This window comes from Anticarsia gemmatalis, chromosome 20 (genome assembly GCF_050436995.1).
Source record: "Anticarsia gemmatalis isolate Benzon Research Colony breed Stoneville strain chromosome 20, ilAntGemm2 primary, whole genome shotgun sequence".
NCBI classification, from domain to species: domain Eukaryota; kingdom Metazoa; phylum Arthropoda; class Insecta; order Lepidoptera; family Erebidae; genus Anticarsia; species Anticarsia gemmatalis.
The window spans coordinates 1060974-1313480 of NC_134764.1; the positions used below are offsets into that span (position 1 = coordinate 1060974).

The 252507-nt window shown below is 34.5% G+C and overlaps 5 protein-coding genes, 1 long non-coding RNA gene and 1 other non-coding gene across 8 annotated transcripts in view; 5 read left to right on the forward strand and 2 right to left on the reverse strand.

The window, feature by feature from the left end:
- LOC142981858 (uncharacterized) overlaps positions 1-58239 on the forward strand; it is a 220813-nt gene extending 162574 nt beyond the window's left edge. The window contains exons 4-6 of the mRNA XM_076127995.1: positions 56884-57048; positions 57591-57737; positions 58081-58239. Coding sequence (XP_075984110.1) covers positions 56899-57048; positions 57591-57737; positions 58081-58239 — 456 coding nt within the window. The 5' untranslated portion in view covers positions 56884-56898. The remainder of the gene's footprint in view (positions 1-56883; positions 57049-57590; positions 57738-58080) is intronic.
- Positions 58240-81199: 22960 nt separating this feature from the next.
- On the reverse strand, positions 81200-89213 carry LOC142981647 (uncharacterized). Its single transcript, XM_076127685.1, has 2 exons — positions 88314-89213; positions 81200-81229 (listed from the first exon to the last, which is right to left on the reverse strand). Exon 1 carries the CDS (start codon positions 88953-88955, stop codon positions 88488-88490), a length of 468 nt encoding a protein of 155 aa, XP_075983800.1. The 5' UTR covers positions 88956-89213; the 3' UTR covers positions 81200-81229; positions 88314-88487.
- An 11230-nt stretch (positions 89214-100443) lies between these two features.
- LOC142981859 (uncharacterized) lies at positions 100444-222219 on the reverse strand. The gene is made up of 5 exons (XM_076127996.1): positions 222131-222219; positions 221297-221435; positions 220525-220833; positions 220120-220164; positions 100444-100703 (listed from the first exon to the last, which is right to left on the reverse strand). The coding sequence occupies exons 1-5, from the start codon at positions 222182-222184 to the stop codon at positions 100444-100446; spliced, it is 807 nt and encodes a 268-aa protein (XP_075984111.1). The 5' UTR covers positions 222185-222219.
- On the forward strand, positions 216084-216156 carry TRNAM-CAU (transfer RNA methionine (anticodon CAU)). The gene has a single exon. It is a non-coding gene; the product is annotated as a tRNA-Met (tRNA).
- A 7864-nt stretch (positions 222220-230083) lies between the features above and the next one.
- On the forward strand, positions 230084-232246 carry LOC142981860 (trehalose transporter 1-like protein). The gene is made up of 4 exons (XM_076127997.1): positions 230084-230158; positions 230431-230569; positions 230964-231890; positions 232131-232246. Exons 1-4 carry the CDS (start codon positions 230084-230086, stop codon positions 232244-232246), a joined length of 1257 nt encoding a protein of 418 aa, XP_075984112.1.
- A 1443-nt stretch (positions 232247-233689) lies between these two features.
- LOC142981646 (uncharacterized) lies at positions 233690-236719 on the forward strand. Its single transcript, XR_012959943.1, has 3 exons — positions 233690-233828; positions 234354-234492; positions 234580-236719. It is a non-coding gene; the product is annotated as an uncharacterized LOC142981646 (long non-coding RNA).
- Positions 236720-238641: 1922 nt separating this feature from the next.
- On the forward strand, positions 238642-242940 carry LOC142981786 (facilitated trehalose transporter Tret1-like). Of its 2 annotated transcripts, XM_076127890.1 has the most exons (4): positions 238642-238714; positions 240486-240588; positions 241033-241171; positions 241501-242940. In XM_076127890.1, the coding sequence occupies exons 2-4, from the start codon at positions 240523-240525 to the stop codon at positions 242796-242798; spliced, it is 1503 nt and encodes a 500-aa protein (XP_075984005.1). In that variant the 5' UTR covers positions 238642-238714; positions 240486-240522; the 3' UTR covers positions 242799-242940. The 2 variants fall into 2 exon arrangements, with proteins under 2 accessions (XP_075984005.1, XP_075984006.1); XM_076127891.1 differs by lacking the exon at positions 238642-238714 and having other exon boundaries at positions 240473-240588.
- The last annotated feature ends 9567 nt before the right edge of the window (positions 242941-252507 follow it).

The following is a 252507-nucleotide window of genomic DNA, read 5'->3' on the forward strand; positions in this document are numbered from 1 at the left end:
TGACCATAACCTCTCTCATATTTGATATCATCTATCTTTTAGGACTCAAGGCTCACCGCTTCCCACTTTCTCGGAGGTGATCCTCACCCAGTCGTTGGACTAAATTTTATTTCGTTTTAATTATGGCGTATAATGCAATAAAGTGACAAGCAATTTCATATATATATGAGCCCAGGACTAAATTTGCAATGACATTCTATATTTGGTACAGAATCATAAAAATTAAAAACTCTACAATAGCGTCTAGAGTCTTTTCTCCAAAAACACTTATAGTTTCAAACCAAGAACACTTATTTTAAGAGTTTCGTTTACCACGCACTTACCTTACCTACAAGCCACATCCAGTGTTAGATCAAAGCTCTACTATTTCATTACGGTAATCGTAATTTTTACGTAATGGGACCTGCCATGAGGCACGATAGTATCACGATGATTGCCAACTGGTGGTTGATTACTAAATGCTGCGGCTTCGTTTACCCACGCTCTGAAAACTACTGATGCGCCAAATGTGATCGTGTTTCAAAATACTGGGCTTTAAGGTAGTGACGTAACTAGTGATAACGGTCGATCACTATTGACTATCGACAAACTATTGGCTTTCGAAAAAATTTGCATGAAAATGTGATCAGCGCCTCTAGCGGGCGCTGAAGGAATTATTGTTGCAGTACATTTTAAATGTCAATCTCTCAATACTCGATAGTAGTGATTAAAGAGATTTGCGCTGCGGTACCTGAGTTCCTAAAGGTACGTTTCTAGAACTATCTTGAATAGATTGTATAAATTTGATTTTGCGTTAATATGTGTGATTGTATGGACAATGACACAAATAATAAAAGAATCACAAATTTATCCTCATCGTGACGAAACATGTGATGCAATAATCTGCGGGCATTTGGGATGAAATTATACGTTGGCAAGACTTGTAGAATTTGCAAGAAAAGGGAAACATAGGAAAATAACTATTTTAAAATAATATAGAAAACAACTTGTAACAAAAGTATACAGTTTTAATACCTAGAACAATTTAACAGGAATCAGTGTCTACCTAGAAAAAAATCCCATAAAAACAATCATATCTATCTGCAGTAATTACAGTAAACTAACGCCACTCGACAGTAGCTTCTTGCTACCGTCGGATAACCCTATAACAGCAATTAATAGAGCAATTACACGAGATTATCATCTCAGAGACAACTATTAAATTGTACACACCGTGATTGTTCAACGTTTGTTTGTAGATTTATTGTGGCTTTGGTTTTTGTTGTAATAAATACTGTAAGAATATAATAAGGTATGATATCATTGGCTAAGAAGTGTCCTTATAGAAACCTTGATTAAAAAAACATCAGTGACACAACATCCTGCGTGGCTCGCCAAAGAAGAATGTTAAATTAAATTTAACGCATTCACCCCCAGTTTCTGAGGTACATTTATCTTTTCAATAGCGTTAAAACTCATATAAAAAAACGCTATTGAATTGATAAACTACCGCTCAATGTACCTCAGAAACCGGGGATGGGTTAGTGTACTTGACTGCAGTTTAAAAACTCAATTTAATGTTCGTTTACATAAAATACAAAAAAATACGTATCATTTGGCCATAGGGGTAAATGAAACTAATAAATGGACTTACTTAATCAGATTTCCCAATGTCATCTAATTTCGATAAGTCAATAATACGTAGCTAACCCTTGCTCTTTTTAAGGGGAAATCAAATACTTACATTTCAGGCAATTAATATACTTTTTTATTACATTTTTAAGTTACTTTGTCTGACCCGGGATTTCATAATGTATGTATGTATATTCTTAGTTACTTTTCAGGTTTTTTGATACCTAATAAATGCTTATGGTTAGCGTCTGTACATTGAAATATATTTTACTGGTTGATCCTCTGATATAAAAGCCTTGTTAGACACAGTGTCGACGTGACGTTACCTCGAACAGTCATCGGGTAAACCTGTCCAGAATATTTTGTTACAACTTACGATTGTGGTTGAACGTATCTGATGAGAAGTATCTGATTCATTATACAGTTACGTTCAAGAAATTACCGAAAAATTGGCGTTAAAAAGAGTTACTTAAAAATGTGTAATTTATTCTATTGGATGGAATTAATAAAGTTTAGAGTTAAAATAGAGTAAAATGTAATATGACTGAACAAGCATAATTTTTCTTTACAAAAGTATGCAAAAATCTATTTCTTTACAGTTCTGATATCGAACAATCGATACAAAAATGATATTATCGAAAATTTATAAATAGGTTCACAACAACTTTTGTATCCAATTATGTATCAAACACTTTTTGGCACCAACAATATCAATCCCAAAGATAGCAATCATATCGCAAATTACAAGACATCTTACCAAAAATAAACCTAAGAAAATGCCTGATTAAAGAATCCAATACCTTAAAATGATCTCTTATTTGGAGCTAAACTAAATCAAATAGTTTCAAAACCCACGGTAGCAACAACAGGTGCCTAGAACCGTAGTTAAAAGCAAACGTTCTCCATTACCTGTAAACATATCCACTATAACAGTTAGTGTGAAGGCAATAACACATGCGTATGGAACGACTATCTCGTTTCGGCATCTTGAAAGTAATGCACGCGCGGACGTGTTGGCCTCATGGACAGAGGTATACATAAGTGTTAAGATGAAGTTAGTTTGAAATAAATATTTTAGTATAAAGAATGGCCAGTAAAAAGGGAAGGCTTTACAATGTATATCTTATTAAAAATAATTTTGTAAGAAAAGAGGAAGGCTTTTTGCCAGCAGTGGGACATAAAAGACGGCTGATGTCTTAAGATCAGCCAAACCAATTCTTAGATTGGTTTAAAAATATAGAATAGTATTTATTTGGTACAAAATTGGAATATTTTTTGGGCTTAGGTAGCCGACGCATAGTGTCTTAGAAAAAATCTGACATCGATTTACGGATTAATGAAAGTGTTGTCGTTTATTGTTAAACATAGTCGTTACAGTATTTTAATGAAAGCCCCTATTATTAAAATGAAAAAATAGGCATTTTCGTCGGTAATATCCCTATAAGCAAATAAGATTTATTTTAGTAGATTGCAAAATAAAACACAAAACACTTTAACAGTTGAGCAAACTGCAGTTTTTAAATACACGACAAATCACAGTTAAACACAAACTTATAACCTTCTTTATACTAGATAAAATAGTAACAAAAATATTATCATACAGTAACTCTTAAATCGACAAAACAAAAGCACTTGTGCACACAACATTACGTTACAACTCGTCACATCACAACTCAGGTATTCTGAGAAACGGCAATAATTCCGTATAAAATCCTCCGCTTCTTATATTAAATATGAATACCACACTGATTTATGTACCGTCGCGGTGTACATAAAAGCAGAACCACATTTGACATCGACCGTTATATCGATCGTTAAACTTTATCGTTTCTATCTCGGTAGTGAGAATCGACACCTATTTTACAAGTGTAAAATTGGCGAAATTCCGATGATGTTTGATTGAGCTGATGATTAGCGGCTGATTGTATGCGGCATGCGTGTAGTTATTTTGATATTTTAACTCTTCTAGCGGTATATATAAATGCACCTGTCACTTGGAACTTATTTTGTCTTAATGAAATTAGCTAGATATGTTTAGACAATAAATGTATTGATTCTTTATTAACTTTTACCGTTTGTTTGGACCACTAGGTTTTCATCTATCTTCATACAAAATTTCATCAGCGATTTACCCGTGAATGTGTAACAGACATTGGATTGACTTTAGAACTTACAATAAGTGTGCATTTGTTTAATATATAAACTTTAAATATTTAAAATAGTAAATCAAAAGATAATGTATTGAAAACAGGTTTAGTTTTTTATGGAGGATCGCACAAAGTGGCATTCTTTGGTCTCTGCCTTCCCTTGTGGAGAAAAAGGCGTTATTTTATATATCTAATGTATGAATGTAGGTTTATTCTTTTCACCATATAATTTAGCCAGAGCTTTCACACCAGAATAAAGACCCAAAAACCACAACGATATCAATCACAATCGATCTACTGTTGTGTTTGTCGTATGGTTAGTGGTCAATCTAGTGTCAAAGTTGTTCAAGCCGCCCGAGAGGCCTTTGACATGGCTTAACGACTGTTATCTCAGTAGACAATAGCCGGGACCGACTTTTTACGAGCCCTCCGAAGCGCGGAGACGCCCAGCTCAAATACCACTATGCGGTCACCCATCTATGGAATGACCGCGCCATCGGTTGCTTAACCCACAGATCATTTACCGACCGGTGCAGCGGTGGTCGCAACTGGCTATGGGCGCCTCGATTTACTACAAACATAACATAGACCGTACTATTCCCGCGGACATTTAACACACAGTAGGTATATTTTCAACTTAAGTGTCAAGTCACGTAAAGCAATACGCATTAGTGGTTTATAATCATTGTAATTGTATGTAGAGACAATAGACGGTGTTTGATTGGTCGGTGCATTCAATTGATTGTCATGTTTAAGTTTATTGTAGTTAATGTCTTGTTCGTAGAGATTGTTTCTTTGAAATAATTTATCAGAAGTGTTGGTTATTATACCTGTAATATAGTTAGATACATAGATTAGATAGTTGTTTTTGAATATATTGAATAGGTATAAGAAATAACTTGAAAGCTTTTATAGAAAGTTACTTTTCCGATAAGTACATTGTTTTACTTTCTCTTATTCTTTTGCTGTGTATAATTTTTTAGCTTGCGATTGACAAGTCTAGCCTTCAAATTTTAAGAAGCTTTTTCCTTGCTTTTAGGAGACTAGCTGAAATTTTGTTGAATTAATTTACGTTTTTTAACAAAGATCACAAAGGAAGTGTTACTTTTTGGCAGTTAATAATTTTAACTGCCAAAAAGTAACACTTCCTTTGATTCTACGGTAAATTGGCTCTTTAACCCCCGGTTTCTGAGGTACATTTAGCGGTAGTTTATCTATTCAATAGTGTCAAAACTCATACAAAAAAACGCTATTGAATAGATAAACTACCGTTAAATGTACTCTAAACCGGGGGTAAGTCATATCTGGGCATGTCAGCGCGAGTCTAATTAGGAGTCGAGTAGTCGCCATGACCAAAATTGGTCGGAAACATCTTCATCATAACCGTACTGGTAAATATTGTCCAAATTCAATCGCACATTTTATATTATAGCTAATCTATGAGCAAAAAATTTGCTAGAAAAATATCAGCAAATTATTAGCCAAATGTGTCTTCATCCTAATATTTTTAATTCTTTGATATTTCGCGTCGAATTTTTATTATGTTTTAATAGAGTATTTTAAGTGTAAATTAATATAAATTATGTCATATTTAAATACACTTTATATGCTATTTTTTAGCTGTTTTTATTCTGGCATGGAACGTGTTGAAAGGAATTTAGGATTTAGATGAAGATCTTAGTTTTATGCAAGTTAGACATGAATAATGCATATTTTAGTATTTTTTTACGTGAAATATTGTTCTTTAGTATCAGCTTCTGTTATCATCGAGGTAGGTATTGTTAGGTAGGTTTGGTATATTAAAAAGCGGCGAATTTTAATGTTTCTTAAATTTTATTTTGGTTTTCTCGCAGAATATTTTTCGCGATAGTGTTTTTTTAAAACAATTTTTAAACGTGGATTTCATCTTGTGTCATTGTTTTGTATATAAATAAAATATAATCGTATATATGCTTTATTCAAACAACAAACGGGCATTAAGACCAAAAACATATGTACTTAGATAACGTACAAGTACTAGTATGTGTTCTAAATGGGAATCAAACCCAAGAACCTAAATTTCTCTATATATTGCTAATAATAACTATCTGGTCATTAATACCACTCCAAAAAGCGTTATTACTAAGTAAAAGAAGCCTTAATACACCCAATGTCAACTCAAGGGCACCACAAAACATCCCATTAGAACAGTCAACCTATTCCAACCGATACCCCATCAAATATAGACATAAAATTTTATTGCCACACCCAAAAAAAACGTCTCAGGGTTACCAGTTTCGATAAAAATTCGATAAAAATCGGTAAAGAAACGATGCACGTACATTTAGAGTGTTTCGGGGAAATACAAGGCTTTTGGGAGTGTGGAATATAAAGTCTATTTGAGAAGGTGTTATAGTCTGACAACTCAGCAGAGAGACTTAGAATGCACGATGTATGTAAAGTATTTTTGAAATTTCGGTGTGTAGAAAAAAAAAATAGCAACTCAATCAGCCTAGGTTTTTTTCCAACTATGTTGGAGTCGGCTTCCAGTCTTACATACAACCTCCACAACCCAGTTCCCTGGGTTATAACACGATACCCTTCGGTAAGATGGGTTGTCAGACTTTCAAGTTATTGTTAACAACAATCAAAGATTTTTGAAAATGACAGCCGAAGCCTACATGTTAACGCGCTTTTCGAAACACGGGGGAACTCGAAATGTACAATCTGGTCACCCATCCACAGAGCAACCTCGGCAAGCGTAGCTTAACCTCAGAGATCGATCCGTGCGGCAGTTGTTTATCTAAGCCACTAGCAACTGCCCGCTGTATAATTTTGCTGGTGAATGATGTCCTATATTCTACATTTTGTATACCTTTGTTACAAGGGCGCTTCGCGTACACTTGCTCTCTACTAAGTTGTCATACTAAGGTGTTAGACAAGCAATTGATTTGAAAGTTGAACGTGACGCGGTGTACGAACGAAGATTATTAATTTTTGTTTGTATTGGTTTACTTGTTTTGTTTATATTTTCGAATTTGATACATAGCATCACGCCTGTTAAAGGTGAAGGCAGAAATGTATGAAATGAGAGTCGTTCCGTTATTAGTAATGTTAGTCCTATGTAATAGGGGGTGAGCCTATTGCCATACTTAGTGCAGTCGTGAAGTAGTTCGTAAAAAAAACCTTTATGTGCACAATTTCTATGATCTGAAGATTGTTCAAAAAATTTTATTTCTTATAGTACCTAACCACCACGAGAAATAAAAAACAGACAATCTGAATAAGGTCATAAATTGTTATAGTGAAAAAAAAATCCTGAAAGGGTGTAAAATAAATCAGCTATTATTTCACCCCCTGAAATTTCACTCCATCACATCATACCATACAGCAAGAAAAAAAAATAGTTATTCAGTCCAGCTCTATTGCAGTTCCTAGGCAACGTGCCCATTTAAGAAATACAGAGAAGATACATACAACAAGAAAACTACCTTAAAAATACCTCCACAGCAACCAAAAACATTATAAACAACAGCACAAGTATAACCATTACGAACCGAAGTATTAGCATAAGGACTCTCTTCCCCAAACTTTGTAGCTCACAACACAATAATTTACAATTCCTCCACTGTTAATAGCCAATAGGATTTTCTGTCCCGGGAACAGAATTCGGGAACTCATTAGGGGTATAATTTTCACTGCTATAAACACCCCGCGATAAATATCAACCCCCCAAAGGGTTTTTTGAAGATGGATGTGCAAAGTTTTGAGTTAGACAAGTGTTAAATAATATGTGATAAAATGTACTGCATCGTTAAGTGTTTAGTAATTAAATTGTGTATTGTTATTGATAGCAATATGTAAGCGGAAGAAACTCTCTTGTTGTAATTTTAATTGCAGTTTTACAGTTGTGTTTCAAATTGTTTCCAAAAAAGGACTTTTAAATTTAAATAATACACCGAATTACTTTAAAAATTGCAAATATCGAAGGTAGATCTATACACAGCCTATAAACACCCGAATATATTAAGAAATTTATTGAAAATAAATATTGATTCCTTATGAAAATTTAAAATGGTGGCCTATATAATTCATATCATAAAAAATACTTACATAATATCAAGCATGTTATACTAGACGGTGTAGGTTGAGGTGCATAACATTCACTGAAGTTTCGCCATCCACAATGTTAGTCCCATGTAATAGGGTCAAGCTTATTGTTAACTACAAATAAATAAATATAAAACTACGAGTATACCGGAAGAGTGAAACTACAAGAAATAATACTTAAAATTCAAATCTACAACATAAAATCAAAACAGTTAAACAAAAATAAATACAGCTTCATTTTACATCCACACTAGTCAAACTACTTAATTACAACTCCAATACTATCTTCTATCAATTCCAAGAACAAATTGCTGTAACAAAATCGAGCAAACGAACCCAAAACGGTAGCTTTAATTTAACAGTAAACATCACTTGTAACTACTACACCAATAGATACACATCTGAGCATCGAACCCGGATCGGTTCGGTTCCGAGTATCGTGATAGTATCGATGACCGAGCCACTAATTAGAGGAGTGATTAAAAATGATTACGTCATCATTGAAGCTGTTCGATGATCCTTCTAGAAATTGGGGTCATTGGAATTTTATATATTTGACTATAATTTTGTAGAAATATTGAATCACCTTACAAGGAGAGCGTAGCCCAAAGATTTTTATTGGATTTTCCAAAAATCGTAATTTAGGCGGTAAGGTTTTATTTAAGGCATTTAATTTAAAAAGTTTTATTGCAGTTTACGCAAAAATGGTCTAAAACTGGAATCGAATTAAGTACCTACTAACGGAATATGGTCCCTATTTTTGGTATTAATACAAGAAACGACACCGAATTTTAAAGTTGTCTTCAGAAACCTCAGTCGCAAATATCATTACGCGGCCACCCATCTATAAACTGTCCTCGACTCAGGTAGCTTAATCCACCAATCATATTATATTGGTGACTCCAACTGGCTACACTCCCACAAATTTAAGCAAAGACTTTTGCAACACCCACATTTATTTTGAAAAGACACACACACAATTATGAGTTTATTGAACCAAAAGCGTAACTATTGTCACCCCACACGTGAACATAAAAGCTTATAACTTAACACTCTATCAACCCTTTCCCGATATTCCTCCCATAAGTCACGGTGCCCTAAACTTCTTCATTTTAATTCCTGCCTCTGATCGCCCCGGAATGCTGCGGCGTAATTATATGAACCCTTTAAGCACTAAATTTGTACCGTGTCGCAATTTCACTGAATGTTTGAATATGTCCCACTTTATGGGCCCTACAAATTGATGGCCTTAAGGTCAATTATTAAAATAATTAAGGGATTTTTGGAATTTCTCCGTTGCTCCGTTAATTATGGGGGAAATGTTTATAATATTGCAGGTTGGAGTTGTGAGGTCATTCGCCATATTTTTACAGGTTTTGTATCAGTTGTCCGATTTAAGTTAAGTATAACTGCAGCAGCAGCTGCTTTCAAAGTCTTCAGTTCAATTTCCAAGTTCGAGAAGTGCTATTGATATTTTATAAAAAAAAAAATTGTACCCATGATAAAACTCAGAATACTCATATTGCTTTTTTTATGTGCTATGTGTTCAATCTTTATTTATTTAATCATCATTTTAACTCTCTACTGAATACTGAATATGTTTTCTTATTTAAATCCTACTATAACAGGTTTTGTCCATATAATTGTAACGACAACTTATATCTACATTTTTCGACCATAATTATTTCTAAATTCATGATCACGAATTACAAATAGACTTAAAATAGTTACTCAATAACATAATGTGATGTATTGAACCTGCTACCCGCGCTTTACTAAGGCAGCAGAGCCATCATTTTACCTCTGCACCACACAATATTCCTTAATGTATAACCACATCGAATCCCATCCTCGCTAAACCCGTACTCAATAATATAATAAAATGTCTTAAATGCATTTGTCATACTAAGTACTTTACGTTTTATATAAATTTTATTATACCCAATACTTTATAACGTGAATTAAATCGATTGGATTGCTGTAAAGTTGGTAATACACTGAGAGACTGTAATGCAAGATTCTTGCACACTGCATAACTAGCTGATATAAGTATTCTGGCTTTTAATTATCTTGAGATTATTAGGTATAGATTTATACTGAAAATGTCTTTCATTAAGTCAACTTACAAGAGAATAAGTGGTTCGATAGTAATTAACACAAATTAATTATGTTGTACAATAGCATGATTTTAAAAGGAGTATTCTTTCAATTGTCTTTTTTTGTTGCCTCTACTCTCTATCAATCTTAAAATAATTCTATGTGTATATCAAATCAAAGGAAGCGCTGGTCAACTTTAAGCGAACAAGATTGTGGATTCGACTCTATAAAGATCCATCCTTAGTGGTCACACGTATTGATATAACATAGTTCAAAAAACAACGAATAATATGTTCACCTCCTGCCACACGGGACGAAATAGATACCCGTAAAACGCGAATGTACACACCTTCAGGTGTAACAGCCATGGTTTTAAGAACGTATTTATGTTACGGAGAACGTGGTCAACTTTTACATTATTCACTAATGCTCTCAGTGTACCACTAACTTTAAATATTCGGATTTAGCGCGTCAAAGTGTCATGCGCAAGAGTTTATTTCATTCAAATAGTTTATTGTTTTTTATCATTGGTTATAATTTAATATCGAATAACTTGCCTTTCGGGTGGGAGCCTTGTTAACCATTTTATTTGAAATGTAATGGCGTATTAATTTAAAATGATTAAAATAATGCTTATTGCGCACTTATTGAAAATTACTTTGGTAAGTTTTGTTTTTAAATGTTTATGCCGTGGGAAATATTGGTAAGCGATCTTCACTGAGGACATTTAGTCGTTGGGTGACCACTAAATAAATTATGGAACTGGAAAAATAATATGATTTATGATGAAAGGTATAGTTATTAACTCTTAGACCGCCACGGTCAGCTATACTCGACAAATCAGAACGTGCTCACGACGCTTTCGTCGGCAAATGTCGAAAAAATATATTATACAAAAATGTACTACTACATGTTTATCTCATGTTAATGAGATGGTACGTGCGATCATCATGCAGGGTTCGATTTCCGATTTTGTTCAATTGAGTAATATTTCATTACCAGTTTTAGAAAATACATTATTTTTTTTTTATACATTATTTTCTTTATTTTATCGATATCTTTGCATTCGACAGTGTAATTATCATAACAATTATCACCCCCACTAGGGGTGTTGATGTTTAACCCTAAAATTCAGCATCTTGCACTAAACATAAATCGAAGGGGGTGATTCAACCCTTGCAATAAATCTATCGTCTGACCCCCTATTTCTAATGGCGTCTTTGTGTCCTAGGGGGTGATTGAGATGCAAATGTGGTAGTTCAGGAGATAAGATGGGAGATTAGTGGTACTCCTTATTGGAAACAAAAAGTAGATATTTATGCCTTTAGAAGAGGAAACAGGAGCCACAAATTGATTTAAAGTACGTTAATACAAAACTACCAGAACCCAATATCTTAACCAAATATGGTGAATTTTGTTTAGGATGAGGTCATTCATGATAGTGAGTTAGCTGTTGTCAATTACAACCAATTGTTGCCAATAGTTGTCTTATCGAAATCATCTGATTTTGACCTCAAATTAAGTAAAGACGTGCGTTGTCGAAGATGGATAATAATAAAAGTAGAAAATAATAAAAGTTTCGGGAGTGTTAAACTTGTATCGTGTAAAGTTTGTTTTTAAAAAAATGTATTATAAACAGTTTCAATACCTCTAACTAGCCCAAAAAATCAAATCGTTGACACAAAATGTAAGGAAGACTCAATATCATAAAACTTATTTAGAAAATTAAAACATACATTTCAATATCATCAACGTATCAATAACACCAAACCCATTGACAACACACAAATTTATTCAGAAATCAAAAACATAAAACCGATAAAAAACTATTTCACGGAACCCATCAAAATGGCTACTATTTATACTTAAAATAATTCTATACCCGATCAAAACTTACGATAAGCTACCAACAAAACTTATTAAGCAATAAATATCATACACTAATCTACAAAAATGCTGTCCCCATTTCTAACAAACTCATCGTTTCGGCCACTCAAAAACTTAGGAATACATTATGATGGCAATAAACACGTGTATAAATTCGGTTTTACGATTCTTGAGGGACGAAGAAACCGATTTTTTATCGGTAAATATCGATTTTCTGTTGGAAATGTGAATGGTTTGGGATTAAGTTATTGTTTTCGACGACTATTGGTTTTGTTTATGGTTATTACCGTATTTACGTATACTAGTCATGTGCCGCGGTTTGGCTTGCCACATTTTTTTAGTAAGAACATACTTTTAGGCGTATTCTTCTTCTTGTGAAGTGCAAATTTGCTAATAATGTGCATTGTAGATTAGAGATATCGATTATTAAACGTAATAATTAACGTTTTAACAACTCACATTTAGCTTACGAACGCTTCTTTGTGATACAAAATTTCTAGTCCACAAATCAAACCCCGATACCTCATGATAGAACACCATTATTACCTCAAAACCTAACACACTTCACAAAATGTATTACTATTTCTCATATCAATCAATTCACCCATCTCACAATTGACCTCAAAGGCAGTACTTAACATACTAGAAAGACCAGTTCAAATACAAATAATTCATACTCGACAAATCTACGAACATTAAGAAATTCAATACGACATGCAACGAGCATAAAAGTAATTCTATCTAGAAAGGTTTATTATAATTATACAATCTGTATTTACTGCAAATAACTTCAATGTTAGTAGATGTATGAACGTGTATGAAACTTGTATGAAATGTATGAACACTTTTTAGTAGAACAAAAAATATGACGCTGCGTGTGGTAAAATGGTTTTGCAGTTGTAGTGTAGTGGGTTTGATTTCCAGTAATTATGTCATTTATAAATATTGTATGAGCCTTTGAAAGAAATAAATAATTAAATTAGCCTATAATATAGTGATTTTTTGGGTACAAATTGGTTCCTACGTTTGTTAAGTTTTTGTTCATAAACACTAGTTTTGCCTCGCAGTTGTCTTTCGCAGTCAATGCTTGTTAAGCTGTCGACCGTTGATCAATACTTACCATTAATCGAAATGGCAAGCTATTTATCGATTCGTTAATATTATCGATTTACCAATAATCGATATCTATAGATTAGTGAAATACATACATAATAATATATCACACGTGTTTATAAAATGCTCCATGATTCGCCATCGGCAACAATCTTAGTCCCATGTTATAGGGGCGAGCCTATTTCTATTTACTGGACACGTTATCAAAATCCGGGCTACTATTGAGATATATAGTAATATAAATTAGAAAACATTAATTGTCTATTGCCCGACCCGGTACTCAAACCGGAGACCTTATGATCAGTAGTCGAATACGCTACCGAGACACTCTAGGCAGAGTACGTAAAATTTTGTACGAATAATGCTATCATTGCTTTTTACAGTCAAAGTTAAAAATATATTAATAGTTATTTGTAATACAAATTCAATAAATATATCACATACATATAATAAAATGTTCGATACAAACATATCCACCTACTTTAAAATATAAAACGGACATCAACAACAGCACATCGTTATATTTATCGTTATCGTTATTATCGGTCGTTATAACGTTATTAACGAGCCGAATCGTTATAATCGTTAATCGTGAAGATCGTTACCTGGGTTTAAATACATTCCTGTTTATATCTAATAATATAGTAGTGAAAGTTTTGTTGTATGATTATTTGAAAATGTGATTTGTAAGGTATGTTTAACTAGTTTCTGGCCGCGACTTTGTCGGAGATTTTTCGGGATAAAATGTAATGTATGCATTGTGTTAGTTCACATTGCAGTCTTACTAGCTGTCTTTGCAACGCTTACCTACGTGTAAATTTGGGTGAAATTCGAATAGGTTTTTTGGATAACTGATGGTCGAAGACTGAGGACTTTTCATGATAAATTTCATAGAAATTGGATCAGACCTTAGCCCTTATCCGAGTAATCGTAACTTTCGCGTTTAAAAAATAAATGATTCATTAGTATGTTTAAAAAAATTACACTTTGCTTCATCGAAAAATATTCAATATTTTCTGCGTGAAAGAGTAACAAACATACATACAAACTCTCACATTTATAATATTAGCATGATTAAATTGATGTGATATGGCAAGTGACCAATAATTTTACGATTATACTGTAAATACATTTTATTGAATTGTTGACTTCTTTTGTCAGTGGGTGAATGGGTTTATAACTTTGATTATTACGAGGTCCTTGGTTCGATTCCAAGGTCAAGCTAATTTATTTTGTATTTTATCATATTTTTAACTATAGAAGTTTCTTAACAGGCGTGATATAACAATTATAGGTTTATTATTATTACGAAAATAATTGCATCTAAGGTCTTATTGCCATACTATTATACCCGACACGTTAGCAAACTCCGGGCTATTATTGAGAAATATTCTGATATAAAACAGAAAAGACCATATTTTACTATAAAATTTAACCGGGAGTAAATCTGTTGGATGCACAATACCGATCGGACTTTATTATATTAGATTTTTAAGTGTATTTCAATGCAATTTGTGTTTGGTTAGTGACAGGGGGCTGTCTTGCTTCTTCTAATTATGTGAAATAAATAAAAGTTAGTCTCTTAGTGGAAAAAAAAATATCCCGGAATCGAACCTGAAATATCATGATCGCCAGACTGACATAATACCGACCGCGGCACAGAAGCAGATCGTATATTATTATTTAAAGGTATGTAATATTGAAGAGAAAAACCACTAATACACGATAATAACTAACTTAATATAAATGAACATCACTAAAAGTGAACAAAGAACGAATGAACAAGTTCAATCATAAGGACATCGACATGGGCACATCCTTATTAGGTGCACCGCTCTAAGCGTGTTGATTATTAATTAAAAATAATTACGATTACGACCATATTCAATGACTCTGGTGTTACAGCTATTAACACTTTAGTGAAGGGAATACTTCAACTTTTATATCGATAAATTTTGTTTCTTATTTTGCTAAAATATATATATTTTTATAATATCACGCCTGCCATATTTGATGTTAAAGTCAAAGGTATTTGAAATACAATAATGTATTGGTGGTCATAAACTTACCCTCTCATTCATAAACACTCTATAAACCTATTTAAGTTAAAAAACTACTAAAATATGTTTTCTCTTTTTCATTTTGCTATGGAGTGAAAGAAACAAAACACTTTGTGTCTACAAAATACTGAAAAAATGGCTTATTCGACCCCAGAATTTGACTAGGAATAGGTCAGTTGGAATCTATATGAGTAGTCCAATAGTCAATACCATTAAGACTATATCGTACTAGATTATAAAATGTAATTCAAAGTAAACAGTTTTTTAGGTAAGTACATATATTTAAGATGGTTTTTACCATGATATTATTTTGACCTCTCAAGGATAAAGCTTGCAATATAAGTTATTTTACTATCGAAAAACTTCGAAAGCAAAAATAGTGCTCTTAAAATATTTTGTATAATAATTCCTGGACTGCCCAAAGTCCGGTATAGCCCCAGTCTATATATATCTAGATAGATAGATAAGCCACAATATTAATCTTTAGGAATTTTTTGTGTTAATATACCTCAGTCTATATGCAGCGTGTTCCCGGATATTGTAATAATGTTCACAATTGGCATGTGGATTGGTAAGCGGTGATGTCATTACGGATAATCGCTGTTTAGATGAAGCAATGATCTATTTCAGACTGTTCGGTCAATCGTATTATTGTAGTAGATGCTTAAACAGCTGTTTATAGTGATGAAGTGGCTAGGAGACTAGTCAAGCCAGTGCAAGGTTTTAGTTGGACAATCGAAGGTATAACTAGTGCGAGTGTTTGGATGTTTGTTAACCAATCATGTCAAAATTGCTAAATGGGTTTTGATACAATTTTGATACATAGGCAGTCTATAACCTAGACTTAAACACAGGATTTTAGAATAAGATATTATCTTCTGTTTTTCGATTGCTAAGACCATAGGAACTGGAGTTATATTTGTATATTTTTTGGATCGAAATATTTATATTATTTTTATATACTCTTAACATATTTTTTCTTGTTAATCAATCTACCATCAAAAACATGCACACGTTAATAATTGTACGAAATAAAAGTATTGTAGTCATTATTTTTATCGATATTCACCAACCACATACAAAACATAATTTTGTCGCTATTTTTCCTAATGACAGTGACAAAAATGCACTCACAATATAGGCTTAACTGTTTTCGAAATATATCAAACTATCGATAAAATGTATCGACAATTTCCCAAAGGATCGATATCCCATCCTTGAGCTGTAATTAAAGCATGCTCCTGCACCGAATGTGAGTGTAATCAAGCGCGTTGCCGCTGCTCTTGTTTGTACTGCGCCCGCGCTGCTTCCAATACGATATTGTATAGCTTCCGTATATATGTAGATCATTATAGCTTATTGTTTCATAATCCAATATATTGATAAACTCTTAAGTGCTCTAAATTTAATGATCATAATATGAATGATGAATATGTTTTTTGTTAGTTTTTTTTTAATTTAAAGGTTTGATACCTTTATAGGTATACAATTATTGGCTACATAATATATTACTAAGTATGCGTCAATTAAATTACAATTAAGGACATTCAAGTAACATTAACTGAAGAGAAGGGGAAGTTTTGATTCCGATTTGCAAACTGTAAGATTTGAATTTGTAACCTCTGGTATGTAGTTGGACTTAGACCCAAAGTGGGCTACCGCTGCTTGACACCTGTCTCAAAATTTCAAAAATCTTTCACCCTTAACCTGAATAGTTCCTAACACAAAAGCAATATGCTATTTTCTATTCATCTCATCTCATCAAAATCCAAAAAAACTTAATTTTAATTACAAAAACCTACATCAAAACGTCTGTCACATTACAATGCAGTTCAAAAAAAGTTTACCACCATTTAGCCGCAAAATAAAAAGAACCAAAAATAGAGGAAGCACAAAACATTAAGCCATAAATCTGAATAGTATCGGACATAATTTAATCGGGACCTCTCGATTTTGGTATAATAAATAACAGATTTTTACATTTTATAAAAACGAAAACAAAACTTTTAATACGCCGTATCGGGTATAAATCACTCGAAAGTGGCGTATTCGTCTTAGGTGGCATGGCATCTTAAACCAGAACACTGAAAAACCAACCTTTACTCTTCACTACTGAAGTCTAAATTCCCTCAGCAAAATTGTCTTGATAATCTCTGCTACCCGGCAAATGAAACTCGACCTTATTTCGACCACAGTAAAGTTTAGTTTCCATTGGTGTGTGGAGATGATTTCTCATATAAATCAATGAGTTTCGGTGTCTCCCTGATCCCCGATAACCGACTATTGATACGGGGACGGAGGTGTTTTGAGATCTCGTTCGTCACGCCGTATTATAAAATTAGTGGTATGTACAGAATTCAAAGTCTCACGCAGTGATGTTTTATTAGAATAATTAGAGAATTGATAGTTTTAATGGGTAGATTATTGTAATTAATTACTTATTAATGTTCATAAGTAGATAATGTAAGGGAATTAAAGAAAGAAACAAGTGATTATAAAAAACAGTACAATTTTCGAGCTGTGGATGATTTTTAGAGTGATAAAGTATTGGATATTCGTCATCATTATCTTCAACTGTTTCCTTCTTACTGCTGGACATAAATCTGTTTCCGTACGTCACTCATCTTTGTTCTATGACACACTTATGCAGATCTTCTGGCAATGGAAATCACTCAAAGACTTAAACTAAACATTCCATATTCCGCTACCATCGATCCATGGCCCACAGGTATACCCATAAGTTACTTTCATCACAAGGTAAGTCGGCCAAAACGTCTGGAAATAAAAAACGTTACATTTTACAAAATTTTAAGTCTACTTTACATCCTACATTAAAGTGTGTAAACAAGTGACGATAACTTAACAAATAATAATGATTTTTGATTCTCACTTTCCTTCAATGGTTGGATAAACACTACATTAATTTATTGCTTGCAACATTGTACAGTTGTAGTACACGGCAGATATTGATGGCAACACTTGTTCAAGGAATCAGGAAGGAAATAAATTATAGTAATTGGTATCGAGCATTTACATTACTTATTTGTTTGTCTGAATTCTGTTCCGATGCTGAAGAAATTGCGAGAAGAAAATGTTTGATACATTTGATTACACCTTTGATGTGGTGGAATACACTACTACACCAAAAATATAAAAATACCAAGCAACAATAATTAAAACATTTTACCATTACGTGTTGAACAAAAAAAAACATCATTTTTAGTGCACTAGTAGAAGTAAAGATACAATCAAACCCTGAAAACAAACATTTGATTTAGACTTTGTAGTATAAGTTCAACGGTGGTTTAGTTCTAAAACAGGGAAGTAAAATGTGAGTCGAACAAGAATACACTGCAGTTTTTGATAAGCAATATAAAGATTAAGCATCAATGCCACCATACTTTTTAACCGAATATGGACACCTGTGAACTGCAAAATCTAGAGAACTAAAATAACTCCCGTGCCTATTTTACCGTAACAAAATTAATCTTCAGTATTGCAAAACTGCTCTCGTGTTGGTTACTTAACTTTAATACTAAACAAAGATGATCATACAAAATCACATCCACACAAGAAGACAAATCTAGAAAGAACAGTCCAATAACATAATAATACATATAAATTCATTGAATCGACATCGGCGTGCGCGCAGCGTAGGCGCTCGCAGGACGCACAGTTACTTCGCAATCAATTTTATTGCCGACTGGTATTCGCTGTTTATCTGTACACTACGGGTCGCTTCGACGGCTTGAATTAATATTGTATAAGTGTACGATGTTTTTAATGTTAAAAAGATAAATTATTTGATAAAGAAGTAGTGAAACTGCGACTTTTATGCGTTTTGTCACAAGTACTAAAGTGTTTTTATGATGGTCTTCTGCATGCTAGAATTTGTTTGATATTTGTCGTTATCTTAATTGATTACGTAAACTGTTAGTGACCATATTTAGGGACATACTTTGCTTACTAAATTAAGTATCCCTGGTAAAGGGCCTAAAAGGCTTTTTCTATTTCTGCTAGGCTTCAGTATCTCAAAGTTGATTAAAGGATTCTTCTTAAAATTTCCATTTCTCTTTAAATACCTAAAAAGTATCTTACTGTGGTCCTTGCAATAGTGTTCAACAGAATTTTAATTAATAAATTTACAACCAGACCCGCCACTACTTTAAAAAATAATACTTGTTGCGTATACGAATCGAACCCGTGACCATGCCCCGATACAGTGGTAGTACCATGATGACCTTAAACACTTCCGATGTAGCCAATAAATATTATTTTATGCAAAATAGTCTTTCAAAGTAGTGTGATTATTCTGTCCTACAGTGTATTAGACTAGGTAACCTCCAAAATTAAGCGCAAACAAGTGATGATGTGGATTGATAGAGGAAACGCGCCTGATCTCAAATTGTTACGTGACACCGTCTGCTCTAATGGATGACTAACTGGACTATCAACTGTGTGTATTAGTTGCGTGTGGATATGTGTTTTGTTTTATATGTTTTTGCATATTGTAGGGGTATTTTTGGTTTTTATGCAAGGGATTATTATTTTTTTGAGTTCAATGGGTGTTTATCAAGGGCTGTTAGAGCGTTTTTAAAGGGGAAAACATTAATAAAAGACAGAGATCCAAGAACGCCACTTCACGAATTACAACAAAATTTGGATATAGTAAAATATTCGACTTTTTCTCATTATTATAGGTTTCATTGCTACTTCATACGCATTTAGAAACTGTACCAAAATTACAGTACTAATACTAAGGTAAAGTGCCCTATTACGGAGGGTTTTCGCAACATTTGAAACTAAGAAACAAAAATAAGCATTTGTAAGTGTGTTTATAGGTGCCAAACTATTTTATCGTCAAAATTGGTATCTATATTTTGTATTGCTGTTGAGTGTATGTCTTTTTTCACGATAATTCTTATTTTAAAAAAATATTTAAGTAGCAGGGTCGAATTCCCCTAATACGGAGGTATGATTTCGGTGAGAGCCTATTACGGCGGTAGACGGCTCCTAACACGGAGGGTCAGATTTTTTTTCATTGAAGTGACTTACATACATACATACGTATAATCACGTCTGTTATACCCCGAAAGGTTTAGGCAGAGGTGTATCAGCACATTCAGCACCTACATTTCGCTAATTATATTATTTAAGGCCCATGTAACAGGGGGCGAGCCTATTGCCATTTTCGGGTACAGTTCCAGACTCCGGGCTCCTTCTAAGAATTTCTAGAAATATCTACGCATTTTCAAAAACGCCTTGCTCGACCCGGGGATCGTACCTGGGACCTCATGCGCCGCATGCAACACTCGTTGCCACTACGAGTCCGAAAGTCCGATACAAATAATATATAATTCCGACGGGTTCCGTAGGTATATAAGCATGAATAAGAAGTAATTAGTGTATTTTTACACGCACCTGTATAGCGTTCACTAATTTTAAAGAAATAAAAAAACAAATTTACATGCATTTAGAAGTTTTTATCGCTTTTGCTTTTATCATAACGTTCCCAGGAAAAACTTTTTAGTTATTTACAGAACCCTGAAACTTGAAATTGTATATTCTATGAATGAGGCCGTAATAGGAGATCATAGAACCTATTACAGAGTTACCTAGAAATAGCTACCACCGTAATACGAAAACTAATCTTGTTTTAATAATCCTTATTCTGACCCATAAAAAAAACGATAAACAAAAGATTGTAAATGCTTAATCAAACGCTGACAGTTTTTTGGCTCAGATTTGTAAAACTCAAGTCAACACTTATACAAAATAATGATTTGTAATCAATTAAAATACACCTTCCTAATCTGACCACTTCTAAGAAACCAACATTTTGTTCTTAAATGTTTTCGAATAAAACTAGATTTCTAATTAAGAACACGTACCGCAGAATATGGTTTCTAAGGTATGAGATAAATAATTATTTCAATTAAACTTAGAACTAATGAAATAAGTTAATAAATTGAAAGTTATAAGCAATTAAACATGACCAGTGTTTTTCCTATTTCGGAGTTATACCACCGTATTAGGATCAACCTATAAAATTCGTACCCTTTTACGGCGGTATTTTATTTTTGATTTTTTGGGCATAAAATGAGTTACAAATCTGAAACAAGTTATTTAAATACTTAGTGTATTAGTAGGAAAATTATATAAACAACACATAAACAAACTTGAAAGGGTTATTAATACGAAAAACTTGGTTTATAAATATTAGTTTACTTAGTTTTGTTGTCGCGCGTTTGTATGAAAACACCTGTCACATCGATGACGTTACACAAACTGATTGATTTTGTTGTGTTGTCTATGTGCAATACGGGCGAATTTCAGTTATGTCATGAAGTAGTATATTTAGTATAAGTAGATAACATTTTTATGTACTTAAACTGAGTAAAACAGGAATAAAACTCGAAAATAGAAATACCACCGTAATAGGAGCCGATTTTGACTACCTCCGTAATAGGGCACTTTACCTTACCTTGTATTAAACTAGGTCCAACCTACCCACCCGTACAAAAACAAGCATAACTCAAAAACATCGAACTGGAAAACATCAAAACTACCTCAGCCGAGCATCGTACCCATAACTCACGTTTCGCGTCACCTAATTTATCAGTACTACATAAATTTATGCGCGAGAGTTCCCGCCTCGCAATCGTCCAACATTTAGCTTTTTATCGACTATTTGATTTAGGTGCTAAGGGCAAGCCAATCCTTCAACTCGATATGTACCCGACGTGATCGAGATGCGCTATTCTGAGAGCTTCGGATCGACTTTTTATTTATTGCAGATTTTTCGGGAAGTGAACGCATGTTTAATGGTCTGACTTGTATAATAGTTGGACAGTTTGACCGTTCGGTTCGATTTCTGAGTCGATTAGAATGCTACAAGGCTTCAGATTTTATTTATAAAAGAAAGAGGGTTGGCATAAGACAGTTAAGTTCAGATACAGTTAAAGGACTTTTGTCTTACAACAGATTAGCACCTAAAGATTGATAAATAATTAAATAATTTCGACTAAATAGGCTTTAGTATTATCTCTGTAAACCGAAACATTCTTGAGGTATGGCAAAAGGGCCAGCCTTTTTTGCCTTGGGATTAAACGTCGTAGGTCAGTCTTCGCATCTTTCATACACCTTTGCCTACATATAATAATCTATCGTATATTTGACCAAAGATACGAAACTGCGATATCGTTTTCGCAGCCCAGAATAGTACTTCACCATCGCTTGGACGTAGGAGTAACAACAAAACTTAAAATTATTGCTCGCATATTGGGACTTGTGTCGTGCTGTTTATTTGTTTGTTTGTTTGTTTGTCGTGTCCGTTGTATTGGCAATTAATCTTGTGCTGTGGCCTCTATGGGCTCTATGGTACAAGTGTTAGAGCTTGCTGTGTTAGTGCTTTTGTGTAGACTAGTTTTGGTTAGATGGAAATTTTATTTTGTTGTATGGTTAGTGGTCAACCTAGTGTCAAAGTTGCTTGAAGGCCTTTAAACGATTTAAAAACATTATTTGTAGACAACAAACTGGGCCGATACCTCACGTGCCTTCCAAACGACGAAATATTAACATAAAAAGATTCATAAGGATTATAAAATCAACTGGCTAATTGTGCCTAAAAATGTGATCACCATAGAAGATGTGTAAAAAATATTTTTACAATGTAGGGAATTCTAAAAATATTTTTTAGAAACTCTAGGTTCGTACCTACAGAAAAAAACTGCCAGTTTCACTAGTGGCAATTTGAAATACATTTTTGCTATATTTTGACACTTATACTACTTGAACATGATTTAGTCTTACAAAATCAAAAATATTTCAAATTAAAATTCTCAATTTTCCGTTTAAAATATTTAACAGTAATTGGAGCTAAAACAGATGATTTTGGACTAAATAAAAATACCTCGAGTTGGGTAATTATGCGGTAACATATATAAGTGATGGCTAACGTTTAATGAATCTTTATCTTTACAGTTATTTCAGAAATTAGACCTGCTTCGAATAACTTGGATTTTTTAGTGCAAGATACGGATTGGAGTGACCGGTGTGTAGTAAGGGTAGGTTTATAATTCTTTTTAATAAGATGTACAGAATGGGTATAAAAATCGTAATATGAAGTGATATTTTATAAGTTAGCCTGCAGTAATTATTATTTAAAAAAATTTAAAATAATTGAAGATGTAAGTTTCGATGCAGGTATATTGTTAAATAAAAAAAAATGTTTTTAGTTTTGCAAGAATGCTTTGATTGATGTAGCACAGGCATTTTCCACTGTCAAGAAGGTAAATTTAAGCTACCACCGTCTAGGTTTTTGACCAACAGTTTGATAACCTCAATTGAAGTCTCCTCCTGCAATAGCAAAAGGGACCAGAAACCTTGGATCTACTACATATGTGAAAAAGGGTTAGGAACTTAATTTTTTTTTAAAGACTGATCTAAGGAAGACTCGGGTATTTCTTCCTTAAAGGCATTAAAAACTTTCCGCTCCATAATACCACGTAAACACATCCTAAGAGATGCAATCAAGCCCCAAACGTGCAAAATACCGATCCAGTCGTATTCCAAAATGCTTATACTGTTTTAATAAAATACTGTGAAACGGTAGCGGGACTGTGATCACAGGAAAGATTTGAACGATATGTTGGACGTAGTGCGACCACTAATCAAGGTTTTTAAAGGATAATGGGTACAGAAAAAATGTGTAGAATATATCTACCAAATTAATATTAAACATAGCGTTCCCCTATAATATAAAAAAAAAAACATTTTTGGCTCTTGTTAATATAAAAAGAAAATCCAAAACTACAGCATTACAGTAACTCCAGTTGTTTATGATTATTTTTTTCTGCCACAAAGAGCAACAAATTACGGCAATACAATTAATTTGTTAAAAAAATATCTGAAATCACGCTTAAATCTAAGCTCTGGCTGGTAATTTTTTATCGATTTTTTAAAAATGAATTTCTAAAATGTTTTCCAAGGCCTTCCAAAATCACCACTTACGTCCAGAAATAACATGACAAGTCCTTCAAAAATCATTTTCTACTTGAACAAACAATATCCCTCCCCCATCATGGTGCTCCTCGCACCTCAATGGCCTCACCATATAAGGTGTAAATGAATGCGTGCTCCGATACGTTCAAATAAGTGCAACACTTCACCATGGCCTTTACAATTGACATGCACTTAATTTGATAACTTATTGCTCTCAATGATCTTATGAAGATAGTCTTTTCAGGTGATCTTTTGGTCACTACCGGTTGGTGATTACACTTCAATTTAAGTAGCATTATATGAGTAAAGTTTACTTACTTACTGAAAAGTTTTTGATATTGTTCAATACCTAGCGATATAGTGAATACATATTTTTTAATTCTTAAGATATTGTTTACATAAATATTTAGATTCTCCAAGGCTCCATCTGGGTAAGATAATATGTACAAGAAAATCTTCCGGCATCGTCTCAAGTTTTGAAATAAAAGTCAACTTTACTTTTTAGTGCCGAAGTCTTTGTCAGCGTTCCACTGGCAGCCGAAGGATTCTCTGATAGACTCCCATACCCATCGGTTGCTTGTTCTATGTGGCAACGATAGCCCACGATTTCGAGTGCATTCAACTCTTTCTAACCACCTGAAACAAAAAATACCATGTTTTACAAGTAAATATTACCTACATGAATAACCAAATTTTGACCGTTGAATTTAAAACCAAACGGTCAAAAAAACATGTAGTCTAAACTCGAACTCATAAATCGGTCTTTGAACTTAAGCATTAAAATTAATCGTAGTATTTCGATAACGTTACCATTATGCACTAACAAGACAACCGGCTTGTCATTTACAAACGATGTATCGATTCCTCTAATCGATTCTAAATCGAATTAACATAATCGCACAACACTAGACACACCTGCCGCTAATACATTATAGATATAGATTAGGTAATTAGCAGACGAGGTAGAGTTTTCTACCTATTAAAATTATTTTTTGAAACATTATACACTTACTTCGACTGCCTCCGTGGCGCAGTGGTTTAGGTCGCCACGCCGATACCACTGCAACGGGAGGTCGTGGGTTCGATTCCCACACGGAGCAATTATTTGTGCGATCCACAAATAATTGCTTCGGGTCTGGTTGTGCTTTGTGTCCGTTGTTTGTATGTTTGTAAAAGTCCCCGCGACACAAGAGCAATTCTTAGTGCGGGAGTTGTCTTTTTTAATTTAATATAAACTATTTTTTTTTACGTTTCTAGTTTTATGTGTCACTATTTTTAACAAACATTAAGTAAACGAATATCGGTTTTCACATTTCAATTATATTGGAGCAATTTCATTACCGATTATATTATTTAAAGGCTCTCCACTCCTCCGTTTTGCCACCAAAGGGTTGATTTTTTGAAGAAAATCATGTATCATTCTTAATTTTATTACTACTACATCGTTACTTACATCATACATCATTACTATTTCATCGAAATTGGTTCAGCAATTAAAACGTAAGCATACGTATTTATAACATATAATCCATTAAATCAACATTTCAAACCTCTACCCCTTCTGTCCCAATAATCTATCCATCTTTACCTCTTATCTGCAATCGAAGGGTCATTTAAACCCGTCGCCCAATAAATCGTGATAGTTCTACAATCGTTCACATTGACAGTGCAAGCAATATCTATTTATTATGATACTAATTAAAATTCTAACATAATTGCTTTCAAACTATCAGATTACTGATGCATTTTGTTTCGATGTTCGAGGAATGGATATTTGAGATGCAGTTTTCGAATGATAGAGACATTAGATATGTTTTATTGAAAACGGCCTTTCTTTGCATGGGATTTATGTAAATTTATAGATATTTGAACTCTGAAGCTCTTGAAAAGTGAGCCAGGCCGTGTAAAATGTTTCAGTAATTTATCATATAACAAGTTTGGTTAGACAAGCCTTTCCTTTTTAACACTATTAATTTTGGCCACTTTGGCGGCCATGCTACTACAGCAGTCAATGACTTTAATTCCACATATGTTTAAAAAAATATTATCCAAATATATCAGTAAAAAAGGACTATCGGAAGAAATAAAAGATTTCTACCCTTATAGAAAGCTTATTCAAATTATCAAAACTCTCGCATCAAAATGCAAATATTTTGTCAAAAACCAGTCTTACGATTGCCAACACCGCACTCAGCCCATCTATTTAACAGATAAAACCGTACAAACAAACAAACACCAAAACGAAAATAAAGCTACACCCACTTAATTGTACATAAATAATCCGATATAAAGGCTAGTGCAGGCTATTGAATATTTTTACGCATATTAATCAATGGCCGATAGCCGGCACAATTGATTCAATTATTATTTAAAATGTGCAACACAATGACTGAATGGATGTTCCCTTATTTGTTACTTGGCTTTTAGTTATTCTATGTTAATGCTGGGGTAAGAAAATGTGGAAAAGGCTTCTTAGGAAGAGTCTTTTTAGGTTGTATTAGTTTTGAAATGCTTATATCAAATCGTTACTAAGAGATCGGTAAACCATCGGTTAGGTAAGTGTCAATTAAATGGCAAAAAGTGGCTAATAAGTTACGGCTTCTATTTATACTTAAAAGAAAGCTTTGAGCCTTCGAATAGCTTGCTCAAAAGATCAATAACTATCTGCTTATAAAAATAAGAATGAGTAAGTTAATGATTTAAACAAATTACAATCAGCTGGTTACCGCTCCTGCTACAGGGGCTGAAACGTCAAGGAGAATGAAGGTGAATACTTTCGGTCGCATTGAATTCCCATGTAATCGCAGAAAAATATAATATAAATGATTTAGTAAAATCTATCAAAGTAGCTTTACTACGCAAGATTCATCATGATATCAAAACTCTGCTCAAAAAAAATCTGTCTAAAACAAAGTCCATTGCCACGCTCTCGGCCACCGTCGGCCAGCGGCGCGGGCGGGCCGATCTAGCCGATCGCCGCGCCGTGGGCAGCTACTGTAGGCGTACACCCTTACAATGCAGTGTACACGCGCCTTAAATCATCCCGCATTATGAATCAACTGCACAGATTTTGTTTCAATTAATTTTTTCAATGTTTTGTCATAACAAAACATTGAAAAAATTAATTCCTACATTCCTACTATTCCTACATTCACCAAAAACCATAGTTTTTGGTGAATGTAGGAATATTATATGTTAATGTAATATGTTTTGTTTTAGAATTTGTTTGTTTTACATGTGTTAATTAAAAGTCGACTTAAATAAATATTTAATTTTGTACAAAGCTTTATATGTTAGTTTGACATCAGAGTGTAACTTAACCTGAAACAACTATTTAATCAAAAGATTTGCACCAAGTACGAATTTTCGTGAGGTAAACTTTGACATAGCAACAGAAATACATAGTTTTATGTTATTGACCTTATAATCAGATAGTAAATACTTGGATTTTTCGACATCAAAGCACCATTATTTTATTTTTGAGATTGGAAGGATCGATATTTAGAATGTTTATCATTACGAGATTAGATTCATTGACCTCAAACAATTACTCTTGGATCATATAAATACGTGTATAGTATGAGATCCTCCAATAAGATACAGAGTCATCATACTTATATTGTAAAAAATGGAATACTTTAAATAATATTACATGTTTTAAGTTTTACCACACACATAGTCCAATATTTTTATCTATAACATCTCAGTTATTAAGCCCGACATGAGCAATTAATAAAACCATTGATTTAGTATGTAACTAATAAAAATTAACTCAAATAAATTGATATTTATAACGAATTTATATAAAATCATAAATTTTGATATCCTTCCAATAAACTATTACTGAGACTAGCATCAGCCTAGAGCTTTGCTTGGATGATAAAATTTGGAAGGTTAATAATTTTGTTGGACTCAAAGGTAAAGTTTACTTCGAAAAATTAATTTCTTCGATATTCACTCGGGTGACTGATAAGAGTTTTCATACGAAATCCCACGATAATCAATAGTTTTTAGTTGACAGTAGTAATTAAGTGCCTTTTAGCTTATGTGCGTGTTTTTTGTGCAAAATGTATTTTATATTAACTTTAGGTAAGTACTTGAAAGATTGACATAATAATATTTTTTTATTCTTACCGTCTCTTGTAAAAATAATATTAGTAACTGATAGTTTAATTGATTTTTTTTAAATCAATTCCAAAGAAAGTTTTCTGAATTCAAAAGTACATAAAAAAGTTTTTGCTAATTTTTTAACATCACCGTTGCAAATTTCATCAAAATCTATTCAGCAATTTTAGCTCGTTTTACAAACAACCCAACAAACATTCTCATTAATAATATTAGTTGTTCAATCGGTACATAAATGTATCTTGATCGCGATTGTTAATTATAAGTGACGCGGCCATTAGTCTCCTTGCAGAGTCGCATTTATATTATAACAACTGGTATTTTTGTACTTGTTCCAATGGTTTGATAACGAGTTTTTTGTTTTGTTTGTTAATGATTTATTTATTTATTATTATAATATAATTAATGTATAGAAGAGCTTTTTACTATACTTTAAGGAAGGTTTGTAAAATTAGCATTAATTTTTTTTTAAATCTTTTTAAAATGGCGGGATGACCTGAACGCATTTGAGAAGAAATGGTCATATTATATTGCTACCGATATTGTGATTTGGAAGGAAGGGAGGGAGGTTCTAGCCCAGCAGTAGGAAACTCAATCAGGCGTAGAAAAAAAGATGGTGTAATGCTGTGATGAATAAAAAGTATTATCAAATTTCGGGCAGTTGAAAAGTAGGTAACCAAAAAAGAAAATTAACACTTCATGTCTTAGAGCAAAGATATATTTAGTTTAATGTTTTATATGGTCTAGGAACTAAACACGAGACTTCGATATCCGCAGTCTTTACATACATAAACATAGTTTTACAAAGCATTTTCATTTACTTCTTATGGGAATCGAATCTTTACAGTCCAGTCGTATTACTAACTACATTGTAAATAAACGAAAGTGACATTTTATAGGTCAAAAAGTTTATAGTTTTTATTTAAAATATTTTAAGGTAGTGCCACATTACACCCGTATCCGGGAAGCGAGGCATTGGCGATACTTTAATTAGTTTTTTATGTTTTGTGACTAATTGGCTGTACAATTAGGCAACAGCCACTCGATGTCGGATATGTAACTGAATTGTGAGCTTATAAAGGCTTTAGAGGAGGCAAGTTGAATTGCGCTTTAGAAAATATTCTTTACATTGATATAAAGTTTTGTAAATTGTGTTATCAGTTTAGTAATAGTACAGGTTATTGTTGAAAGATTTAAGTCGATGTCTAGAAAATCTTACGCATGTGCAATTAATTCACACTAATACTACTTTTTTTTGAAGCGTATTGGTCAAAATGGTTTGAATTTGGATGATGTAACGTGATAATTTTATTTAATTACTCTTTTCTTTCATGAGTAAAAACCTCATTTATATTACTTATTTGTATTTTTGACTGACAAAAGCATTATGTGAAAAAATAACTTCAGAGCTTTTCGATCTCTTGAATCCTATAAGTTCTCCTGTAAGCTCTATCCAATATAAAGGCGTTTTCAAAGACAATTAGCGATTGAATTACATTACAAGTCGCGTGCCTGTAACTCGGTTATCCGGTGGGTAATGTTTGGCATGCGCGCGCGATCACCTGCTCGCTGCGGTGACGATCGGCAACGGTATAGTGGGGATGTGCCTTTATTTTTATGCAAAATTTTATAGCTATTTAAACAAAATCGTACTTATTTCTTTTACAACCCCTTAGCTTATGGGGCGCATAAAATGGTTAAGGATTGGATTATAACTTGCTAATATTTAAAGATTAGAGAGTTATGATATTATGTAAATCATACGTATGTTTTTAGTATTGTTTAAGCTAAGCAACCATTTTAATGTTACAGTATTTTTCTTGTTATTATTTTAGAAAACCGGTATGATTGTAATGGTAAACTCACTACTTAAAATATTTTATACGTATTTTGCATACGTATACACATACCTAAGGGATATGATGAATTTAAATTATGTAAATAACCATAAATATGCATATTGCACTCATCCATAAGTTTCTTGCGTTTAAATAATCATTAATTATCAATAAGATAAGTTAAAATTAAGTAGGATCAAACTGTACCGATGAAATACCGACAGATTCATTTCCTTTGTCGTTTAATCGCTGTTTTTCTTTCGCCATTTTAATTAACATCAGCGACATAGTTATACACTCATTATGATTTCTATAAATATTCTTCTACGTGAGAGACCCAAAACAAATATTTGTCGATCGCACAAATATTTTTTTCCCGGATTCCAACCCACGACCTCCCGACGCAATGGTAGTGGCATGGCGATCTTAACCACTGCGCCACGGAGGAAGACCAATAAACATAAGACACATTGATGAATCTTTCTTTGCAAGGATTTGAACGAAAATGCCACAAATGTGTTTCCCAATTATTTAATTAATTTGTTTGATATTATTTGTGAGAGTCAAACCTACTGCCCCTGTGGCTAGCGAAAGTCTCTTAACCACTGCATCAAATATGACGTCATTACTCAAGATCTAAAATATCTCGATACAAAATATCAAAATATAGTGGTACAACAAAATGTTGGTCACTCATTGTCCAAGGAGATTGAACTTGTACCATTGTGCGGACTTATTGAAATCATTGGAAAAAAACTATTCTTAATTAGATTGGACTATTGATTGACTGTCAGTACCTGTGAAATGAAAGTAAGTTGCTCTACTTTATAACATTTACTCATCTATTCTTTATAAGAAAATTTAGATTTTTTTTATTGACTATCTGGCGCATTTATCTCAAAAAACATACTGATAATCTTAATAAACAAAAATTGGTCAGGTACAAAATTAGCGTATTCAACAAGGCATTTCTTTAGTTAGATATAGTGCCTGTCTGTAAAAAGCTGTAAGTATTCATATTTCAGTTGGTTCTTTCAGTCTCTAGGTTATTAGATGAAGCTTTTTGTCGAGCATACTTTTCCGTTCTTAGAAAATGCTATAAATAAATACGTCGATAAATGTATGGACTTTGATACAAATACGCTTTGCAGAGATTTTTTTTGTTTTTTAGCTAGAATTTTCTATAACATCCGCGATCGTATAAAATATATTTCAAAACCTTCAAAATATTGTGGTAGAGCTACATATCTATCTATGCAATATCAATGGTCATCGTAATACAGTTGCCACCTACCGACCGTCTGATTGAAATCAATTCCAAAACCTGTGATCATCGATTCTTTATCTATTGTCCAATATAACGTCCCACTGTCCAGTAGCAAACAAACAAAATTACACCTTATTCTAAAAGCCATACGGTTCATATTCCAACAAAAAATATATGACGATGCAACTTTTTTATACCAAGTATTTCAGTTTGAATTTCGAACGTTATTAAGAAGAAAATAGAATTGGTTTTCGAATATCAATGAAATTAGAAGTTTTAAATCAATTTGCGTTCGATTATTTCAAATTTAGATTTTGTAGTTCTTATGGCTAAGAATATAAGGTTAAATTTCGCTTGTGTTTTGTATATGAAGTGTAAAATATAACTTTGTCAATCCAGAGACGGATTCTATTAAAAGTTTGGCCACAAAAAGCGGGATGAATCGTCACTTTATAGGTTCCCATAGTCGTCAAATAATATCTAACTTTGGATTAGGTTTTTGTCGAGAGCGATGATCCGATTCGATTTATAGAAATTAAATAACCGTGGCAGTTCGTATTGTAGGTGAAAAGATCTGTTAAAAGGCTTTAGGCGCCGTAGAGCTTTGAAAAAAGCGCCTGTGAGAATATTTCTAATACTAGACCGACGGACAATAATATTTATAGAACTAATCTGTTCAATTCTTTAAAATAAAACACCAATCTAGTTCTAACTTATAATGCACATTTCATCGCCATATGCATTTATTGCGTTACCTAGAATAACTCAACATAATTTTGCTTAACCTCGTAATCAAATCTGCTACTACTGTTACTGGACATTTTTTATGTCTTTTGCTTTGCATTTTTTAAGTAACTTTTTAAAAATAAATATTATTGAAATGTTTTTACCTTGGCCAAATTTAAAAGCTCCTGTTAGGAGTGGGTTCCTTACACCCAGTAATCAAACCTGCACTACTACAACTGTAACTGTAATACACTCTAAGCTTCTGGATTTATTTTTTCGTTTTTATATATATTTTTAAATACTTTCAAGTTGTCTAACCCCATGACCGAACTTAAAAGCTCTTATAAGAAGTGAATGAACCATCGCAGTGCACTATACGATATTCGAACCCAAGACCTCTCGATCCAAAGTCCAAAACTATAGACCATTAGGCTGCCGTGACTTCAAAAGAATATTTTTTTAAATATGAGTAATACTATACTCAAGATAATTATCTTAATTGGTGATCATGGTCATAAAAGGTGTCGTATTTTATATTTCGTGTTAATTTCCAACAAAATATGTATTTATTACACGGTAGTGTGGGAATCTAATTCTTGATTTGAAGAAACACTATGGTTTTGTGATTGATAGTGACAGTAAAATAAGATATAACGGGATTGATTCCTAGTTCAGACAGTGTGCCATTGTTTTATGTGATTAGAAAGTTCAAGATTTTAGGAATTAGGCTATATATTTCGAACCCTCGAAATAATATAAATATGTTGTGTATTTTTCATTTTAAATACTTAAAATATAAATTCTGCTTCTTGTTAGAAAATGTTAACAGCTAATACTGTGACTCATAACTTCAATGAAACTGTCTACAATGATACACTATATCATATTTCTATTTAAACATTTATAGATTTATATAAATGATTAAATAGAAAAAAAAAACATAAAAAATGGGTTATGACTGTCGTTCGGCTTTGTTTAGCAGTAGGTCAATCGTGATCTTGGCATAGAAGAAAGACAGAGATTTGGCTCCACCGACCAAATATGGATTAAAAAATCCAATACACCAAGAAATTTCATCAAAAACAAAAAGAGCAGACCATAAACCATGAACGCAGGTGACTACCAAAAGATAATGAAACGAAAGAGGTGAAACTTTTTCAAATAATTCAACCCCATAGCATAGTCCCCTAACGAAGCCTCGAGGAATTAATTAGGACCAAAGATCGTGATTTATGCTTTCATTTTTAAGCCCAATGTCCCCTGGCTTTAACTAGGGATCTACTCGAAATGTTATCACGTGAGAGTTTTGCTAGATCTTGCACTAAGTATCTAGAAAATAGAGTATAGTATAATAAATATTATTGGACAACTCACACATGGTCATTTGATTCCAAACTAAGCAGAGCTTGTACTAACTGTTAACCAAATAACTGATAAACATACTAATATACTTCTTAATTTATACTTATATAGATAAATTGAGAACCAGGCTCAGAACAAATACTCGTGCTCATCACACAAAGATTTGTCCCAGGTGGGATTCGAACCCACCACACGCGGCGCTACGGTTGTTGCAGCGAGGTGACCGCTTAAACCACTGCGCCAAACGTGCAGTTACAAGACAATTAAGTAAAAATTACTGGCCAAATGTGTTGTACCGCAAATTTGCAACTAAACAATCATGCCCAATAGCTAACAATTTTAAATTGGATCTGAAATATTCTGTACACTTTTCAGGTGCTTTTAGTATTGTTCAATACACTCTACCTTGCTTTATGAGGGTTGGTTTCATAAGCTGCCATCTTTTGGTTTACTAAACGTCTGGGCTATCTCAATTTATCGGCCTAAACTACCACTGCACTGACTAAAACCTATTTAAGATTAACAGCAGAAATTTTAATTATATCCTAGGGATAAATATCTTTTGGTTTACTAAACGTCTGGGCTATCTCAATTTATCGGCCTAAACTACCACTGCACTGACTAAAACCTATTTAAGATTAACAGCAGAAATTTTAATTATATCCTAGGGATAAATATCTTTTGGTTTACTAAACGTCTGGGCTATCTCAATTTATCGGCCTAAACTACCACTGCACTGACTAAAACCTATTTAAGATTAACAGCAGAAATTTTAATTATATCCTAGGGATAAATATGCAGACACATGGCAAACATACAGACGGAACCGAAATAAAAAGTAAATTTTAAAGCATCAATTATCATATAAAAAAACTATGTACTACTTATAAAAATGATACGCGTTACTTCCACCCCATTTCTCACTAAAATTCGAGAACAAACAGTAATCCAGATGGGCCTGATTAAAAGTTTCCCTGTAAAACCTTTTTATATTCAAAGGGATAAGTCGTGAAAGAATCCTCTTACTTTATCATTGATGCTCTCCTCTTTGGTACAGCAGCCAGAATTTACAACACTTAAAAAATAGTTTAATTTGTTTTTCTTTCAACCTTTATAAGTTATAAATAGGGGTTGATTGGAAAAGTTTAGATTTATAACCAAGTATGAATTTTATGGGATGGTTAAATTGAAGATTTTTGTGGTACGGATTTTTCTTTACTAGATTCCATATCAGAAAGACAGAACTAGGGCCTATTCTAGAGGGCTATTGAATACAAAGTAATCACTCCTAGAGGCCGACACTTATTTTATAGTGACACTTAAAGCTTAATTTTTATAAAGCAAAAAACTAAGCGATATTAAGTTACACAATATGTTATGCATGTGGTCTAGACATAAAAAAAATAACAGTTGACTTAAAGGGATAAGCATTTTAGACAGACCTCAATTAAAATGTAATTTTGAAAGAAGACCTGTATCTAACAGGAGATTGGAGACAGCGAATACTTAGTAACACGATTTTTAGAGCCAAGTCAATTAGCACAATCAGCGAATATTTTGTAAGTATTATGTGATAAGACCTCATACTTAACAATGTACAAAACGCATGTAATTGCGATGTATAGTCCTTAATACATCAAATTATCTCTCAACAATTGTCCAGCCAAAGTTTATATTTACAAACAAGTTCTTAATTGTCATCAAACTTTGAAGAACCCTTACAAGTATTGAGTAAACAACAACATTTGCAATTTTGCACGCACATCGAGTCATGACACTTTCCATCATTTGACACTACTAAATGTACTTACAAATGTGCCGGCATCGCTTCATGCCGACTTAAAGGGCATTTTTTATCTTCAACATCATCTATCCATCTCTGTCTATCATTACTAACAACCAATGAGTGAGTGAGACGCCACATCTCGCCAGTAACCCTTTTGATGTCGCCGCCCGCGGTCATTGCATCGCATAAGTTATTCGCTTCTTTTTTTTTATATTGAAAACTAAGAAAAAAGTCGTAATTATTGTATGTTGGTATTTTCGTTTGGTAGCAATTTTTGGTAATCCAAAACGTCGGTTTGCACATCCTACGATTATGTTTGGAAGCCAAATTTTCCAGAGCAAAATTAGCTACTATTTCTTTTGACATAGAGTTTGAATTCCATTGTTTTATTATTTAAAATATCTTGCAGATTACACGGAGCTAATTGATTTCGGCAGCAGATCGGCGGCCTCCGAAATTGGTCGAATCATGTTTGTTTGTTTGTTTGTTCCGTTGTTTAATGGATACAAATGATTGAAATTACAAATGCCGTTTTCCAATTATCGGCTTCCGAATAAGAGATCGGGTTTGACTGTAATTGAGTTACGATTTTGAAATGAGATTTTGATAGGATTGTGTTTTTAAAATATTGTTTTGGTGCCAGACCCTTGTTATTTTTATTGATTAGACATTAACTTGACCAATTACAGTTTTTTATTGAACATAGATCTTTCGTGTTAAAAGATTTTGTATACGGTCGTTAAATACTGAATCTAAGTATGGAATAATATTTGCTAAAACAAGAGGTTATCGTTTTGATATCGTTGTTAAGCGACGTTTTATTGTTTTTTTTCTAAAGAGATGTAAGTGTATAGGGTAAGAAACTTTGATATTAAAATAGTTCCTGGTAATAACTAACTATTGTTATTTTCGATCATTTGTCACAAAATCCAGGTGTTACAGTATAAAGATTTATTCATTAAAATTTATTTTCATTAGCTCTAAGTTCGAATCCCGACCCACAATTTCAGGTCATCGCAACAACTAGAAGTCAAAGTTATAATTAATTAAAAACGCCGTCAAAATCGGAAGGATAGTGAAGGGAGACAAAACAAGCACTCGAACCCGGGACAACGTCTGTCGAGTCTCTAGCACACTTGAGCCAAAGGGTTGTTACAGTTCATCTCGAAAATTTTCAAACAGTTGATTTGTAGGATTTTCCGATTGGGCTTTTATTACGTTTGATGAAGATTGTTGGCTATTTTATTAATTGCTATTGTTATGAAGTAATTACCTACTCAAAATGTCCGTGTGTTAACAAATCAAGTCTAAGACACAATCTACACGATGATTTTAAAACAACTCTTTTTTACGATAATAGTTAAATCACGCCTTGTTCTCGAAGGGCTAGGCAGAGACCAAAATATAGGCAATATAAAAGAAAAAAAAGTGTGCTAGAATGATTAAATTTAAAACTTATTGTTGTTGACAAAGTGGACTTCAGAATTAATATTAATTTATGTAATTTAATTTTAACCTTAGATTCAAGGAAGAAAATAAATTATTAACTAACTAACTATTAACTAATAAACCTACTACTAGCTTCGTAGACAAAAAACTTCCGTACAGAAAACAGATATTTAAATCTTAAAGTATAACAAAAGTCAGTACACCCCACATTATACCTTAAACTAGCTGACCCGCGCAACTTCGCTTGCGTTACATAAGAGTTAAAAATTTTCCCCGTTTTTGTAACATTTTCCACTGGTACTCTGCTCCTATTGGTAGTAGCGTGATGATATATAGCCTATAACCTTCCTCGATAAATGGACTATCTAACACTGAAATAATTTTTCAAATCGGATCAGTAGTTTCTGAGATTAGCGCGTTCAAACAAACAAACAAACAAACAAACAAACTCTTCAGCTTTATAATATTAGTATAGATAAAAATATCGATAGCATATTTATTCAAAACAAATAGGAAAAACAATACATCTATATCACAAAATTAACATCCTCACCCTAGTCTTTCTTCCAAATATATTTTCTTTTACAAATTTAACAATAAACCAAAAAAAAAATATTTCACACGTAACAAGTCCATCAATGGCTCGTGACAAAGGTATGTTGTTCGACTGTGTCAGTCCCCTGAACTCCCCCGTGACCCTCAAGTTCAAGAACATCGGCTCCATCATCACGAGCACCTCACGCTGAACCATTGATTGCTTATTGACATCTTTGTTTGTATTGCTTTTATTAATATTTAAGAACAACGAAGAAAGTGTTTTCTTAGACATTTAAACTTCTGAAAAAAAAATTTTTTTTTTCTTTACAATGCTTACATTACATTCGTATGCTTTATTCAACGTTAGCTAAATCTTTGTAAAATGGTTTTAATTAGGAAAGTAAATTTTAAACTATAGTCGCCATGAGAAATACATACAATGATGATCAATAAAAAACGCGAAGTATTAAAAAATAAGTTAGTAAAGATCGTTTTAAGTGACATTCTTTAGTTTCTACCTACCCCTATGGGAAGAAGGCGTGATATTATTTATGTATGTATAACTAATTATTATCGATATGATTAAGTTTTCTCGTAACAAGTCCATCAATGGCTCATGACAAAGGTATGTTGTTCGACTGTGTCAGTCCCCTGAACTCCCCCGTGACCCTCAAGTTTAAGTACATCGGCTCCATCATCACGAGCACCTCACAACGAACCATTGATTGTTTATTGACATCTTTATTTGTATTGCTTTTATAAATATTTAACAACAACAAAGAAAGTGTTTTCTTAGACATTTAAGTTTGTGACAAAAAAATATTTCGCTTAACAATATGCTATATTCAATATGCTATACGTATACTATATTCAATGTATCTAAGTTTTAGTAAAATATATTTAATAGAGAAAATATATTTTAACTAAAGTCGACATAAAAAATAGTTTGTACAATGATGATCATCTGAAAAAATGCAGAAAAACGTTTGTAAGGATCGTACCAAGTGACACTCTTTGTCCTCTGCCTACCCCTATGGGAAAAAAAGCGTGATATTATGTTGTTATGATTTTACTTAATTAGGTAGCAAAATTAAATGATAACGTAAAAATAATTAAAAAGCACTGAAAGAATAATATTTTATAAGATATTTAGGCAATCAATGTTAAACAAACAAAACCATAGATTTACAAGTAATCTCTAGACCATTGGCTTTCACAATAATCTCCAAAGAGCGTCGAATTTAAAAATATAATCTTAATGGGCTGCCAGTACTAATACTAATTACGAAATAAAAAATTACGACGACTCTGTATTGGTTCCGATTTGTGTACCGTCGGCAACACAACGTTTTATTAAAGGAGTTTTTTTTTGGGAAAATATATTGCGATTTTATTATAATTACTGAGTAGTAGAGATTATGAGTCCTATTTTTGTGAATTAATAGGGTTTTAGACATTATATAAATATTATTAATCTGGTGTGGTCTTTGAACGTTTTTCTTTCATCTTGTTACTGTCAATGTGCTTATAGTATAAGCTGTGAATTTTCATGTATGTGATAATAAAATCTTGAGCTTAGTACCCCAGCGCTGTGTAGTGTGTAATACACTCTAAAGCCTGTTTTATTTTTGAAAAAAACAAATCTATTAATAAATTGAAAGGCAACAGTTTATTGTGTTGATGAACTCTTGATAGATAACCATTTATTGATAAACGACAGATTTCATACCATTTTAGTAGATAAACTCAACGTCTGGCACTAAATAGGTACACTAACACTATTATTTATAAACAAAACTAAGAAAAACAAAGCCTACCTTAAGAACTGCAATATAATTCGTCAATAAAATCTCCAAACAAATAAAAAACAAGAACAATCATTTCCCCACCGTACTAATTTAGATTAGCACTCACCATTTTGTTTTTTCGCATCGCTTTTTTTTCAAAATGCCAAACGTTTGGTCTCCCGGGAGCTACTTAACGTGGCCAAGCCCGAACGGTACTTAATACCATGAAATGGCTGCTTTCCAATCAGTTTTAATTTCCCCTCTATTTCTGTTCTAAATGTTAATATTGCTTTTGTTATTGTTTTTAAAAATGGGGATGTTTTTGGTGTTGTTGTCTTTTTGAGTTTAAGGATTCATCTAATGTTTTGTGACAAATAGTCAATAATTAACTGAAAAGAGTAAGAGTAGCTTTAAGTTAATAAAAGATTTAACTGTTTTGGGACAGAAGTCACTAGGACCCAATTCATGTTTACAAATGAATTTATTTTAAATAAAGACATCAAGCCTCTTCATAATTTATTTCAAGAAGAATCTTTTACAGTCATAAACATTTCAATAATCAACCATCTACGCGACGTAATAAAAAGTTAACAATACGCCTTAAGTACCTAAAAATATTATAAAGGTTCTGACAACAATCACTCAATTAACAAACTCCAGAAACAACGAACTACAATCGACCCCACGTTTTAATTGCTGATGACTTCGATAAACAAAAGATGAATTACCAAAAAAACACTCGGCCCGTCGCGTCCGAATTTCCACATCGGCTCGCAAAAGAAACAAAAAAAAAACCAGTAAAATAATAATAAAAAAACAGTTTTTCAGCAAGTTAATGATGACGCAGGAAAACAATTCGGTACGCCACTGAAAAGACTGAAAAATGAACGGAATCGTTTACTGGAAGAAAACCTTTGGAATAATGCGGAATGGTGGAAAGAATGGCACAGACAAAAGGGCAATTGAAGTCGAAAATAATGAAGAACAAACAATTAACACACAACGTTCCCGCGCCACCCACCAGGGACGTAGTCGGGCACGCTTTCACGTACTTATTTAAGTGTTTTTGAGAGAAAAAAAAATATTTTGATCTCAAATTGACAAGAGTAAATAATTTTGGTATATACGCGGGTCATTCAAGTTCAAGAAAGGTACTATAAAATAAATTAGTATCGTGAAATAAACTGTGTAAGCAGTGGAAAATTTATAAAATTGCCTGCTGTTTCCGAAAATATAAATATACTTAATTACCAAAGATAATAAACCAATAATTCTAATAATATTAATCCAATTCAACTTCAGCCTTCTGTTTTTCTTCCTCTTTTTATCAAAATTCGTTACATAACCTCCACTATTTTTAACCAAAATCATATAATACTCACTAATATATATAAATTAACATCAAAAATCTTAATCGTAAATTAAACCATTTTATTCATCCAACTCCCGCCCTAAAATATGAGTCTTCGAGAAAAAAAACTCATGTATTGTTTCGGCTTTACTTTTCCCTTAAACAGAAAGGGTTGTGAAACCCACCCTAAGAAAAAATTCAACTGGAACGAGAGAAGAATGCGAATATTTTTTTGTTTCGACCATTATATATTTTTTTATTTGTTTGTGTTATAAAATGTTTCATAATTATTTCTCTTTGATCGAAATGGACGTTCGTGGAAGGCTGGTCATTCTTTCACTTTTCATTTTTTTCATCAAATATTTTTTTGTAAAGTTTTTTTTTCTATAGCAGTTTTCTTCTTTGTATTCAATTAGGTTTTGTTCTGTTATATTGTTTGTACGGTAATTGTTCATTTGTTAGCATAAAGATTGTACTTATGGCAAGGGTTGTCCTTTAATTTTTTGTTCAACCTAACAATTATATTTAAGCTATTTCCATATTAAATTCTGGTTACGCAATAGTATGGGTGTTTGTCTAGATTCAACACGGAAGTCTCGGATTCGATTCGTACTCCTTTACACATACCTGTTTTAAGTCTAGTTTGACTTAGTGTCTGATAATTCTAGGTTCTTAAGCCCCCTCGAGAAAAAACAATCTTAGAGACTACATTAAATTCATTCAGAAACTTAGTTCAAAATAAAATAATTCATTCCTATTCCTATTTACATCTCATTATAAACATTCGATTACAAAACTCAAACAACATAAACAAAATCAAACGCACTTCGTCACACAAAAAAAACTATCGAAACCAAAATGGCGTGTCAACTTTTAATATCACCTTGTAAACAGTAAAAGACACTGGCCATCGCATTCGTGACTAACAATTTTAGTAAAAACATACATACAAGAAACATACAAGCAAGAAAACATACATACGATTATGAACTTTAAGACTATAGCGATAGGGAAGAAACTCTCGGTCATGTTAAATTTCCAGATGCATAAATAAGTTTGTAAATTAAAGAGATAGGATCAACCACGTAAGTATATTGTCTGATGGCAGATAAAAAGTGTATATAGGGAATTTTTGGAAACGCCGCTCCCGACCCATAATTGGCCTAAAAAGTTTATCTTTTCAAAGAACTTATGGTCATTTATGGTAGAATATCGTCTCAGAAGCCTCGTAAGGTACGTTTTCGGGTAGTTTCCATTAAATTATGGGTTCGTGACATTCAAAATAACTTATTTGTGTTTATATTGCCATGAGAATGTTGTAATTAGTGAGTCATGTTCAATTCGTTGAGTTATATTACATCTGTTTGTATGATGAATAACAATATGGCTGCCATTAGTGCCATTACTCCTTTGTATATTATATTTTTCTTTTTTATGTACCATATGATTGAAACAGTCTGTTTTAGGAAAACTGTTTATGACAACAATAAAGAACGTTATTTTTAGCTATCTTTGTGGGATAAGGAAAAACACTCATGTTAACTTTCCTTAACATATTTGAGTAACAGTCTATCAATGATTTTCTATAACTACAAAAAACTCAAAACATTAATTTAAGTCAATCACAGAAGCTTATGACTATCAAAGATCTATACTTATAATAAATCTGTAGAGAGGTCAATTCTGTACATTGAATATATTTAAAAAAAAACCAATGGGGGATGTTTAGTAACGGATACTGATACCGAATCTGCAATTAATAATTTTCTTTTCTGTCTGTCTGTCTGTCTGTCTGTCCTCTGTCTGTCTGTCCTCCGTCTGTATGTGTCGCTATCACGTAAAAACTACCGAATAGAATGCACTGAAATTTGGTATATGCATAGAATAAGTAGTGGAGCAATTTCTAGGATACTTTTTATAGCATAAAACTTCAAAGATTTTTAGAAAATTGAAAAAAATACGTAGAAATCGTTTGAACCTGCGTTTCCCTATACAGACCATAGATGGCGTTATATTCCATTTCACAACATTCGCATAAAGTTAACGCGGCACCTGCCGTATCGATACCTGTTGTTCGCACCAACCAATAGATGGCGTTATAGCCCGCAATAAAGCATGTTTTTTCTAATTAATTTATTTTGATGGCTTTATTGTAAAAAAAAATACCTTTGAAACTGCTATACATTTCTAAGATTTTCAAACATAAATGTTGTATGATATATTACACAAAAATGTTGGTTTACGTGGGTCCGGTGCGGTCGGGATATCCTAGATGGCAAACCAAGTAATTTCGTTTGTCGTCGTTGATCGCCGCAACTAACAGATGGCGTTGTTGTTCGAAACACATAACCAAATTAATTCTTTTTTCTTTCTTTCTTTAAAAAAGACAACTCCCGCACTAAGAATTGCTCTTGTGTCGCGGGGACTTTTACAAACATACAAACAACGGACACAAAGCACAACCAGACCCGAAACAATTATTTGTGGATCGCACAAATAATTGTCCCGTGTGGGAATCGAACCCACGACCTCCCGTTGCAGTGGTATCGGCGTGGCGACCTAAACCACTGCGCCACGGAGGCAGTCAAATTGGTTGCATTAAGGAAATAAATTGGATAGCTATGAAACAGACTATGTGGTAAGTTTTAAAAAATAAACAACGGATGATATATAAAAATAATTACGGGTTACGCGGTTCCGGACGTATCATCGCAAGTATACATTATTACGCGTGTGAAGAGCTCCGGCGCAGATAGGTCTGTCTGTACCTGTAATAATATTCTGAATCCAGACGGGTAAGCAATGGTCAGTCTATAATAAGGTATTATATTTTACACTGTAAACTGGTACGGATACAGACGAGAGCGGAAAAGAAGGTAACCACAGGAAATCAGGCCTACCTGAGCCTGTGTCGGTCCCTTTCGTAAATAACCATTAGATGACAAAAGAGTTGTTAGCATTTTTATGTGTAGGTGTATCGAGTGCTTCGCAATTCGCGTGCGAAGCGAATAAGCAACAGTACGAAATTCACGCGAGCGGAGCCGCACGGGTCAGCTAGTTGTAAATAAAAGGGTAAATGTGTTTACTACTTCTACGAAAAGCAGAGAACTTATTATTACAATCCTAAAATCTAGCCCGGAATTTAAAAGTATATTTTCTTAAATAATAATTTACGCCATTAATTTACGTCTTGAAAAATATTGAATCCATACTACAGACAAAAACAAAAATGTCATCTCAAATCTTGCTACGGGTCCCTAAATCCTTTGAAATCGATACATCAGAAGCGATCGAAGTCGGCGCATAAACAATGACTTTATGTAACATAATCCGATTCGGGAGCTTGGTAAAGTAAGACATAAATAAACGAGTTATGAACAGAGATATGAGATCCTCTGTTCACACAACGTAAGTGTGATTGCTGTGTGTTTGTTTGTTTGTTTTTTTAATTTTTGAGTTGATTTTTATGGGTGACGTTGGGCTAGGATGTTAACTGTTGAAATTGTGATGTAGGTTTTAGGCTATGTTAAGATCGTTAATTGTGTTAAAAGATTATGACTCACTGGCCCTAGCTTCTGAACTGGCGGTAAATTGACTCCTTGTATCATTGACAATCATGAGTGCTTTCACCTAAATGAATGAATGATTTGATTGTGATTATGATATGTCATAGTTTACCTTTAGACTTTATAAGTTATAGTTATATTCGAACAAAAATTATGTGTGATATATCGACGGTCCCTACGTACAAGTGGTACTTACGGGATTTGCCTTTTTTGTTTCCGTGACCTTCCGGTTGTCATATACTTTCGATTGATTAAAGAAAAATTAGTAAAAATGCTTTAATTCTACCCTAAATCAACACTCGACAAACCCCAGAACTACAACACTTCCAATGTAAAATGTCATTAGTGAGAGTTAAGACATTTTACATTGGCAAGTCAACAACAACCTCGCGCGCCTCCCCCGTAACTCCCACATGCGGGCTTGTTGCGCTCGCGCAAAAAAGAAAATGAAAAATGTAAAAGATAAAGGTAAAACCATCAAAATATCATCAGGTAAGTTGAATTTGACGTTTTATTTTATTGTACCTTCTTTAACTTTAATTATTAGTCAGTAAAAAGTTTATTTTTAATTACATTATCAACTTAAATTACTTTTTTGGTAATCTAAACAAGCTTTATTCAATTCCGACGTAATTAGTCGCTTTTGGTAGTGACGTTATTTTACTTGGGAATGTTTTGAATCAAAAAGTCTTAAGTGTTACATAAGTGTTTCTACGTGGGAGAACATTTACTACTGTTTTAAGTAACTGCCACTTAAGTTATTTTACATCGAGAATATTTAATTTAAAATGTAAGTAATTACCATTTCTGTTATTTTACGTTGTTTTTTGTTATTTTTTTCGGGTCCATTTTCGCTAGCATCAAAAGATGAACACTAAGATCTGGCTCAAATCCATGCAAAAAGGAGTCCTACGCCACCCTCGGCTCCATTAGCTTCAAATTTGCTCGGTGATAAAATACTGTCAGATTCAAATATAGCAGAAATATTGGAATCGCCACAACCGACGTCTTCTCTTTGGCTCCAGGGGGTTTCTCAATCACCTTCCGAACATCGTGTTCTTTCATGGACTCCAACTCCCGCTTCATCGCTGCTATCCACTCATGGCTATCAGGTCTTCGAAGGACTTCTTTGTACGAACGTGGTTCTTCCTCTAACTTGCATGTACTGTTGTAGCAGTATAGTCCACTTTGTACGCTACGAAGCCTATTCCTCAAAGGATACCTAGGCTCTTCCTCGATATTCACACTTACTGTTCTGACTCTTGTATCACAATGTTCAGCATCAGATTCATTTGAATTCACAGGCTCCACAGATTCAACACAAGGATCTGTATCCACATCTGCTGAGTCTGAGCTCTCCTCCGCATCTTCAATACTGTCTGGGTCTGTCAGACGTGTTTCGTTCTCCACATGCCTCACGAAGTCTTTGAAAAAGTTCAAAGCTTGAGACTTCTCCCTGAGAAAGAAATTTACTAGTGAAATCGTCTACTATTACGAACATGTTATGAGCTCCACCATAAGAACGTTCCGACATGGGACCACATAAATCAGCATGTAATAAACTGAGTTTGTCTTTCGCTCGCCTTGCTTCACCCTTTGGAGAAGGTATTCTATGTGCCTTACCTCTTATACAAGCAGCACAAGGTTCCATTACACTTTTACCTCCAACCTCGATGTTAGGCAACTTCCGTAAATCATTCAAGTTAACATGCTCTAATCTACGATGCCAAAGTGCCAACGAGTCTTCAACTAGAACCGTAGCCAAAGCACCATCTACAATAGCAAAACAATAACCTGAGACTTCACTAGCAGTAACCACAAGTTTACTCGTTATCTCGCTTATCGATTGGTGAAACATCCTACAGCTATTAGAATCAAAAATAACTCTCCATCCATTCTGTACCAACTTAGATACCGACAAAAGATTAACTTTCAAGCCAGGCACAAAGGAACAATCTTTTACAGTTAACAAAACTCCTTTCACATTAACTATAATATCACCTTTGCCTTCACTTGACATTCTATAATCATTTGCACACGTCACAACATTCTTATCAGTAACCTTAAAGTCTCTAAACCACTGCTTCTGAAAACTCATGTGTGTCGAGGCTCCACTATCGAGATAAAACGTCGAGGGGCTGAAGGATGTGTGCACCGACAGTGAACACTTGAACAGCATAACGCAACTTTCTTCGACTTCGAGGAAACCGTTGGTAAGCGTGCACCATATCCTTGTCCAGCATCGGGCAATCGAACTTCTTATGACCTTTCTTTCCACATTAAAAGCAGTTGTTTGTTTTGTTTTGTTTCTTCACTACTAAAGCCGAGTTCGACGAGGATTCATTTGAAGAGCTCTGAGCGCTATCTTCTTGTAGAAGCTTTTGCCGAACATTTTGAGAAGTAATCTTCATTCCTGAATGCTCTATTTTATTTTAATGGGCGGTAAACATCAGGTATACCTCGCAAAAGTACCACGGCAACCAAATCGTCATCGAAACTTTGATTGATTTCTTTACGCTTTTGAGCGTGACTCATGACAGCAGATCGGTGGTTTTCCAGCTTCTCATCCAAGAGACAATTCATCAGAGTTATGCGCCTATTTATTTCCTTGTCTTCAAAAATTATTGTCAATGCATCACACACTTCTTTTGCGTAAGTAAGATTTTGAACATACGGATACAGATGAGATTCTAAGTAAAGGCATATTAACGTGTATGCTTCTTGATCCTTCTCGATCTCGGCTTCATCATCCTTCTTTGGAAGTGTTGATGTATACTTGAAACATTTTTCTCGAGCAACCATATTCAACAAGTACCTAATTATGATTGCTCAATATTATTACTATGTAATGTTTTATATCTTTATGATGAAGAAAAAGGTTGCCTATTGTGAATTTAATAAAAAAAGTTTATAAAATATTTATTTTTATTTTATTATCAGCCATTACCTCATGGCTTCCAGTATGAAAACACCGTAATTCAATATTATACTCAACGTAAAATTTAGTAAAAGGCAGTTACAATTTAGATCGTTGTTCAATCCCCCATGTAAAAATCAGTAAGTACCACTTAGGTAAATGCTAGTCGGAATGTTTCCGATCTAAAACGACGGTTGTGACCAATGGAACATAAAATGAATATATTTTAACGTTTTAATTTTATTTTCTCATAAAAGACAACAAATAAAGACTTCGTGCAAAATTTCATAGCTCTGCGATTGATAGAACTTGAGATACAAGTGTTTGAAACTTCAAACCGCTCTCCTGTAAAATTTGCGTTTTGCAATTAGGTTATTGTACGTAGGGACCGTCGATATGTTTGTAAGGTCCAACGAATATCAGGTTTGCATTGAATTAAGTAAACTCTTCGTCTTCTGGGGGGAAATTCTTATTAAAGCATAAAATGCATGGACATAATTTTTTTCATCAATTAACATTAATATTTTTTCGTCTAGCAAATAGCGTAATTTTACGCACGCAAGTCTTTCTCAAAAGGAAAAATTCCAACAAGTTAAAATAATTCACAAACATAATTTACTATACAAGGAAAGGCTCATTACTAACTACAATCAGTCCATCTAATTCTATCCTCAATCATAAATTTTTCATATCCAAGAAGATCTATTTCCCAAACAAATAAACCACAGCACTTTCTAAACGCACAATTTTCCATTATCTTCATACTTCTTATGCGCAGACGCATGCGATGTCTATCGGTAAGATGAAAGGTGACCGGGGAGTTTTACTTGTGGAATATTAAACAATACTTGTTACGACTATCTATACTATTATTATCATGAAGTATGTGATGTGTGTTTGTTTGTAGAGAAGCTTAGTAAATACAGAACAGTCCAAAATAGTGTTACCAATTACATGGCAAAATTTAGTATTCTCAGTGTCAGAAAGAGTAGATACTCCGAAAAACACAGAAAGCCCTTTAAAGTTAATTTAGGGCTATAAAGTATTTCTTTATTTTTTGACAATGCGTAATAAATATGTTGATATAGTAGAAATCATTCGGTTAGGGGACATTTTAGGAATGAGAACTACCATTTTACCCGATTTTCTTATTTTTTCCTTTTCACCACAGACTATTTTCATTGATCCAGCTATAAGGGTGATGCGTTAAGCAACCGCAATCACGATTTCTTGAAGAACTACATTTAAAAACATCAAATCCCAAAATAAGATTAGAAGTAAGAAAGTAAATTAGAAGACCCCTAAAGAAGATGATCACAGCCAGATGTATAAACTAGTTTGTATTACTCCGCCGTTACAATGACCTTACAAAGTTAGGATGTCGCAACTAAGATTTGATACATTTAGTATTCTTATCATATGTGAGAAACAGCCTCCATCTTCATGGTGTTTGTGGCTTATGTCAGTTTGTTTTGTAATTCTAATGTGTCGCTTAGATGACTTTTTATGGACACTTACGAAAAAATACAAATTACAGAAGAAGAATACGTGATATTTGTTAAATATACCTGTAACATTAAAAAAATCATGAAGATCATCTTCCTAGTAAACATCATACTTATTACTTATAGAAATGATTTCAAAATGTCTTGGATGTAGATCGTTCTAATCACATTTAAATTACATAATGTGTTTTACTATAAAATTTTACATGACACTGAATTGTAGTGTTTTTTATATCAGTCTGTACAAGTACTGACTATTATACGTAGAGACATAAAATATAGCTTCCAACTCACAGTCTCCCATGAGGGTATGCAGAAACCAAAGAACGCCTTCTGCTCCGATTACAACAAACTTCTTTTGCTTCAATCACATATATCTTGTCATACACGACAATATTGAAATCTTCAATTACTACTCTTTATTCATTTCCTTATCCTTCGTACCTTAATCATACATATTTTCAAAACCACAAAAGACCAGCTAAATCACCAATAGCTCACAAATCCATCGTTACCAGGCGGCATCGTCTCATATCATGTAATATTAAACGTCTTCGCACTCGCACTTTATTGTGGCACCTCGCGAACAAAATGACACGTTACATGAGATATTAATTCTGTGCCGATTGGGACATCGTATCGGAATGTCGTTCGTTGTTTTGTATCGATTTATTGACTGAGGTTCTGAATTGAAAGGTTTGGGTAGGGTTTTGTTGAGAGTGATAATAATTGGTGGTTTGAAAGTGATATTTAGATAGATTTCTGGTAATATTGTTGGTTGCCTTTAATATTTATTGGACACGCATAACAGGAGATAGGGAGAACTGGAATAAAATGGGGGAGGCCTTTGCCCAGCAGTGGGACAATACAGGCTAACAAAAAAAAAGTTGTTGGTTGATGAAAAGTAGTTGACAATTTAGATAAGTATTAAAGAGCATTTAAAGAGTAGAAAGAAGGAGAAGCAATTAAATGGTTGATCAATTTTATATATTGAAATTGCGAAGTAAATTTAGAAAAAAATAGCAAAGTTTTCGATAATCCAAAGGTTTGATAGTGAAGATTTTAAAATAGAATATTTAGTTACAAAAGTTATAATTTTAAAACATGAACCATTATTAAAATAAAGAAACTCCTGACCAACATTCGAATCAATAAACCTATCATCCAATAAAGAAAACCGACACAACAGCCACTAAATTGCAAACCAATCCAATATCAATAAGGTCTTAAATCGCGTGGCAAGCAATACGAACAACTACTACATCAGCTTGAGAAACAACACTTAACTGACAAGGGAAAATCGCTATTATGACTTAGGCTTTAGGGTTGATATTTCTTTAATGATTCGTAGTGGAGATATTAGCATGCAAGCGGCAATCGCAACCCGATATGACACCGAGCCGTGTTAGTGCTTTATGATTTTAGATTTTTCTGTTAAACGTCAAACTCGCCGCTGCGTGCGTATGCGCAGATGTTGGGACGATTAGATAGGAACTTGGGTTGTTTATGAAGAGGAAATTATGTGAGGTTTTGTATTCATGACGTTTATAATATTATTATGTGAAACCGAGCCAAAGAGGTTGATGAGGATGAGAAGGAAAAAACTAAATTTATAATCAGAAAGAGGCAGACTAAGCTAAAGGTGGAGAAAAGTACTGCGAATGATAATAAATATTGTTTCAAGTAATAATAGTTTAAAGTCAAAACATCAACGGACATTAACCAGAAACTTTGACGTCAAAACTGCTTCTAAAAAACCATTTGCCAACCCATTGTTAGGCAAAGATTTCTCGCAAACTCATCCACCAGTCTTTATTCTAGACCATTTTCTACCAACCATCCAGAAAAGTGTTCAAATCATCACGCCAACGTTCTCTCGACGTCCGCGTCGTCATTAACCTTCAGGACTCATTGTGTTACGACACTTGCCCACCTATTTATTAATGCATCCAAACAACATGAAGCGGTTATTCCCAAAAATCATCTCAAGCTTAAGTTTTTGTCGTTGCCAACTCTCTCATTCAATAACTCTACACTCGCACGACCCAACGTTGTCAGTGTACATATTCATTGTTTTTATATTATTTATATTTAACTTCAAGTACAAATTAAGACATGAGATAGGCAGAGTTCGTGCTGTGAAGTGCTTTATGGTGGTCGCTGGTAGATTCTTTGTATTTGTTTTGCAAGTGTTACGAGACAAATGTATTGGTCATCGGTTGCACTTGATTTATCGCTGTATTGAATGTCTTTGAATTGAATTATAATATTTTATTGATTTATTGTTTTGGAGTTTTTGGTTGTTTATTTTGAAGTTGTCTTCTCGGAAGGTTGTACGGAAGTGTCGATTGAAAATGTATGTATATTTTATTGCATTTGGATCTCAAGTGACTACTTACTACCAAATCCAAAAAAGAGAAGTTAGGGTTTTGGAAACAAGGGAGATTTTACTTTAATTGCTTTTTGGTTACATATTGTCATTGTAAGGCAATGCACAGCACTCGAATAACATAATTTTTAGGTACGAACGTATTTTTAGAACCACCAATCACACTTAAAAATAAAAAAAAATGTATAATCAAGGATCGATAGAAGTGGTATCCCAAACAACTAGGCAAGTCTTTATTGTACCTGAGTACAATTATAATTTAAAAGTATATATAATTAAGGATCAACAGTTGCATATACTTTGAACAACTAAACGCATCAATAAATTTACTCTCGTACTATTAAAGTAATACTCTAAACCTCGTTCTTATTTCATACACAATCTTCACAAACGCTTCCTTAATTTATCCATTTCTAACACTACAAATATATCAAACAGTCCTTATTTTAGTGAAATTTATTCTCCAAAATTCCAAGTACTTTAGACTAATTATTTCATTCACAAATTACGAGAAGTGGGCGGTATGAATTATAAATATGGTTGATATCATTGCCCGTTAATTGGATGTACTGAACACAATTCAAATGTTAAAATTAGAGTTTCCTTTAAGATGTTTGGCCTTTTTGGAGTGGATCCAGGGGCACTACTATGATTGTTGCAGTATTATTGTTCGTAATCTATGATTGTTATTGTGTGATTTTGATGTTGGTACATTTTAGTTTTTAAGTGTACGAGTAAATGCGGTTCATCAATATTGCAGAAATCACGTTTCGGTTTTTCCTTTTATTGGTGGTTGATTATGGCAATAAATAGGGTAACAAAATATCCCTCTTTTTCTATCGTCTATATAATATCGAGAGATTTTTTCAGTAATAGATTAAACCGTTTTTTTGTAACTGTTAATGAAAATTCTTAACATGTAAGATGTAAAACCAAATAAGGTCCAGTATGCGGTTTTAAACAACACTTTAATTTTTTTGACATTTCGGCAAAAATGAAAGTTAATCCTCCAGTATAAATAGCTATAGTAATACTCATTGTAAGTATCATAGTGGAACACCGTATAATAACATTTTCTTAGTATCGATAGAGTCGGCGCTCAACCCTGGACTCTGTCAGTACATCATGTGAATGGTGACGCTTTGATCTCTGCGCCACACAGGAGGTTGTTTTGTTCGCTTCATTCATGTGGGTGATAATTGTTTTCATTTTAGAGTGATTATTTATCAAAATCTAGAAGAAGATAATTATAAGTAGGTTCTTTTCCTATCCTGAAGGTTGACCTGAAAAACGCCTTTAACTCGGTTAATAGGGACACCCTGTTGACACAGGCAAAATTAGGAACCCCAAAATTATACAAATTTCTTTATCAGTGTTATAGACAACCTACAAAATTACTATATAAGGACAATCTTTTGGCATCTTCGGTTGGTTGTCAACAGGGTGACCCTCTTGGACCGGTCATTTTTAGTTTAGCCATACACCCAATTATTAGACAAATAAATTCAAAATTTAATGTCTGGTACTTGGATGATGGAACTCTTGGAGGTGATGTTGACACTGTTTTGCAAGATTTAGCATTCTTAAAAACCAAATTTAGCGAAATTGGTTTGGATTTAAATTCAAATAAAAGCGAAATTTACCTTTCCGATAAAGTAGATAAACCTTTAGTTATTTCTAAATTTAACTCTTTGGCCCCGAACATCAAAATTGTGCAAAACAGTTCTCTTCGCCTCCTTGGGGCCCCCATCCTAGAAGAGGGTTTCGTGCCATTCATTGAAGAAAAAACACAAAATTTTAACGAAATTTCGGACCGCCTACTTAAAATTAACCTACATTCGGCATTCACTATTATCCGATATTGTCTTTTTGTCCCAAAATTTACTCATGCACTAAGATCATCCCCTTTCTGGAAAAATCTAGCACCTCTGCTCAAAATTGACAGTATCATCAAGAATATACTGAGCAAAATTCTAAATGTGGCTTTGGACGACCGAGTGTGGCTTCAGGCCTCCTTACCCATCCGTTTGGGTGGCCTCGGCGTCCGCAAAATTTCCAATGTCAGCTTACCTGCGTTCCTGTCCTCGGTTCACAACACGGAAGAGTTAACCAGGAAAATTTTAACCCCCACACTGGTTGACTCTGAAGTGTCGTGCAAGACCGACGCCATGAACTCATGGAGAATGATCGTTCCAAATGCCGAGTTGCCCCGAAACCTGTCCTCCCAGAGACAATGGGACGCGCCGCTCTGCAGTTTATTAAGACAAAATCTTTTAGAGACGTCATCCTCTCCTGCGGAGCGTGCTCGCCTGTTGGCTGTGGGAGAGTGGGAGTCGGGCCTTTGGGTTCAAGCACTTCCATCTTTTAACGTGGGCACGATGATGGATGATGCTACCTTTCGCATCGCCACTTGCCTCCGTTTGGGTGCTCCTTGCGTTTCTCCGCATCGCTGTCTCTGTGGAGAAGCTGTCGACCGTCTTGGGCACCATGGTCTTTCCTGCAGTAGGAGCTCTGGCCGTATACCCCGACACGCACACCTCAACGACATCATTCGCCGGTCTCTTGCCGCCACTGGAATGCCAGCCATCTTAGAACCCAATGGGCTGGCGCGCGATGACGGGAAGAGGCCGGACGGTATGTCGTTGATGCCTTGGAGGATGGGACGGCCTTTGGTGTGGGATGCAACTTGCGTCGACACCCTTGCGCCGTCTCATCTTCCAAGGACGGCCGGTGCTTCTGGAGCTGCTGCTGCGGCTGCCGAAGACCTCAAGCGGCGCAAATACAGAAGTCTTGTTGGTGAGTATGTGTTTGAGCCGTTTGGGGTCGAGACGCTGGGACCATGGGGCCCGAGCGCCCACTTACTTTACAAAGACATCGCCAAACGCCTCGTCGACAGTTCCCGTGACCAGAATGCTGGCATTTTCTTGGGACAAAGGTTAAGCATTGCCATACAACGTGGCAATGCTGCCAGCATTCTGGGAACGTTCCCGATAGACAGCGATGTGGAGGAGTACTACGACGCGTAGCGCGCTTCCTTTCTTTTATATTCTTAATTTTTTTTTATTTATATTTGTTTTTTTTTCGTCAATGTGTATATATAGTTTTAATTTTAATAATTTAATGTAAATATTTAGTTATATAAGTTTTGTACTGTATAAAATGTAATAAAATTCTATTGTGGTTCTTTTTTATGTATAATTTAATTTTATTTTTTACTAAATCCTAAAATTATTTTTTTTATTATAAGGACGTCTACGGAGTGCATATAACAATTTTAGAGGATTTTATAGATTGTAATTGTAACATATTATGTAAGAAACTTTTGTATTTTTCTAAATAGTAGTTGTTCTGAAATGAAAACTTTAAACTAACATTGGTATATAAACATATTACCCTTTCTTGCGCTGCATAGCAAAAGCATAAGAGAAAATAATGTATTACGAAAGATAATTTTAATTAATTAACGCACAAGTATATGCTTAAAATCTAGAACATGAAATTAAACGTTTCCGACATAAAGCCCCCCACTCACTAGGTCGGTTCTTAATCCTAAATGATTCAGTTGCACTATTAGCATGCAAGTATTTCCGAACACAATAATAACGTAGGATCTTGTGTCGCGCAACACTGTGACTCATATCAACATGACAAGGTTATTGGATCGCTTCCAACACGATGAGTTCGGGTGGAATACATTAGGGTGTAACAGAATGTTGATAATTTGATAAATTTGTAGCTGATTGTCAGTTCCAAACGATTGTTCAATCTTTTCACGTGTTTTGTCATGATTATCAATTTATTTCTGCTGCAGACATGTTAATACTACTTTTTGAGTAAATAATTATAATGATATGATCTTTTAATTGATCAAAAAAGCATTGTATTAAACGATTAATTATAGTACTTATATTAGAACGTTAACATTCTTACATAAATACTATAGTTAGTCGTTATGAACTTACGATTGTCTTATTTCCAAAGTCAATAAAGGTAATTTCCAAGAGATGCACTGCATCTGCTAGCACCAGAATAATTCTTCTTACTATCAATGAAATCTAAATTGATAGCTACGTTGCATTTTTTCCTACAATTACACCGTAGTGTACAACAAACCTATCTCATACAACAAAATAGTAATGACCGTGTCTGTACATTCAATAATTTTCCCTTCCTCTTCATACATCATTAGATAAATCTTTGATCGTCTAGAACATTCTTTCTTTTCTTTTGAAATATTTTTAACTCATTATTTTCACTTCTGACATACGTACAGGTAATATTAATTTGTCTTTGAGTATATTTAGGGCTATTTCCCCTGGATTTGCCTGTGTGGATTTATTCTACGAGTATAAGGAACCTGTGTATCTTTGATTGAGTTAGTTACAACACAAATTTAATCCAAATTGGAGCAACGGTTTAGACATACATAGTCTAACGATCATTATTTTAACAAGATCTATGTGTGACTTTGTCCGTAGTAAAATGACCTATAAATATACCTTGCAGAACAAAAAGATAAAAAGTACCACCAATGGTAGAAATTAAAAACTTTATTGAATCACACAGATATACAATGTCTTCCATCCCTTTGTCAGGCGAATTTTACATATCCAATAAAGATTTCTCAAAAATATCTAAACATCACAAACTAATAAATGTTTGTTTCTTTTACCTTCAAAAACGAATTCATATCAGAATTATAAACTTTTAGCCATATATTTATCCTTATGCGTTAATAGATATTGCGTCTTTATATGGAGTAACAGCCTTAAATAGCTACATAAGTCTATTCTAAACTGCCAACAGGTACTTAAAGCAATTTAATCCGAGTCATAACACAAGGGAAGTCGGCGTTATCAACTAGTATAGAACAATGCACTCGTTTTATTATTATTGCGAATAAATTGTTTTCGTCTCATTGTAGGTCAGCCAGCGTTTAATTTAATTAGCTTAAGGTGTTGTGCGCGTTTGCGATTATTTTGTCGTAGATTTTTTGAAAGTACGACTGACAATGATAACTCAGGTTCGATTCCGATGTCCAGAAAAGTGGACAAAAACAAATTTTCGTGGACATGTTTATTATGCGATCGACAGAATGTACGCAACTTTTGATCGGTTTGATTTCCGCGTTTGAAAATCAAATGTCAAAATATCAAAAAATAGAAATGTGTGGATTTTGCATCAATTTTGTATATTTTTGCATGCTTTCAGATACCACCACAAAATTATAATAAAAAATCTGAATATTGTATTCTGGTAACAATTGATACCACCGAGAACCTGCTATTCCGTTGTTCCGTAGTGTTTTTAAAATTATCTTTGATGACATGTAATCTATTACCCAATCATCATTCATTGAATTCAACCGGTCCCTGAATTTAGCATGGAAGCGTTAATGACGGATAAACAGACAGAGTAACTTTGCATTGACATTATTATTAGTATAGAAATATAGTAACAATAATGTCAATTCAATGTAGTGGAATATACTTGCTCGTTCTAAATACATAATTGTAATATTTTCCCCATTTTAACGCCTCATTTCCCTCGAATCACTAGAAAATGTCTACTAAACTATTTTTAATGTAATTCTAACAGTTCATAGATAAACATGTCGATTTGGAAAAATATTGGATATATTTTATTCATTTATATTTCCTATATCCTCATATGTGCAAAGTCTGCAAAGGAATCTACGACATCGGTAAGTTTTTTACTTCTAGACCAATTGATTTCACAGACATAAACATTGTTAGCCCTCGTCATCTCACTGCTAGGGAAAACCTCTTCCGTGATTTCGTTTATCTTGATTTTTGTGCCATCGTAGTTCAGTTGGCAATGGATCTTTAGTATCAATACCTCGTGCGCTCATAGCTAGGTCAGCTCACTGTTCAATTAACGATTAGTGGGTAATGACACGCTTAGGCCGGACGTTCTTTAGATGGGTGGCCGCATTGTGGTCTATGAGTTGAGCTTATCCACGCTATACATGATTGTAAACAAGACTAATAATACATTTTATTAAATTTTATATTTTATAAGATTAATAAAATTATTGTCAAATCAAAAGGTCTTCCAGTAGGTTGAGCCATTTAAAAATAGACCTTTTTGACGTTGATTTTGATTTTGTCCTGTCCTGTCTATGTCTAGACAAAAGACCGCTGTTCTGTACACACATATTACACTATGTTGGACCCTAAATGTTGCTAGTTGATTGCCTGCATCGTGATAATTTTTTGCTTATTATTTATGACTTTTTCTTTTGTTTCAGGGTCCATACAAGTCAATGATAGTTGCCGTGAACGACTGCAAGTCTCCTTCGTACCCATACGTGAAGGACTCTCCGATAACTATAGATACTGTCATCTATAATACTTCCACTACCATGCTTCTGAGTGGGAATGTTACTGTGGCCAAGAATGCTAAAAATGTTAAGGTATTTTACAAAAAAGAGGGTACTGCCTGTGATATTCTACGCGAAGAGGGATTTGGCGGACAAAATATTAATTAAGACTTTAAATTTACCTGTGTACTTAATTTTAATCACAATCCACTCGGTAGTTTTTTGCATGAATAAGTAACAAACATCCATTCTCATGATAATTCATCTATACTAATATTATAAAGCTTAAGAGTTTGTTTGTTTGAACGCGCTAATCTCAGAAACTACTGGTCCGATTTAAACAATTCTTTCAGTGTTAGATAGCCCATTTGCCGAGGAAGGCTATAGGCTATATATCATCACGCTGCGGCTATTAGGAGCAGATTAGTTACAAAAACGGGGAAAATTATAACCCATTCTCTCTTATCTGACGCAAGCAAAGTTGCGCGGGTCAGCTAGTCTCTCATAATTTGAAAAAGACCAATTGTATTTTGCTCGCCCTAATAAATTAACCCAAGACCTCGAGTTTAGCAGACATATACACTAGTTGCAGTCATGAAATTACATTCTTCATCTTTCGTTTCGACATGTTACAGTACAGAATGAAGGGTTTCATCTGGGAGAACGGCAAATGGAGGCCGAACTACATCATGAACGACATCGGCTGTCACGGCATGCTGCTCCATCTGATGTGTGTGGCCACCGGTGTCAAGTATGATAGAAAAAACTGCATGTTTTTGAAGGTGAGCCGTCGATACACCCGATAAGTAATAGCATAGTGTTTTAAGTTATTTGTGAGAAAAAAGTAGACCAGTCTACACCTCGACTTTTACTCGAAGGTGTAAGAAAGTACAAATGACGTATGAACGACACCCGCGTTTCGCTATTTAAAATGTTAGTCCCATGTGAAAAAGGGAGAGCTTATTGCCATAAATCGGACACACTACAAAAAACGGCCCAACCAGACTTCTAGAACCAATTGAGCTCAAAATTAGCAGTTGTATAAAATAAATAAGATTTTTTTACTGCCAACCAAAATTTATATCAAACATCGAATTGTTCCCAAAAGTATACTTTCTGTTCTAGGGTACGTATACCTTCAAAGATCTGGATGCTAACTCCATGCAGCACTTGTGGGCATCAAAGATGGAGTATGGAAGAATACTGTGGAAGCCTGAAGTCTTCAACCGGCAAGTCGGAACGTTCTTCTGCAAGGAGTTTGAGACACTTACTGAACCGGCTTAGGGAGAGTGAAAAATTTGTTTTTGTTTAAATAAATATATTTGTGCTGAAGTCTGTAGTGTAATTTATTTTACGTCGCGTTTTCTTTATATAGGTTTTGAATTTCTTATTGAGCTACTTAGTATTTTTATTGTAGGTACTAAGTGTAGAAGAGTTTAATGATTTACTGAAGTTTGTCTGGCTCTAACTTTATTTACCTACGTACAAATACGAGTATAGTAAAAAAACAACCGATTAACGCACCTTTGTTTCCGTCTTCAAGTACACCATGCCTAATGCACCGAAAGAAAATTGTAATAGATTTTGAAAATTAAGCAGGAAAATTGTAACTGATTTTGTAAACGAAGCAGATCCGACATTTCGTCAACTTGTGCAAACCTTGGGACTTAGGCTTTTAAAGCTGTCTTATGCCTGTGCCTTAGCCCCAGTCTAGCCTGTATAAGTCTAAGTCCTCATATAACGTAAAAGTCGATATTTTTAGACTAGTATACAATATTTAGTGGTCGACTAGTCGCACATGTATTCCAAACCTAACGTGTTTACTGAGCTTAAAGCGAATTCTTTATGGATTTATGGCGCGCTAAAACTGATTCCTGTACTATGCACTAGAAGTATAAATGTTAGCTCAATTAAATGATTCGAACGGATTTTCAACGGAATTACATGTGTGCTGGATTTTCAGATTCATTTAATTTTGTATGAAATTTTGATAGAGTATTGTTATTAATTTGAAGTAAGATTATGACTATTATTGTATTTGTTACTAATTTTGGAATTTAGGTTAGGTATAATTTTGTTCTTTGATTTTGTTACACTATTGTACCTACTTATACCTATTAAAGAACTATAGTTTACTAATCTCAGACCGCGACTTCGTCCATGTGTCCTTTTCTGAAGTAGAAGTAATAGTAGTAGTATAGTATTCTTTTTATGTATTACTCTAGCCTATAAAATATTTGTGTATACAAAATTTCATCAAATTTCTTTCAGAGTTTTGGTGTAAATGTGTAAAAACATCCATCCAAACTAACGCATTTATAGTAAGATAGCTAACTGTATAACTGTACTTATGTCAACCATGACCTAATTTAAATTCTATTTAAACACGTAATTAATTACACAATGCGAAGAATTTAACTCGATTTTACTCAGCTTTTTTATAGGGGCAAAGTTAGGCGCATTTATGAGTACCTCAGTTGACAACTATTCGAATACCACAATTTTCTATACTTACATTTCTATCTCACTTAAATTATAATGATTGACACGTTACCTCAAAGCAGCAATGTAATGTATATTGACTTTCAATATGATGTACACTAGTCGTCAACAGTAACTGAGATACGTGATGCGCAGACTTGGTTTCACAATCACTGTCTTGAATGGCCACTGAACCAAATAAATTCTCAACCAAACGGAAATAATCTTATTCTTTTTACATAATCAAAGAGCAGTAAATCTGAATATTTGGCACAAACAAACAAATATTTATAAACGGCTTGCATTCTTGATCAGCTTCGTACAATGCATATATCGAACGTTCGACGCCCGCCCACGCCTTGGCGGACAATACGGTACAGGCGGGGGCAAAAATGTTTGCAATTTCGTAAAAAAGATGTGCTAAATGTGAATAAATTCAATTAGACCTGTAGCGTAATTTTCTACTCGTATTATTATCTCGATAATCTCGTTTAGCTTTTGAATTAACAACATTTACAATTATATTGAAATAAGTGTTTTGTAACGCACTGATGTCGATTGTCGAAATCGTATACTAAGTACATTGGCTTTCGTTGACACAAGTTTTGAATGCCGAAGAATAAATTACAGTTTAATGCTTATTGATAAACTACATGTGCATAAATAAATAGGAAATATGCGGTATATTTCCTATTTATTCTAAAGTTCCGTTTCTGTACAATCTAGAATTCAAAACCACGGTTTACTATCAACACTTATTATCTATCCATAAATAAAAGTTTCATCGTAACTTCTAAGCCTCAAATTACAATTCAAATTTTGTTTACTTTATCTCAATATTAACCCAATTAATTCCACCCAAATAACCTCGAAACCCAAACTGCTTAAACCGAAATCTTTTCAAAACTGTCAATAACATAAAAAAGTTCGAAATCCGTTGAGACTCCAATGTTACCAACACAATAAATCATAATTAGGGACGATCTAACTTTTCAACGGGTGCCGATAGTCGACGTAATCCAAAGGTACCAACCTTACGGCCTTTGACTTGGACGCCATATTTTATCAATGCTGACAATATAACAGCAAAATGCTGCTGCGTTTTTTAAAGAAAAATGTTCTCAATGAAGTTCATTTGGCTTCGATTGATGGGTTTAGTAAATTTTGTTTCCTTTTTAGTTGTATTTTAATCAAATATTGTTAGGTGTTATTTATTATGTACCGGTGAATGGAAATGTGATGCAAATATTTTGGAAGTTATTTATTGTGTGATGATAAATAATATTATATTAAGGTAGGAGATGATATTGTTCGGGCCCTGATTAATACATTAAAAAATATGTTCACATAAAGAGGATAGTAAAATCATAGTTTAGTATTTGAGGACAAAAATATCTGATCTTAGTATCAATCTTAGTAAAATTAAATATTTATTCATTTGACTTCTTAAATATTAATATCTGCAGATATTCGACCAATATTTCTTAATTTTTTGAAAATTTTAAGTTGAATTTTTCGTTCACAGTTACGTACAAATTAATATAGAACTATACTAGTTAATAATAATGAAAGATTTGGACGTTATAAGCAGCATTTTATCCCCACAAAGAAGTTACCTTTTTGTATTGGTAATGTAGTTTGGTGCGACAGTACGTGGGCGACGGCGGCAACAAATGATAAGTATTATTAACGCAAATATAACTGAATATCGTTTAAATACTTATTGTTACTGTGTTCAATTGTTTTGTTTTGAGAAGTGCACTTTTGAATTATGTTATTTAGACTAATCATTGAAGGACCGAAGTAATGTATTATTGATTATCTTTATTGGGTGAAACGTTTAAACGATTTTGACTATCATATTGCATTGTATCAATGTTAAGAAGAAAATAAGAATTACAGTTATGAATTTTGAGCTTTTGCTGAAGGAGCTCAAAAAGTCAGAAATATAGATGATATTCTCACCTCAAAATCTCTTCAAACAACTCTGAATGTAGTTTATTTACTTGTAATTTGTACATTGTAAGTGTCTTGAGAAAGCCTTTTTTGGGCTACCCATCGATACGTAAACCTCGACGAGACCCCTTAACATTGTCTTTAATGTCGCTCCTTTTGGCTGTTCAGACAAATGTTACTCAATCAATCCAAAACTACTGAACGATTTTTTATAGCGTTTGACAGTGATGTTGTTTATGTTTCAGAATAACACCTAAGTATATTATAAAAATATTAGTTTCAGCCAATGGTTGCATCCATAAACCATTATAATAAAACTATAGTCCAAGAAGTGTGAGTTAGAAGTTGAGTTTAATTTTAAATAATCACTCCTAATATAGAATCAGAATTCAAAATATGGCTTCAATATTATTCGATTTATGTTAAAAAGGAACATAACGGCGCTTGTCGGGTGCTAAGCAGCAATTATAGCGACACGCCGTCCATCAATTGATTTAGTGTCTCTCTTCTTATTTATTGGACAGTTATTATATTTATAGATCACAAGAGGAAGGGTGTGAGGAATTCTGTATCAGATTATGATTGAGGATTTTGTTTTAATAATATGTTTATGAAAATGTAAATATATTACGTCGGGAGGTCGTGGGTTCGATTTCAACCCGAAACAATTATTTGTACACAAAAAAATCGGGTCTGGTTGAACTTTGTGTCCGTTGTTTGTATGTTTGTAAAAGTCCCCGCGGCACAAGAGCAATTCTTAGTGCGGGTGTTGTATTTTAAAAACAATAAAAAAATCTTTGACCTCTTTCTATAACAGAATCATAACTTTTAATTTTCGCGTTGCATGGCTTATTGTAAAGTTAAATATGGGAATTAACGTAAGTATAGCATTTCAGGAAAAGATTTTAAAATAATAGCAGAATAGATTCAGAAGGTATAGATTCATAGTGTGACTTTAGGCAGGTGTTTCAATTTCAAAGCTGATAATAATGTAGTAGTTTTCAGTGAATTTTGCGTAACCATTGTAGTGTCAAGTATTAAAAATTTCTTTGTTTTTTGTTATCCCTCTACTCGATAATTAATCAAAGCTTCCTTTGGAAACAGTGGGACGTTACTGAGTGAAATGTATCGTTATAGTTATGTACTTAGCATACCAATTATAATTTCCAGATTTTATCTAATCTATACTAGTTTAATTTCAAAACGGAAATACCTACTAAAACTTTATCTGTATCGTACTTCCATTCCATCAATTTTAAACACATTCAATCGAAATAAAATAATATAATTAATTTGAATCCGGAGTCCGGGCCTGTGTCGCCCATGTATCTCCGACATCCGCCAGGGAGGTATTCAATTTGTCACAACTGTCAAAATAATGGAAACTGCTTAAAATAAATCGGAATCGGTTATTGACTGGCGAGTTCAGCTTTACCGATTTTAGATTGAGTTTTGAATATACGGAGTGTTTTTGAGTTGTTATTTTGTTTAATTTTAATGAAAATTAATGTAACTGTATTATTTTAAGTATTAAAGGCTTATGGCCTGAAGATAATTAAGTAAATAGGTATGGGATAGGAAAGGATACAGGAAATATAATGTAATTTGTTTTTGTTGTGGACTTTCGCTTTTGTTTTTTCTATTAAATCCTACATATACATATACGCCTTTTACCCATAGTGGTAGGCTGAGACCACAGAATGCCAATTGATACGATTTTTACAAACCTTCCCTTGCCTTATTAACATCCTTACGTCTTGTCATATAAGACCGCCGTTTTTATTAAATGTTAGGCAAAAATTTTGTATATTGATTATGTTGTTTCCAGAAGCAAGTTTGTACTAACTTAGTTAACTTTAAAAATAAAAATTAACAAAAAGTAAATCTGTTTGGTAGACTAGAATAGAGACGTAATTCTTTTCAAAGATTCGGTAGTCCGAGCAAAAAACTCTTCATTTTTATTTATTTTATCAATAACTAAAGAAAACCGAGCTATATTTACTATAATTCATACAAAAATGAACCTTAAGGTAAGGAGTTTAAGGTTCAAGTGAAATGCAAATATAACTTTGTCGATTTATAAGAATTTGATTAATAGTTCAAGCGGACGGTAGCCGTGATTTTTTTTTCGTTTTAAATTTCGAACGTCCGGTGACTGGCCACCTTTGTATTCGATTCATTTATCAAAAGTTCCAAAGGATCAAATCGATTCGAAATTTTAATATCGATATTATTGTTCGATTCTGCTTCGAGTCGATTTCTTTTTTTATTAATGAATGGGATTAGGGGTATAGGAATGTATGAATGGACGGTCTTAGGTTCATGTTGAGAAGCCAAATAATTTTAGAATTCTTTCGTTTGAGATTAGTTAGTCTTGTAGGCAAATAATTCAGGTTTTGAGCTAAACTTTGAAGAATACAGAAAAAGCAATAGGAATTGATACTGTCAATCGTTAGTGTTCATAATTTTATTTTATTTTTAGGCAGGCAGTGGCTAAGCTGCGGTTATAGGTGCATTCAAGGACCAAATACGACCCGATTGTACTTTAACCCGAGCCTGCTACAATTGCCCCTGAAAAAATCTCGTCTGATGAAATCAAATGTGTCTACAGAGCTGAGAAATCTAAAAAAGACTTGATTGAAAGATCTGATTCCTAAGTAAGCAGAGCTTGTACCACGGTAACCGGGTAACTGATAAACATACTTACCTGTGTATGTAATTCTCAAAACATAAATTTACAGACCGGGTTAGAACAGATACTCGTGCTCATCACACAAATATGTCCAGGGTGATATTCAAATCAGATGCTTTTAGAAAGCTTCTTTTAAACAATCTATCCATGGATAGATAGATCTATCTATAGATAGATAATTGACGTCAATATGGCAGCCACTAAACAACAGTTAGTAGTAAATAATCCCTAACATCCGGTGGTGTATCGGCCACCAATATCGATCGATCACTGTATCTTCTTTAAGATAAAAATGATTAGTCTCGCCTACAGATCGTGATGCTGGATATTGTAGTGATAGACGTGATCGGTGGAAGCTGATCAGGTTGTTGCCACTGCGCATATTGATACAGGGTGTTGGTGAAATGGAGAACAGTAAAATTTGAAAAAAAGCGGACTTAGTAAAGGAGATTTTCACCAATTCATTAAAAAAAGTAGGTCAGTAAAATGTTGAGTAGTTGAAGCTATAAACCATTTATTTTTATCCATACATATTTTATGTCTAAGTTACAATTATTTCTTTCGGGCTTTTCTATAGACTTCTTGTATTTATGCCGTGCTAACAAGCCTGTCTTACTATAATACTTTTATTAAATGTAAAATTGTTAGATAAAAGGGACGATTTCAACCCGTTCCTTATATTTAGTCACTTTAGAAATAACTACAAGCAAAACATAATAGAAAACATATTATGCAACCCTACGTTTTGTGTGCCACCTGAAATCTAACATTATTGCATTACTTTGCCAATAGCCCAAAACCAAACCAACCATTTTATTCTTCTACTTACTCAACACAATTTTATTTTATTTTGTTCTTGTTGATTTTATATACAATCAAGAGTTTTCATTCATTTACAATATAAAGCATTTTTTCTCTCACTTAAACAAACTGAAACACCCTGTACCACGTACCGCATGGCACTAAGATCTGAGTCCAGCGATACTGTCTCAGTGATAGATAATCTTTGAAATCGAACAACGTTCGACGGCTGCACAACGCTTAATACCACCTTTATTTATTGAGGCTTTACTCAAGAATTATACCTACTTATACGTATTTAAAAGCTCTTGTTTTAAAACCGATTTAAAACAGGAGGACATTTTGAACGCGACCATATTTTTTTAAATATTGCGTTACTTAGGAAATTTTAAACTGAATTTCTTATCACTGTGGTAGCTGAAGAAGATTACGAAATACATCTTCGTTTTGAGCTTATGTAGCCAGCCCTGACATGTGTTAAAATAAGCAAGTAAAAATGGCACTCACGAAACTTTGTTTACAGTTGTTTTTTTACTATAACTAACATTGCAGTAATTAAAAGCTTTACATGACTTTTACTGACTTATGATGAACTCGTGTTACATAGAACTACAGTTTTCTTCTAAAATAATATCATGTTTAAGCTTTTTTACTAATTACGGAGTATCAAACCTAAAAATTCAGACATCATCAGTGTGATAATCTCATACCTTATAGTAAAAAATTACCCAAGTCCAACAGTAGAACTGAATTATTAATTACCTATTATTAGTATTACCTTCTATATGACTATTAATAGTCTACCACAAGGCACTACAAAGGTGCCGCTGCCAAAAAATCCTAACATTTCAATCCGAAACCAATCAACACCAAATAACAAATAGCAATACATATATTTACGTCAAAACTTCAATACAAGCAAAATATCAAAAATCAGCATACATACAAAATGTTTGTCGCGATTTTAACGCCTATTTTTCTAAATCAAGGCTTCAAGGGACAGAGTTCTTAATACCAACTTAGCATAAACGTACAAAAAAGAAAATCACAAGCGAATTTCGACTCTATTTTCTAGTGCATAAGAGTATGTGGTTATTTTTTCGTGTGTATAGATAATGGTGTTGTCTTTTAAGGTGTGTCGTCCATCACAATCGATTTGTACCGATGCGGTCGAAGCGACAAAAAATAAGTTAGGCACCGTTCAATCAATATAATGACTTAATTTAACATTGACAATAAAATATCGCGGCTCTATTGTATGCTGAGTGAAGTAGGGTGGGTGGACTAGTTGTCGGCTGATGAGTTAAACTTGAAATTAAAGAAGTTTTATAGAAAATACTTGTTATAGAACAATATAATAGTTTGAAAGGATCATAGCAAAGGTTTTCGCAGGTATTTGCTTACTTCCGTGAGTAAAATATGTATGTGCAGTTGTATGCTGTGTACCTAAGACTAAAATAGTTACTATAAAACAAAAAACAACAAAAATTAATATCACATACTGCATTTTATTGCAGACTGAGTTGAGACAATAGAGATTTTTTAAAAGTTGGTTGTTATTTACAGATAAAAATCTTAAAGCTTTAACGATTCAAGTGTTGGGTAATTTAAAGAATGATTTTTACTGTGACATTTTTTTTCGTATTTCATATTGTTACATTCAGATATTCAAGCATTTTACTCTTTCCAAAATAGACTTTGTCCAGACATTATGTAACTTCTGAAAGTCTTTAAAATGTTATTGAGGGTAAATCCTTTTTTGAAATATGAAATAACCAAACAACCGACAACCGTATCTTCCACCCTATTTAAAATTCATTCAAACCACAATCCAGATGGACTAGTATAAGCCGACAATACTGATCGACTCCCATAAAGCATCGTATTGAGATATCCGTCACTCGCGAGACAATGGGTTCGATTCCCGCCTGATGCCCGACAGATGACACGATTACTTCGTGATGTATCCATAATTTGATTTATTAGGCTTTTGGACTGTTCAAATTCTTCTTGGTATTTCAAAATGTTATATGATACTAAAATAACCCATACAATAGGAGGCGAGCCTATTGCTGTAGTAGGGACTAAACTCCGGGCTACTATTGAGAATATTCCAATGCAAATAAGAAAAGCTCAAGAACAACTTTGCCTGTCATGAGAATCGAACTTAAGACCTTGTGATTAGCAGTCGTAAATACTGGTGCTTAAACCATAGAAACAGTTTATTCCGCAAGAAAAATTATGAATTTGAAATTTCTTCTTTAATATATTAACTCTCCATATCTGTACTATATAAAATACTGGTATAGAAATCACTTTTCAAAATGCTAATACACACTCCATTTGTTGTTCTTGGGTTGTACTCAATATCACAAATACAAAACATGACGAAACACGGAATAGAACCCCACACCTCCCGTCATTATGTGACAATCAGCAAATGATTCACCACCGCTAATACCTGATGACTATTGGTGGAGACTATCTAGGTAACAGACTTGCCAGAATTGAGTGGGGAGATATTATGCCTAATATTAAGTTTGTTTGGTTGATATCAGAATACATAAGTAAATTATATTCCTTTTTTTCCTTTAAGACAACTCCTGCACTAAAAATTGCTCTTGTGTTGCGGGAACTTTTACAAACATACAAACAACGGATACAAAGGACAACCAGACCCGAAACAACTATTTGTGGATCGCATAAAGAATTGATCCGTGTGGGAATCGAACCCACGACCTCCCGGTGCAGTGGTAGCTGTGTCGCGACCTTAATTACTGCGCCCTAGAGGCAGTCTTAAGTTCTAGTCATACAAATTTTAAAACTCTTAATACGCTCTTTAACACTATTTTACCAAAGCAGGTTCCCATAGGTCTCGAACTTATAAGTCTTAATTTCTCCGTATTGACGTGGCGTGAATAAATATTAGCTATAAATATTAAATTAACTAATATGAACATGGTCAATGAGGTCTTTAAGTTGTTTTTAAGTAAACTGCGGTAAATTTTGCAAGTGTATTGCAGTAAATGCAGGCAAGACTTTTTAGAAGAGTTTTGACAAATATCATAGGCATTAAAAGTAAATATTTTGCAATACATTCTATGAGCTTATTCTTTGGTATTCAGCATTGCAACTGGAGGACTTCCATTAACGTAAGTGACTCTCAGTTCGATGTGCAGACGTTTTTTGTCTGTCGACGTGATTGATAAAGAAATGCTAGGGATACGACACTTTTTATTACCAACTTAACTTCTACTATCAATTCAAAGAAAACTAGACCTTACCCCACTACAATAAGGCATATGTAGCACACCAAATTTAAGTTTGCTTAAAACCAATCCGCCCTTAACAATTTTTCGAATACAGTTCTTTTAGATGCTCTTCGATTAGACGATGTTTATCCGAATATGTGCTTTATGTAGTCGTAATAAGGTGTTATGTTTTGTTTTGTTAGTGGTATTGTTAAGTTGGTTGATGAACTGCCATGGGCTTGTAAGGAAATTGTTTGCAAGTATTTTGTGGATAATTACGAGAAAAAGAAATGCACTATAGATCAATTGTTTTGTATTGTGGATGGGGAATCGTTTGAAATGTTTTACGATGAATAAGCAACGTGTTATAATATTTTTTATAACTGTGACCATTATTTAAAATACCTCAACATTATCAAAATCGTAATTAAGTGTACCCTACGAACTGCCTTTTTTTTTTAAAGTCGGTTAAAAATTAATATACCTACCTACGTCCACACAATCTGTTCCAACTCCAAGCGGATTAAAGGAATAAGTACTGAAGAATATATCAAAAACATTGAAGAGTATCGGTTTTCTTACATTCCTTTCATTAAAATTCTCCGTATTAGTACTTTTAATATTTATGGCACAATTATTCGATCTACGTATCCATTACTTGATCTTAGAACCAATCATCTCGATACACTTCGAAATATTGGTAGATTTAAAAACTCTAATCCACATATGCCCAAGAACGGCACAGAGATTTCTTCCCGAATAATCTTCAATAGAACTGATACCGATTATAAAACTCTTTTGTATCTCAAACAAAACGGACATTACAATAGAAATCTTTTTTTTTACTTACAAATGTCAAACGACAAAAAAACGTGGGAGTCGTAAACAGGTATCGATACTGACTTTAGTCGATTTTTTTCACCGCATCGATTTTTTCATTAGACATTTTGTTCGAATCGAGTCATATGTGAAATCGTTGCGTGGAATTATTCGATCGGGAGGATTTAAAAAGGTTTTTTTTAGTTTTGTGTCATTGCTTTAGGCGGTGCTTTAAGTTTAGTACCGATATGTAAACAATTTGTGAACCGCTTTGGTAGATAGCGTCACCTGTGACATTTGGATGGATTTTCTCATAGTATAACATTATAGAAAAATACTTATGAAATTGTGGAAAATAACGGTAAGAGTCAAGAGATTTGTATCTCAAAGTCTACAGTTTTATTTGAACCATAGTCAGACAACTTACTAACGAGCCTTGTCTGCAAGGTTTGCGGCTGGCAGAGGAATAGAACATTTAGATCAACTGTGGCCCGTTACTACAGTTAATTTATTTCGAAAATATAAGGAACTAGCTGACCCGTGCGGCTCCGCTCGCGTGAATGATTTTTTTTTACTAATACAAAACTTAATTATTCCTTAACAACAAAATATGCTTTTCTTTTCACGAAAAATATTCTCAAAATTATTTATATCTCATATAACTCGCGCTAAAGCATATCCGCCATTAAAACTGTTTCCATGACAACGGAATTTTGTTAATTTAATGTCATTATAATATTGATTATTCGCGACTTCGGTGGCGAAACCTGAATTTTCCCGGGAAATGCGTCATTTTCCCGGGGTAAAAAGTAACCTATGTCCTTTCTCGGGTATCAAAGTATCTCCACACCAAATTTCATGCAAATTGGTTCAGTAGTTTAGGCGTGATTGAGTAGCAGACAGACAGACAGACAGAGTTACTTTCGCATTTATAATATTAGTATGGATTAATACTGAGTCTCTACTAAGTTGTCGGACAATAATAAAAATAAAGCGCTTGAAGTATCCTCAACTATTTAATATCACACAAAAAAATGATACAGATTAATTTCATATGCAAATACAAGTATTTTATCATAACCTGTAGACATTTGGCAAAGTATAGTGTTACAAAAATTCAGAATCTCTCATAAATAAACCATACGATGACAACCATTAGATTCAGATCCGAGATATATCAAAATGAAATCCATATTTTCAATTTTATTAAAATAAATGTTGATATTATAAGCTCTTTATATTTAATTCAAAGATTTATCTCTTTTACCGAGTAGCGTCAAAATGTAATTATTTACGACAACCACGTATATTACATAAATCTTGAATGTCAATATAATAAATCATTGAAACATAAGTGACGTCATGTTTGCGACAAATTGCCATAATTCTTTTTTGTATGTAATGACGCATGAGAATATAGTCATGGACATAAGTGGGCATCGAAAAATGCTGTAATTGATGAATTACATGACAGATTGTATGGAGCCAATGAGACCTTAAATGAGGACCATGTAATGGCCATGTATGTATGGATGAGCTCGGTACAAAATTTACATGGTATCTCCAACTTTAAAAGTTGTAAATCTTCTCTCTCATTTGAGATAAATAATAATTATGAATTATGTGTTTTTGAAGTGCAGAAATGTATCAATTGGGTCCTATTATTCCATTAAACCTTATAAGCCGTATTAAAGAAGAGCTTATAAAATTTTTAAGTGAATTATTAACCGAGTACTATTCAGAAATATGCAACTTGTGACCTAGGAAGCCGCCTTTAAATCTTATATAGAATCGTTTAAAAAGTATGTAGGAAGAGGTTTTAGCTGACTGCGAAACAACAGCATCCAAAATGCGGCATTCTCAAGGCTTCCCAAATGAACTACTCGATATAATACAAGAAAACGAATAAAACAGAAATAATCAATATTCTTATATCTCAATTCGTTGTAAGATGAGTAGCGTCCATTATCAGAGTCATTTCATTGTGGACGATGAAAAAATGACGTAAAATCAATATTGTATGCAATCGTCTGTGATGGGCAAAGCTATAAAAGTTCAATCTCGGAAGCCGCAGGCTTATTCTGGATAAACGGCTTACAAATCGAGAAGGTGATTGTGACTTAGAATCTATAGAATTTATTGCTGGTTTTATGTTATTTAAGTATATTGCTGTAGTTTCCTTTTCCTGATTTCTTTGAATTGCTTTAAAAATATTTGTGTTTCGATATGGGAGAGATGAACATTATTTTTTTGGCCTTTCCTAACTTTAAATGTTTTACTATGGGGCATAAGAGTTAATACTTGTTGGTTGACTTGAAACGAGAATAACTGCGCTATACATGAGAGTACAGTGCGACAGCTACTTTAGTAGGGTCTACGGGCTAAAGATTTTTTCCAGTTGAAGAAATATAAAAATAACCTCAAATCAAAGCTTTTTCCCACAGTTTTCTTCTGGTAACAGAATAGTGGCACCGCCGCAGTGGCGGCACAAGCGGCGGCGCGGCGGCGATGCGCACGCGCTCTTTAATTTGTAAATTGAGCCGCCGCCAACGCCATCTATTAGAGGAATTGACTACTACGCTACTGTGTACGGCTTCCTTTACGTAATTATGTTCAAAGTTGATTTGTTTTATGTTTTTCATTGATGTTTTGTGTATGATTGTTTTTGTTGATTATGAAGAAACAAATATGACACAGGTGATACGGATTATAAATCTTTAAGTTGACTTAAAAAAGGCAGGAAATGTATTATCACAGAAATTGATGTCATCCATTCTTTTGTATTATTAATACAAATATCAGTATCTCACATAAGTATTTTCGGCTTGTAGCCGTAGTTGCCACATTTTTGCTCACTTTTGTTATTTAAAAAAAATAGGTAAATGGGTTATTAGTGACATTGATAACTTTGTTTCACCACAAACGTCAATATTTTTACAATTTTCATTTAATAGCGTTGAAAACAACTTTATAATTTGTTCCAGTAATCTACACTTAAGAATTAACCCTACTACTACTAACCTATTTTTACACGTAAAATTATAACGATAGCAGGTCATAATTGTAGCAAATCGACTCCATAAACTCCACTTCATTGGATTGCAAAGATATACCGATTATAATTAGATTTATTGAGTGTAATTACGATTGTAACGAGAATCGATGCGGTGCCTTTGATGGATGCCGAATGAATCGATTTTATGTTGTTTAAACGTAGTCATTCATTGGACTGTAATTGGCAGAATCAGCTGAGCTTTTGTTTGAAAAACGTCTTTAAATGTTCGTCTAAAAGTGCTGTATTAAGTGTTGATAAATTAACTGTTATTTTAAGCAAATAAATATTTTGCTATTGTTTTATGGTTGCCTTTTGTTTCTGTGTCTTTTTTTGTATTTTATTTTATGAAATTGAAAAGATCTTCAATATGTTAATGATTTGATTTTCGCAATGCTTATGCTATGCTTTTAGTGGTTGAAAAAGTCCAAAAGTTTATTTTTGGTAACGATTTTCGTAGATACTAAGTAGCCTTTCGTAAAACACCTTTTTTCACTGACTCAAAATCTCATCACACTCACTCAACATTTTTTTTTGAAAATTACCATGTTAACAAACTTACATGTAACATTATAGAGTAGCAATAGGAGGCTTAATTCCATAGTTAACCATTCCTCAACCTCAGCAGAAATCACAACAAAAATTAACAAATCGAATATTCGTATTGCATATCATTACAATCAAATCAGTGTATTATTACCTCTATAATCGACATAACACCCCATTACCAAACAGTCTTAACACACAAAAAAACTACAATCAAATCTAAGCTTAAGAATCGTCAACACAAAATTGCTTTTCAATCGCCTTGCTAAAAAAATCAAAAGACTTTTTGAATGGGATTTATAAATCTAAAAGTTGGAAAAGGATAGGGATATACTTTTTCATGTGTGTGAAAGAGAAAGTGAATCGTAACACCGGTAGCCGGCTTGGCAATTATAGTGATCTTGGTTTGAAGGTAATTTTCTTGCATTTCTACAGTGGTCCTAATTAGATAGTTTTAGTAATCGAATCCTATGCGGTGGTCTGGTGTCATTATTTTGATTATTTCTACTGCAATCCGCTAATAGAGAATGGGATTGTGGACCTTCTGATTTTATTTTATTTGTTGTTTTTCTGTTTGTTGTTTATCAGTTGTGATGTTTACGTCAAAACTTCCATGCAAATGTTTTGATCATGAAAACATTGTAATACAGTCAAATACGAGTCTAGTAATTTCAGAATCGTTGTATCACAAAAACTCAGGCTTTAATGTTATTCATTCTAATTTTACTTGTAAAAGATGCAGTACTTTGTTAAGCCATTTAAACCTAACCCACTATTCTAAGTGTCTACTAATTCGACTTTAATTAATTGATAATTTTATTTTGATTCTACATTGAGTGCAAGTTTTTTTGGACATAAATACAAACTTTGTATATTCTGGAAATCAAACTAAAGCCATCTAAATCTGCAGTTACCTACTCTACCAACACAAACATCCAAGCTACGCTAACTATATAAGCTTTAAAATATGGGTAGTTACACAGAAAAAAAGTAATTACAGTTTCAAAAGAAATTTTCAAAAAATCGTGACATCCCAGTGTCAACAACCTCGGCTTCAACCCTAAAGTCAAAAAAGCCCAAGCCGTCGGAGGTCACGCAAACAAATCTCCCATCTAAAACAATACCACGACCGACACTTAAGATCAAGCCGATACCGGGCTTTATTTTAATTTATGTCTTATTAGCTTATAGCTGCGTCTTGTGATGTGGCTTTGCCTGCTATATTTTTATTAATAGTAGCTTCTATCCTTTCCTATGATGTAAATTTATCAGCTTGCAAAATTTTATCAAAATCGGCGCAATTGTTTTTTGGTGAAAGACAGACAAACAGAGATACTCGCTATCATATACAAGTTTGGTGTTAATCATGTCAAATTTATCCTAATTGGTAAGTCGTTTTGATGTGAATGAAAAACTGCGAAACAAATACACTTTCACTTTTAAAACATTGACAAATTTCCTGATGTCTGGGTTAGTTTGCAAAAAGGACCCAAAATCTCGGGAATAAACCTATCACCCTCAAAATTTTATCTAAAACAATTCAGCCGTTTTCAATCAAAGTAAAAACAAACAAACACACATTTACATCTATTCCTGTAGTTTATTTCAAATTTTCTGAGAATTTATTAATCGGCTAATATGAATTCCGTGTGTGTTTTATACGTTGTAAGGAATCTGATATGTTTTGTGTTTATCGTTTAATGATGGATGGACTGTGATTTTATTAGCTTTGGAGTATTTTAGAGATTTCTTGTGAACTGCCCGACAATAGGATATTTGGGAGATAGTGTTTTTTTAGTCTAGGTAAGCCGTGGTGCTCTGGTTATGTGCGGCTTGGGTTAAAACAAAGTTACGTTTGTCTCCGGCTTACAAGCATCGTAGTGCAAAATTTCTAAAATATTTGATGAAGTATGTGAGTAACGCATTACTTAGGAAAATTTGAATAGACTTGATTATTTTGCCTATTGAACCTAAATAAAAACCCAAATTATTATATTACTAAACAATTATGGCTTAATATAAGTTAAGTTCTTAAGTTCTTGTTGCCGATTTCGTAGAAATCATACTCGTGCTACAAATATGATGCTGACAATTATTTTTCGTGTTAATATACGTAGGTATGTGATTAAAACTTTCCATTTTTTTTTACAATTATTATTATGATAGCCAAGAGACAGTAAGAATAAAGCATTTAAAAATGATTTCACACCAATTTTTCAACCGAAAAAAAAACAAACCTTTGTACTAAAAATAACATACAACAATTAAAAAACAATCCAGCAATTTCTCTTCAAACAGATACCTCAAAGAATTTCTCTAAATATTTATTGAAGTTTTAAACAATTTTTTGGAAATATTTTAAATGGCTACACCATTTTTCTGTTCTGAGACCGCCTCTTAAGACAGTGTCCACTCATTTGTCAAACTGCATGGATATTTATTTATAACAGACCCTCCACAACTAAGAAATACCTGAATAAATACAAACATATATACCGTCTTAAAATCACACCAACAACCTTATTTTGTGCACAATAAGAGTGGTAATTGCTTGACAGATAAAAATTGGAACGCAAAAAGATGTCAATAAATTGGTAACTTATTCATTTGACAAAGTTTAAAGTTCCATTTTTTTAATTTTCTTTGACTTTTATTTACATGTATAGAAAGGCGGAATTTTATTAGTATTTGTTAGTAAAGTCGTATATTTAATATTGTATAGTAAAATGTAAATAAATTTAAAATCTATACGCGGGTCGTTACCGGGCCACTGTTTTCGAGTGTTAATAGATTACAACCTTTTTTTATATTTATGGCTTCATTCTTTATGGGTCATTAGTCGTTTTAAATGTTTTTTAATCTGTTCACTAATTTGTGGGCTGATTTGTTACAGATAAAATGTTCGGATTAAAATTTGAATTAATGTTAATTATTTTGCGAAAAGGTTTTGTTGATCGAAAAATAAGGTTCCTTTTAATAATTTTTTTGTTAAATCATAATTATTGTTCCCCATTATATTTTATTTATAGTAAGCATACTTACTCAAACTGAAGGTCTAATTTATTTTTGAAACAAATAAATTATCTCGTCATTACATTACAACTATTAAATAAATATCAAAAAGAATAACTTTTATATTTTTACATTAATATGAACATACCACACGCAAATCCATTACCAATAAAACATATTATTATAAAAAGACAAAAAAAGAAAACAAAATAAAAAATTCAAAGCTCCCTCTTCCTAATCTAAATTCAATATCAAAAAACAAGTGTAAAATTGACACATTTGAATTTAAATTTCGAATTCGATTGACGCGTTCCAAACATGGCCGAATGAGCACCGCGCGTTCGTCCGGAAAATATATTTAAAAATATTTATTAGCAATTTTCTATTACCGCTACATAATTTTTGTATGATCCTTATTTCAAGGGATTAAGGTTTATTTTTGTAATAAATTTAAGTTTTACAAGTGTATTTGAAAGTTGGTAAGTTCGATTCGTTCGGTAGCAAAGTTTGACCAATTGGAAAGATCGAATCTTTAAAATACATTCCAATGAAACAATGCGGCTTACAAATAATAAATAGAAAAAGTAATCTTCGGATATATTGATGATTAAAAAAAATAAGATGTTGACTACTGCCCGCGACTTTGTCCGCGTGAAAAGATTTGGCTCAGCCAGGAATCGAGCTTAAGACCTTGTCATCGGTATTATACCCTGTCATCCAGACTACAGAGTCAGTCTCATGACTGCCTCCGTGGCGCAGTGGTTTGCCGTCGACACGCGGCTACCATTGCGTCGGGAGGTCGTGGGTTCGATTCCCACACGGAACAATTATTTGTGCGATCCACAAAATAATAGTTGTCTGGGGTCTGGTTGTACTTTGTGTCTGTTGCTTGTATGTTTGTAAAAGTCCCCGCGACACGAGAGCAATTCTTATAGCGGAAGCTGCCTTTAAAAAAATTAAGAAGATATTAATTTCAAATTTACGAATAAGGTCATATTATCCTAATCTAACTTCAATTTTCTTAAATCACGTTTTAATCACATTATCTCTCTTAAAAATGGTCAAAAACAAATCGTAACCCAAAAAAGCAACCCTTTCTTCGAATCGTAACTCAAAACCCATACATCAACCCTAGGTTAAGCACGTAGCAATTTTCAATGCTCTTTCCTAGAGTTGAACCTTCTGAGAAGTGAATGAACTATCCACGACTAAAGATAGTTTACATCTTGATGCCAATGTCACGTACACACGGATTTACTCAGGTTTTATGTGTTATTATTACTTTGTGCTTTGTTTTAAATATTTGTTGGAAGCTGACCCGGTAATTTTGATAATAATTTTATATGCTGTCAAAATGGCGGAATTTAATGGAAATAATTTCAGTTTGTTTTGGGATAAAAACGATGCGAATAATCTTACATACTTTTGTCATGATATTGAGTCGCCCATAGCCAGTTGTGATCACCGATCTGTGGGTTAAGCAACCCTTGTCGCGGTCATTCCATAGATGGGTGACCGCATAGTGGTATTTGAACTGAGCGTATCCATGCTTCAGAAAAAGTCGGTCCCGGTTGTTGTCAATTAAGATAACAGACGTTAAGCCACGTTAAAGGCCTACGGGCGGCTTGAACAACTTTGACACTAGGTTGATCACTAACCATACTATAAGAAGAAGTTAAATATGATATTATTAGAAATATGACAAGATGTATGGAAGTGAATGAGGTAAGAGAAGTTTGTAAGGATCGTACCAAGTGGCGTTCTTTGGTCTCTGCCTACCCCTATGTATAAATAGAAATCATCAGCCTTTCTTCCAACTATGTTGGAGTCGGCTATCAGTCTCACCGAATGCAGCTGAATGCTAATATTTTACATGGAGCCACTGCCTATCGGACCTCCACAACCCAGTTATCTGGGTTAATAATAAAAATAACATGCTCTAAATCTTTGACTAGCGTGGAGTCAAGATCTTTCCCTCGTTCCAGGAGGAGTCTCTCTCCACTTAATTGAAGGTCTCAATGCTTCGGGAGGACCTCGTTGCCCAGAAGTGGGACAGTTATGGGTTAAATGTATTTGAAAGCAACAGAAAAAAATCGTGGCCGTCTATTTTTGTTTCGATTTGATAGAGACTTAAGTATACATTTTTTTTGCTTCTCAGTGGAGACTTTAAGTTAATTAGTAGATTCATATAATGAAATCGAACTCCAAACTTATTTATTAAGTTCTACCACTTATTAAGTTACAACTACTTTACAGCAACCGGGTATCAAACTTTGATCATTACATCTTACTGTATACAAGCGTGCACGAGATGAAGACGTGTGCATTTGCGACAAGTTATTAGTTATACCCCGGCGTTGCTCGCTAGTTCTTTGAAACACCCACGCAGGTAGGATAGAGAAGTGACATATTAATGTCAGTGATATTGTACTACTGGATGAGCTCTTCATATGGCAGTAGTATTTGTTTATAACTGCAGATTTTTATAATAGGCACACTATGTATAGGCAATGGTTCATAATCTTATTAGTTGCACAGCGCGGCTCTGCTTGCGTACTAACTTTTATTCTGAATAGCGACTTCTACCGTGGGTCTTAGTTTTTTGTTCCCCACCTATTAGTCATAGCGTACTGTTATCCATACTAATATTATAAATGCGAAGGTAACTCTGTCTGTCTGTCTGTCTGCTACTCAATCACGTCTAAACTACTAAACCAATTTGCATGAAATTTGGTATGGAGATATTTTGATACCCCAGAAAGGACATAGGCTACTTTTTACCCCGGGAAAATGACGCATTTCCCGGGAAAATTCAAAAAATTCAACGAAGTCGCGAAAAATCAATATTATAATGACATTGAATTTACAAAATTCCGTTGTCATGGCAACTGTTTTGATGGCGGATATGCCTTAGCGCGACTTCGTTATACTAAGAGATATTAATAATTTTGATAATATTTTTCGTGAAAAAAAAGCATATTTTATATCATCACGCTACGACAAATAGGAGCAGAGTAACAGTAAAAAGTGTTACAAAAACATGGTGAATTCTGACCCATTCTCTCTTATGTGACGCAAGCGAAGTTGCGCGGGTCAGCTAGTATTATTATAAGCCTGTAGCCTTCTTTAAAAGTACCTATGGAAGACATACAATATTTTTCATTTCAAACCCGCCGTTACTGCGATTAATATTGTGTTTCTCATAGCAAGATTTGTATAACATATTGCTTTTTTTTGTTATAAACATACAAATATGGTCGTGTTTAACGGTGCCATAACAATGCATAAATAAATAAATAAATATTACTTTAACAAACATGTGTTGTATCCTAATCTTGTAATTAGCAACTACAATAATGGTGATGCACTTTTGTTGTGAAGTGATCATAATAAAGTGGTTCATCGTTGTTGCCACTTCCATAAACAACTAAGTCTTTACAACACAGTCTGTGGTCGCTATTCGTGTGGTCAAGCAGCTCGCTCTTTATCCTTTGTCTATGGTTTATGTGCGCTATTAGTCCTACAGCCATTGTGTACCATTGATACGTGTTTGAGGTATTTATAATAGAAATATAGTTACTAAGAGAGCAAAAATTTGCAATAAAATTAATTAATTTATATACTTATTACAGTTCCATTGCTGGGCTAAGGTCTCCTACCAGAATAAAGAAGGTGATCTGAAACGTCAGGCATTCTAATCTAAAATGCGTGATTTCGTAAATTCCCGTATTTAGGATTAGGTCTTAAGTACTCTCATGCTTAGTTTGTTTCTTTTTGACGATCTTTCGCCGTTTATACGAGTAATAGTAAATCAAACGAACACATAACTGCATGAAGTCACTAGGTTTGATAACTTATTAATATGTGGAAGGCAAAAAGAAAGATTGGCAGACTTTTTCGCTATATGACAATAGACAGGTGCATAATCTATATGTATTACGGCATAAACAATTTTGATAGCTAAATACCTACATAAAATCGGCCCTTTTGCCAATTGGGATAAGCAGAGTATAGATATCAAAGCTACTATCCTAAATACTCATAAGAGCCTAAAAACGATTCTTTAAACCCGAATCACCAATTGCCTGGAGACGGCTAAGACAGTTCACACGTCCTCAATACATCACAAAACGGAATCAAAAACATCAACAGTATACAAATTAAATACAAAACTACAAATAAAATTTAATTACAACATTATTCAGTCAATGCGCATAAAAACCGGCCAAAATCGGAAACGCATTGGAGACATCGGTTAAAGAGGAATTTTGTTTTTTTCAATAACAACCAGCGGGTCGACCATTTATATCGAGACTTGACAACAAAAAATAGGGACACCCAATGCTTTAACTGAAGAAGACATACATTAACCGAGCAATAATTATAATTCAAAGTGGACATTACTGTTTGTGACCGGTTTAAGTTGTGAGTGCAAGCGGGAGAGATTTTGGCAGCGATTTTGGTGGTAAATGTTTAAATTGTATTGGAACAGTAAAGTGATCGTTTTCGTAATTTATTATTATTATTTTTGTAAAGTGTATTTTTTCTCAGCTTAAAGCTGGTTTTTAACTGCATCTACGGGTGGGTACCAAGTAGATGCAGCGTGTGTGAGTTTAAGTGTGTAGTGTGTTTGTTATTATTATTATTATTTATTTATTATTATTAAAACAGTGTTTCTTACATGAAACTTATACTTATGGTCCACAAAACTGTTTGAACAGTTTGTCTGTGGACACGGTCGAGTCTCATTTAATTATAGCAGTACTTAAGATGTACATATATGTATATATTGTATAAGAGCTTTGATTATATATTATAAGTTTATGTATTATAATGTATTTATATTGTATGTATAAGAGTAATATTATATGGTTCAGTAGCTTGTGTTTTATACATGTATATTTGTATGTATGTTTATAGATATTTATAAACTACTAAGTAGATACTTTTTTAATTTTTTAGAAAACTTATTTTTATTTCTTTATGGCTTTCGTTAGGAAAATACGTAGTAATCATCATTCTTCAAATAAAAAATAGTTGTTTTTACTTCTCCAAAATCTAAATTAGAACAGTTAGTAATATTAAATTTTAGATCGAGTGTGGGACTATAGAATAAAAGTTTTCTTAACATTTTAAGTCGTCAAAAAACTTCAATAATTACTATTCTGCTTTGTATAAAAAAATATATAAAAAAAAATATTTGTATTAAGGACAAGGTTCGTATTATAAATATTAGCTTATACGGCCACCAATATTTATAATACGGTGGAATTTTTTATTCCGTCATTCGCTCACACCTTAGCCCATCCCCCGAAGGTCATTTAGGCAACAAACTGACGATTATTGCCTGAATACGATATTGATGTTGTATTCGGTAATTTGTATTTTGCAATTTATTTTTAAAAGTGCCTTAAAACTTAAAGTTATTGTCGGACATAAGTTAAACGTGGTGGACGGTACTTTTATGTGATTTTTGTGATAATCTGTGTTGTAGTGGCCATGTTTTACTATAATTGTGTTTATAGCTTAATTTGATTGTTTTTGTAAAGCTATATTTGATTGGAAACATAATGAAGAGAGAGATAGAAGCTTATTGCGAAATCAAATCATTTATTCATTTAGGTCAAATATTGACACTTATGATAGTCGTTACAATTACTGAATCTACCACTAGCTCGGAAAGGGGGTAGAGCCTTATTAGAAGAGCTAGTTGGATATAGTTATCCAAATAGAAAAACTTGGTCACCCATTTGTAGAATGACCGAGTCAAACAGTGCTTAACTGATGAATACAACTGGCTATAATTAATTATTAATAGAAATAATAATATAATATACGTCTTTTTTACAACATTACCCCTCTGTTAATACTTGAAAGAGTAGACAGGGTTGTATGATATACAGTCAAGTGGTAAGTCTTCCGTCGCACGTGACAAAACTAACTGCAATAGAAAATATTCTAAAGGAAATTTTAAATACCCAAAATTTATTCGACCTGGAGGCGCCCATAGCTCTGGCTCAGGCGCTCACCGGTCGGTAAACGATCTGTGGGTTAAACAACCATTGACGCGGTCATTCCATAGATGGGTGACCGCATAGTGGTATTTGAACTGAGCGTCTCCGTGCTTCGGAGGGCACGTAAAAAATCGGTCCCGGTTGTTGTCTACTAAGATAACAGTCGTTTAGCCACGTCAAAGGCTTCTCGGACGGCTTGAACAACTTTGACACTAGGTTGACCACAACGACAAACAAACAAACAAACATTGGACCTGGGAATCAAACACGGGACCATAGTCAGTATCTATATATCCAATTACGATAGAACATCCAAACTTTTTAACAGTCAAATAAAAATAAGTACATCTCGGGACGCGTTAATATAAAGAAGAGTGGAATTATAGCGGGTCGCCATTTAAAAGTTTGATTGAGATGAACAACTTTTGATTGTATACCGAAGATTCGGATAAAAACAACTTATAAATAGTGGACTTCCTTCCATTCCGGAATGGAGAGTGGGGGTGTGTTGTGTTTTTATTGTAGCGATTTGTAGGTGCTTATTTCTTGTCAGTCATAGGTCTTTTTAAGAACGAACGAAGATCATACTAAATAATATTCCTGTATCTAATGATGATTTCTTATCTATATTACCAATTACTAATATTTAAAAATGTTTCCTATGTTTTTGTAAGTCCATAGACTTATTAAAAATAACCTATGCGTGTAGTCCTGCCCGCTGATTTATTTATTTCCTAAGTTATAATATAAAAATATTTAACGTTATAATTGCAAAGTATTTTAAGTGTTTAGCCAGGATTTAGTTAGTTATTCTTTCATTTTTACGGCTTCTTGTACCATCGGCAAATAAGCGATCGACCATCTTTGCAACTGTCCGAGCCATAATATGATATGATTAATCCTTAACATTTCACTGGCCGGGCTTTTATCTGTATGTGCCTTAGCTATTCAAGCTTTATTAAATATTACTTTCACTAACTTCAAAATCAAAATCAAATCATTTAGGTATTCATTTAGGTTAAATTCTGTCACCTATGATAGTCAATGATACAGAGAGTGAATTTACCGCCAGTTCGGAAGGTAGCGCCAATTCAATAATGATAATATATCAATCTTTAGGTGACTAGAACACCTACATATTTGTCTACTAAAAAGAGAAAAACAACAGCTAATATTTCTAAGACAAGAAGTAACTGTAGTACAAAAGTGAACGTGTCGTCTATTGAAGCGTAGTGCACACGAGGGGAATCTGCTCCAGCCACTGAATTATTCCATACTTCGGATCAACCACCGAACTCCGCCAAAGGATATTACATTAAAAACTTAAAATAAGTTGTATCTGTACTGTGTCGTGGGAGTGTGGGGTTTCAGGAGATCTGAAATGTGTCTGAAGATTGCTTGCGTCTGTAATTTTTCATAATATCAGTCTTGTTAAGTTGAGTCCAAATGTATAGTGTCAGCAGCAGTGTAGAAAGTCAAGCAGTGTCAATTCTTATTTAATAGTTTTGTATTTTTATGTGTATTTTTATTTATTCATCCTTAAAACTCTTTTTACAGATAAGACTCATGCTGTACTTTGAATTTTCGATATCATGGCAGGGAAAAATAATAACCAATAATTGTAACTCTAGACAAGGTATATTTACATCCATTTCAAAGCCTTTGACACCAAACTAAATTTTACAAATAACTTTAAGAAGAAAAATCCAATAGATTATTTAACCGAATTTTGGACCGCTTGATTTCCTATCTAATAAACTACTTTCCTTTCTTGACACTGTATAATAATTATAATGCCTGTCATCTTTTTTCACTTCGCTTTAATAAAACAATGCTCTAGAAATTTCCCCAAAAGTCATAATTTTCTCTCCAACAGCGGCACATGTAAATGGTATAAACGTGTTGGTACGTCTCGACAAAGTTAGATTGGCATCGAACGAACTCTGACAGATATGTCGTAAAAACGCGACGACTAATCGCTGCGACTTGCGATTTGTCTTTTGAACAAAACTTTTTATTTTTATACAATGCTTTATGGTGATTGGAGTAGGGAAACGTTTGTAGGATTAGTTAGTTTTGTTAAGGGATTTTTTACCCTCGATTTCTTGACAAAAGAAAAAAATAATTCTGGACTGTCCCACTATTGGGAATGGAAATGTTTTCCTTCACTGTTAAAGCAAACAAATGCAACACACCTATTTTGTTTGTTTTATTATCTAGATAGATATAGCCTAGAAAACCTTGTATTCCCGATAGTTCTTTAAAAAGCCCTTGAAGAGATGCAAAGACTATCTACACTTCACCAGAGTACACTGACGGACATACATTTTATCATCATAGAAAACGGCCAATTAGTAATAGTAGATCTATCCATACTAATATTATAAATGCGAAAGTAACTCTGTCTGTCTGTCTGTCTGTCTGTCTGTCTGTCTGTCTGCTACTCAATCACGCCTAAACTACTCAACCAATTTGCATGAAATTTGGTATGGAGATATTTTGATACCCGAGAAAGGACATAGGCTACTTTTTATCCCGGGAAAATGACGCATTTCCCGGGAAAATTCAGGTGGCGAACGAAGTCGCGAATAATCAATATTATAATGACAATAAATAACAAATTTCCGTTGTCATGGCAACTGTTTTAATGGCGGATATGGCTTAGCGCGACTTCGTTATATTAAGAGATATAAATAATTTTAAGAATATTTTTCGTGAAAAAAAAGTATATTTTATAACATCACGCTAAGACCAATAGGAGCAGAGTAACAGTAAAAAAGTGTTATAAAAACGTGGAAAATTCTCACCCATTCTCTCTTATGTGACGCAAGCGAAGTTGCGCGGGTCAGCTAGTTGACTATATTTTAGCCTAAACTTTGCTCCTGCTATCACAATGTTTTTACACAAATTAATATCAAAATCACTTCTAAAGCCATTGGATCAAACTCGAATCTTTCATTTTAATAAATATTAAAAGTGAAGAACTCTAGCGCCTTCAAAACATCACAGTCTATAATATAATTGAATCAACAAATAACCGATCAGGGGAACAAAATTAATTGACCGTTTAACGATTCCCCTTAATATCAAGTTTGTCGTCAAATTTCTAAGCTTCCGAATTAATTACTGACTCAATTTTTCGATTAGAGATGCAAAGATTAAGTTTGAAGAGGCGATGTGTTTGAAGCCGTCTAAGTTTAGATTAAGATATTCTACCTAATACGTTATTTTTACGGTTATAATAGTACAAATGGAAAATAAGCGAACATTTTTGATATCTCAAAAATTGTGACGTCCAATACGGTTAGTTAACAAGTTCTTTGTGAAAAGCTGTTGTAGTCTTTAATAATCGACATAGAGATAAGTCATGTTGGAAAAATTAATGCACAATTTGGTGTCTATCTTGATACATTTCAAATCATGACCTAATTAAATAGATTTTTTACTATGGACAACTTTACCTTCGTCCATGATTCTTGTAATTATTAAGATAATCAAATAGAACTGTGTCGTTTGCTACTCAGAAACTATATCATTTATTACAAAATCATCATCTTTTTCGAGACAACGAAACCTAGATAAAAGTTTTCTCGTATCTTATCATCAGTGATATAAGTTCGTAAGAAGTGTTTAATAGAACCTACAATAAGAAACAGTCACATCTACCCTTCATAATCTTTGAACACCTTGCCTTAATTTTATTTGACGTTTTGACAGCTCCGCTCATCCGTTAAACAGAGAGGTACATATCGACAAACACTTAAGTGTGAGCGAGACAACAACAAACTTCGATCGGGATTAAGTTATCAGCAGGTACATTTAAGTATTAATGGAATATCTGTCAAAGAAATATACTGTAGCGATAAATATAATTTAAATATAAAAGATTTTTACTGTTTATGGAGTCATAAAGTATTGAAATCTGCTTAAAAGTAACAGTTTTATTATGTCACAAGACGATATGTTGCGGTTGTTGAAGTAGTTGTCGTGAGTGGTCGTGGGTTCGACACCCATACTAATCAAATTACTATTTTTGTACCGTGTATAATATATACTTTATGCATATATTTAAGTGTATATACTTTTTAAGTGTGAAACGCTCCATACTATAGTCTTAGTACCTACCTACTTGTATTATTAAAATTTATTCACATCTTTTGGAAGTCTAGATTATCAAAAATAAGTTTTAGGAAGTCAAGATTTTGTCCCGTTTAATTTTTAAATGTATTTGGCAAGCCATACTTATTTTTATACCTGACATTAACTGTAACTCTATACAATTATAGTAATAATTAAAATAGAATCGAACTTTCATTTACTTACTAATCCATAACAAGAAAAATCTAACCTCAACCTTTTAATTTTCTATTCCATAACTAATACATATACAAAGGACATATCCCTTAATCAAGCATCTACATGACTATTCAAAAACCCCATAAAAATTACATCAACCGGGCACCAAACATTACGCCACATCCTTATCAACCCTAAATTGCTCAACAAACTGTCCAAACCGTCTGACTAACTAAAAAAACAGACTCAATTAGTAATAATACTATCCGTGCGATGATCGCTCCGACCATAATTGACTGCATGATCCTATATTCATACCAATGACTTTGGTCATCAATACCTAATGCAAACAAAAACGTTATAACTAACACCCAACTGCCAAAGAAAACTCAACTTTATTGCTATAGCATAAGGTTCAAATTTTAATTGTTGGTAGTTGGTGTTTTAAGGTAGTGATACATGAGATGTGTAAAGTCTTAATTATTAAATACGTTTGACATCCGTTCACGCAATACCGTGTCAATGACATTAGTGTAACGACACCCTTAGATGAGTTTTGATGCTGTTTTGTTTTCGTATGGAGGTTTTGGGAAATTTTGAGTAAAATTGGAGGGTAATGAAGGAGGGGATAGAGGAAGAAGGAGACTATAAGGGAAGAAGAAAAGAAAAATAAAACCTAGTGATTTATTGTATTTTGGTAATATCTTTGCTATGCATAAATATTTTTCTAAAACGGTTAATAGACTTGAACTTTATAAATATGTATTAAGTACTATCAAATTTTTTATAAGTCTAGAATGAATTTTATTTCACTATAATAATAACTTTACTTTTCTAATTTAAATGACATTGCTGTTAGTCCAAATCAAGAGTTTTTTTTTTAACCACATATAAGTTATAACTAACTAAACATTTACAAAACTTTATGTATCAAATAAAAATACAAAAAGCACTTATTTTATCAAGACAGTTTGATACATCAAACTCAAAACAAAAAACCTCAAATCCTCCATTGACCACGAATTATGACAGATTAATTAATGTCCATATAAATACATATAATAAATCACCTTTAGTGAACACAATGACGACTCGATGTGTTGTGGCCAAACAAAAACTCTTCAATAAGACGGTACTAATGTTTGTCAAGAGAATGAGCCGTGGACTCTTTTATAAAGGAAATATTTTTTCGAAAGGCTTGTTTGTATCATACTTTAGAGTTTTTGTAAGTTTAGTATGACTTATTTTTGATAACAATGTCCACCTCTGATATCTATTGCGGCCAGTTGCTTATTGGTCATCTGTGCAGGATTTATGTTTAGTGTCTAAGTCTATGAACAATACACAGCTGGTACACTCTCTATTCCATCGCTCCGGTCAATTGTGCAGAATTTTGTTTGTAGTGTCCAAGTGTGCGCACAATACATAGGTACACTCTCTAATTTTTCCCTCTCATAGCCTGGTGGAATAGATAAGTGCAATACCGGAAGGACATGCCCAGAATAAGTTGTATGTCCCTACAGCAATTTATCCAGGTAGTTTATAGCAAAGACACATGAGCTATAAAAATTGGGCAGTCAAGTTGGTGCCAAATAAATCTTTTTTGAACACAATATACATTGATAATAAACAAGCAGATGCAAGAACCAATTTGACATCAATAACGCCATTTTCCACAACTATCGATTGTCGACTATCGCTTAGCTGTCTACAAATATCAGGGCGCCTAGAGGCCATAGGAATCAATTTTGAAGTACATTTTAAATGTCAATCTCTCGATACTCGATGGTACCGACTGTAGAAAATATTACAAGCCCCTTCAAGATATTTTCCTTGTTCATCAAACAAAGTAACAAAATGCATAACAAGCTTGTGTTGTAGCTGATCCGTCGAGTGTGAGAATTAATGGGCAGTTAATTAAAACAAGCGCCTGTTTAATTAATTCTTAATTACACTGGTATGTATCAATTATTTCCAATCATAAAGTGTATTACAATTGATTGTTTTGATGTGTAGTTGTTTTGTTCCCAGCGTCGCGGCGTTTTATGTCACTGCAGGCATTTTGACACTTTAACTGTGTAAAAATTTTTCCATTTAAATTGGCCATCTTTTTAAGTATTTGAAGGCATAATACTCGTCAAAGTTAGCATAGGAAATTTAATGCTGTCTACAAAATTCAGAACCTAATGTACCCCTGAACGAAGTTTTCCTTCGGGAAGGTTACTTCTAACGGTAACGTGTCAATGCTGATCACGACTCGCTTTGATTTTTGGTTGAAATATTTTTATGTTGTTTTTATTCTGAATAATATCTTGTACTTTAGTAAAGGGAAATACATAGACAAATACTTAACATACCTGCATTTGTAAAAATCAACCTCTTAGACACTAAAATACTATTTTGGCTACACACTTATTACCTGAGAAGTGATTAAGTACTTGTGGAGGAACGAGGTGATCATGTTCCTCCAACACAAAGGGAGGATCCTCCGACCAGGCGAGGTGATCATGCCTGGTGGGCCTAGGCTGCCCGACTGTTGTAGTCGGGAACTTGTATATATAGTCAGTTGCAGTGCAAACTTCGATAGCGCGATCTAGGACTTGTGACGTCAGTCACACTGCGCGTGGTGGTTGGTTGCGCGCTGGTCCCGGTAGATGTCGCTGTATGTAGCGAGCCGCTACATCACTCCCCCTCAGACCGTAGGTCGATCTTCTCTTCATGTCAGTCAGTCTCTCCAGTGCCATGCATTGATGAGTTCCAGTGAGTCGGAACTCGAATTCCGCTAGTCCCAGTGAGTCGGAACTGTATGCCGCTAGTCCCAGTGAGTCGGAACTGTATGCCGCAAGTCCCAGTGAGTCGGAACTGTATGCCGCTAACTCCAGTGAGTCGGAGAGGTGCGGTGTCGGTGTGCGGTGTGCGGTGAAGTGTCCCCAGTGAGTCGGGGCGAGGTGCTTGTTGTCTGCGGTGAGTCGAGACGAAGCGTTGCGGTGCCCTGGGTGCGTCAGAGTAGCGTGACGATGATGCCCAGGTTGGATGCCGCTGAGGCCGTAGGGTGTGCCAGTCATGTGCGTGAGCGACATGTTCGTGGAGTGCCCTGGTGTGGCCGAAGATGCTGCTGTAGGAGTGAGGAGTGATGAGGGTGTGAAGGTTTGCTGCTGCTGGTCTGATCTTCGTGAAGGCTGCTTTCAATCACGTCGGGGTCACCACTGTGGAGGAACGAGGTGATCATGTTCCTCCAGCACAAAGGGAGGATCCTCCGACCAGGCGAGGTGATCGTGCCTGGTGGGCCTAGGCTGCCCGACTGTTGTAGTCGGGAACTTGTATATATAGTCAGTTGCAGTGCAAACTTCGATAGCGCGATCTAGGACTCGTGACGTCAGTCGCACTGCGCGTGGTGGTTGGTTGCGCGCTGGTCCCGGTAGATGTCGCTGTATGTAGCGAGCCGCTACATACTATTTATAGACTGTCAACAATAGAGTAGCGACTGAAAACTTTAAATTAAAAGTAATCAGCGCCCTTAGCGTGCCCTATAGGAACAAATTTTTCAAACAAATTTTAACCGTCATAAAGTCAATACTTAATAATATGGACCGAATCAAGAAAAAAGGGCTACTTGTAAATATAAACAAACAACATGACTCAAATACTCCACAGTCTCACCTTATTCCAAATCAAAAACTCAAAGTACTGTGTTCAAAAAAGTTATTATTTGTTAGTAGCAAACAATATACGCTGGCGAGACGAGTTTTAATTCATATAAAATTGAATCCCACACCATTGAAATTAGTGGATATCGTGCCTTCGTACTGTGGTGTTATTTATGATTTCTTTATGAGACCCATGTGTAAAGATAGGGCTTGATAACATTTTGGAACGTTTGACGATACGTTTTTTTTTAAGTTTAGTTATTAGTCATGAATACTAAGCCTGAAATATGTTTTTATACGTCTTCTATTAACCACAGGTCTCTATTGAAAATTCATTTTTGTGGATAGCATCATGCAACGCTGAAATTTTCAGGAATAACTTATTATTCTCTTAGATATATATATATGTAAAATTTTTAATAATATACCTAATAATGTAGGTCAGTAAAAATATATTTTTTATTAGTGAGGTAAATATATTTTTTAATAATTACCCCTGTCAGGAAGGCAGTGGTGCTTACACCCAATTTTTTATTTCATGCTACATAATTTGATAAATATTTTGAAGATTGTAACAGATAATGAGTGCAAAACTAGCAACGTCTACATAATTTAAAGAATAAGAGAAAACCCTACCCTTAGTAAGCTATAGTAGCAAAAGAAAGGCTATAAAGTAAAGTATCGTTACCAAATGTTGTCCTCCCCTGCACAGATGTAGAGTGGACCATTCACAAACGTTGTCTGCGCCTACGCACCGCGCAGGATTGTCACCGCCGCCGCGCCGCCACAACATTGATTATTATAATTATTATATTTGAATACACACGTATTCATATACGGCGGCGTATTTGTAGGCTTGTTTATTATTTTGTTTATTTATTATTATTACTAGTATATTTACATATTAATGAAAAATGTTTGGGTTATTTTTATCTAAAATTATGATATTTACTAAGTAATGAGTTATTAATGTCATCATAAACACGATTGTCTGTCTGTGTAATGCTTCTACGGATAAATTGTTAAAATATTTACGTTTAAATTAGGCATCATTTCATGACAATCCAATCATAACTGGAGTAATTAAGTTAGACTCATAAACTTCTTTTACAATAGAGATTGCTGCTTTTTATCTCCCAATATTCCGTAGATTCTTACTATAGGTTACAATATTGTACTTTAATCATGAATCAATATATTTAAAAATCTTCCGTTACTGAGTGACTGACTGACTGATGGACAATGCACAGCCAAAACTACTGAACGTAGAAAGCTGAAATTTGGCATGAAGATTGCTTCCAGGATTTTTGGAAATTACATTCGAAGGGGATGAATTCCCACATAGTAAAGCTGCGAGCGAAAAGCTAGTTGTACCTACTAAAAACACAAGCACTTGCTTATTTTCACTTCAAGACAGCTGTTTTTCATCATCCCAATATTTTCATAGTTATATACCTTCTTCAAAACATTTAATTCCAGTCCATAACTCCTCAAACTTTCTCCCCACAGCCCTGAAGCTCACACGACCATATATCACGGACACGGCGCGATATTTTTGCTCACAACTATACGCTTTGACTCGGCCCCATTGTGGCACGGTGACAATAAGCGGCCAGTAACGACCACCTCCTGCAACCATTTGTATCGCTTTTTTGTTCAATTATCATTGTTTAATGTATGGATTTTTAAGTTAATTTTAGGATAGTGTTCAATGAGGTAGTGAACCTCAAAGATATGCAAAGTTAAGCTTATTTTCTATGCTTTAGTATAATATTTTGTCAATCGAAGCAATATGAATGACACGTTCAAAGATATTTCAAAATCAGATGCGTTTGTGACGATTTCAATCACTTGAGCTTTTTTTAAAATGAAGTGTCACATGAAATTTCTTTTTCAAATGAAATTCACATGAATACCGTCTGGAGTTTAGTGATAGCAAACAAACAAAAATATTCTTCTGTGGCTTGATAAACAGATTTAATAGTTAAAAAAAACTTTTGAAAGATTTTCAGTTATACATCAAACATCAAGGAAATTGTCTCACAACCCCAAAAAACCAATTTGCAACACATCATTCAATACTTCAAATAAACCGAAGACATAAAACTCAACCAAACTCTACTACCAATAAAGCACTTCCGATCCAAAAAAATCAAAACGTCATGCCACAAAACTGCTTATACAAAACACAGTATCGGTGGTCGAGCCTTAATCTTAAGCCTACCAATATAGACGTGAACTCCTCACTCCATTCACTAAGGTCCAAATAAACCACCAGGGGCACATAGGGCCAGCACACAACGTTTATTCGCTGCAATCATAAATCAATTGTGGCACAGGCTTTATTGTGGAAACGGATCTGTCACCGCCTCTAATCCTTTAAGAGTTTTCATATCGTTTGCTTTTTAATAGTATATGGGGAGATTGTAGATAAATTTTGTTAGAGATAAACGATGCATTTGTTTAGTTTTTACTTATTTTTTTAAGGTACATAGTACATAATGAGATATTTTATTAGTATTTATGTAGCTTTCAAAAAAAAAACGTGATTTACAGTGAACTGTCGCCTTGATGGAGCTTTGTATTTTTTTTATAATACGCAATGTATCAATAATACGCAATTCCGATAGTAAAATACAAAAACTAGTCAATCCTGGAGTACCAAAAATTAGAAATTCTTTGGCATTTTTTATATTAAATTAAGTAAGGCAAGCATTAAAAAATGTATTCTTTACAACACCGTATTAACAGCAAACTTGTCACAAGATCCGAAAGAAACACGATAATTTCTAAGCTTCTAAGCTTCTTACGTCTTTACATATACTACAATAACTACCATACTGTTTATACTACGGCCACAATTTGTCTTTACTGAATGTCAATCCTTTGTATGGCATCTTTGTATGATTTTATTAATTCCATCCATCACCCATACATGCAACAACTTGTATGAATGTATGATGATGACATATTCCATCTATTTGTTGATTAAGATATCTATTATTCAAAAATTAATTGTGTGGATGAATCTGAATGGGTTTTGTATGAATTAAGTTTGATACAATAGAAATAGTTTATACTTTCTTGAGTATGAAAGGTAATTTTTTATATGTATGGATGTTTTTTTCTAGAATGATTTGTAAATGCAATTGAATTAATATGACTGATTAATTATTATTTATTTAAACATACTCGTCTTGTCAAAAGCTTTGTGTATGTGAAAATTAATTGCCGTTATACTAAACACTAATAAAACAATTTTTTTCATTATTCATTGGTCTAACTCACGAATCATAATAAGTTCTTGATATGAGATTATTAAACAACTTGAAAATTTTCATTACATCTCAATGATGTTTAGTCCCGCTTGAAGAAAATTGCAGGGTGCGAGAGCGACTACAATTACGCTTCGATCGCCTTATTGGCAGAACTGTCAAAGAGTCTTTTGCTTTCAGAAACACCTTATTGTGTTTAACTTATTTGGCGACACCCATCATTTTAAAAAAGTCTGAAAATATTTGAAAAACAACATGAAAAAAGCTCTGCGTGTCTAATAGTGCCTTGAAACAGTTCATGAAAGGATTTAAAGTCGACAATCTGTACTTAGATCATTCCGAATGGATATCATTTGACAGCAGTGGGACAATAATAAGTAAAATTTACTATCAGTCATCAAATAACTTCACTTTAAAACAAAGGTAAGTAGAAATACCGATGAAAATAAATTACTTCGCCGGAATGAGCAGCTGTATACAATTACTACCCAACTAGCACACAAGCGCTATAACAAGCTGTACAATGGCCGGTTAAAGGATTTTTATAACGCCTTAGGCTCCTTAGTAAGAAGTATAGTGGTTCTATAAGCGGCTACAGATCTCTTGTAGCGTCAAATAGGCCCATACTGTCCAGCTTATAGCTCTACATTGGATCTACAGTGGTCGTAAATAGTAATTATAATAGTACGTAGTATAGTAGTAATACAGGAGCGCTAAAATAAGATGAAGGTGGTATAATCGCGCTACAAGAGCTTTTTCGCAGCTTCGTGGCGCTTACCAGCTGTTGTACAGAGGTGGTTAGCGCCACGAGCGTTCGAAAAAGCTCTTGCAGCGCGATTATACCACCTTTACCTTATTTTAGCGCTACTGTGTAACGGTTATAAATGCTAACGCTCTAAATTAGTAATATAGTCGGTTTATTATGGTGTAAACTAAATATATTTTTTAAAATGAATCATCAGTGACAAATGAGGAGACATTTTATTTTTACGGATTGGATTATTAAAATAACAAGTAGTCTATCGCTTTTATTTCTTTGTGTATGTGATATGAAAGTGCGAGTTCCAGTTTGCTGTCAATATATATGTATATTATCGTCAATATTTTCATGCGCCCTCAAAATATTCAGTTTTAAGTGCAAAAATTATATAGATATGTGGATTTGGAAATTGTATTTTGAACATAAATAAGACTTTGAGGGTTACAGATAATTTAATTAGGGTTATAGGTAATAAAAAATGATTTTAATTATGTTAACGTTACCAGGCTATAGATTTATATGATCTTCAAAAGATCGTAATAACCTCAAAAAATATGTTTACGAGTGCTTCAATATAACTGTTTTGGTCGCACACCAGCATTTTACTCGTACTTTTAGGGGTCAGTCGTTGAATATTAAAATAGTTTGAAAATCTTTTTTATTTTATTTTATTTTATTTTATTTTATTTTATTTTATTTTATTTTATTTTATTTTATTTTATTTTATTTTATTTTATTTTATTTTATTTTATTTTATTTTATTTTATTTTATTTTATTTTATTTTATTTTATTTTATTTTATTTTATTTTATTTTATTTTATTTTATTTTATTTTATTTTATTTTATTTTATTTTATTTTATTTTATTTTATTTTATTTTATTTTATTTTATTTTATTTTATTTTATTTTATTTTATTTTATTTTATTTTATTTTATTTTATTTTATTTTATTTTATTTTATTTTATTTTATTTTATTTTATTTTATTACATAGATTATTATTTAGACAGACTGAACCACCACTGCACCTATGTAAATATATTATGATAATAATTTTAAGCTTTAGTATAAAGGTATATTACTCGGTTATAGCGCTTTAGGTGCTTAACATAATTCTGTAATCCCCATGGCTGTAAAAATGTTTCGAATGATACCTTATACATCTATTTGCCGTACAGAAGCCATATAAATATCTGATATAAAGCTCAAGGCGCTATTAAAGACCTACGCAACTCTTTTATAGATGAGTAATACACTAGCCCTAAAAAAATCTGTTATAGAACCTAAGGCATTACAAAAAGCTTATTTACGCTCTTGAGCGCTATAAGCGCAACGCATAACTCCGTTTAAACTCCTTTATCTCCTAAAGTCCCCTTATACAGTTAACGGTGTTATAGAAGATTCTATTAACTCAGTTATACTTCCCTAGGCTGTCTAGCGATGCAATTACATGCTCATATATCACTATAAGTCATTAGTTTCCTACTAAACGGCTACTGTCCCGCCTAGCTGTTAAAGGGTTTTTTAAATAGCTAGTATACAACTTATAGAGAATTGTACAGCATTTGAACGACTCTTATGCAACTATCAGGCTGTATAACGACTGTATAAGCAGCTTGTGTGCTAGTTGGGTATAGACCTTCACAAACTATGTGATGTATTTACTGGGCGCCATTTATTTATTATATGAACAATTATCTTGAAAAATTGAACTTTGAGTTTGTGGGACACGTTAATTGATATTTTTGTGGTCATTGTTAAGTAATGATTGATGAGACAACAGGAAAATTATAGCAATCAATTTATATTTATTTTTCATACACAATTATTAACACAATATCACCACAAGTATGAAATACGCCCATGTTTCGTAGCAGTGAGCCTTTTGCCATTTACGGGGCACTTAACCAGACTCGGGGCTACTGCTAATTAATACATATTCAAATTTAAATCAGAAAAGACAAATAGAACTTTATCTGAGTCGAGAATCAAACTAGAGACCTCATGATCAGCAGCTAGGTTCATTACAGACCGAGATAGATAGGCATTTTTGTCACTATACATACCCCATTTCTATCGTATAGTTAGTGGTCAACCTCGTGTCAAAGTTTTTGATATTATTATTCATTATATTATTAATTGTATTTTTAGGATAACCAGAAGTGGAAGCAAATAAAAGAAAATACTTATCACATAGAACAGTTTTACTATAAGTCACAATCTTTAGCAAATTAACAAGCTCTTTACACATACAAACTGAATCACTTCAAAAATCAATTACAGACAAATAAATAATGAGAAAAATACAGCGTGACCATTCAAACGGGCAGAGGTACCCCTTAGCTAGTGAATCCTACGGAAAAGAGAGCTCAGAATGAGCTCGCAGTCCTTTTATGGACTCGGTCACGTGACCAACATCATTTCTTTTACTTCCTCTAATACATATGGCATTTCTTTTTCTTCCTCTAACACGGCCTCTCCTGACAGGAGGACGTTCTCGGACTCCTCTTAGATTCCGCAGGGGCACCGCAGGGGCACCGCAGGAGCACCGCAGGGGCTCCGCAGGGGCTCCGCAGGGGCTCCGCAGGGGCACCGCAGGGGCTCCGCAACTACGGAGGTGCTAGGCATAGGCCTAGTCAATCTCTCGTACGTGGCAGCTAGCCTAGACGTTGATTTCAGGTCACCTTGACATCATCTGAGAACATAACACCAGTTGTAAAACAATGAAGACAAAATCTATTTTGTTTTAGACATATAGTTATACACAATAAAGTCGTACACAAAGTCGTACACAAAGTCGTACACAAAGTCGTACACAAAGTCGTACACAAAGCCGTACACAAAGCCGTACACAAAGCCGTACACAAAGTCAAACACAAAGCCAAACACAAAGCCACACAAAGCCACACAAAGCCAAACACAAAGCCAAACACAAAGTCATATACAAAGTCATATACAAAGTCATATACAAAGTCATAAAGTCATACATAATAAAGTCAATAAAGTCACACACAATAAAGTCTATAAAGTCAAAACAAACCACAGAGAGGAAGCCCTGCGTTCGCTATCTCCGGTGTGAGAAATAGAGGCCACTCGCATATTTCTCACCAACACCAACCACTGGTTACCACCTCAGGTCATCACACCGAGGGAAGATATAGACTAGGGTTGAAAATCACAAGTAAAATACATGTATTTTTCAATCGGGCTTTGTATTTTTCAATAAAAAACAGAAACTTTCAAAGAGGTCTTACGATGTATCTTTCGAAAGTTTCCGTTTTTTACATGTATTTTACATATATTTTACTGTATTTTAGGACTAATAATGATAAAATAACTTTATGGTTAAATCAGCATTAATCAGCATCCTCTTTTACATATATAATTAAAAATCATTCAATTGGTTGTTGTCTTGTTCACAAATAAACCCCAACAAATACTACTTGCACGATAATATATTAATTTGTTTTAATAATAATAATTCGTTTCGTTGTAATTTATGAAAAATACATTGATTAATACACGTATTATACATGTAAACTTGTATTTTTCAAACAGCCCTATATTTGTATTATTCCAAAGTTACATGTATTTTACTGGAAAGTTTCAAAGTTGCGAAAAAAACAAATGAGTATCTTTCGCCATTTTCATCCCTAATATAGACAGAGGCACGTTCACTTCACACAACAACAGCAGACGTAGACAGCAGCCAAACGCCAACATGTCATCCGGGAAACCGCTTCGGCCAGCCACTCGCAACCACCAATGCGAGGAAAGCACTTCTCATCAGGTCATCTAGAACGCCGCATCGGCCATCCACTCGCAACCACCATTGCGAGACAAACACGTTGTCACTCCAGTGAGGCGAGCCAGTAAACTGTAAACAAACAACCTTGGCGCAGTCATTCTATAGATGATGAAATCCTACTCGTAGCACAGTAGGTATCAAACTAAGAGAGTAGCTTTAAATAAACTGTAGCCATAATTATTTACCATCATTACCAGAATACCTTATACCTTACCATACCTTACATTACCTCCGTTACCAGAAAATAATACACAAGCAGAAAGAAACGTTTATCTAAACAATGGCATTGGCTCTTTACCAGAAAAAAAACATGACTTTTATCATCTGTGGTGTTGACCAAAAAGTATTGCGTCGATCAGTCGCTCAATCAGGCTAACATCGTGTACAGTGACGACACTCACACAACTTCCGAACGAAGACAAAGCCGCATAACCGCAATTAGCCACTCCACCTCGGTTTGCACTGACCGCCTGAGCCACACAGGCAGCACGGTCCAGAAGGCCTGCAAGGACCGCAGGGTGCGCACGGCCCACACGGTGCCGCAAGGACAGCCGCCACACGGACACCCATCTTTCTTACGCTGGATTGCCACGGTACGTGGTTCTCTGGATCACTCACAGCCGACGACCACGGACGGCAACGCACACAGACAGGGCTCTTTCAACGGTACACGTTGGTCTGTGTAAATCTTCATTCCAAAATGAAAGTACATATCGTCGCAGCAACTGCGGCTGTAATAACAATTAACAATTACTAAACTATTATGCGTTCCAACAAAATTAAAACGAAACCTTGTTTGATCACAGTAGATAACATTCTCTGTTCTGTGATCCTTCCAGTGGGATCATGGAGAAGGGTTCGGAAAATCTTATCATAATATGAGACACACTCGGATCCCGTCGCACCACACCTTTGAAGTTACTGCCTCGCGACGGATACCGGCGCACAGCCACAGACGATCTGCGCTACCACGGACAAGACCCTTCCCATGGAGTGTCGTGCGCGAGCTGGTCCGCGTTCGTCCGTGATGGATATGAACGCGATGGACTAATTATCCTACTGAGTTCTTTTTTAAAAGACAACTCCCGCATTAAGAATTACTCTTGTGTCACGGGGACTTTTGCAATCATTCAAACAACGGTCACAAAGTATAACTGGACTCAAAACCACTAATCGTGCAAAGCACAAATAATTGTTCTGTGTGGGGATTGAACTCACAATCTCTCGTCACAATGATAGCGGCGTGGCGACCATAGCCACATCTAACAAATCGCACAATCGCAAAAATGCTTGTTTACCAAGCTTGCGTCTTAAGCATACTCTTGTACGGAGCTGAGACGTGGACATCATATGCTAAGCAGGAACGAAAGCTCAATAACTTTCACATGCGCTGTCTTCGCAAAATCTTGGGCATTAAATGGGAGGAGAAGTTTACAAACGGCGAGATACTTGCTATCGCTAAGCTACCTAGTGTCATGGCTTTACTAAAACAAAGACACCTTCGTTGGCTAGGACACGTGCATCGGATGGACGTTTCTCGTTTGCACCAAACGCGACATGGCATCACTTGGCATTGATCACTTGACCTGGGTGAGCCAAGCTAAGGAACATAATGCATGGAAAAGGACACTAGCTGACGGCGTCACTACTCACGACAGCACCTGGCTCAACAAGTTAGCACATAAACGGACACCACGACATTTTTAAGTCACGAACGAAGATGTTCCCTCATTACTAATTCATTCCTCTATCTGACGCCACCTGAATCATCTGCAATAGATGAACACAGGCCAATGATGACACATACTGCCCTATTTTTTAAACACTAATAACTCAATCCATAGTCAACGTTCATCATGGACCGTGGACAGCTAGCTCAAGTCTTTTGTCAACAAAACCTCATGACGAACCGAGTTGATCTCCATCGCACAGAAGGCTCGTCCGCCCCTCGTCCCACGACAGGCCGGGTATGGAGCCCGTCGCGTCATGTGATATTGCTGTAGGGTTCCTTACTATCGTCGCAGTAGCTAAGGATCAACATGTCTGCCCATTCATCTCGACGATAATTACAATGTTTACGATCACGTTCAGTAACGTTCAACGACAACGTTCTACCTGCCTGTTTGAATGATGCATCTCCGGTATAATGACATATGAATCGTTACCTAACTCTGATACAAATTTCGAAAACACTGAACTCTGAAACATTCTACCACAGTCTGTTACTATTAATTCTGGTGTACCGAATAAAGAAACAACAATTGTAAAGAGTCGCTTTAACTCATTAGTGCCTTGACCAAGCACAGGACACAGCGAATAATATTTTTTAAAAACCGGCTATATACAAGTCAGAATCGCGCAAGAAGGGTTCCGTACCACCATCCTACTAATATTATAAACGCGAAAGTTTGTGAGAATGCGTGTATGTATGCATGTACGTATGAACGTATGTATGCATGTTTGTTACTCTTTCACACAAATACTACTGATCTAATTACGAGATACTGCCTGGAGACAAATAGACAGCGCAGGCTTTGCAATAGGGTCCCGTTTTACCCTTTGGGTAAGAACCCTAAAAAGCATCTATTACAATCAGAACATATCGCTAACCATTTGATTGAGGTAGAGGACCTAATACATCTGCATGAACTATGTATGTCTAAGAGACATAAGGTTTATACCAAGAGTGTATTGGTTGTTGTGGAGCACTCGGTACCTTTCTATGCGTGTAACAAATAAGACAATGATTTGTGTATTTCTGCACAAATGATCTTAAGCAAGGGAATCAAAAATTATTTCTAACAATCTCTAAAGTCCATGTTCATCGTGGAAGATTCTAAGAAGACTAAACATTAACTGGATTACGACTAAAATAGTCTGCACGTGACATTCATGTCCTTTACCCTAACGGTACTCCAAGGTAGAGTTAAAATCATGTAAATACATCCACTATCCGGCAACACGTAGCAATAGATTTATTTTTCTGTTGCGTGAACTTAAGTGCATTACAGTCAGTAACCACTTTGAAGAGAATACAGCCTAAATAATGTCTGTAGTGCTGCAAGATCTTAACAGCTGCTAGAGTCTCGAGCTCACACGAATGGTATCAAGACACCGCTCCCTAAATTCGCTTACTAAAATAGCCAACCACTCGCTTGAGTCCGTTTTCATGAACCTGAAGAAGCACCGCACCACACCCAACCGTGCTTGCGTCATGCACGCGCGCTGCCGCAGCCGCGGTGATTGCAGCGATGGAGTTGCATGTGACACATTGGCAGCCGTCGGCTCGCAAGGCGTACGCTGTTGTTCCCCAACCATCATAGACATCGACAAACGATCTAGAACATGTTAAATTTGTTGAATTAGTAAGTGGATTAGAGAAACATATGGTCTGCCATTGAATTATGACAGCCGCAACACGTATCGCGACTTCTAGAACAGAACTCGCCATTTCTAGAGCGTAAATCACGCCAATGACAACGCAACTCGGGTCTTCCAGGGCGGCTCCTGCTTTCACAACCGCTATTGGGCATATTTACAACATTTTTCTTTATACACCAAGCAAGCGAAAGTTTAGGACACAATTACAATTAGCTTCAATAGCGATGTTGGGCACAAGAATAAGTTTGGAACACTCACCAGATCTCACGGAGGTACACGATACTTACATGTAGCTCAACAACTCACGTAATCCGTATTTATAACAATAAAATACGCTTTTGTAAAATCTCATAAACGAAAATGTCAAAAGAAATGTCAAACTGCCGTATTCAATGGTCAGAGCGGAATAGAAGGCGTATGGTGTATCCCACTTCTGATTTTAGGATAACCAGAAGTGGAAGCAAATAAAAGAAAATACTTATCACATAGAACAGTTTTACTATAAGTCACAATCTTTAGCAAATTAACAAGCTCTTTACACATACAAACTGAATCACTTCAAAAATCAATTACAGACAAATAAATAATGAGAAAAATACAGCGTGACCATTCAAACGGGCAGAGGTACCCCTTAGCTAGTGAATCCTACGGAAAAGAGAGCTCAGAATGAGCTCGCAGTCCTTTTATGGACTCGGTCACGTGACCAACATCATTTCTTTTACTTCCTCTAATACATATGGCATTTCTTTTTCTTCCTCTAACAGTATGTATAGTGGTTATCCTAATTCTTCAAGCTATTCAAAGGTGTGAAGCCACGAACGGCACGCACAGCCACACAAACCCTTTATATTATTAGTATATCTGTATATAGTAGTATATAGACAAGTGTATATTCAAAGTTGCATAGTGAAATGATCAGTAAACGCCATCCAAGTAGACAAAGAGCCACATGACCTGATAACAACGTGACTCATTAATTATAACAATCGACGCCTGAGCTGTCTCACAGACATTAAGAGCAATCTAATCTCGTTAATATAATCCGATGTCGGCCCACGCGAGGAAGTAAATCGTCAACGGCAACTTGTTCGATTGCGTTAGTTTTTTATGTTTCGTCATGTTTTGTGATGATCTTAGAGGCTGGAGTGGCAACTCGTGAATCCATGGCAAGTGCTTACGTAGTTTACATCTACCTGAATGCTAAATTTCAGCCCGATACATCCAGTGGTTCAAACCACTGGATTTATCGGGCTAAAATTTTGCCGTGCGTTAATAGATCACTGTGACAGTCATCTGTGAGTTATGTATCAAATTTATTTTCGCTCTATTAAAGTAGACAATAAAGTGCCACAAAACAAAGCCTGGTACCTAACCCTGACGGAAAGGTTGTGTTTCTAAAAAGGCTGTAGATGATGATTAGTCTAACTCGCAAATTCATCAAAATCATTTTAAAAAAATACATTAAAGAACGATTTTCTTTTAAAATTAAACACGCAAAATTAGATAACACACTTTGTTCCGATTTTTTCTTTAATAAGTACAGTTAAGTTACGTTGAAAGCAACGTAACTCGTAATATGGACCTTGCACTGTCCATCTTTATATACAAGGATCCTCACGACATGTATAGACAATTATCCATAAACTTTCTCTTATGAAGTGCAATAAAACCATCCGAATTATACAGTTTAGCTACTAAAAGAGACCCCAAGTCAACGAACATTTACGATCTCCAATTACTGTTCCTATAACTTAACATCCTTTTAAAAGAACAATTAAGTTATGACTCTATAATGTAACTATCTTGATGACGTAGATGTACGCATGAAGCACGCAATGTAACATGAAGATTTTGACGTTTAGCGGTAATGGAACATGCAACATTCGATTCCTATGCTGGCTGCTGTCTCGAGAATTTGCGCTCAAGACATCACACCAATTACTTTTTAACCAACTTCAACAAAAAAGGGGAACAGTAGTCTATATTTGTTTAGAAGGTGGACCGATTTTGTCGATTCTTCTTTTATTGATTCAAATCTGACGAGTTGTTTTTCTTCGTAGAAGTTGTGTGTATTAGAAATTATAATTGGTTGTTCTATGGTGAAACAAGCTGAGAGTCGATCAAAATAGTTTTTGATGCAAGGTTCCGCGATTTCAGGTTTGCAATTGGCAATCTTGGATGAGACTTTTGCCTAGCTGTGCTTATGATGGTTTCCTAATACCCAGCGCAGCTTTGCACTGAATCCGCCGTTCTAGAGCTGCGTCTACGCTAGAGAAGCCGAGCAAGAGCTGAGCACAAATTTCTATAGCGTGGACTGACTTAAAAGCCTCGAATGAGTGCGTTTTTAGAAGAAATTATTGGAAAATCATTGGACAAGTGTCAAACGTTACGTTACATGTTACAGTCTATGTTGTAAACACCATAACAATACACCATCAAATTAAAAATAACAATTAACGTTGACGGAAGCTACTTATGGACCAATTTCCTCTGGAGTCCTTTTGTGCCTACAGTCGTTACCATACAATGGTGGTTCAAATTGGGCACTGACGGCCTGATCTTTATTTATCGAGGATTTGAATGTTGATGTAACGATATTAGTGAAGAATTGATGATAAATTACCTATTGATAAGAGAGATTGGTGTGGAGTTATGATGTGTAAGTAGTTTGTAGTTGATTAAGTTATTAGTGAACAGGTACATCGCTTCTTCAAGTAAATACTCTTCGTCGAAGTTGAATTCGAAGGTTTAGAGAAACTTGAAGTAAAACTAAAACGAATTTAATAGTCTGCATACTTTTTACAAAAACCAATTTTGTTTGAAAAAAAAGACATTGAAAACTTACACATTGATTGCAGAAACAACTTAATTTGACATCAATATTGTCAATAAATAAATAAATTTATCTACGCTGGCCAAGTGTAGGTTTGAAACTTAATACAGACGATAATTAACAAAAAAATATTTAAGCCCAATATTTACTCTTACTAATTAGAACGGGTGACAAAAGCTTGAAAATTTAATTCAAAATTCTTAAAAAACTCATGACCATCTTTTAAATCACCAAATTATGTGCTATAAACGACGTATAGCACACATACTACATATTAAAACTATTTAGATCGTTTCTATGAAGATAAAACTATTGCCGATTCAAGTTAAAATATATGGAATATCAAGTAACATTTAACAACCGTTTATTAAACAATTTTATATCATAATCACGACATAATATTTACATAAATATATCGTTTTTTAAAAAAAACTATATTTGCATGTTTGAAGGCTAAATATTTAGCATAACTATATAAATTAGATTATATCGCTGGTTTCGGTTTAATTGTAATAAAATATATTAAGTGTCGCTGAAGAATTTGGTTGGAAGATAATATAGGTTAACCTTGATGTATTCTTCTAGAATCCATTGATTCTAAAAAAATGACAGGCTTTTTGCTCCCCCGTACACTTTTTTGGAAAATATTTCTCCTACGTTACTTGCAAAACTTGATCTCAATTGGTTCAATAGTTTAGCCTAAGAGGGAGCTTAATCATAATAAAATAAGTTCATTAATTTAGGTTATTAATACTTATGATAGTCATAACATTTACTTATTCGACCACTAACAAAAGGTAAAGGGGGTAGACCATCATGTTAAGAACTAGCAAGAAACTGAAACTACGCATAGGTACCGCCTTAATTTTATGTATGAAAACTGCATTATAATTGCTTTTTATTTTAACAGTTATAATTATAGATTGTAAGTTATTTTGGAAGCCCATAAGTTGGCTATATCATTAATTTGAATGCTAATCAGTTTAGGTACTATTTCATTGACACAAAGCAGATTGAAAATAAAACATCATATACATATTTCAGCTCGTGACTCTACTATAAACTAGAAGAGCAACTATCATATAATTTCACTCACGAATTCAATAAATCTGTGCTTTAATCTAAGGTATACATTGTTATATCAATAACTTACTTGATACTTCAAATAGGTGCTATATATCAGCGCAATATGGCCGTCACGCGCATATGCTATTAAAATCGAATTTTCTTTGCTGTTTTAATGCTTTACTTTGTTTAAAGAGATTGTATGTGTAGTGTAAATGTTGAGTGTTTAATAGAAAACGGTCTTTTCATGTTTCGATGCTTTCCTTTGTTTAAGATGATTTTTTGTAGTTAATTTTGTCTTGAACGCGTCATAGGATATAATGTTCTCATCTATTTGTCCTACTGCTGGGCCAGGTTTACTAATGAAGTTCCCTTTAAGTACAGAACACCGATGACATTTGTGCACACACATATCAAAAAGTCACTGATGTGCATGTTTTGAACTGTACCTCGATTCTCTACCACTATCGGCTACCGACAACCGGCTAGCTATAGAAATTTTGACATTTAGAATGTACTGCCAAAATGTTTCGTACGACACCCGTCAGAGGCGCTGATCAGATTTTCATACAAAATTTCTCGATGACAGTTCGGTTGTCGGTAGTCGATAGTAGTAGAGAATCGAGGCACTGTCAACTATTTGGATGACAAATGCTTGTATTTAAATTCATTATTCGGTATTCACTTCAAAATAAGGTTGTCATCATAGTACGTCGCTATTTTTAACACACAACTGTTAATAGGGAATATGCGTGTATTTTTTTTATTTTCTTAAATGATAATTTACATCATTATATGAACGTAAAAAAAAACAGATAAAAAAAAAACGAAATTTAGCTCGAAATAAATAGTTTTAAAATAGTAGGCTAATTTCATCATTTTAAACGACCGCCATTTTGGCGCGCTTGACGTGACGTCAAAGTCTACAATAGCAATCAACTAGTGAATAGCTACAAACGTGTTTCGGCCTCTATTTTATGAAATTATTTTGTTTTATTTCAATTACACAATGCAGGAGTGCAGTAAACCAACTTTCAAGTACTGTATCGTGCCCTTATGTAAAAATACAAATAAAAATGCACCAAATAAAGTGTTTTTTCTTGTACCAAGAGGTGCTGCAGTAAGGAAAAAATGGTGTAGAATCATGAAAAGAGACATGATATCTCCATCAACTTGTTTATATTGTTGTGAAGACCATTTCGACGTAAGTATTCATTCCATTTTATGTACAAATTGTTTATTTATCTGCTAAACTTTGCTAGTGCCCACATTATAACCTCTTGCATTACAACCTTGCTTGAAAAAGGCCCTATGTTCAAAGGTTTGGTACAATTACGACCACTTGACTGACTGAAACCCAGTGACACTGAACGGAATTCTAGAATTTCAATATATTTGTGCACAAAAATGCCTATTGCAAACTAATATTATTTTAAAAACTCTTATATGCACTATTTATCCGTTTCACATTTAATTTCATGTTTTATTTTTTGTTTTTCAGTTAGAAGAGGATACAGCTAATTATATTGAGTACAAAATAATGAATTTGCAAGAAAAACACAAAACTGTATTAAGTTTGAAGAAAGGTATCCTACCTCACAAATTCCAATGTCAAAAGGATACTGAAACCCAGCCATCGTTGGAGAGAAAAGCTTACAAAAAGAGAAAACATAAAGAAATAATTGAAGAAGCTTTATCCGTACCACCCGCTAAACAAAGTGTTAGCACTACAAAGCTAACTGATTTGTCACAAATTGATCAGATGGAAGCAAGTACAAGTGCATCTTCATCTCAGGTGAACATAGAAGATATAGAAATGAAAAACCTCTGTGAAGCTGGTTGCAGCACTTCATTATCTACTGAGAAGATGTATGTTGACAAAGCTGTTCAAGTGAATAGTAAAATCTATTACAGGAGTAAAGGTGTTAATGTAAATTTGTGTGCCAAGACAAAAAATACAGCGGTATCTCCATTTCCTATTCCTAGTAAAGAAGTATCAACATCTCCTTTAAAAATAGCTCAAATTAAAAGAATATTATCTAAATAATGCGTGGAGAATCGAATAAACATAATATTTATTATGTAATTACCTTGCTGCTTTCACCCCTTTTATTTCAGTAGACGTAAAATCCAGGTTTGATGCAAAAAACGTGGTCATCATAAACACATCAATTTTCGGGAGATTGTCCGATTGTGCTTTGACGAAACCAATATCTGTCATTTTTCTGTAAGTCTTTTGACTTTATTTTTACGAAAAAAATGTAATATAACTTCAATATTTACTTCAAATCACAATAAAACGGAATTAAATCGTTAACAGCACAGAACTGAGAACAGTATTATTTGTTATTATAGACTTTGACGTCACAACTCGTTCCGACCAATAGCGTTGCGTTTCAGCTCATTTGAATTTTTCTCGTATTTTTTGCACTTTTTATTTCATAATTTCTAATTCAAAACGTAATTATATTAAAAAATATTAACGTGTACGCAATTCTTAGGCAATAAACTTTAGGAAAAAAAATATTTGAGCGTTATTTGAATCTTACGCATATTCCCTATTTTCATTTAACTGCTACTATAGATAGAAATGATCCATTAAAACCTGCATCTATATTCTATATAGCAGTTGAAACCTCACATTAAACTAAAACAACCTACAATCTACAAAACCTATTTATTTTACGCCGTATAAAATCCATCACCTGTCTCTCTGTATCTCGAACTCATAAATATACTTATTTCAAGACGCCATCAATATACGCTATAAGAAATATCGCAATCAACTCGAAGCTCTCTCCATACGAATTATCAGACATCATTCAGCAATCATTCGTTGTAAAAGTAATTGTACACATCATACAAATGTATCAAATGTCTTCAGGTGCTATTAAAATCGAATTATTGATAGCCAGTATATGAAGACCCTTTTAAAACTTACATTTGGTTCCAATCGCTTCGAATATCGGAGACCTAATCAAAGTGGTCAATGTTAGCTACGTGTGTTGTCGTTATTTGTCAAGAGATGGCGTTAGTGTGTTATGCGCAAGAGTTGATGTTTGAGATTAAGGTATGTAGCGACATCTGTTGAGTAGTAGCGGAAAGTATGTTTGTAAAATTGATTGAAAATGAAAATGTTAAGTAAATTAGTGAATATTATTAAGCATATAATGGGTACAAATAATTTAAAGAATTTAAAGCTATTTAAATGCTATGGCAGTCACTAATGGAAATATTGTATTTTGACATACACATGAATAGGTACTGTCTTAATACGTCACTTTTTAGGCCGGCTTAACTAAAAAATTGGAGTTCCAATGGAAGCTTTTCACGATGCCTTACTTTCCTGTCTACGGTAATACTACCTTTTATTTAAGACTTGATCTAGAACCTTATCTAATGTCTTTGGCAGCACGTATAGTGCACATACTTTACTTTAATATACTTTACCGGTTGCTGCCTATCTGTCAGAAGATAGGGATGCCGTTATTTTTGCACCAACACGAAAATAGTCTATGCTATCACTAAATTCATCAAAATAAGTGTTGGTTGTATCTTATGTGCCTTTTCCTTGGTGAAGCCTCGTACAAAATATATAGGTACTATCTCACTGCAGAATATTGGCCTTCGCAAGTGAAGTCTTCCATCCAAATTGCTGTTTAAACACTAATTTGTATACCTGCATTCATAAACAACAATATATCTGAATACGTGATACCATGATCTTTAATATACGTGATGAAATGACTCATTACAGGATAAAAAACTCAAACGAAAAACCACTTCAATACTGTCAACGACCGGTGACCGTGCTAGAGATTCACGATTGAACATATAAACGTCCATAATTATGACTCATGTCGCCATAAACATTTAAATGTAAGATTTAAGACTCCCACGGATGAGGTAATAAAGATAATTTTAAATACAAAGCAACAAGTAATCGCGAAACGAACATCAACTCATGACGAGATTGAAATCGCTTGCGCGCGCGCACAACTGGTTTTCCTTTTATCAGATCGATCGTATGGGCGTGGTTTATAGACCAATCGGAATTATATCCGTTACTCTCCCACTCGAATAACCACCATTTATATACGTGCGTAAGAAAGAGATGCGAGATGTTACGTTACGTTCCGCCCGATCGATTCTGAGACGACTATGTATTTTCTCGGAACAGAAAACTGGACACCCGTTTTAGAATATTATGTATGCGGTGTACGAGACAATTATGATTGCATGATCCAAACTTGACGAGGAAATTTTGATGTTTTTAAAAGATTATATTTTTCTCGGTTTATAAGACTGGTTTGTTACTTTGCTACTGGTTTCAGTGTGTAAAATGTTGTGTAAAATTGATTGAAATCCTTGATAAAGTTACTAAGAAGAATTTTTTGGGAAATTTTGTATTTTATTATCTGGTTGTCGTTTATCTTTATTTGGCAGATTTTTGAGTGATGCAGGTCGGAGTTATTGCCAAAATTTAAATTTACCTGTTTACGTGAGATACGGTAATACATAGATTATTATCTTCTGCAAGTCGCTTACATACTTGTCCATAAGATGGTTGGATAAATAAAAATATTTAAAGATTATCTCTCTCTGTGAATAATTTGCGTGCCTTATTTATTTTGTTTATATTGAAAGTACCTAAATGAATATAGTGTTAATAGAAAAAAATAAATGTGACATGTGCCATGACGATGTAGGTGACAGATCCCGTACACAGATACAAAAGTGCTTGCGTGCTCTGTCTAAGTTCTCTTTTCCATAGAGTTCATCCTCTTAGGGGTATCTCTGCCCGTTTTAATGAACAAATTGTTTTATGCTGTTCTATGATCAACAGCTAGATAGTTAAGATTATGTGACTATGTATTCCAGTTCGATATGATTTGTATTTTCTTATACTTATTTCCACTTCTTGTTTTCCTCAAAAAAAATATAATTTTACTGTTTTCTTCTGCAATTACTCTCTGAAAGCATATTATTGTTTCTATTGTAGATCTTACAAACTAACCTATTCTTCCATACTTGGAATGCTCTGTCTCTCACTCTACTCTATTTCAAAATCTGAAGACCTTTCAATCACGATCCGTTAACGCCGTATAATTATTCAGAAATGCGCACGCGGCGATCCCATGTACCTTCAGGCGTCACGAACATTTTTTGTCTCTTTTACACAAAAAACTGACCGTGTTTTAATTGCCCCAAATATTTTTAGTTTTGATGCTAACGCGCAGATCAAATTGGTTCATTAATCTTTGATTTTTTGGTTCTAGGTACTAATTTGTTAATGACTTTAAAATATTGATGCGTGAAAATGTTGGTTGCAGCTGTCAATTGAATGTAATGTTATAAATGCATAAGTCTGTTTGTTACGATTTTACTATCCAATAGATGTACTAATATTAATGAAATTAGCATGGAGAAATAAAACCTGAAATGCAACATACATTATTTTTTTTAAAAAACATATTCATACTAGTCTTTAACTAATTTGAAATTAGGAGCACACAAAAAAACTGTAAAAACTTGCTAATCCTTTAAAATACAATTTAATGGATTAGTTAGATATAACCTAGATCATTACGTCAAATTAAAAGGTATTTCATAACTTACCCATAGGGTAGGGTAGGGTTTCTCATAATGAGGGAGGGTTTAGTCCTTGTCAGGTTGGCCATAAAAACACAGTTACACAAGTATCAATTACTAATAGTTAGTATCACTTACTAATAATCTAAGTACATAAAAACTCCATATAAATGGAGACCACACAGTAGTAATAAACATCTGTTTTACGCAAATTACTAGCTAAACGACGAAGATGAATTATTTTAATTGACTCATATGTTTGTTTAATTGCTATTTAGTATTTACAGAAAGTACACCTGTTGGTAAATAGACACCTGTTATTATAGTAAGCAGTCTAGGATGCGGGTCGGTTGTAGATGGGTTGCTTAGTGATACTTTACCGATGAACCTAAAATGATGGCGGTCCCAGAATATGTGAGTGGTCGAAGTAAGTCACATAGCTGTTACCGTGGTATGTCGCGGGTTCAATTACCACAGGCATTGGTTAGTTATCGATTAAGAAAGTACAACTTTTTACCACTTTTTAGTGAGAATTGGCAGATGCATTGTTTAATTGCTAATTGTCTACAGGGAGAGAGTAATCAAAACTCATTAGTTTTTCGGCACCTATAAAGTAGATCACAGGTGATGATTTTATGGCAATATATTTATTTCGAATATGATTTGCAGGCTCTATTTCCATATACAGAACCTGTATATGGAAATAGAGTATTGGATACAAAGACCGCAGAGATACTTCTTGAGGGGATTATGTGTAGATAAAGCTATATTTAAAAAGAAAAAAAAAAGATAAACTCCACAATATTGTGAAAGTATGTAGGTATATAAAATTATACAGAGAGACGAACGCACAAATAAAATTCAACTACAAATCATAAATATGATCGCATAAACTCCAATCACACAACTATGTCAGTTGGTACTTGTAGGTACAAAACTGCTAACATGCTACAAATCCGATAATGCTTTGGTACAAAGTTGCTAGCGTTCACAGCGAAAAACCCATTTTCCCGCTCGATATAGCACCCGTATCAAGATGAGAGCAATTAAAGGTCGGATGACGAGGATGTGGGACAATTTAGATATGGTTGTTGCTGGCAAAATGATTTTTAGGTTATAGATTATTTTGGATAGATAGATAGCTAATTGAAAGTAAGGACAGTTTGGTGAAATTCGTGTACAGGAAATTATTTTGACGAAGTGTCATTTTTAATTTCCCAGTAAATAAAGCCGATTTTTACGCTCTCGCAATGCTAATAGTTAAGACTCTAAGAGAAAAATGTAGAAAGTTTTAGTGAAAAGTAAAACAAGCTTTTTAACGTATCCCAATTCTACTGTTGGATGGACCTCGAATATGATGACGGGATTATACATAACAATCAGTCGGCCTTGAGCACACATAATAGTCAAGAGTTTGTAGACTTCAAACTTACTGACGACACTGACCTAAAATAAAAAGGATTGATTGATGATTATAAGCAATCAAATGAAGTAAGAGCCAAACCGTAGAAATTTGAAATTCAATATTGAATATTATGTGCTTTCACTCGCGAAAACCACCACATCCCCACCTTCCCACATGAGTAACAAAACTGAATTGCGCATAGCGTTTTTACGGCATTCAGCGGAACCGTATGACTAGACGCGGCGGATCATTAATCCGAAGTTTCAGATGTGGATGTGGCACCAACGATAAAAATTACACGCGGCGCCACCCGACCGCGGAGCGGAGCGATGCGAAGCGATGCGGAGCGAATGATGGAACATATGACCCGAAAGATTTTAGATAATGTATTTTTGAATTCCATAGCATATGGGTTTTGGATAGTTCCGCGCTATTAAGTAAGGGTAAAAATGGATTTGTTGGTTATTCGGGTTCAACTGAAAGTAACTTTAATATGTAAAAATAAATACTTTGGGATAGCTTAGACATAGTCATCTCATTTCAAATAGGCAAAGGTTGACAACTAATAAACTGATTTAGTAATTTCGAAGCTCAAAGCCACCGCATCATAATTTAACGACCTAATGACAAAATATTGTCATGGTTGGAAGTCGAACCTATAACACGCATTGCAGTGGTACTGTATCGACTCTACGTATACCATAAGAAATTACCAAGCAAGTGAAAAAAAAACTGTCATCTAGATATCCTAAGATTTAACCGTTTTCTTAAAACATATCGTATAGAACTAAGGAAGGATAAATAAGAGGCCCTTGCTCAGCAGTGGTACATAAGAAAGGGCTAAAAAAATATAATAATAATATTATACTACAAGAAAATCATTTCAAAGATTCTGTAAAAAAATATCTGTCAGTTGTATATTTTAACTTTTAAGCTTTTAGTTGAATCTAAGCTTTTAAACTTAATTTCTCTTATTCCTTACCTACTCTGTACCAAAAAAATGGCCTAAAGCGTCCCATCTGAACCGTATAGACGAGCGTATCGAACAGAGCCTTAAAAAACTCTGTTATTAAATGTTCATTAAGGCAAAATAACCACAAAAATAACATTGTGAAAACAAACCATTACCACTCTTAAATCAACGGCATAAAGTCCAAATCCATCGCATGAAAAACTATGTCACTTATTACGAATAAATGTTGTTGTAATCAGCAGTTGTGTTAAGCAATTTTGAGCTTTATTCTAAGGTGTTAAGGTTTTTGAAGGTGGTAATATATTGTGGTAGTAAAAGCCTCAATTGACTGCAACTAGTGATTTTGAGTTGAACCGATTTGGATTAATGAATTTAGTTTTTATGCATATTTGTTACAGTAAGTTAATGTATACGTGTTCATTAAGTTATATATTTTATTTTCTACGTAATAATATACTTCGGATATGAAGTTTTATTGCTTCTCAGGTGCATCTCTATATGAATAAATGTAGGAGTGACATAACACATATTTTTTGTACGCCTTTCAGTCCTGCGAGTTTTATTAAAAAAGCCATTCTGTTGCCATTTATCCAATAAAAAATATGATTTAAAGTAACTAATTTGTATTATTTAATGACAGTAGACTCTTGGCCTACTGTCTTTTTCAGAAATAAAAAAAAAACATTTTAATCAATCGAAGAATCAAATCCTGAATCTTGTGATTCTCTAACCTGTAACTTTATTTACACTTTTTAGCACATTGAAACGCTATTAATGTAAACCAAAAAGCTACCTATTTTCTTTCTCGAGATACACCAATAATGTAAATCAAGTAAAAATCTTTCTCGAGTTACAAACTTCCATTCTACTGACATTTATCAAATAAACTAAGCATTGATAACTTATAAACTGTCGCGATGCATGTTTATCATACTGGCTGGCTAAGCCTGCAACCACGGCCAGTGTAACATGCCCTGAAACGTCAGGTATTTTAAGCTAAAGTACGTTATTTATAATTTCCGTATTCTATTAAACTTACTGATATCAATAAAAGCCAAACATAGAGACTGTCAAACTAACTCATCATAAGCCCAGTCTTTCTTCCATGTTGGAATCAGCTTCCAGACTCACCGGATGCAGCTGGAAACCAGTATTTTACGTGGAGCGACTGCTTATCGGACCTCCACAAGCCAGTTACCTGGACAATAACACAATACCCTTCGGTAAGGTTGTAAGACTTTCAAGCTTCTGACTACTGTTAACGACTGTCAAAGATCTTTTAAAATGACAGCCGAGACCCACAATTTAACGTGCCTTCCGAATCACGGCGGAACTCGATATGTATAAGATGGTCACCAATCGACAGAACAACCTCGGCAAGCGTGGCTTAACCTTAGAGATCGATCCGCGCAGCTGTTGTTAATTACATTCCAAGAATCAGGATATAAAGTAAAATTATACCAACAGTAACCACAAATGATATCCAAGTCGCTACAACAGCTTCAATTCCTAAAACCAATCATCCATATCACACTTCAACAAATACAATTCAAAATTCATTTCTCAATCTCAGTTGAAACCGGTCTCAGATCCAAGTGTTAGTCTGTTTAAATTTGAGTAAGTGTTAACAAATCAGAGGTAGTTCCAACTTAGTTGTAACGTTATGTCCTTGTCGCGTTCCTCTGAGAATTAGATGGTAATATGCTGTGTTTAGATTGTGATAGTCACTTGAATATACGATTAGGATAATAGATTTTGATTTTGTTTTGTGTTAAGTGTGTTTTTACATTCATTTCTTAACTAACATATTGAATCAAAACATTCTGCATATTTTTTAAGCTTTTCCCCAGACTTTAGACAATAAAAAATACTGTTAAACCAAAATAAAACAGCCGTTTCCACTAATTTGACAAAGACATTGAGCCTAATATCGACTCTGTGACCCATGTTTCTAATTTTTTATTACACAAATAGATATAAAGTTCGTGAAATAAAAGAACAAATAATGTTCTAAGGTTAACTTAAGAAAAGCGTAACAAATATATATTTTCTTATTAACCTAATAGAGTCACCTTTTTACTAGAGGTATAATACTCTACACACTATAGTTAAAAATATTGTTTGTTTTCTAGTAATTACTTGATAATCTTGCTTAAATCTAGTCTCAGTATCAGTCTAGTCTTTACTTAACCAAGTTGGAATATCAAATTCAGATGGAATTTTAGTTGAAAATAGCTAAGTATGAACTCTTTTCCCACCTAAATTCCAACTTACAAAATCAATCTATCTACTCGCCTGCCCACTGGCTCCAGTAGTCCCTATCAAACACAGCACATATCGGATCCTCACCACCTGTTGTTCATTGCAATTGTCATCGCACATGACAATGCACGTGCACCGAACATAGAACGTACCCCGGGGGCAGATGCTGATAGCTCATTGAATTCTAACGTTTAATGTTAAATGGTTGGTGAAAATGTAAAGTGATTAGCTGAATTTTGGATTTGATTTGTAGACTGGTATTTCGTTCAAAGATTTTGATATTCTGTTTTTTTTTATTTTGAGTAAATTTCTGAAATAAAAAGATACTAATTAGAAAAAATGGAAGATGGCTATTGAAATTAACAAAAAATATTTTTTTCACCTTGGCTTTACTCTTAAGTTTATGATTTTAGGACACCACGGTAATTGTATTTGTTAGAAAAAAGTAAAGTTTTGGACTGTCCTGACTAACCATATATCGATGCATGATCCTTTATCATTTTTATTTAAACTTGTAAGCAGTTATATATAAAGCACATTTGAATAAGAATCTCTGAGTGGTATTTCTGATGCTTGTTAAAACCTTTAGTGAATTTTATCGCGGTTTTATTTCGACCTCCAAATGAAACCTCTGTGAGTTTGTTAACAAATAAAATATCAAACAATTTCAGTAACATTTTTCAACCGAAAAAAAGGTCTGAAAACTCCGAAATGTTCAGTCAGTCAGACCTCAAAAATGGTCTCTAGAAAATATTTCCAGTAAAATTGTTGTCGATTCACATCAAAGACTGGAACCATCACTTTTTTAACGTTTAAAAAACTGTACAAACAGAGAACAGTAGACAACCTTTTCTTACCGCAAAAAAGTTTTCCGTGGGCCAAACGCGCATTTTTCCTCTCGTCAAACAGACCGCAGTTTCAAAATACAGAAAAAAAGTTCCCACTCGCCGACCGACAAAAGAGGATTTTTTATTTTATATTCGAAATATTAAAGGACATCGTTAGCGGTAACCATTTGTTAAATATCTGAAATATTTTTGTGAACATTTAGGGCCGGGATTGTGTTTTTTTGTGGCATGAGAGACTTGTCTTGTTTAAGTAGGGTGTTTAAAAAATAAAGTTTTTTTTTCGCTCAGTTATTGTTTTGTGAGTTGCAACCTTTCACCGCAAAGGGTGTTATAAGTTCTTGAAAGGAAAGTTTTTAATATTTTTTCGTTCTACCCGCTTTGTTCTGAAGATTCGTTTTATCTTGTATTTGCGGTTGATGTGTTGTGGACCTACTTTTTTATGGTTTAAGGGGTTATTTTAGTGACCGGGCTGATTATCTTTTGTTTTGATATTGATTGACTAGTAATAATTACTTAATGAAAAAAATTAGCTAGCTTACCTACTTGATAAATACATATGAATACATATAAAGCAGTAAATTTCGCATCAGGGGGTTTACTTATTTCAGTTAACAACGATTATAAAGCCACTATGCTGTACATTGTTTTCTCCATTAGATTAAAGTGATTAACACATTACGTTAAAGCAGCAATGTAGTGATTAGTGACCATCAAGTTGACGTACACTAGTTGTCAACTGAGTTACGGGATACGCTCGCTGGTAAATAATTATAAAAATAAATATTTTCTTTTAAAAAAAGCCTTAAGTATTTTATTCCCCGTAGATATTCACATCATACAAAGTCCAAAATTAACTCAAGCCGAAACTGACTATAACTTAATCACACAACATATTGGGGCGTTACTTACAGTGTGACTACCACCTTAACCACTGCGCCACAGTCACTAAAGAAACGTATATTTGTAAATCATACCTCATTGCCTGTAGATGGCAATGAGGTATGATTTACAAGTATTACGTTGATGTTTATCCAAGGTGTCCCAAAACTGCTGATGCCAGTAGTTATTCACGGAAAGTTATTATCGTTGAGAAAAACAAAGAAACGCTCACAAATAGAGCTATCTGCTTAGGATGCGATACATAATAGGATAATTATTCAACATGTAAGGGTGGGACACAGTGAGACGAAGCACTGTAGATATTTTGTTAAGAAAACAAATAAGGTATTTTAACCTTTAATTTTCAATCGTGTGTAAGACTCGTTACATTATAATATTAAGAAAACCATGTTATTTTTGTTAGGTTTGTACACTGCGGAATATTAATTGAAATCAAATTTTTTGTTCCTACTTTTAGTCCTCATTCAGCCTTATGATAGTCGTTATGATAGTTGATAGATAACCTCATATCTTCCATCAGCTTTCAATGAAGAGTCACTGAAAAGAGCTGACAAGCGCTCTGGGCCACTATTTTAACTGTTCTTTCTTTTTAAATACTAGTTTAAAAGCCACTTATAAAATAGCAATTAGTTTAATACTTATAACCGGTAATTATGGAACATCATTAGCTTTTGGATTTGAACTATGTTAGACTGGATATTTTATGACTTAATTACCGAACTTACGAAACGCAGTCCAGACAAGTTCAAATTTTTGGCAGATTTGGCAGATAAAAGAGCTCGTATTATAGGCAGAAACTTTTAGTACATCACTACATAGTATAAAACAAAGTCGCCCATTTTGTCTGTAGTCCCTTCGTATGCATAAAACTTTAAAACTACGCAACGGATTTTGATGCGGTTTTCACTAATAGAAAGAGTATTTTCTCCGACAGGTTTTTATATATAATTGAAATACATTGAAACTATATTAGCTGAGTTATAGCGATTTATGTCCAAGAAGTCAGAAAAAAAATCTAATTGAAGATTGCATTTGTGCGTGCGCCGCTTATACCGTTGGATACAAGTAAGAACAATGTATAGCAAAAACATTGGTCTTTATTAGTTGTACAAAAAAGTCCGCGATGACATATATCCAGCTTTTTTATTTAAGTCACAAAAACTACTTTTCTGTATTAAAAAAACATTTAATTCGTTGAGTGATGTTTAACTGGTGATATAACCAATAATACATATATCCTTATCAAAATAAGTAAGTTCATCATCACGAGCATTTAATTTAGATTATTTTTGCAGTTTACAGTGTGTTATTTAGACATATAGTTTAGGAGATATCACGATATTAGTATTGCGGCACGGTACGGGCCGGCCGCGGCGGCGGGGGCAGCGTCCCTATAACGGCCAAATATGTGAAACTGTATTATAAATAAGAACTCTGAACCATGTTTGTTGCAATAAATAATTTTGAATTTGAATTTTAATTTGAATTTTGATAATATTACTAGGTACAAACATTGTGTTTTATCACTTTCAAAAAAAAGCAAAACAATAAAAAACCCGCTAAATAAATTGATTAAAAAACATTTCTAAAAAACCCCGTATTTCAACCCTTCCATGGGATTTCACAACCCTTATTAATCAGCAAGGGTTTGTTATTACAAAATCAAAACGTTGAATGGCTTTGTTTATATAAAATTATTATAAAACCGTGTTGACTGGAAGTACATAAATCCTCCATACTCCATACTAATATTATAAATGCAAAAGTAACTCTGTCTGTCTGTCTGCTACTCAATCACGCCTTAACTACCGAACCAATTTGCATGAAATTTGGTATGGAGATATTTTGATACCCGAGAAAGGACATAGGCTATATATCATCACGCTACGACCAAAAGGAGCAGAGTACCAGTAATTAATGTTACAAAAACATGGAAAATTTCACCCATTCTCCCTTATAGGACGCAAGCGAAGTTGCGCGGGTCAGCTAGTTAAATCTTAAAGTCTAAGGCAAATTTGTCCACTACGACCTCACCTTTATAACGCAGAGGATCGCCAATGTTATTCCATGGGCACAATGCTGTACCTAATTTGAATACCATGCTTATGGGACAATCGGCAGACTAAAAAATATGAACAATAAGCGTGGTCACGTCAACCTGCCTGTTATGGTTGCCGCTAGGTTGTTTAGATAAATCTTTATGGTTATTTCGAAAAGATGAAATTTTGCCTCGTTGTGGTTTGAATTCTGTTAATTTTGATATAAAAAAAATGTTGTTTTGGAACTGATTGATGTTTGTTTTTAATGTCTTTTATATGTATATCTTACTTTAGCTAACACGTTATTCGATAAGTAGGTAGACATATGACAGTAAATGAAGAACTGTAAACAAACTGTAATAAGACGAATGTTAATAAGAACGACTATGAATGTAGTGTGTGTAAAGAATCTTGCTTAATTACCAACTGAGTGAGTTCAGATTTGTTAACAAAGAAGGGCTGTAAGAAAAAAAAAATTGATGTGGCTGGCTGGTTGATGGCACCAAAGTAGTTAAGGAGTATTTAGCTTAATTTTTTTTGTACCTAATTTATATGCTGGTAACTTCAATAATTGTGAACTTATGCCTTTATTTTTTTTTTCGAAGTCATGACTTTTATCAAACAGAAATCGAACTTGGAACTGCAGTAGCAGCCCTAAGACAAATGTAATAAATAATGTAGAGGGACAAATATGAAAATAAGTTCTCTACCGCACAGGTATCGGCATTCGCACAACTCATTTGCCTACCGTTTGCTGTACCGTCAGCAAAACACGCCTGTTAATGGAAATAATACTAATGGAATGGAATATGGAATGAGTAAGGTAGATACTACAGCCTCATTGTGAAATGCAAGCCTACAGGCTGATTAGGAAAAAAAATCTCAATCTTATTTTTGTAAAGCTTTTGGTAAATCATAAATACCCTTTGTAGTGGGGTGGGGGTTTTCACTAGTACTTTGATGCTTGATACTATGATTGACAAAAGCTTATTTAACGCGAGACAATGGTAAAATATCTTCATTGAAAAAATGTATAACGTACACTTGCATTTAGTCGTGATAATATAATAGTAGTGTAACAGACTAAAAGAAACTTGGATTTTGGCAACAACATTAATGGAGATGTAATTCAATAACCACCTTTTAAATTAGGGTATAAGTGATTTTTAACCCGTTTCTGTCCGATTACTGGGCAAGGTTCTCCTCCCGAATGATAGAGGCCTTTAGTCCACCAAGAGGCCAAGTGGTACTACACTTTTAGAACAAGGGTTTTTTAATGTGAATTAATCCACTTAACATCCCAACGGTACATAAACGATTCAATACAATAAACAATCACAAATCCTCTTTTTTCTCTTAACCATATTTACAAGAAAAATCGGTCCATAAGTAGCTGACCACATCTGTATACAATGTTCGAGTTAATCCGACCACTGACTTGCAGACATATCGAGTTCGTATTGATTTTTATTAGTCCGATCTTTTATGGCCACAAGAATATTGTCATTTGAAATAAAAGGAGCAGTAATGGATGGGTTTTGGTTTTTTATTGAATTGACTTTGAATGGAGTAATTTGGTTATTCGTGATTTGTTTCACAATTGTTCCGATTGAGGGATGCTGAGATACGAATCATGTGGAAACAATATCAATAGTTGATTTTATTTAGTTTTTATTCTTCATCATAGGAAAATTTTAATTTAAAATACTTACTAAATAAAACCATTGTTACTTACTTGTACGTGAAAAATAAGTTAATTAATGTTATTAATTATTAAAAGTAAGTATGTAATGTCATGAGTGGTTTTTAAATCAATATTTCACAAATTATGTAAAGTTTCTATATAGCACGTTGCTATTTCGATTTCAAACGAATATACTTAATAAGCGAGAACCCGAAACTACAAATTAAACTGCTACTGAAATGTGATATAAAACTCATTACTTCACAGGCGACAAAGATTTCAAGCGCATCTAATCTCAAGTTCTAAATATAGATAACTTGATAACTTCGCATTACAGCTTTCACTCACCTATAAAAATAATCCCATTTCAACCGTGAGTCATACAAAATTGAATTCTAAATAAGAAACTTAAATCCTTTTGATCGACACAAAATTAAAAATCGCATCAGAGGATCAGGAATCGCCATTTTAATTATAAATAACCACTTCGCTCGTCAAACCGATATAAAAAGAATCGAAAGAAATCAAAATTGTAAAGAGTAATATCAAACTTGGCTTATAATTGGTTGTTCATCTTGACAAACCGATGGATACAGGGACCATTAAAGCTTTGACAACACCAAACGAATATAAACTTTAAAACGTAGACTATAAAGTTGAAATTGCAGATGATGTTGGTGCGGTATAAAGCCGAGAGCACATGGATATAATATTTATAAGACATGGCTGTATCAGAACCGAAGAGCCGTCTTCCAGACCGATGACGTTTGACGTATATTCTGACATCCCCTTTACGAGGTGGTGTAGTTGAAAGATCTAAGCGGATATGCAATCCTAGACATTTTTGATTATAACAGTGACCTGTATTTCATGGACTCATTTGAGCATGTTTTGCGTGAAATTCAATATTCCTTGTATTCACCTTGAATGTATTTTTTTTAGCTTTCATCGCTATCCTTTTTACTCACTGCTAGATCTTCGTACGCTAGAAATACATTGTTTTTATATTAATATTCCCGTATTATAATTAATATGTAGCAGTAGTTGCAATCTCTATTGTTGTCTAAGAACCATTATATTATAAAACACTTATTGGCTGTCTGAATGACTTTGATGTAGAGTGCCTTGTATTAAGGAAAAAGGTTTCTAATTAATGAGACTGACATCACAAACTGCGTAATTCTAACTTGCCTACTTCATCTGCAAAGCCAAATAAATAAATATTATTGGACAACTCACACATGGTCATTTGATTCCAAACTAAGCAGAGCTTGTAGTATGGTAACCAAATAAGTGATAGACATACTTATATACCTCTAAATATATACTTATACAGATAATTTGACAACCAGGCTCAGAACAAATACTCGTGCTCATCACACAAAGATTTGTCCCGGGTAGGATTCGAACCCACCACACGCGGCGCACGTTGTTGCGGCGAGGTGACCGCTTAAACCACTGCGCCAAACCTGCAGTTAAACACAGAACATTTTCAAAAGTACTTTTAAAAACGAATTAAAGGGTATCATTACTTCAAAATCTTATAACATAAACCAAACACAGAGTATCGCAACTCGATGAGCAAATAAAACAGAGGAAAGATCCGACTGTACAGCTTTGAATAACTTAGAGCCAATATGGGAGATTGTTTTACATGCATCAAATAATATTCTCATAGCTCTCTGTTATTGACTGCATTTAGATCATAGCTCGGTGCATTTACTTTGGTATCAAGGCAAGTGAGCTTTGTAAAGGTCTGTCAATAAATGGGTGGCCACTTGTGGTATTTGAGGTGATCATTTCCATGTTTGATTATGAGTTCCAAACCCTGATTGTTGTCAACAGACATACAGTTTGTTCAATTGAAAGCTTCTGAATGGTTTTAATAATTATGATGTTAGATTGACGTACTAGAAATTAGATTTAAATCTATCCAATTTTTGAGAATTAAAGATACAATAGGGTGTCTTGCAAGGTTCTCCAACGTTATCCTACATGTATATTCATATTTTGTATTCTATTTAACCTTTTTTTGTATTTTATATGCACAAATAACAAGCAAATTAGGGGTAATCGACTGGCATACTTACTATCATTATTAGGTAAATTTTAACATACATACATAAAAATTAAACAGATTCCTACATAGAGATTTTAAAAGCACTCCAGTACTGCGATTCTCTACGACTACTATAAAAAAATGTTGTATGACAATCGGTTCAGTATCTCTAGAGGGCGTCGTAGTATTGGCAGTACATTTTTAATGTCAAACTTTCAATACTCGAAAGTACCGACTGTACAGAATCGAGCTACAGAAAATATAAGTTATAATACGCAAGCCACAACCAATAAACTCCAATCACGTCTCGGGAATCGATCTCACGACTTCACAGTAGGCGGGCGCATTGCACCATTTCACTCAGCCATTCACACTTCGTCGCGTTGAATAGTCGCTCCAGGTTTGATGTCCGTGCTAGTTGGTTTGAGATGTCAATATGAAGGTCAAAGCTAAGATTTGTAGATGATGTGTAATTTTTGATGTGATTTGTTCGTCAATACCGTTTTTTTTAGTAATACGTTTTTTAGTGTCTACGAAAGCATCATCATGTGGTTTTTGGTCTATAAATTGATAAACTTTGGAACTTTTATGTAGACAAGTAAAAATCTATCACTTGTTAATGAAATGCATATGACAAGATGTAATGACAAGATGAATGAATGTGAATGAGACTCGTTCCAAACTCTAGATTTTAATTTATTTTTTACTGACAAATATCAATTCAAATAAACATTTGAAGTAACCAAAGATGAACTGAAGTTTATGACGTCACACTAAATCGAAACTCAGACTAAAGAATTTGTCAATACTGATCGAGATCAATTGTATAACTAAACCCTTAACCAACCATTTTTTTGCAAAATCACTTAAAAACTAAAATTGCAAAAGATTCAATTCAGCTACATCAATACAAATGTCGCATCGATAGCAAAAGGGCATAACCAAAAAAATCCAGAAAATGTTCGGCTTAAACTTTTTTCTTTTCCTGCGAGTGACAAACAAAAAAGTGTTGAAATAAAAACTCGGTGTTGCGGTATTTTTGACAGATGTACCTGATCCGATTATTTTGATACGTGTTTACGGTACACCGAATTTTCAAAGCTTTTTGTTAGGTGAATCGATACGGCCTGTTTTTTGGTACTTGAAATCGATTTTTGCGTTTGATGTGGGTGAGAGGTTAACTGTGGCAGGCATGTTTGACTCAAGATTATTTGGCGGTTTTTTTATTAAAGTACTTGACATTTTTGAGCCTGATATGAGACGATAAAATTTCAATTCAGTGTTTTTACTAGTGTACCAATTATACAAATAAACTTGTTAATATATTTGGCATAATGAGTAATAATATTTCTATTAAAACTTATAATTTTTCACAGTTAAAGGAAATTACACAATTTACAGAGTAGATAGATATACTAATTTAATTTGTTTTTCATATAGCTTAAGCAAAATCATTCTTTTTTTTATGTAGGTCAAATATTGACACTTATGATAGTCGTTACAATTACTGAATCTACCACTAGCTCGGAAAGGGGGTAGAGACTTACGAGAAGAGCTAGCAAAAAACTCACAGCCACCCTTTACAATCGCCAAAAGTCTATGTAAAAATAAAAATAAAAAGTCTCTCAGATGTATTATTGGTTACTCTATTATTTTAACTCAATACATTATCTTAACTTACGGTTCAAAATTACTATAGCTCACATTCCTTCAATACTTTCCAAAACAAATCCGCCCATCCGACATGAATTAATCAATAACTGGTAACCAGCAATTAACAAAGATTTCTTAGTGCCAGTTAATTTAGATTGATGATCTAATACAAGGTGCATATAAATATCTGTTCGTCTGTCTGTCAGTCATACGTCGGGAACGTGTCAATGCGCTCGAAATGTTTGTGTTTTTTATAACTCAGTTTTTTTAATTTTTTACTTATGTCTATGTTGTAATTATAATTGTATTAGGAAAGGATTGGTATTTATGAGGACTTTGATTAAGTGTAGACTGTTTTTTTGTATTTAATAGTTCAAAATATCAAACAAAAAGAATGTTGCTTTAGTTTTAGTGTCTGTTGCTGCAATATTATTTCACTTATCGCTAGTGATAGTTTTGAATTATTAAGTTAAACATTGTCTTTTTTTGTACTATCAACAATTATTCAAAAATATTATAATTTGGATGTATGATTGAGTAGTTTTATGGCCGTTTTCTTGCAAAGTGCCTTTTTTAATCATGGTTCAAATAAAATAATACAACGGCCATAAAATCGTCCCTTATAATTCTAATTTAAAGAACTGTGTGAGTCACATTCTAAGAATCAAAAATTTTATACCTTTTTACAAACTTTATAAAAATAAATATATTATTCACACAACAATCTATAATTAATAAGAAACAATAACATCTAACAGGCAAACAAAAAGGAAAAGTTTAATATAAGGCCAGGGCTGTCAAACGCGCGCACCGGGCGGGGCAACCCGTATGATTGACAACCCTTGACAGCGGTTAAACACAGGTCGAATCGCGAAAGCTTTTTTTTTCGTTCTTTTTTCCAAACGTGTCAGGGATGTGCTTTGATTTTTTTGGTCGGTGTTCCGTAGGTCGTGGGAGTTTTAAATTTTTGATATGATTGAGAGTTTCTTTACGTTAAAATGAAGTAATATACAGTGATAGGATTTATTGCTAAAGATTTCGTTTGTATACGTATTAGTTTTGTAACTGAATTATTATTAATTGTAGTCTTTAAGTTAATATGCGTGGTTTGACTTTGCACGCTTTATCATTTCGATATCTTATATCTGTAATGGCAAAGGCAATCAGGAAAAAACACCTGTCCTTTCATTAAGTGTGATGTACACTCAAACAGTTTGAAAAAAATATATTAGAAAAGTACCTCTTGTCGACTTTCCGATTTTTCTTTGGTTATTTTGGTATCTTTATAATCACTTGGTCAAGATTGGTTTTGGAAATAACGTTAGTTTTATGATGGTTTTCTTCCTTCACCAAAGGAACTCTAATCATTCGCTTCACATAGCTAAACAACCGATACAATACACAGCTGGATATGATACGGTTTATAATTTTATACAGGGTGGTTCGTTCCCGATGTTTCACGACTATGGATTAAGATTATCTGTGAACGATATAATGACAGGTGTGAATGTTGGGAATTTGTAAAAAAGTGGTTACGGTTGTCAATGGATTTTGATTTTTTGGAGTTTTAGTGAGTTATTTAAAATAGAAAATATTTGCAGACTGATTCGACTTTGAACAATATTTTTTTGTTTCTTGATCTAATAAGTGTGCAATTTGCTATAGACTAAATAGCAAAACAAATAAGTCTGATTTTGAGTACCTGGATTAAATTCTAAGATTTATGATTTTGTTCGATATGCATTGCAATGCTCCCTAAGGCAGGTTGAGCAACTATTGGCTCCGATGTTCAAAAGATGGATTAACTTAGTGGTATTTTGGAATCTCCATGATTTCGAGGTCAATTTGACAGCAGTATTTGTTAATTATTTTATCAAACTAAAACCGGATGCAACTATCCTACTTGAACATCACTGAAAATAAGATTCGACCAAAAAATATGTTTTATATTATTTTTTCAATGGAGAAGAATATCTTTTTACCATAACATAACCTTTAATATAAAGTAAGCATTACATAAAAGCATAATACATTAGCCAGTACTCCGGAACAATATCGATTGAAACAAAGTAGGAGTTGAGATCGGCAGGACAATAAAACAAAAGTGGCCTCACTCGCGATATGAAATGATATTCTTGAAACATTTCCGATGTGGTTTAGTTTATACGATTAGTCGTGTCGGGTCTCAGAGTACTTTATTTTGAGTTATTTAAATTTGTTTAACACTTAGATGATAGTAATATGGCATATCGTGTCATAGTCTCATTAAATTTAGATCTATCTTAAGCATTATAAACAGAAATAGTTGTTTTTAATCTAGTCGTAATTGCAAAACAAAACGAAGTTAATTGTCTTAGGACGTTTTTTAATAGGTATGAGACAATAACTGATTGCAAGGTCCCTCGTTGCAAGTTGAATGACGTTTAAGGCGTATTGACACTATTTGCTATCAATATTGTAGATATATCTAAAATTATTGTAAGTTTTAAGACTCATAATAAATAAAGATTTAGTAGCAAGCCCTTTTCCCTCACATTACCGAATGTCAAATAATGCCCATAAAAACTAAAAATTTTGTTGATACATAAAATTATTCTCTTTTTCCCTTATTTGCTCCTACTTTAGTAAGCAGTTAATTAAAACAATCAATAGTACTGCAAAGACTTAACAAATCGTATCGTATGTACTAAATATCTCATCGCAATTTTTGATATTAAAATTTTCAATAATACCTAATGGATGTCTTGGTGAGATCGGCTCGAAGGCTCTCCATATTGAATGCACCCTCGTTTTTATAATACTTTATAATACCTCGCTTTGTATTCAATGCTTTTGTTTTATTAAAGTGTTTGATGTCTATATTGTCTGCTCTCAATGATATAATTATATCGAAGATTAATGTCACTCGGTTTTTTTATTAGTTTTCAAGGAGTTGCCTATTTGTAGGGGAGAATTGTGTCGAAAATACAAAGCTTTTCTTAATTTTCCAATTAGATAGTTCAGATTTGACGGATATACTTATTGAATTGTGTTAGTGAGTTTGAATTGGTTAAGAGATCTAGTTTTTCCTGTGTAAAGGGTATTCGGAATTTTTATAGTTCTATTTTCCGAGTAAAGTGACGGTCAGTGTACATTAGTTTTTTAATTTCGAGCCCTTTGCGTGCTGTGCAAGAAATGAATTCTGTTTACTGCATGAAATTTAAAAATGAATCGTATTTTCGGTTCAAATAAAAAATAGAAGCAAATGTACGTCCAGAATCCGTAAACATAGAAGGCATCTCAATAAATTTGATAGATCATAAATATGCAAAAATTCTGAGGACTTAATAAAAGGAACTAGAACAATATCCAGCCAAAAACCTTCTATAACACATAAAGAAAGAATAAAAAGCAAAACGTACCCACCCATATAATTCCAAATAAACATTTTATTTCCACTAAAACAGAAATAAACGGTATATGAACGATATTATTAAAAACCCTACAAAAAACCTACTTAAAGACAGACCGAGAAACCAATATGTGTGTTATAAACAAATTGTGGGACAAGCTAACCCCTCGAACGTCCATAAAAATACATGCCAGGGTCGAAAAGACCGACCGCAATAAAAAAGCGCGATAAACCGTGGAAAAAAATTGCCGGGCATGAATTCATTGGTATGACATTCGGGCTCAACGAATAGACACGGTTATAGCTTAGGATATATCCTCTTAACATATTTCCTACTTATAGTTTTTATGGGATCGGCCCCCATCTTTTATTGGTCGCCGGGAATCTTGTCAATCCTATTAAGTCGGTTTTTACCCGCAGCTTTTTAGGGTTATGACGTATATTGAAAGTTGGAATTGTTAATTTGTGGCGTTTGATGGTTAGGGGGGTTTGATTAAAAATTCTTGCGGTGCTTTTAGGAAATTGTGGAAATGTATTGATTGTTCATGGTATTATGTGATGGATAAGTCGTGAGGGAAGAGGGATTTGTGTGACGTCATATTTTCTTCCCCGAACTGGTAGATAACAACTACCTACTATTCAGTGAGATATATTTTTCCCGTAAACTCTGACATTAGTTTTAACGTGGTTCCCATATGACTTTCCACGGACACCCTGAGTTTGATATTATCATTAAACAAACTAATTGTTTTGTGTGACCTACTTCAATTCCTTCATAAAACATTTTTTTATTAATAATATTCGTCTTGTTCCAAACGTTTACCATAGTTCCTGCAACTCGATCGATTTCTATTGCAATCTACAAAAGTATATTAAGCAAGCGTTTCTTCAACATATTCCCCAACAACTTGTTTAACAATACAGAAATTATTTCTCCACGCACTAGCCAGACCACAAAATAACCCAAGACCAAGCCTAAACATCCCCTATCGTGCCATCTACATCAATCAAACGTGGAGATGCAAATACACAAAGTAGTGCGGCCATTAGGCTTGCATGCACATGGTATAATTTGCTGCTATCTTCAATCTTGCTCGCACCGCAGTTGGGCAGTAACAAACAACGAGGTACGGACATTAGCTGGAAAGCTACTTGTGACATCTAAATTTCGGCTAGCCACATGGTATGGTGGGATCGTAGAGTTAAGTTGGGGTAGAATGTCCGGTTGAAAACCGGGGATTATATTTGGTTAACATTTTTGTGCGATGGTGCTTTTCACTGAAAGTGTTTTAAATTAAAATTGTCTTTTTTTCAGGTATTGTTTATACTATGTTTCTTTGCTAAGCATAAGTCAATACCGGAGTCGGAAATAATTGTACCACTTCCGATGCTCTACTGGATTCCTGAAAAATACTCAATATATTTTTTCATTTTCTCCAAAAAACTACTCAAATCGGGTAGTACCATTGCATACTTCTGCAACTATTATTTAAGATTATTAAACCAATTGGTTTATAGACGACGATTTATCATTCAAAATATCAATGAATCGAATTCATGGAACTATTACAAACCATTGTGTTGTAAATTTTCATCCCTCTATGTATTGTTTTTAAATATTAGTACTTGGAGCGTCTATCTACTTCTAAAGCAGATGGAAACGCGTCCAAGCGGCGTGCACTCGCCGTGCGAGACTACAAAACATATCGGTGGTGGGTTGTCGCAGATAACTGCGGCGCGATCATTTTGTGTACATTTTCACGACACTACCACACTGCTGTACGCAGGTGAGAGTTATTGGGTTCATGTACCATGTACCATTTAGGTACTTCTGAGGGAAAATAGAGGAAGGAAGCAAGATATCGTCAAATTAGTTGGACTTTCAAACTCATGATTTTAGCAGAAGAAAAAAAAATGGGGAAGTTAAAGTTGCTGAAGTAACATTTTTGTTTCTGTATGTTCTGTTGCTAAAATTGATGAACGTTTTTGTCCCTCGCTATTTTACAGTACAGATATAAAGAATTACAGTCACAGAAGTTGTCCAATAACAAGTCATACTTATTGGTCACCTCTTCGAAAACTGAATTCTATTTACAAAGTCAAAATAAGCTGCCTAGCGAATAACAACCCCTCCCCAAAAAAATACAACAAAACTACATTGCTGAAGAGATTTATTAATCATCGCAACCAAAATGTATCATCATAATTATATATCTATCTATCTATGTTTCATGTAATCTATCTTCGAATCATCTGTATCTAAATCACAGTCCTATTCCAAAATCGAACCACCTCCCACAATCCCCTAATCCTCACACACACACGAAACAATAAACGATACCGATACGCAAAACACCTTGCATAACAAGCTCAATCAAAGGCCTCATACAGACAGGCAGACAAATGGAATTGTCGCACTACGCACGACCAACGGCAATTAGTAGCATGCTCACTAGTTCCGATATGAAATACAGCCGCTCGACTCAGCTAAGACATATAGATTAGGCCTGATACACACGGACGATTTGTCTGGATCTGATTTTAATTAGAACTGGATGGTGCAATGTAGTCATGCAACCGACCTGCTCCTGAGTAGTTATAGGGTTTAGTGTTCAGTTCAAGACACCACCGATCTACAGAGCTCAAAAAAATAATAATATCTCCTGAAAAAAAATATTGTGATGAAAATTTTATTTTGTGTATGTAAAAACTTGTAGGCATTTCAACACATTTTTATATCCTTAGGAATGACCATCATGCAAGCACTTTGCTGAGTCAAGCAGCTGTGCCTACCACAATTAAAAAACTTGATATGTAGGAGCTAAAAACCAAATTTGAAAACTATGACCCAAATATGGAAAGAGGAAAATATGATTAACTGTAAAATCTGCCTTTTTTTCCTTTCGAAAAGTATCAATTTTTCATCACAGTAAAAAGATTTTGTAACGTGAGTACTTTCTGAGTTAAGATATTCAATTATAATGTACAAAATTACAGCAAAATTAACCAATCCACCTGTGTGTCAGACAATAGTTACCACCCTATAACATATGCCAAATCCATGGTTCAACCGTTTTGCATTCGACTGCCTACTCCCTTTTAGATGACGTCAATATGCAACATCTAGTTCACAATCAAACGCCTCAAACACCATCCAAACCGACATCGCAATTTCTACCTTATGTAAAAGAGTTACGATTGAAATTTGTTTGTCGTTTGTAGTTGAATTAATGTGTTTTATAGTTTTGATGTTAGATTCAATGTCAGGTTGTATCCCAATGAAATATAGTTTCGCCTTCATTGAACTCGTGATAAATTGATATCGTAGGGGACGGTTATTGAATAACAAGTGCGGTTTGTTGATCGCACGCGTCGTTTGTGAAGGTTTGTCGTTTTGTTTGTATGTTTGCTTGTTTGTTTGTTATTGATTCGCTGAGATTATGGGTTTAGAACGTATCAATTAATTTGTAAGATTTAGGAAATACAGTGTAATGCCATTGCTTAAAAGGTTGCATTTTTTTATTTAATTTATATTTTCAACTTTTTCTTTTACCATATTATCTGTATGAAAAACTGTGTATCTTGTTTCTGTGTCCCACTGAAAAGAAGGTAAATATACAGATATTTTTTTAATTTGGCAATATGTATAACGGTTTTTTCTATTCATTTTTCCAGTTTTTTTTTCAGGTGTCTTTTTTTATGCGCAAGATTTGGAGAATGCGTGCAGCACACTATTTAAGATTATCGTTACGCCAGTATCATTGTCTCTTGCTAAGTAGATTTCCACAACATTATTAACTGAGTATTTCATTCTCATAATCAGGTCATCATCAATCTAGTCTACTATCTATAATCTAGATTGTGAGGTCCAAATTGTCTTTATCTCAACAATCAATATTGACTATGCCGTAGTCACCGTACATCCTCATCACAGATTCCTCCTCAAAAACCCATGATTTATGTACGGCTATTCACTTAGTAGAACACAGACGGAACGTAATTAATCATCGCAGTAACATCCTGGAGCTAATCAATAACACATCAACATCGACTATTGTCTTGTGTAATTGAACATTAGTTAGCATCTCAATGCTGCCCTGGGAGGCTATCACGAATCTCAGTTGATATTTATTTGAAAGCCGCTGTACATTGCTTTTTTTCTTAGATTATAGTGATTGACACGTTAAGTCGAAGCAGCGATGTACTGAATCGTGGCTTTCAATTTGGCGTACACTAGTTGTCAACTGAGATACGTGATAAGCCCGCTGGACTGTTTAGGAAGTTATGTGGTTACGAATTTTTGATTCCATTGACTGCCTTTGTAGAGAACTCGTGGTTGAGTAACGATAGCCGCGCGGATCGCTATCTCAGGTTAAGCTACGCTTGCCGAGGTTGGTCTGTAGATGGGTGATCATATTATACGTAACTAGTTTCTCCGTGTTTCGGAAGGTACGTTAAATAGTGAGTACCGGCTGTAAATTTTAAAGTTCTTTGACGGTCGTTACCTGTAGTCGGATGCTTGAAAGTCTAACAACCAGTCTTACTCAAGGGTAAGTATTGTCTTATAACCAAGGTAAGTGGATTCTGAAAGTCCGATAGGCAGTTGCTCCGTGTAAAATACTGATATTCAGCTTCCGGTGAGACTGAGATCCGACGTTCTTACTTCTCTACATACTTCAACTTCCATGACATTACACGCGCAGTTAGTTAGACTATTACCCAAAACTCGGAAACAATGCGTCCACCTGCACAATCCGATAATAACACAAGATTATTATTAGACATGAATTATAGTCGCAATTAGATGCGACAGGTCTTGGGAAATGGCTGCGGTACAATGTAGCGGACGCTCGTAGACAGCGGCAACGTAAATCAATCAAGTGCTTGAATAGAACATCATTGTGGACAACACATTGTCTTGACGTATTTTTATGGATAATTAGCCGAAATAAAGAAATCTGATAAAGCAAAAGATGTCATAGGAGAGATGAGGAGTTCATGGCATAGTTGACAACAGCCGCGCAGATCGGTCTGTGGGGTTAAGCTGCGCTTGCTGAGGTTGTTCTGCGGATGGGTGACCATATTAAGTATTTCGAGTCTCTCCGTGTTTCAGAAGGCAAGTTTAATTTTGGTTTCCGTCTGGCATTTTTCAAAGATCTTTGACAGTCGTTACCAGTAGTTGGAAGCCTGAAAGTTAGGCTGATTGACATAGTCATGTAGAGAATGAGTGAATTTAGATGCGCCGGGAGTGGACATCCTAGAAAGAAATCGATGATGGCCTGCAAAAAGGTTAGGTGCGTACTCGTAACCGGCGGTCGTGTATGACGGATGTGAATGAAGCAAAAGAAGTTTGTAGGGATCGTACAAGTGACGTTCTCTACCTACCCCTATGGAAAGATGGTAGAGTAATTAGGCGTCGATGGTGCAGAAGTAGTCTTAACGTTGCTATCACTGTGAGCGTTCGGGTTCATATTGAACGCGAAAAAAAATTGTTCGACTAACAAGTAGCTATTTCTCTATGCCTGTACTCAAGTCAACTTGGTGTCCGTTAGTTGTGTAATTTGTTCTGCGTCACAAGATTATTTTCATTTTTTTTTTTTAGTTTTTTACAATTTACGTAATCAAATCATTGAAATCAAGTAACACAGTCCTGTTTTTCTTTCTAAATGCTAATCGACAATCTAAAACTAAGTTTTGTATTTTGTTTTTACGGAAATAAAAACATTTCTTTATCTTATCGTCTCTTATAACATCTAAAAACTCTGATACTCTGATCTCTATAGGTACTGAATTGTATTTAAAAAAAGCACTATCATCGCTGATTGTCATTATGTACTCTGAAACTGGTCTCCGTTATCCGAAGATAACGGAGACCTAAGACATCGAATCAAACAGCAATCAGAAACTAATATAAAACAAAAAGAATAACGCAAGCGATCTAAACCTAATTACAATCAAAAACCCAAGCGCCAATGTACCGTAAAGGCACGATCATACATTCAGACAACACAAATCCGTCATGCGATTATCCAACGTTAGTAAGCCGGACAAGTGGACACGAAACAGATTTATAGCAGTAGTAAATCACCATTTCAATATTAGAGACGCGACACGATTGTCGCGACGGTCTTATTAGTCGCAAACGTGTAATCAGCCTAATGTAATTGATGGATGTACACGTAAATGATAATTATGGTTTTGGTTTAATTAGATTATTATTACGTGATTAAGACTTGTACAGGACAGTTAATTGCTTAACCATTATTTAGTTGCGACCGCATGTTCGGACTAAATTCTGATACATTAATAATTGAGTGTGTATATTGTCAACAAGAAACCGCAGTGCATAGTGCAAGCTATTTTGATACTTTTGATAAAGTTTAATAAATCTTTTATGTATAACCTTCAATTTTCAATCGCTTTTAAGTCCCATTGCATTATTGTATCTAACTCGAATTCTATTTTTTTTTACAGTCGCGATACACAATGAACATCTTCGAAATCGAGCCTGGGTTTTTCAAAGTCGCTTGCATTCTTTTTGCATGTGTTGGCATCTAGTGATTTCGGTTACTGCAACTCAGCTGATCCATAGTTGATTTGGTGCAGTATTGGAGAGCAAGTTAAAAGTAGGTCAGGGGTTTTGACTTGTGTTTAGTAATCGCTTATCGTCTTTGTATAGTTAGTATTTAACTTGCCCTTATATTTTTTATTAATGCCATTTGACAAACCTGACTGTTTAAGATAAAGCAATCACTCGGACTGGGCTATCAAGAACAGAATCAATAGAATATAATTAAGAAGAGAACAGTGTGCATTTGTATTTTTTTTTCATATTTTACTCACATAAATAAATACAACACAATTGCATGTTTGAACAGTATGTGCACTATGCACGTGTGCAGTACAGTGATGATGGTTGCAGTAGTCGACGTAAGATGAATAAACAAAGTATTTTTACTAATCTGAATATTTTCCACATTAATCATCATCTTTATTACGCAATCATTTCTTTCAGATGATACATAAGATAGACACTGATAAACAAATAAGAGCACAATCAATAGTTAGTTGATCAGTATGTGCAATATACATGTCATTGTGTGCAGTGCAATATGATGATTGCTAGTCGACGTAAGACGAGAACTTTTTATTATTCTCCATATTTTGTACAAAAATCTTCATTAAAGTATTCATCTTTTTCAAAATGAGAAATAAATACGCGCTGACGTAAACGAATGGCGGAAGTACTTTGTCTTTTTTCCCAACATTTTACCCATAGGTAAAATAAGTAATATCTATAGATCATCAAACAAATAACTCTACCATCAATAGTTAGTTGATCAGTATGTGCAATATGCACGTGTGCAGCGCAGTATGGTGGTCGTGGTCGACATAAGGTGAGAGCACGATGTCGTTTCACTGTCCGCCGTGAAACCTTCTGCATATTTTACTAGACAACGCTACAGTGTGGAGATGGACTCTTGTTTTAGAATTATAATACATTTAAGAGTATTTTCTATACCAAAATGTTGGCTTATTCTTAAAATGCAGTAGGAACATGCTATGAATGTCAAAGAAAAAAATGCATTGCATTTTGTCATTATTATGATGAGCGTGAATCTTAATGCATTTATCTTCCTGTATTTAGAAACGAATCGCCAGATATGTTGATAAGCGCAAAACTTAAGAACTTCTCAATCAATTCGACTTATTGTTTTTGTAGAATAGACTTCAAGACACGGAAAAGCTAACGGAAAGTTTAAAAAAACAAACTACAACAAATCACAAAGTAAAAGTAATTTTAAAACAAATTATTTTCTGATACAAGGTGTTAAAATTATTGTACATCCTATGAATTTTCCAATAAACTACCCAATTATAAAACCATAATTCCATACCTCACACGACCGAACCCCACACATGTTCCAACGTTCATACAGAAAATTTTCCCAATTAATCAATCCCATATTCCATATTAGCCTAACAGTTAGCGCAAACCGCACTATTTATATCGCAGCCACCCGCGCCCTGACCAATCACCGGCCTACGATAGGCGCCCGTTTGAATTTCAAACTGCGAACACACGCCAAACTTTACCGTTACGAAAGCCGATACTTAAAATATTGAAGACCGTATTATCTATGACATAGAGTTTAAATTTGTTTGGTTTTTAGTTCAGTTAGTTTTGATGTTATTTGGGAAGTGAGTATTGCCTTTGATTTATGCATTTGTTCGATGAATTATTCTCGACTGTGTGTCGTCAGTTCGCACTCCGCGATAACTTAGTTTAAGTCGATGTTGTTGTATTGTGTATGTGTGTCAGGCTGGTTTTGGATTTTCAGAATATGTGGGTTATTATGTATTAATAAAATACGAGCATTACGTGTTTGATATATTTATTGACAGAGAATGCCAAATCGTTATATGATTAATATATATTATGGCATCTACCATAGAGTAGAAGGAGTTTAGGTGGAGTTTAGGTTCACCACATTTCTCCCCTCCTAACCTCTTAGCTGTTCTGCTGAATATAAGATGCAGCCAACACCTGGTTGAGGTGTCGGCGCCAGACATCGCCGTTGTCGGTGCGGATCTCATAATGAAGTCGGCCTTTTTTTTTTTTTTTTTTTTTTTTTTTTTTTTTTTTTTTTTTGTTAACTCGGTTAATGCATGAAATTGCATCCCCAGCGCCCGGGGGAGCGCTGGGGTATGTGGGGCTCTCCGAACCAGAAGGGCTAGGCCTACCCACTAAACCACCGAGGTGTTGCCTCCTCCTCGCCGCATAGTACCGAGGCCACGGGAACGCTTTTAAGCACACATCCGCGACCCCGACGCGGCCGTCCACACGTGGACTCCTCCACAGTGTGGGACGACACCCCAACACACGGGTACCGTCCCCCCACAATGCCCCCTTGTGCAATGGCCAGCAAACTCCCCCGAGTTCGCCAGCCAGGGGGCCTTCGGAAGCCGGGACAGGCCACGCGCAGATGCGCAGCATGTCCCGGCCGCCGGCGGCGGAAGATGTGTAGGCCGCCGCCACCTCCTCTCCGACCAACGAGCCCGAGAGCGAGATCCCAACGCTCCCGGGCCCTACGGTCCCACCACCAGCCGCCATGGGTTAAGAGCCGGGTCCGACCGCCCGACCCCCGGCTCCCCACGGCAGCCCCACCGTTGCCGCATCTCACGGTGCGGCCCCGCCCAGTCGCGGAGATAGGATACATCCCTTCCTCCGCGACCAGCCCCTCCAAAACCGGCCAGACTGAGTCTACTCAGCCCAGCCGGCCGGCCGCTTTTGGTCCCCCGGGCTACAACGGTACCACCCAGACGGGGAAGCGGCCTCTCCTCCACCAGCCGCCATGGGTTAAGAGCCGGGTCCGACCGCCCGACCCCCGGCTCCCCATGGCAGCCCCACCGTTGCCGCATCTCGCGGTACGGCCCCGCCCAGTCGCGGAGGATGAGATACATCCCTTCCTCCGCGACTAGCCTCTCCAAAACCGGCCAGACTGAGTACACTCAGCCCAGCCGGCCGGCCGCTTTTGGTCCCCCGGGCTACAACGGTACCACCCAGACGGGGAAGCGGCCTCTCCACCACCAGCCGCCATGGGTTAAGAGCCGGGTCCGACCGCCCGACCCCCGGCTCCCCACGGCAGCCCCACCGTTGCCGCATCTCGCGGTACGGCCCCGCCCAGTCGCGGAGGATGAGATACATCCCTTCCTCCGCGACTAGCCTCTCCAAAACCGGCCAGACTGAGTACACTCAGCCCAGCCGGCCGGCCGCTTTTGGTCCCCCGGGCTACAACGGTACCACCCAGACGGGGAAGCGGCCTCTCCACCACCAGCCGCCATGGGTTAAGAGCCGGGTCCGACCGCCCGACCCCCGGCTCCCCACGGCAGCCCCACCGTTGCCGCATCTCGCGGTACGGCCCCGCCCAGTCGCGGAGGATAGGGTTGAGCTACCTCCCTTCCTCCGCGACCAGCCTCTCCTAAACCGGCCAGGCTTACGTCGCCTAGGCCCAGCCGGCCGGCCGCTTTGGTCCCCCGGGCTACAGCGGTACCACCCAGACGGGGAAGCGGCCTCTCCACTGGGTCCCTCTTGGTTCACCGCAACCGAATCCGCGGACTCAAGGTTGCGGCTACTAAGCCCCCCCACCACAGCAAGGTGGAGACCCGTCGGGGGGGATAATGAAGTCGGCCTAGACGTCTTGTGATAGTACCAAACTGCCAATGGTGCTTAGCACTCGTGTAGTCACGGGCCTGTACTCGTTCGCCGACTTCCAACTGTCTGACCTTGATCTCTTGATGTTTTGATGTAGTTTTTTTATGGGTGTTTCTAAACATGCAGTGTAATGCTGTTCGAACTTCTCTTCCAAACATTAACTGATAAGGTGTCTGACCATTCAAGTTTGGTGTCCGTCTGAGGCGAGTTTTTACCATGACAAGTTTCTCTTGAAGATTACCCCTTTCTCCCTCTAAGCTTCGTAAGATTCTCTTGACTGTTTGTACGTATCGTTCAGCTTGTCCATTGGTTGCAGGGTGGTATGGAGCAGAGGTTTTGTGCGAAATCATACAGTCTTTTAGAAATTTTTCGAACTCTCCCGATACGAATTGTCGGCCATTGTCTGAGACAAGGAGTAGAGGTGTTCCATAGGTGCAAAATAGTTCTTTCAATTTTTGGATGCACCAAGAGCTTGTCGTTGATTTAGTAGGTATAATCTCTGTCCATTTCGAAAATGCGTCTACAACTATTAAAAGATAGTATCCGTAAACAGGTCCGGCAAAATCAATATGAAGCCTTTGCCAGGGGCCCTTTGGGTGTTCCCAGTGGTGTAGTGGTGCTTTCTCTGGTTCATTTTGTTGTAATCTACATGTTCTACAGGACTTAACTTTTGTTTCGATATCATTGTCAATTCCTTTCCAGTATACAAAACTGCGGGCCAGTAGCTTCATTTTCACAATGCCCGGGTGACCGAGGTGTAGTTCGTCCAGCACTCGTTCGCGTAATGTTTTTGGGATTAAGACTCGCGTTCCTCTTAGTATACATCCATCTTGTAAAGTAAATTCATTATCATTGTAACCGAGCGTTTTAAGTGATCGGCCAGTTTGTAATGCGAGTACTAATGGTGTATAATCGGAATCAATACTTGTCTCTTTCGCTATGATATTTGGGTTGACATCAATGGTATGTATTTGTTGAAGTTGAAAGCTGTAATTCTGGTCCATTTTGTTTGCCTTTGTGTTTTCTACTGGGAACCTGGATAGGTAATCTGCATTTGAGTTGTTAGGCGAAGTTCTGTATTCAATGTTGTAGTCAAATCCAGATAAGAAATGAGCGTAGTGGAATAATCGCATTGTACTCATTGCTGGTAACGTTTGATGTGGGTGGAAAATTATTGTCAGTGGTTTATGGTCTGTCACTAGGATAAATTTTCTACCGTAACAATAATAAAAGAACTTCTTCAATCCCCAGTATATGGCAGTAGCTTCTTTGTCAATTTGGCTGTACTTCTTCTCGCTATCCGATAGTGTTCTGGAAGCGAATGCTATCGGTCTTTCTGATCCATCTGGGAGTCTATGTGATAGTACTGCTCCGATTCCCAGTGGAGATGCGTCTGTTGCAAGAACCAAGGGCCTCTTGGGATCAAAATGTATAAGTACTCTTTCGCTTAGAATTTCTTTTTTAATGTGTATAAAGCTCTGTTCGCATTCTGTAGACCATCGAAAACTAGATTCTTTCTTGAGTAAGTTGTTCAGTGGATTCGTGATCGATGATAGGTTGGGTATAAATTTGTTGTAAAAATTTGCCATTCCAAGAAATGTCCTCAATTCTGCGGTGTTGACTGGGCGTTCTGTTTTAATTATTGCGTTAATCTTTTCTCTGTTTTTGTGTAGACCTTCTTTGTCGATAGTGTGTTCCAAATAGTCGATGCTTGTTTTGAAAAAGTGGCACTTATTTTTGTTTACTCGTAGGTTACTTTCTTTTAGTTTGTCTAACACGAGCTTAAGTCTCTGTAGTAATTGTTCTTTGTTGATGCCTTGAATGATGATGTCATCAAAGAAACATTTTACACCTTCGAGATCTTGAAGGAGTTTATCCATAAATTTCTGCCAAAGGCTCGGCGCGACCTTAACGCCGAACATTAGGCGGTTCACCTTAAAAGTGCCTCGATGCGTACTTAGTGTTTGTAGCATTGCGCTTTCTTCATCCATTGTCATGTTGAGATATGCCTGGGTGATGTCGAGTGTACAGAATAGTTTACCTCCGTTCATCTCTGCAAATATATCTTCTATCATAGGTATTGGATATTGTTCATCTTGTATGACTTTATTTAGTGTAACTTTATAATCAGCGCACAATCGGATACTCCCATTCGGTTTGACAACTGGTACCACTGGAGTACCCCAATCAGAGTGGTCGACTTTCGTGATGACACCCTGTTTGCATAGTCGCTCGGTCTAATTCTAGATTTTCTGATTGCTGTAAAGTTTTTATATCTGCTAAATTTAGAGTTTCGAGTTCTTTCATCCAACTCCGGCCAAAAACGGGGTCAACGTTGTTGTTGATGAGGTATAATTTACCGTGGAATTCTTTTCCTTGGCATCTGCATTGAACGTATGCAACACCTGCAGGTTCGATTACTTCGCCGGTATATGTTTTGAGTTTTATATTAGTTTTAAAGATTCTTTTGCCGATTTTCAATTTTCTGTAGTCTCGTAATGACATAGAAGTAAGTGTGGCTCCAGTGTCAAATTCCATTTTCATCTTAGCATGTTCAATGTGTACCGTTATCATGTATTTTTCGGATGTTTCACCAGATATAACATTAATATCATTCCATTCATCATCATCGCTTATCGCTGAGTCGTTTAATTGATTTATATCCGGTGTAGTCTTACTGGGCTTCGCATCTGAGCGCCGTTGTAGACACACACTAGCTAAGTGTCCGACCTTCTTGCATTTATAGCATGTTATGTTTATAGCGCTACATTTTTTGTTTTCGTGATTTAAACCACAGCGGAAACATTTCCCTTTTAAATCTCTTGGTGTGATTCCTCTAAAAGGAGATTTTTTTGAATTATTGTAGGAATCAGTGGAAATTTTATTGATATTGTCACTACTTGGTTGTTCATTCGGAAGCATTGATGTATTTTCTGCTTTACTCATTTCAATAGATGTTGCAATCTGTGTCAGGTGTTTAAATGTACATACTGTTCGGTCTTGTAAAATTTTTGTACGTGCGTCGCTATCTTTCAATCCTCTTATGAGTTGAAGAGATAAAAAGCTTTCTGAAATGTTTTTCTGGCAGTGTTGACATTTAAATTCGCAGTTGGTAGTGAGCTTTTTTAAATCTGCGGCGTATTGCGCTACTGTTTCATCCGATTTTTGAGTTCTCGATATAAATTTATGTTGTAGAACCCATTTGCTAGGTTTTGGGTCTAAGTAGTCGTCAAGTGTTTCAGTAATTTCGTTAAATGTCTTATTCAATGGTTCGTCTGGTGCTATTAAATCACATAATTTTTCATGGAGTTCTGGTGATAATGTAGACAGAAGAATATTTGTCTTCATGTGGGGCTCAGTAATTTCATTAAGTCTAAAGTACACTTCCAGACGTTTTTTAAAGTTATTGAACGTTTCTGATTCATGTAAAGGATTAAATTGTATTTTTGGTATAATCTTATGGTATTGGTATATTCTATGTTGGTCTTCCTGTCGCTGACCTTGAATAATGGTTTTTTTTGTTAACAGTTTTGATACTAAAATAGTGTGAAGTTCTTCGAATTCGTAGCCGTAATTTTGTTCGTGTAAATACGCTGTTTCATCGTTATCATCTATGGTTTTGTTTTCTATCTTCTCTTGTAACTCTCGCAGTGCTGTTATGGTGTCCTTCAAGGCTGCGGAGCGAGCGGTGATGACCTCGTCAGACATCGTCGCCCTCTGCTCGATGTAGGTATCGAGTCTGGTGAGCATCCCACGTAGGGTGCTCCGTTTTTTACGTAGCTTTTCCATTTAGGTTCAGTTTTTCCTCGTCGCCAATATTATGTATTAATAAAATACGAGCATTACGTGTTTGATATATTTATTGACAGAGAATGCCAAATCGTTATATGATTAATATATGGCATCTACCATAGAGTAGAAGGAGTTTAGGTGGAGTTTAGGTTCACCACATGGGTAAAGAGACTTTTGTTAAAAAGTCAGTTTGTAGTGAAGAATGCGTAGTCTTGAGATTATTTTTGTTAGAATAGGACTTGTCGAACCTTGCAGCGTTAACGAGGTTTTCTAGACTTTGGAACTACTGAGTAAAAGGTTAGGATTTTAAGTTCTGTTCATGGGCATCAGTTTTCGTTGTAATATGAAATCATTGAAAAGACATTTAAAGTTTTGCAAGTCCCAAAAAAAATGTCTCGGTGGTCTATGTGGTATACAATTTGCTCATTATGACGTTCGTAACTGGTGCAGGGAAAAATGCTTTTGGGATCCTGTTCGAGATTGTAGTAGGTCAAAATTTGGTGATGTACCCATCATTATGGAGTTCCTTCTATTGAATGGTATTATAAATATAAATGAAAAAGAGTGGGTGTTGTTTAGACACACCTTAAAATAGCACACGATAAGCTAGGAAGTAATGTCATTCTACAATTTCAACCAAACTAGGGGGGCGTAAGCATTAGTCTTCAAAATAAGGCTTAGCTGTCAACTGTAAAATTTATGTGTTGATTATTTTGAAAATGAACATATCTTTGTCATATGTCCGATGTGAGTTTCTGAGATAGAGGGTGACAAACGGACTAATGTTGTACTCCAAATGTTGGCTTTCTGAGATTTATTGCGTATTGTTGCCTTTCTTGATTTGAGATCACGAATTATTGTATTGTTTGGTTTGAAGTAGTTTTACTAGGAAGTGAGTTTGATACTTATTATATTCCGTAGTGAAGTAGCTTACTAGCATGGTATAAACTGTTTTAACTGTCAGAGTACTACCAGGTTTGAATTCGAGCAAAGAAAATAAAAAAAAATCTTCAAAAAAAATATGCAAGCCCGCAAAGCGATTTTCTGCTGTACTACACACTCAACATCATCATCATTGGCCTGTGTCCATCTATTGCAGATGATTCATGTGACAAATATTCGTCTGTCTGGCACTCCACACTACACTTTTGCGTATCGATAACCAATTAGGCATCGGCAAATTTCTATGAAAGATGATCACCTTCTATCGAATCTTCGAAGATAATAAAATCTGTATGGAATTTTATTAGGAAATTTAGCTATCAAAAGCTCGCTAGTTGATTGTAGCGCCTGTCAATAATCGAAGTACAGGTTCTTCATAATTTTGATCCTAGAATTTCAAAAAGTTGCTCATAAAATGTTTAATTTCACTAAACCAATAGATATAACATTACGCTCAGTTTGAGAGCAACTTTATATTAGTTGTACCGCACACTGGGGTGTTAAAAGTAGTTAGTGATATGATGAGCTAACAACTAATGGTTAAGTATGCCTTGTCAAAGTCAAACGTTTCGTGTAAGTACTTTGGGAAAAGCGGTCGCGATCTACACGGGTGATTCGTGCGGGGAATTGAAGTGCGAGCTTTGAGTAGTTGTTTAAAATTGTATTGTTGGTACCATGTTATTAGTATAAAAGAGAAGAAATCTCTTGGACTGCTATTTTATATAAGTAACTAGCTGACCCGCGCAACTTCGCTTGCGTGACATAAGAGATAACTTTCCCCGTTTTTTAAACATTTATTACTGGTATTCTGCTCCTATTGGTCGTAGCGTGATGATATATAGCCTATAGCCTTCCTCGATAAATGGGCTATCTAATACACAAAAAATTTTTCAAATCGAAGCAGTAGTTCCTGAGATTAGCGCGTTCAAACAAACAAACAAACAAACAATCAAACAAACAAACTCTTCAGCTTTATAATATTAGTATAGATAGTATCTATACTATCTATACTAAAATATATAAAATTTTTGTTAAGACTTTAATCTATTAAAGTCTTAACAAAAATTTTAGTTTTTTCAAATCAAGGTTTTACGTGTCAATCATCTGCACCACTTAATATAAGCAGGCTTAAGACGTAAGCGAAGAATTCAGGAACGTACCTTTCCTGAAGCTCTTTCTTCTTTTATGCATGAAGTTCTAAGATATTGTTCGTAGACTGCCTGCTACTTATTTTTTTCTCTTGCAATATGAGCCGAATTAATTTCCTGTATTTAAATATGCAAAGTCGTTCAATTCTTAGATGTGGGACAATAAATGTGTCGATTGGATCAAATTTTGACTCTATTAAACAGACGCTTTTCATACTACACAATCTACAATAACATGATAAACTTTTATTTTGCTAGTCAAGATTGCTATCCTACTTTCTCAAAAGCCTTCATTAAAGGCTTCACTCGCAACATTCGTACAAACAATACCATACGAAAGCCGATACGGCACATCTAAGCGGGGGTAGACACCCCCAAACTACCCTTATCGCAGCAGCCACTTACACTAGTTTTAATTACTCTCGCATTTTGTGCCAGTCGAAAATTAATCAAATTATGTACGTTTCAGGCAGGATGGTGTCATGTGTGATACACGCATGTTTTGTTTGTTGATAGAGAAGAGAACAATGCATTTTCTAATATATAAATGTAACAAAAAAATAAGTCATAAGGAAAATTCAGCGCATCTGCAATTTCTTTATATAGATTTTAAAGGAATGCAAAGTCCACAAATAAATCTATATAAATCCTTATTAAAAACCTTAATAAAATTGGAAAGTAAACCAAATTCTCTTATTTCTTAAGAAAACTCTTGTTGTGAAACAGTAAAATGAAGAACAAGTTTTTGTCTACTATTATTTGCTTTATAGACTACTCTGAAGAAAAATGTTTTGACTTGGTTTCTTAAACTGTGGCGAAATAATAAGTCTTTTAGATAAATAGTATTGTTAAAACTATCATAACTTCTGAAATTCAAAATTTGAAAAAAAAAGCCACTGGCTTCTAAAAGCAACTTGCTTAGTGTGCCTTATATTTTCCTTTACTATCTAACTACCACATAACACCAACCATTTCAGAAATATCCCACTGCTATCGAACTAGCGAACAGCGACATAACACTACATCTCAAATTGTTCTACTTTACTCATTTTACTTGACGTTTGAGTGCAAATGTTGAGCGACAGAGTCTTATTGTACACGTGTATCATTGTTGTTTGTAGAGTTAAGGTGAACTACAATAATTTGGGAATAAGATTTTAAATACGGCATGAGTATAAATATAGAGAGCAGTGATAGCCGAGTGGTATAAGTTGATACCTCCCACGCAAGTGGTCGCAGGTTCGAACCCGAGGCAACACACCAATGGGTTTTAAAATTTATGTGTGTATTAGAAATAATTATCACATAATCCAACTGTGAAGGAAAACATCGTGAGGAAACCTTGAATGCCTAAAAATTTGTTTAATACATTTATTGAAGGCATGCAGTCTCCAACCCGGACTTGGCCAGCGTGGTGGACTCAAGGCCTAACCCCTCCCTCATTACGGGAGGAGACCCTTGCCCAGCAGTGGGACATTAATGGGTTACATTTATTATTTATGAGTATAAAATCCTCCTAGATTCTGCAGTAGGTAATCATTTTTGGACGTAAATGGTTGGATGAAAATAGAACCTACATACCGTGTTACCTAAGCCTCTCACCGTTACAAAAGACATTTTTTCCGGAAGAAAGAAAATCGTGCATGTAATTTGAATGTTATAGTAACAAAATAGATCTTTCATAACTATAAAAAAACGAAACGGTCGTATTTCAAGAGTAATTGTAATAGTCGGATGTGCAGTTGAGATCTTGAGCTCAAGGCCTGTCAATCGCACTATGAACGTGAATACACTTGCACAAATATTATCAATAGCCTTCTTAATTAAATTACAGGATAGTAATTTTAATCAAAATCAGAAATTTCTTTGGTAATTTTCCAAACATATACAAAAATGTCGGTAATTTTTCCAAAAAATGCCTTCGAGCAATACTCATCTCATCATCAAAATCCTGTCCCATCAAAACCCACCCTTAAAAAGAAACTATAAGCGTATAGGTGTTCAAGTGCAGTTAATAACAACTTACCCCTACCTCCCCGTACGTCGTCTGTCAAACATATGACACGCGCAGATTTCGCTTTGTACTTGTCAAAAATACAGCAAACAAAAGATACGGGCATGAGTAAATGAAGTGAGCTGATATATATCGTAGAGATGGGGTTTTAATATCGATAGAATAATGCTTTCTTCTTTTTAAGAAGACAAGTTTGACTGCCTCCGTGTCGCAGTGTGTTAGGTCACCACGCCGCTACCACTGCGTCGGGAGGTGGTGGGTTCGATTCCCACACGGAATAGTTATTTGTAAGATCCACAAATAATTGTTTCGGGTCTGCTTGTGATTTGTGTCCGTTGTTTGTATGTTTGTAAAAGTCCTTGCGACACGAGAGCAATTCTTAGTGCGGGAGTTGTCTTTTAAAAAACAAAAACAAACAAACAACTAACGTAATAAGTAATGGCGTGCTGAACACCTTAACCACTGCGCCACGGAGACCGTTCTGATATGAATTAATAGTATTGCTAATGGTGGTTGTAGAATGACAGCATAAAAATGTAAAATTACATATTTAATAGATGTATTTTCTATAAGTTGTCCAACTAGGTGCTATTTGGACAACTTATAGAAAACACATCAGGTATCATGTTGGTGGTATAAGCAGGTCATATCGCTATTACACGATCCATATAAAATTCATCAAACCAGCATGAGTTATAATAAAAGCTTTTTTGATTCTATACTACTTTCAAATATTTTGGTCATAACCTTAAAATCTAATAAAACACAGGATTTTAAAATTAAAAATGATACTTCAGTTTGCTTGAGGCTCTAGCAAAAGTTAATACAGACAAAAACAAACATCACAAGTTTTCTTCACTCAACATTCAACTCTATTATAATCCATTCTCATCGACTCCCGCCACCACTACCCGCAATATGTAGGCACACAATATAATATAAGTGACGTATCGCGCCAACACCCGTACAGGAAGTATGCAAAGAAGTTGCTTCTACTCCGCTCTACCAGTCTTGAGCCTTCACATCAAGCCCGAGGGCATTAAACTTTAGACAGCTCATTTTGAAGCGAAATATTTGAGTCTGTTTTGATTTTTGTTAGATTATATGTAATCTTGCGTTTGTAATTTGTTTGGATGAAGTTTGAATACTTTAAAGGGTTTTTGGTATGACGTTTGAATGTGACATTGGTTTTAATTTTGCTTTTTATTATATTCAACTACTTCACATGTTTTTTAGTAATAACTTACTGAAACACCCCTATGAGTCTGAGTGAGTTACTTGTAAGTTTTCACAACAAATGTTACATCTATACTTAAGTTAATCTATTTTTTTCCATAATGCTTTCTCCCTGCCATCAGTGGTGACCACTTGTCTATACTCCACGTATAAATTTATTCCAAGGCAAGATTTTTTTTATTCTACCACAAGCTTTTCTTCAGATTCACCCAAACTTTCTCATAAAATTACTCTAACGCAGTAAGTACTACAGCGTAATCTCAACAAAATTCTTCTCAACGATCAAAACCCTTCCATCCACGTTCATATCGACAGTAGCTCCAACAATAATAGTTCCGTATCCCATTTGAATATTAGAACATCCATCTACTGAAGATTTCTGTCTCCCTTCCCCCCTTACACACACATACACACATAAAGTGTAGAAAGAAGTGAGCATGTGTGTGTGCCCGTGTATGGTTTTAATAGATTTTTCTGTGATGGTTTCGAATTGTTGAAAATTAGTGGTTTGTTTGGTTAAATATAGATATATATTATGTTATTTGATGATTTGTTTTGGTTGATAAAATTTTGTGCCTGATAGCAAAGAATTGAATTGTTAGTTGGATATGATAGAGATTTTTAGTCATAGTTTTTAACTTAGAAAGTTGCATTATTTAATCTTAGCTTGCCGTTTATGGAAAAAGCCGTGATTTTGTGTACGACTATGTATTTGTTGCGGTTACAGTGTCTAAGCGCGTGGCGTTCATGGTCAAAGTACTCCCACGTTGCCTTTTACTACCCTTTCATAGAATCGATTTTCAATTATTTGCCAGTGACGCAGATGATTGTGTTTTCAAAAACGCATAGGAGTTTTAAGTCATATTGTTTTTTTTTACTAAATGTATCTATAGATTTAACCCATTAATGTCTCACTGCTTGGCAAGAATCTCTTTCCATAATGAGGGAGGAGTTAGGCATTTTACTGACCTTTGTTAGATTGCAAAGATCTTACTAGGTACCATATATGTTTTACGTATATATCTTTAAGTGTTGTATAAATTAGATTCCTCCTTCGATTTATCATGTTATCTATCCCTTTCTTACATTACCCCTTCTTCCATTCAGTAAGTGGTTGTATATCTACGGTTATTGTAAACATATTTCAGTTTCAGCCATATCGTCGTATTTGAAGGCATTTATATTCATTCCCCATAACTTAGTGGATAAGCAGAGGCATTCTCGATTTTTATGTCTGTATGTTTGTGAGTTTTTGTGCTTGAATTGCTGTATTTTGAGGGGAGCAGTTTGAGAATGTTTTAATATTTTTAAGAGGTTTTGCTGTCGAGTGATTGTCGGTTCACGTATAGCAAGGTATACGGATAAGGATTGGTTCCTGGGTCAGTCAAATTTTGAGTTTCGAAAAATTGGTATACTGTATCAAAGTTAAGGTCTCCAGTATAAATAGACTTTGCAGGACTTAATAGTTAAATTGTGTTGTAACTGCTTCCGTTGTCCGAACTTAGTGCTTGCATTAGCAAACACCATTCTATACACTTTATAGTATACAGCATTAACCGCACCTTCAGGAATAACAGCCGTGATGATATGGTTTGAAAAATAAAGGCGAACCACAAATAGGCAAAGCATCTGAAAAAAAATACATAAAAAAGACTGACTTAGGAAAGTGCAAACAAAAAAAATCTCGCAAATGACAAAAAAACCTAAACCTATGTATTATTTGTATATTTCACAATGATACGCAAAGAAAGCTTGCAATCGCTCACACTTCTTTGCGGCGCGTTTGTCACATCTTTGTATCGTACGGGCAGCGTGACAAATGGAACGACTGAGACATCGCCCCGCTGCAATATCCGCTTCCGTACGCTCTGGAAGTATTCCACGATGGAATGGAATGGAGATGTCTTAGGAAGTTTTGTATAAATTAATTTAATAGTCTCTGTGGGCAGTGATAGTGTATGTAGTGCTGATCACAAGGTCTCACGTTCGATTTCCGGGACGGTTATATGCGAGTGTATAATAAGGTCTCAGGTTTGATTTCCGAGTCTGCAAAAGTGCTTTTGAACTGTTCTTAAATATTTTTGAAAAATTTAAATAGTAGAAATTATACTTCGATAAATGAATGTTCATACTTTTCTTTTTTTTTTTTCTTTTGTTTTAGAAAGACAACTCCCGCACTAAGAATTGCTCTTGTGTCGCGGGGCTTATATTGTAGAAAAAGCGATGTGATCATTTATTACCAAAATAGAAACGAAAACAAGAACTTCTAATTATTTAATAACAAGATCGTAGATTTTTTGACATTTAGTACTTTTTATTGCTACTAAGTACACAATGCTGAAATAATAAGTATAAAATAATTTGTAAAACATCTACAGAAACTTTGTAAAAGAATGTGATTCTACTATATCAGGCTTTAAAATAGTCAAAAACCAAAAACATATATTATTATTTAAACACATTTCCATACCCTTTCTTACATTTAAAACATTCTCCACGCCATTCCCAAGTCGGAAACACTTCAACGCGGCGGGGCAACTTTGCATTGAAAAATATATTTTATTCCATACTTTATATCGACAACGCGTTGCCTACTTTATGAGTATCTTTTATTGCTTCTCGTATGAAAGGGGGTATAAATTCGACGATTTATATTATAATCGATGGTGTAAATGAGATTATGGCTGTTGGAGATATTTAAATGGGAATTCTGAATATGGTTTTTGATGAAATGGATTTTGCATTTTTATGTTTATTGGGAAATATTTTTGGGATATACACGTTATAAAAGTATTGTACGGTTTAGGGAATTGAATGGAGACATGGTGTATATGCTAATATTGGTAGAATTTAACGACTGCTAACACTTAATTCTATGGAAAAAGAAACTTCAATGGTTTAATGATATTAGTTACCAATTTGCTTATAAAACCAAAAACTAGTACTATGAACTATTGACAATCGAGTAACTACCAAGAATGGAAAAAATTATTCGTTTCCTAGCGTTATTTGTTAAAACAATTTCTTCAAGTAATTTTGAATGTCAATCTATAATAGAATACGGGAATTAACGCGAACACGCATTTTACCTTAAAATGCCTAACGTTTCGGCGCAGGTTGCACTCGCCGTGGTCCCAGGCAGACTGGAGCAGCGATGACAGGACTTCGTGTATATGAGGCGGACGAATGTCCATCCACCCTCATATTTTGATTTTTCCAACCGCCAACACACACTACACTAACCGTGTCCCTATTCTGTGAGCTAACCGATTGCGAAACATAGCGAGGTTTTGTAACAGTAATCACTGGATTCCACGTCGCGGATAATTTGAAGCCGTCTTCCCGATTGAAATTTGGATGTTTCTTGATTTCGATCGCTTCACGAACAATCCTCGAGTAGAAATGTCGTTCAGTGGAGAGGACTTGAGGGCGATGGAATTCAATCCAGTGATTAGTTCCTGCTTCGAGTAGATGTTCCGCAATGGCTGACTTGCTGATTTGACGGTTCTTAACAGCGGCGATATGTTCCTTGACCCTTTCAGCTATCGACCGCTTAGTCTGGCCTATGTAGGAACTACCGCAGCTGCAGTTGATCTTGTAGACACCTGGTGTTTGAAACGGTAGTACATCCTTCGGTGTGCCCACCATGCTGCTGACTTTTGCCCCCGGCGTGAACCAAATTTCAATCGGGAAGACGGCTTCAAATTATCCGCGACGTGGAATCCAGTGATTACTGTTACAAAACCTCGCTATGTTTCGCAATCGGTTAGCTCACAGAATAGGGACACGGTTAGTGTAGTGTGTGTTGGCGGTTGGAAAAATCAAAATATGAGGGTGGATGGACATTCGTCCGCCTCATATACACGAAGTCCTGTCATCGCTGCTCCAGTCTGCCTGGGACCACGGCGAGTGCAACCTGCGCCGAAACGTTAGGCATTTTAAGGTAAAATGCGTGTTCGCGTTAATTCCCGTATTCTATTATACATTAAACATGCAACGCGAGAGTTTAAAAGTTATGATTGAATGTCAATCGCTTGCTCGATCGAATATAGAAAACCGCACTACACCTTCAATACTGACAGTAATATATGAAATATCTTTAAATAGTTACCATATGGCCATATACCCTAGTAACAGCCTTAAATAATACTCAAGTAAAACCCGTTCATTTGACATAACATTAACGAGAGAGCCTAAAACGTGTTATCTACCATCAGACAATAAACGCAATATGGCCGCTATACAATATGGTATAAATGTAATCATATCCTGAATGATGAGTGACGAAACTGGTATGGCTGAATTATTTAGGGATCTGCATGTAATCAATAAAACCCTTGAGAAAAAAGTGATACTTTGTCTTTCATCAAAACGCGACTCGATAAAAGTAATATATAAATTTAACTACGTTACTATCCCACTGCTGGGCAAGGGTCTCCTTACGTCCTAGAGCCCACCAAGGTTAAGTCCCGGGAACTTTATAAAAGTAATTTTTTTTTTCTTACCAAGGGAACTATTGATGTGAACCTGTTAAATAACAATTCACTCTATATCCAGAAAATCCGATCGAATAATTTCCAATTATAAGTTTCAACACCAACACACCAATCTCTCTTTAAAGGAAAATTAAATAAAAAACGATTTATATGAACCAGAATTAGATTTGTATTTATTGTTTAAGCAGTATAAATCCCTCTTCAATGTGATGTAAACATTGACACTACAGCTGTAAAAAACTGTAAAATTTAAAGTATTTTGGTGCAGAACCCATTCCTTCAAAGGTAGTTTAAACTTCAATGAATCATTGAAACAAACAACAATTACATGTTCTCTTTAAGTTCATAATCTTGATCTGTTGTGTACGGCCGGACGGTGGATACTCGCTCGTAATACGGTTATTGTCAATTTTATTGTCAAACCAGCTTGTTATAGCATCTTAGAATGTAACGCGATTGTTATCTTGGTCTAATTTCTTGTTTAAGATTATTTTGTTAGATTTTTGGAAAAATGGGATAAAACGGAAAAGATGTGTTTGATGTAAGATAAATAATAATTGCTCTGCTAAATAAACAGTCAGTAAATCATTGATTCTTTGTATGTTTCTTTATGTAAAGTAGAAACCATTTAAGTTCTATTTGCAAGAAGAAAGTTACTGCAAGTAAAAAGTATAATACAAGCGTTTCCAATCATCCGTAAGAAAAAATAAACTATGGATACACATTCTGATACAGTTTGCCTCCTTCCACCAAAATGTTAATTAACTTCTTTTCAAATAATCGGAATATTTGAATAACCGGCACCACACCAACCAATGAAATAACCGACGAGTATTATTTAGTAAGAAATATTCTCGAGTATAAACAATTTGTGTAATTCTGGAAAACCTATCATTCAGAACCATTATCTAAAAATTTCCCACAAAATAATTCCCACTACACAATTCCCATTAACTCTCAAACAAACGGCAAAAAAATCTATACACAAACGGCAAAAACAAACCCCTAAAAGGAATGACAACGAGCGCATAACGGCGTATTAGTATCACTCGAAGCCACTTCCACAGATCAAAGAATCGTATCGGGAGCACAATGCATGCATACATGCATGCATGCATGCATATGTATCGCATGGAATATGGATGAACCAGACACAGGTCGAAAGCTTGAAAAAACCGTGTGTTTTTTCCCGTAGTTTCAATTCAGAGATTGGGTTTTGTATCTTTGTGGGGATTTTTAGATGGTTTTAGTAGAGGATGTAATTTAGTAGTTATGGAAATAGGATTTGCGGGTATACGATTACAGTTATTATTTCATTTAAGTTCATTAGAGTATATGCAATAAATTGATTAAAATAGCTGAAGTATGATAAAAATGATAATCATCAGTAAATTTATATTACACTGGAAGTTTGCTACAAAAGAAAGACAAAATGATATCAAATGCAAATAAACAACTGATTGACTGATTTATTGATGATGAGTAAATAATTAGAGTCTCCTTTTGCGTCTATTTGAGAATCAAAGAAACTTCAATTGTGTAGAAGAATTGTTTTCAGCAAAAAGTTATATCGCTTATATTTGTAAATATTCCAGAATTAAACATTCCATCATACTAAGTCCCTATTTTTTGTATAATCCAAATATTCAAGTTGCATACGATTAAATTACAACTTTATATCAATTGAAACATCTCTTAATCTTAACAAAAAACAAACAATACTAATAATCCTCTTCAAAATACAAAAAAACAAGTCACTTTCCCCTTTCTTTTAACGCACAATACGCAATTGTGACAATACCTTTGATCTCTGATTACTAATGACGATCAGAGCCACGTATTCAATCACTGAAGCATATTCATGAGTGAATGATGAATGATGAATGACTGAACGAGTGAGTGAATGAGATGACTTATGAATTTGTAATTCTGTAGGGTTAGTGTTTGTTTTTCTGTGCTAGTACTCTTGGATATGGTAATGGTTTGATGATATGATTGGAATATGGAATAATGTAGCTTAGAACAATTGACGCTGAGTGTAAAGGGTGATCATTTTCCGAGTGTCGTAGGTTTGATTCTGTTTTTAATATTTTGAGAAACACTAAAGTGTAGAATTAGTTTTTTTGTGTCTAAATTTGTGAAAATGCAAAAAATATAAATAGCAATTGGCTGAGTTCATTGATCATCATTCTATCATTAAAGAAAATTTATTTGAGTGTAGTATGTTCGGTTTGCATGTAAAAAACAATACAGTAGTCGTTTTAGTTTTGGCGTGTATGTATGCTTGCCCAAAATAAGTCCTACGTTAAGATAATCTGTTTGCGGAGGTTAAAAAAGTTGCTTCTTATGGTACAGATCATGCTTACCATCACACCATAGTATTGCGTATGTAGCTGAGCAGAAACGAATCAACAAAATACCATAAAATTCCAATCGATTTTTCTTACAAAGATGCCTGAAACAAATTACTCTCTACCTCTATTGTTTCATATAAAAATTAAACCGGTTTTAATATCAAAACGAACCAATTATTCATTTGAGGTTTAAAATAATCCTCATTAATATTTCACTAGCGCGAAATTAAAAACCTCTTCGATATTTTGTTACGCCGATTTTAATTTAAAAAACTTTGTTAATCTAAGTATAAAGAGTACGCCACAAAGAGAGTAGATCAAAACGATGAAAAATTATTGAAAGGGGGTGCAAACTGAAGGATAGGGGGTAGGGGGGAATCGACTGTTTGAAAAATACATCGATAAATTTACCGTTACCTCACAATTTTTCACTCTTATGCTTTAGAAATAAAGTTTAGATTCCCTTGCGTTTTGAATTTCGGTTTCAAAAGGGTGAGTTCAAAATTCCACGATGGGGTGGTCGTGTAATAATCGTGATTTTTTAATCAAATTTCATCTGTACAAGGGAAGTGGAGGCTATATTTTTTCATTATTTAATTTTCGTTCGGCCGCGGTTTTTTTGTAAACGCTCCTTCAAGCGACAGCTATGTTTGAACCGCGGTAGATGATAGACTTGACGTTACACCGTTTGTTTTATTATTCTAATGGTAACTGTAGCAGAGACAGACAAGTAGTAGCATTCTGTAGAAAACAGTTCGATTCAAGTGGTATGAATATTTACCTCCCTTACGAGTCGTAAACGGTATATACCCGATACCCATACGGTATATACTATACCATACCCACGGTAAATACCCATGACTTTTCAAAGCAACACGCGAATGACTTCAAGAAGTTATGTGTAATTTAAATACTCTTTATTTAACGGTGAAAGAAAATATCGTGACACCTTGCAAGCCCGAAATTTACAAAAAGTTATTAAAGGATTGTAAGGTCCACATCCTAAACTCGACAAGCTGGACAGAGAGCCTTACTGCTCACTCATAACATGAGAAGACCAATGCCTTGCAATGGGACAGAAATGGGCAAAAATATTTAAAAACCATGCAATGAGCCAGTAATAATTAAAACTATAATATTTTTAATAAAACATCACAATTTAAACGAACAAATTCGGTTTAAATTAACAAAGAATAAATCATGTACGATATAAAATAATGGTGACATTACACGTCGGTGTGACACACGGCCGTTAATATTTCAACGTTCATTGCTCACGTTTTAACTTAATATCGGATTATTGAGTAATATTCATTATTTGGTATATTGACCTTTAATTAATTTGTATTGGGGATTGCTATTGGAATTTAATTTATTTATATTTTGACAGATATGGAATGTGGACAAATCTGTCAATATAAGATTTATCAGCGTAGCCTTGCTTCCAACTAAGTTGGAGTCGGCTTTCAGTCTCACTGGATGCAGCTGAGCACCAGTATTTTACATGTAGTAACTGAGTATCTGACCTCCACAACCTTGTTACCTGGTTTATAACACGATACCCTTCGGTAAGACTGTCAGACTTTCAACCTTCTGTCTACTAGTAACGACTGTCAATATTGCCATGGCAGGCATGTTTTTGTTGGACTCTATAGAGTAAATTAAAATAACGATCAGAGACATTCCTGACTAGGTTTGTCTTCCTGGGACGGGTAATATACTACGTACGACCTAAAGTTAATTCTTCAGGCTTCATGCGTCGTTTGGCAATGGCAATTAACTCCATCTGAAATCATAGCACATACAACATTCTCCTCCCAAATAATATTATTATGTTAGTCCAGTATCAAAATGATTACTATCAAGGAAAGAAAATGCTGTAAATTATTAACATCGGACGTCTGGAAATTGTCCAAAGACAGTTATTGTCTTGACGCCAATCGGACAGACATATAATTCTTACTTATAATGTACATTTTTATCTTTTATTGAGTTTGTTTGGCTAGCGCAGTGACTTCCAGAGATACAAAATCACGCTTTATGTTTAATAGGAAGTAATATTTTCTTTACAGAAATTATATTATTTCTTTTGAAGGCTTCAAGGACCCTAGTGACAACATGAAATTACAGTAAATCACAAAAGCACAATTACTAAAATGGTCAATTTATCGCTGTGCCTATCCAATCTGACAAAACACAACACTCAGGAATAGTTCATACTGGTGTGTGTGTTTGTATGTACCAAGCAGTGTTTGAAAACAACATAAGTCACACAAAGAAAAGATATAAGGATACAAAAGTTCCCCTTTAGCCCAGAACATTCCGTATTTACAAACAGCTGGAACCACTTGTTTAATTTAACCAAACAATCAGACAAGCAAATAGCTCAAACAATCAATTAAAAAGCAATAAATCATCCTTTAAAAATACAAACCAATCTCCAATTAAAATAATCACTTAACATTGTATCGAAAAAAATGTGTTTCAAAAAAGCACCTGAAATTTTCCCCAATATCAATTACGAAACGTCGAGTTGAATTTAAAATCACTTGTCGATATGCAAATGCGATCCCGGTTCAATGAGGTCCCGGGATATCCCGGGACGGGACTTACGGGACGGCGGCATCGATGGCTTTTCTTTTTTTTACGGCACTTTTACGGGATGGGTTTTCGATGTGGTGATGGTAAGTAAGTTGCTCTAGTCATATTTTTAAATTGATTTATCCTTTTTGGTTGATCTCTCTTGCCTTAACTTAAGTTTGTGGGGTTTTCTTGTGGTTCTGGTCTAGAATTTGGATAGTTTACTGGATGCAAAAAGGAAATGGAAATCCTAACTTCTGCAGATTAGTCGTAGTTTTGATTTCCGTTTTAAAAATATTGGTAATCATTATTTTATTTTTATTGTTTTTTCCTAGAGGATCGTTTGAAATGTATTGCAATAGTTTACTTCTTAAGTTTGCCTTGCAAATTTTGAGCTGACCAATAATTATGAAAAGATATTCTGCAAAAAAAAAGAACCTTTTTGAACTACTTCGACGTAAACATCACAAAACACTCGCAAAATAAACTATCTTCTCCAAAAGTCACTAATTTTCTTGATAAATAGCAAAAGAAAACTGCACCAAACAAAATAAATCAGTATAACCTTGACCTTGAACCAAGTAGAGCAACTTTCAAACCACTTAATCGACACCAAAGTTCGAACATATATTTATAGGTCCACTGAAACCATCGGAACGTGTGGGCTCAAGTGGGCCCCTCACACTTGTCTTGCATCTCGCTCGCACACTGGTACCGTTGTATATCGACGTCCTTTTCTAACGGCCCATTGAAGGGTATCGAATGTTCGATGCAACAGGTATCGGCTTCAGGAATAGGGTTGCTAGTTTGATTGGTTTTTATTTGGTGAATATATGTTTCAGGATTTTATTATTTTTGATTGAAAAGTCGTTTTTGGACGTTTAGGGGTTTTATCTATAGTAGTGGATAAGTATATCGTTAATAGTAAACAACTAATGACTATTATCACTCAGAAAATCTTGTCATTTCATTTTTATAGCGATTTTTTTTGAAACCGACATTTATGTTACAAACTGCATTTGATTTTCATGAACTTATTGCAAAAATAGCGGCGAATTTAGCTAGATTTTGTATTCACGTGGAAATAGTATAAAATAATTATATTTCTGTCAATTCTATTCCTCATAACATCTCCCAATTCATAACTAAAATGCAACGAAAAATTTTCTTCACCAATTTAATATTGTGCATCATTGGCAGCCCTACACCGACTTATCGTTTTTCAGCAGCGGCGGGCCACCGGAGGTCCCGCTACGGGACCTTCGATATTGATAGCTTAACAGGTGTGAACTGCGATCCCGGGGTTTGTTACAGCCCTTTTACTGAAAAATCGTTCGGTAAAGTTACGATGAGATGCGATTTTTTCGTAGATTTTTTATTTTTTACGGTTTTGTGGTGGGGGTTGGATAGTTAGGGGATGATTTAGGTGGTGTTTAAGGAACATATTTAGAAGAATTAGGATTTTATTGATGAATGGTAATTTGTAGTTTTAAGGTTATGGGACAGTTAGATGTTTATAAAACTTGCTGTGCTTAGTGGAGGGTCACAAATTATAGGGCAATAAAATGGCATTAAAATGGAAAAATTAACATAGTCACCTTATACTAGTTAATGTGGTATAAGGTGAAAATAGTGATGATGACAAATTTAAAATAACGAAACTATTGGGTTCAAATCCCACTCGCGACAATAAATATTTATGTGATGAGAACGAGTATTTTGTTCTGAGCCTGGTTGTTAATTTATCTATATAAGTATGTATTTAGAAGTATGTAAGTATATTTATCAGTTATCTGGTTACCATAGCACAGGCTCTGATCAGTTTGGAATCAAATGACCGTGTGTGAGTGGTCACAAAATATTTATTTATTTATTTGTTTAAAAAGTTGTTTTTTAAGCTGCCTCCTATAGACAAATTGCGATAGCGATATGATAACACCCTAATCAAATTAAATCAAACTGTACCCAAAATTATCATTGCTTTCAACCTACAAACTGATAGTTTTACTACCCCACAAATCAACCCCAAAAGGGGTCAAATAGTTACAAGTGTCGAAAACATACCCATCAAACATTTACCCTTTACCCAATAAATTGACTCAACACTCGACACCTCCCGGACCCAATCACTCGATAAACCTTTGACTTTGACCTTTCGACCTCAAAGGTCAACTTTAAAGGGTTGATTGAGTATGCATAGTGCGTGCGGTTGATTTTACAGATCGTAAAGTTTTGAGAGTCAATGAGATATATCAAACATTATTATATGTATTTAGGATGATACAGGTGATGAAAACACACATTTATCCAGAAAACATTTATCCAGAAAAATCATTTTTAGTTTATAAAAATGTTTGTAGGGTTACATTATTGCCCTAAGAATATATCATATCCAAAACGATGATAGTTAAAATCTAAAACTTGATTGACACTAGTTGTCATGATTCTACATTATGTGAATTAGAATATTTTTAAGATCGGAAGAGCAGGAAAATAATTGAAAGTGTGTTTGTGTGTGTGTCGTTGTTACAGTGTAGAAACATTCTTACTACCATCATTCGCAAATAAATCAATTTTATTTCAATGAATGGAACCTTTCGATGACACTTCAACATTGCAGGACAGAAAATAAATGTATTGCATGTATCTTCATAAATGTTATTTATACAAATTTTAACGCACATATTTAAATCCCTACCATATTTTGTCCCATACATTTATAATACGAATATTACAAAACGCCTGAAGCATCAAATTTTCTATGGTAAAACACCCGTTATCTTTACAATAAACTAAATCATTATATTAATCGTAATATCGTCCGATGGGTCCATAGTACCTTATCACCGATTGGACATGGTGTATCGATATACCAGTCGTATGGGGAAATTGCCACCTTCGTAGATACAAGTGATTTCCTATGAAATCTATAAGTTGATCGGTCGGTGGTAAAGCCTTAGGCTGTTTTGGGGAAAGTAAGGTGCTGTATTATATTATTATTGTTGGTCTGGAATAAAACTGTTGGGTTGACGTCCGTGACTGAATTGTTGTGGTGACGGCCTGGAAGACAAAAGTTTGATTTTTAATGCATTCGTAGTTTCAAAAACTCCATATTAAGTTAAATCAGAAGAGTCCTTTTTCGATATTGCATATTAAAGCATGTGTAAGTTAAAGGAAGTTTTGCGCCAAATCGTGTTGTTAATATAATAATATGCCTTATATCTATAACTCAATGCTAAAGTGGTAGATGCTGTAAAGAAACAATAACAATGTACGGCTTTCATGTTTCTTAACTTTATAGATTTTTTTTTAATATAAGAAGCCCTTGAAAACACAATAAATATTAATTAATATAAAGTTTTATATCAATGTGACTCCGAAAAGTCATCCAAAAAAAAACATATGCACAAATAATCTCTATTTTAAACCTAAAGTTTTATAACCTCAAAAATACACTTAAACAATTAAACACGAAATGATCCTTTAAACCGTCAGTCAGATCAAAATACGTGAAGCTTTAACAATTAGTTACAAAGTATGTATTGTGTAGTGTAGCGGATAGATAACTTTGAGGTCTAGCGATGTACCACGTATCGCCTTTGAGCAGACCTCTGTGAGAAATATCGCCGGAGGGACTAAGGTACAGACCTCTCAACACTGTAGACGGGGTTTCAGTAAAATTGTATTAATTTATAGAGTTTAATAAGTGGTAGGTCTAACTTAATAATATTGAATCAAAGTCGATTATGTTAATAATAAACTGTTTATGATTGTTAAAGAACTATTGGAAGGTTTTCACTAATACAAATATTGTCAGATTAAAGAATCATCAAGAGATTGTCACTAAATAAAATAACTGGTAAAAAAAATCTTATCCGAACGTTCTTTTTTTTAAATCATTTATTTACTATGTGTTATGGAGTACAGTTAACACTTTTATGATATAGACTAGCAGCGGGTAACCAGTAGAAAACGCCTCACTAGCGATTCACTGGAGTAACCAATGTAATTATTTTTTTTACATATTTAGCAGTGACAGCCGAGTGGTATAAGTTGACACCTCCCACACAAATGGTCGCAGGTTCGAACCCGAGGCAACACACCAATGACTTTTCGGAGTTATGTGTGTATTAGAAATAATTATCACATGCTCCAACGGTGAAGGAAAACATCGTGAGGAAACCTTGCATGCCTAAAATTTGTTTAATACATTTATTGAGGGCATACAAAGTCCCCAACCCGCACTTGGCCAGCGTGGTGGACTAAAGGCCTAAACCCTCCCTCATTACGGGAGGAGACCCTTGCCCAGCAGAGGGACAGTAATAGGTTAAATTTATTATTTTATTTATTTCTGTCCCAGCATGGGATAAGGTCTCATCCCAAACGAGAGGCCTTGAGTCCACCACGCTGTTGGGTAAAGGACTTTGTATCCCCTCAAGAAATGTATAAAACAATTTTAAGCATGCAAAATCTCATCAAAATGTTTTGCAATATTTTTAGAGCAAATGATTATTTATAATATTAATAAAGTCTAAAAAATCGTTATCATGCGTTTTTACCTCGGTTTGCTTGACATTCGGGCATAAATTCCACCGGTCGTACTTGCAAACAAATAATGCAAAATCATGTTAATTGTCTAAAAATATTAAATGGATATTTAGTAATATATTAAACTGTAGTAATTCTAAGTTAATGTTCAAGTCTACGTTCGTTTGATCTCACTATTATGCTAAGTGATGTGTGGCTAACTTCTTTGTGGAGAGCGCGGACATTGGGCGATAGTTCGCATAACTTTGTCTTCAATTACGTTAAGTTTATCGTATTAGATACTGATTACTGAAGGATTAATTGTTGAAGTTGACGATGTTTTGTTACTCTACATAAAAATGATTATTGTGTATACTTTTTTTATATATTGTTCAGAAAGTTGGATACAATATTAATTTAGAAAATAATTGTTTGTTTTATCAAGTACTGACTTGGTAAAATTTCTGTCAACTGTAATCGGTAACGAGATTGAGAAGCGGACTATGATTTCGGATGGATTAAACTATACTTTATTATTGTACAGACATTTTAGTTAATAATTGATTTTATTGTCTTTTTTCTTTCGATAAGCGGTGACATTTTATACGAAGTATTGAAATATAAGATAAGTAGGCAATGCAATACAAGCTGGATTTTTATGTTGTTTAATTGGCTGTATCATATGTGAATCTTTGTATTTTTTGTTAACTAGCTGACCCGCGCAACTTCGCTTGCGTCACATAAGAGAGAATGGGTCATCATTTTCCCTGTTTTTGCAACATTTTTCGTTACTACTGTTCGTAGCGTGATGATATATAGCCTATAGCCTTCCTCGATAAATGGGCTATCTAACAGTGAAAGAATTTTTCAAATCGGACCAGTAGTTCCTGAGATTAGCGCGTTCAAACAAACAAACAAACTCTTCAGCTTTATAATATTAGTATAGATTAGTATAGATATAGATTAAAAATGACAGTTTTTTTTTAGGTCGTGTCATTTTGAAGAATCAATCGCACTAAACTAATTATAATAAATATCAACTCCATTTCAGTATCAAACTCTCACTCCGTAAAGGGAACACAACAAGGTACCCTCTGTTATCAAATGCCTGAAAGATTCGGTTCCCGCGGGTCATGTACGTACAGGCACAAAGGCTAAGTTTACTTGAAATACCTCGCACGTTACCTATCTGATAGTTTCAGCTTTGTGGAATATTCAATTAATTTATGGTTAAAAATACATTGTTTTAATTTATAGGAAAGGGTCTCAGGTTTTATTAGTGGGTCAGTTAAATGGTATAAGAATTTTCCAATAATTGTTAGTAGACGGAAATTTGGATGTGTACAAAATATTATTATGGTGATAATGTTACCTTATCTTAGGGGTGGGGTTGCCAGTTCATGCCTGATAGTACTCATTGGCAGTAGCCTGTAGTCTTCTGGTTTAGGGTAGGTAAAGTTTAGGGTTTCTTTTAGGAAGGAAAACAATGCATCTTCTAGGCTTCACAATCGCACAGTATATATGTTTCATGGTGATAATGTTACTCTCAGCCAAATCTAATGTTTTGATTTAGCGCTTCTTCAAAATGCATATCGTGATGCAAAGACCTAACTCAGTTTTGATAAGTACCTTCGTCTTTTATCGTAAGTTATTGTCTTTCTCTTCAGCTGTGGTTGTCTCTCGTAATAAAAAGAGAGTTTCATTGAATCTTTAGTCGCTTGCACTTTTCTAAAGTAAACAATTTAAGAGAGGCTCATCGGTAGTTGCACTCACCGGTCGGTAAACGGTCAGCGGGTTAAGCAACCGATGGCGCGGTCATTCTATAGATGGGTGACCGCATAGTGGTATTTGAACTATGCATTTCCGTGCTTCGGAATGCACATAAATAGGCTATCCCGATTGTTGTCCATTAAGATAACAAGTGTTAAGCAATGTCAAATGCCTTTCGGGAGGCTTGAACAACTTTGACACTAGGTTGACCACTAACCGTACAACAGCGGGCATATCAGGTATCTCATCAGTTGACAACTAGTTTACGTCAAATTGATGGTCTATATTCAATACACTGCTGTTTTGACGTAACGTGTTAATCACTATAATCTAAGGGAGAAAACAGTGTACAGCTTAGTGACTTTCAAATAGTTGTCAACTAAGATACGTGATAGCCCCCCAGAACAGAAGAAACAATAAATCTCATAAACTAACCACAATTCAAGTGTTGTATCGATCTGAGCAGGGCCGGTGCAAGCCAGGGCCGCATTGCAGAGTGTTAGTACACGAACAATTAGAGCTCTTTGTCCGATATTCAATAGTGCCGAGTGCCGCCCTGTAATAACGCCTCTGCTGTTTTCAATGGTAGGTTCGATTTGTATGGATAAGACTAAGGAATATTTTTCGTTAGAGCGAGGTAATTGTTACACTATATTGATGATTCTAGACCTTGCCCAGGCGAGGCAAATTCGCCACGATTTCACAAGAATCGATTCGCGGCCTAATCAACCCTTCTGGGCAAGGTAAGATTTTAGTACATAAAATCATTTTAACTCTTCATTTTTTGTTATGCATTTTTGTCGTGCACAGGGAAAAGACGTCATTGATACATATAAGTATCTGAATGCGAAAGCGTAATTATGTGTGATAAGACACCATCTTTTCGTTACGAAATGATCTGTTGTTTTGTACATGATCACACCAATGAGACAATTTGTAAGACATATAGAATGTCATCTGTAAAGTTAAGAGAAAAGTTAGAACAAGGTACTTATTATAAACAAAACATTTTCAAAATAAATTAGAAAAAGCCAGTCATATCTCCACAACTCTTTCACCCGCACCCCCAGATGGACAGTGCCCGCCAGCGAATCTAAGCTCGCACAATTTCCTATCGTTTCAGCCACTGCACCTTTCTACCTTGTCGAACTGCACTATGTACACCACTGTACCTAGCTGCTGCATAATTGTTGCTCACTGTACCACTTTACTAACACTTTTGAGAATATTTCAACTGAAACTGAATTGAATCTATACTAATATTATAATCTATACTAATATTATAAAGCTGAAGAGTTTGTTTGTTTGAACGCGCTAATCTCAGGAACTACTGGTCCGATTTGAAAAATTCTTTCAGTGCTAGATAGTCCATTTATCGAGGAAGGCTATATAACATCACGCTACGGTCATTAGGAGCGGAGCAGCAACGAAAAATGTTACAAAAACGGGGAAAATTTTGACCCATTCTCTTAGGTGACGCAAGCGAAGTTGCGCGGGTCAGCTAATAATTCATAAGATGTATTAATAGAATTAGGGTATGATGGAGCTGACATGATTGTATTATCTTAGAGCTAAAAGCTCCCAATTAAATAAAGAGTAAAAAAAAGGTTGTCGAACTGCACTATGTACACCACTGTACCTAGCTACTGCGTAATTGTTGCTCACTGTATCACTTTACTAACACTTTGAGAATATTTCGACTACTTTTGAGAATATTTCAACTGGAATTGAATATATTCAATAATACTTAGAGCCAGTTTTACAGTTTTATGAATAAATCTGTAAGCTCTCTCTACTCTGCTCTGTCTTTCTGTCCCACTGCTGGGCAAGGGTCTCCTCCCGTAATGAGGAAGGGGTTACGCCTTGAGTCCACCGTGCTGGCCAATTGCGGGACTTTGCATACCTTTGAGAAATATTTTTTCTAAAATATTTATACGCCATACATGAAGTACCTTTTCGTAAACAACTAGCAACAAATAAAGCATGACATATCAACGCAAATCATCTCAAAAATGAGCCACAAATAAACATCCTATATAAAATATGTAGGCGTCGTGTGTGGCCATTAAAACCGCGTATCTGCGGCTCCTGGTGCGACGTAGCGATTTATTTTAACACATTTTGTTTATAAATGATATAATGCGATACTGCGAGCGTTACGCCACAGAAAACCGTCTTTGTAACGAGTCGTTCGGTATTTGTATAGAGATGATAGTACCGGATGGTAAATTTAATTGCATGTTTTGCTGGGTTTGGATTGTTTTTGGAAACTTGATTTGTCACACATAACATTGGTTCAGGCATGCTAGAAAAACAATCATGCCGTAAGAATTACGAGATTACATGCAAAATTAATCTAACCCTTTGGTACATTATGGTGTAAACAATGTAGTAAACGCCTTGCATACTGATATACTCAATAGTTTTCTAAAATCATGTATGTTATAGATTATTTCAATAGAACACTAAGAAGAAAAATAACATAGTTAATACTTTAGTTCAATAATAATTTCTCTTTTCAGGCGACTAAATTAATTTAAACTGATTTTCCCTTTCATTACTTACTGACAGAGATTTTATGACTTTACTAATGCATCCACAGTAAAGGTTAATAACGCAAATGTACGATAATATTGAGGTCTATCACCTAAATATTATCGTACAATTGCGTTATTTTAGATCCTTCATTATGGCAAAAATCCCCAAAAAAAATAAAACAGAAAAGCCGTACTATCATCTCTCTAACCACCCTCACATATGGGGTGCTAAGAACGTTCACGTACATTTTCTAGCACTCCGTTTTATGTAGGGCATTTATTCTTAGAACACCCCTGTCCCCGGGGTGGTTCGGCTCCTGTTGTGTACCCCGCTTTATCATCGTGTATTGATGTTTTATTTGCAACTTTGCATTTGTTATTGTGTGGGACAAGTTGGGTTTGTAATTAGTGTAATATTTTGGTAGGTATTTTTCAGTTTTCAGATTGGGATTCTTCCTAAGTTATCTGGAAAACTGTATTTTATTTTTTATTAGTACCTATCATGGTAAGAGAGGCTTGAATGTAGTGAAATTGTGGTTTTATCAACAAAACAAGTCTTTGTTCTGGATGGATTCATGATGTTGTTTATAAATTTTAGGAACTTTTGTAGGTCATATAAAATGCAACTTTAACATTAACTACTCATGCACTTAATTGCAGACAAAGGTTTTATGAAATTGTGCGTATAGCATTGAATTAGTTGACACATTTAGATCACCGAGAGAAGACCATCGCAGCAGAGAGATAGTATGACATAAATTAGCCCTTAACAGTCCTTCACGAAGATGCCATTTTTGGGACTCTTAGGACTTTCTTATTTCACCTTACAATGATTTTCTTGGAACATGTTGCTTGTAGCCCATCTAAAACTTGACTTGACAACTGTGAACCACACCAATCGATCCAATCACACCCACCCACTTTCAACCCCAAGGCAACACTACTCCGAAATAAAGCATCCAAGATTCAGTAATATCATCTCAGAACACACTCAATCACATTTGTCTAATACAATATATTCCTCCTTTTCTATAGATGGAGCAATTTTAACCCTTACGCCGCTGAGGGGGTACTTTACCCCGCTACTACCCCAAGAAGGTGGCGATTTATCAAAGTATTTCTCACCTAATAAATAACACACATATTCGCCTTATATTTGTATGAAACATGTAATATTTTAACTGGAAGCTTAGACTGATAGGGTGTTGTTTTTGGAAATTGAATTTTTAATGGGATTTGGTGACTGTTTTGAGTTGAATAAGCAGTAACTAAACATTTGAATAAAAGACGGATTTGATTTAGCGACAAATATTTACAGTCGAATATAGTTTGCGTATTAACTGTTTATGAAATTGTGATTACTTAAGTTCTTTGACACGTCAATAAAAATATCACTAGTATTCTTTAGTGTAGAATGTGTCCATGAAGTGTGTATGTGTGTATGCAAAATAATCAGTACATAGAACATGACGCGCAAGATAGACTCTGCTAAAAAAAGAAGTCAGCACTTCAGCCAAAAAGTCACTGTAGTTCACCTAGTTTTGTATTTGTTTCGTACAGTAAGATTAAAGAACCGCAACCAAACTCGATGCAAAGGCTTGATAATATTTCGCTGAATGGAATCGACAAACGTCTATGAGCATTTCTATACATAAAACTAAATTAACCATCAGCTAACAGTAATCAAACCAAAAATCACCATCAAACCTAACAAAGCACTTTCATTCCACTCATTATGAAACACTCTAAAATATTATATCACGTGCATATATTTTTACAACATCATATAAAATACGACAGTCATTTTATTTTCCTTTCTGTTTACCCTTTTTTTCAGAAAATCCAATAGCACTCGAGTGTATTAAGTCTATTGAAGATTTATATGAACAAAAACGACTACCCGCTATTTTACTATTATCCCAAGGAGAACATATCTTTGCGACATTTTTGCATACCTCGGGGGAGGAAAAAATATTTATCTAAAACAACCAGCATAAGATGACCCTTGATCACGAATATTTCTGTTGGTTGGAGAGGTCTATGTATTTTGGTGTTCGTGTTTGGTCGCATGCCATTTGGTATTATGTCGTAAATCATAATATTGGAATATTTTTTGAGGTATGGTAACGTTGGTACATTGTACCCTTATTGAAAGTTACTGTGACAAATGATGCGGCGTTTTAGGGTTACTGTTTCCTATATTGAATTTTGGGATTACGTTTGACAATTTAATATTGTAATATAGTGACGTGTGTTTTTGAGATAAATATGGTGAATATTTTACTATTTGAATACCGATCAATTCAAAATGACAGTAAGTTGTAGCTATAAAACTAGTGCACTGAATCAAATTATAAATTTTTAGTTTACCTTGAATTGAGTCATTTTTAAAAACTGTTTTAAGGTTGTTCGTAATAAAGCAAGTTATTAATAACAACTAATCATCGAGCTTTCTTATTTGTCACTTTCTCCAAATATTTTTATTCTATGCTAAGAGAAGCAAGTAAGATAACTCAGTTACGGCTAATCATCAATAAATCTACATTTTACATATTCATTGACAACTCACCATAAAAGAAAACTTAACCCATTTACAACACATATTCAATCTTACCATCTTACAAAAATCTACCCCCAATTACAGCCCCATAAAAAGATGTTCCTCCCCAACATTGAAGGAGCATTGTTAGCGAAGACAAACGATTGTGAATTCAGTGGAGAGTGTTAAATCAAGTGTGTAATTAGCTCAAATATTTGGCCAAGCTTCCTAACAAAGAAAACATTGGTAAGACCTGAGATCGTCGCGGGAAATCGGAGCGGTAAGATGATGCTCAATGAAAATTGAAGAAATATTGCGTGCTGTTTAGAATTTATGATGAATTTGATCCTTTGAGTATAAGATCGTATACCGGAATGTCATGTTTCGATTGATTATTAATTTTAATAGCAACGGATATTAAAAATTAAAGGTTAGGAAGTACATCAGTAAATTTAATTTAATTTCTAAGTTAACTATTTTTGCTACCAAAAAGGCATTTAAAGGTAGAATTCTAAGTAAGCCTACTTTTTCTTTCAGGCAGAAAAGGCGGACAAAAATTATTTAAAACAAAACTGTGATGAAATCTCTCTCATGTACAGCAAGCAAGCCGTAGAATACCTAGTTTCCTTTACAAAATCCAATTATACAATACTACAAGCTTTAAAATTAATTTCCTACGTACTTACTTATCTTTCAAACACAACAGTTTTCAATAATTTACTTAAAATATAACTATACAGAAATATTAGTCAACGATTATAAAAGCGTCATCTTAGTCGTCTTACTGGAGGGGTGGCCAAGATACCCCATGTTTGTTCGGCACCCCGCCGTTTGATTCCGCCTCAGACAAGGCACCGCAACGTTTGTCTAATCATTTGTGAGTTAATACTACGTGTATACAAGAAAAATGAGAGCATTTGATCGATTGGAGACGTTTATGTAAATGGCCTTTATTGTCTTTTTTGTCATTACGGGAAAGTATTGGTTCGCTTAATTATTAGAATACTAGCTGACCCGCGCAACTTCGCTTGCGTCACATAAGAGAGAATGGGTCAGAATTTTCCATGTTTTTGTAACACTTTTTACTGTTACCTACTCTGCTCCTATTAGTCGTAGCGTGATGATATAAAATATGCTTTTTTTTCACGAAAAATAATCTCAAAATTATTTATATCTCTTAGTATAATGAAGTCGCGCTAAGGCATATCCGCCATTAAAACAGTTGCCATGGCAACGGAATTTTGTTAATTCAATGTCATTATAATATTGATTTTTCGCGACTTCGTTGAATTTTCTGAATTTTCCCGGGAAATGCGTCATTTTCCCGGGGTAAAAAGTAGCCTATGTCCTTTCTCGGGTATCAAAATATCTCCATACCAAATTTCATGCAAATTGGTTCAGTAGTTTAGACGTGATTGAGTAGCAGACAGACAGACAGACAGACAGACAGACAGACAGACAGACAGACAGACAGACAGACAGACAGACAGAGTTACTTTCGCATTTATAATATTAGTATGGATTGACAGATCTGCTTTTAAATTCGCTGTCATATTATCTATCAGATAAAATTATGACAAACGGAGAGATGTCGTAAAAAGCTCTTATGGCCATTCAAATAGTCATAATACTTTTGACGCGGCTATAAGAATATGAGCAGCACATATATTATTTGACCATATTTGTGGGTAATTCATGCATTACCCCTACTTTTAGGCCTTGCTGGTTTTCAAAACGCTTACTTATCTTTTTTTTAGTGAAAACTTGATAAGGAAGCAATATCTAATATGAGTGGCAAGGACTAGGTACGTAATATGTTACGTTGCCTCATTGCTCCAATAACAGCAAATATGATATCAGAATCTCAACAAACTTAGAAACTCAATTCTATTCTACACCATCAAACATAACATAGTGATGTTAACAGCAAACAATCGATAGTTTATGCATAATATATGTGTTGTTCAGAGCAAAGGGTCCCGCCCGGAGTCGCTTCGGGAAAGATTAAACATTTCGCGCGAGTACTATTAATCAGATCGCCGATTGCACTGACTAAACATCTGAGAGTGATGGGAAAGGGATTTATCGATATCGATAAAGTTGGTTGAATTTATATGACAAAAGTGCAATTTTAGAACCTACGTGTAGATGATGTATCCTACAAAAACATAAAAAAAAACTAAACACACATTTTGTCATTTATTTAAGTTCCAGATAAGTGGGATCATTGAAGTTATGACTAACAGATAGTTAAGATCATAGAATTTCAGATAATATTTACATCGAAACTTAAAGTTATTTACACAAAAGTGTGGAAAAACTATGAAATTTTCAAATGACTAGCAAGCGTTAGGAACTTTTTTATTGAGGAAATATGTTTTCATAAAACCAAAATCTTTAAACAACTACAACTAAACTCAACATTTCCCATCCCTACACCAAACCCAAAGGGATCACGGCCGCCGCTCGGTTAGTGTGAACTAAATGAATCATTAATAATGCAAAGTTAACGCTGCGATCGTGACCGCAGACATCGATGTCGATACGTATACACCCACATCACTAGCGTTTAGTTTTGTTCATAATTTATTAAGTATTGGCTCAATGCAGGTGTTAGCTGTTCTCACTTGCAACTAATGGTTTATTTAAGGGATGTTTGGGTGGAAATTGGGTGTTTGACTAGTGTTGTAACTAGGGGTATAATTTTACTTTATATTATGATTATTGGAATGTAAATGTATGTTTTTGATGGCCCCTTGAAGTGATCACTAAGCTATGGTAGCAATTCTTACGGACCTTTCTGACTTGTCCTTGTAAAAGACAATAGTTAAGACATTTTTCATGGAACTATCTTAATTTTATACTTGCCTACTATATTTTTTTTTAAATTTCGTGTTTAATACAATGTACTTAAAAACTTTTCAACTATAAATTAAAGCAAACCTTGTCAATTTGTCGATGTAAATAAGAAAAAAAAAACCGGCTTTCGTAACGTAATGTCTAAAAATAATCCCTTAGTTTTCATAGCAACATGAAATACACACAGTTCCCATAAAATAACATTTTGCAATACCATACAACACAATATATTCCTTAAGAAACCATCCTACATGTTACATGAAAATTACCCTCTTCAAATAACAGAAACATATCAATAAATAACATAATTTCATCACAAACAAAGACACAATGCGGCACTGACCGCCACCCTTCAGTTGACAGCCGCCATTTTGAAAAGGGCTTGGACATGACATCCCAACAATTCCAGGGTTGCCACAACAAATATTTATCGAGGTAAATACTTTTAAAAAAAGGGATCGGAAAAATTTCAACTCGAAAACCAGTTTAAACCGGCTCAAAGTGGTTGCTAAATGAGCTGAAATTGGGTGTTAGGGTTGACTGATTGAAGGGTTGTAAACCTGAAAATTCCTGAGGTTTGAGGTATTTTAGGGTTCTTAAGCACATGAAGACGGATGAGTTGGTTACGGCTAATTATTTTCTGTTAAAAGATGCTTGCATGCACAATTAAGTTTGCAAAAAGGTATTTTAGTTTTGTGATAATTTGGTTTAGTATTTTTTTGAGTTGGGTTTTGCATGTTTTTTAGTAACCCATATAATATATATATTTTTTCACTCAATGTCGTTTTTGTTTACAAAGAAGGTATTTTAATGTGCTTTATGAGTATAACAGAACTTTCGCAATAAGATATAAAATACAAGAAATTAAATATTTTCCTATAATAATTTTCGTCCAATTTTCCGCAACTAACCAGCCCTAGCAGTCATCAACAGATGACAATCGTTCAAAAACCGGACGTCTCAGTACAACGTGACGTTCAATATCCCTACAACCATTAGTTAAATGTTATCTTATATCGAAATAGGACATCGAGCAGTCGATGGGACCAAAACTTTAAGATACAATGAATTTCACTGACCATTAGATATACAAGTAGGTATTATGTATGTACTATTGGCTCTACAATGACGTACTTTGTGTATAATTCGTAAAACAGATTATAAATAAAATTAAATCAATTTATCCCAATAATTTCCCACTGCTCGGAAGAATCTTGTCCCGGAATGAGGGAGGGGTTAGGCCTTGGATCCACCACGCTGGCCAATTTCTTGTTGGGGACTGCATACCTTCAAGAACTGATTTAAGCAACTCTCAGGCATGCACTATTGCTTCACGATGTTAACAACATATGGTATGGACAATTTAAAATTTATATTGGGTATAACAGTTACTACCCTACTTATAATACAAGGGGGTTGAAAGTATGCAAGGAATGTAGGACACCGACTGAGATAAAAATTAAAAGACGTAATTAGGAATTTGTAAATACATTGACATTCTAAAATTTCTTATTTTTTGTCCATTTCAGCTTTCAATTCAAGATTTTACAAATATATAAGCAATACATACGAAACTACATTTTCTAAGCAGTAATAATCACCTTAACTATTGCGCCACAGTTTTAATCAAATGAAAAATGTTAAAGTCTTAGCGTAAAGCTGACGCTAAAATCATTTACACACATTTTAACAAATTACACATGTACGTGCTAATTATTTTTTAATACGCAAAACTAAAACGGTCAAAACATCCCAACATGTCTCTACCACCTGGTTAACCCTCCAACGCCGATAAGGGTAGCCTATCCGAAAAGCTTTCTCAATGACAAATAGTTGCCTCTCCTCCCTGGCATTTTGACAATAAATAAGATACATCAAGGAAATGTTCCCAGCGTGGATTTGTCCGTTATAAATGACACGCGATGGACACAAGCATCGGAAGGGTTGGGGATTATGTTAGCTCCCTTTGATTGATAGTTGTTTGTATTTTTAGTTAGTTGCGGGGTAAGTTGGGAATGGTATGTTTATTTGGATATTAGTTTTAAACCTTCATGCATTGTAATATAATATATGTTAATGTCTTGAGAACTAGTGGCAAAAAATACTAATTTTTAAGACTACTTTTTTGAGGAACATTGTCTACTGTCTATCTTGGACAGCGTCTTGTATTCTCCCCACTCTTTCATGTCCTAAAATGGTGCCCAGCGAGAAAACAAATAGCCAAGAATAAAAAAAATCGATAAAAAAACAATTTAGGTGAAACAAAAGATAGAAATTAAAAACTAATTCGGAGCTCAGTCGCTACTTGCCACAGCTTTAGGAAAACATAAAGTTTTTCAGTATCCGATACAACCATTTTGATTAGGCAGGAATTAAACCCTTAAAGAGGACCTTACCCCGGACACTAATGTTCAATTCAATTCTATACTTCTATATACATAAGACAATCCTACTCAAAACAATCGCGACAACAGTATATTTATAGCCTACTCCATCTTCATACACCCACACCCACGCATTGAAATATTCATCGAAAATAGAGAGATCCTTATACGAAATAGTCAAAATTTCCTTCCGCCATTACTCATATGTGTCCCATTACGACGGGGTGTTAATACGGCCTGACTTATTGGCACCATCGTTCATGGCCACCCTTGTGGAGAAACCTTTTGCTTCGCTAATATGAGATCCAGAATGTATCGGTCAATTTTGTAGAGGTTTAAAGGATTTTGAATCGTTTAAGTTATAAGGCTAATGTATTCGATAGTGATCGGTTTCGTTGTATGAACGTTTCAGATAAGATAGAACTTGGATTTCTTAGCGCGAGGCAGATACTTCAATAGCTTTCAGTAAAAAAAAAATATCAATCTCAAATTTATCTTAAACCGCTTTGAATAACAATTTTATTAACAATTTCCCGGAAGAATCGAATTAATGCTGATCAAGAGAATGGTAGCTTCGTAAGTTTTTACAATATTATGTAGCTTCACAGTTTGATTCATACAATCTCTATTTTTATATATGAGTACGTCAGCAGTGAGTGAGTAGAAAGCATTTTTTTTAGTAAGTCTAATTTTCATGATATCTTACGTATCCAAAGTGAGTCTGTTATAAAGTAATATTCAAAATTTTAAGGTTTAAAAATAATTTGTAAAGTTCTACATCACACTAATATTCTCAAATTTAAAAACGAATTAGCTTTAACCAATACATCCTCAAAACACTATCCATTTATCCAATTGCTGGACAATTGGCGTCCATTTTTCTTCCCAAATCCGAGCAAGGGTTGGTAATCGCGCGTTGATAAATGACCGGCCAAGACCTTCGGTAAGGACGGTCAACCTGAGATAGCGCGATTGATGGAACACCACTTTAAAGCTTCTTTTTATAATCATTTTGGTTACTGGAAAATAAAAAGTAAGGAACAAGTTATCGTTGTTTCCATAGGTATTATTTACAGACAATAAACATAAAAATATTGATTAAAGTATAGGTATGTTTTATTATTTAACTGAGCGTTTGTCGTAACGACTTGGGTGACACACTTTTCTTTTGGCAATAGTGAATAAAAACACTGGTATTAATGATTGGTCATCGTAAGAAAATTTTATAACATGAACAAATGGTATTTCATTCTTGCTTTTGGTTCATATTATATGTATATCTATTTATATTATTATGATTATAGTTCTTTGAACTTTATTTCAATTCCCGTACCATATCAAAAAAGTAGCTCTAACTAATAAAAAAATTGCCACAATGAACCATCTAGAGAAAAATCAATACCGCAATGCGAGAAAAAGACAAAAAATAAAAGAAAACGGCACACCCCGATAGTCCATAATCCTATCATCTTGACAACATCATATTTCTACATAAATAACCTACTTTGATGCTCGGGTCACCCTCGATTTGCATGTGGGTTGACGTGAAGGGTGACTTATAGGGCGACTTGCAGAGGGACTCGTGGCTAAATAACAATAGCCACGGGAATCAGTCTCTGAAGTTAAGCTGCGCTGGCGAGGTTGTTCTGTGGATGGGTAACCATATTATACATATCTAGTTCCTCCGTGTTAAGGCACGCTAAATTGACGGTTCTAGCTGTCAGTTTCAAAGATCTTTGACGGTCGTTACCAGTAGTCAAAAGCTTGAAAGTCTGACAACCAGTCTTACCTGGGAGTATCGTGTTATAACCCAGGTAACTGGGTTGTGGAGGTCAGATAGGATCTCCATGTGAAATACTGGTATTCAGCTGCATCTAGTGAGACTGGAAGCCGGCTCGAACATAGTTGGAAGAAAGGTCAGACTAATTGATGCAGGGTGACATGGTAGGGTGAGTCGTTCGCGCAGGGTGTCATGGCGTCTTCACAATTTGTACACGTCAAATTTATAGCGAATATCTCTGTATGTTATTAGCAATGAGAGTTATAAATGACTAGCTGACCCGCGCAACTTCGCTTGCGTCACTTAAGATAATTATAATTTTCCCCGTTTTTGTAACATTTTTCACTGTTACTCTGCTTCTATTGGTCGTAGTGTGATGATATGTAGCCTATAGCCTTCCTCGATAAATGGGCTATCTAACACTGAAAGAATTTTTCAAATCAGACCAGTAGTTCCCGAGATTAGCGCGTTCAAACAAACAAACAAACAAACAAACTCTTCAGCTTTATAATATTATTAGTATATTAGTATTAGTATATTAGTATATTAGTATTAGTATAGATGGGATATTATTTTGACAATATAGTTTTAAAAGTTAAGGATTAATTTTGGTTCGCCCCCTTTTGGGTTTGGTAGTTGGAATGTTGTGTTTTGATATTTGGTATTGTTGTTGAAATAATGTTCACGTCCCTTAAGAATGGGTACAAAGGGTGCAAAGGTGCAATATTTTCTAATTAGTACTTGGTCGGGACGGATAAAAGAAGGAAATCAGGACAGCTAATCGTAATTATGCAGCAATACTTAAACTTGCTAACGTGCTCGTAACACGTCAAATTTTTATCATTTTATAGAACATCGTCATATACTTTTTTATTATTTTTGTCATTATCTTATTGTTTTCTTTGTACAACATGTCAACGGTTTATCAATCAAGAAAGTAATGCTTTGTTTAAGCAGTCTTAAGACCTTCAACTTACAACACTAGAGCTTGAAAAATTTAAGTGTAAATTCTAAAAACTTTAAACTGCTTAGCAATTAGGGTTCAAGAAAAACTGCTTAATCGTGAATTTTCCAATCAACACAACTTATTACAATAATATTGTATTAAGTACTTAATACTTAATAATGACGTCATGTTCGAGTAAATTAGTCGTTCAGTATGAAACAGTGAACACGCCACATGTTCGGATCACGCTGCCACCGGACATCGAACGGACCTGGTCGACCGGACTATTGCAACGGTTAAGAGTAATTTACACCATATCGCGATGTTAATTCTTTGCCCGTAGTTTCCTTTGCTCCCGTTATTCAAAGACTGTTGTTATGTGGGGCTAAAAGCTCCGTCATGCATGAGAATATCTATACTAATATTATAAAGAGGAAAGGTTTGATTTTTTGTTTGAAACGAATAGGCTCCGAAACTATTGGACCGATTGAAAAAAATCTTTTAACTTTGGCAAGCTACACTATTCCCGAGTGACATAGACTATGTCTCATATTCAAATAATTAGGGATACTTACTAAAACTTGAATAATCTAACGCAAGGTGTAAAAAAATAACAAAAAACTTCCTTCAATTGTGAAGTTTCCAATCAACACAAATTATTACAATAATATTGTATTAACTACTTAATACACAATAATGACGTCATGTTCGGGTGAATTAGTCGTTCAGTATGAAACAGTGAACACGCCACATGTTCGGATCACGCTGCCACCGGACATCGAACGGACCCGGTCAACCGGACTATTGCAACGGTTAAGAGTAATTTACACTGTATCGCGATGTTATTAGCTTTTTGCCCTTAGTTTATTTTACTATCTTCTCTGAATTTTATTGTAAATATAAGTACCTAAAAACAAAAATTACCTTTGTAACAAATATTCCTCTGTCTGACGCCACCTAAATCATGTGCAATAGATGATGACGATAAGTACCAAAGATACACGTAAACAAAATTAACTGATACGAGAATATTTGCGTTCAAACAAAAAAGGTAAAACTACGATTGAGGATTATCAGATTAGTATGAAATAATATGTCAATTTTCAATTTCAGTGCACAGCAGTAAACAATTAATTATTGTTTACTGCTGTGCACTGCAAGATTAGTTTAAATTAAGTAATTGAGGCTCATTGATGTGCATTTTGAATTCTTTAATCTAACAATCCACTTCTAATTAGCAAAACGAACTTTGGATACGTTTCTTACACCTCGAGAAGAATTATTATTAAATATCTTTTTCCTAAATTCATGGCCCAAAGCAAGCTATTGCTTACCGCTGAAATCTTAACTGCAAAAAAATATCAAAGATGGTCTTTTGCATTCGTATCAAATTGCTACACAAGTATACACTAACCTTAACATTATTCGAAATTCGAATTCAAACCAATGAACGAGCAATGCATTCAGTGCACCATCTTCTTTACTTTCAACGCACAGGAAAATCGACCTTAATTCTATTGCCATAGTAACTTCATAAGGTGTAAAATCGTTTGGTTTCAGATACAGGATTGATATTGTGAGGTATTGGGCCGTGACGTCACATATTGTTCGAATTAAACGATTGAATGGATCAACGGTATTTTATACATACTAGTTGATAATCGCGGATTTTGTTGCTTAATTAACGGTATTTCAGTGTGAGAAGAGTGGGTAATTCGTTTCTACGCGAAGCCTTTGTTAACCCAAATTTTAATATTTCAGTTACTGTAGCGCGATTTACAACGGTCGGTATTATCGAGTACCCAATACTCAGGATGACATTTAATGGATACTTATTATTCAGTTTCAACACGCCAGGGGCGCTGATCACGTTTATATTTGTCGATAACTCACTGGTTACCTATTAATAGTCGATAGTAGTAAAATATAATTTTGATGTCTTGTAAAATACGGGTCTCCTTTTGGTATGGCTTACTACATATTCTCAGAATAAGCCGTACGGACACTATTATGGCCAGGAAAACTATGGCTTTTTCCTTCTAGAAAGCTTATCATAGCAAAAGTGGCTTCAGATGTTCGAAAGCCTTAACAAGTGGAAGGAAAAGACATCGAAATTTTAAACGCATAGAGACCCTTACCCTAAATACCACTTATATCATTGAATGACCGAGGCCAAGACTGCTTATGTATTAGGTCGGGGAAAAAGTCTTTTCGCATTATAGTATGTATGAACTTGTAATAAAATCTCTTCTCTACACAAAAAAGCTCGATATTTGGGTACCTCACGAGCTCACTGAAAGAAACCTTATGAACCGTGTACTCATTTGTGATTCTTGAAGCCAAAGAGATTTTATTACAAGTTCATACATACTATAACGCGAAAAGACTTTTTCCCCGACCTAATATATTGATTGATTACGGAAAACGCAGCGACTAACGCTAATAGCGCAATGCACTACATCTCTACAATATAAATCAAAACTTTTCCATACAAAACTTTACAATCACACCTAGTAATAATAAAAACAAAAATAAGTGCACCATCGGACATGGCGAGTCCGAAGCGAGGCGAGGCGAAGCGAAGCGAATGCGGAGCGTGAATAGTGACCACTGCATCGCTCCATTAGCGATTATTGTACTAGTTGTACTAACAAACTGGACGCTCCATGATTTAGGGAGAATAGAAGGGACAACGATATAGCCTGAAACAGTTAGGAGATTTGGAAAAATAAAAATTTGTGGGTTTTGAGAAAGTATGTCGCCGCCGAAAAGTGGTATTGTTGCAAAAGTCTGAATATTTAGCCGGTGAAGGTTTTTAGTCACAAGATTTTCATTAATCTTGTGACTAAAAACCTTCAGGGAGCGTATCATCTGTATGCGGACGACTTGCAACTCTACTCGCAAGGAACAGTAGATTCTATAGCCTCAGTTGTCGCCGAGTTAAATAACGACCTCGAGCATGTCAAGTGTTGGTCGATGAAATTCGGCTTGGCTGTTAATCCTACCAAATGCCAGGCTATAGTTGTAGGAAGTAATCGTAGCATTAGTAGGTTAGATCATATGCAGGTACCACCAGTTATATTTAATGGCTCTACCATAGAACTGACCCCTACCGTAAAAGATCTTGGCCTGTACTTGGACTCAACTTTAAGCTGGAGAGCCCAAGTTTCTAATGTTTGTAAAAGGGTCACTGGCAGGCTTAGGCGTCAACTCGGGCAACAAAAAACTCGGCCTTGCCCGAGATTACTATTTTCCGAAATTAATGTCGTCTTTTCGGCCAGTTTACTCCTAACAAAGATTATAGTAATAAATTCTGCAAATACTTCACAATTTTGAAAAGTCCGTCCTCAGTATACCTAAAGATCAGTTTAAAAAAGCCAAACGAAATAAATTATTTTAATTAGACTTAACAAAAATATTTAATGCATAAAGCAATGTTTTTTTACATTAGGTACAATCGTCATGATTATTTTTAAACTAAAACAATAACAAAAAAAACAAAATATTAACATAAACAAAATATGGTTTCGATTCGGCTTTTCTTTAACACAGACATAAAGCAATTTTGTCTATGCAATGACCTATCGTTATGTCATTATCGATAAGTTCATTCAGTATAAATTCTATTTTCTGTTGACGTCTCATAGTTTCATTTCTCCTTTTAGTTACATATTTATTTTTTTTGAAAAATGTCATGTAATAATTAAAATCTTTTGTAAGTGTTTGTAGTAACTGAGCGATGTTAGGTTTTGGTTTTACTTTTTTATTCAGTCGCGAGTTCCATGACTCAGTTACATTGTTTGTTTTATTTTTGACTTGGTAAAAACACCATTTGTCGTCTAAATGCTTATTTATTTATTTATTTATTATTATTAAAACAGTGTTTCTTACATGAAACTTATACTAAATGCTAAATGTCTAAACGAGACGACGATCTAATGCACACACTTGAATAAGTGGTTGATATAGGCCAGAGAGCACCATAAACAACATCTGACCCAACGACATGTTCCTTTATGACCAATATTGTAAATACTTTTTTTAACTAATTTTAAAGATTTGAGTATATTTTACAGTTAGATTTTAATGTCATTATTCATTAACTACACGATAAGACCTTTCGTCATATTATTTTTTTTGCCTAAAAATATTTATTAGACTTTCTTCAAACACATGCCTAAAGCACACAATATTCAGATTAAACCGACTATTGTGCTAGCACTATCAAATATTATTTGTGGTTTATTGTTTTAATCAAATTTTATGTAGATTTCAAATATATAAGGTATGACTAGGGTGTTAGTATTAAAATATGACGGAATCGGCGCTTAAACGCCGACCACCAATTCAATTTTGCGCGCCATTTTGGGCCTGGGCGCTTAACGGTATATTTGAATTTTGACGTTGGGGCGCTCGAGAGGATAATAATACAATTTTCCTCTTACTAATACGATGCTAATAGTGCAATAATGACAAATGACATATAAACATTTGCAAATTACCCTCAATAGTGCGCACAATTAAGAAATTGTTACAACCATGGCTATTCCTTTTTTACAAACTTAATTTTGTTTATGTTAATATTTTGTTTTTTTTTGTTATTATTTTAGTTTAAAAATAATCATGAGGATTGTACCTAATGTAAAAAAACATTGCTTTATACATTAAATATTTTTGTTAAGTCTAATTAAAATAATTTATTTCGTTTGGCTTTTTTAAACTGATCTTTAGGTATACTGAGGACGGACTTTTCAAAATTGTGAAGTATTTGCAGAATTTATTACTATAATCTTTGTTAGGAGTAAACTGGCCGAAAAGACGACATTAATTTCGGAAAATAGTAATCTCGGGCAAGGCCGAGTTTTTTGTTGCCCGAGTTGACGCCTAAGCCACTGGCATACTGAGGGCTCTTTATCGTCTTAAGAACTTTTTACCTTCTAGGACTAAAGCTATGCTTGTGCAGACCTTAATCTTCCCTCTGATCGACTATGGTGATGTGTGTTACTTTGACCTGAATGCAGATCTCCTCAACAAACTAGACCGTCTTCTTAACAACTGCATTCGATTCATCTTCAACCTCCGCAAGTATGATCATATATCTACTTATCGCTCCCAACTTAGGTGGCTACCTATTCGTGAGCGTCGACACTTACGTGCACTCACGACTCTCTTCTCTTTTCTCTCTTCTTCTACTCCCCCAGCCTACCTAACTCCCTACTTTCAATATCTGTGCGACAATCACAACCGTAACCTCCGTTCCTCAAACAATCTTCTTCTTCTATGTCCATCTCACACTTCTGGGTTTGTCAACTCTTCCTTTCCTGTCCAATCGGTTTTATTATGGAATGCGCTCCCTCTTGAAATCAGGATGTCCACTAACCGTCATACGTTTAAGAGCAAAGTGCGGAATCTCTTGTTAAAACAAGTAGCAGAATCGTCACACTCGTCTTAGTTTTTATTTATATATATTTATTATTCATAATATATATTGTATAATTCAGTATATAGTATATTTTATTATTTATTTATGTATATGGGTATATGTATTTAATATTTCTTATTTGTTAATCATTATGTATGTATAAACCTATCTATATTTAAGTACACGTACATACATGACCTTATTTTTATTTATTGGTAAACCTGGTTCTTAACGTCCTTTATTTTTATTTTTTTAAACACCTACTTCTTTCAATCTCTGCATCACCCTAAGGTAGACTGGTAGATAATGCCTTTGGCATTAAGTCCGCCTATATACACATGTATATGAAGTTTAAAATAAAATAAATAAATAAATATTTTTAATACTCTACATATTAGATACATGAGAGCCTACATAGTGCAGAACATTGTGTGGATATATGAAAAGCGATTTAAAAAATATCGTTATTAGAAATTAATGAATCCCACGAAAATAAGTAATAAACCCGTAAAAAGTAGGAAAAATAATAAAGATATTGAGTTTACTAAACGGCATCTTTTTTAAGATACCGTTTCGTATACAGGTATATTTTTGACAGGTAACTAGTGTGTGATTAAATTGTCTTTAACGAAAGGCTTAAAAAATAATATCAAAGGTCATCTTCATCAACAACGCAAAAACATGAATATCAATTTATAGAAGTCTTACAATAAAACACAACATGCCCCATCCAGCAACTCTAACTCCATACAACTGGACACGACTGCCAAATTCTTTGTACGTATTTACGCCGTCTATTATTTATTGCTATCGTATCGACTGCGCTCAGCGGCGGTGCCAAGTGCGCTATTAGTTGGCGACTGAAGCCTCTTCCTGTACGAGCTTTATCTCTTTGTCTTGTAACAAAATTAACTCGGAGTTTTTGGTGTCGAGTGCCAATTTTGCTTTCATATTGAAATTAGTTTGGCAGGTTTTTAAGAGAGTTTAAATTTTGAGAATTATATTGGCTTTTTATTGGGGTTTGATTACTGTGAAAGCCTATGTTATTCCGAATATAAGCAAAGGCATGGTCTCTTATCATCGTGTTTCAAAAATATTAGGTTAATGTAAAAAAGAATTGGTTTTTATCCAGTGTTATCAGACAAGATCGTTCAGATAAAATTATAAAATCATGTGTGTTTCAAAAGAGTGAGCATCATCACCGACCCTCCATTTTTGTATTATTAACTTCATTAATTTTGCGATAAAGAAAAATATTGTGAATTAGTATCGCAATCCTTTAACTTTTCATTTTCTTGTCGCATGACACTTATAGTCTTTCAACCACGGTCAATGTAATTATGCATTTTTGTAAACGGCTAATTACCTGAATCTTACTATTAACCTTTTATCCCCTAATCTCAACTGCGCCTAAACTATAAGCGCAATGCAACTTGAAACAGCAATGTTGTTTGTCTTTCTTAGCCGTGTGTTAAGTCAGCCCCAGTATTTTACTGCTACTGAGCGCGGATTGATGCTGCACAGTTCATAGTAGGGTACTTTGATTATTTTTTAAATACATTTTTCACTAATAGATCACAGCGATATAAAACATGCGACAAGAAATTAGAATTTTCCCGGATTAAGAGAAGGACCATGAGTCTACGATCTTTCCCAATGTGGGCAAAGGTCCCCTTCAGGATTAAAGGCGTGGGCTAGGCCCTGACTCCACCACGGCGGCCTAATGTGGGTTGTGAACTTTGTATCCCTTCAAGAAATGTATGAAACAAATTTTAGGCGTGCATGGTTTCCTCACGATGTTTTCCTTCACCGTTGAAGCATGTGATAATTATTTCTCACACATAACTTCGAAAAGTCATAGGTGTGTTGCCTCGGGTTTGAACCTAGAACCACTTGTGTGGGAGGTATTAAGTTATACTACTCGGCTATCACTGCTCTAATTAATAAATAGCCACCTATTTTTATTTCCATAAAGATCAGAAAAATACCTCAATATAAAGTAGTGTAATACTTAGGTGCCTTAATGCGAGCTGCGGACGCATAAGGGTAGTTACAGGGTGCGGTGATGCAATCGCCGCAGTAAGACCACCTTAGACACCATACTTTATCCGTACTCACAATTAGTTGCCGCGAGATGGCAGGTAAAACTATACCACAGGGGAGGGGGTGGAGTCGATAATACGACTAAAATATATTCCATCTTTAATGCCACTGCGGTGTTCCAAATTATGCTTACTCTTATTGCCTTTGTGGTCCAATCGACATACCGACTGTACATTACTAAACCTTGGATACCATTCCCAGGACAAGCATAGAGGTATTTGTCCAATTCATTTAAGTAGCCCAGAGTTTCAAGTAAGCGTAAAACATTAATAATTGAATAAATAAATGATAATACTGACTACGATATAGTTTTCACATAGCATTATGCTTAGATTAAAGTAAAAGGACGAATGAAACGTGAATACATTTAAATTAGAATTTTCGTGAGTTTCTTGCTAGCTAAGACGAGGACTATCATAAGTATCGATATTTGACCTAAATGAATAATGATTTAATTTTGTTCGAACAAATATTTTTACACCAAACTATGACGCTATTTTATAACCGTCTTAGAGCATTTGTCGCTGCATCACTTATTTTTTACCTCAAAATTGTCTTGCACAGTTCGGCTCCACCCCACCTCTGTTCCCCATCCTCGTCGCCGTCGCACAAGTCGTTAGTAACAAACTCCACACATTTGTGTCACCGGATACAATCCCATTATAATTTTAAATTTTAGCCTCATTTATTTACGCGGCAACCGATGCGAGCGCAATCTTTGATGCCTTTTTGATATCGTTTGAAAGTTACACTTTTTTAAAGTTAGACAGATTTCGAGGTAATGGGGATAAGATTAGCTGAAAGATCAGGTGTTTTAGAATTGCGTTTTAGCTTGTAGTGGGTGTGTAATGAAACGGCTATGGAATTGTGAACGATATCGAAAAGTTTATAAACTTTTTGGTAAAGACTTTTCTGTTTTATTAATTCTTTTAAGTAAGTGATATGTTTATGTTGCATACATTTACTCGTATGTAAGTGTTACCCTGATTAAATTTACTTGTCATATTATTCAGTGTTAGGTTGTATAAAAACTTTTAAACTTTATAGGTCTTTGGTCAAAAGAAGATAATATGACGTATTGTTTGCAATAATAAAGCTTTTGCTGTCGAAATCAAAGTATGTATCGACCTAAGATGCGAATTTAGTATATATCGCTCCTTGAATACAAAAGGGACACAAATCGAAAACTATAAATTTTACAGGACAGCCAAAACAAATTTTTGAAACTGTTTTTTTATAATATTTTATATATTTATTAATTAAATATAAGATGTTAATATATCATTAGATGCGTATTTTTTAGCTCTATCTATCTACAATATAAACTTTGTAATAGCTGTTACCTATTAAGAATAAAAAGCATATAAGTCCGTTTTGCATTCAAAATTTGAACCAATATCATGAAAAATATGTCAAAAATTAAACACAGTTTTGCAAATAAAAATGGTTTATTGTACATTTTTTGGTAAAAAAACCGTATCAAAAAGTTAAATCTTATTAGTAAATAAAACCATAAGTGAATAGACACCCGGAAAACATTGTATTAAACAATCTAAATTAAAAAAAATTTAGTTATTATTAAGTAAGTAATATAATAGAGATCAACTTTGTGCGTAACTTTCATTATTCAGTAAAATTAAACATCAATCATCATCATCAATCAATGGGTAACGTGACGAGTAGACTGAGTGCAGCAGGAGTATTAAAGAAATAAGATAATAGAAAAGTTTTATGAGTTTAATAAACCTTTATATTTAGCATTCGTGGATTATTCCAAAGCTTTTGGCAGCATCAGTCATTCCGCCATAGAATCATCACTCCATAACCAAGACCTTCTTAAAGATACTATGTAGAATCGAAGCTACGTACATCAAACTCATCAAAGCAATATGCAACAATCTCTCTAAATCCAAAGAAGCTTGAAACAGGAAGACCAGCTATCTCCCAAATTACTTACCAGCACCCTCGAAAAAGTTTTCAGGAGCCTGGCGGCAATCAAAAGGCATTGTTGTTAGTGGCAAACAGTTAACAAACCTTCGTTTTGCAGACGACATTGTCCACTTCTCTTCCTTTGCATTGGAACTCGAATCAATGCTCAAAGATCTGAGCACGGCAAGCCTTCAGACTGGACTAAGTAAGAACCGTACAAAAACCCAGGTTATGACCAACAACACAAAACGTAGGGTCGAGGTAGGCGGGCACGTCATACACTATGTCGACGAGTACACTTACTTGAGCCAGATAACCTCTTTTAACAACTGATGGGACAAAGAGTTGGACAAACGTGCCACAAGTGCCTTGAAGAGCTCCTGGTCCATGAAAGAGCTAATGAAAGGTAACATTCGACTGTCACTAAAGCGGAAGCTCGTCGAAATGTTTATACTACCCGTCCTAACCTACGGTGCCCAAACATGGTCCCTTACGGAAAACCAAAAGTAGAAACCGAAGGTTTGCCATAGAGAAATGGAGCGTAGTATATCAGATGTAAGAAGAACAGATCACGTCCAAAATTCTATACTGCGCTCCCAAACTCACATAGCCGATTTAGGGAAGAAGACCGCCAGGTTGAAATGGAACTGGGCCGGCCACACTATCCGCATGCATCCGGAAAGGTGGGCATATCTAACAACTGGATGCCAGAGGATGGTCATCGCAGACGCGGGAGACCTAAACGGAGATGGCGGGATGACCTAGACGCATTTGAAAAGGACTAGTCGGATCTTGCCGCTAAAAGGGCGATTTGAAAGGGAAGGGTCCCCCCTTGCCTTTCCCTGCATCAAAATGTTAAATTTTATTTCGAAAATTTTAACGAAAACTAAAATTATTATCATGCCAAAGGGCCATATTTATGGCCTTCCCATTGTAGCACGGTAAAAATAATTATTTATTCCACAATCATTTAATGCAAAAGGGACGTATTTCAAAATATGCTACTGTTATATTACAAAATATAATAACAAATACTAGTGTTTGAATGCAAAACGGTCGTTTTCAGAAATATGGCACTTTTGTATTACAAAATATGGTAAAAAATACTCTAATTAGAATGCAAAAAGGACGTTTTCCAAAATATGGCAGTTTTGTATAGTAAAATATAATCACATTAACTTGAAATTTTGCACCCAACACAGACGTATTTTTGATTGTGGCACTTTTTCACGCAACCGACGTGCGTTTGCGTAAAATTTTCGGGCGTAACTCATAAAGTGGCTGTTTTGCACTGACATTACCTGTGAAAGTGAGCTAATGCAAAAAGGGCAGTAAGTCAGTACAGCCATAATATAAGCAAAAATGATGGGGGTTTTTTTTTACTATAAAATATAGTCGGTTCAGGTGTCATTTTTGCAATAAAACGATTTTCATTTTTTTTTGAGTTGTGGCCCTTTTGCATTGAAGGAGCGATATTATAGCTTCGTTTATTGTAAAAAAAGCACTCATTCAAATATGAAATTTTATAATGCCAAAATCTGCCTCACATAATCCCGTAAAAACAAAAAAATCCCGTAAAATTAAAAAACGTTAATATAATTACGTGTATTTTTTCCACGTTTGCGCGCGTATGCAGGTCCTCAATCACACCGTAATGTAACATAAAATAAAAACATCATTAGGTTGCGGTGCGCTCTCTAAATTATGAAATAATACGCAGAGCGCAGGTGTGACCTCCGTTCCTATTGTACGGTACTTTTTTCTCTTATTTTTAGGGTTCTGTGGGACATTTGAATATTGTAATATTAAATTCCACAGCTCGATATTATATTAATAAATTGAAGTTAATCATCAATAATATTTATGTTATTTGTATAAGAGCTAAAGTGTCTAACAAACTATGAAATCATATGACATTTACTTAGCATGTTACTAGTTGGAACTTCTTGTAAAAATCCTTTTCTATGTAGCCTGACTTCACACTCAAGAAGTCATTGGTCCCCCTTTCTTCCTAACTTACAATTTTTCATCATTTGGTATTTTGGGATCAAAACTATAATTTCATTAACCAACATTCCCTAAATAACAATATCGAAACAAAAATAACGCTATCGATGTGTCTCCAACCATCACTCGAAATAGCATGATAGACTTAAGACCTCATAGTAGTAGTAGGTAGTAGTCATAAGTGAAATTTCAACACATAAATAAATAAAAATAAATAAATTTAACCCATTTACTGTCCCACTGCTGGGCAAGGGTCTCCTCCCGTAAGGAGGGAGGGTTTAGGCCTTGAGTCCACCACGCTGGCCAAGTGCGGGTTGGAGACTTTGCATGCCCTCAATAAATGTATTAGACAAATTTAAGGCATGCAAGGTTTCCTCACGATGTTTTTCTTCACCGTTGGAGCATTTGATAATTATTTCTAATACACACATAACTTCGAAAAGTCATTGGTGTGTTGCCTCAGGTTCAAACCTACGACCACTTGTGTGTCAACTTATACCACTCGGCTATCCCTGCTTTCTTCCTTTCCTTTGCTTTCAACACATACGGAACCTCTACTCTTAAAAAATCCACACAAGCATAACCGGTGCAGTGTTTATTTGTAAATTTTCACATTATTTTACATTTTTCTAAAGTTTCACGTACGATTCCGTTTCTCCTGTGTGTATTTCGTAACAAATAACAAGTTGACTCGTAGCCTGCATATCTTCATTTGGCTATGTTTATTATTTACTATGATTCTGTATTAGTTTTGACGTAAATGCATGAGGAAGGAGTAAATTTTACTGAGTATTGTCCTACTGCGTTCGACTATATTTTTTTTCGTTCTAGTGTTTTATTGTGGGAGTAGGTGTCAAATGAAACTGAAATATTCAGAATAAGGTAGAAAAGAAGCGATTTTTGTGTCTTATATAGGACATAAAAATAAATCGATGGGGATAAATGTGTCTTTGCAGAGAAATAAATCGAATTTTAGTTTCTAAACTCATATTTTCTGCAGAATTTGTTATTAAAGAGTGAAGGGAACCTACTATTCTCACAATACTTTATTGTCCTACGTTACTAGAAAATTAAAATGCACTTCACAAACCATCGCAAATTCAACGTAAAAAAGAAAAAATCTATTACAACCCGTGACTGTACATAAAAACGTACCTGAAATAATTAATTAATTATAATTAAAAATATACAAAAATACCGAATCCAAAGGGTCTATACACCTGAGCTTAGAGGAGAAAGGGGACGAATGGCACAGAAACACTAATTAAATATAAGTGGAAATATTTTAATAAGTTTACGTGGGAGCCGGTCTCTGTTTAAAACAAATATTATGTCCGCTTGCACTGTACGTTAACGACGGCCCATTAGAACAGCGGCTACGGATTTTGGGAAGATTATTGTGCCTAATTTTTACGTTAAAAAAAATATTGCGCCTAATTTTTTGGCAATAACTGATGAAAATTAACTTTCGTAAAAAAATAGGGATAATGTTTAAAGGAAATACTACACAGAAATATTGCAGTACTACGGTTATTTTAAACGTGACGTTAACATTAACGTGACGACAAACATGGGATAATATTATGTCCTTAAATAATTCAAAGTGCATTCAATTTACACAATATAATAATAATAATATTCGATTTATACTGTATATCGCCTTCAGTGAAAGATGAAAAAATTTTTATTTCGCGTTCTTTTTTTCGATATTATTCGACTCTAAATGATACCAATATTGTTAGAAAACATTCTAAAATAACTACAGTTCATTGTAAAGGAATAATTCTAAGTACTTTCCTATCAACCCGCTGTCGCTTCCGCTCACGTTGAGGCCACACAAGCAGCGTTGAATTTTAATATCATTACTTGTGCTGCGTTTTTAATTTTATAAAAGCAGAGCTTTTCTTTTGTTAGAGTTATTTGTATTTGTGTTTGGCGCACACCTGTTTACGTAGCATGATTTACTTTATGTTTATGTAAGTTCAATATGTTTAGTTCAAATGTCGGAATTTAAGTTATTTTTGTTAGGCGTACGTGGAATTGATTGCGTTAGTTTATGTATATGAAAAGCTTTGGTGATTATGGTTTAAAGGATGACCTATGGGGTTTAGGTGTCTAAGCCTCGTAAGCTTTCGTTTTTTGTGATTTTTTTGGTCGACGTTCAAATACTAGATTTTGAGTTTTTCTTGTCGGAACTATTTAACTTTGTTAGCTTAATAGTCTCTCACAGTTACAAGTACTTACAATTTTAAGCTCAGCTTAGTCTATTGGATTTAATACGATGTCATAATAAGCAAAAATACCGATCTCTCTCGAGATAACTTTAAATAGAACATTTCAATAAAAAGAAAATTGTTCTTCACCAATGAAATTCCAAATTCACCCCTTTGACTTAATTTTCAGCGATCGCAAATTAACTTCGGCGACAGTGCCCTATCAGAGGCATTAGCAATTTTTACCAATAAACCAGTAATTGCTTCAAACGGATCCTCATTTCTCACTCAATCAACATCTTCGAAGGTTTATGACTTCCGCGCCCCTGACTTTCAGCGCTTCAAGCAAATTTATACGTATATAACGTCTAACTTTATTAAAAAGGGCACAGATATTGCAGCGCTGTAAAGTCACGAGCATTCCATTGGAGTTGGAATCAAAAATTTAAATTACTAACATTCTTCACTCGTTCACTCTTTATTGGTGTTCAGATGCTCATTGGAATTGCGGTTCTTAATTTTATACGTGACTCTTCTTCTGCTGATTAAACTCTACTGTTGATGAATGAAGGCTTTCAACTTTACTGTCACTTTTTACTAGTTTCAAATGATACTAGCATTTTATTGGTGTTATTAAAAAGTGAGAAATATGTGTATGTAAATAGTAGTTTGTACATATTTCAATCAAACCATCTAATTTGGAACTTAGTGCTTTTTGCGAAGTCATATTGCTCTTATCGATAAAATACCTTTGCCTTTGTCTAAATTTCAGAGATGAATTTCAGCAGTATTTTACTGTTCCGGACGAAACACTTATTCTTACGATCTTAACGGTATAATTCCACTAATTTAAAATAGCGATTAATAAACATGTAATTGAGTAAATAACTGCTTGATACAAGTTAATTCGGAGTCAGAATACTATCCCAAAACGAACCAACCATTATAAAATTCCACTAACCAAAGTTAAATCAGGAAAACGTGCACAAATCCCAATACTTTAATTTAACCAACATCACAAATCAGGGGAAACTTTTCCGAACTTTTTAATTTAAACGTTCACTTTATCTGGTATATCGAGGGGATAAAAAAATACATCTGTCCTTTTAACTGTTAAGGGTGAGAGAGGGTTAAATGGCAATTTTCCTTATTCTATTGAGACAGATTTACACAATGCCCTGGGCGTTTCAAGACGATATTTTGATATCTTTATTGGGATCGTGCAATAAAATATGTTTGTGAAAAATAGTAGCAATACGAGGCTGAGGGTCGAGGAGTAATGACCAAGGAACAAATCTGATCGTCAAATAAAATCACATGTTTTGTTAGTAGATATTTTTTTCATATTTTATATGTGGGGGATGTTTTGATAGGGATTTATTGGATATAGTATTGTTATTTGATTAGTACAGAGTTTTTTATTCAAATTATCAGGAAGTTTTTTGTCTTTATAGCCTTTTTTCCTATTGGTCTATGGGAAGAAAACGCTTTCTATTGTGTAACTCTTATGTCCATATGTACATTCTAAAATATTTAGCTAAAAAGGAAGACATTGTTGATAGCGCCAATTTTGTTTGCTTTAAATATCGTAATTATTGATATTATACATTAATTAAACGATTTTTGTTTGCTTATTTCAGAATTAATGTCGTTAACCAAAGGAAGTAATTTAAAATCAAGCATGAGCCATGATTGCAAATATAAATGAATAAAAAAAACTAAACACATTTTAAATCTGCGTCAGTATTATTTTCAAAAAAAGGATTTGAAAATAATTGTTAGTAGTTAAAAGCTTCAATAAAAACAATTCTATTGCAGATGTGACTCGTTACATGGAGTCATTACAAAGCATGACCATTGTATATTGTACGCACTAAACGTTACAATATGTTCAAAATAAACTGACTATTAAAACTACTGACCGTTTTAGAAATCAAATTGTTATTTTGATGTCCTTAATTGCCCGTGTGTGATATTTGTTGTGTACATACAAAAAAGAGTAGTTAGTTAACTAATTCTTCTATATCTTTATAGAATTGAATCTCTACAGCGGCATATTTTTTTTAAGAAAAGTGGGAACTTAAAACCTGTAACATTTTAATGAAAAAGTTTTTAAGATACTTTATGATAGCATCGTATGAAGTAACCTAACATTTAGAACTAACAATAGCGAAAAAATATAGGTAAAACTGCAAAGTCAGCTAGTGTTTATTATTTTCAATCAATCAATTTCTTCCATAATATGCTAAGTAATTGAATTGCAAAATTAAATTACTTGTGAAAGAGGTCACTTAGTTTTATGAATTTACTCGTAATACTTGTTCAATTATTACACGGGCATTTAACTTTCAAGACAAAATCATATTAGGTCGGGGAAAAAGTCTTTTCGCATTATAGTATGTATGAACTTGTAACAAGATTCATCTTTTCTCTACACAAAAAAGCTCGATACTTGGGTACCTCACGAGCTCACTGAAAGAAACCTAATAAATCATGTACTCATTTGTGATTCTTGAAGCCAAAGAGATTTTATTACAAGTTCATACATACTATATTGCGAAAGGACTTTTTCCCCGACCTAATACATTAAACTCTTTAAAAACCTAGACTTCTAGACGCCTCAACATTACCATAAATCCACCAATCCATAGTCCGCCATAAATAAGGACACCCCATTGAGGGTTATTTCGATAAATAAAGTGGACGATCCGAGAAAAAAATCCGAAATATCCGACCGCTAACAGAGTGACTTCCGAACTCGGATATTTATGGACAGAAGGGGTGTTTTATTGCACGATGTTCCATTTTAACCCACTTGCCCCCGGCTATCCGCACTTTATAGTGTTGCTTTTACACCGTGGTGGGTTTTTGGGTTTTTTTTTGCTTTGAGTATGTGGGTAAGTTAGGAAAGTACGTTTGATAGAGAGGTTTGCAATAGGTTTAGTTATTTTGCTTCTTTATTAAGTGAGGCTTTTGTATATTTTTATAGAAATTTTGATATGCCATGTACTATTATGATTGATGTGTTGAAAAAGTGGTGATGTAAGTAATGAAAAATTAATTTTTAAATTGAAAGTTTATTGTTTTTTGCCTATTGTGAATTTGTTAATAAGTGTTATACTACTTTCCCATACAGTAAATTGTTTTTGTTTTCTGTAGTATGCTACAACAGTTACGTGTAATAAACGCTGAGGTAGGAAGTTGACAGATCAAACCATCTCATCTTTAAGTTGAATTGATATTGTTGTTGATTGATTGATAGAAACAGATTGCCCTCCAAGTAAAGTGTTGGTTCAACATTATAACAGGTTTCTTTTTAAAATACGAAATTAAAATAGCACGCTTATATTGCATACCAGAAAACATTCGCGATCACTACAGTCAGGTTGTATTTCTAAATCGTTCGCTTCGGTGTAACACACACCCATTCGACATTCGGCAAAAATAACTTTATTTTTATCAGTATATTTATTCGTCATAGCGCCTTACCCTCGCTCCGATAAGGTGAACCTATTGTTTCGCTAGAACCACTTCAGTTTTGGCAGGTCATTTTGTTTTTATGCTTTTTATTGTGATCTGTAATACTGATACTGGAAATGGACGGTCGATGTTTCAGGATATATTTTGATTTATTTTTTTATGTTTTTGCTCGTGGCATAATGACATAGGGTATAAGATTCACTGGGTGCTGCTATAATTTTCTCTGATATTTGTCTCGCGAGCTACCATTTATTTAGATAATACCATTTAATTTACTATGTTTTTATATGTAATTACAAAAATAATCTGAACTGATTTGAGTTTCGTGGTTGAAAAGTCCAAGTATGTTTTTCTTAGATAAGAAGCATTGGCACAAAACACACTATTCTAAAACTATCTAATTATGTTATCTAGAAATTCTACGACGCGTGACGCACTCCTTTTGTATCCATATTTTATATTGTAAATATATTGTATAATTGTAAATATTTTGTTTTTTTTAATTATTTCTAGATTAGTTTAGTTTTTAAAAGTTACTTATAGTTAAGTTTTATTGTAATAAATTTCTGTACATTTCAATTATGTTATCAACAATATCTTTTTCTGTAGTCAGACGCAACGAACAGCCATGGAGATTGGAAATAAATAGGAGAGGCCTATGCTCAGCAGTGGGAAACGAAATAAAACTAGTAACAAAATAGTTTTCTCTTATTTTTTACCAGCCCTACCCCATGTGACGTCATCTTAGTAACGTTAAACTCTGAAACAAATACGTTTAAATCCAAAAAAAAAAAACAAAATTGCCTTCCATCAAGTACCCGAAATTCATCTCGAAACAATCTCCAGCTGATTTGAACATATTTTTTATGTGTGGAGGCTTCTACGGTCACGTCTTCCGGCCAATTTGGGGTTGTGGCAAATCGTTGGCTATCGACGCCGTAAGTGTTATCAACCCCTTCGGGACAGGGGTGGATTTATTTTTCTGTATTAGCGCTGATGTTTTTGGGAAATAAATTGGTTGGTTTTATGTTATTTGTGGAGTAGATCGTGTTTGTTTCAAGATTGTAAAGAATACCTTTTATTGTATTTTTTGGAGCCTCCTACTGTTTTTGGATTAGGAGATTAACTAGATATGTCGGTTGGTCTCTTGGCTATCAGAATTGAAGCGGGCTGCGTTAATTATTCGGAAAATTGACATAGTTAATAAACATTATGGGTGTAAAATTTGGGTTATACTACGATAAGATCTCCATCTATTACGTATAGAATTTCCTCCCATTGGACGAGAAATGTTCTTTAACACATATTCTCTTGACCTGTAAATTCTTTACGAAATATATTTAATAGCTGACCCGCGCAACTTCGCTTGCGTCACATAAGAGAGAATGGGTGAATTTTTCCCCGTTTTAGTAACATTTTTTACTGGTACTCTACTCCTATTGGTCGTAACGTGGTGATATATAGCCTATAGCCTTCCTCAACAAATGGGCTATCTAACACTTAAAGAATTTTTCAAATCGGACCAGTAGTTCATGAGATTAGCGCGTTCAAACAAACAAACAAACAAACAATTAAATAAACTCTTCAGCTTTATAATATGAGTATAGATTCGTACGTTCTTTATCACTAATCAGTCACTTAATTTGAGTAACAGTTACTTATTTTATCTAGTTTTATTAACATAACAAACCTAACCATCAGCCTAAATCGAAAACCCTCTAAATTATGAAAGGAAAAACGCCCGCCATAAAAAATAACCACAAAGGCATTGAAAGATTGAACGGGGGAATCACTTAAGTTGCCCAATTTATTGTTGGATCTCACCCGTGGGAATGTGGGCATCGTGGTCAGACTAACAACATTAGAAAAGAGTAACCCCCGGTTAGCTTGTTCTACTAAATTGATTGTGGAGAGGGTTATTTTTTAAAGCTATTGATTTAGATGGACCGTTTTGGGGAAAATGTCTTATTCCAGATTGAAATATTGGTACTTTCGTTTTTCCGGATGGGATTATTTACTATCCTTTTTTGTTTGGATAAGGGTGTTGCTGTTCTTTTGACTGTAAATTTTCTTCGTACTCCTAGATTTGTTGGTTTATTTTATGCAACTGGACGTTTTGATCTTATTGTTAACTAAGTTATCAAGTAAAAAATATACAAGTTTTAGACACCCAAGTTTGCATCACGATGGTATCTTTAATGGAATAAATATGTAACAGCTGCTTTAGAATTATTATCGTTTTACTATATCTCGCGATAAAATAAAACAAAAAAAATCACGTATCAAAAATTCTCAATCGTGAACACAAAGTACTCTCAGATCCAAAAGTAATGATTTATGGATGTCTTCGTTTCGAGGTCCCATTTTTTACTACATCATCTGCATCAACTGGATTGGAACTCGTATAAATAGGTCGCTATAACCAAAAGCAGTCAGAGGGCATCATTTTTATCATACTACTACTACTAATAATCGTATGGTTAGTGGTCAACCTAGTGACAAAGTTTTTCAAGCCGCCTGAAGGGCCTTTGACATGGCTTTACGACTGTAATCTTAATTGACAACAACCGGGACCGACGTTTAAGTGCCCTCCGAAGCACGGGGACGCCCAGTTCAAATACCTCTATGCGGTTACCCATCTATGGAGTGACCGCGCCAAGGTTTGCTTAACCAACGGATCGTTTACCAACCGATGAGTGCAACTGGCTACGGTCGCCTCAACATCATCATTTATCATAATATTACAGAAAGATTACATAAAAACAAAACCTACATTTCTACCGGCAGTATCAACTGTTTATTTGTTACATACAAATCAAACCGCAAAAAAATCAATGTTCGTAATTAACCGCGTAAAGGAAGGGTGGAGGCGGCCGAGCGTCTCCGTGACAAAGACACGGCGGACCGTCACGGTGACAGCTCTACACAGACCGCGGACAATAGTCGCGTGTCGCGTGACACTTGTACAATCGTGACCCGTTCACGTATAGGCTGATATTTTATCACGAGATAATATATTTGTGAATATTCATATGAAAATACTACATTGAATGCCCATAAGCTTAACTTTTCTACGATGAAAAAATTTACGTAAATGCCACTCGCTCGCCGCTCGTTGCCAGTTATTGGGACTGCTACATAAATCATTAGTTGGTGACAAATCTTTAACGCCGATTTCCTGACAGGCAGCTGTCCGCTCATATTTGGGCTGATTCTCTATGTTTGAAGAGCACAAGAGAGTATACTTCGATTGTTTTCATTTACATAGAGAAAAGAGATAAGGAACTGGAAAACAATACAAATGATTAAAACCCTCATCCGTTTAAAAATTAACTACAGCACATGTACAGGTTCACAAATAGACAAATTTTCTACAGACATTCTTCTCGACATCTACATCACGAACCATTTATAATCATTCCAAGGCCTTAAACAAGTCATGTATTTCTCCACATTTTAATAACTCCCCTCAAAAACATCACCCTATACACCAAGCAGGTAGGACACCATTCAATAAAACAAGAGCAAGTCTCCACATCGGTCATACACCGGTGGCCGTACATTCAATGTGTATGAATACACTCAATGGTATCATACATATTGGGTTACCTGCATTATCTGGGTCAGTGGCTTTCAAATAAAAGGTAACTTTAGTATTATTTCTTTGATTGTTATGTATTGTTTTGTCACTGGTTCCAGTAGCTGCTTCGATTACTATTGTAGGTGTGGTGAATAGAATCAAAGTAAACATCGTGATGAAACCTTGCATGTCTGATGCCCGGTTTCTGAGGCACATTTAGGGGTGAGGCATCCATAGCTACTTGAGCTCATTTTTAACAGCTTAAACGCTATTGTAAAGATAAACTACCGCTAAATGTACCTCAGAAACCGGGGGTGAGAGTTCGACATTCATGTAATCTACATTCTGCCAGTGTTGTGGTCTTAAGGCCTTAAAGGACAGGTCCTTGCCCAGCAGTGGGACCGTAACTGACAAGTGGGACAGCAAAAATTATAATTTGTGTGCTAAATGTTAATCTGCCTTTACTTTAAAACTCAAAACTCCACTACTTGCGATATGGACCAAAATAAATTTAAGTATTTGCATTTGTGCTTACCCCTTCTGGAAAACGAGGTTAGGAAATCAGATTTGATCAAAAGCTCTTAAAATTAATTGCTATTATCGGAAACACTCCCCTTTTTTAAATTACCAAGAATCGGAAAATTCCTACGAATCGCTAATTGGCTGCAAAATAAACTCAAAGCACGTTTTCAAAACTAGGTTAATTGAACATTTTGTTTTTGTCATATTTTATACACTAGCTAGAGTTAGCTACTTTTTCAGAAATTATTTTCTCCGAAAGAGTAAATAAATAGTTAAGTATTGTAGCAAGAACTTACACACGGTCATCTGATTCCAAACTAAGAAAAGCTTGTACTTCGCTTCTAAGTACATACTTTTTTAGATAAATTTACAACAAAGCACAGTATAGATGCTCGTGCTCATCACAGAAATATTTGTCCTGGGTGGGATTTGAACCTACTACACGCAACTACGCAGTTATTAAAGCGAGACGACACAACCTTTACCTGATAAATCCCTATTTCCTGATTTCTTATAGTGACCCAAGAACGATACAATATGATTTCTAGTCCTATAAAAATAAACCGCCAAATTAAAATCATCAATACATCTAAAGATAAAAGTCACAATTCTATACAAATCTACGAAAAGGTACAGTCATAACACATTTCGTATTCATCGCTCCACCTTTAAGAAAAATTCTCCTCGTAAAGAATCGAGGTAAAACAATATCATCCCTAATAAAAAAATCATGGCAGCCGAGGGATTAAAAAGAGAAAAATTAACATGAAAGACAAACAGTCGTTCGAGTTGCGATCTCAAAAACGGCCATCAATAATTAATCAGCCATCTCGTCTCGAAATTAGCCACCATTTGAGGGTTAAACAGAGCCTTGTGTAAAGAAAAAAATGTATTTTTTGAGCAAGGCAACCCTGAGGGAAATTTTTATATAGGAACTCCGACGTCTATCGACTGGGGATATTCAGAGTTACAGATACTAGATGTGGTATAAAATAATCGTGACGTAACGAGGTAGTTAAATCATGCTTGTTTTGTTTCAGCAATGTTTCTGATTATAAAGTTTTATCCAACTGTATTTTACGTTATTAATGCCTTTTGAAATGACTTCATTTGGTACAAAATGTTGTGTACATAATTACAGTAAATTTACACGGACAAAAAATTAAATAGGCGCTATCGTTTTTATAGTCTCGAATCAAAACTACAAATCACAACAGTCACAGACCCACTAATCATATTTTTTTCTATACTGTAACTGTATGTAAATTGGAAATAATTTGATGCAAATCATAGGATACCTATGTATAAACTATAAACTTATCAATTACGCTTCTTCATTTTTCCACGACTATGCGACGCAGTTCAAACCTTTTCCAGTTTTTCTGTACCTCTACAACCGACCCTTCACGATGAATTAATGAAAAATGAAATCGACTTGGCAAATTTAATTTTTTCCGACCGAGAAGCGAGTTTGACTGGCTGATCAGAAGTCTGTGACGATGTGATTTCAATGCTATTTAATATTGATTGCTTGTTTGATCCCAGTTAATTTGATTAGCCATGTAATTCGGGTGGATTTGAGTTAGTCGATACGGAAAATTTGTTGAAATGTACTTAGGGATGTGGACGGTATGAATATTTGAGGATGTTTGAATATTATGATGGTTTATTGCGAATTTTAAATATGTTAATCATTAATACCTTTTTCGCTTAAAATGTAGAAAAAAAGTGTCTTCTTTGCGCTGATTTTGCTGGTTATATTGAGTCAAAATCATGTTTATTTTACGTTAGTTAGGTAGGTATGTTTCAATAATGGTTTCTCATTTTTTGTATACATTTTTTTTGTATCTTATTTAGTACAGTAATTTCTTCCTAAGAAGGAAAAGTATCAGATCTTAAACCATCACACTGGTCAACTGCAGAGTTGATTTCTACATAACAGTCCATAGCAATATTGCAGCCACATTTACGAAAATATTAAAGCCCGATCCAAACTTAAATACATCGACAGCCGTCTACAGAAGCCGAAGACATTAAAACATCTATCTTAAACTCTCATCAACAAGAAAAAAAACTACAAAATATCGCACTTTCCACACCCTCGGGCCAAAACACCGCCAATCCGTTGATTAGCTGCTTTTTATATTTTTTATATTTTCGGGGGTGACATTAAGCACAGATTAATCGCCCCCCATTCCCTTAGGAAGGGGGTGGGGGTGAATATTATACTTGGAATTAATGGTTGTTTAATTTTTTTCGCTGCTTCGGGGCAATGCGTTGATGCACCAGTTAAGATGGACCTTCGGATGCTGTGTCGTTTGACAAATATTTTAAATGAAATACGACTGTATTTGTCACAAAAAAGAAGTACATAATACTTTAATTAGCCGCTTTAGTGTATTAAAATTGAATGACAGCTCAAGAATGTATTCGTATTAGATTCTTGTTGTAATTTGTGTTGCACCAGACCAGGATTAAACAAAATTACAAAATGCTCCAATATCTTTGCTTGAAAATAAATATACGCTTAATAATGTTACTTTAATGAACTAACGTTCCCATTACTAGTTTAGTGGTTATCGATCATGACAAACTTAAACACTTATTAGATTGCAGCAACTAGTAACCAAAATAGTCGTTTATTTTGATGTCTTAAAGCAATGTTTTCAATAACTTAAAACATTCTTAAATTTACTATTTACTTACTACCTTCTCCTTCTTTTAGTAGACTTTGCCTCAATTTTCTTTCAAACGTAGCTAATTTACGACTGCCATCAAAAACTATTCACGCCCAAACAGCTCAAGTAAAACTGGTGACTCCAAAAACCGAATATTAGCCGAAATGGATTCGAATCGGTACAAAAACTTGCGAATTTGAACCCCAATCCCTAGCGTCACCTCACCAATTTTTCTTTACGCTAGTATTTTAAACGTTAATTTACGAATGGATTTTCAAGGGAGGCCGTGGAGGTTGATCGTCTTTTGAAATGTGATTTCGAAATTCCCTTTTTTCGATTTCGCGTGTTTAAATATTTCGAATGGTTTGGGAGGTTTGCTTTTTTGTATCGACAGATTTTTTGTTTGTTTTTTTTTATTGTGAGTAATGTTTATTTGAATTTTGGAGTATGATGACTGTACATGATGTGATATGTACGTGTTTTATTCTAATTAAATGATATCATATAGAGATCCTTGAAGTTTTATGTTTTATGGAAAGGCTTGTTTTGAGATCGTACATTTTAATTCCATTTAAACTTCAGTTGATAGTAAAGTAAACAAATTCAGTGGCATTCAAACTGTAACATATTCAATGACCAATTACAGTAATAAGCTACGAATATAACGACCTCTACAACTGTAGGTCGAATAAAATGAACAAGAAAATAGTTTACAGTGTATTTTGTGGTCTCTGCCTTCTTTTGTGTCCTTACCCATCTTGTGCCTGTATATAAATAAGACGTGTTTATATGTTAGTAATGTAATAAATTATTCAGTCTACTTAGTACTTTAAATGAATACCAACGTAGATATCTCTTCATTAACATTACCATTTTAACAAAGAGGCGAAAAGAAAATCAAATTCAAAGCAATCTAAAGCCGTCATTAATTTTTATCGACAGCTCCACCATTCAATCTGAAAAAAGAAGTGAAATTATTTCCTCAAAGCATTAGCATTAATCTGAAACGAACGGCCGAACGGAATAAATCGAGCATGAAGGAGAACATAAAAATTAACAAAAAAACAATAGAATTAACATAGAAAACATCTGTGACGGAATTAGTACTGCGTGACTACTACTATGAGTTCGTGTGTTAGATAGTGAGATATCTCGAATTGATTGGTTAGTATCGCCTTATATTAGACAAAACATATTATAGATGTTGAGATGAAAGCAGAAAATGTCGACAGAGGTGGATAAGAAGAGTAGGTGCATTTTTAAAAAAGTGCGCTATGATTTATCAGTACAGCTTCTACGATTGGTTGAATTGGGTGGTTACGATTAATCAACAAGTTTACATGTGAAGTGCAAAACTAGTTAGTAATGCTAGTATCTACAGAAAGTTACTACTGAAAATTTTTAGATAGTAAAGTTGTTGTTTTATGTCTTGACATGTCGATTTCAGGAATCGTAGGTACTAATAAATCCACAGTACATTTTTGATTGAGAAACTCGACTGTAATACCCGCTTAAAACTCACTCATAGTAACAAATAGTAGTGGTATCGTAGGCTGAACCGCATTGATTCCTGTGCTCGCCCCAGGGGAAGGAATTTATCTCGTGAGCGGCAATGAACATTAAAAATAAAATGCCCACCACCCCAACGCTTTGTAAAGATATCGATGCTTTTGTTTTCAAGATATTTGTATGATTTATGTATTTAAGTAGCACATCTTAGTAGCGTTTGCTAAATACTGTTTATATTCTCTTTCTTAACCTTAAGTACCTTTTAATTTTGACTTATCAAGAGGACTTGTCCATACTCTTGATGTCACATACGTCAAAATCAAAAGCAGAAAATTTTGTAGTACAACATTTAACATTTTTGTAGTATTACATCATGTCTTTTTCCCGAAATGTAAGCAGCAAGCAAGGCATAACCATTATTAAAATGTCCATTATGTTTTAATAGAAACTAAATTGTCGTTTTCAACACTGACGACAAATCTAAATTTATTGAATTCAAACTAATCGTTTTTTTTCTGGGAAATTAAATATAGTACTTTTATTTCAATGCTGCATTTTGAGGGCTACATTTCTAGAATTATAAAAAATATTTTGAACTCTCGGGATGTACACATATTAAAACGTCAGGTAAAAAAAAGGTATTCTACCTTTAATTTTCAATCGCGTTTAAGGCCCGTTACATTATAATTTTACATGCAAATAATTGTAAATAAAATAATACGTCATACACGCTTAAAATTGTCATTTTGTCAAAAACATCTTATCTTAACTTCAACATCGAAACATCCCCTACACACATCTTAGGGTGTCTTTTAATTAGGGGTGACTGATATAAGATTTAACGAGTGAATTAATGGTTTTTTCCCGACTTTGCAGCAGCTAATTGTGCGTTTTACGACTGCTCATTAGAATTTATATTCCTTGTCATTTATAGAATTGATTATTTTCTGGTTAGCTGGTTTTCTATAGCGTTTAATGTATAGATGTCGTTAAGATTTTTTCTATTGAATGGATATAAGGCTACATTTTTTGGAAGATGCTTTAATGGGTTATGATAAGAAGGGTTTACAAATTATTTAATAATGCTTATAAAATATTGGAATACACAACGAAACAGGGATAAAGAATGAACTAAAAAATATTTAACGAGATATCTTGGTGATCAATGCTAAAGGACTAAAATCTACAAAAAACTCTAATGGTGAAAATTCTAATATCAATATTGTTTATTCTCATTTAGAACGAAAATCAACCAGACGAGCTTTTGAAACAATACCTCCTAGCATCAAAAAATATTAAATAGTACTAAGGATTCAAGACAAATATGCTTTATTTTAAAAACTTTAACAAGTATTTGAAATCGTGACTGACGAAATTATCACCACGCCGCAACAACTTTTAAACGTTTAAGATTATTTCTATGACGATTTTTCTTTCCTGTCCCATGACCCTCAGAAAAAAGAATCTACACTTTGAATATTGCAGAATTTAGCATTAAAAGAAATTCCAAACCTCCAATACACTTACTTTGTAAGGTAATCTAATATTGTTGGTGTAAGGTGTTATAAAATTTCTATGTCAGTTATATTGAATGCTGTGCATGTCTAGTAGGTATAGCACGCACCTATTTATTTAATTTTTTTTAATGTTTTTATTTAAATGTTTGTGTTTATCCTGTTGGCATGCCTTTTAAATACACCATCTGCAACCAAAACAAAACTGCCAGCCTCCCTCACAGTGACAGTAATATTTCCCAATAACACGTAATCGACCGATGGCATTACTGTCTGTGCTAACATGTATTAATAAGTTCCACCCCCGGGGTGTTAATAAGGGTGCTATTGATGTTCACGTCATTATTGAGTTTGGGGTATTGGAAATATGGAATTATTAATTTTCTTGCAATAAAATGGCAAAAGTATGATTGTGAAGTGTTCCAATCAGCGCAGTCAGTAATTTTTAGCAAAATTCTATTAAAATACTTTGTAATTTATAAAGATCGTCTGCTACGCTTACAGGGCTGAACTAATTTAAATAAAATATGAGCTGAAAACCTGAAATCAAACATTTGAAACTTCAATTTCGGACGACTAAAAAATTAAAAATACTCAAAACATTTGATAATCTGAGTTACAATACACAAAATAAATACAATATTCAACCAGGATACTTCTCTCTACAAACAAGCAAGCAAACAAACAAACAAATCCTGAAACAAAACAAGCTATTACATATTATTCAGTAGATATATGAGAGTAATCATGGTGGGTATAAAACGACATCGATGGTAAAGAAACACTATAACAGACGTGTGGCGCGAACAGATAAGTAATAAGTAACTAACGTACGGTGTTGTTTCCTATGGGGGGAATGGAAGAGACAACCAAACGTATGGGGTACCTTTTACTGACTTGGAAAAATAGGCCTTTTTCACTATAGGAATAGGCAGACACCATTTACTTAGTTATATCCTACTAACATTATAAATGCAAAAAAAAAGTATGGATAAATGTCGGTGGTTGTTATTTTTTTACGCACAAACTACATAACGTCTTAACGTAAAATTTGGTCTATACAACAAAACAATCTGTACAAATTTGGTTTGTACCAAAATTTACCTTAAGATAGTTCATGTAAGATTACGTAAGATACTCTTTTTTCTCCGGGAAACAGCAAGCAGAAGCTAGTGTATTCACTATCTTAAGAAAACTAACGACCGTGTAGCAATTATAGCCGCGACATACTCTGGTGATCTCGACCAGCCGATCATGGCACTTTGAAATAACGTCTAATCTGAGGTGAACTGATGAAAAACACTCATATCTATTCTTGCTATAAACTCTTCGTTCAAGTTTAACTTTAATGACTTCAAGAATTACTAACATCAAATAACTCCTCAACATTTCGTCAAAAAAAAGAAAAACAAGCTCCCATAGCTCATCCAGTCCCAAAAACCAAAGACCCAATATGGGTAATAACAAAAGCATGCTACATAAACTGCCTCACTTCCACAAGGCATTAGCTCCCTTACCTATTCCACAATAAGGGTGATATTCCTTTACCTTACTTTAGCAGTAATTTCTAATAAGATAATAGGGCCGTCTTTCCGATATGTGAACGTAATGATCAGAGGCGATGAGAATTGATGGGTTATTGCGGTTCGGAGCACTTTTTGCCACTTACTGAGAATAGGGAAACTCCTAAATGTGGTGTTTATTTGGAAATTATAACATTGGTGCAAGATATTTGATGCTGTTTGGGAATAGAAAAAACTCGATTTTCAAAGAAAATAAATAAATTATACCTAAAGATTGGTACGTCCAATTTAGGAAAAAGTAAAATAAAATTAAAATAAATATTATTGGACAACTCACACACGGTCATTTGATTCCAAACTAAGCAGAGCTTGTACTATGGTAACCAAGTAACTGATAAACATACATATATTATATACTTCTAAATACATACTAAGTAGGCCCTTAAAGTTTAATTTTAGTGTAGTTACCACATACAGCCACATAATTAAAAGCCTTGTAAAGTATAAGCAAGTGATAGAGTAAGCACTTTTTTGGATAGCAATAACATTAAACTACGTGATTTTACATTTCAAAGAAAATTCTAAATTAGATTGTTTAAAAATGGTCTAAAGGTGTCTAGTTTAGGTCCCTGAACACATACGTGATAATATGAAACACCAATTTTACTACATCAATATTGTTTATAAAAACAAATATAACTGTTTATTTGAAATTTTAAACAGATATACTATTGATTTCTAACAAAAATTATGTATTTAGTCGAACAAATCACAAAATAAATAGTTTCTATACCAAAACATTTTTTTTGCCTTCACATAATACGCAAAAAAAAAATGCTAGGAATAATTAAAGTACAGTCATATTCAATTAAATGGTGTATTTTCAAAGCAGCGAGCTCGTATAGAGAAAATCCCTGTACGGATTGCGCTGCAGATCTGTTAATGTGTATAGAAGGATTAGTGTTTGGTTTTAGTTACGGGTGTGTACACAACGGCGGATTGTTTATTAGGAATATTACTAGAACTATTAAGCTGCCTAGTAGGTTTTAGAAGAAACATTTGGTACTTATTCAGTAAGTTTAATGCTTTTATTTTTTAAAGATTGTGATGTTATCATTCAGTTGTGGGGTTGATGATTAGGGAACTGATATTTATTTGTATAATTCTAAGGCTAATGATCTGTAATAAATATTTTGTTGATTTTTATAACACTCAACATTTTTCTTAATTCATTCATTACAAGTTACTAGTTAGGTTAAAAGTGCATTCATAAAAATTTCAACCTTCTTTTTATCACTATCTTAAAACTAACAATAAATCCTCGGAAACGTCAACCGTGACTATTAGAGCCATATAAGATTATTTCTAAATATCTCTAAAAATACACCTATTACTAAACTTAGGATTTTCCCATCAGTGAGTACTACTCCTTACATCGTTGTTCCGTCCATTCGTGAATATACGCCAACATTTTTCGTCTGAGGCTTATGGCTTTTAGATTTCGCAATGTTTCCTAAATATAAATAATTTGTGCCACTACGTCATTAAAACGGTATTTGTAGGGAATTATTTTTGTGTGTGTACTCAGCTTAAGTAAATATTAAAAGTCTGTTTGATTTATGTTTTCTATTATAAAGTTTGTCTCTTTGGTTTGGGTGGATAAATAAATATTTTATTTCAAACGATAATAATTTGTGTTTGAATAGTTTATTTTTGTAGCAAATGTGAGATTAGGTCTCTGTTTTAGTCTAGTTGCATAGTTTTGATTACTCGCCATTAAAAAAGAAAATGAAAAGATGGTTACACTTTATTCATATACAGTTTAAATTAAACACCTTGGTATGACTGTTTTGATGAAATATATGACAAATATCTGCCAGTATAGTCTCGAGTTGAGCTAAAGCTACAATGTTGTATTCTGTTTAATTCTCAATAGCAGTCTGAAATGAAAACTTTACCTACAATATACAAGTGTTTTTAGTACATCTTTGCCTACTCATTTTCGATTATAATGGACGAAAGATATTTGTTATAAGCCTATATTGTCCTACTGCTGGGTCAAGGCGGACCTACTCGAAAAGTCATGGGCACTTCCATGGCTGTCCCCATGTCGTCGGTACAGATAAGGATACTATCTATACTAGTATTATAAAGCTAAAGAGTTTGTTTGTTTGATCGCACTAATCTCAAGAACTACTGGTTTTATTTGAAATGTTTTTGTATTAGATAGCCCATTTATCGAGGAAGGCTATAGGCTATATATCACCACGCTACGACCAGTAGGGGCAGAGTATCAGTAAAAAAATGTAACAAAAACGGGGAAAAATTTCACCCATTCTCTCCTATGGGACGCAAGCGAAGTTGCGCGGGTCAGTAAGATATAATTAAGTACTTTTGGTGTCTTTACCACTATACTACTCTTGAAAAGATCAATACCCATTATATGAGATATCCCATAACCGTTAAATAAGTCAAGAAACACATTACTGGAAAGCTTTACTCGCAAAAATAGCGGGTAACCGAACATAATCTTATTTATTGAGGGGGTAGTAGCCTGTAGGGGTGGGGGGTGTCTACAAATGGGATTCGATGAGCAAAAGGAGCACTTAACGCTTTGATGTCCACTCGGACTATCTTCCCCTTTATTTTGTGAAGGGTGGAGAGTATGGTGAGTTAGAGAGCGGTTTCATATGGAGAGCGATTTTTTGGCGATCAGCGATTAATAGTTGGTCATCTTTTTTTGAATATTCAAACTTGATGGGTTGTAGAATTCAAAAAAATCTTTTCGATTGAGCTCAATTGTGATTTCTTTAGATTTTTTTTATATTCTTTAGAATTTTAGTTTACATTCTCTATGATATTTTATGTCACTTTGTTTGTTTGTCGTATGGTTAGTGGTTCACTTAGTGTCAAAGTTGTTCAAGCCCGAGAGGCCTTTGACATGTTCAATTAATAAACCTTGTTCATTAAAGTTATTTTTGACTTGACCATTGTCGTCTTATGGCTACAATGATTAGTGCATCTCAGATAGCGACAATGTAATTTTTGTTCTCTAATGTTTAAATCACTGACTCTACCAATCGAAATTTTAATACAATTCACGTCGTGGCCTAAACTTCATGTACTTCATAACTTTTAAACTCTCGCGTTGCATTTTTAATGTATAATAGAATACGGGAATTAACGCGAACACGCATTTTACCTTAAAATGCCTTACGTTTCGGCGCAGGTTGCACTCGCCGTGGTCGCAGACTGACTGGAGCAGCGATGACAGGACTTCGTGTATTACTCATGTACTTAATAAGAATTCGCAATTTCTCCGTCACTATAACCTCATCCTTATTATCACGTGTGGTCGACCAGAAATTTCTTTCTTTGATTATAAGTCTCGCATTACACTCATTTTGCCGCTAATATATGATTTAGGGCGTAAGCAGGGCTCTGGCTTAGCGATATGGTTTATTAAAGTTGTTCTGTTTTTGTCATTGCCTGTGAAGGAAAACAGGTGTATGGGCCGTTTGTTTGTTTGTATGTAATAAAGATAATGTGTGGTAATGAGGAAATATTGGTGGAATTATTAACGTTGCGATATATGATATGATCGGGGCATTAAGTACCGTTAGATAAAGCATTGTAACGTGCTATATGAAATGACTGCTTTTTGGTATTTGAGCCGATGTTTAATAAAGACCACGAAAGTAGTTGTAAATCAGCCTTGATTGGGCGTTTGTGAGCAGGTTAGTACTTTTGATATGTTAATATAGATTGGCCTCTATAGAGACAAAAAGTAGAGCTGTCTTTACATATTTTATTAAAATACATATACTTATGTATTTATATTTTGTTATCCTGTGCTGTCCTATTGCTGGGCCTTTGCCACCCCCATTATTTCCAGTCATCCCTATCTCCTGATTTGCGTGTCCAATTACTATTAAAGACATTTAGATCGTCAGCGTTTCTTAGGCTTATTCTATTGTTTTCTTTTCTATAATGTAATGAAACAAGATTTTATTACAAGTTCATACATACTATAATGCGAAAAAATTTATTCCCCGACCTAATATTTGACATAAGTATATTATTTACTCGCCGAAGTCATTCGATTCTTGGCAAATAATTTGGTACCTTGTTTACAGGTCTAACAGGGTTTTGATTCTTGTAATACGCACACTTGGAGAGCTTAGGTCCTTATTCCGTATGTGCCACTATCACAATCAAATCCAAAACATTTAGCCCCTAGGCATAACATAGACAATCACAGTCCATTGTCAATCAGTTTTCAATATGAAACTGAAACACAAACAAACTAAGCACATCGGACCCCAATTACTTCGTAACGAGAATTCCTCGCCACGGGGGTTGATTGGGGGTGATTCTGGGGGGTATCTTGAAGACACCTCCGTCAATCGAAGACGGCGTTTAATTAAATACAAATCAAATTATTTAGTGAGCTGCTTGGTTTTGAAAGGAATGGTATAGAGCTGTTGATACCTGTGAGAGTTTTAAGTAGATCGCATAAAGACGGTAGTTGGGAAGACAGTGTTTGGCCCGACCTATTCTTAGAATGGTAGCCACTAGCCACAGATCTGCTTTGTGCAAGGAATCCATGTTAGAGACTATAGTTTAGGAGATAGTAACGACTAGTACACGTATTTAGGAAATTCGGAATACTTAGATTGCGTGAAATAATTATAACTTTCAGCCCTTCAACAGTCGATTATCATTAATGATCATACTTTAAAAAGGGTTTTTTTTTCGGCATATTTAAAAAAAATATACCCAAAATTTTCGTTGTTTAAGGGGAAAAAAATTAACCAACAGTTCAACACCTAAATACGTATCTTTTTGACGTTGATACAAAGCAATATATATTCAAGTACTTTTTTATCGAATTTTCTTAGGTAATATCATCTCTATAAGCATCTAAATCTTTCAGTAACAGTTCGGGAGCTTCAATCAGGCGTCACTTTGACATCACTGAGCCATTTGCATCTTCGATTAGTGTACAACACCCTCCTGTGACGATTTTACACCCGACTTACATAGGTAGGTATTAGTTTTGTTATAATATTGATATTTCACTGTGTCCAACGGGATATAAACTAACCTAGTAATTTTAAAAGTTAACTGTATAAAGTACAAGGTATTCTTAAATAGCAGTATCTTACCATTGAGGATTTTGAAATAGAAATAAAATAAGAATGAAATTTTAGTCTTACGGGTCTATAATTATTGAAACCCATTCTTAAGGAAAGTGTTTACGTCTAGTTGTAAAGCGTATGTGGCAGTTTAATTTACATTATACATAATAATATATAAATTTAATGTGTTTTCCAACGGTAAATTAAGATCCCAATATTGTATTCCATTGGGGATACGGTTGTCAGTGACAAAATTTCATGTAACGACGGCTGACTACATCCTACCGTACTATCTGTTTGTCAAAACCCATAATCAGAAAACCCCATAATCTCCCAAAACTTAAAATAACTCCTACAATAAAACAAATCACATCTGAAACTCACAAAGCTCAAATCTAAGTCTTAAACATAATTGAAGCGAAACAAAAACGAAGTAAAAATTCGAACTCAAACGTCGGTACCGAAAACTTAAAAATCTGTGTATGTACTTAAAAATCTGTGGGGGACTTTAAAATCTGAGTGAAACCTGAGTTCGTCTGAGTGCTTTCTTTGAGCGTTCGCTTTGCCTCAATTAATTTCTTGAGTCGTTCCCGTTTTCAATACCAAAACTGCATATACAAAGTTTTTTCAACTTTCCACTAAACTTTCTGTTTTCGTTTATATGTATTTGTGTGTTTTAATACAAATGGTTTCTTGGTTTTCAATTCTGTATATAAGTAAACAGACATGAACAATTTATTTCAATTCCTAAGAAATTAACAGGCAATTATTGTTGTATAAATCTGTTAAGTTTGAAACCCAAAATATGTGATTCTGGAGTTATTTAGCCGCGTTACTAAAGTAAATTATTATTTAATTTAATACTTTAATGTTAAAATCTTACTACTTAAATAATATTACAATTTAAAAGACTATGTCAGCACTCTCACAATTTGTAAATAGTCCAAACACAAAACGGGTCTATTGTAACAATGAGACACATCCAAAAACTCCAGATTTATGCAGAAATAAATGAAAAAATGTCCAAGCTGGTAATCGAACGAATCACCGCACAATCAGTGCCTACAGCCACCACTGAACTCATCTAAATATCGTAATATAATAAATTGCAGCACTCAAGCAAACCCTGGCGCGTCACTAGTGAAGCGAATCAGATATGAATCTTTAATTTTCCAAATTTATTAAAACGCTAAGCGAACTCTACGTTCAAACAGCAATATTTTTAACGACGGAGGTTAGTTCTAGTGATGGGAACACGGTTATCGATATGGTTTAAATTTTTGAATAAAGTAGTGCAAGTCTAATACAGAATGGGTGGCAGACTAGTGTCGTTGTTTGTTATTTACAAGTATTTCTCCCAGAAAGGTACCTACTTGAAATGGCTAAGTTTATTTTTATTGGAATTAATTGGCTCTTAGTAGATTGAGGTTTGATTTATTCATACTAATAATCAAGATCTGTATACAAATCTTGACAATAGCTAACAATTTAATGAAATAAAAATCACAATAGCTTTCCCTGACTAGAAAACATTACAATACATTGTATTCGGGAGCCACGTGCATACAATTTAGACTACCTTAATGACGAAGAGTTTCTTAGAATTTCTCTCAATTTCATGAGTACTACAGCTACCCTAAAAATGGCTCAAAAAGAACTTCTTCTTCTTCAAAAAGAACTAACGACGAAACAGCAAAATGTATTCCCAAACAAAACAATTCATTGACAAAACTTCCATTGTAATCATCAATGAAAATACTCCCACAATCTGGTTCCAATATACATCATCGCCAAAAACGGATCGGCGCCAGACAATTAAAACACAATAAATGCCAATTCTACGATGACACTATCACTATATGCACAAATTGATACGTGCAGAGTATCGGATCAATTCACGACCAATTGCATGACATCATCCGTGAGTTAAGAATGTTTTAGACTGGACTGTTCTAAACACACACTGAAAATATTCTGATTTTTGTAATGTTTTATGCATGTAAGTAAAATTTTTCTAGAAACTTTTGGCGAGTCGTAGAGGAATCGGACTTTTTTTTTCAATACAAGTATCTCTTTAAGAATTTATTTTGTGTCGCGGAGAATTTAAGAGCATATAAAGAACGGACACAAAGTACTAGAAAGTAACTAGAACTAAAAATAATTGTTTCGTGTGGGAATCGAGCCCACGATCTCCCGACGCAATGGAAGTTTCGTGGCGACGTAAACCACTGCGCTACGGAGGCAGTCAAGGTGGTTTGCAATATAGGTTTGTGTTGTTTGGTTTTTTTTTATATAAAAGCAAAGCAAAACCATTTTTTTTTCTACATGTTTCTCCAAGAAGCGATAGTTGGCTAGTGTGAGAGTTTTCTATAAAACGATCGACAATTTCAATCTAAGCAAGACTATCAAAAGACTCGGATATGTCCTAGTGTAGTGTAAACACCACTTACTTGTATGTCATCGGTGTTAAAAGCGGGCGTCCGATGAAACATCGTTGTTATTCAATTATTTTATATTGATGTCAAATTGATTCCTACGTGTGAGTGCCGTAAATTTTGAATTAGTTTACTGTTTGTTCGCGAGGAATGTTACCGTTTTAAGGTTGAATTGATTCAGGTCAATTGCACTTGTGAGACGGTAAACAATCGATGCGGTAAGCGACCTATGTCGCGGCTTGTAGATAGATATATAGTATATAGTATAGTTGTAGGATACTGAAGTTCAATATTATTATGTTTCAGATGGCAAATAGAACTGATTTAACTGTTTCCGAGAGCACACAAAATATTTAAAATATCCATTTTTCATCTACACTTAAACAAATTGCTGCGCAACCTGCGTAATAGACAAAAAAAGGCTTATAACATTCACAGGGCAATCGGATTCCATGAAAAAATATTTCCCAAAAAAACACACCGTAGACACTTAGAAATCAAGTCTTTAACTACGATATTCGTTGTTCAAACTTTTCCTTAGAACACAAAAACAATATTTTCGTCCCCAAAAAAATACTTTTTCACATTTAACTTTTATCGATACATCGCCACCCCATCCCTACAGTTAGTACGCGATAGGAAATTAAAATTTTCCTCTTCATTTAAAAAGAAGCAGTGCCCGAGGCTAACTCCTTAATGCGGTTCTTCGTCTATTCCACTCATATACTTTAATATCCATCGATGTTGCTTGTATCTACGTGTGTTTTATGTAGCGTAAATATTTACTGCGTTTTTTTGGCTAATTTGGTTTTATATTTGCGGTGGTAGTGTGTAATTATGGGTCTTTATGAATATAATATGTATATAAGAGGATACGGGAACGGACACGCATTTTACCTTGAAATGCTTAACGTTTCGGCGCGGGTTGCAGTCGGCTCGGTCACAAGCGTACACGCATTTGGGTATATGTGTAATTATGAGTCTTTATATACAAATTACAGTCTAATTTACACTACCAACCTATTGGAAAATTACCTCGACCTTAGTTTACTATATTTTCAAGACATTCCAAATGTTATACCATGCATACATGCCATTTATTGACACAACAAACTTTTCAATTATATTATTCAGTTTTAAATCCTGTTATTATTTATTATGTTAAAACTCTCATTCTGAAAAATAAACCAAATTATTGTGTGAATACTTAAATAGTAAACTTAACAATTATTTAATTAAAATCAATACTTTTCACTATCCGTTTCTTCATTGTTATTTCATATATGCAATGCAATAGCAAAGTATAACACACTTAAGGTAAATATGTATATGTATAGGCCTGGGTCTTCCTTACGAAAAAAAACATTATTTGTTTGTATGCGATGTTGTCCATTAAATATCTCCCTTTAAAACATCAAGTAGTCTGTTTACAGATGAAAATTAAGATAAAAAAGCATCTCAATCCACCCTAAGTTCGTTAGTATTCTTAATGAAAAATCGATTACAAAATGGCGAGTCGCCTGAGGTGCGATCTTATTAGAGATCCGTGATAAAATGCTTTTTTAATACTTTTAGGCAGAAGAATATTTACCCACTTGGCGGATACGTCATTTTCAAATGTAAGTCCCAGGCACCCAGGCACAGCAGCTTTTGTTATGTTTCTATATGCAATAGTGCAAAAATGTTTTACCGTTGCTAAATAAGTCCCGGTATTAAACAGCGAGCTTATTGTCATATACATGTTGTTTCTCGTATGGTTATTGGTCAACCTAGTGTCAAAGTTGTTCAAACCGCCCGGGAGGCCTTTGACGTGGCTTAACGACTGTTATCTTAGTAGACAACAACCGGGACCGACTTTTAACGTGCCCTCCGAAGCACGGAGACGCCCAGTTCAAATACCACTATGCGGTCACCCATCTATCGAATGACCGCGCCAATGGTTGCTTAACCCACAGATCGTATACCGACCGGTGAGCGCAACTGGCTATGGGCGCCTCGAGTGTCATATACATGCCAGGGTCACACATTGAGATACTATTTAGATTTCTAGATAAACTGAACAGTTTGACCGACCCGGTAATCGATCCTGAGAACTCTATTAACGACAAAACGAAAGCGATTTTTGTTTGCAACCATTCGATATAAAACAAGTGTATAAACGAATAAAATAAATATACGGAACCAACTAAAAACTCAAACGCATAAAACCATTTTTAAATACAAAATCGATCTCCCATCTCATGATTACGTCTTCATTTGATATTTATTTTTAATTAAGAAAAAACGGTGAACGTGAAACGTCACGGCTAATTATTTTCTTGCTTATCTTAAGACATGATTTATTCACGACTTTTTTATTTAGGGGATAGATAGGGGAGCTGATTAATTTAATTAGAAATTATTTTTGATAACGGAAAAATATTGGCTAAGTTTTCAGTAAGAAAATTGTTCCTTTTTGAATTTATGGATCGCACTTTTGATAATGATATTGGTTTTTAGATTTATGGATTCTTTCCTAGGTGGATTTTTAACGTTGTTGCAGTAGTTTAATACGAATTTAAATAATATTACAGGGTATCAATTGGTTTTAATTCCGTTAATAACAATTCCCTCAAGATAACTCCGGGTTACTGAGAAATTCTTAAAAAAAACTCAGTAAATGTATTTTCGGCCCGATTTGGGATTCGAACGCAAGACCGCGCAGTGGCAGTCGCATGCACTATCGGCTCCGCCACAGAGGCAGCCAAAACGTTACGGTAAGTGCGGTAAGTAGATAAAAAACCACGACTTTTGTTCGCAAATCCAATAAATGATTTGAAACTATGATATTAATAAGAGCCAGTCTTATAGGCGGTGAATTCAAGGCTTGTCGTAGGTACTTATTTACAAAATTCTGATTTTGGAATATCATTGACCCGTAGGCTAACTGTTTTTTTGGAAAAACTTAGAACTATAATCTATATAAGAACGTATATTTCAAGGCTCTCTACTACAGCTTTTTTATTCTATGACAGGACTTATCAACTACAAGATCAGGGAAAGTTAATTCAAAATTTATCAAATTTAACAGTTTATGACTACGTGAAAGGCCTAGGATTATTCTCGAAGATCGAAACTGTCTTTCTTTTCCACAAAAAACTAAATGACTTTCTGCACAATCTAATATTTCTCCAAAAAATTAAATAATTGCAACAGTTTCAAAATCGTCCATTAGTTTCCTCTAGTGCTATCCCCCGATAGACTAGGCATTAATTAAAACGACAAAACAAAATAACCGTTGCCTTCACTTGCAGTCAGAATTCACACTATTCCAATGCGAGAATTAATTAAATACTGCCTGTGTACAAACGAATAGAAGTTTACTAGAAGAGCTAAGGTTATTGGAAAGCATAACTGTATAATATTATGATAAAGTAAAGTAGTAGCTTCGATGTTTATCATTGCAAGGACCTCTGTAGTTCGATTTCCGGGTCGGATTTTTTTATGAGTAACTCTTGTTGACATATATGGCAAAAATAAATATCCGATTTTTCAAATGGCATCGGTTCAGTACACCTCAGTTTTCACCAACGTGTATACAGGCTAGAAATAATGAAAGAACCTAATCATGGCCATAAATGCTAAAAGGATCAGATTTTTAGTTTTATTAAGCGGCTTCTTGAAACTTCTTTGTGTTCTCTGTCCGTCTTGATGTGCTATGCTCTCTGCTCTCTGTCTGTACCAATAGGAATAAAGAGATATGATTTTCTGTATGTATGTTATTTTACACTCATTCATATACTGTGAAACTGACTTTTAAAATTGTATGAAACCAGTAGCACATCCAGTGACCCTATCTCTTGGCCCTAGGCCAGTAGACAGCGCGGGCCATAAATTGAGGTGTGCTGTCAATTGCACCCGTTCACCAATAGTTGTGGTTCGACCCCGGGCCGTGCACATGCGGTCGCGTTACAACATTTCACACCCGTGCACTTTTAACAACACTTTTTGTTATTGTTTTTGAATTTAAGTTTTGTATTTTTTTTTTTTGGTTTGTTGTGGATAAAGGACATGATAGCTTGGCCTTTATAGTTAGTGTTTTAAACTGATTATAAGTGTCAATATTTGAAAACGTGCTGTTTTTTTTGGCATTTAATAAAAAAAACTTTATTTAAAACTGTCTTCCAGCTATTGAATTAATATCATGGAACTCTCTTAGGAAATAAATACGTATATTTGCAAAGAAAACTTAATTTTATATCATGTCTACGATTATTCTGGGATAAAGAAAAACTCATTTTATGTACATAAATCGTCTTACACACAAAAATCTCATAACTGCATACAACCATTTCTAAATGAGTTCCATTATAGGTCAAGATCACATAGCGACATTTAACTCGAAATAAAAACGGGATACAAAAGAAAGAATATTGAAACATCGAAAATCGAACAGTAATTTCGGACACTTTAACATGGCCTCGGTAGCGCAGTAGGCAGCGCGTAAGTCTCATAATCTTAAGGTCGTGAGTTCGATCCTCACCCGGGGCATATCTTTTTGTGCAATCTTTTATCATTTTCCTGGGTTTTGTGTTACAAAATATTATAATGTGATCAAACTTAACGCCTTATTACTTCGTATTACTTTCTTAACTGGCAAATTAGATTCCAGTTTTACTCTTTTTTAGCCATTGTTTTTCATTGATTTAATCACAATCAAAAAATAGTCTAGTAAAAATAAACTCAAAAATTACCGTCTTATTAATAACCGACGTATAAGCCATAATGAGTTGTACTTTTTTGTCTTTTTTCCTCATATCCAGTTTCAATATTGATTGAAAGTGACAAAACACCTAACCTTACATGACTAATTAAAGCTTACACGACGTTTATTAATAAGACAGTCAGTGTTTAATCCCACCATATTATATTACATCTCAGTTTCTTTGAAGTACTAGAACATAATATGATTGTAAGTAACACTAATAATACGAAAAGGTGGCATGTGATTTGAAAAGACAAGCAAACCAAAATAATATGCATAGCATGATATACGAATAGCATGATAGCTTAAAACTCCCTACAATAGGTATAAGACAATCTTCCGCAAGCGACTTCGTCCGTATGAAAAGATTCCCCGTGGTAAAAAGTATCCTTTATGCTAAATCTGTGCTTTAAGTGAAAATGGAAAATCAAACATTTTCTCGAAAACGAGTTAAGGATACCAAAATGTTCCGAAAAAATGCTCTATGGATGGGTTAAAACAGTTATCGTTTATTTTTTTAAATGAGTAAGTGCGCAATGTACAAAAGCGGTCAATTTACGCCAAAAAAATTTGCGTAAGTGCACTCTAATTTAATAAATTTTTAACAACAACGGACATATATCATTTTTCTGGCACAGAATCTAGGTTCTAAACTATTTGTGTACCAAATTTCATTAAAATCCGTTCAGTACTTTTATCGTGAAAGAGTAACAAACATCCTTACTAACTTTCGCATTTATAACATTACTAAAATTGTACCAATTCCCAGCTCTACTTTAAGTCTATTTTGACCATTACCTAGCAACAAATATAGACCAAATATAGCTTTAAAAAGCCTTGAACCCATGTTTCATTCCCATAGGACCATCTTAACAGCAATCGAATTATTAAGCTCTAAATCAATTGATATGAGTCATTGTAACACCATAACATCTCTTGTAATTGTTGTGGGAACGAAATAGTGTATGTGACCTAAATTTACGCAATTCTATTGGCCATTTTTTTGGTAGAGAATTTTGTGAAAAATTATTTGGCAGTCGTTGATATTTTGAATTTACTGCTTCAATTTTCTATGTCTTACTTCTTTGTTCAATATTATTAAGTTAACGTTAATATACCGAATAAACAGATTTATAACAATTACAAATTATTAAGACCATACATACATAAAATCACGCCTCTTTCCCATAAGGATAGGCAGAGACTAAGAATGCCACTTGCAACGACCCCAAAAACGATGTTTATAAACAGTTAAGTAGAAAAGATTTAGTTTAAAATGAAGATAATATCAAAAATAATGCATCCCATCTGTTTTTCTAACTAAAATATGAACATAGCTTACTAATATCAAACAGAAACCATTGAAATTACTCTAAATTCTATATTCCAAGCAACAAAAAGAAGTGAAACAGTAGATAATTAGTTAATATATAATTAACTTCGAAGAAATCGCTACTAAACCAGAGGCTCAGAGGCAAATGTGCTATCGTTGATAACCCATCCTTTTCCAATCCTTCATAACACTCCTTAACCTTACTCACCGTACATTCACAAGTAAAAAATCTCGTCTCAATTAACCAATCACGGTCCCTCATTCAGTATCAATCGATTGAATGAGTGAGTTATTTGTGGTGTTCATCGCTATATTTAGACGTCCAATATTCTTTGATGATCGTCCACTCTATTAATAGACAATGTATCGGACACACGAGTGTACCGCGTGATGGTTTTATTGATAGTGGGCACAAGGTTCGAGCCTCGTTCGGGAAGATTTCGTTTGAGAAACATTTTTCTTGCATGATTGCCGTGGCTCAGTGGTTTAGGTCACCACGCTGCTACCCTTGCCTCGCGAGGTTTTGGGTTCGATACCCACACGGGACAATTATTCGTGCGATCCACAAATAATTGTCCCGGGTCTAGTTGTACTTTGTGTCCGTTGTTTGTATGTTTGTAAACGTCCCCGTGACACAAGAGCAATTCTTAGTGCGGGTATTATCTTTTAAGCTTATTATTATTATATTACAAATAATATATACTCTACAACATTGGAGAATCTCTATTTCTATAAGAATATTAAATACTAACGGCCGTTTGCTACTTCGTATTTGTGTAGTATTTGATTCTGTTTCACAAACAAAAAAAACGGTTGCTTTGAAAATATCAATGCCTTTGATAAGCGCTCAAAAAACGAACTTCTGAAAAAAAAATGATAAGTCGAAAAATCCCAAAAAGGTGAGCTTAGTTCTTTAGTCCCTTTAAGACAATTTTGCAAAATATTCAGTAACTTTTGTTGAGCTAACCTGAACAACTAGGAATAAGTAGATACACCAAGTGAGGCAAGGCGAAAGGAATGATTGCATCAAAGTTGAATTATTATCATTCAAATCGTGTTTCAAGTCATTACAACTATGATTACCTTAAATATGTTTTTCTTAATATTTTTTGCAAGTGATTGTAGCTAACAACAAAATGCCTAAACAAGAGCAAACTCTATGAAATCGATAGCGATCAACATTAGACTCGTTATACAATGGACAATATCAAGTGTGGCCACAATTACTGAGCCCATCATTTGTGCAATATCGGCTCTGATCATGTGATTCTGATCTAATAAAGTTGTTATAGGAATGTGCAATACTTGTGTAACTATTTATACTTACTATTATACTAGCACTATTAATCATTAATTCATCATTAGATTATTATTATTTTTTTATTATGTTAATGTTTGTTATCTTACAATATTCTATAATTAATTTTAATTTTAATGTACCTATAACCAACATGTTTAGTATATACTGTTAATGTAAGGCGGTAATGTATAGGTAGGTAAGTTTATATCTAGATCCAGACGAAATATTTTGTAGAAGTTTCGGGGAATTGTTTCGAACGGTGGATGTCTCTACTTACTCCCATGGATACCAGGTGGAATATCATGTATGTATATGTGAATACAAACTTTGAGCACCATAGTTATTTTAATAAACCAGTTTAAAATAACACATTTTTATTACACCTTATAAATAAAAATCAATAAATGAATAATTTACAGAATTTATTAACTACATATTTAAACATTAAACTTTAACCTATAATACGTAATCAATGAATTATTTACAAAATAAGCAGTCTAAAACTAAAACCTCTATGCCATATTTATACCGATTGTTTTCTTAAGCATTTTTTATTTTTAGATACAATAACAACATTATTCTTTTCAATAGGTAACAATTCCTTAGATTCATCAACTAACTTAATACCTTTTACACATTCAGCTATTTCTTGAAGAGATTTATCTTTAGTTTCTGGCAAATAAAAATATATCAACACTAACAATATTGATGAAGAAACTGCAAAAAATAAAAACGTTCCATGCATACCGAAATATTTAAAACCATACGGAGACACTTTCATAAATGTACTTAGTACTATTTTGAAACATATAGCAGTGAAACAGATTGAAAAACCTCTTGATACCATTGGTGATAATTCTGCTACAATAGAAGATGTTAGAATCATAGGACCAGCACTTAGAGAGATAGCATACCCCACTAACAAACATATAGACATATATTTATTATCAGATATAACTGCTAGTTTAACTAAATACAAATATAAAGATAACACATATAAAAATGAAATTCCTATAGCAGCAGACGACATCAATAATATTCGTCTATTACATAACTTAGCTAAAGCACATCCTACATACATACTGAACACTGTTACTCCGTCTATAATCAACATACCTTCATAAGCTGCTGTAGAATTTTTCGTTATTGATTCCAGGATATCTATAGCGTAAACAGAACATATTAATTTACCAGAAAATAGATTTAAGCCCAACACCAAGAATGATAGAAACATCGGCTTGTAAACCTCTATTTTTGTTAATGCTTTCACCATATCAATAACCTGATGTTTTAAAGGTTCCTTTTTACTAGCATTTTGATTATCAGCCAATAGTCTTTCCAGTTCCTTTTCAGCATTTTCACTAGTACCTTTCAACCATCTATGGGATTTTACACATTGATCAAATCGTCCCATTTTTGCCAACCATAGCGGGGATTCTGTCCAAAAATACACTGCAATGAGGCTGTACACCGAAAAGAAGATGCAGAATAAAGGTAAGGTTTTCCAATAAAAGAAAGTACCTAGAACATTGGCAGTTAAAATACCCCAAGTGAATGTGGCTGCTTTTATAGTGAGAAATAAGCCTCTGTATTCTGAAGAGGTGTACTCGGCTACAAATATGGTTACTATCAATACGTATGGTCCTAGAAAAGATCCTTGAAACAACTGGGAGTATAATATTGTTTCAACATTTGTACTGCAGTAGAAGATGATGAATCCGACCAAGGAACCCACTGACGCGATGGCGTGGGTCACCTTCCTGCCGAAGTTTGCAGCTATCACATTTTGGACTATCAATCCGGGAATCGTTGCGTAGCTGGGTATGGCAGCTGAAATTACAATTAAAATTGTTGTTGACATATTTGCAAGAGTCAAAATTTCAAATTGCGACAATCTAATAATATATCAGAATTGGTAGCGCCACTAATAGGATTATGCAATAACTAGTAATCTGTTATCCTCTATGGTAGGCAAGACTATAAATATAGATTTTAAGAAGCTTAAGATAGCTCATGAAATAATAAATTTTACTCGTGATCATCCCACAGTCAATTAACAAAAAATCAGAAGAGGCTATAACTTATAAGAAAAAAAGAGTGGCCAAGAGTTTAAACTTAGAGCCACCGAAGCGGCAAAAAATTCACTCCCTATATAATTGACTATCATATATCATTATGTATCAGTAATTGACTCATATGAGTTTTAATTTTGATCTTTAGTTCACCAAGGTGGTCGAAAGCGGATAAGGGATATTGTATTCCTCAAGAACTTGTAGAATATAATGCTACTTACGTAGCCATGATGCTTGTTCAGGAGTGACTGCATCAGTGGAATTAGCTTCTTGTCTCAGTTGTGGGACCAACACTGTCGGAGCTCCTGTATTCAAGCCCAGTATGAAAACACATACAAATGCCGCACTATTGATCACTAACTGAAACATGAAACAATAAAAAAATATTCAGAAAACTTAATGTTATATGAGCAATTTTATTATTACAAAATATTGTATGAATTTGTGATTTCAAAGAGTCATTTTGATTTTCATAGCTTATAAATAAATTACTGCTAAATAAAGTGACAAAATGAACTTGGTTATGCTATTTGACACTTTATAATTGGTGAATCACTCAAAATCTTAAATATGACTAATTTACACGAGGATATATAATCTAAAATATGACTTATTTTAGACTAGAATAATCTAAAATATGATTTATTTTACATAAGGAAATCAAAAATGAGACTAAATGTTATTTGTATTTCCGTGACAAGGATGCTTTAATTTACCAAGCACAAAGATTGGCATTGCCATACTGTCAGGATTCTAAGAACGTTCCCGGTTGATAGTACCTCTAGTATTTATATTCTTTTTATTTTGTAAGGTTGATTTGGTTTTTAATATTAGTTAATTAGAAACCAATTGTTAACACTGTTAAAACAGATAAAAATGAAAAGAAAATATTAAAAAAAAAAATGTTCGATTTTTCACTCGTTACAAATATAATATAATACATAAATATAATCGTTACAGTGCTGATAAATTATATTTTAGGAGTCATTTTAACAGATAAATTAAAAAAATATAATATATTCCAATAGTTTACTCATAATAGTAAAATAATCTACCTGTCTAAAAAAATACACTGATTTAAAACCACTGTTACTTTTATTTCCACCCATATTTTTTCATAATATTGCACAACACTTACGACGAGGAGTTCACTTTGATAAGTAAATAATAAAATTATTTTGAATAGATTTACCAATAGGTCACACCATTTAGGGGTCCTTTGGAAATAAGACTAAATACGCATTGTGCGGGCTCCACTCGGATTTGTTCGGCTTTTAGACTAAGACTACTTTTTTTAGGTTATTTTGATTTCGTACACCTTACTCAGTATAACATACGTGATATTATTTGTTTAACAGATAGAGTTCTTCAACATTTATTTAAATAAAAAAAAACTTCTTCAGTTTATAGCCTTTCAAATAATGTTTCATAACTGCTACAAAGCTTTGAGTAAATATGTAAAAAACACTTATTTAATCCGCCCAAAATATGACAAATACTCTCAATTTCTTGAATAAAGCAGAGAGAGAAAAATTATACCAAATCTTCGAAATGGAGAGTCCTTATTTAAGTTGTATAGTCCATTCTAGATGCCTACATTATTTGATGCTCTTGTTAAGAAACCATAATATATAATCTGTGTATGTCTTTTTGAAGGCTTTAAAATTTGATTGTAACAACTATTAATTACTAGCGGACTGGCCCGACTTTGTTCAGGGTATAGTACAATTTTATTGCGTCGATTCTCGTGAGAATTTTAGTCCCATCGATGCAATCGTTGTTCCGATAGTTAAAAACATATTATATTAAAAAAGGGTTATTTAATCTGGTTTACTAGAGCAATAGTTATGCGTAGGTATACATTACGGTGATTCATTTTTATTTATAGTATAGATAATAAATTCGTCCTGCAAGTAGATTGATCATAATTTTTGTACGGAACTTCAGCAAATATTATTTTTATTCTAATGCTCACTAAATTAGTGGTATGTTTTATCGTATTCCTGCTTATTAATAAACAAATAACTAGTTTGTCAATTTTTTTTATGTTTCCATAATAAATATATTTGCATCAATTATGTGTTATTTTGCATAGTATTTATGCGTGATGGATTTAAGGCCCTTCCTCATTAAGAAATGAACCGTGTTTTACAGTTTGGCAGTTGTGGATATATTTAGAGCCCTGCCTCACTAGGACGCCATGGCGGCGTCGCTGGCTACGTATCCAAGCAGTTAGTATTGAAATCTCACGTTGCCAAACCGTCGCCGCGTGAGTTAGGTGACATGCATTTCAATATTAACTGCTTGGATACGTAGCCAGTGACGCCACCATGGCGTCCTATTGAGACAGGACTCTTAAGCACAGGTTTTTCATCTGTTCTATTGTAGCAAGGACTCTTACAAACATACAAATAATTTACACAAAATACAGACTAGAAACATATGTGCGATTTACAAAAAAAAAATCAGAGCGGAATGGATCCCGAGACCTCCAGACGCAGTAGTAGTGTAATGGCCACGGCGCCACGAAGACAAGCGAAATAATGATCCTATTATCGTATTCTTGGCAGTATGAGATAATTTTATAATAAAATGCATAAAACACATAGAAATAACAAAATGTCTATGTCATGTATAAAAAACAAATAATATCTATCTATACTAATCTATACTAATATAATAAAGCTGAAGAGTTTGTTTGTTTGTTTGTTTGTTTGTTTGTTTGTTTGTTTGTTTGTTTGTTTGAACGCGCTAATCTCAGGAACTACTGGTCCGATTTGAAAAATTCTTTCAGTGTTAGATAGTCCATTTATCGAGGAAGGCTATAGGCTATATAACATCACGCTACGGTCATGAGGAGCGGAGTAGCAACGAAAAATGTTACAAGAACGGGGAAAATTTTGACCCATTCTCTTAGGTGACGCAAGCGAAGTTGCGCGGGTCAGCTATTTATTATACGCATCAAACACTTTGAACATTAATCTTATATGTATTTAGAAGTAAATTATATTTTATAGCAACATTTCAAACAGGTAAAACGAGTTATCTAAATAAAACTTATTAATAATTTATCACATGTTTATCGAAAAGTAAATAAAATATTTAGATTGGTCCGAATAATTATATTATAAGTGTGGCGACACACCTGCAGGAAGTTCGGCGCGGATACATCAGCCACTAAAATGTAAGTTACAGTATTTGGTTGGTGTGACACATCAAACGCGCGCCGTAGATAAAACGTTGTACGATGGAAAGTAACGCAAACGAGAGTTTAACTACACACGCCAAACGCCGTCACTTTCTATGTAAAATAACACATTTTGGCCGAATTAGACGCTTGGCGAAGGATCCGGTGCTACGCAGAAATTCTGTAATTTCTGCTCTTGTGTCGTAAATTGTTTTAATTTCTATGGTAAATTTTATTGTTCAATAATGTCCCAATGTTAAGCAAAGGCCTTCCATATTTCTTATCAACTGACCCTATTGCCTGCTATATGAGTTGTGACTCACAAAAAAAACAACTAGCGTGTTCAATTGAACATTGCGCACGTGTGTCGCTACTCTTAACTAGACAACTTTAGACCACAATAAAAGTAGTCGAAAAAAAAAACATTTAAGATATTAAATAATGTATCAATATGTAAATGATATTTGAATAAAGTGTTAAAAGGACTGGAAGGAATTGTTGTTTTGGATATAGTTTGATTAAGTGTAGAGTGTTACAAAACATTATTTTGAGGGTTTTGTGTAATCTTACTCGCGAATAATAAAACTCGATGGCATCGGTTTGTAAACAAAAAAAAATGCAATTATCTTTATCGGCCGGGTTATTGTAATTATCGGCCTATTCCTTGAAAAGCCCTGGTGCTACTTAGGTTTACTCTTCATACGTAGATTAAAGAATCTAAGACAGTTAAACGTGGCTTAATTACCACTTATTGACATAATCTCTCAGACATTTGATTTATATTAAACTAATTACAGCTTGCGCCATGTTAACTAAGTAATTGATAAACATACTTATATACTTCTAAATAAATACTAATAAAGATAAATTTACAACCAGGCTCAGAACAGATAGGTACTCGTGCTCGTCACACAAATATTTGTACTGAAAGGGATTTGAACCCACACGCGCGCTACGGTAATTGCGGCGAGGTGACCACGTCAACCACTGCGCTATACGTGCAGTTGAATTAATTATAATGAAGACCATTATTGACAACTTAACATCTTCGCCATCGGTAGACCAGGTACTTAAATAACAATAAATTGAAATAACTTATTCTAGATGAGCAGTGATAGCCGAGTGGTATAAGTTGACACCTCCCACGCCAGGTCGCAGGTTCGAATCCGAGGCAACACACCAATGACTTTTCGAAGTTATGTGTGTACTAGAAATAATTATCACATGCTTCAACGGTGAAGGAAAACATTGTGAGGAAACCTTGCATGCCTAAAATTTATTTAATACATTTATTGAAGGCATGCAAAGTCCCCAACCCGCACTTGGCCAGCGTGGTGGACTTAAGGCCTAACCCCTCCCTCATTACGGGAGGAGACCCTTGCCCAGCAGTGGGACAGTAATGGGTTAAATTTATTATATAACTTATTCTAGAACATTAACAATACAAAAATGAATTTATGATTGAAAAATAACTAAGTTATCGACAAAACTATAGAAATTATAAAGCATTTTTGAATAAATTTGCTACGGGCGGAATATAGACAAAAGCCTAATTTCCATAATAAATACATGTCAAATTCTATTTCTTACTAATTACTACGGTGAGACAGATATAACATAAATCGTAAACGAACAAAGTAGGCAGGTTTTAAAACAGGAGCAATCTTTATTAAAATGTGCAATAATATCTACTATAAATAATGATCAATAATAATATAGATAATTACAAATCTAATTGAAGCAAAGAATAATTAGTGCTAAAATTGTGATTATAAAGAAATATGGAAGAAGATACGGAAAATAATATAAATCAACAAAAAAGCAACAAAAGAAAATATTTCTTCAGACAGGTAACATGGACTTTTTTCCATCATTCTTTTGACTTAGAAGTAGTATACTTACGTTTTTAACCTTACAGTTTAATGCTTTAATCTATTAAATATTTGAAATAGAAGAAAACCTAAAAATTATAGATAAATTGTGTAAAAAAACACAGAAATTCAAAGCTTAAAGACTGAGTTGACAGCTGATAAAAATGAGATTAGAGAAAGAAAACAGTATCCTACATAATGTCGAATTTGGTGATGACAATAAATAAATGAGCATCCTTTTCGCCACTTCTGGGCAAAGTTCCCCGGAAAGAGGTGTTAAACCGAGTCGTGCTTGCTAAATGCGAAAAAAAAAACAATAGAAATTCGATTATTTACTAGCTGACCTTTCTTCTTTTTATTTAATACCGCGCATTTTCAATTTTTTTTTACACTTTCTCTGGACTTCAACAAATAATTCAAGACCAAAATTAGCAACATCGGTCCGTTCACGAGTTTTAGCGAGACTAACGAACAGCAAGTCATTTATATATATATATAGATATTATTTATGTTTTAGTTGTTGATCAGCAATGGAGCATTAGTTTGTTTATTTATAAATGGATTAGAACTCGGAGCTCCGACAGTGTTAGTACCACAACTGAGACAAGAAGCTAATTCCACTGATGCAGTCACTCCCGAACAAGCATCATGGCTACGTAAGTTAGCATGTTAAGATCATTTTTGAACTACTATTTTTTTTGTTTCCACCACGCTGACCAACTCAGGGTCGGCTTATTTTTATCAGGGAAGTGTTTTTAAGAAATCTTAGGTACAAAAAGATATATTATGACGATTTCTTTCAAGCTAAAATCACTTATTTATTCTTTTTTTCAGCGGCAATACCAAGCTACATCGGTTCTATCGGAATAATGTTCCATGCTGCAATCGCTGCTTTCTTCGGCAGGAAGATAGCTCATACGGTTGCTTCCCTCGGATCTTTGATAGCATTCACGATCTTCTACTGCAGTCCAGATATCAAACTCATAATGATATCTCTATACTTTCATGGTGCTTTTTCAAACCCTTATGGCGGCACGGTATTATTATTTGTTGCTGAATACACTTCTTCAGAATATAGAGGATTGTTTTTAACTTTGAAATCGGCAACATTTGCCTGGGGTATATTGACTGCTAATGTTTTAGGAACATTCTTTCATTGGAAAACGATACCTTTACTTGGTATCACGTGCTCTGTTGTCAACGTAATTTCTGTATATTTTTGGACAGAATCGCCTTTTTGGTTGGCGAAAATGGGACGTTTCGACCAATGTGCTGCATCTCATAGATGGTTGAAAGGATCTAGTGAACAATCTGAAAAGGAACTCGAAAGACTACTAGCTGATAATGTGAATGTAAAAAATAAAACTTCACTGAAATATGAAATCAAAAATGCGGTGAAGTTTATAACTGAAAGAGAATTTTATAAGCCATTTCTGATAATAATGTTAGTATTGAATTTATTCACGTTTTCCGGTAAAGTAGTATACACTGTATATGCTGTGGAAATGTTGAAGAAAATAACAAATAACAAGTCCGCAGCATACACAGGTATGTTGATAATAGACGGTGTAACAGTATCGAGTATGTACATGAGTTGCATTTTAGTTAAAAAGGTTAGAAGACGTTCTTTACTACTAACTTGTTCAATTATAGGAGTTTTATTCTTATTTGTGCTCTCCATGTACTTGTACTTAGTAAAACTTTTGATTATATCTGAAGATAAATATGTATCTATATTATTGTTGGTAGGTTTTTCAATAACTGTAAGTGTTGGTCCAGCTAGTTTAACGACGGCTATAGCCATAGAACTGTTGCCTTTAAAATCTAGAAGTTTGTCGATATGTGTTGTAGCAATAGCTCAAAAGATGGTATACGCTAGTTGTCTTAAACTTTTTCCGACTATTCTGTCAAGTTTCGGGCCACACGGTTCGTTTTTGTTTTTTGCTATTTGTTCAACGATAGTGATAGTGCCGATATATTATTATTTGCCAGAAACAAAAGATAAAACTCTGCAAGAAATAGCTGATTGTATTAAAGGTGATAGACTTGTTGAAAGGAGTGAGAAATTGTTACCGAATGTGAGTAATGATGGAACGATTGTGTTTGAAAATCAAAGGACGGTACAAAAATTGTTGTGATTTACTTATGTAGATTAACGATATTTATGTTGTGAAATTTTGCTATCATTAAATATGTTTATAGTAAAATAATATGTTTGCCAAAAAAAACAATGTAAATATTCCTTTAATTGTTTCAAATAAAATATAATATTTAGTGAATATTTTTATCATGTTTCAATTGTTGTCTGCTACCAATGATTGCGATTGAAGCTAGGCGTTACAATAATGTTATTTTTTGTGTATTACACGAACTTTTGTAGTAGACCAAAAACAGTTAAGGAACTTTTTCCTCTGGTTCTGCTGTTCCTATTGTTTATGAACAATATTTTATAGAAAAATATTTTTATTTGTAACATATTAAGTTTAAAAATTGTAATAGTTGCAGTGAACGCCTGTCAAAATTTTGATAGCAACGTAATGTATCTTTCTTGTTTGCAAACATGTTAAAGTATGTTTTATTAAATTCCTAAACCTATCCAAATAATTATATTTTTACAGAAGGCGTTACAAACCATTTTAACTAAAAAAAATATAATAAACAAAAACAAAAGTCACATCTTATGACATGTGTCAATCCATGTTATAAACTATCTGTGTCCCAAATTTCATCAAAATACTATCAGTAGTTTTAGTATTTTCGAGTAACAAAGATCTGAACTAAAGTCGACGCACACTTGTTTCTTTGTTGTCAAAACTAAAAATACTCATGTTGCTACGAATATTCTATAGTCCAACAACTTAATAGAGAGCCTTATAAGTTCGCATTTGGCGTAGGTATATATAATTCTGAATTTAGAACATAATTGACCCTAAAGCTTATGTAGTTAATTAACGGTGGCCCACTTCATGCAGGTGCTATATTTTGAAAATACATGGAATTTTTAATTGTGTTCCAGATAAATCGAGCTCGTGGCTTAGTTAACAACAGCCATACGGATCGATCACTGGGGTTAAGCTACGCTTGCCGAGGTTGTTCCGTGGATGGGCGACCATCTTATACATATCGAGTTCCTCCGTGTATCGGAAGGCACGTTAAATTGTGGGTCCCGACCGTCATTTTCGAAGATCTTGGCAGTCGTTAACAGTAGTCAGAAGCTTGAAAGTCTGACAACCAGTCTTACCGAAGGGTATCGTGTTAATACCTAAGTAACTGGGTTGTGGAGGTCAGATAGGCAGTCGCTCCATGTAAAACTGGTAACCAGCTGCATCCGGTGAGACTGGACGCCGACTCCAACATAGTTTGGAGCAAAGGCTAAGCGAATATATATTATTATAGCTGACCCGTGCAACTTCGCTTGCGTCACTTTTGAGAATGAGTCAACATTTTCCCCGTTTTTGTAACATTTTTCTTTGCTACTCCGCTCCTAATGACTGTAGCGTGATGTTATATAGCCTAAAGCCTTCCTCGACAATTGGGCTATCTAACACTCAAAGAATTTTTCAAATCGGACCAGTAGTTTCTGAGATTAGCGCGTTCAAACCAACAAACAAACAAACAAACTCTTCAGCTTTATAATATTAGTATAGATAAATCGAGCGTGCCAAGGCACTCTACTAAATTGTTGGTCTATAGTAACTTATATAATTTGACCAATACTAATTAGTATATAAAGAATGGAATATCCCACTTTGCGTTAGCCATTCATTTCTAGTGCCCAAATCCAAAGGTTTCGTTACGCTTAGGAAAACATATTTAAATCTTAGTTCCTTTATTATTTTTAAAAATAACTTAGCTCAGTTAAGATGAAACGAGATCGGTAATTACAAGAGTTATGTAGTATTTTTTAATGAATAAAAAAAATCTAGATCTAGAATCATAACGGAATCAAGATGAATGATTTCGATATAGAATTGAAAATGAACCAGAAAAAGAACAGGCTGAAAAGAAAATACTTTTATAGACAGGTATGTTTTATTCGATTTTCGTTGTATTTTTAATATTCATATCTATTTGTCAATTTACACGTATGAAACCAATTTTTAGGCAGCCAAGGTTCTGTTCACTGTGTTTTCTTTCACTTGTCCCCAACCCGCACTTGGCCAGCGGGGTGGACTTAAAGCCTTCCCTCGTTCAGGAGGACGTCCTTGCCCAGCAGTAGGACAGTAAAGGGTTGGATCGACCATGTTTTTTAAAAAGAAGAAGATATTAATACTGAACATTTGTTGTTCTGTTTCAGCTGTTGGTAAATAGCGCAGCGATTATTTGCCTATTCATTCACGGTGTCGAAGTAGGAGCACCGACAGTGTTAGTGCCACAACTGAGACAAGAAGCTAATTCCACTGATGCAGTCACTCCCGAACAAGCATCGTGGCTACGTAAGTTGGTTTCATTATTAACCAAACATCAGTAACATTAAGGCTGTGATGTTACACACCCGAAAGTGTAGACAAGGCGTAATAAATACATCTAAGTTTGGCAAAGTTTGTCCGATGTAATAGGGGGCAAGTCTATTGCCATATATCGGGCACATTACCAAACTCCGAACTACTATTGAGATGATTTCAATTGGCTTGGCTTGTGATCAGGAGTTTATACCTTACTACCTTTTTTACTGCCCCTAGGGCTTCTGATGATACTACTTATCAGAACTCATTTTGTCAATCGTAAGTCTGAAGTTGAACAAAATGAATGAATATGATATTCTACAGATCATATAGAAGAACTTTTTATTTAATAAGAGTTTAATAGCTATATTATATTTATTTTCAGCTGCCATTGCCAGTTACACCGCAGTTCCTGGATTGATAGTACAAAACGCGATGGCTGCGTATTTCGGTAGAAAAGTCACTCATACCTTCGTATCCATTGGCGCTCTAATTGGATTCATTATCTTTTACTGCAGTCCAAATATCCAAGTAATAATGATAGCTCAGTTCTTTCAAGGGGTTTTCATGAGTCCTTATGTATGTACAGTTATAATGTTCATTGCTGAATATACATCTTCAGAGCATAGAGGATTATTTTTAACAATTAAATCTGCAACATTCTTCTGGGGTATTTTGACTTCAAATGTTTTAGGAACATTCTTTCACTGGAAAACTATACCTATGCTTGGAATGGCATGTTCTGTCTACAGCCTCATCGTCGGATATTTTTGGCCAGAGTCACCGCTTTGGTTGGCGAAAATGGGACGTTTTGACCAATGTGCTAAATCTCACAGATGGCTGAAAGGATCAAGTGAAAAATCAGAAAAGGAATTAGAAAAACTATTAGCTGAAAATCAGAATAGCAAAAATAAAATGCCTTTAAAATATCAAATAAACCATACGTTCAAATCGATAATTAAGAAAGAAATATATAAGCCTGTATTGCTTTCGCAACTATTGATAGCTTTGTATGTATTTTCTGGTAAATTAGTATACACAGTATATGCTGTAGAAATACTTAAGAAAATAACTAATAAGACAAGTACAGCATACGCCGGTATGTTGATAATAGATGCAGTGACAATATTCAGTATGTATATCGGCTGTGCATTCGTGAAAGTCTTCAAAAGACGCACTTTACTATTTGCATGTTCCTCAATAGGAGTAGCATTTTTATATATTCTTTCAATTTATTTGTACTTAGTTAAATTTCATGTATTTGCTGAAGATAAATATGTTTCAATTTCTTTGTTAGTAGGTTTTTCTATCAGTATAGGCTGTGGTCCTATGATTATGTCTACATCTATTATAGGGGAGATATTACCAATAGAATCAAGAAGCTTTTCGTTATGTGTGATATTTTTACTTCAAAAAATACTGTATGGAAGTGCTATAAAGTTATCTCCAACGATTTTCTATTACTTTGGGACTCATGGAACATTTTTGTATTTTGGCATATCTTCGACGATTTGTTTGGTATTAATTTATTACTATTTACCTGAAACTAAAGATAAGACTCTGCAAGAAATTGCTGAATGTATGAAAGGCGTTAAGTCTGTAGAAGATAATAGATTATTACCAACTGTAAGAGATAATGTAACTATTGTACCTGAAAATCAGAAGTAAAATAAACTATGGAATACTGTAATTAATTATAATCTGCTATACAAGTTTAAGCTTTGTAATAATGTAATCTGATTATATTAGTATACAATAATGTAGTTTCGTCATTACCAGTAGTCAGAAGATTGAAAGTCTGACAACCAGTCTTATCAAGTGGTATCGTGGTATAACCCAGGTAACTAGGTTGTGGAGGTCCGACAGGCAGTATATTAGTATTTTTCCCGGAGCGACGTATGTACTAAGACTGGAAGCCAACTCTAATTTAGTTGAAAAAAAGGGTAGGATGAAGAAGTTTAAAGTGATTTATTATAAAAACACCCATCAGAATAAAAATAAAAATTACAAGAAGCATTTTTATTTACGTAAACCAGAAGAATTCCTTGTAACCTGATTTCAAAATGGTGCAACAACACGGTTATTTTTATTTGAACGAAGAATATCCTGGTAGATGGATCGGACGCAGTGGTTCAATTATATGGCCCCCTCGTTCCCCCGATCTAAATCCAGTAGATTTTTTTACTAGGAATGCATAAAAGAAAAAGCCTATTCGAAATCAATACAAAATTTATCAGAACTTTGCCAGAAAATTAACACAGCGTCAGAAGAAATAAATGCAAGGAATTCTGCACAACACTTACGACGAGGAGTTCACTTTGATGAGTTAATAATAAAATTATTTTGAATAGATTTACCAATAGGTCAATCCGTTTTAGGGGTCCTTTGGAAATAGTACAAGACACTTATTGTGCTACCTAAATGACCTACAGACTTGAAAGTTTGGATTTTAATTTCTTATTTTACTGACTTCGTGAAGGTTAAGTAGAATTTTATCCCATTGATTCCATTTCTGTGGGAATTTTGATCCCATCAATCCCATGCAATCCTTGTCCTAACAGTTACAATCATATTAAAAATGGGTTATACAATCTGGTTTAGTTAAGCAAAAGTTATGCGTATACATTCCCGGGAATCATTTTTATTTCTATACTAGCTGACCCGCGCAACTTCGCTTGCGTCACATAAGAGAGAATGCGTCATAATTTTCCCCGTTTTTGTAACATTTCTCGTTGCTACTCCGCTCCTATTAGTCGTAGCGTGATGATATATAGCCTATAGCCTTCCTCGATAAATAGGCTATCTAACACTGAAAGAATTTTTCAAATCGGACCAGTAGTTCCTGAGATTAGCGCGTTCAAACAAACAAACAAACAAACAAACTCTTCAGCTTTATAATATTAGTATAGATGTAAGTACATAGCTTGAAATAATTTTTGTACGGAACTTCGGCAAATATTAGTTTTTTATTCGAATGCTCACAAAATGAGTAGATAGTTAAAAAATAACTAGATTATCAAGTTTTTTTATGCTTCCATAATAAATATATTTGCATCAATTAAGTGCTATTTTTGCATGGTTGACTAGCTTAGCACAGTATTCATGGGTACCCACGAGAGTAATGTAGTATTTTTTAACGAATAAAAAATCAATCTAAAGTCTTAAAGGAATCAAGATGAATGATTTCGATATAGAATTGAAAATGAACCAGAAAAGGAACAGGCTGAAAAGAAAATACTTTTATAGACAGGTACGTTTCATTCGTTCACTTATTAATATTGTATTTTTAACCCCCGACGCAAAAAGAGCGGTGTTGTCGAAGTGTCTGTGTGTGTGTCTGTCTGTCTGTGGCATCATAACTCCCGAACGGATGCAGTGATTTTAATTTAACTTTTTTTGTATTAAAGGATACTTATGTGCGAGCGTTCTTAGACATTTTTTGAAAACAATTTTTTGGGCATACAAGGTTTCTTCACAATGGTTTCTTTCACTTGTCCCCAACTCGCACTCGGTCAGCGTGGTGAACTCAATGCCTAATTCTTCCCTCGCTTGAAAGGAGACCCTTGCCGAGCAGTGAGATTTCAGATTCCTATGCTACTAGCCCACGTTTCTTTTCAAAATTTCCAAATACTCTTAAAATATCCAAGAATGCTCGTAGCCATGCAGGTGGGCGATTGAAAAAAAATCAACCAAATCCTTAAACGCATATTTTTTTAGAAACAAATCCTGCTGCTAGCCATAAAATGAATAACAATATCTAACAATTGATTTTCAGCTGCTGATAAATAGTGCAGCGATTATGTGTTTATTCATCCTCGGTGTGGAAGTGGGAGCACCGACAGTGTTGGTGCCACAACTGAGACAAGAAGCTAATTCCACTGACGCAGTCACTCCTGAACAAGCATCATGGCTACGTAAGTTGGTTTTATAATTTACCGAAAACGCAAACTGAATATTTTTTTATTCAAAGTGCATAGCTTTTTACATTGTTTTTTTTTCAGCTGCCATTGCAAGCTACACCGCAATTCCTGGATTGATAGTACAAAACGCGATGGCTGCGTATTTTGGTAGAAAAGTCACTCATACCATCGTATCCACTGGCACTCTGATTGGATTCATTATCTTTTACTGCAGTCCAAATATCCAAGTAGTAATGATAGCTCAGTTCTTTCAAGGGATTTTCATGAGTCCTTATGTATGTACAGTTATAATGTTCATTGCTGAATATACCTCCTCAGAGCATAGAGGATTATTTTTAACAATTAAATCTGCAACATTCTTCTGGGGTATTTTGACTTCAAATGTTTTAGGAACATTCCTTCACTGGAAAAGTATACCTATGCTTGGAATGGCGTGTTCTGTCTACAGCCTCATCGCAGGATATTTTTGGCCAGAGTCACCACTTTGGTTGGCGAAAATGGGACGTCTTGACGAATGTGCTAAATCTCACAGATGGCTCAAAGGATCAAGTGAAAAATCAGAAGAGGAATTAGCAAAATTATTAACTGAAAATCAGAATAACAAAATTAAAATGCCTTTAAAGTATCAAATAAGCTATATGTTTAAATCGATAATCAAGAAAGAAATCTATAAGCCCATATTACTATCGCAACTATTGATTGCTTTGTATGTGTTTTCTGGTAAATTAATATACACAGTATATGCTGTAGAAATACTTAAGAAAATAACTAATAAGACAAGTACAGCATACGCCGGTATGTTGATCATAGATGCAGTGACAATATTCAGTATGTATATCGGCTGTGCATTCGTGAAAGTCTTCAAAAGACGCACTTTACTATTTGCTTGTTCCTCAATAGGAGTAGCATTTTTATATATTCTTTCAATTTATTTGTACTTAGTTAAATTTAATGTATTTGCTGAAGATAAATATGTTTCAATTACTTTGTTAGTAGGTTTTTCTATCAGTATAGGCTGTGGTCCTATGATTATGTCTACATCTATTATAGGAGAGATATTACCTATAGAATCAAGAAGCTTTTCGTTATGTGTGATATTTTTACTTCAAAAAATACTGTATGGAAGTACTATAAAGTTATCTCCAACTATTTTCTATTACTTTGGGACTCATGGAACCTTTTTGTACTTTGGCATATCTTCGACGATTTGTTTGGTATTAATTTATTACTATTTACCTGAAACTAAAGATAAGACTCTGCAAGAAATTGCTGAATGTATGAAAGGTGTTAAGTCTGTAGAAGATAATAGATTATTACCAACTGTAAGAGATAATGTAACTATTGTGCCTGAAAATCAGAAGTAAAATAAACGAAAGATAAAACTATGGAATACTGTAAATTATCATACTCTGGTATATAAGTTTAAGCTTTGTAATTATGTAAACTGAATATATTAGTATTTTATGTAGCTTAGTCATTACCGGTAGTCAGAAGCTTGAAAGTCTGACAACCAGTCTTATGCCTTGATCACACGTACCGAGCAAACGGTCGAGACAGTAAAATGTTTCTAAACCACGACAGTATAGTAAGCGAGTAGCTGTTCACACACGTTTTGAAATCAGCACAGTCAGTTCAGTTCTATTTAAACTAGGTTGTGGAGGTCCGATAGGCAGTCGCTCCAAGAAAAATACTTGTATACAGCGTTATCTACTAAGACTGGAAGCCGAGTCCAATATAGTCGAATAAAAGGGTAGGGTGAAGAAATTATTAATGTGATCTATATATGTATATAAAAATGAAACCCGTTTTTCTTGGTGACGGCATCACGCGTGAATAGCTGGACCGCTAATCGCTTTACTAATTCTTTATGTGTTGTATTTGTTATTATTAGGAGAAGGTTCTTACGGAAAAAATATTAAGAAAATCTCTCAGAAATATTGAAAAATAGACATTTAATTTTGCATATTTTAGGCGGTACGAAGTTCGCCGGATCAGCTAGTTTATTATATTATTAATTATACTATTAAAACACTCATCAGATTAAAAATAAATATCAGAAGTAGCATTTTCATTTACGTGAACGTCATTTTTGGAAAAATGCTTTCAATAAGTGTTTAAGCATGTAGAATTCCCTAGCAAATATTTTATACAATAAATAATATAATAATTATATATTTAAAAATATACCAAACTCGTAGTTGACGAATAAAATATGCAATTATTTTTATTTTTTTTATTTTTATTATTATTTACCAGAAATCAAGATAAGACACTACACGAAATTGCAAAATGTATGAAAAATAAGACGGAAGATGATGTCTTAATTTTAAGTAAAAATGTATCTTTGATCTCTAAATAGAAGTAATTAAATATGGAAATAGCCACTATGTTATCTTGTACTTAATTTAAGGCCTCATTGAAGTCAATATTTAACTGATAGCTAGTCAAATTAACACCAATTAACTAAACTAACAATTAGATTGCAGATGATTTTGTTTTTCTTTTTTTTTAAGCAGTGATAGCCGAGTGGTATAAGAGGCAACACACCAATGACTTTTCGAAGTTATGTGTGTATTAGAAATAATTATCACATGCTCCAACGGTGAAGGAAAACATCGTGAGGAAACCTTGCATGCCTAAAATTTGTTTAATACATTTATTAAGGGCATGCAAAGTCCCCAACCCGCACTTGGCCAGCGTGGTGGACTCAAGGCCTAACCCTTTCCTAATTACGGGAGGAGACCCTTGCCCAGCAGTGGGACAGTAATGGGTTAAATTTATTTTATTTATTATATTTTTTTTAAAGACAACTCCCGCACTAAGACTTGCTGTTGTCGCGAGGACTTTTAAAACATACAAACAATGGACACAAAGTACAACCAGACCCAAAACAATTATTTGTGAATCACATAACTACGAAAAGTCATTGGGGTGGCGCCCGGGTTTGATAGTGCGACCACTTGCGTGGGAGGTGCCAACTTCAACCACTAACTTATTATTATCTTAACTATCATTAAAGGCGGAAACAAAACAAATAAGTATTTTTCAGCTCCTATGACCACACAATGTGAAGATTGTCATATACACATTGCTGAAATTATTATATAAGGCGTTTTATTGACTCAATGCAGGGCTCTTTTTTAGTACTGCTTTTCGCAATATGAGCCCTATGTAATAAAGGACTGATAGGCGTGGCAGCTTACTATACTATGAAAAATATTATAATAAAAGTTAGAAAAGTACAAAAGCATTTTGCGCGACCTGGGAATTGAACCCGAAGACATCGTTTTCAGCAGCCACATACACAACTATACTCAACAGAGTACAAAAGTACAGTCTCAATCAGCCTAGCCTTTCTTTCTATGTTGGAGTTGACTTCCAGTCTTACCAGATGCAGCAGGATACCAGTATTTTACATGGAGCGACTACCCATCGAACCTTGATAACCCAGTCACCTGGGTTATAACAAGATACCTCTCGGTAAAACAGGTTGTCAGACTTTCAACATCCTGACTACTGGTAACGACTGTCAAATATCTTTGAAAATTAACCCACAATTGAACGTCACTTCTGAAAAACGGAGGAACTCGGTATGTAAAATATGGTCACCCATCCACGGAACAACCTCGGCATGCGTCGCTTAACCTAAGAAATTGATCCGCTCGGCTGTTATCACTGAAACCAAGCTCTTGACAGTAGTACAGTCTGACAACAATAAAAAAATCGTGACAATGCATTTATTACTGATGATTACTTATTTTTATTGCTGACTAGCTGACCCGCGCAACTTCGCTTGCGTCACATAAGAGAATGGGTCAACATTTTTCCGTTTTTGTAACATTTCTTACTGGTATTCTTCTCCTATTCACGCTACGACTAATTATTAGTCGTAGCGTGAATAGGATATATAGCCTATGTCCTTCTTCGATAAATGGGCTATCTAACAGAGAAAGAAATCTAGTCATTTTTTGAAATCGGACCAGTAGTTCCTGAGATTAGCGCGTTCAAACAAACAAACAAACTCTTCAGCTTTATAATATTGGTATAGATAGTAGGTATAGATGATTCACTGTTATATTAGTATTAGTTTGTTTTACAATGTTTCAAATATATTGTTTTGCTTAGTTTAATGTTAGTCTTGCGATTTTATTTATAGCAACACACGTTTTGTATGAATCAAAGAAAAGAACTAAAATATATATATTATCTTATTTCGGTAAGTTAATTTCAGTAATAATTTCAGTTTAAGTTGGCACCTCTAACGCAAGTGGTCGCAGGTTCGAATCCGAGGCAACACATTAATGACTTTTCGAAGTTATGTGTGTATTAGAAATAATTATCACATGTTCCAACGTGAAGGAAAACATCGTGAGGAAACCTTACATGCCAAAAATTTATTTAATACATTTATTGAAGGCATGCAAAGTCCCCAACCCGCACTTGGCCAGCGTGGTGGACTCAGGCCTAATCCCTCCCCCTCGTTTGTTAGGAGACCCTTGCCCTGCAGTGGGACAGTTATGGGTTTATAAAAAAGAAAATCAGTAATAAGAATTATGTTATAGTTTTTTTTCCTGGCGATATCTGCGTTGGAGTTTGTTTATAATAAACCTGGTATTTTAAAAATTTGTTCAGGACGACCCAAAAACCAAACCAAGAAAAATTGAAAAATGTAGCAGATAATTGTAATTGATTTTTGTTAATTTTCAAACCTATTAAAATACATTTTTCCCACAAATCACATATGGCAAAGCACACCTCTAATAAATAGGGAAATACTATCTATTATAGTAACCTTAATATCTGAAAAAAGTCTGCAAAGATTAAATATTATCAATTAGGCCAAAACTACTGAAAAATCGATGGTTATACAAACAGTTTACAATCTGGATTAACATTTAAGACACTTCTAACCCCGAGAAAGTTTTATACACACGGGAAAAATCGCAGACAGAAACTAGTAAAGTTATAATTAAAACAAAACATTGACACGTGAGAAACTTAAATTAGAAAAAGGTTGTTTTTTTATGCAAATTGTCAAACTTTTGTTTTTAAAAAGATCTATTGTACAAAAACCCTCGAAAACATTTATGCATAAAGGCACATTCCTACTGACAGTCAGAAAATTAAGGGCCGGTTTAGCAGTTTAGATTTTTTTTTAAAGACATCTCCCGCACAAACCATTGCTCTTGTGTCGCGGGGACTTTTACAAACATACAAACAACGGACACAAAGTACAACCAGACCCGAAACAATTAATTGTGGATCGCACAAATAATTGTCCTGTGTGAATGGAACCCACGACCTCCCGTCGCAATGGTAGCGGTGTAGTGATCTAAACCACTGCGCCATGAAGGCAGTCGAATAACTGTCAGATAAGCCTATCTGCTGGATAAAGTGACAGCAAATGTGTGAGTCAACAGCTGTTAACTTTATTCATCATGTCATAAACTATATGATAGTTATCTAGAAGTCATGTAACGGGGACTAAATAAGATATCCGTAAGTAATAAACGTGCAGGTTGCACGTTTATTACATACGGATATCTTATTACAGTTCTAAAGGTAAAATCTATTAGTTAATATCAATAGCACTTTGCCCGATCCGGGAATCAAACCCGAGACTGAGTATTTCATACAGTTCTGCCTTCACCTACGGGTATAATAGACGTGATATGTAGAAAAGAAAGTTTCTAAAAAACAAGCTCGAAACGTTGGTCAATACAAAATTGAAATAGTAAATTTTTTTAGGAGATCATTCATCAGTTCTTAAGCCATAACATTTATTTATGACCACCTTACACTAACAGTATCTACTACACATGTACATAAGTTATAGGTACATTAGAAATTTCATAACAAAATATTTACTTACTATCATATATCTCATATATTATTATTTTCATTTCATTTCATTTCATTTCCTTATTTGACCGCGCCCTAAAGATGCTCTTTTAAGTTTTAAAGGTGACAACTTGATTCTCTTTCAGTTGTATGGACCACAACGTGTTCAAATCTTGACAAAACATGTCTTTGTGTGGAGATATTGATAGCCAAAACAAGAAATTCGAATGGATTCATTTTTTGAGACAGGTACATTTGTATTTTCTATTCTTAAAATTTGAGATGGCACGTCTTATGAAATGTATTTAAGTAGTGTTGTGATAGTGGTATGAAATTATTTATTTTCAATTAGAGCTACTTTTTCTACTGTCTTAATTTTGTTTGAAGTGTCATTTATTTATTTATTTAATATCTCGGTAGATTCTGTTCTTGAATAGAGTTATCTGTGAACATCTGCCCTTAAAAAGCTATATATAAAAACGTAAGAAAAAAAGTAAGAATTGCTGTGGGTAAACTTTAGCAAATAAAAATAAACTTATTGAAAACACCAACTAAATCTGAATCAAACATTTTAAGGATGTTCTCGTTTTGTTTTAGAATACAAAACTTGACTTCCAGTGATTGACGAAGTGGTGGCAGTGGTGTGGTGAAAAGGTGTTAACTAAAACGATTTTTTTTCTTCTTGATCCTCAGTTGCTGATATGCAGTGGAGCATTTTCTTCTTTCTTCGTAATGGGCTTGAATACGGGAGCACCGACAGTGTTGGTGCCACAACTGAGACAAGAAACTAATTCCACTGATGCAGTCACTCCTGAACAAGCATCATGGCTACGTAAGAAGTTTGTCTTTGAAATCTTTTTTTCTATGGTATTTCCATTTGATATTTCTTTAACACAGTTCTTGAGGATTAAATTTTGTCTGCGTATTTAAAAAGAAATTGATCTTTAAGTGAGACCTTAGCCCAGCAGCGAGACAGTAATGGTTATTTAATTTATGGGAGGATAATTATCGATCGTCTGTGATGTAAGAGAAAGTACTTTCTTTAATTTGTCATTGACGATACTTCATCCTAAACTAAGTGGTCTTAATACTAAAAATAAGATTCTTATTTGACCGCATGCTCTTATTCAAAAACTAATTATTCTCTTTTTTTGTTTTCAGCGGCCCTCTTCGCCTTCTGCGGGTTACCATGGGTATTCATTCTACCAATTTCCGCAACATATCTTGGCAGACGAATAACCCATAGCATCGTCAGCATCAGTTCTTTGATCGGCTTCATCATGTGCTACTGCAGTTCCGACATCAAGCCAATCTTGATCAGCCAAGTCTTTCAAGGGGCTGTCATGGGCTCCCACATGACAATATTTATTATGGTCGTTACAGAATATAGTTCTAAAGAATACCGAGGTATGTTCCTCACTTTCAAATCTGCTACTTACTTCTGGGGTGTTCTAGTCGCTAATACCATTGGTACTTTCTTTCATTGGAAGAATATTCCGTTGCTTGCTATAGTTTGTTTAGCATACAACCTTGTCACCGTTTATTTCTGGCCAGAGTCCCCGCTTTGGTTGGCTGATAAAGGACATTTTGATAAATGTACTAAATCCCATAGATGGCTAATAGGATCAAGTTCGAGCTCAGAAAAAGAATTAGAAAAATTAATAGCTGTTAAGTTAAACGATAAAGTAAATATTTCGTTAAGATTTAAAGTGTTAAATATTGTGAAAACAGTTAAATCAAGACAGTTTTATAAACCATTGTTATTAGCTATTTTGATAAAATCATTGTACACATTTTCTGGTAAATTAGTATACACAGTTTATGCTGTAGAAATTTTGAAAAAGATTACTAATAATACTTCAGCGGCTTACACAGGTATGTTGATTATAGACGCAGTTACAGTATTAAGTATGTATGTGGGTTGCGTGTTTTCTAAATTATTTAAACGACGTACTTTGCTCCTTACTGCTTCTTCTATAGGAGTTACATTTTTGTTTCTACTCTCTCTGTATTTATATTTAGTTAAATTATCAGTTGTTTCTGAAAATAAATACATATCTATATTGTTATTGGTAGGGTTTTCGGTAGCAATTGGATGTGGTATTATGATATTATCTTCATGTATATCAGGTGAAATGTTGCCGATAGAATCGAGGAGCGTCTCATCTTGTGCTATGGGACTAATATATTTATTTTTCTACGGCACTTCAGTCAAAGTTGCTCCGTATCTTTTTGCGACTTTAGGCACTCATGGCACGTTTTTCTTGTTCGGTATATTTTCAGTAATATGTTTGGTGTTAATATATTTTTATATACCAGAAACTAAAGATAAAACTTTACAGGAGATTTCTGATTGGATGAGAAATATAAAACCGGTTGAGGAAATGAAGGAATTGCTACCTGTGAAAAGTAATGTCACTATTGTTCCAAAGAAACAAAATTTGGAAGAAACGTCGTAGCTTGTTAAGTAATTTTCGATTAAATAACAATCTAGATAAAAACTTTTTTATGTATTGAGACCTATAAATAATGTGCCGCCTTTTTTGTTAAAATAAGTACAAAAAACAAGAGGAGTAAATCCATATTCTGTTTCAACCTACGTTGCGAAGGATACGTATTGCTTAATGTGCAGTATTATGCTAACTGAAATTATGATAATAGTAATTTGGTAATTATATTACTTATTCATTTTCCATGGAGTTTTATTACCCAATCATAAGGTTAAACCCAAATAAAAAGACGTTATATAATTTGCTTATATTTTTTTGAAAAGAAAGACATTTGGGATCGAGAATCTTTTTAGTAACATGCAAGAATGTCTTCAAATGCAATAAAAATAAGTCTAAAATTATAAACAGGTATTTCGTCCAACACAGTTATTAGTATTATCTACCGGAACATTAAAATATCTAATTAGTATTCTGGTTTTGCCTTTACAAATGTCAAAACTATGTACTATGTGTCGAATGCGTATTATGACACAGATTGTATTTTTTTTTGAAATATTTGTTATCATTCAGTACATAATCACATATATTATTGAAACATTAGTAAATAAATATGATGAATTAACATGTGCTCAATAAATTGTTCATTAGTAATCTTTCATTAGACAGGGGTATTTTCTAGAAAACTTTTTAAAGTTGTTAAAAATGACAATTGTCTTTTTAAGGTTATTTTTATAGCCAGTGACCCTCGATTACATTATCCTAAATTAATTGTGAATCCTATCACGCTGTCCAAGAATGTGAAAATTTTCGAAATGGCATTTTTTAATACAATGATATAGAAAATCGCAATAGCTTTCTCAAGTCCTGAACTTGAAAACAAATGGTGCGGGTAAGTCTGAATTGAAAATAAATACGACAGTAACATACACACAATATGTCGTTTTAAAACAATGGTAGTACTTAAACACGTACCTCAAAAGGTAGTCCAACATTCCTTAGATACCAAGTAGGTATATTATTAACATGATAATAGATATTTCACAATTGACTGTAACTTTCATGGCCACTTCATATGGTGGCCGACGGCTAAAGCGATGCGGAAACGAATATTTTTTGACTTCTTTGATACCTTAGAACAAGTCATCGCACCGAGCAAAATCTTTCCCCTTTTTTGATCAGACGACTCCCTTACTAGGTTACCTTGCTCATGTGTCTCGGGAACTTTTATAAACTGTACAAAGAACGGATACTAAATCCAGCCAGACCCGAAACATTTGCTTGTGCGTTACGTAGTTTTCGCATGGTTACATAAACGACGAATATTTACCAATTTGTAACACATCAGTTGGCACAACTTCTGTCTGTTTTATTATTTACTATTTATCTAGTAACGTTCTAAGCACCACGCAAAATGTATGAAGTCGATGTAACTAAGAGCAGTGATTCAAAATGGATTTATATATCGAGGCAGGTTCGTGTAATCATTTATAATTAAATATCTAATGATAATTCTAGCTAGCTTATAATTACAGAAATAGTGTGTTTGTTACGGATTCAATCTTCAAAGATTCCATGAAGTTTTTCATGGAGAGTAAGAATCCACGATCAAAATAAAATTAGCCTTTCCTTTCTTTCAACTATGTTGTAGTCTTTCAGTCTCACCGGATGCAGATGTATGCACCGTGAGGCCAATGTCTATCGGACCCCCACAGTCCAGTTACTCAGGCTATAGCACGATCGTTCTTAATAAGACTGGTTGTCAGACTTTTAATATTCTAGATTTACATGACATAACCTAACTTCAGAGATCAATTCGCGCGGCTGGCTTACCGAACTCCTCCCTGATCAATATAATACTACTTTAAGCAATCTATCTATCTAAATCTATTTTTACCTATTCATTTCACCTAACTCGTGCCTCCTGCCCTTGTTCTTAGCTACTAGTCAGCAGTGGCATGTTTTCATCTTACTTCGTCATGGGCTTAAATGCAGGTGCATCAACAGTGTTAGTGCCACAACTGAGAGAAGAAGCTAATTCCACTGATGCAGTCACTCCTGAACAAGCATCATGGCTACGTAAGTACTCAGAAATCAATCAAAGATCTTTTCCCTTATCATAACTGTTGAGCTAGTTTAAAATATTATGGAGACTGAGAGTTTAAAATATTACTGAACTCCTGAATTTAATTTTTCAGTTTAAGTAATTGAAAAGACACTGTATAACATATTCATAATCTTTTATTTTGCTCTAATAAATATACGTATTACCACAAATTATACGTGCACGATAATCATGTTACAAAATTGGGTCTTCTAGATTTTGTTTTGTTGAGGTAAACGTAATATTAATTTTGAATTTTTTTATAATTCCAGCGGCTATTTTGCCATTCAGTGGCCTACCGTGGGTGTTCATTCTGCCTACCATTGCTGCGTTCTTCGGCCGGAAGATAACCCACACTATCATCAGCTTCTTTTCCTTGATCGGATTCACCATATTCTACTGCAGTTCCAACATTGTCCTTATTATGATCAGCCAAATTTTCCACGGAGCGTCTTCAGGCTCTCAGATGACCATATTTATCATGATCATCACTGAATATACTTCGAAAGAATATAGGGGTTTGTTTTTAACAATAAAATCGGCTACGTTCTTCTGGGGTGTCTTGGTCGCTAATACTATAGGAACATTCTTTCATTGGAAAAACATCCCATTACTGGGTCTTTTGTGTGCAATTTATAATCTAGTGACGCTATTTTTTTGGCCAGAATCCCCTCTTTGGTTAGCTGATAAAGGACATTTCGACCAATGTGCTACATCTCATAGATGGCTTAAAGGATCTAGTGATAGTTCAGAGAAAGAATTAGAAAACCTAATAGCCGTAAAGAAGGCTACTAAAACAAATAAGTCATGTAGATCCAAAATCATAAACATGGTACGAACAACAACTAGAATAGAATTTTACAAACCTTTACTGCTCGCAATTTTAATAAAATCTCTGCACACATTTTCTGGTAAACTAGTCTACACAGTATATGCTGTAGAAATATTGAAAAAGATTACTAATAGTACGTCTGCAGCTTACACAGGTATGTTGATTATAGACGCAGTTACAGTATTAAGTATGTATGTGGGATGTGCATTTTCGAAGGTGCTTAAACGACGTACTTTATTACTCACTGCTTCTTCTATAGGAGTTACATTTTTGTTCATGTTGTCAATCTACTTGTACTTAGTAAAACTGTCTATTATATCTGAAAATAAATATATATCTATATTGTTATTGGTAGGGTTTTCTGTCTCAATTGGATGTGGAATTATGATACTATCTTCATGTATATCTGGAGAATTGTTGCCGATTGAAGCAAGGAGTCTATCATCTTGTTCAGTAGGTGTAATGTACTTAATATTTTATGGCAGTTCGGTGAAATTAGCTCCATATTTGTTTTCTTTGATTGGCACTTATGGGACTTTCTTCTTATTTGGTGCCTTTTCAGTAATATGTTTGGTGTTAATATACTTGTACTAGCAAACCCGGCGAACTCCGTTTCGCCACCAAATGGCTTCGTTTTATGTAACATTTCGTTTTGTGATTAAGAGATGAAGAAACATTTTTTTATGTTTTATATTTGAAAAGGAAAAAAATATTGCATTTCACAACAGTAATGAATTCATTTTGAATACAAAAATGAAGTGTCATTTAGTTGAACTTCTCTAAGTATATGAAAGTGAATCCAAAGTAAATACTGAATCGAAGCGTTATACGTGTCCGCAAATTATTCGAAGATTCATTGAAGTGCTCTTTGGTAAACCACATTTTTTGTTTTTTGGTCTGACGTTAACACAAACAAAGCGGATGGTTTACCAACTCGTGAACACGCAACGTATAACTGTCCATGTGAAAAACAATGATTCTCTAAATTTATCCCGCAAACACTAAGCGATTGGCCTTGCGACTTGTTAATTGTCATTGCGAACGCAAGGCGAACTGGAAATTGTAATCGTTTGAAGTCAAACGGAAGATCGGTCGGAATCATTGGTATTCGAGGAATACATACATTTTCACCTGCGTACTTTCCGTTAATGATGGTTGCCTCAATCAAATTCGACATAAGTCTTTTTACCGCAAGTCGAGTACCGTTGCAAAGTCGCGGTGGATTCAAATTACGCAATATCATAATAACTGTACCAACTTTGAGTTGCAAGTTATGTGGTGGAAATCCTGGTAACTCCAGAGAGTTCAAAAACTCCGTCGGATAATTTACTACTTCATCGAGATTTGTTATAGAATCAACGGATTTGTATGTCACCAAATCGCCTGCTATTTTTGATTGAATGGTGAAATTCAGTGCGTGTACATCATTATTCTTTGCGGCAAGAATTGCTCGTTCACTTAACCAAGCATAATTCTGATAATTCTCACTAATGTTTGGAAAAACATTTTCAATAAGAGCTAATTGAGAGTCTACAAATCGACAAAAGTCGTTGGTAAGAGTAATTAATCCAGATGTCGCATCAACTGGGACTTTTCCATTTCCAACAGCTAACAATTGTTTGGAAAATTGTGCAGCACTTTGATCATTTTGAAGTTGAACTCTCATATTAATGGTTAGCGATAATGTTTTTACGTTATTCCATAAAGGTGATGCCTTCAGGCAAGCATTCAATTCATCTGCAGGCGTTCCACGGGGAATTACTGGCAAAGTCTGCCTGAAATCGCCTGCCAACAATATCATCAAGCCGCCAAAGATGTTGTTATTTCGCCGAAGATCCTTCAGTGTCAAGTTAAGTGCTTCAAGTGATTTCTTATGTGCCATTGTGCACTCATCCCAAACAATGAGCTTGCATTGCATCAACAATTTTGCCATTGCACTGGATCGGGAAATATTGCATGTTGGAGTATCAATTGTGTTTAAATTGAGTGGCAACTTAAGCGCAGAATGTGCAGTACGACCGCCATCTAGAAGAGTCGCCGCAATTCCAGATGATGCTAACGCCAAAGCTATGTCACATCTTGATCGAATAGTGGCCAAAATCAATGAAATGACAAATGTTTTCCCTGTCCCTCCAGGTGCGTCCAGGAAGAATAGACCACCAGTATTATTGTCCACCGCTTGTATTAATGTTTCGTATACTTGTTTTTGCTGTTCATTCAGTAACGGCACATTATTTTGAACAAATTCCTGAAATGTATCAACATTGTATTGCAGCTCTCGATTTAATTCTTGGTTGAATGCATCGTGCATCGATCGATTTGGCGCAATCATTCCTACTTCAATCAGTAGCTTGTTTGCAATAGTCAAGCATTGATCCTCAATCAGAATCAATCCTTCATTGTAGATTTCATCGGTTATTTGCATGTCAGGATTATTCGTTTGAATGCGCAAACGATGCAAGATATCTTCACATATGTCGTCTTTGTATTTGTTCCATAACTGCATTGGTTGTGAAGGAAAACATGTGGTGATGATAATTGCGAACAGCGTTCGTATTTGGTACGCATTTGATGAAACAACTGAATCGGCAAGTGTTAAATCCCAATGAGAATCGTTCTCCAGCAAACCCAATAGTTGACATGCTTCTCGATATGTTTGGCATTGGTGGCCATTCACAGTTTTCAAATGCGCAAATGATTTTGGTCCACGTACATTTACCAACAGCAGTCGCAAATAAAAACATTCATCATTTCTAGGATGAACAGTATACATACGACCTAGTGCATCAGAGGAAAACACCTGTGGCCAATCTGGAACTGGGGTGCCTTGTTTGCGACGTTGGAATTTCTTTGTTGATTGATTCCAAGTGTAATACTTGGGCATTTCAACGTACATCAGCGTCGCTGCGAATGGATCTGTTTCACACATTGAAAAGAAGCTAGTCAATGTTGTCGATGGTGGTCTCTCAGCTCGTTGTGCGGCATTAGCCTCAGTGAAGTAAACTCTTTGGCCATTTTCCAAATGCACTGCTAAATGTACAACTGTGGGATATCTTTCATGAATTTGAAATGACAATAATCGCCACAGTGCTTCATTAGTACTGACGTATCTGCCCATTTGGAAGTTGCTGATTTCGTCATTCGCATTTTCCGACGCAATACCAAACACAGCCATGTCGCTGCCTTTTGTGACGTACTTGCACAAATATTTGATTGATTTGGCCGAATGACAACTCTCAACGTTTGCATGTGTTTCGAAAATTCGTGATAGCAGCGGGCAATATGGTACAATGAATTCATTTCCGATCTCAATCTCTTGATTTTGAACTTTGACTTTAATAGTTCGACCATTATCTTCTTTTGAACGCCGACGATAAACTGGATATCCATCGTGCCCTGTGACTGTTTCAGCAACTAACGGTCGCGGATATCGTTTTGTGCACTTTCCATCAGCCATGCAAGGCGATAATGGATTCAAAGCACCGCACGGTCCATGCACCATCTGCGTCGTCACAATGTCGTGTAGATGGGGATCAGTGACTGGATCAGGAATTTCAGCTGATATGATGTCATCCACTTCATTTGAATGTAATTTGTTCAGCAACCAAATTAGGATATGAGCATGCGGTAGTCCACGCTTCTGCCATTCCACCGAGTACATATAACAACGTGTGTCACCAAAAACTCGATACTTAGTAAGCACATCCATCATAACCTTGAGTTTTTGCTGAAATACTCTGGCGATTATGTCATGGCGATCTTGCGGTTTTTGTCCCGGTTCCATCTCACGTTCAATTTCCATCCACTTCGGATTGCAAGTGAACGTAATAAACAAATCCGGAGTTCCATAATTTCGCACGTACGTCATAGCGTCTTGAGCGTATTCGTGCATGTGGCGTGGGCTTCCGATATATGATGATGGAAGAATCGTCAGACGTCCAACATTCTGAACATCGCCATCTGAATGAATAGCATCACGCAAGTGTATATAGTCCTCAGATCGTAGCTTTGCCTGATTGTATCGGATGAACGCTAAACGTTCGGTCTCGACTTTGACATACATGTCGACAGCGAATTGCTGGAATAGCCGACGGCACTTCAGAATGACATTCTCCTCATGTGTACGAATCATCAAACGATACGCATAGTAATTCATTGCGCTTAGATTTTTATTCGTTGATACACCTGAAAATGCAAAATTAAATGAATTGTTAATAGAAACCAATAATAGCAATATAATTAGTGTGTGAATATTTTACCTGTAATTGGATCGACCATCTTCAACGTGATGTCGTATCCGTCTTGCCCTTGCCAATAAATGATTGGATATTGTAACGCATCGTACAAACGATGTGTCTCGTTTACACGATGCATGATATTGCTTCTTCGCTGAACGACAATGTCTCGCGATTTAGTTGGATCGCCAACAATAATTGCAGCAACATCATTAACGGTGGGTGCATTGAATCTTCGCACGTGTTCACCTGTTGGGGTACAATCCGCTCTTATGACAAATTTGTGCGTATCCGATGGCATTTGTTCCAATGCTGTTTTGAACATATTAACCACAGCGTTATTAGCGTGAAAAAATGCTTGCAACTGTTCTATAATTCGTCTCTTTAACTGTTGTGTTCCCTGTATATTGCAACGCACATTCAGCTGATCCACCATCGACGAAATAAAATATATTTGCAGAAATTGATGCGGCTCATCCGGTGATGGCACCATTGAACCATGCAAATGATATATTTGTCCTTGTATCTGTAATTGCAAACAATCATTTGTTGAAGAATACGGTGTAACTTCTGATCGTGTGATGGTGTAGTGTTTGGTGTATATGTAGTTTTTATTGTTGCAATTCATTTTGTTAGTGTGAGTGATTGGTTCTGTGTGTTGTATCTTTTACCTTGCAAGTCGGCATAAAGCCGCCTTCTCGAATGATATTAGCTCCAAAGGAAGTCATGCGAAAGCAGTTATTGTATTCAAGGATGTGTTGAAGAAAATGGTAGGAATCGTGATCACTTCCATCGAACAATTGTTTCAGTGGCTGTGGTGGTGTAAGTAATGGATCCAGTTTGACTTTTCCACTTGCGCAACACAATCCAGCCGTTTCTCTTTTAAACTTTAACGCATTACAATATCGGCATACAGTCGTCATTGGTCCAATATCTAAATTTTCATCATTACTGTAGTTCGCAGTGGGATCATATTGGAATGCCAAGCGATTGTATGATGCCAATGATCTTCGTGTGCTCACGCGCTGTCTTAATCGGGCATTTTCTCTTATTATATTTTGTCTTACTTCGCTTAAGTTCTGTGAATACACTTGTTGCTGGCTTGCATGTCTTGTGCGGCGGCCGATGTTCGCACGTCGTCCTCTAGGCATTTTGGACTATGGACAGAGTAGTGAATTTAACCTCAAATGCACGATCCACATAATTTACACAGTTTAACTTACCACCTTAAAGACAAAATGCCTGCTGTTGAAATCGAATAAAAATCTGCACAATACACGTAATTGATTTGTTGGTTTCCAATTAAAATGTTAGGAAACGAATAACTTATATTTTTTACTTTTTTGAACACAATACCGTTTTTTCACATGAAATTCTCTGTCAAACAATATATCACGCACCGGCACCATCTACAATGAGTAGCTGTCAAATAAAAATATTAAAAGAAATACGATACAAATATTGGTATGTAGTACATGCTATGTATCAGAGATGGCGCTGTATGAGAAAAATGATTTTCTCTGTTTTTTCGCCTTTCTGTTGAATTTTTTCCTGAATTTTCTTTGCTATAAACCTCGCGGAGCTCGAGACCTTTCCAACGAATCCAAAACCGTGGAAATCGGTTCGTGCGTTCTGGAGTTATAGCGTCAGGAAGGAAAACCCGACTTATTTTTATATAGTAGATGTACCAGAAACTAAAGATAAGACTTTGCAAGAAATTGCTGATTGTATTAAAAATAACAAATCTTCAGAGTAGATTTAAAAATACTTTTTACGTCGTATTTTGTAAAATTTGTTGATGTATTTTAAAACATTACGATTGGCTGTATGATGTGTAAATATATAAAAATAAGTTTTATATAGTTGTTATTTTTTACACTTTTAACTTGTCAAGCCCCCACCATTCTAGGGTCTCCTCGGTTTCAGAATTCTCCTATTCTGAAAATAACAATCCATAGTACCTACAATTTATAACACAGTTGTTAAAAGTATGGTATATGTAATGGACATGTAGACATAATAATATTAAGTTGTTAGTTACAGCTAAGCCTCGTTACAGCCATTTTTTTTGTTTCTTAACAAATGGATAATGAACAAGTGATATTTAAAATGATGCCTGCTATAAAAACCATAGCAACATATTTTAAAATAAGTAGTCATCTTATTATTTTCAGGAGCTTAAAACTTTTGTTATTTTAACCCATTACCGTCCCACTGCAGCCAAAAGAAGAAGGGGTTAGGCCTTAAGTCCATGCGGGCCAAGTGCAGGTTGGGGACTTTGTATGCCCTCAAAAAACCTTAAGGAGCGCTTTGCTAAAGACTATGTAGTGGCTATCGGGAAACTTTCCTTGGAAAACAGATCAGCGTTGCTAACGGATTCTTTATGAAATATTTTTTAAATTAACCTTTATCTATCAAGCGGTCGGTACGCAATACTGAATGCTGAAAATCAAACTACTTGCACATGACGATTTCGAGTTTAAGTCGAGAATCTACGACACTATAATATTTTTTTCAACCCTTTACTGTCCCGCTGCACGGCAACTGTCT

What these genes read in the sequence shown, in the direction of transcription:
- LOC142981860 (XM_076127997.1), top strand. Translation starts at nt 230,084, where the DNA reads ATGAATGATTTCGATATAGAATTGAAAATGAACCAGAAAAAGAACAGG. An exon ending in CGAACAAGCATCGTGGCTAC is followed by an intron (nt 230,570 to 230,963) that starts GTAAGTTGGTTT and finishes ATTTATTTTCAG; the next exon opens with CTGCCATTGCCAGTTACACC. An exon ending in GTTAGTAGGTTTTTCTATCA is followed by an intron (nt 231,891 to 232,130) that starts GTATAGGCTGTG and finishes CTGAAACTAAAG; the next exon opens with ATAAGACTCTGCAAGAAATT.
- LOC142981647 (XM_076127685.1), bottom strand. Translation starts at nt 88,955, where the DNA reads ATGTCGCTCACGCACATGACTGGCACACCCTACGGCCTCAGCGGCATC.
- LOC142981786 (XM_076127890.1), top strand. Translation starts at nt 240,523, where the DNA reads ATGTCTTTGTGTGGAGATATTGATAGCCAAAACAAGAAATTCGAATGG. An exon ending in GGATTCATTTTTTGAGACAG is followed by an intron (nt 240,589 to 241,032) that starts GTACATTTGTAT and finishes CTTGATCCTCAG; the next exon opens with TTGCTGATATGCAGTGGAGC. An exon ending in TGAACAAGCATCATGGCTAC is followed by an intron (nt 241,172 to 241,500) that starts GTAAGAAGTTTG and finishes TTTTGTTTTCAG; the next exon opens with CGGCCCTCTTCGCCTTCTGC.
- LOC142981859 (XM_076127996.1), bottom strand. Translation starts at nt 222,184, where the DNA reads ATGGGTGGAAATAAAAGTAACAGTGGTTTTAAATCAGTGTATTTTTTT. An exon ending in TGAACAAGCATCATGGCTAC is followed by an intron (nt 220,834 to 221,296) that starts GTAAGTAGCATT and finishes TTGTAATTTCAG; the next exon opens with CTGCCATACCCAGCTACGCA. An exon ending in TTCTACAGCAGCTTATGAAG is followed by an intron (nt 100,704 to 220,119) that starts GTATGTTGATTA and finishes AACATGTTCTAG; the next exon opens with ATCGTTTGTCGATGTCTATG.